The sequence below is a fragment of the Schistocerca gregaria genome, chromosome 2, assembly GCF_023897955.1.
Source record: "Schistocerca gregaria isolate iqSchGreg1 chromosome 2, iqSchGreg1.2, whole genome shotgun sequence".
In the NCBI taxonomy this organism is placed as follows: domain Eukaryota; kingdom Metazoa; phylum Arthropoda; class Insecta; order Orthoptera; family Acrididae; genus Schistocerca; species Schistocerca gregaria.
This window is the reverse complement of record NC_064921.1, coordinates 359,254,324-359,534,273: the sequence shown is the minus strand read 5'-3', so window position 1 is coordinate 359,534,273 and position 279,950 is coordinate 359,254,324. Positions and strand designations below refer to the sequence as shown.

At 43.1% G+C, this 279,950-nt stretch overlaps 1 protein-coding gene across 1 annotated transcript; it reads right to left on the bottom strand.

The window, feature by feature from the left end:
- Positions 1–99,478: 99,478 nt before the first annotated feature.
- Positions 99,479–210,790, bottom strand: LOC126337067 (circadian clock-controlled protein daywake-like). The gene is made up of 6 exons (XM_050001397.1): positions 210,569–210,790; positions 138,174–138,266; positions 128,675–128,822; positions 118,098–118,231; positions 112,182–112,331; positions 99,479–100,553 (listed from the first exon to the last, which is right to left on the bottom strand). The coding sequence occupies exons 1-6, from the start codon at positions 210,735–210,737 to the stop codon at positions 100,399–100,401; spliced, it is 849 nt and encodes a 282-aa protein (XP_049857354.1). The 5' UTR covers positions 210,738–210,790; the 3' UTR covers positions 99,479–100,398.
- Between the last annotated feature and the right edge of the window lie 69,160 nt (positions 210,791–279,950).

The following is a 279,950-nucleotide window of genomic DNA, read 5'->3' as shown; positions in this document are numbered from 1 at the left end:
AACGATCTGGACAACTACGTGGACCACAACAAAACAAATCGCCATCTACTGGAACTTATGTACGTGAACACAGTTATTTTGCCTTCTATCTAAATAAATGCAGGCACTTTAACGTGTTTTTACGAACGAACAGCGTATAAAGTGGCACTAAATACTCAAATATTCTTGTGCAGTGTGGGAGCAGATGACATGCTGTTGATCAAAACATCTATGTAACTGAACATATTAGCCATTTGAAGATGAGCTTGTTAGCCCTAAACAGTTTATGGCACAAAACAAAACATTTAAAAAGTATTTATGGGTGGTTGCCTCATTCACCAACTACCATAAACGGCCATGGATTTAACAAGATGTAACATGGATAAAATAACATTAAATGGAATGGTTGTACGAAGTAATGTACAACTCCTTCTAGATATAAGTAAAATAGTAGGAAATTTATTAGGCGCCACCAATCAAGCTGTACCACAAAATAACTCAACTGCTGCTACTTAATTTTTAGTAAAGAACTATTACAGCACATTTTAAAGCACATATTGGACGTGGTAAAATTATAAACTTGCCTGTGTTCGTGATAAAATTAATAAACAATAACTGATGAAAATTAACAACCAATCGGTTTTAGTGGTGCTGGTGTACAGCTGTTTTACAAAGAAAGCGATTTTTTTTAAATTAAGTGGTTGAAAATGAGATGTGTAACTTACAATCTTTTGCTATGAGTGAAAAGATAAAAATATAATCTAAATATTCAAAACAAAGATAAAGACACTAAAACTGATTTTGGTGACTTATGGTTGTATACTAATCATAATCAATCGTATATGAGTTTTAGTTATTGTAAATTCTGGCAGGGCAAAACTATCCAATATATGACGTTAACCAGAGAAAAAAATTCATTTATAACTTTTTGAATTTATAATAATAATGAAAGGAAATAATAATTTCTAGAATTGCACATCCTTCTGCTGCTAAATCTACACTTAACTTCACTTTTCTCTGATAAAAGATGTTTGGAAAATCAGTTTTTTTTGTGACTCAAGTAAAATGTTCACAGGAGTAGTTCTTCAACGTCTCCTGATGGTCTGACTACGGAAAGAAAACCGAACGATATGGGTTGGTTTCAATAAATGCGATTTGTTTTACATTTCTGTCACACCAGCTTTGAGATCACTAGGCAATATGTGTGTAATTATTCAAGATATGATAAAAAACAGTTACTTTAAAACAGTGCTACAGAGGAGACGTAACTGAATGCTTATGTTCAGCGTTCAAATAAGAAAAGTAAAGAGCTTAAGGAATAATGAAAGTCATGTATAACATAATGGTAGATTGAAGATACATGTTCCAAATTGTTTAGTGTAAGATATGAATGAAAAATTTTCTTACAAGCGAAACCTTTTATCGATACCCTCTAGACAAGCTAAACAAGACTCTATAGCTGAAGTAGCTAATGCGCAGCAGTGTGATGGTGCTTCACCAGGAAGCAACCTTTCAATTTTGATCGTGGAAGAATTTTTCATTTCTTGTTTGACAGGTAAATATAGGAGAGATTTTACTGTACAACAAATGACTGATAGAATTTGTATCATTATACTGAACTAAATTCCAAATATCTCAGAGCGTGAGGGCATATGATGTGGTTCATAGAGAGCTGCCGTTTGGTGAGAACATTAAGACTGGTAACCATTTTGATACTATTCGAAAAGAGGAACTTATGTACTGACACCAAATTTCCTCCTTTCCCTTTGTCAAGAAAAACACAGACAAAGCAATATGGATGTGCATGAGTTCATTAAAGCCGTCCATATTAAACGGAGAACCTAAAGACAAAGTACTCGCTCATCTCGCAGGAAAGGCGGAATGGACATGAAGAAAGAAATCGTTTCCTTTAGGTGACTTAAGAACCACGTAGTGGCTGTTAGGTATAATAGCTTAGGACGGATGGTCAAATAGCAATTTGTTCTCGCTGGCGAGTAGAAATCTAATGAACTTATTCGGTCACATGGACAACTTTTACCTCCAGAGTACAAAATTTTTGTTTTGAATATTAGAGTAAGTACGAAACTACTTTCAGTGCTTGGAAGTCAATATCAAGGTAGCGTCTACAGGAAGCAACAGAAATCACACAATCCAGAAGCGTCGATGTTTATCTCGTTATGATCTACATCATTTTGGTAGTGGTGACCTTGCTCCATTCTATCTCTCCATGTCTTATTCCGTCTGGAGTGTGTAAGGAACATGAACAGGATCAGATGTTGAGTGGTGACTGTCAAGGACACCGATAAGATGTGTGCTCGTGTGAGACAGCTTTATCAGCATCTGACAGTGCTTGAAACGGACCTTGTTGTGTGTGTCCTAGGCCGAATCGTGCAATATGTAGACTTGTTGAGTTTTCCGATGCGCTAATGGCCCGATATTCGACTGCCTGGGAACTTAAAGGCAGTCATACTCTTAGTCAAGGTCCTGGCCGACCTCGTCTGACCAACACAAGGGCGATCGCCGTAATGTGCACCAGGCGAATTGTAACTCCTTCACATCTGCGCGTGCCATCCGAAAACAAGTAATGTACTCCTTGCAATATTCAGTCATTCTACACCACTGGTCTGAGTCTAACAGCAGCTGTACTAGGGAATTACCGTCCCAAGCGCATGACCATCGGCGGTGAGTATGGTGTCGATCTGGAGAGAGATCCCACTCGTCCATTGCTTTGTTGAGGCACAGCGGTGTTACCATTGGTGTCTCGATGTGGGGAGCCATCCAGTACTGAGGGAACTCAAACGGCACGAAGGTGTCATCGTATATAGTTGGTTGGTTTGTGGGGGTTAAAGGGACCAGACTGCTACGGTCATCGGTCCCTTTCTCCAAATACTAAAAACACCCACAGAGAATAAAAACGATCGACGGACGATAAGACAGACGACACAGAACAAGAGAAACGTAGACAAAGACCAGACAAGACGAACTAAAATCACACAGAGTGTGACGGTGGTTGGCCGACCATACAAACAAAAAGGGAAAAGCCAAGCACCGAGAAACACATGAGAAAAAAAAATCAGACAAATCGTAGGTCATACGCCAGAATCAACACAAAAACTCACACACTTACATTAAGCGATAAAATCCCCCTGCCCGAATAAAACGCAGAACTAAGTCCGCTATGGAAGAGTCGTCAGATAAAAGCGCAGAGAGCGTATCAGGCAGCGCAAAAGTCTGCCTAAGCACAGTTAAAAGGGCGCACTCCAACAGAATATGGACCACCGTCAAGGACGCCCCACAACGACAAAGAGGGGGATCCTCACGACACGGTAAATAATTGTGCGTGAGTCGGGTGTGGCCAATGCGGAGCCGACAAAGGACGACTGATTCCCTGCGGTTGGCACGCATGGATGACCGCCACACAGTAGTCGTCTCCTTGATACAGCGGAGTTTGTTTGGCACGGGGAGGTTGCGCCAATCAGTGTCCCATAAATCGAAAACTTTGCGGCGTAATAGTGCCCGCAAATCAGTCGCTGGGAGGCCAATCTCCAGAGATGGTGCACTAGTGGCCTCTTTCGCCAGGCGGTCAACAGTTTCATTTCCGGGTATCCCAACATGGCCCGGGGTCCAAACAAAGACGACGGATCTGCCGCAAGGGGCAAGAGTATGCAGGGACTCCTGGATATCCATCACCAGGCGAGAACGAGGGAAACACTGGTCGAGAGCTCGTAAAACGCTCAGGGAATCGTTACAGATAACGAAGGACTCACCTGAGCAGGAGCGGATATACTCTAGGGCGCGAAAGATGGCGACCAGCTCAGCAGTGTAGACAGTGCAGCCAGCCGGCAACGAACGTTGTTCAGAATGGTCCCCTAGAGTTAGTGCATAACCGACACGACCAGCAACCATCTAACCGTCGGTATAGACAACGCCAGAGCCCTGATACGTGGCCAGGATGGAATAAAAGCGGCGTCGGAAGGCCACCGGAGGGACTGAGTCCTTCGGGCTCTGTGCCAAGTCGAACCGAAGGCAAGGGCAAGGCACACACCATAGGGGTGTGCGCAGAGGGGCCCGGAAAGGAGGTGGTACAGGGAAACACCCAAGCCTGTAGAGAAGCTGTTTGACGCGTACGGCGATCGGACAACCCGACCTGGGCCGACGTTCTGGCAGATGGACGACGGACTGCGGGAACAGGACACGATAATTTGGATGCCCGGGCAAGCTAAAAACATGGGCAGCATAAGCAGCTAGTAATTGTTGGCGTCGTAACCGCTGTGGAGGGACACCTGCCTCCACAAGTATGCTGTCCACAGGGCTGGTCCGGAAGGCACCAGTGGCAAGGCGTATCCCGCTGTGGAGGATTGGGTCAGGCACCCGCAACGCAGATGGGGATGCTGAGCCATAAGCCACACTCCCATAGTCCAGACGGGACTGGATTAACGCCTGGTAAAGCCGTAGGAGATAGATCGGTCGGCGCCCCACCTGGTGTGGCTCAGGCATCGCAGAGCATTTAGATGGCGCCAATACGCCTGTTTAAGCTGCCGAGTATGAGGCAGCCAAGTCAACCGGGCATCAAAAACCACCCCCAAAAATCTATGTGACTCCACCACTGTAAGAATCTCGCCATCGAGATAAAGCCACGGCTCCAGATGAACAGTGCGTCGCCGGCAGAAATGCATAACGCAGGTCTTGGCTGCCGAAAACTGAAAACCGTGCGCTGCAGCCCAAAACTGCGCCTTGCGGATTGCGCCCTGTAGCTGACGTTCAGCAGCTGCAATGCCAATAGAGCTGTAGTAAAGGCAGAAGTATTCAGCACACAGGGAAGCGGAGACAGAATTTCCCACGGCCGCAGCGAGCCAGTTAATGGCTATTAAAAACAGACAGACACTTAGAACAGGACCCTGTGGCACACCGTTCTCCCGGACTTGGGAGGAACTATATGAGGCCGCGACATGCACGCGGAAGGTACGATACGATAGAAAATTGCGGATATAGATCGGCAGAGGGCCCCGAAGGCCCCATCCATGAAGCGTAGAAAGGATGTGATGACGCCATGTCGTATCATACGCCTTCCGCATGTCGAAAAAGACAGCGACCAGATGCTGACGGCGGGCAAAGGCAGTATGGAAGGCCGACTCCAGGATCACCAGATTGTCGGCGGAGGAGCGGCCTTTATGGAACCCACCTCGAGACGGAGCCAAAGGCCCCGAGACTCCAGTACCCAATCCAAGCGCCGGCTCAAGCAACTTGCAAAGAACGTTGGTGAGGCTAATGGGACAGTAGCTGTCTACCTCCGAAGGGCTCTTCCCCAGTTTCAGAATGGGGACAACAAGACTTTCCCGCCATTGCGACGGTAACTCACCCCCGACCCAAATGCGGTTGTAAAGGTCGAGGAGGCGTCGCTGGCAGTCCACTGAAAGGTGTTTCAGGATCTGAGAGTGGATGGTATCTGGTCCAGGAGCGGTATCAGGACAAGCGGCGAGGGCACTGCGGAATTCCCACTCACTGAATGAAACATTGTACAATTCAGGATGGTGGGTGCGAAAAGAAAGACTCCGACGTTCTATCCGCTCTTTAATGGAGCGGAAGCCCAAGGGGCAGTTGGCAGAAGCGGAATTCAGAGCAAAGTGCTCTGCCAAGCGGTTTGCAATGACGTCGGTGTCAGTACAAACTGCTCCATTCAGTGAGAGTGCAGGGACGCTGACAGGGGTCCGATAGCCATAGAGGCGGCGAATCTTGGCCCAGACCTGCGATGGAGTGACATGGAGGCCAATGGTGGACACATACCTATCCCAGCACTCCTGCTTGTGTTGGCGGATAATGCGGCGGGCTCTGCATCAATTTCATCGTTAGAGAGAGGCTCAATAGCGGCAGTGGAGGAGAACAAGTCCCAGTCAGCTTTATTCAGAGCCCATCTGCTAGGGCGCCCAGAAGACTGACGCTGTGGTAGTAACAGAAAGATCGGAAAGTGGTCACTACCACAAAGGTCGTCATGCACTCTCCATTGGATAGACGGTAGGAGGCTAGGGCTACAGATGGAAATGTCAATGGCGGAGTATGTGCCATGCTCCACACTGAAGTGTGTGAAGGCACCATCATTTAATATCGAGAGATCGGGCTGCGCCAATAAATGCTCAACGATGGCGCCTCGACCAGTTGCCACCGATCCACTCCACAGATGGTTATGGGCGTTAAAGTCGCCCAGTAACAAGAAAGGTGGCGGCAATTGGGCTATCAGAGCAGCCAGGACATGCTGCGCGACATTACCATCTGGTGGAACGTAAATACTGCAGACGGTAACAGCCTGTGGCCTGTGGCGAACAGCGACAGCCTCTAAAGGTGTTTGGAGAGGTACCGACTCGCTGTGAAGAGAGTTAAGGACATATATGCAGACACCACCAGACACGCTTTCATAAGCTGCCCAGTTCTTATAATAACCCCGGTAGCCACGGAGGGCGGGGGTTCGCATTGCCGGAAACCAAGTTTCCTGCAGAGCAATGCAGAGGAAAGGGTGAAGGCTTATAAGTTGGTGAACCTCAGCTAGATGGTGGAAGAAACCGCTGCAGTTCCACTGGAGGATGGTGTTGTCCATGGCTGAGAAAGGTGTGACGGAACTGGGAAGGGAGATTACGCCGCTGGGTCACCTGCTGCCTCCGATTTAGCACCTGAGATGCTGCTTTCCATGGCGTCTGATGGACCGGCGAGATTGAGGTCCTCATCGGACGCCAGAATCTCCACCGCATTCTCTGACGCAGAGCTGGAAGGTTGCGGTGGGATGGCTGCCACCGCGAGTTCCTTGGGCTTAGAGCTCTTCTTGGGTTTCTCACACCCTTCCTTGGGTCGCACCGGCTGGGAGGGCTTCACCGATTCAGTCTCCTGGACGGAGGATGATCGTGAAGCCCTACGACCAGCCGATTATGGTCACTTACGCCACCGTCGGTCGTCAGCCTTCTCGCTGGCGGAAACCTGGGAAGGGAGGGACCCAAGGGACCCGTTGCGAGCGTGAGAAGCCGCGGAAGTTGGGCACTTCTCCGGCTTAGAAGTGGGTCTGACGTCCCCGATGGGTGGGATGGTGTTGCTCCTGAGGTAGGTGGCGCAGGAGCAACCAGGTGGGTAGAGGCCCCCACTGGCGAGGGGGCAGGAGGAGTTGTACTACTCGTCGATCCGGCCACAATTGGAGAAACAGATGGGGCTAGCACAGGTGTTCTAGCAGCAGTGTAGGAAGATGTCATTCTCACAGGATGGAGCCAGTCGTATTTCCTTTTGGCCTCAGTATAGGTTAGAAAGATGGAAGGAGTATATAGAAGGCTTATACAAGGGCGATGTACTTGAGGACAATATTATGGAAATAGAAGAGGATGTAGATGAAGACGAAATGGGAGATACGATACTGCGTGAAGAGTTTGACAGAGCACTGAAAGACCTGGGTCGAAACAAGGCCCCCGGAGTAGACCACATTCCATTAGAACTACTGACGGCCTTGGGAGAGCCAGTCATGACAAAACTCTACCAGCTGGTGAGCAAGATGTATGAGACAGGCGAAATACCCTCAGACTTCAAGAAGAATATAATAATTCCAATCCCAAAGAAAGCAGGTGCTGACAGATGTGAAAATTACCGAACTATCAGTTTAATAAGCCACGGCTGCAAAATACTAACGCGAATTCTTTACAGACGAATGGAAAAACTGGTAGATGCAGACCTCGGGGAGGATCAGTTTGGATTCCGTCGAAATGTTGGAACACGTGAGGCAATACTGACCTTACGACTTATCTTAGAAGAAAGATTAAGAAAAGGCAAACCTACGTTTCTAGCATTTGTAGACTTAGAGAAAGCTTTTGACAATGTTGACTGGAATACTCTTTTTCAAATTCTAAAGGTGGCAGGGGTAAAATACAGGGAGCGAAAGGCTATTTATAATTTGTACAGAAACCAGATGGCAGTAATAAGAGTCGAGGGGCATGAAAGGGAAGCAGTGGTTGGGAAAGGAGTGAGACAGGGTTGTAGCCTCTCCCCGATGTTATTCAATCTGTATATTGAGCAAGCAGTAAAGGAAACAAAAGAAAAATTTGGAGTAGGTATTAAAATTCATGGAGACGAAGTAAAAACTTTGAGGTTCGCCGATGACATTGTAATTCTGTCAGAGACGGCAAAGGACTTGGAAGAGCAGTTGAACGGAATGGACAGTGTCTTGAAAGGAGGATATAAGATGAACATTAACAAAAGCAAAACGAGGATAATGGAATGTAGTCAAATTAAATCGGGTGATGCTGAGGGAATTAGATTAGGAAATGAGACACTTAAAGTAGTAAAGGAGTTTTGCTATTTAGGAAGTAAAATAACTGATGATGGTCGAAGTAGAGAGGATATAAAATGTAGACTGGCAATGGCAAGGAAAGCGTTTCTGAAGAAGAGAAATTTGTTAACATCGAATATAGATTTATGTATCAGGAAGTCGTTTCTGAAAGTATTTGTTTGGAGTGTAGCCATGTATGGAAGTGAAACATGGACGATAACTAGTTTGGACAAGAAGAGAATAGAAGCTTTCGAAATGTGGTGCTACAGAAGAATACTGAAGATAAGGTGGATAGATCACGTAACTAATGAAGAGGTATTGAATAGGATTGGGGAGAAGAGAAGTTTGTGGCACAACTTGACTAGAAGAAGGGATCGGTTGGTAGGACATGTTTTGAGGCATCAAGGGATCACAAATTTAGCATTGGAGGGCAGCGTGGAGGGTAAAAATCGTAGAGGGAGACCGAGAGATGAGTACACTAAGCAGATTCAGAAGGATGTAGGTTGCAGTATGTACTGGGAGATGAAGCAGCTTGCACAGGATAGAGTAGCATGGAGAGCTGCATCAAACCAGTCTCAGGACTGAAGACAACAACAACAACATAGGTTAGTCGGTCCAGGGTCTTGTATTCCATGATTTTACGCTCTTTCTGGAAAATTCGGCAGTCTGGTGAGCAAGGTGAATGGTGCTCCCCGCAATTGACACAGATGGGAGGCGGGTCACATGGAGTATTGGGATGTGATGGGCGTCCGCAATCTCGACATGTGAGGCTGGAAGTGCAGCGAGAAGACATATGGTCGAACTTCCAGCACATAAAGCACCGCATCGGGGGAGGGATATAGGGCTTAACATCATGTCGGTAGACCATCACCTTGACCTTTTCCGGTAATGTATCCCCTTCGAAGGCCAAGATGAAGGCACCAGTAGCAATCTAATTTTCCTTCGGACCCCGATGAACGCGCCGGACGAAATGTACACCTCGGCGCTCTAAATTTGTGCCCAGCTCTTCATCAGACTGCAAAAGAAGATCTCTATGGTAAATAACTCCCTGGACCATATTTAAACTCTTATGGGGTGTGATCGTAAGGGCAACATCCCCCACCTTGTCATAAGCGAGTAACCGCCGTGACTGGGCAGAGGATGCCGTTTGTATCAGGACTGACCCAGAGCGCAGTTTTGACAAGCCCTCCACCTCCCCAAACGTGTCCTCTAAATGCTCGACGAGGAACTGAGGCTTTGTGGAGAAAAAAGACTCCCCATCAGCCCTCGTACAAACTAAGAAGCGGGGCGAATAACTGCTACTGCCATCCTGAGACTTACGTTCCTCCCACGGTGTGGCCAGGGAGGGGAACGTTTTCGGATCGTACTTCTGAGCGTTAAACTGAGCCCGAGAACGCTTAGAGACTGCTGGCGGCTGGCCACCAGCGAGAGACGATGTACCACGCTTCATGGCGGGTCATCCGCCCTGATGCCACCTACTCCGACCAAGGGCCCTCCCCACGGGCGCCACCCAGCCACGGCAAGAGCCACCTGGCAGGCTGCCGGGAGTCCCGATACCCCAGGAGGTTAGGCATCTACTCCTTGGCATACGTGGGGAGTTTACGGCGCAGGCATCAGTAGAGCGATCCCTGTGTTGTCAGGGGGCTACAACCAGGGTACATGGCGGCCCCACCACAACGGACTGGCTACCGTGCTGGATGTTAGGTAACATGTGGTCCATGGTCGCCGTCGGTGCAGAAAGAGGCGCTGCACAGTGCAAGGTGTAATCTGCACGCAGAAACAGAGTCATGCCCAAGAGATGGAGAGCGGACAGGACTGTAATTCGAAGGTGTATAAGCTGGCGAAAGGTCTGATCGCAAGATGGACACAATGCACCAAGTAAAGCGCCCTTCCCCAATCGGCTCGCTCTTCGGAAAATTTTGAGAGTTGGAGGTCAAACCCAACAGGGGACCATCATATAAGGCCGAAAAATTTGAGACTCCTTTTAGTCGCCTCTTACGACAGGCAGGAATACCGCGGGCCTATTCTAACCCCCGAACCCGCAGGGGGGTTCAACGCTTATACGACAGTATCGTGGTGCCAGTTTTCAACAGGACTGCGTATCTACTCACGGCACGTGTCTCTATGAACTGTGTGTGTGATGTTGAGATATTCCTTTGAACAGCAAGACCCCACATCTGTCAGCGAATAGATCTTGTGTGGAACTTTCTCGGACGTCAACTCCGTCTCAGTGCCAGTACGCAGGATATCAAAGATCAGTTACAGCAGTTGTTAACAAACAAGCCTCGGGAGAGGACACAACGGCTTTATGACACCCTTCCCATACGAAACAGTGCACGCATCCGCGCCAGAGGTGCTGCAACGTCACACTGATAAATGGCCTCGTACTGCCAAGTTCTTTGTAAATTTGACTCTATATCGTAATCACTGAAGCAACACCATATGCACTCTCAACCCATGAAGTTTAATTCCGTTTCTCCTCTTCTGGGTGCATCACTTTTTTTTTGTCGCATAATATATAACAGCCATTTGTTGGAGATTCACCGCGAAGATATAAACCTAATAACTATAATACATTTGTTTTGGAGCACCTCAAATTCACAGATTCCTGTGAATAATGTCTTCGCATGCCCCGAATTCCGTCTTACAGCTTCTGTTGTCGAAAACAAAAGAGGGCGTTGTTTACAGAAATGTCTTCTGTTGTCGCAAACAGATAAGAACATCATTATTGGGCGTATGATGTGTGAGGTACTGATTACGGAGGCGACCTGAACCTCCTGTGCAACTGCATGTACCCATGCGGAACATATTCGGTACATGTTCATAGTCCTTTGGTACATTAATAACGTTTCATTTGGAGAACCACAGAACTGCCTAGACAAGTCTGTTGTAAATGTGTAGTTACTTTTATAGACGAAGGGAAAGGAGTTTCGTAATTATGTCAAATTTAACGCCGCATTTCACATACAGACAAACACACATACACACACACACACACACACACACACACACACACACACACACACACACACACACACACACACGCACATACAAACACAAGTGCGTGCGCGTGCTCGGACGCCCGCACGTGGGTGGGCGCACACAGTATTTCTTCTTTACTTCATAACGCATGCAGACTGAACTGGGAATGCAGAAGCAAGAAGATTAGATAAGTAAGTCGTGAACTGCGATGTTATTCATTCATTCCGTTCGATGGACGTCGCTGAGGGGGAATCCAGCGTTCCAAAGAGAAGGTCACCGACGCGGTCACAGTCCATGCCAGGCCGTGATGGCTTCGCATGCTCCGGATTCCAAGTTACAGTTTCTGTTCTCGAAAACAAAAGAGGGCGTTGTTTACAGAAACGCCTTCTGTTGTCGCAACAGATAAGACCATCGTTATTGGGTGTGTGACGAACACCTTGACATGGTTCTGGGGACACGAAGATCAAGTAACAGGCGATGCAAGATGAACGTCAGAACATATTAGACGTTATTAATTTTTTAAACAACGATAGTTTCATTGTAACTGTGTGCTCTCATTCGGAGGAATACTCCGCTCTAGACTCAAAGATTTAAAAAAATAATTTTTATGGTAGTCTGTCTGTGTGAGTAGCCACCAGAGCACAGTACAAGATGTTTCAGAAACATACAGTTTTTTTAAATTTTTTTAACGAAACATGCAGTTTTACAAGGGTATATATTTTATCACCGCGTACTTGCGACATTCGGGTACTCTTTACAATTACGTTTAGGGTCAAAGTTTACCTTTCTTATCACAAATGTTCAATGTGCCCTCCACCAGACGCACGAAGTGGAGAACACAAAGTCGTCTTCAAGCACGTTTCGTAATGAATAAACGACCGAACAAGGTAGTTAGCTGCACCAGACAGACTCTTACCGGTAACCACACGAATCGGAAACTAATACTGGCGCAAAGGTGAACCTATTTCTTTAGTTTCCACGCATTAGTTTCATATAAAAGATTAGCCTTGTGAAAGCGGATGAACACCTCGTACTATCGAATCCCGCTAGTCAATAGATAACATGTTAGACTCAAAAAATCAGCGTAGATAATTACACTGCTTGACAATCTCTAAGGAACAACTTACTTTCTAAGGAACAACTGCGAATTGCTATGGAACAGCCAACTATTCTTACGGAACGGACTACCAATGTAGAGGGCAGGATGTGTTAACCGCAGCGAATCCCGAGCACTAATCGCTCTGGATGCATTCAATACGTTGTTTGACGAAGACCGTTGTGGAACCGATTAGTACGACATTCCGTCTGGTACGGCAACATGTCTGCAAGACATCGTTTGAGTTCTTACAGCCGTGGACAAGCAGATGGACGGCTCGAAGTGTGACCACTATGATCACAGAAATGAGTGTGTCCAAAAGCATCATCTCTCGATCAAAGAAAGGAGCTGAAAGTGGAAATGCTATGCGGAAGAATGTTGGTGGTCGTAGACGAACCACCACTCCTCAAGAAGATTGATTCACAGCCCTAACGTTGTTCGGAAGCCTGTTAAGTACATCCCACTTCAACAACGTTGTTGTGGACAAGGAGTTCGTTGGTGTAGGTAGCATGTTGGTTGGGGTCAGGAACAGTGGTACAGAGTAATGTCCTCCGATGAATCCCACTTCACTGTGGCAAATGATTCTGGCCAGAATTAGTGTTGAGAGAGAAAGGAATATATTACACACTACAGAATGTTCATGAACGTCATCGATATGGCCTGCGCTTCATGGTGAAGGCAGTCTTATGCACAATGGCCGAACACCGCTGTATATCTTAGCGCGAGGGACCATTACCGCTAGCGGTATTGCAGGGATATCGTTCTGGGTCACCCCCGTCTGTTTAGGGGTGCAGTAGGTCCCGACTTCTTTTTTGTGAAAGACAGGGCCCTCCCACACAGGGCTACTGAAGAGTCAGACACATTGGAAAGTGAAAATATTGAACGTATGGAATGGCCTACGTACTCCGCAGACGTCACGTTGGAGCAAATCGACGACCTCCATGAAGACGACTCCAGACAATGTGTGCTGATGGTATGCAATGAGTCTGTCTAGTTTTAGTTTGTCATCTGTTCTGACGGGCTGCAAACGAGAAGTAACAACAATCTCTGGATGAAGTCATTCTTGGATGACCTATTCCCCTTCTTCGTTGGTAGAGCGAGAAGGTAGGTGAAGGTTAGTGTTGACGACGAGATCTTTTGAGGCAGAATTCAAGCTCCTTTCCATATCGATCCAGTTGTGCGTGCTCTGTTGTACTGTGATCTCACCCTACCGATACTGCAAGGACTTGCCAGAGTAAATGTCTACATGTGAGACATATCAGCAGAGCAGTCACCACAGTGTGAGGTGTGTCAGTGCAGGCACGTTCAGCCGTAGACCGAGCAAAGGTATTTGTATTCGATGACGACAGCCTCCAAGTTACTCCTCATGTTAGGATCTGGGTAAGGCTAACTGATACTTGAGCAGATTTAAAAATAGCACTTTATTGTAGCAGGGTAGCCACTCGAACTTTCCAGTGAGTGATGAATGTAGCAATGAAAGTAACACTTCAAACCAGCCTGAAGTTTGATTATGTGTCAGCTCGTGACTGCTGGAAATTTGTGCAATACAACTAGCAGCCCAAGCGTTCACGTTGTAATCAGTCGTGCAACATCCATCAGCATGGTCTAGGTGGCGAATCTCACTCATTTTATCAACAATAGATTTTCAATAAGTTTAATGGCACCATGTAACCAGTCATTTAATAATGGTCATAATGGCAGGTGGGTCTCAGAGGGAAATGGTTCAACTAGGGCTTCTACTAGCAACAAAAAAAATCTGTGTATCATCTGAAGCAGCAGATTACCTATGAGGTTCCTACACACCTGGTTTGCTGAACCTGATCGCTGTGAGCTGCCAACCTCTCATCCGTTCATGTGAATTCTAGGGAATTTCAGTCTCCGGTTTGCTGAGAGCCGAACTGATGGTGTTTGGCACACCTTCAACCAGCCACTGTATCCAGGAGGTGTGCAAAAGGCTGCTGCTCCCAACCTGCATCTGTGAGCAGGCAGCGGTGTCCATGGCCTACCTCTGGTGCATGCCGCCATGCTGTAAGTCTACACCACCATCTACATCCTGTGCAGAGCCACTGGAGGTTACTCAGGCACGTTATCCTTCGATGTCCACAAGAGAGAATGCAATCCATGTGTGGTGGTTCCAGCAGTATTCAGTTACAAAGTTTTTAAACAAGTGCGTGACTATATATTAGAATGTCATGATAGTCACAGAACTATGGAGAGAACAGTCACTGTAAAATACTGGCGGAAACTTTGGTGATATGACGTGGAACAGTATGTCAAAATGCTGACCTTTGTCTTTGGTAAGTCCCATTGCAAAGATTGCCAAAAGTGAAAAAACCATTTGAAATGATTAGACTGGATATTTTAGGGCTGTTTCATAAAATCCCTACAGGAAATAAATAATATTAACAATAACAGGTAATTTTACTCGATACATTGACGCAGCAATTCCAGAGCAAGCGAACATAATGAAAGGATTCAATGATAGTTTTCCTTTTTTCTTAGCCTGGATAACTTAATTTGAAAAGACGGTGATATTTCATTGAATGGGAAATAATGATGCTATTATGGGGAAAGGACCCACACACTACTTGGACTCATAATAATGCTAATTTAATTCTTATGTGCAAGAGCAGGGAAGGAGTATCTTTGTCATTTTTGTATCACTTGTTTTTACTCTTTTCTCTTGTTATCTGTTCTTATGCTTTCCTTCTGGTTGTGTCTGTGTGGACATATAGTCTGTGTAAGTCTACTTACTGAGTAATAAGTTAAGATAAAAAAGGATTCGATCGCATGGTGGTCTTTTATTCTAATCACAACATTACACTTTAACACGTCAAGCAGCCACTGGTAAGCTTTTGTAATCAGAATTAGCCGGCTCGGCCGCGATCTGTTCAGCTGCCGTTGAGGCCATTATTATGACTTCATTATGAGGAATTGAGAGAGCAGTTGAATCAGTAAACGGATATAAGTGCCACAGACATTAACATCAAGAAAAAGAGGATGGCTGGATGCAGTAGAGAAGTTACTGAACAAATTCAGCGCTGAGATATACAAAATGTAAATAATAGAGTAAAGCAAATTCGAGTAACAGCTGGCGCCACCAAATCCAGATACTACAAAGGTATCAAACATGGAACAAAATGTGTTAAATACTAAGAGAATGGTAAGACAATGGACTATGGAATTGGCACAGTGTGCTAAGCAGACAATAAATAGCAACGTACAAAGAATTCAGATTCGGTTAAGCGCATTAGACGGGAGAATGACCTTAGCCACGCTGTTATGAACACTGGAAGATAGCTTGAATGATACAAGATTAGAAGTAGGAACAATTCAAGAAGCGGTTTATCACGCAATACAAGGGCGACTGAGTTTTGCACTGTTACCTAAAAGAACAGTTCCTAGCGGCATTACGCCCGACGAAAAGAATTTCCTGCAGAACTGCAACATGTAATTAAATGAGGAGAGCATAGCACTGTAATATCACTTAGCAGCCGCTGAAGTCATTTCAAATACAATAAAACTGCATGTATCCATTCAAATCCCGATAGTGGACATGAATGCAAGATACCAGTGTTTTACCGTTCACCCATGTCCGATAAAGTGGATAAATGGGAAACTATAGGCAAATGAATACAAGTACAAATGTAGGAGGTACTATTAATTTCAGAGGAAGGCATACGTCGTTATGTCATTATCAGAGTTACAAGAATGTCTAAGAGAAAGCATCACTATTTTTGAAGTAAGAGTGATACTGTTGCAGACTAATGTGCGGGAATGTGAGGTTCAGTTGTTCTTACGGAAAACAGAAGAAGCAGACTGCTGAAGGCCACATTTCCAATGATTGGATTTATTCAGTTCTCTCACTGGTAGTTGTCATCGTAAACTCTTACAAAAATTGTAAACCCACAGGCATGAGGCATGACCAAAGTAGAATTACAAAATCCTGATATGCTGATAACTGGTGCAATCTGTCACATAGCAGGAGCACAATTTTGCTTTCCAGCTACCACCACTGGTACGGCCACCATTAACTTACTACAAGGTATTGGTTAGAAAAACGACTCTCAACTACGCCTTAAACCCCGATCTATTACACTGATTCGGCGAACTGATAGCGTCACAAAAAGGACGGCGTATCACAAATGAAATGTTCCAGCGTATTCAGCACCAAAGAGATAGACAATGTTATAATATCACGACTATAAGATTTACCACTACCAGTGCCACCATTTTTCTACTAACGGTTTGTGTACTCTACTTTTGCTTGATTTGTAAAACCACTTATCACCCTGAATCAAAAATACATCAAATAGCTGTTCAGTGGCTAAACAGTATTGATAAGGAACAAAAAACTAAGGCAAAATAAGACTACAAACTTATTTTAGAGCATAAATATTCAACAGACAATATGGAATTAAGAAACAAAACAGGGACTTTATGAATAAGCTTCCACAACCATTTAAATAAGAAGAAAATTGTGTAGTGTGTAATTATTCTTGTAACATATAGGTCATGAGGTTGTTTCAGAGGCAAAGTAAAAAGAAATTAGGGACGATTTTTTTTAAAGCAGTGGTGTATATAGTTTTACAGAAAGATATCCCGGGCAAATGCAAAGTTTTCTTTAAGTTTTCTCCAACCAGCGCAAATCCAAATAAAATTAGGTCAGTGCGCCATGAGGCAATCAGAATGAAGAACACACAGACCGCCGATACCGGGAGTTATATGATACATCGCGGAATTCAGACACATTTCTCTCTGAACAGAGATCATAACATCATTCAGACAGCACAGCTCGATGCTGCAACAACTTGTAAATGTTCCTCAAGAACACTTGTGAGCCCACTGACATGGCAGAAAAGCACCAAGCTGAAGCACTGAAAGCCACTGTTATGATACCAACGTGCGGCGAAAAATGCTGATGAGCACGGAAAACGAGGACACATGTTGCGATCCTTGCCAAGACATAATATTCTTGGCTTTAATGGACAGCAATAAATACTCATCCTTCCAAGCTGATATGTTATTCAGTTACAGTTAGCCAACAGTGATATAGAACCTGTGATGTGCTGCCTACCATTCATCAGGTGACTTCTACCTTTGAGACAGCTGTCTGCCTAGTCTGGCAAATCCAGCTGCTTTGAGCTGCCAACCTTTCATCCGCTTATGTGAAGTCTTGGGGACTTCTACCTCCTGTTTGTTGAGAGGAACGGATCGGTTTCGGCTCAACATCAACCTGCTGTTGTATCCATGCTAAAGGCTGCTGCTCCTCACTTGCATCTGTGACCAGACATCGGCGTCCATTGCCCACTTCTGGTGGAGAGGCTGTGTTTTAGCTCTGTGCTACCATCTATGTCCACTGCAGAGCTACTGGGTTTACTTGGCCACACCCCTCTGATTTCAGCGATAGAGCCCTGGTAGAAACCAGTCGATGATCTACTGGTCGAAGCCAGTGTATGAGCTACGCCTGCCACCTGCTGCCCTGCAAGGCATTGTGGTGTTATGTGAGCAGCTGCAGTAGAGACAGTAGCCTAGAGAATCTGCTGAGGTGGACAAGTCAGTGTGTTCCAAGTATGCACACAATGTCCATTGCCCTTTCCATGGCTGCAGAGAAGAAGATTCTCTGATGAGTGTACCAGCAGAGTGGATGTGTCAGCAGCGGTAGCAGCAGCATTTGCCTGATACACAGTAATTTGGTTTAGTTTTCTTTTTTTCTCAAATGCTTCTGCAAATACGTGAACTGCCCTTGCGTATTTTACTGTGTAGACTAGTGGTTAGCAAATTAGTGTAAGTTTTTGTTTTTGCGTGCATGTCCTTGTGTAAGGCGGCTTCCTAGTGTAATTTTCCAGCCGTCTGACTACCATGTTATGCCACTAAGTTTAAATCTAGTGCTGGTACATATAGTTTAGACCATTGCATTCTAGTTTGCATACTTAGCTCGTGCGGTAGCTTTCGAGTAAGCAGGTTCCTAGTAATAGGTAACCGTAGATGCAGCCACTGGAGTAGAGAAATGTATTTCTGTTAAGAGTTTGCAGTGTCAGGGCACAGTGAGAAAACTGCAGAGGAGTTTTTAGTGTTACTTTATTCTGATCGTTATATTTTGCGTACATTCCAAACTCAGTAGCGCCATTTGAGATCTTTTACACTACTGGTCATTAAAACTGCTACGCCACGAAGATGACGTGCCACAGACGCGAAATTTAACCGACAGGAAGAAGATGCTGTGATATGCAGATGAGCAGCTTTTTGGAGCATTCACACAACGTGCCGATATGAGGAAAGTTTCCAACCGATTTTTCATACACACACAGCAGTTGACCGGCGTTGCCTGGTGAAACGTTGTTGTGATGCCTCTTGTAAGGAGGAGAAATGCGTACCATCACGTTTCTGACTTTGATAAAGGTCGGACTGTAGCCTATCGCGATTGCGGTTTATCGTATCGCGACATTGTTGCTCGCATTGGCCGAGATCCAATCACTGTTAGCAGAATATGGAATCGGTGGGTTCAGGAGGGCAATACGAAATGCCGTGCTGGATCCCAACGGCCTCGTATCACTAGCAGTCGAGATGAAAGACATCTTATCCGCATGGCTGTAACGGATCATGCACCCACATCTCGATCCCTGGGTCAACAGGATGGGGACGTTTGCAAGACAACAACCATGTGCATGAACAGTTCGACAATGTTTGCAGCAGCATGGACTATCAGTTCGGAGACCATGGCTGCGGTTACCCTTGACGCTGCATCACAGACAGGAGCGCCTGCGATGCTGAACTCAACGACGAACCTGGGTGCACGAATGGCAAAACGTCATTTTTTCGGATGAATCCAGGTTTTGTTTACAGCATCATGATGGTCGCATCCGCGTTTGGCGACATCGCGGTGAACGCACGTTGGAAGCGTGTATTCGTCATCGCCATATTCGGCGTGATGGTATGGGGTGCATTGGTTACACGTCTCGGTCACCTCCTATTAGCATTGACGGCACTTTGAACAGTAGACGATACATTTCAGATGTTTTACGACCCATGGCTCTACACTTCATTCGATCCCTGCGAAGCCCTACATTTCAGTAGGATAATGCACGACCGCACGTTGCAGGTCCTGTGCGGGCCTTTCTGCATAGAGAAAACGTTCAACTGCTGCCCTGGCCAGCACATTCTCCAGATGTCTCACCAAATTAAAACGTCTGGTCAATGGTGGCCGAGTAACTGGCTCGTCACAATACGCCAGTCACTACTCTTGATGAACTGTGGTATCGTTTTGAAGCTGCATGGGCAGCTGTACGTGTACACGCCATCCAAGCTCTGTTTGACTCAATGCCCAGGCGTATCAAGGCCATTATTACGGTCAGAGGTGGTTGTTCTGGGTACTGATTTCTCAGGATCTATGCAACCAAATTGCGTGAAAATGTAATGACATGTCAGTTCTAGTATAATATATTCGTCCAATGAATACCCGTTTATCATCTTCATTTCTTCTTGGTGTAGCAATTTTATGGCCAGTAGAGTATCAATTTTTACACAGTAGGAACAGTGCTTGTTGTAACTGCGCACAAGGAGAGTTGTCTGCTGTTCATAAACAGCTGAAAGCAGCGTTGACTACCATCGACACGCTTCTGGCTAATGTTCAAATTTGCGTCAGCATCGGGGCGCTGCGGACGAGACCTTTGGCACCTTTGGTGCCTTTGGAATCTCCTACTGCCCCGGATGTCGCTGCATCTTCTGATTCGCAACATCTGACCGATCTGTTCTCACTCGAGCGTGGGTGGCAGACAGTGGTGGGTTCGCGTGTCATTGTACGGAAGGCGAAAGAGGGAACAGGTCGCGTGGCTGGCTCCCTGCGCCTTAGCAACAGGTATGAGGAGCTACCCAGTGTTAGCTCTGAACCAGCACAAGATGCCTCTCCTGTTGAGCCAGCGGCCAATTTTCCTGCCCAGTCCGGATAAGTGCAAAAGGTGGGTATGCTTGTCATTGGCAACTGCAACGTTAGGCGGGTTATGAAGCCCTTCACGGAAACAGCAGACAAGATGGGAAAGAATACCAGCGTGCACTCGGTATGTTTGCCGGGGAGTCTCGCCCGTGATGTGGAAGAGGCTGTCTATTTGTTGCGTCGTTCCGAGAGTTGATAGCGTTCCTCTGGATGGAGCTGAATGAAAGGTATAAACCAGAGACTCAGACGACTCTCCAACGGTATCTGATGCGAATTTCTCGACCTCCTCTATTGGGTATAGAAATACAGGTTTCTCCTTAATAGTTCAGGCGTATACTAGACGCAGGAAGCAGCTATTAAGGTATCAGAGTACGTGTGGCCTACACATGGGACTTTTTAGGTTAGAGGAACCTTTCCTTGGTTGGTTGGTTTGTGGGGGTTAAAGGGACCAGACTGCTACGGTCATCGGTCCCTTTTTCCAAATACTAAAAACACCCACAGAGAATAAAAACGATCAACAGACGACACAAACAAGAGAAACGTAGACAAAGACCAGACAAGACGAACTAAAATCACACAGAGTGTGACGGTGGTTGGCCGACCATACAAACAAAAAGGGAAAAGCCAACCACCGAGAAACACATGAGAAAAAAAATCAGACAAATCGTAGGTCATACGCCAGAATCAACACAAAAACTCACACACTTACATTAAGCGATAAAATCCCCCTGCCCGAATAAAACGCAGAACTATGTCCGCTATGGAAGAGTCGTCAGATAAAAGCGCAGAGAGCGTATCAGGCAGCGCAAAAGTCTGCCTAAGCACAGTTAAAAGGGCGCACTCCAACAGAATATGGACCACCGTCAAGGACGCCCCACAACGACAAAGAGGGGGATCCTCACGACACGGTAAATAATTGTGCGTGAGTCGGGTGTGGCCAATGCGGAGCCGACAAAGGACGACTGATTCCCTGCGGTTGGCACGCATGGATGACCGCCACACAGTAGTCGTCTCCTTGATACAGCGGAGTTTGTTTGGCACGGAGAGGTTGCGCCAATCAGTGTCCCATAAATCGAAAACTTTGCGGCGTAATAGTGCCCGCAAATCAGTCGCCGGGAGGCCAATCTCCAGAGATGGTGCACTAGTGGCCTCTTTCGCCAGGCGGTCAACAGTTTCATTTCCGGGTATCTCAACATGCCCCGGGGTCCAAACAAAGACGACGGATCTGCCGCAAGGGGCAAGAGTATGCAGGGACTCCTGGATATCCATCACCAGACGAGAACGAGGGAAACACTGGTCGAGAGCTCGTAAACCGCTCAGGGAATCACTACAGATAACGAAGGACTCACCTGAGCAGGAGCGGATATACTCTAGGGCGCGAAAGATGGCGACCAGCTCAGCAGTGTAGACAGTGCAGCCAGCCGGCAACGAACGTTGTTCAGAATGGTCCCCTATAGTTAGTGCATAACCGACACGACCAGCAACCATCTAACCGTCGGTATAGACAACGCCAGAGCCCTGATACGTGGCCAGGATGGAATAAAAGCGGCGCCGGAAGGCCACCGGAGGGACTGAGTCCTTCGGGCTCTGTGCCAAGTCGAGCCGAAGGCAAGGGCGAGGCACACACCACGGGGGTGTACGCAGAGGGGCCCGGAAAGGAGGTGGTACAGGGAAACACCCAAGCCTGTAGAGAAGCTGTTTGACGCGTACGGCGATCGGACAACCCGACCGGGGCCGACGTTCTGGCAGACGGACGACTGACTGCGGGAACAGGACACGATAATTTGGATGCCCGGGCAAGCTAAAAACATGAGCAGCATAAGCAGCCAGTAATTGTTGGCGTCGTAACCGCAGTGGTGGGACACCTGCCTCCACAAGTATGCTGTCCACAGGACTGGTCCGAAAGGCACCAGTGGCAAGGCGTATCTAGCTGTGGAGGATTGGGTCCAGCACCCACAACGCAGATGGGGATGCTGAGCCATAAGCCAGACTCCCATAGTCCAGACGGGACTGGATTAACGCCTGGTAAAGCCGTAGGAGAGTAGATCGGTCGGCGCCCCACCTGGTGTGGCTCAGGCATCGCAGAGCATTTAGATGGCGCCAGCACGCCTGTTTAAGCTGCCGAATCTGAGGCAGCCAAGTCAACCGGGCATCAAAAACCACCCCCAAAAACCTATGTGACTCCACCACTGTAAGAATCTCGAAGTCAAGATAAAGCCACTGCTCCAGGTGAACAGGGCGTCGCCGGCAGAAATGCATAACGCAGGTCTTGGCTGCCGAAAACTGGAAACCATGCGCTACAGCCCAAGACTGCGCCTTGCGGATTGCGCCCTGTAGCTGACGTTCAGGAGCTGCAATGCCAATAGAGCTGTAGTAAAGGCAGAAGTATTCAGCACACAGGGAAGCGGAGACAGAATTTCCCACGGCCGCAGCGAGCCCGTTAATGGCTATTAAAAACAGACAGACACTTAGAACAGAACCCTGTGGCACACCGTTCTCCTGGACTTGGGAGGAAATATATGAGGCCGCGACGTGCACGCGGAAGGTACGATACGACAGAAAATTGCGGATATAGAGCGGCAGAGGGCCCCGAAGGCCCCATCCATGAAGCGTAGAAAGGATGTGATGACGCCATGTCGTATCATACGCCTTCCGCATGTCGAAAAAGAGAGCGACCAGATGCTGACGGCGGGCAAAGGCAGTATGGATGGCCGACTCCAGGATCACCAGATTGTCGGCGGAGGAGCGGCCTTTATGGAACCCACCTCGAGACGGAACCAGAAGGCCCCGAGACTCCAGTACCCAATCCAAGCGCCGGCTCAAGCAACTTGCAAAGAACGTTGGTGAGGCTAATGGGACGGTAGCTGTCCACCTCCAAAGGGCTCTTCCCCGGTTTCAGAATGGGGACAAAAAGACTTTCCCGCCATTGCGACAGAAACTCACCCTCGAACCAAATGCGGTTGTAAAGGTCGAGGAGGCGTCGCTGGCAGTCCACTGAAAGGTGTTTCAGCATCTGAGAGTGGATGTTATCTGGGCCAGGAGCGGTATCAGGACAAGCGGCGAGGGCACTGCGGAATTCCCACTCACTGAATGGAACATTGTACAATTCAGGATGGTGGGTGCGAAAAGAAAGACTCCGACGTTCTATCCGCTCTTTAATGGAGCGGAAGCCCAAGGGGTAGTTGGAAGAAGCGGAATTCAGAGCAAAGTGCTCTGCCAAGCGGTTTGCAATGACGTCGGAGTCAGTACAAACTGCTCCATTCAGTGAGAGTGCAGGGACGCTGACAGGGGTCCGATAGCCATAGAGGCGGCGAATCTTGGCCCAGACCTGTGATGGAGTGACATGGAGGCCAATGGTGGACACATACCGCTCCCAGCACTCCTGCTTGCGTTGGCGGATAATGTGGCGGGCTCGCGCTCGCAGCCGTTTGAAGGCGATAAGGTGTTCGATTGAGGGATGTCGGTTGTAACGCTGGAGCGCCCGCCGGCGAGCTTTAATCGCTTCAGCGATCTCAGGCGACCACCAAGGCACAGTTCGCCGCCGAGGGGACCCAGAAGAACGGGGAATGGCAGATTCGGCGACAGTAACGATGCCGGTGGTGACCGATTGAACCACTGCATCAATGTCATCGTTAGAGAGAGGCTCAATAGTGGCAGTGGTGGAGAACAAGTCCCAGTCAGCCTGATTCAGAGCCCATCTGCTAGGGCGCCCAGAAGACTGACGCTGTGGTAGTGACAGAAAGATCGGAAAGTGGTCACTACCACAAAGGTCGTCATGCACTCTCCATTGGACAGACGGGAGGAGGCTAGGGCTACAGATGGAAAGGTCAATGGCGGAGTATGTGCCATGCTCCACACTGAAGTGTGTGAGGGCACCATCATTTAATATCGAGAGATCGAGCTGCGCCAATAAATGCTCAACGATGGCACCTCGACCTGTTGCCACCGACCCACCCCACAGATGGTTATGGGCGTTAAAGTCGCCCAGTAACAAGAAAGGTGGCGGCAATTGGGCTATCAGAGCAGCCAGGACATGCTGCGCGACATCACCATCCGGTGGAACGTAAATACTGCAGACGGTAACAGCCTGTGGCGTCCACACCTGAACAGCGACAGCCTCTAAAGGTGTTTGGAGAGGTACAGACTCGCTGTGAAGAGAGTTAAGGACATATATGCAGACGCCACCAGACACACTTTCATAAGCTGCCCGGTTCTTATAATAACCCCGGTAGCCACGGAGGGCGGGCGTTCGCATCGCTGGAAACCAAGTTTCCTGCAGAGCAATGCAGAGGAAAGGGTGAAGGCTGATAAGTTGGCGGAGCTCAGCTAGATGGTGGAAGAAACCGCTGCAGTTCCACTGGAGCATGGTGTTGTCCATGGCTGAGAAAGGTGTGACGGGACTGGGAAGGGAGATTACGCCGCTGGGTCACCTGCTGCCTCCGATTTAGCACCTGTGATAGTGCTTTCCATGGCGTCTGACGGACCGGCGAGATTGAGGTCCTCAGCAGACGCCAGAATCTCCACCGCAGAGCTGGAAGGTTGCGGTGGGATGGCTGCCACCGCGAGTTCCTTGGGCTGAGAGCTCTTCTTGGGTTTCTCACACCGTTCCTTGGGTCGCACCGGCTGGGAGGGCTTCACCGATTCAGTCTCCAGGATGGAGGAGGATCGTGAAGCCCTACAACCAGCGATTGCGGGCACTTACGCCACTGTCGGGCATCAGCCTTCTCGCTGGCGGAAACCTGGGAAGGGAGGGATCCAAGGGACCCGTTGCGAGCGTGAGAAGCCGCAGAAGTTGGGCACTTCTCCGGCTTAGAAGTGGGGACGGACGTCCCCGATGGGTGGGATGGTGTTGATCCTGAGGTAGGTGGCGCAGGAGCAACCCGGTGGGTAGAGCCCCCCACTGGCGAGGGGCAGGAGGAGTTGTACTACTCGTCGATCCGGCCACAATTGGAGAAACAGATGGGGCTAGCACAGGTGTTGTAGCAGCAGTGTAGGAAGATTTCGTTCTTACAGGATGGAGTAGGTCGTATTTCCTTCTGGCCTCAGTATAGTTTAGTCGGTCCAGGGTCTTGTATTCCATGATTTTACGCTCTATCTGGAAAATTCGGCAGTCTGGCGAGCAAGGTGAATGGTGCTCCCCGCAGTTGACACAGATGGGAGGCACGTCACATGGAGTGTTGGGATGTGATGGGCGTCCGCAAACTCGATATGTGAGGCTGGAAGTGCAGCGAGAAGACGTATGACCGAACTTCCTGCACTTAAAGCACCGCATCGGGGGAGGCTTAACGTCACATCGGTAGATCATCACCTTGACCTTTTCCGGTAATGTATCCCCTTCGAAGGCCAAGATGAAGGCACCGGTTGCAATCTGATTTTCCTTCGGACCCCGATGAACGCGCCGGACGAAATGTACACCTCGGCGCTCTAAATTGGCGCGCAGCTCTTCATCAGACTGCAAAAGAAGATCCCTATGGTAAATAACTCCCTGAACCATATTTAAACTCTTATGGGGTGTGATCGTAAGGGCAACATCCCCCAACTTGTCACAAGCGAGTAACCGCCGTGACTGGGCAGAGGATGCCGTTTGTATCAGGACTGACCCAGAGCGCATTTTTGACAAGCCCTCCACCTCCCCAAACGTGTCCTCTAAATGCTCGACGAAGAACTGAGGCTTTGTGGAGAGAAAAGACTCCCCATCAGCCCTCGTACAAACTAAGAAGCGGGGCGAATGACTGCTACTGCCATCCTGAGACTTACGTTCCTCCCACGGTGTGGCCAGGGAGGGGAACGTTTTCGGATCGTACTTCTGAGCGTTAAACTGAGCCCGAGAACGCTTAGAGACTTCTGGCGGCTGGCCACCAGCGAGAGACGATGTACCACGCTTCATGTCGCGTCATCCGCCCTGATGGCACCTACTCCGTATAAACGGCCCTCCCCACGGGCGCCACCCAGCCACGGCAAGAGCCACCTAGCAGGATGGCCGTTGCCGGGGGTCCCGATACCCCAGGAGGATAGGCATCTACTCCTTGGCATACGTGGGGAGTTTACGGCGTAGGCATCAGTAGAGCGATCCCTGTGTAGTAAGGGGGCTACAACCAACAGGGTACATGGCGGCCCCACCACAACGCACTGGCTACCGTGCTGGATGTTAGGTAACATGTGGTCCATGGTCGCCGTCGGTGCAGAAAGAGGCACTGCACAGTGCAAGGTGCAATCTGCACGCAGAAACAGAGTCATGCCCAAGAGATGGAGAGCGGACAGGACTGCAATTCAACGGTGTATAAGCTGGTGAAAGGTCTGATCGCAAGATGGACACAATGCACCAAGTAAGGCGCCCTTCCCCAATCGGCTCGCTCTTCGGAAAATTTTGAGAGATGGAGGTCAAACCCAACAGGGGACCATCATATAAGGCCGAAAAGTTTGAGACTCCTTTTAGTCGCCTCTTACGACAGGCAGGAATACCGTGGGCCTATTCTAACCCCCGAACCCGCAGGGGGTAACCTTTCCTTGGGATCAAAGACTATTTGCCTGATACATTATCCACAATGTCGTCAAAGAACGTTGGTCGTCGAAGATCAGAGATAGAAAAGATTAATATGTAGGATGTAAGGTCTGCCAGTTACGCAAAACACCGTTTTTTCTAAGTTCCCAAACATGTTTCAGCACCTCTGTGCCATCATCGGTGCGTTTCCGTTTTATTTAATCTGTAATGTGAACGTTTTTACTAAATGATTACAAAATAATGTGGATTTAGTTCGAACAATAATTCGTTTCTTTTTGTTAATATCTTTACACGTGGTGAGCATGATTTTCCAGGACCATTTGTGTATTATTTATTACTAGCAGTTGGAAAATTGTGTGACATTGTCTTGTCCAAAAATTATTTTGAGCAGATAGAGAAAAAACCTCGTGAGAGTTACATCTTAGACCTCTTGGCAATGAAGACCTGAACTTATCGACCACAGGTATGGCAAAGAATCTTAATAAAGGTAGGAAGATAGTTTTGCTTAGCAAGAGTAACAGGATACAAATTTCAGAGTATCTAAGCAGTCAGCATCAAATATTCGGTGATGAAGAAGATGTGGAAAACAAATAGAAAAAATTCAAAGTAATATGGTAATTTTCCCTAGACAGACATGTTCCAAGCGAGGTCTTAATGGATGAGAAAGACCTACCATAGTATAATGGCCGTGTTGGAACGTAAACAATGACAACTTCACCTCAGATTCAAGAGAAGTAAAACCCTAGCTGACAAACAAAAGCTGGACGAAGTGAAAATAAGCATAAGAAGAGCAATAAGAGTGGCGTTCAATGACTTTGAAAGCAGACCATTGTCAACCGATCTGAGTGAAAACCCTAAGAGGTTTTGATCATACTGTAGTGGGCAGCTTCTGCCACTGAATGTATCATGATGACCAAATATGGCTGGAAGAGGTAGAAGGCCCAATATTAAGACTCGTCTGAGCTTTCCAAGTGATTTATTGTTTCCAACTACAGTGCCGTGCTCCCCTCGGTCTGCGTCGCCAGATACCACAATGCTGAGGACACCACTTCGCTGTCTGCAAAACGGCTTGGAGCAGAATTGCTGCCTCAGCTACCAGTGCACACACTGTGTGTCGGTCTTATATGCCAGCAGAGTTGTAGCGTCGTCAGGATGCCCGCAGTTGACTCAATGGTCTGCATCCCTGGCGTGTCAGTGCCACTTAGCGAGAGCCGCAGATGGCCAGCTGCGTGCTTCTCGCTGGCGTGGCTGAGATCGCAGTGACAACAGGCGCCCGCGATCCGGCGTCCGAATCTGTGGTCCTCGCTTCGGGATGCTTCCAGAGTGTGTTGGAAGCCAGGACTCCTGCCCGCGGTAGCGAGCCAAGGAGACGCACAGCCGCATATAAAGAAGTGCGGTTTTCTAACGCGATTCATTCAAATGTGGGAGCTCTCCTGGATGGCAGAGCGTGTCACACCACCAGCTACATGCAGCAGCAAATGGGGCACCAGCTTTCAGTCCACAGCAGGTCGCTGGTTCGACCCTTTAAAGCTGACGTGGAGTCCGTACTCATAACATGATAGGTTGGCTCAAAAAATGGTTCAAATGGCTCTGAACAGTATGGGACTTAACATCTGAGGTCATCAGTCCCTTAGAACGTAGAACTACTTAAGCCTAACTAACCTAAGGATATGACACACATCCATGCCTGAGGCAGGATTCGAACTTGCGACTGTAGCGGTCGCGCGGTTCCAGAATGAAGCGCCTGGAACCACTCGGCCACATCGGCTGGCGCTAGGTTGGCTAGTGGGCCCCTTGTGCCTGTGATTTGAGACATGCAAAATCGCTACGTATACTCTTTCAGCAATTTGATGGCCCTGTGGGCTCTATTCTACTTCGCAACTGTTGGTGTGCGTAACTCACTGCAATCCAGCCTGAACCTGGCTGTAACTTATGCTCAGAGTATTGCACAAAACTAACTTTCCCTATCCTAAACGCTACAGTGTGGAAAATCAGTAAGAGGGTCAAAATCATCTATTCATTTACTCAGTGACCATACTGATACCGAAACAGAAGATGACAGAGAGAAGGGCGAAGTACTGAATTCGGTCTTCCAAACTTATTTCTCTGCGGAAGATCGTAACATGGTTTCCCCTTTCAATCGTCTTAAGAACGACAAAAAATATTTAGGTAATCGATTGCAGAATAGAAAAACAGCTACAATTGCTTAGTCGTCAGTGCGAGATAAGATACTTCTAAGATTCTACAAAGATTATACCAAAGAACTTGCTCCCCTTCAAGTAGTGATTTATCGTAGATCGCCTGAGCAACGAACGGTATCTAGCGACTGGAAGAAAGCGCAGGTCATTGCCGTTTCCAAGAAGGGCCGCAGGACAGATGTACACAATTACAGACCTATATCGTTGTGGTCAAAATTATAGAACATATTTTATGCTCAAGAATTATAACGTTCTTGGAGAAGGAAAATCTCCTCTATAAAAATCAACATGTTTCCGCAGACAGAGATCCTTGGAAACTGAACTTGTTTTGTTCCTCCTCGAGATCCACACTGATGTAGACAATGGCGTTCAGATTGATGCCATGTTCCTTCAGGAAAGCATTAGACACCGTCCTGCAATGCCTTTTAGTGAAAAGAAAACGAGCTTATCGAGTATCGGAGCAGATTTGCGACAAGATTCAAGACTTCCTTGCAGATAAAACTCAGCACGTCACGCTTAACGGAACAAAATCGACAGATGTGAAGATAATTTTCGGTGTACCCCAAGGAAGAGTGATAGGACCGCTGTTTAATATCTAAATGATCTAGTTACAAGCGTCGGATGTTCTCTAATACTATTCACATATGACGTGAATGTCTATAACAAAGTAGCAACGCCAGAAAATAGTAATGATTTGCATTTGACTTCTAGGCTCTGTACTTGACCCTGACCATAAATTTACGTAACATATCGCGCATACATGAGAAAGGAAATCCACTACTATATACCTACTACACCAATGATAATAAACCACTGGAAACAGTATATAGCGTAAAATATCTAGAAGCTACTATCTGGAGCGACCTTAAGAGGAGACTATATGAAAAAAAATGGGAAAAGGAGATGCCAGACTCAGATTCATAGGAAGAATCTTAAGGAAATGAAACTCATCCATGAAGGAAGTAGTAAGGCGCTTGTTCGACCCATTCTTGAGTACTGTTCATCTATCTGGGATCCCTACCAGATATAGAGGAGATAGAAAAGATCCAATGAAGAGCGGAACCTTCTGTCATCGGGATCGTTTAGTCGGCATGAGAGCATTACGGAGATGCTAAACAAACTCCAGTGGCAGACGTTACAAGAGAGGCGTTGTTCATCGTGGAGGGATATACTATTGAAATTTCGAGAGAGCACTTTCCAGGAAGAGTCGAACAACATATTACTTCCCTCTACATATTTCTCGCATAATGACCATGAGGAGATAATTGGTGAAATTAGAGCCAATACAGAGGCTCACCGGCAACCATTCTTCCCACGCGTGAATAGCATGTAGAGCAGGGTTGGAGGGCTCAGTTAGTAGCACAAAAAGTATCCTCCACCACACACTATTAGATGGCTTGCGGAGTATTCAGCTGTAACTTTTAAATCGAATAACTGTATGTCTTGCTAGTGCTGTTTTGTTAGTGCACGTAAAGCCACCTGGCCTTCATCGCCATATAATGCAGTCATAATGGTCTCATCCTAGGCCCTTACAAGGCATGTGGTAGCGCTTGTGTGCGTAAGAAATTACCTTGTCAGAATAGCTCTGCTTTTATAGTGAAATATGCAGAGCTATAAAAAAAAAATGTGTGAAATCTTATGGAACTTAACGACTAAGGTCATCAGTCCCTAAGCTTACACACTACTTAACCTAATTTATCTTAAGGACAAACACACACACCCATGCCCGAGGGAGGACTCGAACCTCCGCCGGGACCATCCGTACAGTCCATGACTGCAGCGCCACAGACCGCTCGGCTAATCCCGCACGGCGCAGAGCTATAGTTAGTGCTATTAGAAAGTGAACCGATGCATATGAATACCAGTTGATCTAAAACACTGGACAAGAGGAAAGTTTTTTCTCTTTTTAAGTATGTTCACATATTCCTCCAATAAATGACTATGAAACATAACACAGAAACATTTAAAACAGAAAGAACAGAATTTACATAGCTCACAGACAAGTGGTATGCCGATTTGATGACATAGATAAAAAAGTTATAAATCCATGTTAATTGAGAGCCCATCAGTGGTGTATTGGCCCCAGGAAAGAATAAACAATAAGAGAATAGAGACAAATGAAGTTAATGGTAATGGTACTATTAATTGCTTTGAAATCCTAAATTGTAAACCATTGAAGAAACTATCAGGCCAATACGATGTTTAAAGATTCACTATGTTGCTCCCTTCATATTGTCAAAACAATACCGAACAGCATTTGACAATGTAAAAGGAAGAGTTTCGAAGAAAAACAGGCAAAACACTTTTCTCATGAAGCACAAGAAAAGAATGTTGATTTTGAAATGCAGTACATGCTTCTCAGACAGAGTAATTCTTTCAGTCATAGTGGAATTTTGAGCCCTTACACTATATGTAATGAACCAAATGGAATGGTGTCTAATGTGTCTATGGAACAAAACCAAAAATGTCACTCAAACAGCACTTTCTTCTGAAAAAACCAGAAAAACAGATAACATTCCTGAAACAGAAAGGGAACTGAGCCGTGATGACACTGGCGTATGCGTTGCTTTAAAATTGGGTTGTTACTCTACGTTTGGTTTCTCATGGATATTGTGGTGATGCCATGCTTCCTCCTCTTTCTATGTGCGGCAGCAGCGGTGTATATCGATATTTGCAGCGTATATAATATTTGGTCTGGTGCTTATAGTTTCGGCTTGGCCGTGTGCACCCAGTCGGTCGTTTGTAGTGGATCGGCAAGAAAGGCCCGCGCGGCGCAGTTGGCCGGGCCCGCTGACGGTTTCTTCGCAGTGTCGGAGCATGTGGGGACTGTTCCCAGTGCTGCAAGGTTTGTGGCTCACCGACCCAGGGCATGAAAGTTGAGTGGTGACTGTATTACCGAAGCCACGTCTGTTCATGTTTTCCCATTGGTTGGTGGTTCGCCGTTGGTAGTATTCCTGGGAGCAACAGCGAGTGTTAAAAGTTGGTGAAGATTTAGCCACTATGTGGTGGAATCAACTACATTTGTCGATTTGAAATTCAAGAGCAGCAGCGGAATTTTCTGCCTTGTTACCATTAGTGTTCCGGTTACCTGCCCTGGTCGCTGATGTAAATTCAGGCAGTGTCCTTTCCTCACCTGTTGTCGCTGTCTAATATGGTGTGTAGCTTTCGACATCTTAACGTGTTTTTGGTTGTGGGCGGCTATGTTTGTAACATTTTGGCTTTGGAATTCTCGTATACTGGTAGGTGGTTAGCAAGTCGTCTTGTCGGTGGGTCCCTGACTGTCCCTTGGTTGTGTTGCCGGCGGATCGAGTATAGTTGGGCTGACTTCTTGTCTCACCTAAGCGAACGTTAAGATTTCAAGGGCGGACCGAGCCCCTGGAAACTACAGAGCGCCGTTGCCTATACTGCCTTTCTTGTTGGCGCTTAATTGTGTATTTTCAATGGCACACAGCAGATGTTTGGAATTTGTGTTCTAGTAACTGTTTCTAAAATCAAAGGCCTTGAACCGTTTTAAAAGTAAGTTTTTCTAAATCGGGCAAGTCTTATATTGTCTGAAGATAAAGCTTGGGCCTTCTGTCTGCTGAAAATGTATTGTATTGTTTTAAAGTATCGGCCTTCAGCCACTTCAAGGATCCTACTTATCAAGCGTTACCTTTTGGAAAATAAAGCTGTGGACGTTCTGCCTGTTGAAAATTTATTGTAGTTGTATTATTTTTTTAAAGCATGTGCCCTCAGCCACTTTAAGTTTTAAGGTTCTTACATATCAAGTATTACATTCTTTCAAAATAAAACTGTGGTCCTTCTGCGTGTTGAAAACTTATCGTAGTTGTATTGTTCTTAAAATGATTGGCCTTTAGCCTTCTTAAAAGTTTGGATTCTTACTTATCAAGCCTTACATCACTTTGGCTTAAATATTATTCAAGGTTAAAGGCTTTAGGCCTTCTGCCCTGGGAAAGAGGTTTCAGTTTTTTTTAAACAAAGGCCTTCAGCCATTTTGGAGTAAGGTTTCTTTTTGGTCATAAAGCTTGGGCCTTCTGCCTACTGAAGGTTTGTTGTAGTTATGTTGTTTTAAATTTATCGGCCTTCAGCCGCTTTAAAAAAAAAAAAAAAAAAAAAAAAAAAAAAAAAAAAAAAAAAAAAAAAAAACTTAATCTATCTGACTAGTGAAGTCTTAGGTCGCTTGGCCTTAGATACTTTGAAGTTAAAGCCTAGAGCCTTCGGTCTCACAAAAATAAATAAATAAATAAATGGTAGCAGTTGTATTTAATTCATAGCCCTTCAGCCATTTTAGAATTAAAGACGTTTTTTATCGATAGCGAAGCTTAGAATTTGCGCTGTAATGTTTGGACAACTAAATAAAGTGTTATGTTTGGAGAGTAACAGATAGCCCCTCATTATGCCCCCTCCCCCTCCCTTCCCAATTCCTACTACTTGTCCTGTCCGGCGGGCTTAGCAGGGCGTCTCGGGAACCAGGCACGTAAGTTACGCTTGAGATTTTTGGAGTGATTATAAGGTTCTATTATTATCGTTCTTGAATATTACTCATTAAAAATTACAACCGTGAAAGCACGCAGTTATCTCACAGGATATCCGTGGAATAACTTTCCTGCTGACTGACCACATAACCTTTGCACGAGTTAGTTTATCATCACCCTTGTGGTCAGGGAAAAGGAAGGTTCAAGAGCGGTGTAAAAATTCATGGTGAAAGGATGCCAATGATAAAATCTGCAGATGACATTGCTATCATCAGCGAAATTAAAGAAAAATTACCGGATGTGTTGAATGGAATGAACAGTGTAATGGGTGCGGAATATTGGTTGAGAGTTTTATCGAAGAAAGATGAAAGTAATGAAAAGGAGCAGAAATAAGAACAGCGAGAAACTTAACATCAGACTTGATGGTAACGAAGTAAATGAAGTTAAGGAAGCAAAATAACCCATTATGGACAGAGTAAGGAAACCACAAAAAGTAGGCTAGCACTGACGAAGAGAGAATTTCTGGCCGACAGAAGTCTACTAGTGTTAAACGTAGGCCATAATTTGAGGAATAAATTTCTGAGAATTTACAGTTGGAGCACAGCATTGTATAATAGTGGAAATGGACTGTGGGCAAAGCGGAACAGAAAGATCTGAGGCGTGGTGCTACAGAAGAATGTTGAAAATTAGGTGGACTGACAAGATAAGAAATGAGGAGGTCCTGCGCAGAATAGAAGAGGAAAGGAATGTGTGGAAAACACTGATAAGGAGAAGGGACAGGATGGTAGGACACTTGTTAAGACATCAGGGAATAACTTCCGTGGTACTAGAGGGAGCTGTAGAGAGCAAAAACTGTAGAGGAAGACAGAGATTCTAGTACACGCAGCAGATAATTGAGGGTGTAGGTTGCAAGTGATATTCTGAGATGAAAAGGTTGCCACAGTTAAGGAATTCGTGGCGAGCCACATCAAACCAATCAGAAGACTAAAAAGAAAGCCAGATCCAACAGGAATTCTGACCTCATACGCAAATATAGTACCTCCTAATTTAAGACTGTTTCTATTTTATGTGTCCTCTTTCTATTAATACGTGGCATTATTGCTACATACCATCTCCTTCATTCTGCAAGGAAAACACCTCAACAGCACTGCATGGCTTATTACGCAGTACTGAAATATAAATTTACACAAAGACATCCAATGTAAAAACTCAGAATGTGAAAGGTATAATGGCGTAATACTTCGAAGATTGCACTGCCATCTGTTGTAATGCAGACGACGTACCAGGTTTTTTTCTTTGGAACATTTGACTTCAGTTCTTCTTTTTATGTGTGCCAAAACTTTAATGGCAAAAATCGATGAGTAACTCTCTTTTATTCCGTTTCGTACCTCCAAAAGATATTCCTCTGCACGGAGGATCTAATGACACTTCAAACTCGTTTTGAAAAGGTACGCGATTTATTTCATTTTTCCCTGTACCTTTCAAATGATGTAAGATGTTTGAAATCCTCAGAAAAATTGGCCTACACTATAGGAAAAGACAGGTATCGTACGATAAGTACAAGAAACGAGAGGGAACATTGAGGTTGGAAGACTGAGGGGAAAGGTGCTTGCATTAAAAAGACCACAAGGCAGGGATGTGAGTTTGTCTCCTACTGCTCAACCCGTATGTCGAAGGTATAATGAGTTACTCCACTGACTCGGCAGAGAAAATGAATATGTGGAAAATAAAAACTAAAGGAAAGGATAGGATGTTAGGGCAATGTTTAAGACGTTAGGGAATAGCTTCCATGGTAATAGAAGAAGCCTAAGAGGACAAACACTGTAAGAGAAGACACGTGTTGGGACACAGACATCAAATAACTGATGAATATGTTGGAACAGGAGAATAAATTGCTGCGGAGCGCGCAAAACCAGTCGGAACACTGATACAAAATAGTTCTCTTCGGATTTCTTAGGTTCTCATTATTTTGTCAATTTTGGGCTTGTCTGCATTTCCGTAGACAAACACTAATACAGACGTGAACACTTGCACACTCTTGGAGGAGGTGCCACTTACCTATTACTGTCTCGCCAGTTTTGATGCATCCGTACAATCAGCTTCCTATAGCTACCTTATGTAAAATTACCTGTTTTATATTTCATATGGCTGAACGGCCTCGCAGAAGCTTAGAATAAATGTTGGGTATTGATAAGTCAAAAAGAGATGTGGTATACTTGCGTTACATCTTTATTCTTAATTCGAAACTTTTTCTCATTGCTTTCCGCGTTTACTACCGGACAGTTTTTGTTGTATCTGAGGGATAGAAGAAACGTGCTCGAGATAAATCTAAATAAAGGATTGGATACAGTAGGAACTACTGCTGTGCGTCTCCGTTTATGAGTTCAGTGCCATTTATCAGGAGGCAACAAGAAGACACCGAGTTATGGGGAGAAAAAGAAGACGTTAATAAGAAACACGTTCCGGTTCGGGTCACACAAATTGATAAACACTGACAAATTCGTTTGGGCAGCGCTGACAAGAAGGTGAAGTGACGCAACTTCGCTGCTGTATTAGCTTTCGTATATCACAAGTAAGTGGTAAAGGGACAGACCAAGTTGCTGGTTTGTTGAAAAGAGCTAATTCCTTATTAAAAGGCATCCTCCTATCAGAAGAGACTATCCATGTATACATTTATCTACAAGAAAGGAAATGAAACGTTGTACGACGATTGTGTAACTGCTGGCATGCAGAACACTGATTGCGAAAGACCCATTTGCCGATGGCATTATCACTTTTATTTTCAAGAGAAAACATATTTTTTTGCAACCGTGTTCTGTAAAGCAAATGTTCAACTGGGAAACTGTTGATTAAATACTTTATAGGTATAGGTTATGATTGAGTCCCAGATTCTTAACATGTAAACATTAGCCGGGAGAGATGTGTAGCATATCAAGGGATGACATGATTAATAGAATCACAAAGGCCCTGCCTTAAAGTACTGGGTCACATGTGGCACTCAACACTACCTTTTCTCCTCCTCGGTCGCCATTTCTTCGACTGCTGTCGTAATGGACTTCATCCCTTTTTGCTACTTTGTATCAAAATCTAAGGCTATGGGTAATTGCAGAATCTTTCATCTTCGGTGATTTGATTACATATTATAATCGCTGCGCCCCGTCCCCATCCTCCCAGTCTGTCTACCCTACTGTTCTCTGTCTGATTAACTGTTATTTGCTTTAGCAGACGTTATATTAATCTGTCCCTTCCATCAATACGCGTTTTACATAAAGCTTTGCCATCTGTACATTTTAGTACCTATTCATTCATTACTCAATACTGCAAATTTTTAACGACCTTCTAGCACACCGTACGTTGCGTTCATAGGGACCTTATTCGATTACATAGTTTTCCCTTCCATTCAGGCCTTGAAAGAGAGACCTAACTGATTTGTGTATAGCTTTCTTTGACCAGTATCTTTAGTACAAACGTTGCACAAGTTCAAAACAAAATATTTGATTAACAATATTCGTATGCTCAAAATAATTAAATAATAAGAAGTAGATGGAAATATGTAAACAATTTAATCTCAGCATCAACAACGGCTACCATAATACTATGTGCATTTAATATTGTAGCGTATTCTTCTTGTTGTATCTCCGTTTTTTTCGTCTCCAACGTAACCATAAAACAAATCCACATCTAAATCTAAAATATATTTTACCACCTGCGATAAAGTAGAGCAAACGTTCACATTATTCTCTGTGCTATCTCTCTTTTCGAAAAGAGAGAGAAGTTAGTTCTAGTTCTAGTTCGTCTCTGTAAACAATAAAACGCATGTTCTTAAGTGATCCACGATTTCCATCACTGCAAGAATACATAGGAAAACAGTGGTGTCTGTAATATTGCTGTGAGAGAAGAAATAGATTTAAATGCAAGTGCATATTCAGGATAATTCTATTAACCAACAATAATAAACACACTAATTTAATTTGAGAAGTTATTCTGTGTCTTCTGTACGTTATTGTTACAAAAGAATTTTATGTTCCCAGAAACATATTTACAGAGGACTATCGAAGTATTTTATTGTTATGGTGTTCCAAGTCTCAAGTCACAGGCAGTATACTAGATGACTGTATAACATGAGTGGGCCGAATAAAATAATACGAAACACTTAAGGTACCAAAAGAAAAAAAGAGAGAAAGGAAGGAGTATCATATTTCCGCTTTTCGGACCATTGTAGTTACAGTAATTTGCTGGATAGCGTTCCTCTAGTCATTTTCGTCTCATTGTTTGGATACTTCACTCCAACTGTTGTATCCTACTAAACATCTCCAAGGCTAACATCTTTTTCTCGGGAAGCTCTGAAACCCATCTTGAGATGCATTTTTAGAGGATTACCACTTATCTGACAGAAATTACGAGAATGAACATGGACAGAAAAGTTTACCAGAGAAGACCCACAAAGTATTTGGAAGCGATATGAACAGAGACTCGTTAAACAGCACTGTAAAGGAAATTGGTCGATAACAAAATTGGAAAGATGGAGATAATTCGCAAAGAGTAACCTTTTCGTCTCAACAGACACAATGACACTGTGATTATCCTTGGGTAGTATGTTTGTCCATAGCCAGATCTCCTTCTGTACGAATTATGAGCAATCAGTCCTGCGCCCGTTTTCTAAAGTCCAAAGTCGACAAGCGAATACAAAAGCGTTCATGAAGCATGTCTATCATTAATCGAGACCACAGCCAGCGTAATACTGATGTAATAGAGTATAGACGATACCGCAGGCGGAACCCTGAACACATCACTGGAGCCGCAAGATATTGCTGTGGGCGTCGATGGTGCAACTTTGCCTTTGGCGTAGTGGGCTCATTCCAGATGGTATTGCCAGCCATCCTCGTCTGTGTTCTCCTCGATATCTCGCGAAGATACACTCTAATTAACGAGGAGTAGTTACGCAGCTTTAATTATCACCATGAAAAAACAAGGGTACTTCTTTTTTATATCCAAGTACATGTCTACAGTCGTGATACGCATGGAAACCCCCACTTGTGACTTAACGAGCATTTCGCTCTCATTTAAGTATATGGCCTGAAAGCTTTCAGGAATTGTGAAACGAACCCTGTCATCCAGAACAGGATGCGACAAAGGGGACAGATTCATCACGAGATGGGGAACTCACAGGCGTCTATTGTGTATTGAGGCCTAAGCGCTGTAGTGTGCAAGTGAGACAGACGAGAACCTACGTCATAGGGAAACCCAATAGAAGGCTTTTGTGGCCAAGGAGGCGTAGCAGTGTTAAATATGGCGGACCTAAGGTCGGCCATAAAGGGAAAAGTTTATGAAAACTATTTAATTCTGTAGTGGTGCAGAGCATCAAGCCACAGTAATTTTAATCTGCCATCCTCCATAAATTTTGGTGGTGATCCGAATAAAACTTGAATATTGATCATATCTAAGATAGTTTACGATTTACTGTTAAAGTGAAATTCACACTTTAATTGATCTTAACGATCGACATTTCATATATAATTAATATGCCAAACGTTGTAAATATCAACTCTGTGACTTTATTTGTTTAAAAGATATAGCAAATTTAAATTAGCATTTAAATTAAGCATCAGATCATCATTTCCTCTACACAAAACACATTGAACAATGAGAGCATGACACCTTATTGAATCATTAGGTAATAGAATATTTGTTGTAAAGTTTAGTGCATAATACTTACTTTTATTCTTTATGTATTTATCAGAAAGCAAGACTACTGGCCTTGGTATTCAAGAAGGAAATTGTATTGGTTTTATGTAAAAGAATTAAACGTTTATTATGTAATAGATATTATGGTTACTTTATTTAGAACGTGAAAGTGGTCAAGCTTTGATTACTTGAATATGTTAAAATGTAAAACAATGTAGAATAAGCTGTAGCCTATCAGGTGGAGGCCTTCAGGAAAGGGAACTGCCCTAGTCAGTTGAGCGAGGATATTCGACGTGCGGGAAACGCGGCCGGAAACGGGCAGGGGGAGTTCTGGTCTAGACGTCAAAGAGTACATTTCGGTTGAAGACACCAAAGGGTACAGTTCGGATTGAGACGCGAAAGCGGAAAGTCGGTCTTTAGGCGGCTAGGAAGTGAAACGAGTTAGAAAATTTCGCGTTGTGTGGTATCGCGGAAATTAGCATTATTCTTATTATATGTTATGTTAACTTTGTATTTCGCAAACTTGCCATCAGCCAGACAATTTAACCAAAGGGTCACAAGTGTCTAATTTAGGACGTTTAATGCGACACATGCTGTTCAACTCCTAGATGAGTTCGAGCCAAGACATTTCGACGAAGAGGAACAGCATGTGAGCCCGAACATCTCAGGGATGTTAGCTCGCACACCTCACAGTAATGTAGCACACTGCTAGTGGAGACAAAACAAAATGACGGAGCACAGTGACAATGTGAAACATCTTGAGGTGATATGTTTCCAGCAATAGCGGAAATGTTGCAGCTGCGTCAGGCCAGTACAAATGACCTTCAGCCGTCTGTATTATTGTTTAACACGCTCTCTAGTAAAACATTGTTGCATCGCAGAATGGGCTCTCAGCAGTACTGATTTAGGAGAGACATGTCAACAGAAGTCGCTGTACATACGGCGATTTCACATGCTAAAGAAAGCTAAAGTACCCACGTTCCAGAGATGATGATTGATTTCATGCGTGCTTCTCAAGGTCTCTAATAATCATATAGTTTTGGGCTTTAGAGGCTTTAGGACTGTACACATGTGCTGCGCCACTGCTTGAGATACTGCTGAAGTTGACAAGCCTCGTTAAAGTGCCTAGGAAAAGAAATTTAAAAAAATTCAAGAGCTGTTTCCAGCGATCGGAGTGTGTTCCAGAGTATTGCTACGGCACTTTCGTCTCAACAGCCATTATCTTTATTCCGCTAAACAAACGACACTCGCTACACGTGATTACACAGTGACACTGCTATAATCTTTGAGTAGGATGTTTGTCCAGATCACAGGACAGTCGGTCGTCCGTCTGTTCGCAAAATCCAGCGACAAGCAAATACAGAACCATACAGCGGTAACCTAAATTGGCTGGTGCCATTTGGAAATGAAATACTGGTTATTACAAGCGATGACTGCATAAGATAAGTACTGTTCTTCACTCCATAGACGACAGATATGTTGTTGAAGTGTCAAATTATCACTACACAAAATTAAGTACATGCTGCTCAAAAGCAACCTTTCAAGAAAATCCAAAATTAAATTGAAATATTTAGATGCATTCCTAGATGAACATACTAACTTCACATGTCTTGTAGACAGACACAGACGGACAGTAGGTGATGCATAAAATTTTCAAAATCGCAAGTGAATAACTTCGATTTCTAATGTTGAAGGTGAGGCCGGCCGTAGTGGCCGAGCGGTTCTAGGCGCTACAGTCTGGAACCGCGCGACTGCTACGGTCGCAGGTTCGAATCCTGCCTTGGGCATGGATGTGTGTGATGTCCTTAAGTTAGATAGGTTTACGTAGTTCTAAGTTCTAGGGGACTGATAACCTCAGCAGTTAAGTCCCATAGTGCTCAGAGCCATTTGAACCTTTTAATGGTGGAAGTGACACTGGATGTATCGATTGCAACGCTGTTAGATGGTGCATAAGTTCACACTTCCCGATCGAGAGAGAAAATTTTTGTATTAGCAACTTTGACTTCCGCTGAAAACGCGTGTGGTACACAACCCTAGCCAAGCTCGCCATGTGTGTTCGTGCGAGGTCTCTATCAAAGAACGAGAGCCCGATTAATTAATAATCCATACTTACTGCAATTTCAAAACCAATTCTTAATGTATAAAACGCTGGTGAACCTGTAATTTTATGTTAGCGATTCTATTTCAAGGATTCCTAAACTTTAAATGAGAATTAACCGCTTGGGTATTGAACATTCAGAGACAAAGGAGGCATTAATAGATTAATGATATTTTGAGGAATAGTATTCTGCAATTTGTCTTTGCATGCACTAATTTTGAGAGGATTTAATTGTTTGCTCAAGTTGACAGCAACTGTTAAATTCGGATAAAAATTCGAAGAACTCCTTCATCTTCCTCGAGGAGATATAATGACGCAAAGATGACCGCGTTTAGACAGATGGAGCTAACGCATGAGGTGAAACCTTCGTTGTCAGAAGCCATTGTCTGTTCTCGAGGTGTCGGCCGCTGTGGTCTCGCGGTTCTAGGCGCGCAGTCCGGAACCGTGCGACTGCTACGGTCGCAGGTTCGAATCCTGCCTCGGGCATGGATGTGTGTGATGTCCTTAGGTTAGTTAGGTTTAAGTAGTTCTAAGTTCTAGGGGACTAATGACCACAGCAGTTGAGTCCCATAGTGCTCAGAGCCATTTGAACCATTTGTTCTCCAGGTTCCAGTAGGTGGTCCTTGACCACTGCTACTCGTAGGTGATACTAGACCTGTTTTCTGAGGTCGGAAGCTGACTGCAGCCAGACGACGGAGAGGTCCTAAGACTTTGGAGCACACCCATCCCAGCCCCATTTCACCGACTTTGCTTCAATCCAACGGCTGCACCCAAACGACATGCGAACGCGGTCTGCTTTTGGTATTTACCGCGCCGAGTCAGCTTCATTGCCTTAGCCGAAGATAGTGATGTCGCTCGTATATAGCTGTCACCGTCACATTGTTGACATGAGACGACGACTTCTTCCGCTATGGGATAACGAGCCACTGTAACTCTCCCCATTTGTCACAATCGTTGTCCTGTGAGTAAAGCTCTCTCTCTGGCATATTAGGATTCCGACACACGTTCAGTTCTCTCCTGAACGTTAGTACTGCAGGTGTACTTAGATTCATTTGGTAACCTTTTAAGTAGGCTGTTTAGGTTTTTATGTTGGTAACTCCACGTAGCGCTCTGTTTGAAAATCACTGACTGTGCTGTGTGCAGTCTGTGGATGGTTGGCATTGTTGGTATATTCGCTTTTGTAGTGTTGGGCAGTTGGATGTGAACAGCGCGTAGCTTTGTGCAGTTGGAGGTGAGCCGCCAGCAGTGGTGGATGTGTGGATGTGGAGAGAGAGATGCCAGAGTTTTGAGCGGACGATCTGGACGTGTGTCCGCCAGAAAAAGGAAATTTTTTTAATTGAATGTCACAAAAAATATATATAGCTCGAGTAACGAAGATTTTTGTGAGGTAAGTGATTCATGAAAGGTATTGGCTATTGTTAGCCAGGGCCATTCTTTTGTAGAGATTATTGAAATACAGATTGCGTTGCGCTAAAAACATTGTGTGTCAGTTTAGTGATGATCAGAATAAGTAAAGAGATAACTGTCTGAGTACGTTCAGTTTTACTCAGCTGTCTTTGTATCAAATAATGTAGTTTACCAGCACAGTAATCCATAATTTTCCAAAGGTGACGTTTCAACTTTTATGTCGCTTCCGTATTCAGTGGTTGATGTATTTCTCAGTGCCTCCCTTGTATGCAAGTGGTATTGAAATATCAGCGTAGGCTGCTCTTAGTTCTATGTTCGCGAACTCTGATAAAATACATCTCATTGTTAAACTTGATTTTACTAGTCTTCAATTCCCTATCCTCTTTCCTCCGTCGCCTGATTAATCGCGATCCTTTGTAAGCATGGACGAAGTCAATTGCCGTCCATGGGCGAGACTGACTGAAATATCAGTACAATTTCTTGCAGTTTCTAAATTTCTTTTGCAAAAAGCAGAGCCAATTAGTGTGGTCTGGCTATTCTGGGGCGAGCTATTTACAATATGTCGTTGACGTTTGGGCACATCAGTTGTCGCACATTCAGAGGATACCACCATTCTATTATAGCCTCTGTTTTGGGGTACACAGCAACCGTATGGGCAGATGTAATATAGTCTGTAATCTCAGCTTCATACTCACAAGACTGCAACGAGGTGAGATAATTAGATGAACAGGATTCTTCTCTACTAACTCACTCTAATCCTCTGGAAACCCTTATTGGATCTGAAAATCAGAAAAACAGGAACCCAGCACTGACTGAAGAATGGCGAACAAACGCATATAAACAGGATACTCTGAACTGACGTCAATGTGAAAACAAATATACTGCTTTTTATTTTACAGCCATGGGGCATTATGATTTACACAATGTACCATATGAATTTCTCCCTTACATCTCCCTTACATCAGGCAGAGATTAACTATGAGATTCCTTAACATGTTCGGTGGTCTGATTCACTGCCTGAATTGTCATGCACCGTATGTAACGTAACAAATGTGACGGATAAGTGATACTTCCGCTTTTGGCAGTATGGGTACTACCGAGCATGCTGATTGCTTTATGAATATGTAGCTCATCGCGAAGGTCAGGTGGACTTTGGATACGAGTGTAATATTGAGGGACGAGTTGACATGACACATCCTCGAGAATACAGTAGCCGCAGTATTCAGGAAAGGGTATAGATGACTTCACAAGAGATCCTATCGACGATATTTTACTTTCCCGCCAGTAAAGGTTCTGTGCAGCTGATGAGAAGGCAATTAAAGTCGATGCCTACAGACCGAAATGATACAGAACCGGGCCAACCGCGGCAGGCCAAATAGTATGTGAGCTGCATGTTTGGGCCACGAGTAAACTGACGCTCGTCCTTTCTAGGCTTTGCTCGGTCCTTTCCAGAAGTATGCGGTCGACACAGTTCGGGAGAATCGTTGTATCAGGGTTGTTTACCCTTCGCTATGTGTTCGTACTAAGAAGGACGTTCACAGGTCCAGTGGCTGACTGAAACAGAATGGAGGTACTGTAGCGATCAATCGTGACAAGCCTTTAAAAGTGAATTGAATGACAGTAGAGAGAGATGAGCTTGTCAATGTGTGTCATGCAGTGACATAATTGACGGGTACTGCAAATTTGCAATGAAACAACGTAACAAGAATTTAAAGATTTAGTTGACAGTAAAGAGAAAAAAATGCAACGATCGACAGTCAGGATTCATTCTTCTGTACATCAAGAAGTACTTTGTGTTAAATTAACGGGCATGAAGCACGTGAAGAAATTGGTTGTGCGGATAGTACAATTTGCGAAGTCGCACGCATTATTCCACTGGCAGTTGTAGCAGTTTTAGGTGGAATTTGACGAGCCTTTCGCCTGCCGAGCTATGGACTGCACTCTCTCGCCCGCATCTCCACGCATCGCAGTCCGCTGTATTTATGGCACTTTTGATGGACTGTGACCCTCGATCTGACGGTCAGCCGGCTACATTCGGCCTACTGTCGTCCTTTCCGGATTCATGGCACGCCTGAGGCACCGTGGGCCCAAGCTTCTGCTTACCTGACGAATCGCTAATTGCGTCATTTACTCATAGGCAAAGAATGTTCGGTCCCGTCCATGTAGCAAGATTTATGTCATGGTATAAAATATCTAATCCGTGAAGCCGACCGTCAAATAAATTATTTACAACAACAACCAAGCGATTATTATTCGAGATGTCTTCTTAACGACTGCGGTTGTCTCTAATTCAAAATAATTTGTAACTTGCATATTAGACATGGATAATATCACTTTTGCTGCAGTTTGTCAAAAATTCGTCCCCATATATATCTTTGCTCTCACTCTGACAAACGACATAAATGGGGCGTTCGGAACACAAAGAGGTTCAAGTCCATTTTTGGCCATTTGGGACTTATTCCACTTTTAAGTATTATTTATGAAGCTGCTTTCAGCGCGTAAGAGATTCATGTCCAGATATTGTAAATAACATTCTTGAACATGGAGGAAAGCAGTATTTTGTTAGAGCGCAGTGCGAACATGTCCATTGTCGCAGTTTGTATGGTTCGTATCGTCGGCGTGTGAGCTCTAATTAAAGCAGACTGATGATTATGAGTGATTCGTTTGAAGTTATGGAAGACAACCCATCGAAATATCAGTGTTATAACTCGGGTAAGCTGACAGTTTCTTTGTGATTTTGATAAGTCAGAATGAACTATGTGTTAATAATCACACTGGTCTGCTGAGCCTAAGTGTGTGATAACAATATTGTGTGATACTTTCACAGTTATTGTATATTAGCTCATTTTTCTTTTAATGCAGGACAGGCCACAGCTGCTGAGGAACATGGTACTTTTGCTGCAGCTGATAATGATGTGTGCAATCGAGCAGAGGAAGAAGACGCTGTCGACATCCTGAGAAGTGGAAGATGAGTGATAGCAACGGCATCGGAAATGTGGAGAGGAGTGTACTACAAGGAAGGGAGTAAGCGTTCTAGCAAAAAGCTAACTTCAAAATATATACGTTGTGGGACTTCAGTTAGGTCCAATTTGAAGTCTCGGGAAAGAGTTGGTTCTGGAAATCCTAAAGGGTTAGCGCCAAATGTTTCTTAAGGACAGGAGTAAGATCAGTGTAATCTTTGCACATAATAAAATGATCTTACGTTCAGACTCTTGTACCATCAAGAGCCGGAACATCAAAATGTCATTGTCTCACATGCATTTATGTCAAAATCCGAGCGTGAAGCTTCAACCATTGTGATCACACATTGTTGGTATCAGGACATACTTACTTACCTAATGATAATGATTTTGGTTTTGCGGAGAAATCCAGTAGGAATATTTCGCACATTTACACACCAAATGATTGGATAGATATCATTAGACAAGCAAAGAAAATGTCTCCCAGATTTCAGGTCACTGAAATGAATTTCTCAGACTTCTTGTCCTCCAGTAACTTGGAGAAGTCAATAGTGAGCAGAAAAAAGGTTAATGGTTAAGGGATCAACTGGTTTTATGAGATGGGTATATTATGAAACAGAATCTCCTTTTATCCTAATGTTTAAGCAGACTGTGAATCCTGATGTGGAGTTTGACAAAGTTGACTTGCGAAAGAAGCCCGTCCATCCTACGGCGTTCTCTTGTAACGTCAACCAGAGCCCCACGTCGACCAGTAACAGAAGCGCAGAGAAAGGACGTGGAGGACTTACTGTTGTGCATAGCACCAGCGCATCAACATTTTTTCAAGAACCTATCGTGTGATACTGCCACAAGAGCTTCCTCAGCTTTGCAAGTGACAGCACACGAAAGTGAATACACTTTTCTTTGAATCTGAATCGTGTAGTTTCCTGTTTGGAAGTATTTAACACAGACAAAAGTAATAAATTTATAATTATGCATTGAAGAAATATATTGATTTACTGTTTCCTTCAGCAAACCAGGAGTAGAACAATACGTTCAGTGAACAGAAGAGTCAGGTCCAAATTTTTTCTTTTCTGTTTAACGTAGCATGTAATAACAAATTTATCCTCCTTCGCTATGAAAGTATATTACACAAAATACCGTCTACCATACAAACATTTTTAAATGGTGTAAACTTTTTCCTGTAATTAATTATTCAGCAAAAACATTGTCTGTTCTTCTCAAAGCTTTATTGTTGCGACATGATTCTCTTGAGCACTGAACGTTCCTTCCGTTCCAATATCATATTTGTATGTGCGCAATCACCATAATAAAAATGATGCTTATCAATTATGTAAAAAAACTGTTATCTCCTTTCCAGTATTTACTTGCCTAACTTGACAGATACATTTCTCATTGAATACAGGGTCACCCAGCATCTCTTTTCCAATAGAAACCTTGAACGAATCCAGAGCTTCAACCCACATGCCCTCAGATACCAGCCGGTGCCGATTTCATTTCTCGTTCAAGAGACCTGCTCTGAGAATTGTCATTTACATGAACTTAAAAGAAACTGGGAAAGCAATGCACATATACTTCACTCAACCTGCAAAACAACCTCCAATAAGAATAAGCGTTGGCGTCATTTGAACAGAGCTCTTCTTGCTATAGCTCTGGAAAATATACTAATGCTTATGGGTGGTTACAATCGTGCAACTGCGTTCAGTATTGTATTTCATACGGCAAATGAACTGGAAAGCTTTAATTGAATTTCTTTATAATTAAATTTTTGTATATGGCTTCTGGAATGAAGCTATCTGAAAAAACGACTGAAATTAGAATTACAGTTTCTTGAACAAAGAAGACGGTATGAAACTAAATAGATCTTAGGACAGAGGCTTCACAAATTTAAAAAGAGTTTGGAGGCCGCTAAGCGAAAGCGTGCGACAACTAGACACCAGTGACGCCACCATAACCCGATGCTCGGATGTGTAATAGCGTTAACAATAACCCCATGACAGTGAAAAAAGTCAGTAGAGAAATGGTAGATACTTAATCACCGTTCGCGATCAGAACTCGTCTACACCATATGCCTGTGTCAAAGAACACCTATAACATCAGGAATTGTATTTTACTTTCACGTGTTCCTGTTTCCAGAGAAATTTATCGTCCGCTCCTTGGAACATAAAAACTCGGGACGGCATTGACGCACTTCTTCCTATCTGGATCGTACGGTACGGGTCACAGTCTCCCATTTCGAGAGGAGACCCCGTGAGTGACAAGAGAGGCTGTTAATACGTGTCAGGGCTATCTGCTCGCCCCAGAGACAGTACCCAGAGACCTCGGACAGATCCAGAGTGCGACTGTCCAATGGGCAGTGTTTCAGGCACTCAGCTGGCTGGCATGTCCTTCTTGCGTAATTTTCTTTATGGCTCTATTGAGAAAGCATCTCTCCAGATTCGAAGACACGATTAAAATATAACATACGCTGAAAGTTTTCCTTTATTACCTGTGAAAGTACATCTCATCTCCATTCATACTTTGTAAACCACTGTGAAGTACACGGCAGAGAATATTTTCCCTTGTACCAGTTATTCGGGCTTCTTCTCACTCAATTCACTTACGGAGCACGGAAAGAATAACTATTTTAACGCCTCTGTGCGCTGAAACTAATCTGATCTTGATCTCACGATCCCTACGTGAGAGATAAGTAGGAGATGATATATATTCCTAGATTCATTGCTGTAAGTATGTTTTTTCGGTGTAGTTGCTTCTATCTTCAAGCGTCTGCCACTTCAGGTACTTCAGCTTCTCTGTAACACTCCTCCAGCGGTCAAAAAAATCCTGTGCCGATTCGTGCAGACCTTTCCTGAATTTGTTCAATACCCCGTGTTAGTTCTACTTGGTGCGGGTCCCACACACTTCAGCAACATTCTAGGGTGAGTCGTAGGAATGATTAATAAGCAAATTGCCTTTGTAGAATTATTACACTTCCCCAGTATGACAGCAATGAACCGAAATTTGGCACATCTACATCTAAGTGATTACTCTGCTATTCACAATAAAGTGCCTGGCAGAGGATCCAATGAACCACCTACAAGTTGTCTCTCTACCGTTCCACTTCCGAAAGGCGCGCAGGAAAAACGAGCACTTACATTTTTCTGTGCTAGCCCTAATTTCTCTTATTTTATCGTTATGATCATTTCTCCCTATGTAGGTGGGTGCCAACAGAATGTTTTCGCAATCAGAGGAGAAAAATGGTGGTTGAAATTTTATGAGAAGATCCCGTTGCAACGAAAAATGTTTTTTTTTTTTTAACGATTGCCACTCTAATTTACATATCATGTCTGTGGCTCTATCTCCCCTATTTCTCAATAATACAAAACGAGCTTTTTTTAAACGACTACCACTCTAATTCACATATTATGTCTGTGGCCCTATCTCCCCCAATTTCGCAATAATACAAAACGAACTGCCCTCCTTTGTACTTTTTCGATGTCATCCTTCAGTCTTACCTGATGCGGATCTCACACCGCACAGCAATACTCCAGAACAGGGCGGACAAGCGTGGTGTAAGCAGCCTCTTTAGTAGACCTGATGCACCTTCAAAGTGTTCTGCAGTCGCTCCTGTTTTGCAGATAGTAAAAATATGTAACAAACGTTCGGTGTACTCGCATTATTAGCAGCAGGAACACGAAGTGCTCTGTCTCTGACGGTCTATCCGACGCTGCCTTCTACAGAGTCCATGTGTCAGTTCCATTTCATATCGCTACATATTCTTACACCCATGTATATTGACTGAAAAAAATCCCAACACCAACAAGGAGCTGTGCGAGATAAACGAAAGACGGTGGTTGTGTTTCTACATCTGAAAGATGAAGTTGTTCAGATTTCTCACCAATTGCACGAGAATGTTGTTAATACCGCCACTGTGAGGATGCTGATCAGGTTAGCTTTAAACACGTGCTGTAACGGTCGTGAGCGTTAGTTACCTTTGAGGCTGGACGTTATGAGTCGCTGTTAGTCAAGAATGCCTTTAAGTCGACGAAGAAGCTATTATAAACAGCTCGCTGAGTTGAAGTTCTGTAGTAGCGCAGCCAGAAGCTGCATATTTGCAGTATTGCAGAAAGACGTGGCAGGAATGTAGCCACTGTACATGATTGCTGGCAGCAGTGGTCACGAGAATGTACGGTCGCAAGAAGAGCGGACTCCGGACGGCCACGTAGCGCCATCGAGAGGGAAGACCGTCGTCGTGTTCGGTGTATGACTGTGGCACGTCGTACTGCGCTTGCAGCATCAATTTGAGCAGCAGTTGGCACCAAGTGACACAACGAACTGTTACAAATCCGTTACTTCAAGGACAGTTCCGAGCCAGACACCCTGTAGCGTGCATGCCACTGACCCCAGACCACCGCCGTTGCAACTTCGGTGATGGCAAGGGAGAGGTCATTAGAGGGCGGAGGTCCGTCGCGTTTTCTGATGAAACCTGGTTCTCCATCGGTGCCAGTGATGGCCCAGTGTTGGTTAGACGGAGGTTAGTTGAGGGCCTGCACCAACCTTTCTGCGTGCTTGACACACTGGACTTGTGCCTGGATTTACGGTCTGGGGATACAATAATCGCAGGAGCGCTCTCGTGGTTATATCACGCATCTTGCCTGCAAATTTGTACTCCGTCTAGAAATTCAGTCTGTTGTGCTGCCACTCATGAACAGCATTCAGGGGATGTTTTACAACAGCAAAACGCACACCTACATACCGCTGCAGTAACCCGACATACTCTACAGAGTGTTGAGATGTGGCCTTGGTTTGTTCCGTCACCTCATTTGTTCTCAATCGAGCACGTATGGAACATCATCGGATGATAAATCTTTTCATCATCCACAATCAGCATTAACCGTCCTGTATTGACCGACCAAGTGCAACAGGCATGGAACTCTATCCCACAAACTGACATCCGGCGCCTGTACAACACAATGCATACACGTCTGCATACATGCGTTCAGTTTTCTAGCGGTCACACTGGTTATTAATGTACCAACATTTCACATTTGCAATTGCTTTTCTTGCTCTTACATTAACCTGTGATCTTGCAATGTTAACCACTTAGAAATGTTACGTAGACAGATGAATTTCCGAAATTGCATTACTCTAATTACTTCTTGATGTTGGGATTTTGTTCTATCAGCCTATTTGTATGAGTTGACCTATTACAACTGCAAGTCGTTGACACTTTAGTCACAGGAGATTACACTTTTCCGTCTTGTGAAGTGCACAATTTTATTTTTCTGAACATTTAAAGCAAACCATCAATCTTTGATTGTCAAAATCCAACTGAATATTTGTGGAGGTTTTTTCAGACAGTACTTCGTTGTAGATGACATCATCTACGAAAAGTCTGAGGCTGCTATTAATATTATCGGATATGTCATAAGTATGCAACATGAACAGCAACGGTACTAGCATGCTTTCCTGAGGCACGCGTGAGTTTATTTCTACATCTACCGTTAACTCTTTACTTCTGCAAAATATTACATTAATATAGAGACGTATCCAAAATTGAAGCAACAAATCCTAATTTTGCGAAGTTGTGTCTATTTTGCAACAAAACAGTATAATCAGGTGATACTAAAACAGAAACACTTTGAAGAACACAGAACGTAAACAACTGCAACTTGCGTAACGGCAAACAAAAATGTTCTTCCTTTTTTCCAACTTAACAAATTTACACACACACACTCCGACAACTGGTTAATGCTCTCAGTATGACCACCTCTGGCAGCAACACAGGCCTGAAAAACGACGTAACTTGCTGTAAATGATGCCATCAATCTCATGTTGAGGCATTAACTCCAATTCTTCCTGCAGCGCTGCTCACAGGTCTTGGAGAGTGGTTGGTGGATACTGATGTGATGCAACCCCTGTCCCTAGTGCACCCCAGACGTGCTCTGTGGGATTTAAATGGGGAGAGCGAGCAGGCCACGCCATGTGTGCAGCATCTTCCGTTTCTCACAAAACGTAAATCCAATCGTGCTCTATGAGGTCGTGCATTATTGTCTAACAATACGAAGTCTGGGCCCACAGCACATCGCAACAGCCGCACGAGGTCCAAAGATCACGTCGCGATACCTTACAGCAGATCAAGGTTGTCCATTTAACCGTACAATTTCATGAAGAGATGTTCGAATGCTAAACACAATCCCTGCTCACGCCATTAAGAATCATCTTCGATACCAGTCTCTTTCCACAATGGTTGGGTCCCAGATCGTGTTCCACGATCCCTCCATATGAGAATCTGTCGAGAATCGTTGTCCAGACCAAATCGGGACTCAGCTGTGGAAAGAACATTGGCCCATTGTTCTATCGTCCAGATGGCATGTTGACGGCTCTACTCTAGACGTTCCCTTCTGTAAAGACGCGTAAGAGGTACACATACAGCAGGTTTCTGACAATAAAGGCCGCTCTGCCGAAGTCTTATGTAAGCAGCTTGCCTTGATACAACACGTTCAGTGGATGCTGTGAGGTCAGATTCCATCTGCCGTGCAGTACTAAGGCGGTACCGTCGCGTCCCTTACAGCGAAATAACGGCTCTCTCTTTCTGATGTTACGCGTGGTTGGCACCGCCCTGGTCTTCGGAATACAGTCTAGTTCTCTATAAACTGTCGCTACATCCGATAAATAACAGAACGATTCACATTAAACCATCGGGCCATATCAGTTTGCGCTAGACCTGCTTCCATTCTTCCTGTGGCCCTCCACCGCAGAGAGCGTGGTAGGACTATTCTCTGTGCCATACTGCACCGTCTGTGACTGTATACACAGCGATTGTGGATGTGGTATTACCAGGCAAATACGAGTACTATACCGTTTGATAGGCGCTCTAATGTCATTGTTGATGCGGTTGTCCGTTGACCAGAATGCCATCTTCCGTCCAAGACACGATCATACATACATACGTTAACGGTTTATATAATTATATCGTGAACAGGACGGGAAAATAATGGTTTGTTTGCTTTAATTTTGGACACCAATGTATTAATCTGCTATTTTGATCGACATAGTACATTTTCATAAATTAGTGTTACACATTTGAGCACAACAGCTGAAAATAGAAGTGCTAAAATATGTATCGAAGTGACTGACTTCTGTATGAACGTGTTTAATATTAAGTATGTGATCAACGGCATCTTATCACTACCCACTTCTACAATTATTTAAAAGAGTCATCGGCTGTTAAGTAGAGACTTTATAGTCCAGCCTTCGACTACAGGAACAGAGAAACGCTCTGTCCAAATAAGTCCGATGCTTGTTGGTTATTCTCTAATTTTTAGGACGCAGAACGGTTTCAGAATTTTTTTACTTCTATGTTGAGTGATATTTCTTTATCAGCTGAGGCTACCACATGTCAGCACAATATGTACTGTGTGGATTACTCAGCGTTCATAACGAGTATTGCAAAGACTATAAAGGTAATTCAGATTTCACTAGCAGATACAAATTAAGAAAATACTTTGATGGAGGCTCTTGGGAACTTAGTTTATCATCTCAAACATCGCCATCGCTGTGCTGCGACTGTATGGTTAAATCAGTACTCGCTGGCTATACTACAGCTACGTCTATGGATTTTCTACTTCTTGGTGCTTTGTTCGTCAGAGCTGCCATTCACTTTGGCAACGACCTCCATCTGTGGACACAGGATAACTTAATTATCTTTCGGACAGATCAGCGGCGCACTGGTGTACGACATACTAACAAGTGATTTTCCAGTGGTTGTCATTTTGTAGATACTCAAGGATTATCCTTGTAAAATTATGCGATTAAGTGCTTGTCGCCACAGACACAAAGCTCAACATATGAACTCAATATCTTTCATTACTGGATAAGTGAATTTAAACGCGATCGTAAGATGACAGAAACTTAGAGACGTTTCGGACCTCACATTGACTTCTGAAGAAATGCACGATACTATTCGAGTTAGCGTAGAAAAAACTGTCACATTAAGAATGTAGAAATTGAATCGATAGGATGATCTATGAATAGCTACTAATATCCTGCTTATGAATAAGGAGAGTGCGCTGTGAGTGCGGTGCTTTTTGTCACCAAGCAAAAACACTTGAGGGAAGAGATTTCATAATCTTTGTTGGAAAAGTTTGAGCGTAATCTAAAGCACTGCTAAAGTTGTTTAGTTGCTCTTGAAGTAATGGAACATATTACCTCAGGAGCGAAACAATAGTCAAAATATTGGACGAGAATGTAAGTGAATCACGAAAATGAGAATCGCTTAGTGGGCGCTAAAAGTGGTAGTGATTGGATTTTTTCGGTTGTTTGTTCGTAAAAGTGTAAGACACTGGTAGTTATTATCCAACTTTATTGGACGTTTTATGTAGAGAGCTGAGAAATAAGCGACAGAGACTGGCGCGCAGAATAGTGGTTTTGCACGTAGGCAATGCTTCTGCTCACATATCGGCAATTGCGACTGGAAAAATGCACGACGTGAGTTTCGGTATGGTTCTTCACCCACATTATCTCCCAGATTCGGCACCATTGCCCTTATTCTCTCCATAATCTCGAAGCAAATCTAGAGGCAAAAAAAAAAAAAAAAATCGAATGAAGATATGGTCAATGTTGTAAACGAATATTATGTGGAGGTGGATAGCAATTTTATTTTGTTTTGGAATTAAGAATTTGGAATGCCACTGAATTAATTGCATTTCTCTATGTCTGGATTATTTGAATGAATAAACGATTTCAAAAAATAGTTAAAATGGCTGTAAGCACTATGGGACTTAACATCTGAGGTCATCAGTCCTCTAAACTTAGAACTACTTAAACTTAACTAACCTAAGGACAACACACACATCCATACCCGAGGCAGGATTGAAACCTGCGACCGTAGCAGCTGCGCAGTTCTGGACTGAAGCGTCTAGAGCCGCACGTCCACAGCGGTTGTCGAATAAACGATTGTTTTTACAAAACAAGCACTTACTACGTTAAAACTGCGTGCTGACCGAGGACTCGACCCTAAAACTTTTACTCTTCCTCGCAATGTTTTTAATCTTCGAGGAGGTTTCAGAACAGTGCTCACTCTGCTGCTGAGAGAAATACTGTATTCAGTCCACTTGTTTGTTATGTCTTTCATCAAACAGTTCAACTCATTTTCATATATTCTGCTTAAAACGTACACAAAGAGCATCTAAGACGACATTGAAATTTCCCGGAATCTGCTGCGAGAATACGACCAGCCTTTAAACAACTGGCAGCGAACTGAGTTCTGTAAATAAGTCAGTCGAGCTAAGAAGTGACTTGGAAAAACTTTGAAGAAAAATCGATTAGGTGTCTGGAACGAGATGAACACCAGCCCATGAAGAAATGACATATAGTATCTCTTGAAACTGCTGTATAATTTATTCCAGGAACAGTAATTTCTTTTGTTACAATAAATAAACAAACAGCATTTGGACCTCTTCTTTTATTACCGACTACCGGCTTCAATCTGTGTCGAAGATCATTTTCGGGTCTAGTTGGAACAGGAAAAAGAGGCAAGAACAATAAAATTCCAAAAGAGTTATATTAAAAACACTATCAACACAGAATGCACAATTAACAATAAAATTTATGAGAACGCATACATTTCTGAAGCTGCAAGTGCAGTTTGTCAGCTAACGTAAAATACAAAGAAGAATAAAAATTTTTGTTTACTCATGTACAGCATTATTATGTCATAGGTTAATAATACATTAAAGAGCATCAACGAGATTCCACTATTGTAAACTATATCTTTATTTGTAAAAATTCAGGCAAATTCTTAAAGTTGTATTTTAATAGATGGAAAACTACGCTCATCAGATATGTTTGTTAAATTTGACGTCTTTTAAAATATACAAACAAGAACGAAAAGGTACGATGCACATTGCACTGTGAGGTTGTTTTTTACAGGTATTTTATCTTTTCTTCTATAACGTATCATACATACTGAGTATCATGCTTTTTAATACTCGATTTCATTATTTATTTCATTTTATTTATTTATTTTGTCTAGCCATGACACGTGGGTATATAAAAAGTTTTACTGCACTTTTGTATTTTACGGAGATGACAAACTGTATTTTGCTCTGCGGGGAATTGGGGGTTGGGTTGTTTTTGGGGGAGGAGACCAGACAGCGAGGTCATCGGTCTCATTGGACCAGGGAAGGACGGCGAAGGAAGTCGGCCGTGCCCTTTCAAAGGAACCACCCCGGAATTTGCCTGGGGCGATTTATGGAAATCACGGAAAACCTAAATCAGGATGGCCGGACCCGGGCTTGAACCGTCGTCCTCCCGAGTGCGAGTCCAGTGTTCTAGCCACTGCGAAACCTCGCTCGCTCTGCGGGTATGTGTGGATTCTCATAATATTTTGTTGTTAATTCTGCAACCTCTGATGGCAGTCTTTGAAATATTATAAGGTTTCCTACCCCGCATTACGTATCCCCAGCTCACAAAAATTTATTATAATTCAAATAGGCAGGATGAATGGAATACTGAAATGGGATATATTGCTCCTTTCAGACTTAGTTTATTACGTAGCCAAATCTCTTCTCTTTGCCCTCCTCAATACCAAATCCACGTGGAATCACCAAAAATTGTCCCTTCCAATGTCCAAGCTGCTCGTACAAATTGCACCAATGGCGTACTGATAACACCGCACCAGAATTCCCTCTTAGACACGGCAGAGCGGCATTACTCCAATGAGAAAGTTTTGCGCCAAAATCTACGTTCTTCTCCGCAAACTTGGCGCCAGAGAAAGGTGCCTGCATCCCAATCCTGCGGCTCCTTCCCAGAGCAATCACAAAGCTCGGCGCCCGTCTGACGATCGGACACCCAAAGTGGACAATACGCCTCTGGAATGCAGGCAGCTGGCCATTATCCTGCTGAAGACTGGGCCGCTCTCGTGGGCCGAATTTACTGCGAGGGGCCACTGCATGCGCTCACAAGCAGAGATCACGCTTTTGTAGGCGCCTGGATGCTTTCCCGGAAGAGCCTACGGCTGTTTCTTTGACTTCTGCAGCCCTAGTCACCTCTTCCTGTTATCCTCGTCGACATAGGAAAAAATCTAGTGCTACAACTATTACTGCTAGCGGCAAACAAACTCTGTCGTTCCCTGTCATACCTACAATTACTCGTCCTGACGGCTCGCTATATAGTTGAAATGGCTGCAATGCCTCTGCAGGACTAAGTAATTAACAAGGGCTGATAGATAGCGTGCCCAAAGAGTCGCCACCTTTCAATACCATACTTTTGTGGTTTTTATTGTTGTTGCTTCTTTTTCCAGTTCCAAATAGCTCTGAGAACTATGGGACTTAGCACCTGAGGTCATTAGTCCTCTAGAACTTAGAACTACTTAAACCTAACTAATCTAAGGACATCACATACATCCATCCCCCAGGCAGGATTCGTACCTGCGACTGTAGCGGTCGCTCGTTTCGAGACTGAAGCGCCTAGAACCGCTCGGCCACAATGGCCGGCTTTCCAGTTCCACCTGGATCTGAAGATGACCTTCAATGGTGGTTGAAACTGGTAGTCGGTAATAAAAGAAGTGACCAATTTGTGTTTTTTAATTTAGTATACAGAGGGATTAAAAAAGAAAGAGCAGATTTCAATTGTTTATTGCAGAGAATTTATAAATGATAGAAGCACAACGTGCATGTCACTGGATAGACGATTCTCAGTTCTACGTTCACATAGACACTATACTATACACTCACCATTGGCACCATTCATAGCGCAAGAAACATCGAAGAGGTAGTCCATTTCATTCTACACATGAATCAACAGGTTCCTGTTTATTGAACTGACAGATTCAACAATTCGATTTCTCAGCTCTTGAAGAGTAGTTGCCTTAGGTAGAACTTTGTGTTATTTGTTCCTCAACAGAAAAAAATTAAGGGTATGAGGTCTGGTGACTATGAAGACCAAAAGTAATAAACAAGATCTTGCTGTCCACCTCTTTCAATCCAACGTTGTGGGATGATTATGTCAAGATAACGCAGCACCTCAAGGTGAAAGTCATTCATAAAATGAAATCACTGGAAACTTAGTGAAGTTGAGGAAGTAACCAATTATGCAGCGTGACCAGGTATGACATTCGCGTCAAGTTGCTCTGCAAAAAAGAAAAGTCTATGAACTATTGAACAGAAACTGCACAAAACACAATCAGTTTCTGTATGTCCATCTTTTTAATGATGGTTCTGAGACTCGGCTGTTTGATGAGAATGTCAAATTATACGCCTTTCAGCCCTCAATTTTCAATCTTTTTTATTGGTAATCAGTCTACTGACTGGTTTGATGCGGCCCGCCACGAATTCCTTTCCTGTGCTAACCTCTTCATCTCAGAGTAGCACTTGCAACCTACGTCCTCAATTATTTGCTTGACGTATTCCAGTCTCTGTCTTCCTCTACAGTTTTTGCCCTCTACAGCTCCCTCTAGTACCATGGAAGTCATTCCCTCATGTCTTAGCAGATGCCCTATCATCCTGTCCCTTCTCCTTATCAGTGTTTTCCATACATTCCTTTCCTCTCCGATTCTGCGTAGAGCCTCCTCATTCCTTACCTTATCATTCCACCTAATTTTCAACATTCGTCTATAGCACCACATCTTAAATGCTTCGATTCTCTTCTGTTCCGGTTTTCCCACAGTCCATGTTTCAGTGCCATACAATGCTGTACTTCAGACGTACATCCTCAGACATTTCTTCCTCAAATTAAGGCCGGTATTTGATACTAGTAGACTTCTCTTGGCCAAAAATGCCTTTTTTGCCATAGCGAGTCTGCTTTTGATGTCCTCCTTGCTCCGTCCGTCATTGGTTATTTTACTGCCTAGGTAGCAGTATTCCTTAACTTCATTGACTTCGTGACCATCAATCCTGATGTTAAGTTTCTCGCTGTTCTCATTTCTACTACTTCTCATTACCTTCGTCTTTCTCCGATTTACTCTCAAACCATACTGTGTACTCATTAGACTGTTCATTCCGTTCAGCAGATCATTTAATTCTTCTTCATTTTCACTCAGGATAGCAATGTCATCAGCGAATCGTATCATTGATATCCTTTCACTTTGTATTTTAATTCCACTCCTGAACCTTTCTTTTATTTCTATCATTGCTTCCTCGATGTACAGATTGAAGAGTAGGGGCGAAAGGCTACAGCCTTGTCTTACTCCCTTCTTAATACGAGCACTTCGTTCTTGATCGTCCACTCTTATTATTCCCTCTTGGTTGTTGTACATATTGTATATGACCTGTCTCTCCCTATAGCTTACCCCTAATTTTTTCAGAATCTTGAACAGCTTGCACCATTTTATATTGTCGAACGCTTTTTCCAGGTCGACAAATCCTATGAACGTGTCTTGATTTTTCTTTAGCCTTGCTTCCATTATTAGCCGTAACGTCAGAATTGCCTCTCTCGTGCCTTTACTTTTCCTAAAGCTAAACTGATCGTCACCTAACGCATTCTAAATTTTCTTTTCCATTCTTCTGTATATTATTCTTGTAAGCAGCTTCGATGCATGAGCTGTTAAGCTGATTGTGCGATAATTCTCGCACTTGTCCGGTCTTGCCGTCTTCGGAATTGTGTGGATGATGCTTTTCCGAAAGTCAGATGGTATGTCGCCAGACTCATATATTCTACACACCAACGTGAATAGTCGTTTTGTTGCCACTTCCCCTAATGATTTTAGAAATTCTGATGGAATGTTATCTGTCCCTTCTGCCTTATTTGACCGTAAGTCCTCCAAAGCTCTTTTAAATTCCGATTCTAATACTGGCTCCCCTCTCTCTTCTAAATCGACTCCTGTTTCTTTTTTTATCATGTCAGACAAATCTTCACCCTCATAGAGGCTTTCAATGTATTCCTTCCACCTATCTGCTCTCTCCTCTGCATTTAACAGTGGAATTCCCGTTGCACTGTTAATGTTACCACCGTTGCTTTTAATGTCACCAAAGGTTGTTTTGACTTTCCTGTATGCTGAGTCTGTCCTTCCGAGAATCATATCTTTTTCGATGTCTTCACATTTTTCCTGCAGCCATTTCGTCTTAGCTTCCCTGCACTTCCTATTTATTTCATTCCTCAGCGACTTGTATTTCTGTATTCCTGATTTTCCCGGAACATGTTTGTACTTCCTCCTTTCATCAATCAACTGAAGTATTTCGTCTGTTACCCATGGTTTCTTCGCAGCTACCTTCTTTGTACCTATGTTTTCCTTCCCAACTTCTGTGATGGCCCTTTTAAGAGACATCCATTCCTCTTCAACTGTGTTGTCTACTGCGCTATTCCTTATTGCTGTATCTATAGCGTTAGAGAACTTCAAACGTATCTCGTCATTCCTTAGAACTTCCGTATCCCACTTCTTAGCATATTGATTCTTCCTGACTAATGTTTTGAACTTCAGCCTACTCTTCATCACTACTATATTGTGATCTGAGTCTATAGCTGCTCCTGGGTACGCCTTACAATCCAGTATCTGATTTCGGAATCTCTGTCTGACCACGATGTAATCTAACTGAAATCTTCCCGTATCTCCCGGCCTTTTCCAAGTATACCTCCTCCTCTTGTGATTCTTGAACAGGGTATTCGCTATTACTAGCTGAAACTTGTTACAGAACTCAATTAGTCTTTCTCCTCTTTCATTCCTTGTCCCAAGCCCATATTCTCCTGTAACTTTTTCTTCTACTCCTTCCCCTACAACTGCATTCCAGTCCCCCATGACTATTAGATTTTCGTCTCCCTTTACATAAAGAGTTTTACTGCGCCATATTAAGGACCCTGACCGACGTGTAGGAATACTCTAGCAGGCTTGTGATCAAAACAGGGACCAGCAATACTGGTATTAGTAGATATTTGTTGCAATGACCACAAAGAAATATCTACTACTCGTAATACCAGAATTTCTGGACACTTCTTTGATCACAAGCGTGGTAGTACTATTCAAACCTTGAGATAATAATAATTAGGAACCGTAACATGGTATACACGTGTTTCTTGCTAACATTAATTTTAGTTAATTATTTTTAACAATAAAATTGAGACATTTCAGAAAGTGGGGTATGTTACAAGCTGGATACAGCATATCTTAAGAATCTTGCGGACGCTTTATTTTAGAATCGGAGGTGTTTACAAGAGTAACGGCGGTGTTAGGCGATATTAGGCCGATGTCTCTCGAAGGTGACTAATGTTTGTTCCAGCGTCCTTATCTCCGTTAGTCGCACGTGGCGTTTTTCTTTCCACTTCTGGATGGCGGTGCAGTGTGTCTGTCCACCAACGAACAGAGGGTTTCTGTATACTGCACTAAGTTGCCTCTGGACTTCGCCGTTTCGGTTCACAAACATTCTCTGATCTTGCGCGTTAAGTAACCACATAACGGTGCCAGAGATACAGTATCAGCGAAGAAAATACAACTAGCTCCAGAATGGGCGCCATTGATACGGTATCGTTGCCTCAGACACAACTACGTTTATTTTCGTATCTTGATAGTTCCTGCTCCTGTAACTCAAATTGCTTCAAAAGCAACTCCAGCAAATTCTAGAAAACCGACGAGTTATTCAAAAATATTTTGTGGAATTGTTTTCTTAAATCGGTCTAGAGCATTCTATAACGCAGTGCATTCAGTGTCATTTCGGAAAGATATAGAGTAAACTGTTTTCCTGTGCAGGCTGCGCCCTTGTATTCCAGATCAATTCTATCTCGGGGAGACCGAAAGGTCTTGCCACTCGAACTCTGACCACGAGGCGCCCTATCTGGTTGAACTTTACGTAGCGAGCAAGTGGATGTCTAGTGTGTGCAGCACCTGACGAAGATTAGGACAGTTGTCTAAGTACTGAGCAAAAAACAAAAACCATCGATATGGCGACACTTCTGAAACCATAGCTTCACTAATGGGACCGATAAAACTTTCGGAAACCTCCTCACTGAGCGCGGTAAACCAGACACACACACACACACACACACAGTCATACACATATCGATATCACAAAGATGATCAAATTAAATAGAGTTAAGTGTAAGCAGTTGTGGACGTGGACGGAGAAGAAGGAGGAACCTATTGCCAAACGTCCATGCCCATAGAACAGCAGGCGGTTTATCGTGTGTAGGCAAATGCGTAAGGGAGTAACAGAGAGGAACCAATGTAACAGAAATTGAGGATAATCTAGTAGGAACTTCAGTATGGATGTTCCGATTGGCATGGTAACATACCACAGTTTTGACAGCACTTGTACGAATTCCGATGATCAGTTCATTCTTTAATAGTGTTGTGCTCAGACAAGTGCAGAAGTTCTAGTGGTCTAATATGTAAGACTGCAAGGGCTTCTACATTCACATAACCAAATAAAAGTAAAAAACAGTTTTGGATTTTTTCTTCAGTTACTTTATGCCGCCGTCAAATGACTTTCAGTAGATGTCAATGTGCTTGATGTAAAACATTGTCTCAGTTGGAGTAGAAAAACCTCTGTGTTCTAAGTGAAGCCAACATCCGATCATACATATCACATAATGCAGAGAAACAATGTCTACCTTTAGCTGAACACATAGAATCATGGTTGACGACATGTGAAAATCTGAGTGTGACCGTAAGTCGTGCTGTTTTATAGTACTGTTTTATAGACATGAGTCTTTCTTGTGTTTTGATGTTGTCCTTCAGTTTTCCAGTCATGATCTAGTTTCTACATGTCTGCATACCTGCTATAGCCAATATGCCCAGTTATCTACGCTGCATATCCAGTTATTCGTATTCTCTTTCAATTTTTCTCTATGATGCTACCTACACATCTACGTCTACATCTACATCTACGTGATTACTCTGCTATTCACAATGAAGTGCCTGGCAGAGGGTTCAGTGTACCATCTTCAAGTTGTCTCTCTACCGTTCCATTCTCGAACGCCGCGCGGGAAAAACGAGCACTTAAATTTTTCAGTGCAAGCCCTGACTTCTCTTATTTTATCGTGATGATCGTTTCTCCCTATGTAGATGGGTGCCAACAGAATGTTTTCGCAATCTTAGGAGAAAATTGGTGATTGAAATTTCATGAGAATATCCCATGTTGTTTTAATGATAGACACTCCAATTCACGTATCATGTCTGTGGCACTATCCCACCTACTTCGCGATAATACAGAACGAGCCGCCCTACTTTGTACTTTTTAGATATCATTCGTCAGTGCCATCTGATGTGGATCCTACACCGCACAGCAATAGCCCAGAACAGGGTGGACAAGCGTGGTGTAAGCAGTCTCTTTAGTAGACCTGTTGCACCTTTTAATTGTTCTGCCAATGAATCGCAATTATTTATCTGTTCGTTCCAATTTAGGGCATTAGTAATTGTAATCCGTAAGTATTTAGTTGAATTTGCAGCCTTCAAATTTGTCTGACTTATCACGTAATCGAAATTTAGGGGATTTTTTTTTAGTACTCATGTGAATAACTTCACACTTTTCTTTATTCAGGGCCAATTTCTACCTTCCGCACCATACAGATATCTTATCTAAATCATTTCGCAATTTGTTTTGGTCATCTGTTGACTTTTCAAGAAGGTAAATGACGGCATCATCTGCAAACAATCTAAGAAGGCTACTGAGATTGTCTTCTATGTCGTCAATATAGATAATGAACAATGGAGGGCCTATAACACTTCCTTAGGGCACGCCGGATATTATTTCTGTTTTTCTCGATGACTTTCCGTCTATCACTACGAACTGCGACCTTTCTGACAGGAAAAGACGAATCCAGTCGCACAACTGAGGCGATATTCCAAAAGCACGCAGTTTGGTTAGAAGACGCTTGTGAGGAACGGTGTCGAAAGCCTTCTGGAAATCTAAAAATATGGAATGAATTTGACATCCCCTGTTGATAGCACTCATAACTTCATGAGTATAAAAAGCTAGATGTGTTTCGCAAGAACGATATTTTCTGAATCCGTGCTGACTATGTGTCAATAAATCGTTTTCTTCGGGGTACTTCATAATATTCGAATATCGTATATGTTCCAAAACCCTACTGTAAATCGATGTTAGTGATATGGGGGCTGTAGTTCAACGGAATACTCCTACTTCCATTTTTGGGTATTGGTGTATCAAAAGCAATTTTCCAGTCTTTAGGTACGAATCTTTTTGTGAGCGAGCGGTTGTATGTAATTACTAAATATGGAGCTATTGTGTCAGCATACTCTGAGAGGAACCTGACTGATATAAATCTGGACCGGAAACCTTCATTTATTAAGTGATTTAAGGTGCTTTGCGACACCGAGGATATCTGTTTCTATGTTTCTGATCTTGGCAGTTGTTCTTGATTGGAATTCAGAAATATTTGCTTCGTCTTCTTTGGTGAAGCAGTTTCGGAAAATGGTGTTTAATAACTCTGCTTTAGTGGCACTTCACCGTCGTTATCGTGCAGTGAAGATATTGATTGCGTCTTTGCCCCTGGTGTGTTTTATGTATGACCAGAATCACTTTGGGTTTTCTGCCAGATTTCGAGACAGAGTTTCGTTGTGGAAATTATTGAAAGGATCTCGCATTGAAGTACGCGGTATATTTTTAACTACGCTTACATGATCAAATCGGAAGGAGTGAAGGCTGCCTCTTAAAACGGCGTTAAGAGCATTTTTATCGGCTTTTTTTTAAATAGATATACTTTGCGTTTCTTTTCGATGGTTGTAGGTGTTACGGCTTTCAGCCTAATAGCAACTGCCTTGTGGTCGCTAATCCCTGTATTCGTCACGATACTCACTATTTGTCCAGGATTAGTTGTTTCTAAGAGGTAAAGTATGCTTTCGCAACCATTTACGCTTCGACTGGGCTCATGAACAAATTGATCAAAATAATTTTTGGAGAAAGCATTCAGTACAATACCCTGTCAAATTAGCTTGTTCTATACGCCGTCGCCCTTGAATCTTCCCATTATTTAGCTTATTCATTTCATAGATTTTTAATTACTGCTTTATTTGTTCACTGAGTTGTTAAGACGCTCACTGAACTGCATATTTCAGTTTCTACAGTTTCCGGTGGTTTTTCATCTGTCTGCTCTTCCACTTCCTTGAAGTTCTATATTCCGATCGCGAACTTCAAAAACGTTTTCCGCAACTCTAGCCCAATGCATCAAATCAGTAGGTATGTCCGCCTATATTAGATTCGTTTCTGTTTCCTACAACGGTATCCTTATGTAACGTTATACTACAAAGAGCTTATTTAATTATGTTTCAGCACCGAGCTGAAATCTGATGATCAGTAGAACTTTATTCTCGTAGTTGATGTCCTTCCTGCTTTTGGTACCGTTTGTTTTAAATAGCTCGTTCTTTCAATTGAAAAGGTACAAGTTTTGGTTTCTTTCAGACGGTACAGCAATTCTAGATACGAACAACAACAAACGTATTTGTTTCCATGAAAGCTTTGTCTGTGCCATGAAGTGTCTTCTTTCATGCAGTTCTTTTTTATCTAAGCCCATCTTTCTCGAATCTTACAGGTTTATTATTCGCAATTTGTTTGTGTGGATATTGTAAACAATTTACTAATGTAAGTTCATTATTCTTATTACCAACATAACTGCATTTTGCGTTATCTTAGGTGTACTGTGGGGTTATAAAGAGTGAAGGTGTTCCTATTGTCTTTAATTTTGTTTTCCATTTCCAAACTTAAATTTAGAATTGATTCACCGTGTTGCACAGTAATCGCATGCATTCAGATGGTATACAATGCTTTTTGTCACTGCCGGGTCTCCGTCGACATTCTGCAGACGTCTATGAATATCTGTGGTGCTCTGGTTTCCCAACAGCATAAACTCAATGACAGCTCTCTGCATGGAACGAATCTCCGTTACAGACGCAATTTGAACGTTACGTATAGAGTCGCCACCTATCGGAACTTCATGAAATTATAATGGATGAAGCAGGAATATTCTACGACGTCCCTCAACAAATTCCACATTTTTTGAAACGAAATTGATCGTAAAAAAATTGTGTTACATTAATTACTGAAAGCCGCTTATATGACAACAGTCATGGAAGCTTAGTGAACAAGTAAAATCGAGAAAGATGTAATTAGTCTTTTGATTATGTGTGGTTCGCCGGAGATCATCGGCATCAGTTTCTCGTGTGTGTGTCATCATGTGTCACGCTCCTTCGTTCACGTGTACCGTCTACGTCGTCAGTGTTTGCGCGCAGTGCCGACAGTGTTTTTTCGTCGAGTGTGAACAGCTCCGTGTTATTTGTTTCTGTGTCTGCTGTTTTTTGCCCCCCACTTTGTTCTGTATCTTCTGTGCCTCCTTTGCATTTTCTTTGCACAGCTTGTGGCTGAAGAGCAGCGTAGTATGCTCCTGCCAGGCCACCTTACGTAAGGTGTTTAATTACAATAAAGAAAAAAATGGGATACACCGGAGCCTAATACGTCCAACATACACACTCGGCTCCTAGACGTCAATACAGATCACAGACTCTTTAAGATATCTACATCTGTTTGGAAAATGACTAGCGCGCCACGTGTCAATAAAGCTATTATCATGTACTGTAGGCGTCTGTGTTTTGTTAGATAGGGTGGTTATTACAGAGATTCTGATAATGAAATTACTTGGCCCCTGACTCTCATATGAAGTGTATAAAAGTCAAAAGGACAAACCAGGCAGCATGGACTACGAACCGTGACAGCGATCACGTCCGCCGTTAAGTGTCATTCGACTTATGCCATGCAACACAAAAAGAACGGCTGCGTTCTTCAAGACCTCACCACTCTCAACAAAGGAGCTCTAATTCAGAGATGGCTTCATGAGAACATCTGCAGGGGCTCTCTGGTAAAATATTGCTCTTCACTTATCCAAATAGAGGTCGAGTCTGGCGTTTACTTTCACAATTCCACAAAAGGACCTAAACAAGAAACAGCAAGTCCATTTTATTACCTAAGATAAGCATTGCCTATACTGAACGATTCATACGGGCCCTTGAACAATCTTGTTACAAGAAGTTGTTCTCGACGGGAAAAACAATGATCGGTGTTTGGACAGTTGATATTCCACATTTGGGCCAGAAGTTGGTTGATAAGAGCTTAATGATATTTTGTTTACATTAACATTCTCCACAGACGAATTCAGTCTCATACCTCACATTCAGTAGAAAGTAAATATTGCATACTGACTAATGTACTTTGGCTTCTCTGATCTGCGTATGGTGCACTATGTAGTGTGGTTATACAGGTGACGAGATGCAAGTGGAAGCCGGTATTCTAACGCGGAAGAGTCTAGTGCGTGAAGTATCGATATACCTTCATGGAGGTCGATTTTGTAAAGTGTCTACTTGATGCCGCCCTCTACTAAATATAAACAAACCGGCTAATGAAATGACAGAGCGACCGTCCTGTTCTTCTCCCGTGTGAGTGAATCTACGCTGGTGCCCTTCGAAATTGTGTGGGTACTGACGTGGCTATCGGTTTTGTAAACAACTGAAAGATTTGAAGTTACAGGTTTCATTAGCATGGGAGTCGTATTCCGCATCCGAGCATCCTACCAATTCAGGGGACTTACTTCTATGATTTACATTAATCTACACATACTATAAATCAAAGTCCCCCGCAGCGTGTTTCTCTCTGCATGTGAAGGGTAGTCTCAGGATACCTTTATGGATTTTGCTACTGTTTCCACCAACGAGCAGAATGATTCACGAGGAAGGTTTGTGTATATAATTTATAGGTAATGACGACTGTATAATATATGGTTACTGTCCCTCATTGAACAGCCGTCTAGAATGACATCTCGTGGCAGTTATGGGAGCTACGTGCTGGTAAGCTATAGAGAAAGCACTGTTCGGCGGGTGAAGCAGTAAAGTAAACAGAGGCTGCAACTCCAGAGAGCGGCAAAGCTTGGCTAGGTTCCATTTGTCTGCCTTCTTCTTTTTGTTATGCCTTTGTCCACGTTAGTACAGGCTTGGTATAATTATTAACGGATATGGTATGGTTAAATTGTGGGAGGGGGCGGCCCTTTCTGTCGCCACCCCAACAGTCAGACTGGTAACGTACCGCTGTCCGGGGCGCTTCCAGACACATCTTCGCTGGTTATCAGGCCCCATTTCAAAACGAAACTTATCACTGAAGACAATTCTGCTCCAGTTCTAAGACCACAGGCCGACGGCGTCTCTGGAGAGGCCCCGGACAGCGTTGGGAATCAATCTTATTGTCTGCCGCAATACTATTCGACAAATAGGAGTGATGCTCTGGGATGCCATTTCTTTTCGTAGCAGGAATCGTTTGGTTGTCATCCACGGCACGCTTACAGCACAGTGAAATGTCAACCATATTTTACGTCCCGTTTTGTTGCCACTCATGGCAAGCCATCCTGGGCTTACATTTCAGCTAAATAATGCCCGCCCGCACATGGAGAGAGTTTCTACGGTTTGTCTTCGTGCTCGCCAAACACTACCTGGTTCAGCACGGTCCTTCAGGAGGACATCCAACAACTCTGTCAACCAGTGTTAAGCCGAATTACTGCTTGCACAAAAAACCGGAGGTGGACCAAGGGGTTATTGACTTACTCAGTTTGCGAAGATCTTTCTCTTGAATAAATCATCAAATTTTTCTGAAATTGTAATCATTTGTTTGTCTCTACAAGTACAGCACATCTATTGCTTTTCGTCTTTTTCGGATAACTCAGCGGTGCGTCGTCTTTCCTTTTTCTTAGAGTGTATTTTCATACACCGTGGCACGTGCTTTTGCACTGTCCTGCATGAAACAGACATGGTTAGTTCACAATCCTACCAAAGTTAATATTTGTTGGAAAACGGTCGCTAAAATTATTTGTGTTGCACTAACTCCACGCCATGTAAGAGGATAGTGATGTGCCTGATAAGGTCCATGCGAATTCCAACATCGATCGTTCTGCAATTTTCCGTGCTTCAGTAGAAAGAAAAGAGCATTTCAGGATCAAGTTTAGTATCATGCACAGAATTCAAGAGCTGGATGCGGTGCCGATGTCGAACAGAAGTATGTGAATTTCTGAGTTGATACACTTCCGTTGTTTTGCGGGGTTTCAACTTCAGTTTGTGCAGAGCCCCGTGAGCAGATGCTACTGACACATCAATCCGAAACGCTAAACTGCTCAGCGGTGTTCTCTGGCTGCCTATGAAGACCCCTCCTACGTTGTCCCTTTTTACGCTGTTAAACACTTCCTTTTCTAAATCTTTTTATGTGTAACACGAATCCTTGAAAGTTCTTTACTAACCTATTTATCGTCAAATCAGTGGGAACACTGTATACCGGGAAATAATCGAATGAAAAAAATGGTTCAAATGGCTCTGAGCACTATGGGACTTAACATCTGAGGTCATCGGTCCCCTAGAACGTACAACTACTTAAACCTAACAAACCTAAGGACATCACACACAGCCATGCCCGAGGCAGAATTCGAACCTGCGACCGTAGCGGACGCGCGGTTCCAGACTGAAGCGCCTGGAACCGCTTGGCCACACCGGACGGCAGCTGTCGAATGAAAGCAAGACTATATTCCACATCGTCTCTATTTTTCCTTAATTCAGCAAAAGAACCACTTGTTTCCCTTCACGTACACACAAATTAGACAGTAACGAATAAAAAACATATACTCGACAGCAAATCAAACGAGACACATCACACACACACACACACACACACACACACACACAAACCCCCACCCCTTCCCCCGAACTGTTAACCGATACGTCACCTACCAGGCTGACCGAGCAACTGACCGCAGTGTCATGCATTGATCACAGGTGTCCATCCCAAATCATGTATCACGTCAGTGACATTCTCTACTCTATTTCACTATAATACAAAACGTTGTGCTCTTATTTGAACTTTCTCGGTGTACTCCGTTAACAGTATCTGGCAAGGATCCCAGACCGCCCTGCAGTACCCCAAAAGAGGATGGACAAGCGACGTGTATACAGTCTCTTTAGTAGATCTGTTACATTTTCTAAGTGTTCTGCTAATAAAACGCAGTCTTCGGTTTGCCTTCTCCACAACATTTTCTGTGTGTGCTTTCCAATTTAAATTGTTCTTAATTGTAATTCCTCAGTATTTAGTTGAATTTACAGCTTTTAGATCAGACTTATTTATCGTGTAGTCGAAGTTTAATGGATTTCTTTTAGCACTCATGTGGATGACGTCACATTTTTCATTATTTAGGTTCAATTGCAATTTTTTTCACCTTTCCGATATCTTTTGTAAATCGTTTCTCAGTTGCTTTTGATCTTCTGGTGAGTTTACTCGACGATAAACCGACAGCATCATCTGCAAACAAACCATGGCGGTTGCTCATGTTGTCTCCTAGGTCGTTTATATAGATAAGGAACAGCAGAGGGCCTGTAACACTACCATGGGGAACGCCAGAAATCACTTTTGTTTTACTCGATGACTTTACGTCAGTTACTACTAACTGTGACCTCTCTAACAGAAAATCACGAATCCAGTCACATAACTGAGACGATATTCCACAAGCACCAATTTCACTACTATCCTCTTGTGTGGTGGAGTGTGAAAGGCCTTTTTGAAATCTAGAAATACGGAATCAATTTGAAATCCCTTGTCAATAGAAATCAACACTTAATGTGAGTAAGTAGCTAGTTGTGTTTCACAAGAACGATGTTTTATAAATCCGTGTTGACTGTGAGACAATAGATTGTTTTCTTCGACCTCATTCATAATGTTCGGACACAATATACACTCCTGGAAATTGAAATAAGAACACCGTGAATTCATTGTCCCAGGAAGGGGAAACTTTATTGACACATTCCTGGGGTCAGATACATCACATGATCACACTGACACAACCACAGGCACATAGACACAGGCAACAGAGCATGCACAATGTCGGCACTAGTACAGTGTATATCCACCTTTCGCAGCAATGCAGGCTGCTATTCTCCCATGGAGACGATCGTAGAGATGCTGGATGTAGTCCTGTGGAACGGCTTGCCATGCCATTTCCACCTGGCGCCTCAGTTGGACCAGCGTTCGTGCTAGACGTGCAGACCGCGTGAGACGACGCTTCATCCAGTCCCAAACATGCTCAATGGGGGACAGATCCGGAGATCTTGCTGGCCAGGGTAGTTGACTTACACCTTCTAGAGCACGTTGGGTGGCACGGGATACATGCGGACGTGCACTGTCCTGTTGGAACAGCAAGTTCCCTTGCCGGTCTAGGAATGGTAGAACGATGGGTTCGATGACGGTTTGGATGTACCGTGCACTATTCAGTGTCCCCTCGACGATCACCAGAGGTGTACGGCCAGTGTAGGAGATCGCTCCCCACACCATGATGCCGGGTGTTGGCCCTGTGTGCCTCGGTCGTATGCAGTCCTGATTGTGGCGCTCACCTGCACGGCGCCAAACACGCATACGACCATCATTGGCACCAAGGCAGAAGCGACTCTCATCGCTGAAGACGACACGTCTCCATTCGTCTCTCCATTCACGCCTATCGCGACACCACTGGGGGCGGGCTGCACGATGTTGGGGCGTGAGCGGAAGACGGCCTAACGGTGTGCGGGACCGCAGCCCAGCTTCATGGAGACGGTTGCGAATGGTCCTCGCCGATTCCCCAGGAGCAACAGTGTCCCTAATTTGCTGGGAAGTGGCGGTGCGGTCCCCTACGGCACTGCGTAGGATCCTACGGTCTTGGCGTGCATCCGTGCGTCGCTGCGGTCCGGTCCCAGGTCGACGGGCACGTGCACCTTCCGCCGACCACTGGCGACAACATCGATGTACTGTGGAGACCTCACGCCCCACGTGTTGAGCAATTCGGCGGTACGTCCACCCGGCCTCCCGCATGCCCACTATACGCCCTCGCTCAAAGTCCGTCAACTGCACATACGGTTCACGTCCACGCTGTCGCGGCATGCTACCAGTGTTAAAGACTGCGATGGAGCTCCGTATGCCACGGCAAACTGGCTGACACTGACGGCGGCGGTGCACAAATACTGCGCACCTAGCGCCATTCGACGGCCAACACCGCGGTTCCTGGTGTGTCCGCTGTGCCGTGCGTTTGATCATTGCTTGTACAGCCCTCTCGCAGTGTCCGGAGCAAGTATGGTGGGTCTGACACACCGGTGTCAATGTGTTCTTTTTTCCATTACCAGGAGTGTATGTTCCAAAATCCTGTTGAATATCGACGTTAATGATATGGGCCTGTAATTTAGTGGATTATTCCTACTACTTTTCTTGAATATTGGTGTGACTTTTGCATCTTTCCAGTCTCAGGGCACGTATCTTTCGTCTAGCGAGCAGTTGTATATGATTTTTAAGTATGGAGCTATTGCATCAGTATACTCTGAAAGAAATCTAATTGGTTTAGGTTCTGGACCAGAAGATTTGCTTTTATTATTTAAGGTACTTCACTACTCCAGGGATAGCTACTTCTAAGGTACTCTGCTGGAAGCTGTTCTTGATTCAAATTTTGGAATATTTATCTCGTCTACTTTAGTAAAGGAATTTCAAAAGGCTGCGTTTAGTAACTCTGCTTTCGCAGCACTGTCGTCGATAGTATTTCCATTGCTATTGCGGACAGAAGGCACTGACTGTGTCTTGCGGTGAGCATACTTTACCTACGACCAGAATCTGTTAGGTTACTAGATAAAGTTTCGTTGTGGGAACTATTATAAGCATCTCGCATTGAAGTCCGCGCTAAATTTCGAGCTTCTATAAAGGATCGCCAGTCTTGGAGATTTTGCGTCTCTTTAAATTCGGCATGCTTTTCCCGTTGCTTCTTCAACAGTGCTGTGACCCGTTTTTTGTACCAAGAGGAATCAGCTTCGTCGATTGTTATTTTATTTGGTATAAATCTCTCAATTGCTGCCATTATTATTTCTTCGAATTCAGGCCACATCTGGTCTACACTTACGTTTGGAAGGAGAGGCGATTATCTTTCAGGAAGGTGTCAAGTAAATTTTCATCTGATTTTTTGAGTAGGTTTATTTTTCGTATATTTTTGGGGGATTTAGAGGTTACAATATTCAGTCTAGCTACGACAACCCTGTGTTCACTAACCCCTGTGTCCGTTTTGATGCTTGTTGTTAGCTCAGGATTATTTGTTGCTAAGAGGTCAAGTGTGTTTTCATGGCCTTTTACTATTTGCGTGGGCCCATGAACTAACTGCTCGAAAGATTTTTCAGAGGGTAAATTAAAGTCACCACCAACTATAGTTGTATGAGTCAAGTACTTGTTTGAAATTAAACTCAAGTTTTCTTTGAACCTTTCAGCATTTGTATCATCTGAGTTGAGAGGCCGGTAAAAGGATTAGAGCAATTCTGGAATCGAGTCCCGACCTGCCTTAATGGAACACCCTGGGTTGAATCAGAACTTAGACTTCGCTCTAGATTCCTGCATGCAACATAACTACCTCCTCTGGTTTCGGCTCTTGAGGAAGAATGGGCTGCCATTCTTGCACAGACATTCAGATAACTCACTGAAAGTGTCCACAGTTGTGTACTGAGTTGCACTGTTGGTTCGAATTAGAAGTACTTACCTCGTTTATGAACGCAGATTTCTCCCAGTCTCGTCTCCCTCCACCCTATCTCATCAGTATTCGCATTTACTATGAACTCTGCTTTGTGGTCTGTACAGTCACTTAACTATAAACCGTACAGAGTGTCCGGGACATAATTAGAAGACAGAATCAGGAAAAATTTTGGTTTAGCGCTCTATTGCCACCAAGGCCATTAGAGACGGAAGATTAAGGTTTAATGCCCCGCCAATGACGAGATCGTTAGCGTAGGATCACAAGCTCGGGTTGGGGAGGGATGGGAAAGGAAATCGGCCTTGCCCTCTCGAAAGAACTATTCGTTTTAATCGATTTAGGGAAATTACGGAAAAATTAAATCTGGATCGCCGTCCCCGCGAAAATCATCCCAGCATCTTACCAACTGCGCCACTTCGCTCGGTACGATATGTACTAGTACGGCGAAGGAAATCTTCCGCTACCTTCTTCGAGGATTCTTTCGCTGTTTCCCCATTTTAGGAAACCTCGATAGTTACTCACGAATTGGAATACCACGTCTCCCAAATTCGAGTCCAGTGTCTTACTCACAGCGCCGCTTCACTCATTCATAATATGTGTGGAATAAAGGCGAAGCTGTCACGTGGTTTTAAATGCGACGCACGCCGGCAGAAAGGACGCCATTCTGTAGTCCGGCTGTCAGGACTGTTAACCGTGTATACGAGCGTGTCTGGCAGCCTTTCTGATAAGGGTCCGGGCCGCTACATTGGGGAGGTCAGTGTCAGAGGTCAGAGATACGCCGGCGGCCGACTCGCTGCCGCCAACCGCCAGTGGCAGGAGGCGGTGGCGCCGGCTGCGGCGGCGGAGGCGCCGATATGCGAAAACCGAGGAAAACCCTCAGGACCCGCAGAATCCTCTTCAGACTGCTGTTCTACTGTTAACATTATTGCGGATCACGCACTACATTACAGCTCAGATAACGTCTGGTGTCATTCAAGGGTACCTACGAGGGCGGTTTAGTAAGTCTGGTAGAAAAGGAAGAAAAATATTTTTTTTGTAAACCACTTACCTTTTTTCTCGATATAGTTTTTTGAGTGACATAAATGTATTCCAGCGATCCTCTGGCTTTTTCACCTCATTGGAAAAATAGGTTCTTCAAACTCTGCAAAATACTCTATGAGTGCAACTGCCTCTTCCTCATTTGACGAAAATTTCATTGCCATCAAGTCAAAGCTACAAGTTACTGAACAGAGCGAAGTCACATGGGGCTAATTGTGGTGAATAGGGTGAATGAGGAACCAATTCAAAGCCCATTTTGTGCACTTTCGTCATTGTAATGGCTGATGTGTGGGATGGTGCGTTATCCTGATGAGAGAGCACCTTTGGTCTTTTTTTTCAACCACTGCAAGTTTCAAACGATCCAACAATGAAACATAATGGGGTCCAGTCATCCCTCTGCCTTTTTCCAAATGGTCTATGAGGATTACTTCTTGGCAGTCCTCACCTGTCCCCCCCCCCCCCCCCCCCAAAAAAAACACAGTGGTCATCATCTTATCAGTTGACAAGTATTTGATTTCTTCGGTGCACTTTCAGGAGCCTTTGTCCATTGTTTTTACTGCCGTTTTGACTCTGATGCGTATTGATGGATCTAGATTCAGCAACAGTCACACATCGGTGCAAGAAGTCTTGGAGATTGTGAATAGCCAGAAATTGTGTTTAATTGTCTGCCAGATGCGCTTTTGGTCGGCTATGAGCAATAGCAGTACCCACCTGGCACACAGCTTCTTTATAGCCAATCTCCGTGCAGGATATTATGCACTCGCTTAGTTGAGATGCCTATAGCAGCAATCTCACGCATGATGTTCGGACAAGATGCTTGTGGAGTAACAGCGATTGATATAAAATTAACTTTGTATTAGGAAAACAGTCTTAGTCGCGTTTGTTTACTTATTTAGTGCCGACCGGTTTCAGACCATCGTAGAGGCCATCTTCAGAGCGAACATAACGCTGGTCGACTGCTGGTTGCGTCACGTCTACCAAGGTGTGGCAGGAAACACTCCTTGGTAGACGTGACACCACCAGCAGTCGACCAGCGGTATGTTCGCCCTGATGATGGCCTCTGCGATGGTCTGAAACCGGTCGGCACGAAATAAGTAAACAAACGCGATTAAGACTGTTCTCCTAATACAAAGTTAATCTCAAGCATCTTTATTTGTCGGCCCTGCATTGCCATATCTTCAATGTTGGTGCAGAATCCTCGTGAACTTAATCCAGTTCTGTTTTGATCTGTGTAGCAGTCCAACCCTTCAGATGAAAATATTTAATAACAGTACGAAGCTCCGTTCCTCCATTTTCAGTCGCCGCTCACAGACTGAGCAATTCAGACGGCTGTCAGTAATGAACTGTGCATTTTACAGTACTGAAAGTCTTTATACACTCATTGAAATAATCAAGATTACCAACCATGAAGGCGCTGCAAAAATATTCCATTGTTTCACGGACATTTACCAGACTTACGGATCCGCCCTGGAATTAGGGATGCTATTAGAACTTCCATAAGAGACCGCATTAGGACCTTTTCTAAATACAGTCCATCATCACGGATTCTCACTGCAACTGGAAGTATTTTTATTTACTACGCTGCCTTTTAAAGGAAACGTTTCTACTGAGAGGTACTAGGAGGCAAATCGTGACTTTTATCCGTATCCGAGTACTGCACTGACTTTACAGGATGCTTCTTCCATTCTTAAGGCAGCTTTCATCGTGGTGACAACTACTGAGCCGCACTAGTAGTCATGTCATAATCACTCCTCCAGTAGACACCGGAACGCACGTTGCTTTACAATATCAGGAAGCTGTCACACATCCAGGAGAATTTTAATGAATTAGACAGTAGTTGTACCACGAAAATTTGTTACGCATCACAATGAAAATAAAGAGCAAAGGTAATTGCAGTCAGATGCAAAATAGCACCAAAGGAGCTGCCAGTTTCGACGTCGCTATCTGACGGAAGACTCATCAGCACCCGCCCGGGCTACTCTACGAGCATTTTTGGTATTTATCCAAATAAACTGACGTACTGTCTGATCAGGGCCTGACCCTCAACGCTCCTACTCGTTCCTTCCTTTTTTCTGGTGCCCTCTATCCAGCCAATGCTGAATCGGGACTTGTATTTACCACCCCTTTAAGCGGGCTATTATTACGATCGGTCGCCAGTCCCAAAGGTGTTTTACAGCCGCTGCCAGTTCCCTCCTGCAGGGGTGAGTCAATGTACTCCTTCCATCCACGTCTCGGTTCATCGCATGATCGATCAAGTGTGATAGTTTTCAACTGTTTGCACATCATACAAATGTGGGAACCAGCCCGATATTTACGTCTGTGTATTTCGAAAACCGCATAAAAACTACAGCCATACTGATCGGTACATCGGCCCCGTCGTTAAGTCGCGCAGCTCCCTGTGTCCCGATATCGACCACTTTAACGCGTTGGGCCAACGGAAGAGATACTAATATTCAAAGTTACTTCTATCTAATGGACTATAACCGACTACCGCCAAATCATCGAATGATTTTCGATAAGGTTCGTTCACGATTTCGGCTGCGGAGGCATTCCTGACTATATGTTTAGGTAAATGAAGACAAAGCACATGAATCAAAAGCCGGTAGATTTCGATCATAGCATCATCGATAAGCAACCACGTGCTGTAATGCCTGTGAAAGACGTAAAGTGACGTTAAAATAAATGAATACATGAAAGCGTTGATAAAACATACTAGTTACATGGTTCGTTTAATAGAAATAATTCTGAGAATGTGCAATTACCCTAGGGTGCAAACCGACTGCAAAACTCTTGTGCGACCCATCCCTGAACTTTACTCAAGTCATAGGGTTTCTTCCAAGGGCGATGTGAAGAAAGAAGCTGGGTAAATTCGTGGATGCAGTGCTGATTCGCGACTAATAATGGTTTTTTTCGCAATTGATTCGAGAACATACTCAGTATCATTAAGTGAAAAATGATGCAGTTAAGACGGCCTTCTGTAAGTGCAAAGTTTGTGGTACAATTTTGAGATTAATTTTTCGAGACAAACTCTAAACTAGTTCTGTTGTCTGCGGAGCATGTTTCGCCTAAGGAGCATAAGAGCCAGCTAGAAGGGCTAAGATAAGCAGGCATTCAGTCGGTTTTTTCTAGCCCTATTCAGGAATTTAAGGTGAAGAAGAAGCAAAGAAGAGTAAGCTTCTGGAGAAGGAATGTTAATGTAAGTCAAGACGTAGAATGTGGAGCAGCAAGGTCAAAGACGGAGCAGAAGCCCGGATTGGTGAGGGGCGGACAACGAAATTGATCGTGCGCTTTCAATGTGCCTTAAGCGATATAGCGAAAAACATAAAGGTGAATTGCCGAACGCGCGGGTTTGAATCGTAATCCTCTCGAATGCGAGTCCAGTGTGCTAATCACTGCGATACCTCGGTCGGTTAGAATGTGGATATAGCTGTGAGGTAGCAATATTCTTCGCATGTCACACACACACACACACACACACACACACACACACACACACACACACACACACACACATATATATATATATATATATATATATATATATATATATATATATATATATATAAACAGTATGTGGTATTGAAATTGTTGCTGATGGAATCAATCATTCAATAATAAGCGATATCATAAACTTTAGTCCAATTCAGCACGACAGGCTGGAAAAAGTAATGAACTAGTCATAAGAGGAGCGACTGTGATTACGTCAGCCACTCGTGTACCGCATGTGAATTTTAATAAAGCAACATTGCAGGGTGATATGTGCAGCGGCTGACAAATTACGCTGTTGATACAAACTTGACTTGAAGACCGACTCTAGAGCTGATAGCTGTAACTGCTTCACGTCATCCGTAGTATCAGTACTCCCTCATGGACGTGTCACTGCAAAATTGATAGAGCACTACCAGGCGCATGTAGTAGTACCACGGAATTCTGTTTTGTCTGCAGAAGTAAGATAAGTGATAATTAGAAAACATTTCTCTAATTTGACTTCAGTAGTTGCATGCATAGAAAATGAACATTTCTGCGTTACAATTCTCGTCGGTTTCAAGGTCATAAGAAGCGGAGCTTCAGCTCAGATAAGACAGGGATGGAGGCAGGAATCATTAACATTCTAAAACTCGTCTGAAGAACTTAGGGGAAATCACAGGAAAAATGTCCCAGGGATTTATTTGTGCCCGCCTCGCTTAATCAACAACCCTTGTCTTGTATTTTCATCATCTGTTTTAGAGAGGAAGAAACGTGATTGTCGGTTTGTTTAAGAGCACATCCTTAAAGCATTAATATCTAAATGCACTTTTCAAACGTGTAAATTAAATTTTTGATTTCATACACAGGAAAATGTATAGCTGTATTAAAAAAAGAATTATTAGGTGCTTGCATTTTACTCGAAAATATAACACATGCCTAAAGGATTAACATCCAACTTTTTTTTCACTCTTTTATTACATTACCGTTTTGACGCTTTACACAGTAAAAATTAAATGTGTCCCAGGAACTTAAATCCCTTTCAAGAATGTAATGACTGGGCGGGAGACTTTATCGATAGATCACGTACGTAAATATGGCTGTTGTTGAAGAATAACTTTCCATGTCACTCATTGCTTGATATAAGCCTTTCAATTGTACATTAGCTTTCCAGTTTGGTTCTCGAAGTGGTAGATGCGTAACTGTGCAGTGTCGATGACTGTGAAAAGTACATTCAGAGAGATAGGATGCATATTGTTTTTAGTGAGCTTGGTGTACAACACTAAAGGGTATGTTCGAGACTGAAGACCCATTGAGAAGGACGTAACAACAATGTAACCTATGCTCACTAAATAAGATACTGCAGGCAAGTACGGCGAAGCCATTTTTTTTGTTACACGGTTAGAACTGAGAGCCGTCACACAAGTAGACCCTAGTGGTCTCGGTGACGGCGGCGTATTACAGAATAATCGCAGACCTAGAAAACTGGAGATTTAAGTCTCCGAATCCATTGTTTCTGTATCATAATCCACAGTCTTCTGACATACAGAAACACTTGGGACTACAGCTCAATCCCGAAGAAACTTATACACCTCACTTGCGAACCGTCACTGAAAAAACACATAAGAATGACCAAACCTAGTGAATATTTATTTCTTCTGACCTACAAGTATACGAAGCCTTTATCTAGTCGATTCTCACCATTACCACATACGCAGTATGTCCGTCGCTTCGATTCTTCTTTCCTCCCCAAGTTCCTGAACGCCACAAGTTCCTCTTGATTTACTGCAACCGCTTCCTCTTGTCATTAATCAAAACCATTTTATTGACGACTTATATCTTTCGTATACGTTTCCCTCTATAGGCTTAACATCAATTATCTTTTCCTCTCATTCATCAATCATGGTAACACCCGGCCTGTATCCAGTTTCCGATTCCCTCCTATTTCGCTCTCTTCACATCTGTCTCCAAAGTATTTTAAACAGGTTCGCTCTTTCATACTTCTTTTAATTGGCCGTAAACCTCGTCCTCATCCACATATGTGCATCAGCAGCTCACCAACCCAGTACTTGCTTTTTAGGCACCGACACCAGACTCCTATCTACGTTGCACAACCGTCATCACCCCAAGACAAAGTGTTGTATCTTTGCCACCATTTTTCCTTCCAGCGCTGCTTTGAGAAACATTTGCGTAACCTCTGCATCCCATTGTCACACACATTGATCAGTAGCAGCATACTACCACAGTTACGTCGTCCGCCAACATTTTCACATCATCACAGCCGTAAAGAAGATATTTAACCTATTCTTTCACTTCCATAAATGTAATGAACGTCCCCTCGATTTAAATCTTTTCTTAACTACACTAAGGATCCAGGGTAAAGTGAAGAAAGACGGAAGTAATTACGAGTAGCGGAAATAAGATTAGCAATAAACTTAACATCAAAACTGGGGACAACGGAGTAAACGAAGGAAGATTGCTAACTTGGAATAAAAATAACACCTTAATGACGAGGCGACGAGGCCATAAAATGCTGACTAGCGCAGCCAAAGAGGGCGCTATTCACCAAAAGAAGCCTAATATTATTAATCATAAGCCTTAATGTGAAGAAGAAATTTCTGGGAATGTAAATTCGGAGCACAGCGTTATCTGGAAGTGCATTATGGACTGTGGGAAACCCAGAAAAGAAGAGAATCGAAGCGTTTTAAATGTAGTGATAAATAAGGACGTTGAAAATTAGGTGAACTGAAAAGATGATAAATGAAGAGGTTGTCTGCAGGATCGGAGAGGAAGGTAACGTATGGGGAACGCTGATTAGGAGAAGGGACAGGATGATTGGATATATGTTAAGACAACAAGGAACAATCTCGGAGCTACTAGAAGAAGCTGCAGAGGTCAAAAACTGTAGGGGTGAACGGGAATTAGAAAATATCCTACAAATAATTGAGAAGGATGCGGGTGTTATTCTAAGATGAAGAGTTTGACTGTGCTGTTTTGTCCAGGCATTTGCGTAGCCTCACTACGCTACTCCTTTCCATCATATTGACAGCGACAAAAAAGCTTCTCCGTAATCGTCACCTTCACTGTCTTCACCAAGGGCTTCGTAGCCGCCAGCAGCACCATTTCCGTCATCGGAGTTGCAACATCAACATACAAAATGATCAGTCGCATCAACATACTATAGTTCCATCACCATCAACATTTTCACTGAACTCCATAGTAAAAAATCTATAACTCCTCGCTTCACATCCATCTATATAATGAATGTTCCCTCAATTTAAATTCTTACTGAGTTAAGGTGACTAGCAGAACACTGATTTAAGCTAGCTCACACCGAGATACAGAATATGAACAACGGAATATGAATAACAGAAAGTTGAATCATAGTGCAGGAAGTTGACGTGAGGTGCAGCTACGAAGGGCGTTTGAAAAGTCCGTGCAATTTCCGAGAGATGGCACCACCGGCGCGTACCGAGGCCTTGTTTAGTTAGTAGCATCTTTGGAAAGAAAGCACACCAAGTTTCAGCCATATTGGTCTATTTCTTTATGATCGGCATTCGTGTGAATCAAGGAAGTCAAGTGATTGTTAAAAAGTGGACGAAAAAGAATTTCGTGGGGTATTAAACATTACTTTATGAGAGGAAAAACGCCTCAGGAGACTAAAGAGAAGCTTGATAAACATTACAGTGACTCTGCAACTCCGATTAGAACAGTTTATAAGTGGTTTCAAAATTTTCGGAGTGGCCATATGGGCACAAGTAATGCTGAACGTTCTGGACGCCCTGTGGAGGTTGCGACCCCAGAAATCATTGATAAAATCCATGATATGGTGATGGATGAAGAGTTAAGGTGCGTGGCATTGCCAGTGCTGTGGGCATCTCGAATGAATGGGTACATAATTTTTTGCATAAACATTTGGACATGAGAAAGCTATCCGCAAGATGGGTTCCGCGATTTCTCACGCTTGACCAAAAACGGAATCGTGTGAAGTGTTGCAAGGATAGTTGCAGCTGTTCAGGAAGAATCTGCAGGACTTTAAGTGTCACTTAGTCACTGTGGATGGAACATGGATACATTACTATACTCCTGAGACCAAACAACAATCTAAACAATGGATTACCAAAGGAGAATCTCCACCAAAAAAGGCGAAGACCGTTCCTTCGGCCCGGAAGGTTATGGCGACTGTCTTCTGGGATTCGTAAGGGATAATCTCCATCGACTATCTGGCAAAGGGTAAAACTATTATAGGTGCATATTATTCATCGTTACTGGACCCTCTGAAAACCGAGCTGCAAGAAAAACGCCGGCAATTGGACCGCAAATAGTCCTTTTCCATAATGACAATCCACCAGTACAAACCTCAGCAGTTGTGGTCTCAAAACTATAGGAAATAGGATTCCAGCTCGTTTCACATACCCCCTTTTTTCCAGACTTGGCTCCCTCGGACTACTATTTGTTCCCCAATTTAAAGAAATGGGTGACAGGACAAAGATTTTATTCAAACAATGAGGTGACTGCAGCAACTAATAGCTATTTTGCAGACTTGGACAATTCTTGTTATTCGGAAGGGATCAACATATTAGAACAGCGTTGGACGAAGTGTATAAGTCTAAAAGGAGACTATGTCGAAAAATAAATAAAAGGTTTACTCCAAAGACGTAAGTAGTTTTTATTTTTGCATGGTCTTTTTAAACTCCCCTCGTACTGGTGGCGCCTGTAAACAGCAAAGGGCCTACGTATTGCGGAGAAGAACTTCGGGGATGAAAGTTGGCTGAAATGGTTACATAAGACGCGAGCCTACGGAGTGACACATTGGGGCCAATGCGCCCATTACTGCGGTGCGGATGTGGCAGCTTCTCGCTGGCCTCTGGCCTCAGAGTACTGGCTGGCTATCACTCATGGGCAGCCGACAAGTGCGCAGTTCCCGTCCGTCACACGCGCGTCTACTACACCAGGAGACGCGATTGATAGTCTCCTGTCGACTGATTACTCCCACTAGCGTTCAGTCATCCAAATGGTCGTAGCCCCGCTGTGCTTCCCGGGCAGTGTACGTGTCAAGTGCAACTTCGTCAGCGACTTGCTGAAACTCTGACGCTCTTGTAACTGACCACGCTCACGTCTGGACATGTTGTACAACGCTGCGGAACTTTGCTCCGTTGCAGAGATTCCCATCTTGTACCGAATGGCTCCACTACTGTAGACGCAATTAGGAATTTTTTGGATCTCTAAAATCACATTTTTGCTGAGAAATGGAGCGCTCGTCTTGAAGAATGTTTGTTATCTACTCATAACCGTTTTATGGAGGTTAAATAGTGCAACTCTTTATGGCAGTGCCGTAGAGGCACTCTACGTATATATCTCAATGAGATCACTACTTAGTAGAAAATTTTCTATTGTGTTGAGCGCAGTAGTGCAATACTTTTTAAAAGAGTTTTACAACTTTCACCAAATCCTTGAGCGTCATGCACTCCATCTCGCTTTCGGTATTCGGTTACCTTCTCTCAACTGGTATCCTGTGCCAACTCATAAGGTTATCAGACTTCCTCAGACACTCGGAAAAACCTTCGCCACACTTCTATCATCCCGTACCACCATACTTACACCTCATTTTCCGCTCCTTCGAGCGGTTCTAGGCCCTACAGTCTGGAACCGCGCAACCGCTACGGTCGCAGTTTCCAATACTGCCTCGGGCATGGGTGTGTGTGATGTCCTTAGGTTAGTTATGTTTAAGTAGTTCTAAGTTATAGGGGACTGATGATCTAAGAAGTTAAGTCTCATAGTGCTCAGAGCCATTTGAACCAGAATAATTTCAACGCCTTCTTCTACAAAATCATGAAATCATTCCTGAGATATACCCCCTGGAACAACCAAATTTTGCGCTACCTCATTCATTCATAAAGAAGGCTCCGACGCACCCTATCCTTGCATTTCTGCATTCCTACTCGCCTCCTACAGCCTACAGGCCTTCTCTTTGCCCACTTCATCTCATATGTTTTCTGCTATGACTTCCTCTTCAAATCCACGAGCATCCAACATTCTCATCTAAAAATGTTACAGGTGTCCGTAGCACTGCTATCCATACAGAATTTCAAGAGCGCAAACATCACCTGAAGAAGCCAAAATCATTTTTATTCCTAGCAATGTGAATTTTTCTGAGAGACTGATACACGTGCCTAATGTCGTGTGAAGCCTCTGCGAGCTCGCAGAAATGCCACAACACGAAGTGGGATGGACTTGACTAATGTCTGAAGGAGTGCTGGAGGGAACTGACACCATGAATCCTGCAGGGCTGTCCATAAATCCGAAAGAGTACGGGGGGCGGGGGGCGGGGGGCGGAGGGGGTCGTAGATCTCTTCTGAACAGCACGTTGCAAGGCATCCCAGATGTGCTCAATAACATTCATGTCTGGGGAGTATGGTGGCCAGCGGAAGTGTTTAAACTCAGAAGAGTGTTCCTGGAGCCACTGAGTAGCAATTCTGGACGTGTGGGGTGTCGCAGTGTCCTGCTGGAATTGCCCAAGACCGTCGGAATGCACAATGAACATGAACGGATGCATACTCATATGGGTATGGTGTCTGTACTTTCGGACATGTCCGATGCACACATATTACCCGAACTCTTACGGGCCTTGGGAAGAATGTCTTCCACGAGTAATGAGTGTGTTGGGTAGGGACACTACGAATGTAGTGTGTGGACATATAAGGTGAGAATGTGGGTCTCGCTGGAGGCGTGCACGAGATAGTCCCTGCAGTCGCAATATCGTCTGAGCCGTCGGTGGCTCATATGGACAGAGCGTCTGCCATGTAAGCAGGAGATCCCGGGCTCGAGTCCCGGTCGGGGCACACATTTTCACCTGACCCCGTTGATGTATATCAACGCCCTTCAGCAGCTGGTGATCAGATAGGATGCTTATGTACGTGCCACCTGTCAGAATTGTATCTAGTATCAGGGGTACCATGCGACTCTAACTGCACACGCCCCACACCATTACAGAGCCTCCACCAACTTGAACAGTTCCTTGCTGACATGCGGGGTCCACCGATTCATGAGGTTGTCTCCATACCTGTACACGTCCAACCGCTCGATACAATCTGAAACGAGACTCATCCTACCAGGCAACATGTTTGCAGTCATCAACTTTTCAATGTCGTTGTTGACGGGCCCAGGAGAGGCGTAAAGATTTGTGTTGTGCAGTCATCAAAGGTACACGAGTAGACCTTCGGCTCCGGTAGCCCATATCGATGATGTTTCGTTGAACGGTTCACACGCTGGCACCTGTTGATGGTCCAGCACTGAAATCTGCAACAGCTTGCGGAAGGGTTGCGCTCCTGTCACGTTGAACGATTCTCCCCAGTCCTCGTCGGTCGCGTTGTTACAGGGTCTTTTTCCGGCCGCAGCGATGTCGGAGATTTGATGTTTTACCGCGTTCTTGATATTCACAGCTCGTGAAATGGTCGTACGTGAAAATCTCCACTTCATCGCTGCCTCGGAGATGCTGTGTCTCTTCGCTCGTGCGCCGACTATAACACCCCGTTCAAATTTACTTAAATTTTGGTAACCTGCCATTGTAGCTGTCGTAACCAATCTACTAACTGCGCCAGACTCTGGTCGTCTTATATAGGCGTTTCCAACCGCACCGCCGTATTCTGCCTTTATACATATCTCTGTATTTGAATACCCATGTCGATACCAGTTTCTTTGGCGCTTCAGCGTAAGTGTTGCCCCACACATTCTCAGTATTTGCGAAAGGAAAACATGGTTGCCTGAAGGCTAAAATACTATATTACTCAATACTACATCTGGTTTCGATAGATTTAACAGCATCTGCTCGAAGATAATGAATAATAGTAGTGGATAACTATGAGGAGTCTTGATTCACGGCACATGATGACAGAGGTTCGCGTTAATTTGCCAGTATGAATCGATTACATTCAACTAAATGACAATAATGCTGTAGAAACTGATCGTCGAATGAAGTCCTATTGTAGCTTTCCCGTTGTCACATCTTGGTTTTCAGATTCTTTCACTTATTAATACTAACTTGTTGCAACATATAGTGAATATCAGAAAGTAACTAGTTTCGACAGCAATTACCATTACAGAAGTCTATTTTCGATGGCGACACACTCAATTTTTTGCGTAAACTGCAGCATCCAGCTGGAAATGTCTGAAAGAACACAAACTCGGAGGATGTATAGAACAGTGTAATAACAGTTCAAAAATGGTTCAAATGGCTCTAAGCACTATCGGACTTAACTTCTGAGGTCATCAGTCCTCTAGAACGTAGAACTACTTAAACCTAACTAACCTAAGGACGTCACACACATCCATGTCCGAGGCAGGATTCGAACCTGCGCCCGTAGCGGTAGCGCGGTTTCAGACTGTAGCGCCTAGAACCGCTCGGCCACCCCGGCCGGCGTAATAACAGTAAGAGATTGCGTCAGAATGGAGATGGTATGCAGATAGGCCTGGCAGCGGGCCCAGAAGGTTCAGTTCTACGAGTAGCTCAGTCAATAAAGAGCTGTCAGGCGAAGTGGAAACGTAAAAGCAAGAGCTAGTAGGCCTCATTGACTTCAAAACAGAAAAGCACGTGTGTGAGTTCTAACGGAGCAGAATACTAGGTCTCCAGATGGTGTACTTGTCATACCGTGACTTTTAGGTTCGTGCAGGGCACGTTGATGGCACAGTGTCGTACTACAGAACAGCAGAAAGTTGTACAGAGCGATCAGCTGGCACTGTCCTAAACAATGTGACAACATCATGGTACAGTAACCAATTCGACTGCATGGTCCTAGTTGGTAATACATTATTATCCACAAAGTCGACTCGATTCTAAAAATTGCAGAAATTGTAGATCTGCCTGCGTCGACGATTCTACACCGTCTACTGCGGGCTGAACTGAGACTGCGTGGCATTGCGTCTGCTTCCATTGTCCAGAAACAACAAACACTTCATGCTGCGGTGGTCAGTTTAACACCGTCAGTGGGTAGGTGAGTAGCTAAGTGTCGTGTTTTTTGACGAGTTTTACCTCCACCTAACCTCCTGCGATGTCCACATGCGAGTTAACTCGCTGCCAGGCCCCAATCTGGCAGTTTGCATTGATGAACTACGTAGCGGTCAAACGCAAATCGCAGTGGATTGGAGCGCCATTGGATACATGTGACCTTGACAACAACGTATTGAGTGTAATATGTACAGTGATCGTGACATCGTCTCGCATGCATATCACACTGAGGGAGATTCCGCTGGAACATAGCCAAGTTGTTTTTGAGTCCATGTTAAGACGTGCCTATCACATCACTAAAACACGTGAGGGCTTCACACTATATTGAATTCTTAAAATCAGAGAACATGTACTCTTCCATACTCCGAATCATTTGCATATTGGGATGTACCGAACCTGCTATGAAATATTTTTCAGTCATGTATATTCTTCTTGGTTTCAAAATTTTGAAAACAAAGTCAATGTAGATATTAGTACGTGTACATGTTTTGATCCATAATACTTTACTGTTTTTCATTTGATGTATTTCCTCACCTAGAGATAAAGTATTCATACTATAAAAGAAACGAGTTAGATACACGTTACTTCGTTCTTTTTTAAAAAAGTATAACTAATGGTTTAGTCTTTCGTAATTTATACATATGTCCTTAGGCACAATTTTAACATCGGTTCCTCCTTTTCTCCTTCTCCTTGTATATATTTTTCGTTTTTGATTATCATATTAGTTCTGCGTTACAAACTGTACAATATATTCCGATAATACAAGCATTACTATTACTTATTGTGAGCATAGTGTATATCCCTGACTATCTCAACACTGATAAATAACGTGGTGGAAGATATTACATCATGGAGGGCCAGATGCTTGTGAAGATAAATATAATTAAAAAAAGGCGTTGCTATGCTAGACCGGACTACCAAATAAGATTCGAATGTGGTCCCTTACACACATACTGACTAGATATTGGATTGTGTCCCTGTATTAAAGGGAATCATTCTTTGTCGATGTTTCCATGTAACTAAAAAGTGACAATGTATTCAGTTGGAGCTATATGGCAACACTCTTTGGAGGACATCTAGCAACGTTCTAGTGTGATTACAGCAGCACATCGGAAATAAGAAATAAAGTATGTAAAATCTATAAATCGCGTACGTACCAGTTTCTAAATACACCACTAGAGTAAGTGCGGAATCTGGAAAAGCATAGGCACCGAAAAATGCATAAAAGTTGTGTATATCATTGGGGAAATGTAATAAATGTTAATAAGACGAGAATTCAACGGTATTGCCCATTACTATAACGGTATCAATTACAGCTTCGCAACCTAATTACGACTCTTTATTTACTGCGATATGGCAGCTAAAGGGATCTTTCTCATATAGTGTACTGACTTTTCCATAATATGACTTCCAATAGTTACACACAGCTGTTAGCACCGCTCATGGAACTTAACAGCGTACAAATCGGAGATTCAGCGTGAGTTCTAAACTTTCCGCTATGCGCTATAAACAGCAACGTCAAACGTTTACATCACTTTTATGAAACGTTTGTATCTTCCGTCGTTACTCTGCTAAGAAAGAATATTCACTTGTATCTCGAATGGCGCTTTCGATTCCAACTTGTCTTAAACTTGCGTCGGTTTACAAAGAACGCAGGGAAGGAATGCTCCCAGTCATTGAACTCAAATATATTCCGTTTCATTTTTCCGTTTCCCAATCGCACAATCTTTGACAGTTTCAAATGACGCTCCATAACTTACTGGCAAAACCGCAGGAGAACCAGATATTGTGTCACGATTGGCTAATAAATTGTTACGCGCTAATAACCGCTAGTAAACGAGATTTATACAGTAAACATTGATAGCGTGCGTTTTTCTTTTGTACATACTCGCGGTCACTCATTAAGACATGTTTATTGCGAAGAGTTCACGGCTTTCCCTGAACTGGAGTTCATTGACTGCAGATTGTACAGTACGCTGATCGCTTTACAACGATCGACAGCCATTGATACTGGTAAACATAACTCTGTGGTCTACTCTCTGAGTATAAAACTGATACAGCGTGCATTAGCTATTCATAGACCATTTCATCAAATGAGAGGAATTCCAGTGATGTCAAGCTTAATTCAGTGCAAATTACAGTGAAGAGACCAATACATATCTCGTTGCGCTTCAAAGATTGGGATATAGGAGAAGTAGTTCTTTTGTTGTTGGAGACGTGATCAAGGGTTCAACAAATTGCAGCTGGTTCTTTAAGACTGTACATGTAAGCTGGTCCGTTGGTTTGGGGAGGGGAGCAAACAGCGAGGTCATCGGTCCCATGGGATTGGGTAAGAATGGGGAAGGAAGTCGGCCGTCCCCTTTCAATGGAACCATTCCGGGATTTGTCGGAAGCGATTTAGGGAAATCACCGAAAACCTAAATCAGGTTGGCCGGACAGAGGTTTAGAATCGTCATTACTCCCGAAAGCGAGCCCAGTTTGCTAACCAATGTGCCACCTCTCTCGGTACATGTAAGTAGAGCGTGGCCAGAACAATACTGGCCTAAAAATATATCACAGTTTTTAAATACTTCAAGAAGTCATTTAGTTTGAAAATAATTTTGGTTCTATGCGTTGAACGCGTAGAGTGGAACAATAGTTTATTTTCTAAATTTGTCTCAGTATCACAAAAAGAACCAATGACCAGTTAAGAATAATTATTTCAAGACAACAGTTTTACTGGCGAGCCCTCGGGTGTTTCTATTGATAAAGGAGTTCTAGCTATAATAAACGTAATGTAAATGAGAAGGAACTTAATTTTGCACTATTTGTTGTCATAATCGGTAATCCCGCATTACAAGTGCCAATTTTCACAAACGAAATCTATATACTTCCAAACAGAATGTAAATACAGTAAACAGAAAAAAATCATGTTATATAACATCACAAAAAGACCGACAAAAAATCTGTGATAGGTACGCTCAATGAGTTTTAATGAGTTAAAAAACGTACTTTTTGTTTTACATTTATCTTCGAGTGTTCATATTTCTGTGCACTATATTTCCTAAGATAAATAATTTCAAATACAAATTAAAGAGTGAAATTATTACTGAAAACTCAGAATTGTGGTTTAAATTAAAAACGACAGGCTATTAACATGCCTTTCAGAAACCCTTAGAGAATAAGCATTCCCTGCTCAAACTGAATAAAATCAATAACAATATTTTTTGCGATATTTGCAATAAGTAATACGTCATGTTTTAGAACTGTAAGCAGTATTCCCTTTTTAGTGGAGTTTGCACTATAATGGAATTTTCTGTCTGACTGTAAATCGAAGGTGGTTATTTAGATTGACCTGATACGTGGCTTTAATCTGTGAAAATCCTAGACCCTAACATGTTTTGAGGGACAGGACTGATTCAACTGCCTATAAAGTACACCAGGCCATCATCTAGCCTATCATTATTGTGGATAATTTCTCTCAAAATACAGTTTCTACAGAAATGATACATCGTTACGTGCTAGAAAATGATGGTAATCTACCCATTCTTTAGCGCTTTACGGTTTGCTAAGCAAATACATAAAATACTGAAAACAGCTTACGAGCTCGGATTCTCGAAAGAAATACTAGTGCTCTCTCGTTCTCTGTTAATTGCTAACCTTATTCTCCTACATCAAGCTTCCTGTAAGTTAACTAGTTTTATTGTTACATTAACTTACAGACATAGCGCTACTATCTATAAAACTCTGAAATCGTATCTTTTCTGCACACGTAAGTTTTGATCTGAGAGATGGGAAATGAGTAACATTTTGTAGAAACTATAGCTGAATATCTGTTGATCAGGTTCCGAGGCGCACTACCGAATCTTCCACTACGGGAAGTTTTGGAGGAAAAGATGTAATAAATGGCACGCTCACCTGATGAAACCTTAAATTTTCTCATTGATATCTAAGCTCTTACGACAGTCAAATATGAGATTGCTTCCTTGTGCCACGGAAACTTTTGTTTTTGCCAACTGGTAAAAGCGAAACTAGTTCAAACGAAGAAAGAATGGGCTTGAATGTCCAACCGACGACAAGGTAGTTAGGGACGAGGCATTGGCTGTTGTTATGGCAGGATGGGGAAGGAAAGTGGGCATGAAGTTTAAAGGAAGCCATTTCAGATTTTGCCTTTACTGATTTAGGGAAACCACGGGATCCAAACTTTGAGGGGCAACTGGGGAACTGGATCCCGATCGTACCAGATATGAAACCAGAGTCTTCAGCACTGCGCCGTCTATCTTGACCACAGTTTGATTACTCCTCCTGACTTCTGTACGTGATTTTGGATCGGAGAATTACAAACAATTTCGCTTATTACTAGACAGCATCACTCGCTAAATGTGTATGATGACGGAGGCGGGAGGAATATATACAAACCTATTTGTACTTACCTGAGGGGCATTCTAATAGACAGACAAAAGACCAATCACATATCTGCAGCCGAATGCACGTTATCTAGCCCTCTACTAACATTTTCCATCCGAAAACCGTCTCCTATTTAGTACGCTTCGATGCATACACCACATATTCCGTAAACATTTTTTATTTCAACCTAGTGTTAAGTCTACAATGTTTTACTGCATTTGATAATGGAAATTGTTATATTCGTACATTTAGAAATAAGAGGCTCCTGGAAGCGCAAGAAAAGGTATATGAACGTAGCAAAGTTTCTTAGTAATCCAGTTAGCACTCAGTTTTATAATGATTTATTTTAAGGCAATGACAATGGTAATTATTTGTGTTGTCAAGTGTGTTACAAAACTCTATTTGAGGACTTCTTTATCTCGAAGCTTCTGATTACTGCAATCAGAAGAGGGAATAGCCAAGTGTGTGCTTTCAGGAGGTTAGAAACTAGCGTGTGTAATTTACCAGTTTTTTTACGGATGCAGTCAACAAGTATTACACACTGCATCCAAAACGCATCGTTTTCGCTATATGATAAAAAATACAAGATTCCTGGAGAAAAGTCATAGAAATAAAGCACGTGCTCTATAAAGCACATAATTAAAACTGTCGACATTCAAGACGTGTTTTATTATCTTCGTTACTTGAGAAATTTTAGAAAAAATGGTGTAGTTAACTCCCACCGGCTTTTATTTATAAATTTAAAGTTATTTCTGTGGAAATACCGATGAATTATTAATTCTCCATAAAAATTCCTTTTTCTTCCTTTTAATATTTTGTTCAGTGTTTTAAGTTTTGTCTTTTATTCTACTGAAATTACGTACTGTTTCCTGTGCTTGACTTACAACAGATGAATGCTCATTGCTATCACAGGATTTTTTTGTAATCGTCATATACTTACGAGAGTTTCTTTTTAGTTTTATATATGTAATGCATATAACAATGCGAACGTATGATGTGGTACATTACAGATTGTGTTAAGTATCCTGTGTCCTCATGTGTACTATGCTTCACTTTCTGTGACACGTCGAGATTTATATTTTAGCATTATATTATGTGAAAACGTTTACGACTTTTACAGAACTTTCGTTACATTTGGCGTGGCAGTTACTGGTAAAAAGGCTTTCGGTTGGTTGTTTACTGTTTGTGTCATAGTATTGGTTTTATTGTATTATGTGTTTTGTCTAAGTTTGATCTTTCATGTATTTATATGTCGTATATTTTTAATAAAATGATTTCTACCGTCTCGTTCTGTTGATTATATTTTGTGGTTTTTGAGTAACACAGTGGTTTCCTTGTGGATGTTGCTTCAAGTTTTTCACGATGTCTTGAGTTTATAAATTTTTCTACGTGTAAACCGTCTGGTCTAAGAACATTGTACCTATATTTTCTTCACGTTAGTCAGGGAATCTGACTACGTGATCTCTTCAACATAGGATACTAGTACATTACTTACAGCTTATCTCGTGGCTATTACTATGAGTAGCAAACCTGCTATACGGAGGAGAAGTTACTGTTTCAGATTACTATTGTTGTCTTGTATTTATTGTTACGAACCAGAATAATTTATTTAACATGCTGAAATTTTTTGAAGGTTCTACCAGGTGAGCTCAGAACAGAGTAGGTTAGCGCAGGACTAATGTGCCAGTCAGCATGTCAACAAGGCGTACCACTAATGCAACAGACCTCAGAGCGTGGTAGGCAGAAACGCAATATACTACTACTGTGCTACTTAACAAGGCACTGTGAGGAAACGCTACGCAACTCCACTGCCCAAGCACCACCACAAAATCAAATGTAGACAGAAAGAAACGAGCTGAACGACCCAGAATAATTGCTAAATTACCACAGAGAGGCAAGGAGCACTGATGGGGTCCAAATGAACAGAGTACCTTGTCATAGATGCGGACTCGACCTTTTAAACAGCGAGGGTTTCTTGGGTCAAGAACATCTTCTGTCGTGCTGCTATCCTGTCTGTGTCGCTAGAACCAGAGAGAATAACAGTTTATTGAGTTGCAGTGAAACCACGAGAAGCTGATCAATGATGGCCAGCCTACTGCTTGCATGTTGACTCCAACAGCAAGATGCAACCAACCTGATGCATACGTTAGATATGGTCTGCCATTGCTGTCTACTATGTCATCGTGGATTAGTGTGCGGCCTGTCCTCCTACACTACGGGTCATTGCCGATGATCTGCAAGCTGTTACCTTCAGGCTAACAGGGCATGGCGCATCTGCATAGCATCCTGACCTACTCTTGAGCTTCTGCTGCAATCTTGGTCGATCCACGGTGGATGGCTAGGGCCTAGTGTTCTCGAAAACTGAGTTTCTGGACCACAGTCGATGGCCTCCAATTAAGGGTGTGGTGGATTGTCTTCCAGAGCGCCTAGGTGGTAGCGACACTGTGCCATTGCATAGTGTCTGGCGGGCAGCACATTCCTCACCTCGCCATCACCTGCACAGCCCGCGGCCATGACTCTGACAGGAGGTAGCGACGTCATGACTCGCTGACAACGCGTCAGCCCTTCTTCGTGACGCATGCGCTTTCTCCCGGCCGCCGAGTGCAACTCTGAAGACATAACTATAGCACTGCGTAATAAATAGATGTTGTTACAGATACTGCTGCGTCACTGAGCCCTCCGGGCGTTAAGTGAACCGCTCATCCACACTTCACACTCGACTTCTTGTTCACTCCGCGACCTCAGCACAAGGGTCGCAACACTGACGCCAGGAAGTGGTTTTGACGCCGCAACACTGTATCAGAATTGCCTATTACCTCAAGACATATGTGGCATTGAAGCTAAGTCTACATGTTGCTCATCGTCTAGCAGTATCAGCAAAATGTGGTGTGATGAACGAAATTTTTATTTGTTGATGGCCTTTTAAGAGTATATGTGTGTCTGTTTTTGGCCATATCAAATTGCAGAGACGTCATTAGCACCCTTACCATGTTATTTGTTAAATCAAAAGAGCCTGTGGATTTGTCACAGTTTAGCTCGAGTGCTAGAGATACTTGTTTGACAGCAGTCACCTTGTACCAAGACTTGTTAAACATCTTGTTTATGCGCCAGTCAACAGCATGTGCGAATATTACAAAATGCATTACAGTGCGATGTCTGTGATAATGATATTTATTTTACTACTCATCCCATGTAGGCTTTCACGGCCGGCGTCTTCATCAGTAAACACTTCCGGGCTAAATTGCCGTGGTCGATCTGTAGAACTTCTTTTCCCTGACGTTTCGTTCTCAACTACGGAGAACATCTTCCGAGGTGAATCGACGACTGGCTGCTGGGAGCTGGGGTCGCCGCTTATATGGAGATCGTAGAGGGCGCCACCCCACGTCACGTGGCGTCCATGTGTAGTTATCTCTGGCTATCGTCTGTTCTCTCGATTGCAGGCAATAGATTGTCACGTGATTGATGCAACGTTGACCGCCATATTTTGCCCAATTTTAATCCTTCTTCTTTGCCTCTCTATACATACGTGTATAATATTTTGCTACTGGTTTCGGTCTAAAACCATCTTCAGCGGCAGCCGTACAACATACAAAGTGGACAATGGGACAAACGCCTTTTCAGTTTTTATCTTATTTCGTTTTTCTCTGTCACGTTGTCCACTTTCTATGTTGTACGGCTGCCGTCGAAGATGGTTTAAGATCGAAACCGGTAACAGAATAAATATCATTATCACAGACAGTACAGTGTTATGCATTTTGTATAATACTTGTTGGCGATTTGGGAATGTGGCATAGTATCGTTATGAGTTTCGTTGGTAGATGATACGCCGGAATGATTAGTGTATAACTGATGTGTACGTATTGGAAGTACAGTATTTCCGTTTTTATTTCTTGTTTTTGAAAACGGAAATAGTAAATTACGCAAAATGCCAGATACCGTTTCTGATATTACAAGTGAGACTGTTGTTGCCTTGATGCAGCAGGTACGAGTAGCGTCATATTTGAATTCCCAGACACAGCGGGAAAAGGAGGAGCTACATATGAAGGTAGAAGTTTTACAAGATGTGGTTAAGTAATTACAATCAGGGCTTGTACAAACCAAGACAGTTGTATCTGTACCTTCCCCTTCTTCTTTCGATCTTACAGCGGTCACGTTAACAAAACCTTTTTTCTGACAAGGCAACGGAGGACGTAACAGCGTTCATTGACAATGTTAAGGCTACCGCCGCAGTGAGTGGTCCGACAGACGAGATTTGTCTCTGTGTGGCTAATTTACGACTGGTCGGGGAAGAAAAGACGTATGTGTTGTACCGAGAAGTTCCCAGTAAAGCGGAAACATTCCAGCAACATGAGTTATGGCGACGATATCAGAAGCAAGCAGCACAAGGCTTTTCCGGGGAAGATTAAGTACCTTGACATAGAAACGTAAGAAATCGGTAGAAACCTTTTTGGATAGAATTCGGAGGGTCAATGCACAGACATACCACATGATGCAAAATGCGATCTTGCTTGGGAAGGCGAGAATAGGGCTTTGGACATTTTTCTACGAGGTATCTCACTTATCGTATATATGAAAAATCCTGAGGATTTAGTGGTGGCTCTCAGGGTCGCAACACAATTAGGAGAGATCGGTACTGATACTAGAACACGTACGGATCATTGCGATTTTTCTGCGGAAGTAAAGTGTTACAGATGCAGATGTAAAAGTCTCGTATGAAAGCAGTGTCAGCAACCTGAGTTCTATAAGTGTAGACAAGCACAGGGCTGTGGGAATCATACGAAGGGAAAGCAACGTCAGCAGAAGTAGCCGTTGAACGCAAAGGGGAGTGCTTCAACTGTTGTAAGACATTCCCAATAGGACGTAACATTGCACAAGTAGATGCACAGACTGAATGATGCTTGGCACGCTGTGTAAAAGGCAAGGAACATAAATGTTTGGTGGGCATAGATGTGCACGTGTCAGTCGTCATTCTGGAATAGAATAGGCCCTTTAAATAGTGAGGCTTCCGTAGCTCAAGAACATATTCTGTCGTGCTGCCATTCTGCCAGTGTCGCTAGAACCAGACAAAATGACAGTCTATTGATTTTCAGTGAAAACATGAGAAGTTGATCGATAATGGCCAGCCTGATGCTTGCTTGCTGACTTCAGTACCAGGATGTGGCCAACCTGATACACGCCATAGTTGCTGTATACTGGATCATCGCGGATGAGATGACTCGTGTGCTGCCAGCCCTCCTACAATATGAGTGATTGCGGATGTTCCGCAGGCTCGTGTCTTCACACCAACAAGGCATGACATCTCCACAGCCTTCTGGTAGATGGTTGGACATCTTCTGCCGTCCTGGTCGACCAACCGTGGCTGGCCAGGACCTAGTCTTCACAACAAATGAGTTCCTGGACCGCAGGCCGCAGTCTCCACCTGAGTGCATGATGGGCTACCTTCTAGAGCGCTTCTGTTGTAGCCGCACTGTGTCATTGTAGAGTGTCTGGGTGGGCAGCACCTTCCTCGCTTCGCCGACGTCACCAGCATTGCGCGCGGTCATGGCTCTGATCAGAGGTAGTGGTGATTAGTGTTTAACGTCCCGTCGACAACGAGGTCATTAGAGACGGAGCGCAAGCTTGGGTGAGGGAAGGATTGTGAAAGAAATCGGCCGTGCCCTTTCAAAGGAACCATCCCGGCATTTGCCTGAAACGATTTAGGGAAATCACGGAAAACCTAAATCAGAATGGCTGGAGACGGGATTGAACCGTCGTCCTCCCGAATGCGAGTCCAGTGTGCTAACCACTGCGCCACAGAGGTAGTGACGTCATGACCAGCTGACGAGGAGTGAGGACTTCATCGTAACACGTGCTCTTAACGCCCGGACTCAAACTGCAGCTCTGAAGAGACTTATTACTCTGAACACTTTGCAAATGTTATTACAGATACCGCTTTGTCACTGACGCCTCCAGGGGTGGACTGGACCACTCACTCTCACTTTACACTCAACCTCCTACTCACAACATGACCCAAGCGTACGATTCGCGTAAGTGTGTAAGGTACTGCAGCTAATGTACTTGACCACTGGATTGTATCTGTACGAAAACAAATTGTGGCTTAATACCGGATCTAACAGATCCATGAATTCGATAGTTTCGGGCCGATAATTTTTATGACTTATTATGTTGTGTTTGATGACCACTGCTACTACTTCCAGGGACTTAGATGGATATAACTTGGGTGAAAGACTATTCCCGAGATGTTTACCTCCTCGATATGATCTATATTATAATCTTAGTTTCAAGGTGCCTTTAAAAAAAAGGGCAGATTTTCTGCAATAATATTTCACAAGTAAAATATGTTACAGTATCTGAATAAAGGCTTTGTCTGATCGGATTATATGGCCCATGGGCACTATATTTTTCGCATGTATGTTCGAGGTTATATGAATAGTGTAGCGCGATGAGCACTGACGATATTTGTAGACAGATGTACCATGCTTATTTGGTTATTCAGATCGAGTCAAACTCACAGGTACAAATAACTTTCAAACACAGTGTGGGGAGGAACCTTCTACACAGCCGTCTACACTGTGCAGCAATATAGTGCAGAAATTCAGTGTGGGTAGGAAGCATCATTTTGACCAACCAAAGGAAAGCGAACCTGGTGTGGTTTCTCTCTTCTACGCCATGTCGCGTTCCTAAAAATAGGCTAATCAGAGTGCTTCTAAGACAACACATGCAAATTTTGCTCTCCCATTCGCATACCAGTATTTAACTGGTCCTTAAAATGAAACAGCCAATCAATATGAGCCCTATAATCGGCTATCTTGTTCTGTGTCCCACATTTGGCTGCAAAACACGACCATAGTTCGATCATTGTATCCCACTTGGTGCACAATCTATCGAAAAAAAAAAATGGTTCAAATGGCTCTGAGCACTATGGGACTTAACATCGGAGGTCATCAGTCCCCTAGAACTTAGAACTACTTAAACCTAACTAACGTAAGGACATCACACACATCCATGCCCGAGGTAGGATTCGAAACTGCGACCATAGCGGTCACGAGGTTCCAGACTGAAGCGCAGAGAACCGTTCGGCCACTCCGACCGGCCACAATGAATCCTTAAATTAAATATCACAGTGTTATTTGTCAATATTACGATAAAGGTACAAGATACATGTGGCTCACTTATTAGAACTATTGGTTTAGCTTACAGGTTAAGGTACGAAATTAAAAATTGCATTTCAAAGAAACCAAAAATAATCTGCATTATTTACCAAAATACATAAATATTAGTTATATAAAAGTACAAAACACTTGTGGCTCATTTTATTGACACTTCTGTAATATGTATCAAAGTATGTAAATATATTCGTCTTTCGATCTTAGGCCAACTTGATTTTATGTTATTGGCGACACAATGGTTGAAGTTTCATGTCTGGAGTTTTTAGAAGTACTAATGCTTCACCTCACTTAACCACATTTTAGACAACACATCATGCTGTACGCTAGAAAAAACGTATCTAAGTTTGTTAACTGCCTAATATAGCTTTTCACTTCTTTCGACCTTAGGCTTACTGGACCTAATGCTCAACTGGTAGCACAAAAACCTAAGGTTTTACAGAAGTTTTTCAGTAATACTTTTCCTCACAAGCACCATTCTAGTGGTGACAAGTCTAATGCATCACGTTCTGCACTTGAAAAGTATAACTGGCGTTAATGAGTGGCTAACATAGGTTTTTATTATTTTTACTCTTAGGCCTACTTGAGGTTATGTTTTATTGGTTTGCATAGAACCGAAGTTTCAACATGTGAAGTTTTTATAAGATTTTGACTAATACTTCACCTTAACAAAAATCATTTTATGAGTGAAAGAAGATAATGCATCATGGTATACACAAGAAAAATATATTTGCCGTTACTGATTGGCGCTATTTTCTGTATTTAGTGATAATTCCGACACCACATTATACAGGCCTGAGTCATAGTTGCCATTCTGCGGCTGCGACATTTACTGGACGGAGCTATGGCGCCAAGACTCCCTAAAAAGTTTAATGTCAATTTGTATAGTATTAAAAAAGCAATCAGTAGGTGGTTTGTGGTGTAATAGTACCTAACCTGTCTACATCCTTGGATTCATTAACCTCTTATTTAGAAGTGTATTATAATGCAAATAATAATACTCATGACTGTTTCTTAGGTAAACTTAACTGTTGATATATGACTATATGAATGCTGGGGAACAACAAAGTATACAAGAATTTTAATGGTGTGAAAGTAAACGTCTTAGGATTATTTTTATGCATTTGCCTTCGTAGCACTTAGATTACAGTCGTGTGAAAACATGCTTATATAACCTGGACATTTGGATTAAATGAAGACATACAAATTATTTTCTTTCAGTCATATTCAATTTTCTTTTTGAGTGAGGTTGTGATTGTCACTAACTGCTCATCTTATTGTTGGGTTAAAACATTAAATTAAGGAACTATTTGTAGCAGAAGTCCTTCAGTTAATAACACACACAATGAAGAAAGAATATACGATAATATCTTTATTATACTTTGTACGTATTTCATTAACAAAATTTGTTTCACTACAGGCAACAATCCTGGCAGCTAAAACGAGCTTTCTCAAACAATTACAAAAATAAATTGTATTTAAAGTTAGACATTACGAGGTGGTCTGGAAGTGAAATAAGAGTCAAGTAACAGATCGCTTGGAACTAATGGATCTAACTTGATTTCTCCTAGTGTTGAGTCGTAAGGCACTTACAATGAGAAATCCTGAATATACACATATGAATGCGAACTCGAACGGCTTTCTTGACATTAAAATAATTACACAAATAGCATTTACTTACAAATTCTGTATATTTCTATCCAAAAGTCGATCTAGCAGCTTTTTTCATTACTTCATTTTTGGTTGAAAGCAAATATTTTATCAATTATTACAAACAGAAAATAAGGCTTAATCTGATATGTACTTCCAAGATTGACTAATCATTAACTTTGTAAGGTGGTACTACTAGATAAAAACTCTTTCCTTGAAACTATAATTACGAGCTGACTACCATGTTCTTAGCGTCTACAGAATGTATGAGATAGACAATGTTGACACATTTTACTAGGAGATATAGTGGAATATTCTTGTAATTTGGATTTTTCCAAACAGGATGTTGCAGTAGTGAACGAAGTTGAACTGTCCAACTTTTGATCGAGATCACATAAGTACTCCACCAGCAACGTCCGACAGCTTTGAGGGCCTTCCCTGGAGCCCACGACGCTGTATAGGAAGTCACAGCCTGGCAGCACTTGAGTTTCGCACTCGGCAACAGTCTCTGACACACAGTTCGTGCAGGGAAGCACTTTGGACACTTGTTCCTCGCGGAGCACCGCAACTGCTAATGACGTCATCGAGCGGAGGGCTGCTGCACTGCACTGGTTGGCTACTGGTCGCGCAGCCATATCCTGATAGGCACGCGGAGCAGCGCCACATTGAGGTACTCCTTGAAGTGCCTGCTAATGCTCTGCGCCGCCGCCGGCTTCATTTCCTTGATGATCTCATTGGCATTCTGGTTCAGGAACTGGTTCATCGCCTCCCCTGAGTGTAAAAAAGCCGAAAGTTTACCACCAACAACATACTGAGACAAACTAGGATGTTTACTAGGGAAAGAAACGAAGAGTCATATAGAATTGTTGTTTGGGAGATCCCAAGGCGCTGTTCGGCTACCTATCTCGAAAGGGTTTTCTTCCTGAGTATTATGAAAGGATAGTTGCTACGCACCATACATCAGAGGTGTTGAGTCACAGACAGGCACAACAAAAAGACTAACAAAAATAAGCTTTTTGCAAACAAGGCCTTTGTCAAAAATAGATGACAGACAGAGATGCACACAACAAACACACACACACACACACACACACACACACACACACACACACACACACACACACAAAACAGCAACTCACACACAAATGACCACAGCCTCTAGCAACTGAAGCCACACGATGAGCAGCAGCAGCAGCAGCAGCAGTGCATGATGGGAGAGGTAACTGAGTGTGGGTAAGGAGGAGGCTGGGGCGGGGAGGAGGCAGAGAGCAGGGTAGGTGTGGGGGACAGTGATGTGCTGCTCGGATCGTGCAAGGACAAGGTGGAGAGTAGGTAGGGCAGATAGGCTGTAAGGTGTCAGGCAAATCCAACACCTTCCATGAAAACCCTGACATGATAAGAAAATCCGGTTGTAAGTCACATAGCTCCGAATATATCGTGACATTAAATTAACCAAAGTAGCACGAGTAACGAGTAAGCAAATGGAATACCATAGACTAACACAAGAATGCCTAAATGCAAGTCATACCTTCCCACCGTGAGACAGACGCATTTCCGAGGGGAGAAACGAGAACAGAAGCCGAGAGCAGAACCGTGTTAAGCTAGAAGGCCCTACGATAAGGGACGGACTGGACACCCACGTTGCCAGCTAACCACTAGGACAACGCCTGTAAGTTTCAGCGTGAGACATTTTCTCGTCTCTGTTACGTCAAGGACCACCCCCCAGCCCATGTTAAAAGCTAGAGCCCTCCAGGAAAACAGTACAGATCTTACGATAACACAAAAAGGGCCACACCACCCGCAAGTTTTAGCATGAGACTTTTTCGCGTCTCTGTTACGTTAGGACCAGCCCCCAGCCCATGTTAAAAGATAGAGCGCTCCAGAAGAACAGTATAGATCTTAGGATAACGCTAAAAGGACCACACCAGCTGCAAGTTTTGTCGTGAGACTTTTTCGCGTCTCTGTTACGTTACAAACTTTAAAAACATTGCCCCACCACGAAAAGTATAACGTTTCTCATTGGATAGACAGAATTTTTGTAGGTGTAGCTTAAGGTTAACATTGAGACCCTGATTGATCAGATGAAAACACAGCCAGATAGCTTTTTTTAACCAACTTCGGTAAATGGTAGTAAGGAGAAGTTAGGAGAGGTTAGTTAGTTCCGAGACGGCGAGCTGGATGGCTGCTGCGCCGGCCGCCGCCCCCTGACCAACACCGACAAGGTAATGAACGCACGCGATGCCGCATAGCGGCGCATAAAGCTTCACTCAGAACTGCAGAAGTCTCATCTGTTACACCTCCTTTTTGCGTAATACTAGTGTCGATCGTCAATTAAAGCTCATGGTGTTCACATTTGCCACTTGAAGTAAAAATCTGAAACGCGACGATGTTTCTGATATATAGTTATTGAGAAGCCACATCAGCCACTGTAATTTACGACATGTTAGATAAGTAATTAAATATAATTGAGGGTCACTGTAGACCATTTTGATACTTTTCTCTTTTGTGAAACTTAATTTAAACCTAGATTATAGATGTGATATGGCATAGGTCATCCTTCGATCCATTGTAGAACTTGGAAACCCATTCAGGGAATATCCGTTCACATTTTTGTTGAACGCAGTTGGTTTTTACCATCCTGTATTAAAACACTTCTTTTATCAATAGTGCAATTGATAAACAATATTTTATAAATAGAATAAAATTTCCAATGGTAAACTCAACTGCTTTCTCGACGTTATTTTACCAGGTAACTAAAAATAGGAAAGCCTTGAACCCCTTCCACTAAATTTAGTTAGTATTAAGATTCTTTTACAGGGAGTGCAGTGGAGCTGACGCTGAAATCATTAAGTATTTAGTTATATCTTCGCTAGTCTCACTGAACTCTTCTGAATTCTACATGTCATGTGTGGTCTGGCGTCTCCTTACCAGCAACAGGTCCCAGGTTCAAAATAGTCAATTCCCTAAAAAACATGCTCAGAGCGTCGTTGCGCGAAAGTGGTAGGGAGACACGATATAGAACAAACAGACACCATCCAGAATGTTAGAAGGCACAGTCGAGTGGATAGACGGAGAGCGGAGGAGTGGTGGTGGGGGGGGGGGGGGGGGGGGGAGGGAGGGGGGAGGTGAGCGGGGGGTAGTGGAAAATGCGAATTAAACAAACTGAGTGCGTTGGTGGAACAGGGGACTGTGTAGTGCTGGAATGTTAACAGGGAAGGGGCTAGATGGGTGACTAATAAAGGTTGAGGCCAGGAGGATTACAGGAACGTAGGATATATTGCAGGGAGGTTTCCCACCTGCACAATTCAGAGAAGCTGGTGTAGGTGGGAAGTATCCATATGGCACATGCTGTGAAGCATTAATTGAATTGAAGTATGTCGTGTTTGGCGGTGTGTTCAGCAACAGTGTGGTCGAGTTGTTCCTTGTTCACAGTTTGTCAGTGGCCATTCATGTGAAAAGACAGTTTGGTTGTGACACCCACACAGAATGCAGCACAGTGGTTGCCACTTAGCTTGTAGATCACATAGCTGGTTTCACAGGTTGCCCTGCCTTTGATTGGGTAGGTGATGTTTGTGATCGGATTGGAGTAGGTGGTGATAGGAGGATGAATGGGACAGGTCTTGCCTCTATCTCTATTACAGGGATATGAACTACGAGGAAGAGGCTGGGAGCAGTGGTTGTGTAGGGGTGGACGAGTATGTTGTGTAGCTCTGGTGGAAGGCGGAATATCAGTGTAAGAAGAGTAGGAAGTATAGTGGGCAGGACATTTCCCATCTCAGGGTAAGACGAGTGGTAGTCGAAACCCTGGCAGAGAATTTCTCCATTCAGGATTTTCCATTGTTTTGTGTTTTGGCTTTCTTCCTCTGCCGATAATGGTCCCTTTCTATGCGACATATAGGAGCTGTACCTGATGTTTATCTTATGAGTGCAAGTGTCTGTCAGGGGTATCTACGTAGCACTGTGTCATGTTCAAAGAGTACGATGACAAAAAAAGGGGGGGGACAGGGTGAAACACAGCATCGGCACATAGCCTACTCCTCTCGTCTAGTGCCAAGGGGACCACCGGTCTTGTGCTCCCCGTCCAATGGGCAGATCATCAACACTGTCACAAGCCCTCACCTCATCAGACGTTGCTGAGAGTTTTGGATGTTGATTCACGACGTTTTCCAAATTTGACGATTAGGAGCTTCTCACCCACCGTACTGTTATTGAATTTTTTTTCACCACGCTTCCAACTGGCTGTCTGCAACACGAGTACCTCTTCAGAGGTATGCGTAAGCGACCGCTACGGAGGCGGGTTGCTGGAGGAAAAAAAAAAGGATATTTATGTGACGGTGCTTTGCACCACAATTGTGGACTCAGGCTGTAAGAGAAGTTGAAGCACATCGCAAAGAGTAACAAAAACTTCGAAGGTAGCTTCCCACGAGCACGTGCTGAAAAATAATACCTCCGAATTTTTTATGTGAAAATTCAAAAACCATATTGAATAAACAAAAATCTGTTAACATTCTACGTCTTTATTCTTCATGTCTACACAATCATTCCTCAGCATAGTCACCTTGACGACCAACACATTTTCCCAACTAGAGACCAGTTTCTTATTATTAGAAATAAAAATACAAGAGAAGCAATGATTAATGGAACCAGATACTATGTTAAATGTTTGTATAATAACGCCATTGATTGCCACGTTTTAGCTGGAAAAAATTGAATTTTGATTCCGTGTGTAAATGTGATTAATTCTGGTACTATTTTACCTTTTGAATTTCAAAGAGGACAATTCCCAATCATTTCTGCATTTGAACAGAGATAATCATTCAAAAAAGGTGGTAGGTACTTTACTAAGGCAACCAGTTTTTATGCGTGGTCAGTTATATGTTACAGCAAGTAGAGTTCGAGCCTTCATGGATTAAAATTATATATTAAGATGCTTTAAGAGTTTTCACATAAAAAATTAGAAGGCACTACTTTTCAGCATAATTTCGTGGAATGGTACGTTCGAAATTTTTGTTACTCTTTGTGATATGATTCAACTTCCCCTACAGCATCAATCCACAATTATGACGTAAAGTACCGATACATAAATGACCTATTTTTCCCCAGCAACCCGTCTCCGTAGAAGTCGCTTACGCACGCCTTTGAGGTGGCACTCGACTTGCAAGTCGGCTCTAGTTCTTGGTGGTAAAGTGGAGACTGTATCAGGGTTGGAGACATTTAACAGCCATGAAGTTATTGGTTATAGTACATTTCAGATATGTGAAGTGTATAACAGAGATCGCGGTTCATATTACTATATGTCTACAATGCCGTAGGTTCTTCGGACAAGGAATCGTCGTAAAGTAAATGAATCAGAGTCTGTGTCCGTATGGGTTAGAGGTGGAAAAAATTTTCACCACCAATAAACTGTAGGAAAGGGGGGTGAAAAGTTCATGGTCATCACACTTTGCTCCAACGTCATGGATCAACATCCAAAGCACCCGCCGTGTCTCACGAAGTGAGGGCTTGTGATAGTGTTGCTGGTGATCCGTTCAGGGGATGGGAACGTTGAGCCTGGTGGTTTCCTTCGTGCTGTTCTCCGTTTTCTTTCTTCGTACTGTACGATCATGACATAGCGAACAGGATTATTTAGCGAATGTTGAAAGGATATTTACGAAAAATATAATTTGTACTGAAGCATTGTATCGTTAAATTGAAAAATAAAGTAATTATTTCCCTAATCTGTATCTTTAATTTTCTGGTTCTTCTTCTCCCTTTCTTAATCTTTTCCTCGTAGCGTTCACGTACGTACTAAAAATCTGTTTAGTGTTCAAGTAAGAACTAGGTATACAGTTGCGAATAAAATTCCAATTAGTTTTATAAAAATTTGAGTTTCGCTACTTTGTTGTTGTTGTTGTGGTGGTGGTGGTATTTAGTCCAGAGATTAGTTTGATGCAGCTTTCCATGCTACTATATACTGCGCAATCCTCTTAATCTCCGAGTAACTACTGCAACCCATATCCTTCTGAATCTGCTTAGTGTATTCATCTATTGGTCTCCTTCTACGATTTTTACCGTCCACGCTGCGCTCCAGTACTAAATTGATGATCCCTTGATGCTTCAGAACGTATCCGACCAATCTATCCCATCTTCCAGTCAAGTTGTGCCACAAACTTCTCTTCTCCCCATTTCTATTCAATACCTCCTCATTAGTTATGTGACCTACCCATCTAATCTTCAGCATTCTTCTGTAACACCACAGTTCGAAAGCTTCTATTCTCTTCTTGTCCACACTATCTATCGTCCATGTTTCACTTCCATACATCGCTACACTCCATACAAATACTTTCAGAAACGACTTCCTGACACTTAAATCTATATTCGATGTTAACAAATTTCTCTTCTTCAGAAACGCTTTCCTTTCAATTGCTGATCATCTGCTTGGACCTGAAGATGTTCCTGAGTATTCTAAATATGTAATACAATTAAAAGTGGGCAACTAAGACTGAACAGTAAAAGTAACATCGATTGAATACAGTCACCCACGTTTAGCAGTAACAAGTTTAATAATTAATATAAGGAAGTCTTTTCGTTATTTGGTTCTTTGGTTGATTTGTATTACGATAGGTGTCGACAATCTCTACTGTCCCACATTTTGTGCCTCTTCCTTAATATGCTGCTAAATTCTTCGGTCATGCAATACTACTATTTTCTACCTCTCCCTCTCTTCGTTGCGGGACAATGTCACAAGATAATTGACCCACCCAAAAATATTTCTTCTTTCAGACAACTTACGGAAATTCAGCTGGGTGACCGACAACCGCTGATATTTTGACAGGTACACACCCTGTCATTATCAGCGCACAAATACAATGAGACAGCGCGGTGCAAATAAATTTAACTCCTCGCTATGCAGGGCATATGCCGAAAGATAACACTCACAACACCGTAAACACTTGCGCTACGACACAACTAAAGATGACCAAATCATAAGTTACCGACAGTGAATATTAAACACCTCGTTTGCTGACCACGTAAACCTCACAGTTCCTTAAAATGCCGCCATTTTTATGGCTATTTAAAGTACGTGCCCAGTGCAATGCAACGAATGCTGGCAGACGCTTCAGTACACGCGATTTTATATTTAAAAGCGGGAGAAATCGTACGCTATCAAATAACGGAATCAGAAGTCGACCGAATTATTCGCGTTCCGTCAACGGACAGCACAGACAATCGAAGTGTTAATTACCAGTGAGGGTTGGTGTGTGTGTGGGGGGGGGGGGGGGGGGGAGGGGCGAGGGGATGAGAGGTAGCATTAACTCATTCCTTCTGTTATTTGATCAGGGATATAACAGGGCTCCAAAAATTATTAAACGAAACTTTGGTCTCTATTTTGATGGACATTTTGTTTAAATTCTGATTTCTCTATTTAGACGGAGGTTTTTGCCTAAGTTTTTGCTTTGAATCCTACTTTTTTCCCTGATCAAACAAAGGGACAGATTCGATGTTAACTCAACCATCGGAAATTAATATTCACTGTCAGATAAGTTCGGACTGTGGTCATCATAGAACAAATGTTTACGGCATTGTGTGTGGTGTCTTTTGGCATATGCCTTGTACACTGAGGAATTAAATTTATTTGCACAGGACTCTGTCAGTGTAGATGTGCGCTGAAAATGACACGGTGTGCACCTGTCGCAGATGTCACCCAGCCACACTCCTCTAAGCTGTTTGAACTTTTATACGTCGTGAGAAATCAAAGTTTCACATTATTTTCCTCATTAGAGTCATTTCCGCTACTCTCTTTTCTTTTATTTTTCCGCTAACATACTTTCTAAGTATCGGTACCTACAACGTTTTCTCTATTCCAAAGACTATCCTTTTAATAACACCTTTATTAAATGCTCATATTTGTCGTTTTATTACGGTACTTCGGTGATTTCTACATTCATCTTCAGTTTTTTTACAGTCCTCGCTTTCACAACATTCTCCAAAGTAAAAAAGTGTTTTTGGCCTGGTCCTGTGAACACTGCTGATCATCTCCATATTTGATCGTCTCAATCCATTCTTCTCCTAATGCAATGGCTTACTGTTTTTGCAAATGGTTCATCTGTTACTTTAACAGAAAAAAACAGAAACAAACGGTGAAAAATTGCAACCCTGTATAACATATCTCCCAATACCTGAAAAATGTGTGGCCTCCAAAGGCAAGTTCGAAGTGGTTCAGCCATGTTAATAAAAATGTAACTTGATTTGTTAATTACTACCATCAGAACATGCCAAGGAATTATTCATCCTTTGGTTTTGATGCTCTTGCAACAGACATATTTGGGTAAAACAAGGGCTCTAAAAAGCATACTTTAAGAGCTACGAACACTTGTTCAATACAGACGTGTGTTCCATTGTAGCGAAGATGAACGAGTGCTCATAGTTCCGCAGATATGCGTCCTAGAGCCCATGTTTACTAGAGTTTTGTCTTCTTTTGGTCCATGTTACCACATCTGAAAGGTCCCTATCCTATAGTATTAGCAAGAACAGTATCAGTACATATATTCCACTGTCAGAGATATCAGAACGGTTTTCGCTTATAACCATCGACTCGTTCGTTTCCGGTACAGCAACCCTTCCTCAAATTGATATATCTATCCTTCTCCATCGTCCCAGATAGTTTGTAACATCATCAGAGAATCACCCTGTATTAACACACACTAACAGGAGCGGGCGCCTATAACTTTGACAGTCTGTAGCGTTGTTGGATCACGTTTCCGGACAAGGCTTCCTATGTAAAACTTGATCTGATAAGTCCCCTCTACAACCTCTAGAAGTGTGTAACATGAATTGTGAGACACCCTGTATACATGGCTCTTGTCGACTGTCACTAGAATGCAATATACACTCCTGGAAATCGAAAAAAGAACACATTGACACCGGTGTGTCAGACCCACCATACTTGCTCCGGACACTCGAGAGGGCTGTACAGGCAATGATCACACGCACGGCACAGCGGACACACCAGGAACCGAGGTGTTGCCCGTCGAATGGCGCTAGCTGCGCAGCATTTGTGCACCGCCGCCGTCAGTGTCAGCCAGTTTGCAGTGGCATACGGAGCTCAATCGCAGTCTTTAACACTGGTAGCATGCCGCGACAGCGTGGACGTGAACCGTATGTGCAGTTGACGTACTTTGAGCGAGGGCGTATAGTGGGCATGCGGGAGGCCGGGTGGACGTACCGCCGAATTGCTCAACACGTGGGGCGTGAGGTCTCCACAGTACATCGATGTTGTCGCCAGTGGTCGGCGGAAGGTGCACGTGCCCGTCGACCTGGGACCGGACCGCAGCGACGCACGGATGCACGCCAAGACCGTAGGATCCTACGCAGTGCCATAGGGGACCGCACCGCCACTTCCCAGCAAATTAGAGACACTGTTGCTCTTCCGCTCACGCCCCAACATCGTGCAGCCCGCCTCCAGTGGTGTCGCGACAGGCGTGAATGGAGGGACGGATGGAGACGTGTCGTCTTCAGCGATGAGAGTCGCTTCTGCCTTGGTGCCAATGATGGTCGTATGCGTGTTTGGCACCGTGCAGGTGAGCGCCACAATTAGGACTGCATACGACCGAGGCACACAGGGCCAACACCCGGCATCATGGTGTGGGGAGCGATCTTCTACACTGGCCGTACAACTCTAGTGATCGTCGAGGGGACACTGAATAGTGCACGGTACATCCAAACCGTCATCGAACCCATCGTTCTACCATTCCTAGACCGGCAAGGGAACTTGCTGTTCCAACAGGACAATGCCCGTCCGCATGTATCCCGTGCCTCCCAACGTGCTCTAGAAGGTGTAAGTCAACTACCCTGGCCAGCAAGATCTCCGGATCTGTCCCCCATTGTGCATGTTTGGGACTGGATGAAGCGTCGTCTCACGCGGTCTGCACGTCCAGCACGAACGCTGTTCCAACTGAGGCGCCAGGTGGAAATGGCATGGCAAGCCGTTCCACAGGACTACATCCAGCATCTCTACGATCGTCTCCATGGGAGAATAGCAGCCTGCATTGCTGCGAAAGGTGGATATACACTGTACTAGTGCCGACATTGTGCATGCTCTGTTGCCTGTGTGTATGTGCCTGTGGTTCTGTCAGTGTGATCATGTGATGTATCTGACCCTAGGAATGTGTCAATAAAGTTTCCCCTTCCTGGGACAATGAATTCACTGTGTTCTTATTTCAATTTCCAGGAGTGTAGTAGATGTAGAGAAGCATACAAAAGCAATAATCAAAACAGTAACACTGTAAACGAACTTCCGCAGATTGTATATGGTGTTTGTGCGTGCACCTCAACGACAGATGAGTACGCAGCTGAGAAAGGATATTTCTCCACTAACTGTGTCGAGATACCAACATCCAGTAGTCCGAAGAGGGTCCTGCGCTATCCAATAACGTAGAAAAATTGAGAAGTGTGAGAACTCAATAAAGAATACTCAGTAACGATAGCACAAATGTGCCGAAACATTTTAACATTTATTTGGATAACAGGCGGAAATGATATCCCTTAAGAAGGCACATTATCTAGGTAAACACAATAACAATACCGAACGACAGAGACGGCTGTTACCTACAGCACTGCATTTAAAAAAATTGAATGGCAGTAAGAGCGGATTTTTCTGATTAAAAATTATTTATTTCCACAAAGAAAACAAGTTACTATATTATCGGAAGAACTATAATGTAATGCAGCAGGATAAATAAACCTGTAGCGCTAGTCAGCAGTAACCAAACGTAGCTGGGTCTTGAGAACAAAAAATGCAGTGTCTCACAAGGACTTCCCTTTATAATATATTTAGTGATCTGCCTGGATCTTAGCATGGCCTCGCGTCAACACTACGGGGACAAGTTGTTTTTGTCATTCGAAGCTTCTGACACCGCGGACACCACTTCTTCTTTATCAGAGTTTTTGATATCGGTAGAGCTATTTCTGAGAACACTGTTTCAGAGAAATCGGCTTTAGTGAGTGGGTTGTCTGTGTTGACAAACAATGGTTAGTATAATTATAGCGACGACCGTTACGTAACTGATAACGATGGTCACGTCGGATATGGCTACTTCGATGAGAACCTACGATGTTTCTGCTAACTACAGTTGCTACAAAACTCGCAGCACGACAGTGAACCACAGTATAGAACAGCGGAACTCCAAGTCAACTATGTTACCTGAAACAGGCAATATGTTTTCGTGACAAAGCTTTAACGACGTAGGCTACGGAAAGTGCAGTGTCGCCCAGGCTAAAAGTCTTTCCATGGACGCTGTATACTAATTTGTTAACCTGATTGGGCCTCGCCTACGCTTACGTAGAAGGAGGAAAGTATGTAAGACGTCAGCTCCAGGGCAGACATGTTACAAAAGCAATTCTCTCTCACAGTGACATAGGGATAACCTACCTCGAAATAAGGGAGCGAAACGGTGAAGTTGTAGCCCACGAGGCGAATATTTCCGTGCTGTTTTGTACACAGAATTACTAATTACACAGATCTAATTGGACGGGAAACAGGTAAACTAAAAGTTAAGGAATGATCCATGTCTTATTTTAAAAACAGAGTTCTCTCAAACAAACATTAAAGTAACTTTACATATGTGGCACATGTGAACCTTACTAATAAATGAAATGTTCATCGTTCTGGACTAGCTCATATCTCATCAGTGAATTGCTAAAGAATACAGTAACATTTCGTCCACTATACTGATTCATACGTTCATTCATCGTGTTGTATAGAACCCATCACGGAGGAGAAGCATCAAGGATGGGGGTGAGTGAAAATATATCTTAAAAACAGAAGACATCTGCCGAAAGCAACACCTGTAGGCTGATTCAAGAATGAAATGTTATTAATCCGCTATAAACTAATTGTGCTTAGAAAGGTAATAAATGAAAATAATGCAATTAATAAAAAAATGTTTCTCTTTAAAAGACGAGCTGCTTTCTCTTTGTTTGTCTCGGAAGTTTACAATAACTTATCTGAAAACTTTGTACATGATCATTAGTAACTAATTACAGAAAAATTAGGTTTTCGTGAACAACTTATATACTTTTCGCGTTACTTGATTTATAACATGCATATCTGCCCGCCACAGGGTGTTCTTTTCTGATGTTATTCAAATTGGAGTTTGCCAGGAATAAAACAATCGTAAGAAGAATATAGCGTTAAGACTTGTTTTACAATATAAGTTACCTGCTTTGTTCTTAGTTACACCGACTCTTAACTTTTAGGTTCATATCAACTTTTGTATGTGTTATTCTGTTGTTTTCCATCAAGCCCTCACCAAAAGTCAATAAGTTTCACAAGTTATATCGATATTGTAAGAAAGACAAACCTGACCCATGAAAAGAAAATCGTGTTAAAAATTTGGTTATTTTCTCCATAATGCTTACCGAGAACATTGCCAGTGTTGAGGAAATCCTTGATACGAAATCTGCTCTTTGACAAGTTGAAGTCAACGAGCAGCTTGTCTATGCGCATGAATTTCTCCCCGTCGGTTGCAACCTCTTTGCCAAACACCCTCACAACTGCTGCAATGTCATCTGAAAATAAAGTTTTTTTTCATTAGCTTCCTTTCCAACAGCATAACAATAAATGTCATAAAAATGGCTGAAACTACCTTAGGTTAATTTTTTAAGTGATTAATGCTCAGTGAAGCGGTTTACACAGATGTAATTGTCCGTTAACAAGAAGTCAGAGATTACATGACTTAATTTTTAGGAACGCCACTTTTTTTTTCAGATGAATATTGAGGACGTTTGGTAAGCAACCAAATGTTACCTGCGCCGTTAGCTATTGGAATGCTTCGATGCTGACCTCCATTTCTCCTACTCCGGGCTAATGTTTTTTTCTATACGGACCTATGAATACCAGCTTTCTCGATAAGGTGTGCTAAACAATCTAATCTTTGTCTGCTGTTCCTTTATGGTCAAGGCTCCATCCTTCATCTCTCATTCTGATACTGATATAAAGCCACTGTACCTCGATTTGCTAAATAGTAACTCACTGAAAACACTATTATTTATACTTGTTTATTCCTTCATTAATTACGTGTGGTATTTTTTATTTATTGTTGAGTCTGGAATTACTGATTTAAAATAAATTGTGTGTAACTGTAAAAGGCAACCAATACTAACTGATTACTGCCCCTTCCACAATCGTAACCGAATCCTGCCTTCCATTGACTATCAGGTCTCACTTCTATTATTTTCATTTAGAGATATTAATATTTCTCCTCTCTGTACCCGCTCTACTTGATCTATTTTTCCGTTTATTCTTTGAACTGGAAAACGATGCAATTAATCATCTCATTTGTATAGTCTCTAATTTATTGAAAGCATATTGTGTTATACTACATCGAGTGTTTTGATTCGGGGGATAAAAACGAAAAATTTTTGCTGTAATCCAATAAGCGCACACACTAGGTATAGCTGTCCGTGCGAGAAACACAATTCATTTAAATTCACTTCATTACACTGGTATGATTGTCTTTGTGCTTTACTGACTGCCACACGGTAATCTCAGAGGAAACTGGAGTCCTCTAAAGCAGAATCGTTAGCTGAAATGAGTGGAAACCATTGTAAGAATACTAACCTGCCATTTATGAGGGTTTTCCGATTAAAGTTTCCGCTTCTAAGATACTGTTTAGAGCAGTGAGCGAATTTACGAGTTCTATGTATTCTTCTTGGTTCAGCATTGCAACAATGAATTTAAACATTTTTTTCTTCCTCTGGTATCACATTCTGTATCCGGTGGTTTGTTTGTTGAACTACGTCATTTATTGATGGTAAAATTGTTCTTCATTTATATAGTTTTTCTTTACAAGTGCATATATTTTTTGATAAGCTGTTCCTGTGTTTACAACATTATAGAACTCATGGGTTGAGGATCGTTGCGATATTTACCTTTTCCAAGTTGTATTCTAAAATATTCGAAAATATTTTATGACATTTGACAATATTCGTTAACTTTAGAGAATATTCTTAAACGCTCGAGAACTTTGTAGAACAATCTCAATGTTTCCCTCGAAAAATACCTGATGCGAAATAGAAGATATCCTGGTGAGAAGCACTATATGATGACGACCACTCTAAAAGAGCGTATCTCCGAAACCACAACAGCTACAGCCGCAGAACCACTATTGCGCACAACGGGGAAACTAAGGATAGCACTAGAAACAAAAACCAGAGATTAACGCTGGGTGGTTTTGCAGGTATTGCCAACTTTACACTGTATACAGGGTGCCCCAGGAGGAATGGTCAGTATTCAGATATGTAATATTCAGGAACGGACAGGAGTGACCTTTCGAAGTAAAGAAGTCCAGTAGACACACGCTCTAAAATACATAATTTAAGAGCTATGAGCATTCCTTCATCTTCGCTACTGTGAAACACACTTTTAAGATGTGCTTCTTAGAGCCTATGTTAACTGGACAATTTTTTCTTGTTTGGATCCAAATTACCTCCTCCCAAAATATGGAAAGCAAGGACTGTACAGTACAAGAAGTGCTAATAACTCTTAAAGAATGCGGTTTAGAGCCCATGTTTACTAGACTTTTTTGCTTCGCATGATCGGTGTCATATCCCTGATTACTGACCTTCCTCCTGGGACACGGTGTATACTTATTTCGTTTTCGATATTGTTTTGTCTATTCTGCTACATGTCTTAGAAATCTCATTTCCATACTCTGTTATCGACTCCTTTTTTCTTGTTATTTCGGTTTCGACTTCATACAGTGAAACTGGGAGAAACGGTGTTTTGTAAAATTTCATAAGTTTCTCTTTTCTTACTTTCTCTCTTACTCCCTGTATCTATCTGACTTCAGTTTTAGTACCCCAGTCATTTACTCTTGATTTCAGTTTCATAGATACATTATCGATTGCCTATAATTTCATGCATAAAATTACTGCTGTTTCAAGCTCAACTCTGTCCCGTCTTTCGTCCATTTCGATCACTGTAGCTAGCAATCACATCTATGGGGCACAAGCAGACTAGTGACAAACCAGAACACTACCGGATGACTACAATTAAAGAATAACTACTCAGAGGGGTAAAGCGTGGGTTGTAATTATTGTATGGCAAAGAAACTTGATAGATATGCTAATGTGTCAATGCGAGACCGATTTAAGCTGAAAAAATACGTTAATGCCAATTGTGATCACTAGATGCCAGTCTGGCGTTGTACACTGTATGACATCCACCTGTCATCTGAGAAGCCGTAGTGTGAGGGACCAGTGTGGCTATCGAGAAGAGAGAGACCATGCGCTGTTAGTGAAACTGTTTTACATGAACGGCAGCGATAACAACCTTGCGCTAAGAGAATCTCACCCAGCGAAGGGTCTGAGGAGAAGCCCGAAGTCACTAAATGGTTTAAAGAAGATGATAATGAAATTGGAAAACAGGGGTGAGCTTGGTGTGACAGGAAGGCGTCATCTCCCGGTGGCAATTATTGACGAGATGGTTGTTGCTGTAACTGACCACGCAGCACGTGCCCCAGGTAATCCTAGTGCTCGTGCAGTGTCACGTGAATTGTCCACATTAAGGTCAACGGCGCAGAAAGTTTTATGGACTATTTTTCACAGGTACCCGCACAAGAGCCAGACGGAGCAGCAACTGGAACCTCGTGATCTGCAGTAACGTTCTGAATTTGCTCATCGGTTTCTGGCACGGATGGTAGTTGATGACATGTGGGAGGCAATATTCTATGGAGTGACGAGGCACATTTTACACCACAGGTTGTAGTGAATACACAGAACTACCAATTTTGAGATACTGTTAAAACGCACGCTGTGCACGAAGAACTATTGCACTCGCCATGTGTGATTGTGTGATGTGGATTCACAAGCACGTTATTTCTCGATCCATTCTTCTTTTAAGTGAATGTACCTAGAGAGCCTGTCTGGTATAATTCCTGCTTTCGAAGTGCGCAGCTGTGTGGAAACCACTCTTTTCATGCAAGATGTCGCTCGTCCAGTGAAATATCTGCTTAATGCAACCATCAACAAAGGTGTATCTCCAGAGGCTTTTCAGATGCATTGTCTGCAAGATCACCTCATCTGAATTCATGTAACTTTTAAGTCTGGGTATATGTTGAAACAAGCTCACTATGGACACGGTCGGTCTCTTTCTGATCTGGATGCCAGTATACAGGAATACGTTACTCAGATTTCACCGGAACTCCTGCGAGCAACTGTCGATCACGTCGTTTTACGGATGTAGCAGCACGTTGACGTCTCCAGTGTTCATAATGAACAAACTGTGTAAGCGTCGGTTAATAATAAAATCAACATTATGATTTTCTCACTTGTTTGACCGTTTCTGTGCAAGTCCCGTTTCTAATCCATTACATATGAAAACATTTGAATACGTCTTTTTTGCATTCACAGCGCCAGAGTTGCACCGAGTGGCCAAACCTGGAACTAATTTTTTTCAAACATAAATGGGTTCCTCATTAACGCATCAGAATATCTACCAACATTCAACTCCGTATGATAATTACATTACGATTACCTACTTAGTAGCTGCACTTTGATTATAATCATCCGTTGTAAATGATCAGTCTAGTTTCCTTCCAGACACGTACAGTGGTCATTAATTTTTTACGGTTTACATACATTGAAACCTCAGAAATGAGGAGATTTTTTTTGAACGAAGCTGTCTTGATCACTTAATACGAGGCGTGTTTTTTTAAGTAAGTACCGTTTTGAAATTTAAAAAAAAGTCGTGCTAAGGGATCTCAATAATTTTATTTTTACGTGAAAGCCTGTACCTTAATATACTTTTCTACATAATTTCCGTCAATATTGAGGCACTTTCCATAGCGTTGTACCATTTTTTGAATACACTCCTCACAGAAGTCTGTCGCCTTACTTGTTAACCACTGCATCACCACTGTTTTGACTTCGTCATCGTCTTGAAGACGCTGACCGCCCAGGTGCCTCCTAAAGTGCAGGAACAGATGGTAGTCACTGGGCGCAAGATCGGGGCTGTACGGAGGATGATCTAGAGTTTCCCATCGAAAAGATGTGATGAGATCTTTGGTCTGATTCGCCACATGCGGACGGGCATTGTCTTGCAGCAAAACGTGCGCACAATTTTCGGGAATTCAAGGGCTCGGTCACAATGCCATACAAAACACTACGAGAAACATTAGGAAAGTCATCCCACAAGGAGGAAATCGTAGAGCATCTGTTTTCCCTCACCTTATTGTCCACTTCCTGCACCAAACTTTAATTAACCACCGAAGGACGCCCACTCCGTTGTTCATCATGCACATTTGTGCGGCAATCTTTAAATGCTCTCACCCACTTTCTCACCGTTCCATCATTCATAATGTTTTCTCCGTAAACTGTACAGATCTTACGATGAATATCGATCGCTTTTAGGCCTTTAGCACTAAGAAATAGTATAACAGCCCGTACTTCAGTCGGCGGGACTCACGATTATCGAAGGCATCTTGTAAGTAGGCTCTTTAGGTTTTTTTATTGGTAACGCCACGTTGCGCTCTGTATGAAAGTCACTGGCTGTGCTGTGCGCGGTCTGTGGCTGGTTTGCATTGTTGTTTGCTATTCTAGTTTTGGGCTGTTGGCTGTTAACAGCGAGTAGCGTTGCGCAGTTGGAGGTGAGCCGCCAGCAGTGGTGGATGTGGGAGGAGAAATGACGGAGTTTTGAGAGGGGATGATCTGGACGTGTGTCCATCAGAGAGAGTAAATTCGTAAGACTGGATGTCATGAACTGATATATATAAGGGGACGTTTCAATCTTAAACACTCAGTAACGGAAACAAGGAAGAATCAGACTGTAATGGCGTCAGTGCGTAGATTAAGGAACACGCATTCATGTAGAAATAAAATTTGAATTTCAAAACGGTACTTACTTAAAATAACACGGCTCGTATATGTGCAGTTACTACGACGTTTGAGGAGTCGTTATCAGATCCAGTAGAAATTATCATTCATAAAACAGTACCAATTGTTAGAAAACCTATGTTTGACAAGCAACACTGCTGGACTTTGTTTTACGAGTTCTAACTTCTAAGGTAATATGATGATTGCAGTCGATATCAGTGTGTAAATATATAAAGCGGCGGAGACGACTTTGTATCCAAAAATCCATAATGTTCGCAGACTCACTTGGCGAAATCGTTTCCGTTATGAGTAAGAAGACAGGTGATGAGTACGGGATTTATGCTTACCTCGTGCGGCAGGCTAACAGAGAAGTGAGGAGGGCATGCGTTTAGTAGACAGCGGGTGCGCCCGCCACCGCCTGTGTTACCTGTGAGAGGGCTGGCGCGGCCGTGGTGTACTCACAGAAGCCGGCCCAGAACTCGCCGCGGCTGCGCACGGGGAACAGCAGGATGTTGCCCGACACGTCGTACCGGCCCGTCGTCTCTATGCTGGGCAGCCGCAGGCCCACGTCGATGCGGTAAGTCGTCATGTCGGCCCTGCTCCACACACACACACCACACATACAGTTAACAACCAACCTAGCGCTAGTGGCTCATAAAACAGTGCCGCCTGGACCCAAACTCCAACGAAAAGGGGTAGCAAGTGTTCAGGGATAGTTTGCTGTAACGAACCTGTGGACTCCGGTGGCTTGGGACGGAATAGCTTTTTGTAGCTGGGACATCACGGGCGTATGAATTACCTCGAAGAGAACGGTCTATTGACACAAAGTCAAAACGGTTTTAGAAAACATCATTCTTGTGAAACAGATCTTGGCTCTTTACACACGTGAAGTGTTGAGTACTATCAACAAGGCATTTCTAGATTTACAGAAGGCTTTCGACACTGTACCACGCAAGTGGCTTGTAGTGAAATTCCATTCTTACGGAATATCGTCTCAGTTAAGTGACTGGATTCCTGATTTTCTTTCAGTGAGGTCACAGTTAGAAATAACTGACGAAAAGCCATCGAGTAAAACAGAAGTGATTTCTGGCGTAGTGTTATAAACACTTATCTATATAAATGATTTAGGAGACAATCTCGACGTCCATCTTAAGTTGTATGCAGATGATGCTGTTGTTTTTCGTGTGTAAAGTCATCAGAAGATCACAAAAGAAATTGCAAAACGATTTAGAAAAAGATATCTGTATGGTGCGAAAATAGGCAGTTGATGCTAAATGGCGAAAAGTGTGAGGTCATCTACACGAGTGCTAAAAGGAATGCGTTAAACTTCTGTTACACGATAAAGCAGTCAAATCTAAAGGCCCTAGATTCAACTACATACCTACGAATTACAATTACGATACACTTAAACTGGAAAGGACAAATGTTGTGGGGAATGGAAACCAAATACTGCATTTTATTGGCAGTACACTTAGAAAATGTTAGATATCTGCTAAAGAGACTGCCTACACTACGCTTGTCCATCCTCTTTTGTAGTACTGCTGCGCGATCTGGGATCCTTACCAGATAGGATTAAGAGAGTACATCGAGAAAGTTCAAAGAAAAGCATCACGTTTTGTATCGTCGCAAAATAGAGGAGCGAGTGTCACTGAAACGATACAGGGTTTGGGGTAATCAACATTAAAACAAAGGCGCTTTTCGTTGTGGCGGAATCTTCTCACGAAATTTCAGTCACCAACTTTCTCTTCTCAATTTGAAAATATTTTTTTGACGCCGACCTACATAGGGAGAGACGATCATCATAACAAAATAAGGGAAATCAGAGCTCACACGTAAAGATGCAGGTGTTAGTTTTTAACACGCGCTGTCCGAGACTGGAATAACTGAGAATTATTGTGAAGGTGGTTCGATGAACCCTTTGTCACGTACTTAATTGTGATTTGCAAAGTACCCATGTAGATGTGGCGTAGATGACAGCTTTTGAGTATAAAAATCAGCTTCTTCATCAAGCCTATTGTTAGAATTTCGTCTCGTGGCCATCACCAAGTGCAGTAGTTCACTACACGTCAAAAGATTTTTTTAAAGTTTTGGCCTGTGCTGAACCACAATTACTCGGCTTGATAATGACATTGCAACACCGAATTTTATAAGCATACAATTGTTACAGTACGTGATGGCCATGCTGCCCTTTTAAAATCCGTTAACAGCAATAATGTAATCATGATTTATTCGAGTTTTTATTCCTATTACGTTTATGTCAAAATGCCTTCAGAGCAGTAGTAATGCCTGTAATACGCAACCACCAAAACGTATTGCAGAAAATACGCAGTAATACAACAACCATGAGACAAAAGAAGTACACTTTCATCACTGTGAATTCAATTTGTTCTGTCAGAGGCCAGTACAGTAAGTAACAAATGCTGAACTGTTCCCTTACACGTATTGTACAAAATTTTGACCCCCATGATCACGCCAGAGTGTACAGCGAATATTAACGTAGAACTAACGCAAGCGGAACAACAAATGAGAGAAAAAACTGATCACTACTGAACGTAAACTTGAGAATGAAAAGTAAAGTAGGCATTTCTCTTATCAACAGAAGATATATGAAATAGACGCGGCAGGTTCGTTTCCAAATAAGACACATAAAGCCCACCGTCGACGTTTACAGTGTGTGCACATAATTTCATTGCAATTTTTCGATGCAATATGGAAACAAAGGTAAATGGAGTTAAATGATATGCCATTACTCTGCAATGAACCACCGCATACCATAGGACTCTAATACCAAAAAACTCAGCCAGTATCCCGGAATAGCTCCGAAACTTTGTCAGCGGAGTTCCAGTTCATCCTTCATATAAAGGAAGGCGTGAGCGGCCAGAAATTCTTCTTAGTGTGTGACTCATTCACGACGTAAAAAGAAGAAGCAAGTCTCGTTTAATGTAGTTGTCAGCCTTTATAAAGATCACATTATGCTTGTGTGTTTTAAAAAAATGAAAAATCTGTCTTATGATGAAGATAAAAGTTTTCTGGCTGTATACCCAGACGAAGACCATTGCTTTTGTGGTCTAAACGTCATTGACTGTTATTTCTTACATGACGTGGCTTTATATTCAGAAAACGTTTGGTGTAACTACCTCCGAGGACGAAAATTATCCACTCACGATTTTAAGGCCACTGTCATTGCCAGCCGTTGTCGGCAAACTATTGATGTAGCTGCTTGCAGCAGTATCCAAGCACTCTGCCTTTACTTCATGACATGAATACATAATTAGAAGAATATTCTTGAATGGACAGGGGCTAGTTTCTCTCGGAAGTTGATATGACGATTACTGATGAACAATGCGTGCAGGAATTAAAGAGAAATTTAGAATCTATGCTTTAGACACTCGACGCTTCTTCACATCGATACACATTGTTTAGCAAGCCTTCTCATTCAGAGTCATTAACGAAGAAAAGAAAACTTTCAAATATTTTATGGAATGATTTGTCTAAAAGTAAGAAATAAAATAGATTACAGGAACATCTGACACGCTTTTGAATGTTGCTGGAAGTCATGTACAGCAATATTATCCCAACTGGTAAAAATTTTACCTCTTGACTTCACATAGCAACAGTATCTCAAAGCCACACAAGAGCAGACTTCACGGCTTACAGAATTCACTAGACATATATCCTCTAGCACTCATTAAAATTCTAAGATTCTAAGTTAAATTCTCAGTCAGCACTCCATTTACTCAACAAAATTTCGAGCATCCTTCTTTGGTGCGTCAAATGTTCCTGTAACCTCTTTTATTTTCTCACTTTTAGACAAATCTTTTTACGAAATATTGGGCCTTTCTTATAAAAAAATTCACCAATTTTTTGAAATCTAAGTATGACACTAATGTAAGTTTTTATGCGTAAAATAGCTAGGCCTTGAAGATATTAAATTTTTACACTTCATTTACATAGATAGTAGCTGTTCGTGAAATATTTCAGTTTTGTCTGTAATTACTAATTTCTTTTGCAAATCTAGACTTCACGCTGGTCAGTTTGATTACCCATTTGTTCCTTCGCACTGTTTGTTTGGCTATGAAAATTCAGACAAAGTCAATTGTGTAATTTTCCCTCAACCTACTAATTAATTTTTATAAAACACCTTGATTAAATGGCTCTGAGCACTATGGGACTCAACTGCTGTGGTCATCAGTCCCCTAGAACTTAGAACTACTTAAACCTAACTAACCTAAGTACATCACACACATCCATGCCCGAGGCAGGATTCGAACCTGCGACCGTAGCAGTCGCACGGTTCCGGACTGCGCGCCTAGAACCGCGAGACCACCGCGGTCGGCCACCTTGATTATTTTGTAGCAATAAATATTTGCTTTTAAAATAAATGTTGGTCAGTTTGATTCCTCATGTCTAGATTTCACACTCTACGTTTAGCTACGAAAATTTGGGGCACAAAATTTTTCCTACAATTCCTTATTAGGTTTTTCTTAATTACTCCGTCACCTTTCAACCAATTAAATCCTTCTTTGCAAAATCAGATCTCACGCTGGTCAATTTGATATCCCATTTGTCAGTTTTCCACTCTTTGTTTGACTGTGTAAAGTCGTACAAAAATTCATTATGTAGTTTCTGAGGAGTCTTGATTTCGCTTCGCTCAAACATTTGATAAAAAACTATTGGAGCAACTGTTGAATTGTCTAACCTGGTTTAGCTGAGAGCACACAGTCAATCTGTATAAAACACAGGAGCATAGAAAACACAGAGCCACACTCAGAGCCATCGCAATCTGTGTCTGTGTGGATTGTAGTCCTGACGAGCACGGTCCGAACTTTCAGCCGCTAGGAAAGCCAGATGGTGGCACCCGCTGCGCGACACGAGGCCGACGGCGGCTTCCACGTGCTTTTCGATATTCAAGTCACGTCAGTACGAAGGACACTCGATTCGCAAGGCGTTCTCTCTGTCACCAGTGTCGCGCTGGTATGGACTATAGCTTGAGTTAAAATCTGTCTATGAAACTGGATCCGTGGCCCAACGTTGAATATATGTTGTATCGATAAAATGCTGTTTTCCTGTGACCAACTGTGATGTGGAAAATCGGTTGAAAGAAGGAACTTAGAGGTTGCTAGGGACTGAACAAAATCTCGTTTTAGGTACAGACAGGGAGATAAATCACTTTTTTCGTCTTTTAAGGTACCAGCATTTGTTTTAAGCTAATTTGGGAAGGAAGAAAAAATCTAAATCTGGATTACAGGAAATACATTCGCAGTTGCGAATAGGAACGACATCACAAAAGTTGTTCCGAACCGGGAATCGAACCTCGGTCGACTTTGGTTATACGTGCACGGCCTACGGCGAGACCCAAACTCCCATAAGTCGTCGTTCCTGTGTCACAACCTGTACTCTTACACACACTATGTAGATCTCCTACAAGTGAGGGGAAGTCGCTGCCTAGTATCGGCTGATAAGTACGATATTACAGTGCCAGAGTTGTTAAGAGGAGCGATGTGATGTTCTTTCGCTGTCATGCATGTCCGAAGGAGCATTGCATCATTCCTTTTAACAACACAGGCACTGCAATATCGTGGATCTGGATTGCTGAATGGGAATTTTAAGCGTCGTCCTCCCAATTGCGAGGACAGTGTTTCGCCATGTGGACCTCACTCTAAGTGTCGACTGGAGGTCTCGCATTCATCGCTATATCTCCTGCGACGGAGTCAACATGTTCTGAGCAATTGTCAGCTTCCAGTATCTTCTGAGCATGCTGACATGATGACAGTTCTCACTACGTCATTCTGGGTCCACTCACTGCAGTGAAATGTAATTTGTCTACGGGAACTGTCCTGCCCCATTGTAATTGTTCCTAATCACAATGTCCAATATAGCCCTGTAATTTGGTAAAGTGGTGGGAGGGTATCGACGTAACCTGCAGCGCTTCAGATTATACTCCTCGAAACCGTGCACTCATTATGCGATGTTTCTGGAAGACACATGGATAGGGGATGGATTATCTACATTATAAACTATTTACGCAAGAATAGTGGACATTTTCCTCTTCTCCAGATAGGCTACGTACTAATTGTCTGAAAGCTGCCATTCCCATGTAGTCCTCTAATAAAAAGTATCTCCAATCGTGAGCACACCAGCTACTCTTCGATACTCATAATCATTTTGGTAACATCTGTAGCACTCTTCCACTGTCCGCAAAACAACTGATTACATTGGTCTTCGACAGTCTCCGGCGGAGTCGCAGACTACTAACTGCATCTGGCTGAATTTTCTCGATGCTATTTTTGCGTTTGCGCTCGTAGACATCGCCGTTGCTATTCACGCATGTGCTATATATTGATGAAATGCAATTATCAGTCTGTCATTGCGGTTATTCCATGGCAGCTATCAAACAGAGCAAGTCAAAATGCTATTTGTCAATGGCTTGATCATATGTGGGCTACAAAGCCTCCAGTGAGTGATGGTTAACTGATGTATTGCGAATGATGCTACAACTGACCCGCTGTGGACACTGCCCTAACATGCCTCCGTCTGTGCGGTTGCCCTAGACCTCGGTGTGCTCTGGAAAGAGCCGTTAGAATACAATAGCACCGCCACATCTATGACACAAAGGCGAGAACAAAATAAAGTTGCAAGACTGGCATTAAAATTGAGGGTAAAAGGTGACCTTGCTCTACTCAGTGAGAGGGAGAAGAATTAAACAACTTCTTGAATGGAACGAACAGTTAATTAAGCACACATTGCGGATTGATAGTAGACGGAAGAAACACGAAAAGTAACGAGGAGTAGAGGAAATTAACGATAAGCATAACAAAGCTGGTGACTACGGAGTAAACGGAGGCGAGGAGTTCCGTTATCTTGGAAGCAAAATAACACATGATGGACAAAGCAAGGAGAATGTAAGAAGCCCACTAGCACAGGCAGACAAGGCATTCCTCACCAATAGAAGTCTATTGGTCTCAAACGTAGATCTTAATTTGAAGAATCATTTCTGAAAATGTACATCAGCACAACATTGTATGGTAATGAATCATGGACTGTGGGAACACCGGGAAAGAAGAGAATCGAAGCGTTTGAAAATCCGATATATGGTGGGATGTTGAAAATTTGGTGGACTGAGAAGATAAGGTAGAAGGACGCTTCGCAGAATCGGTGAAGAAAGGATCATATGGAAAACACTAACGACAAGAAGCAACAGGATGGTTGGACATATTATTAGACATCAAGAAATCACTTCCATGGTACCACAGGGAGCTGTGGAGGGTAAAAATTGTGACGTAAGACAAGAGGCTGAAATACATCCAACAAGTAATTGAGGAAGTAGTATGCAGTAGCTATTCTGAAATGAACAGGTTGCTACAAGAGAAGAATTCGTGACGGTCCTCATCGAATCCGTCAGAAGATAGAGAGAAGAAAGCACTACCAGAGCAGAACCATCTTATGGCTGCCTGGAGGCACCGGTCTGTATTATTCAAGCAAGCAGGCTTCACCGTTACGAGATATGGCTAAACATTCAGTCCATTGAAGATGCTGAAATATTTGAGTATGGCTTCTCCTGAGCATGACCTTAGACAACTAACAACAACTGTCCAGATCAGTTGGAGAGGAAATCTAACATGAAATTATCGTTTAGCTGTCAGGGGAATCTGATATGCTTTGTAATTTAGTAGGATTGATAAAAAGGGGAGCAGTAACTCCTGTCTTGGGTTTCCGAAGTAGCTCATATTTTATAACATGGGAGATGGACACAGATGGATTATTGTAATACTCGCGGTTTTGGCTGTTTCAAGTTCACTGCCAGATATTGGTTCGGCGGAAACTACATGAGGTCATGCCTGTTGGATGTAGATAAACCTATCCTCCTCCTGCTTCTTTCAGGATGCACTGTTATGGCTTGAGACTATAGATTGAGCATAAATTTGATTCTGGCTGTGTGTAGATGAGTATTGTGATTAAGATAAAATACGAAGAGAAGAAGTACTAGAAAGAATACTTTAATAAAGAACTGTAGATAAAATCTCAATCAGTATGGGTGTGCTGCATTTTTTCGGTCTACAAATCGTTTATTACCACAAAAATTGTATTTAGATGAAGGGACGATTAATATGACGTGTTGAGGGATCCGGAAACAGTTAATTTCGCAGTAGAAAAAATAAAAGGCAGGACGATTAAGGTTTACACACCGTCGTTAGAAATGGAAGAGAAGTTCACAATTGGAAGGAGATCTATAGTGACTGTTTGGAAGGAAATATTCGGGGATTTGCCCTAATCAATTTATGAGAAACACGGAAAACATAAATCAGGGCGATCAAACGGTTTTCTGAATCCCTTTCCTTCTACGTGAGAGCTAACCACAGAATCTTATCGGTGGAAAATCTAGTAGCGGGTAGAATTACAAGGCTAAAAAATTGAATAATTAAAGCAGATTTCAGGAATCTGTAGGAGTATCAGATATACACAGGTAAAAAAGCTGATAAAAGGTAGAAATAGATGACAGGGTATATGGGAAGGTATCCTATGTGATCTAAAATTTCCTGGCGAATCACTGCAGACGCTTTGTATAGTCTCACTATGTGTGTCTTTGAGGACCACTCAACAAGGAGAATGGCGCGAGCTACAGCGCAGAATGAATGTAGGAGCCCATAAGTTAGACATTCAGTCAGACAGATGTCACTGTAGTTGCCTGTGCATACTCACGACGTTATTTTGAAATGTAAACGTCTGGAAAGCAGTTGCTCTGCTACATCTATTGAAATAACTGGGAGGAATTGCTGAATCTTAAATGCGCACTGCTAGAGCTAAATGTCAGATCTTATCATCTACTGCAAAGGAGTTCCGTTGTAGCTTAGTTAACCGTATGGAAGAGAACGAGCTGAAAGAGGTGACAGGAATTTTGACGGAATGGGGGATTAGAAGACGGTTTTACCAAGTACTGAGTCGCTGTAAATTATGCAAAACTCAAAATGGGGTACGTGTACCTGGCAGATTCCTAATGAATTGCATTTATGTAAGTATGCTGTGGTAATGGGGAAATGTTATGAACTTCGCCCTGACGTCTACTCCCTCCTAACTCCACCTTCCTCCTGCCTCCTTCCCCTTCCCCCTCCTACACCCCCTCCCCATCTCCCGAGCTCCCCTTCAGTGTCTCTGCACTCCCTCCTGCCCTGGGTTCCCTCTTCATCTCCCGCCCTGCCCGTTTCCTGCCCCTTGGTGCGCCTTCTGCCCCCATTTTTCCTCTCCCTCCCACCTCCCAGCCCCTCCACCGTACCTCCCTCCCCATCTCTTTCCCTCTTTTCCAGCCTCCAGTCTCTCGGCAGGTTCCTGGCAGTGGTTTTTTCATTCTTCATGAGTGCTCTGTCGTTTCCAGGTTTTTTTTTTTTTAAGTGTCATGCTCTGTGTCATTTTTATCCTGTAGGAGACTTTTCTGTTTTCCTCCAGCTTTTGTTAAGTGCACTTTGATTTGCCAGCTGCGTTTTTCTACCTTTATGTTGACTTTTTAACTGTCCCTCAGTGCTTGTCATCATCTTAGTGTATATTTTAACTCCTATCATCTCCATTGACTTTTTTATGTAATCACCCTTCTGTATTTTTGTAAAGCTAATTGACTGAACAGCGGTGGACTGTGCCACTGTCAGCCACAATAAAGGGAAAAAAATGGGGACTGTGATGTACAGTCGTGGACAAAAAAAGCGTCTTTCCGTTATGCTGATCCACACAGCTTTAAAGTCTGCTAGAGAGCATAACAGGCAAGGAGACGAAGTGTTACCAACATACTATGCTCAGGCGTGAAATTGAAAAAGCATCCGAACTATGTCAGACTGTTTTCAATCTTCTGTCAGACTATATTAACACTGATTAGTGTGTTAAACACAACACGTATATATAAGATATAAATGAAAGAAGAAACGCTAATTAGTATGAACTATACTAATAAAAATGATTTTCAGCTCATCGATATAACATAATTGTTTTAGTAATACAAAGTATCCCAGATAGTTACGAATTAGCAAAATAATATGCGCATTCGGCCTCGAAGCGGTCTGTGTCAACGTTCAGACCAGTCATACTGGATTACCATTGCTGGCCTACCATGAAAGTGTGCAAATTTAGCAATGCATGAAGCTTCATAACGAAATTCAGTTACAAATCGTTCAGTGCCACACTTAAGTCAATTCAGTTATTGACAGAAGAGGAGAAAGTAGGCGGTAACAAGTATCAAATTCTATGGGACTTTCATATTGACATCCACAGGGCGCCGGTACAGAAGAAAGGTAGCAATAAAACGTATTGGGGGCGCGAGAATTTCTTAAAATTGCTTTACTGATAGTCCAAGAGTGGGACAGTAGGGAAATAGTCCGAAGTTGGTTTGATGAACCCTCGGCCAGGCACATAAGTCTGGATTGCAGCAGGACAATGCGACAACGCGCTCGTTCAGAATTGCTACAGAGAGGCCCCAGTAACACTCTTCTGAGCTTAAACGCTTCCGCTTGCCCCCAAATTCCCCAGACATGAACATTATTGAGCTCAATTGTGATGCCTTGCAACGTGCTGCTCAGAAGAGATATGCAACCCCTCGTACTCTTACGGATTTATGGGCAGCCCTGCGGGACTCATGGTGTCAGTTCACTCCAGCATTACTTCAGACATTAGTTGAGTCCCTGCCACGTTGTGTCGCGGCACTTCTGCGTGCTCGCTGGGGCCCTACGCAATATTAGGCAGGTGTAATAGTTTCTTTGGCTCTTCAGTGTATAATAATGATGCTGCAAAAACAATAATGTGTATTCTGTGGTCTGCCCTGCTAAACTGTAGCGATGAAATAGGGCGTCGGTTGCGTGCTATGTCAATACAGGAGACAAAGAGCTGGCAACGACTTTCACGAAAATTGCAATTATTTGTTTTTGATTTCAGTGACAAGAACGCGTTGTGCAGCATTCAACGAAATGTGAATATTGAGGTCGTGAGTGTCCGGGAAGTTTGGGCCACGGATGGCTGGCTGGTGAGTAGCGCTAGAAGCGCCGGTGTGGAGAGAGACGTACTTGACGGTGGAGACGGTGTAGTTGCTGGCGCCGACGATGGTGACGTTGTGGAAGGCGGCGCGCACCCTGACCGCGCCGTTGCCGTTCTCCATGGAGAGCCGCGGGATCACCAGCGGCTCGATCGTGGGCACCGCCAGCTCCGGGATACCTGCGGGCAGCGAGACACGCGCTGCACAGCTGGGCGCTTAGCCAGTGACTGACCGCAGCCAGCCGCCCACACATCTCACACAACACGCCCACAGGCGCCGCCTGCTTCTATTGAAGTAAAATATAATTATTTAAATAAAAAGCTTTTCCATATAACACGTTTTTAAGAAGGTCTGAAAGGTATAAAATAATTTCCCCTAGCTCCACACAGATCCCTAACCCCACAGAGATGATCCTGAAAATTTGTGCTTGTGAGTTTTTAATAGCTATAAAACTATTTGTAGAATTAAAACCCAAAACATGGGGAACAAGCAACAGATAATGGCAAGGAGGTGAACTATCCGAGGGCCCCAAGTATTTCGTTTTAAATTCTACAAGTATTTGCTCAGCTATTAAAAATTCACAAGGGTAAATTTTCACGACTATCTGTTTGTGATTATGAATGTGTATGGGGCTAGGAGAAATTATTTTGTACCATTTAGTCCGTTTGAAAAATATTCTGTATTAAAAGCCTAACTTCAATAAAAATAGAAGATATTTTGTTGCTTTCTGTTCACGAATTACAGAATTTGAATAATTTTAAGGGCCCGTGTGTTACCTTTCTGTCAGCGAAGATGTCGTTGTCCACCTGGTCTGTCATATGTCTATGGAAGAAAAAAATCCCTGACAGTGAGATCAAACGAAACCTAGTCCGTAAAGGTCAGCTTCGGCTACGCAGACAACAGAGAATTATTATGCATGACTCCCTCTCGGTCGTAATTACCCCCCACTTCCCGCTTTTCATGGCCACACTGAAGATACATACGTTTTCACTATAATAATTTGGTACGAAGAAACGAATACGGTAAGTATCATAGTGCGGTGTATGATGTTGGACATAGATTGTTAAGCTGAATTTTGTCCTCAGAGGCCGGCCGGTGTCGCCGTGCTGTTCTAGGCGCTTCAGTCTGGAACCGCGTGATCGCTACGGTCGCAGGTTCGAATCCTGACTCGGGCATGGATGTGTGTGATGTCCTTAGGTTAGTAAGGTTTAAGTAGTTCTAAGTTCTAGGGGACTGATGACCACAGATGTTAATTCCCATAGTGCTCATAGCCATTTGTTCTCAGGGTGAGTCACAACCCGTCCTTATTCTATGTTATTAGCATGTCATATTTGCGCAACTTATTGTTTCATTGTACATCCCGTCATTGGCCTTTTTGATAGCAGTGCATTTTAAACGAAGTGCTACGTTACCAGCTTTTATTCTCTACTTGCGAGTCCGTATGTGTGCGTTTGCGTGCCTCTCGGAGAGTACGTGTCGTTTTGATTAAAAGACTGATGTGACTCTAATTTTTAAAGATGTGTATAACATAAAACCAGGTTCCACAAAGATAGCGTGTACGTTGGTTTAGCATCCCTATCCTTCCTGTTGCTACAGTAGCCGTATACGAACTCTACTCATTGAAAAATCCTCAAGGAGGAGGGATCTTGTCCTATAAAGGTTGCGATTTTCTTCCCCATTCTACCTGGACATCGTTCCGTCGTACCTGATCCAACTTCCATTTTTTTTTTACCGTTAGAGGCGTGTAAGTCAAATATGAGTATTCCTCATCGAGGTCAAAACACGCGAGATGAACATGCGCATTTATTAGACTGGATTGGTGTGATCGATGCTCGGAAAAATGAAGCCTCATTGCGAGGCTTTCGCCACGTACAAGGCACGTCTGTACTCCAGTCATTCGTGTATGGAGCTGCCGCTTAGAAGACAGTAGGACGCAGCTGCGAAAGGGTACTTGACCACATCTTACCACTCCATGGAGTTACAGCCATCATGTCTACACCTTTATTTCCTTAACATGAGGTTCATATTTGTTTCAGATGTGTGGCTTTCCACTCAGTTGTACAGAAAGTCAAGAAAAGTCGCATAAAGGTGGGTGTCAATAGAGTAGCTAACTTAACTGAGGACACTGTGTATGGGGCAGAAAGAAATCATGATCTATTGAGTCCAGTGTCCCGCAACCAACGTGAGCACTCTAAGGTGCTGAAAAACGTCTCTCCGGTACAGTTCATCACTTCAGACTGCTTTAATCTACATTTACATTTACATCTAGTTTTATTCTCTGCAAACCACTGTAGAGTACATGGTAACAATATTGTCGATTTTCTGTTCCATTCCACTCGCGTACTGAGCGAGGATAAAAATGACAATGTTTTTCTGTACCGGCACCAGTCTCTCCTATTTTCAACACCCCAAAACAAAAAATTCGGTATCTGCAGCTTCTTCGAATACAGTTTCTCTGAATTTACCCGACGCGTTTTCGCGAGAGGTGCGTCGTCTTTCTTCCAAGGGTTATCAGTTTAGGCTCCCTCAGTATATCTGTTACACTTTCATAATGGTTCTGTCTGCCTGTTGCAATTCTAGCAGCGTGGGTCGGAATTCTTTCGATGTCTTGCGACGACACCTAACGTTTTCTGCCGGTTCAGTGGTCTTCAAAACAGCGCCCCATACGAGCAGACCAGTTGTGTCTTTATCTGTCGTTACTGATGCTTAAGGTACTGAGGCTATGCAAGGCACTGTTTAAAAATAGTAGCCTGATGTAGTCATAAGCTAATTCGCTGCAAATAAAAACCTATAGCTGTGATCCTACTGTCAAATAGTCTATGCACTGGCTAGAATTGCGAGTTAATAAAGTACACAGAAATACAAAATAAAAATTAAATGAGTAATTTATTAACAAGTGTTCTGTTCTAATGTCTGTAATTTATGTAGATGATAGATCTCAAATAAACGATATTCAGTTAAAACACAAACAGAAAATACCCTTACCGAATGCAATAGTTATGTTGAGAGCATTATGAGAATGACAGCAAAAGCCCCAAAGTAAATAGCCATCAAAGATATGCAAAAACTAAGTTCATATTGTAATCACAAAACACAAAATATTCACCATCTCCAAAAAGCTCATAGCTGAACATAATGATTTACAAATTAACACGCAATACAAGGAAGAGTAACTCATGCTCTGTTTATCCACAGAGCGGAAATACAAGCGGAAAAATTTAGTCATACTCTGGAGCGCGATCAGACCTCTCGAAATACAGAGCCTCTTCAGAAGTTAAAGTGTCATAGTGACCTAGAACTAAACCTCTCAATGATCGAATACCACAAGTTATGACAGACAAATCTGCCTTGTTTTAGAAGTGCCACAGTCGTTCCCTTGAGCTATTCCCTCGAACAAGTCCCTATCTCCACTTCACGCCCGTAGTGTTCCCCTGTTGTCTGCTGTTCCATTGGTTGAAGGCTGTCCCTACCAAGAATATATCGCTCTTACTTTCTATAGACATCATTTGATTAAACTCGACCAGTTCCCTCACTAAACTACCGTCTTACAATAATATTTAAATAACGAAATATTATAATTATTCGATCACATTAAGACCATTCACAATAAATGTAAATAAAGCTTTGTTCATAAATAAATAATCCAGTATTCCTGTGCGAGTTCAATAATGATAAATGACAACACATTGTTGTTAAATATTGTTTAAACAATTGTTTAAGCCTGCTTGTCAGAAGCACCTGGCATTATTTTAGAAAGGTGATGTCAGGTAACGCATGTGACTAACCAATTCTTAAATTACCATGATTTTGTACTATCACTTGCAATTAACATTGAAATAAAGTTACCAGCAAAATGCTAAACTGTTCATTCAATAAACACACAAGTATGGCAAAATGTGAGATGTTCATGCTGTATTCGTTTGCTGTGTAATTGTGGGGGATACTAAGTTCTGGCAAACATCGGCGTAATGAGAAGATATAGGAAACGTAATAAATCAAGAAACAGAATTGATACAGGTACGTAGCTTCCAGAGATGAAAGCTATAGTGCAATTCTGTCATCTGAGATACTGTTTGTTGAAATCGCATGAAGCGTTTGAAAGTTGTTAATTCAGAGGTCCATTGTGACATTGTTTATTGGGTGTGAAATATTAACTTCTGTAGTTTTAAACATTTGAAAATAATACTGTGTCATTGGATGTACTTAATTTTTCTGAGATCGCAGATGTATTTAGATCTGCCTTAATATTTGACAGTGAATTATTTGGATTCTCAGAGAGCTGCTAGAAGCCAGCTTTCAGTTTTTTGGAACGTAGCCGGCCCTCTTAAGCGATCGAAGCGTCGTCCAAATACCGGGATTTTCCCCACATCTGATCCTTTGCCGATGTCATTGCGCCTGGCTCCTCTGTCCTGTCTGCTTCGGCTTGCCCAGCTGCGGCACTTTGGCTGGTGCGACCACGCTGCGTTGTGAGCCCCAGGCCCCCACAAGCAAATTCACGTTACTTCCATCCAACACAAAGTGGCCGAATAGCTCGCCTACAGACGCGTATCGTTAAAGTCCCCTTGATCAGCGCTCCAAATCTTGCAACAATATTCTCAAATTCGTCACACTTAAACGATTTGACGTGCTGAGTATGTTCAGCACTACTATTCTTTCTCTATGTCGTAGATATTACCTCATGTTTATCCACATTTATTAGACGAAGAGAAAAATTTTTGAAGTCTTTTTACATTCTTTCTTACAAGCGTCCAATGACGACACTTTCCTGTGGACAATAGAGTCGACAGTGATCAATCTTGTAGTACTGCTGATAACGTCCGATAAATCGTTTATATATACTGAAGAAATCAGACTTCCTGTTACGCATACCTGGGACTCATATGATGTTTCCTTCGTTTCTGTAAAATATTTGATGACAATTATAAAGCTTTGTGTTTTTTTTAGTGGAATATTCCTGGACTGGAACGGGTTGCACTCAGCATCGTGATACCAATTGAGGAGCTACTTGATCAAGTAGGCCACGAAAACTAACAACAGGGAGAGTGGTGTGATGACCTCACGTCCCTTCAGACCGCATTCAGCGACGCCATTGGTGGAGGATGGCACGGCGGTCGGTCCGTACCGATGTGACCTCTAGGCCTGTGGACCGAGTTTACGTTTGCAGTCTTATATTTGCGAAATCGACTACATGGCACAGTGTCGAACTCCTAGATAGACTGCGTGTAATTGGCTCGGTATAGTGAACCAGAAAGTCGCCCGCGTCAGCTCCCACATAGGAAACGAGTGCAGTTGTCTGCTGCTGGGACGGGACCTACTTACCTGTGGTTGGTGTCGTGTGTTGTGCCGGGATCAGGATACGCTTGCTACTGATAGCTGAGCAATATCGCAATCGCCTTGGCTGTATTTTCTTATTCGATGGATTGCATTGCCTTTCAGAACCACTACTTGTGAGCGCTGTTACTCGTGCTAGTCTTATAATCGCGGGGCTGATATTAATTACAATGTAACAAGGCAACTGCAAGATTTTTCTTATTCTCGCAGGGACTTTTAATGATCATCTTCTCCGCATGTTAATGTAAGGTTTTGTTGTATTACCCGAGGTTGACATAACCTAAGGCAGCATGACGTAATGCTGACGTACGCTGACCAATCAGAAGCGTGTTGTGACCTGTAAAACTGCATTGCAATATCATACACGACAGCCAATTGGTTCTGGTGAATACGACACTAGTGGTCAGCGAAAGGTTAATGTTTTACCTTGGTCTGATGCCTCAAGAAAACCGAGAATGTTTTATTCACTTTTAAAACATCATTCCTGCGTCCTACATTGCCAGTCACTCGTCACTTATAGACGATATTGACTTGTAACAGTGGAGAAATGTGCAAGAGGATAGCTTTCGGAGGGTGTACAATGCAAATCATCGTTGCAGCACTACCTTCGTTGAAGTGGAGAGGAGCCTCTGAACTAGGACCTACTACTCAGTTTCACTCAAGTGTAGTGATTTCTCTACAGTCACGTGTCTTCGTTGCTCTGCTGTCTTATCGTAATCTTATTAAGAGTGATACAACGTCTTCTTGTCAGTTAAAAAAATGGTTCAAATGGCTCTGAGCACTATGGGACTTAAAATCTGAGGTCATCATCCCCTAGAACTTAGAACTACTTAACCTAACTAACCTAAGGACATCACACACATCCATGCCCGAGGCAGGATTCGAACCTGCGACCGTAGCGGCGGCGCGGTTCTAGACTGAAGTGCCTGGATGTGTGTGATGTCCTTAGGTTAGTTAGGTTTAACTAGTTCTAAGTTCTAGGGGACTAATAACCTCAGAAGTTGAGTCCCGTAGTGCTCAGAGCCATTTCAGCCTGGAACCGCTCGGTCACAACGGCCGGCCTTGTCGATTAGGGATTGCCACATTCTCTATGTATTGTATCAAACGGAACTGTATCCTATTAGCAGTGCTCATACTGAGACGGAAATTTTATTAAAGCGTAATTATCTGTTCTGAGTAGGCGATGTACTATGATTATCTAAGTGTCCGTTGTTTTGAAGATAAATTCCTTTTCGTATTTATTGACCTTTCTCTGTTCATAGAGTCGTGACTAGTATGTGAGTGTACTTTGTTATGTTATGAAAATGTTCCCTCTATGGAAATTTGTATAAGTGTTGAAATATGTCGTGGTATCGGTGCGTGGTGGTGGTGCTGTATACACCAACTGTTTGATGATTGCTATTTATTGTACACAAGGACAGTGTATGTATTAAAGGCTGGTAAAGTAGAGGAACGAGAACTGAAGAGTGGATAGAGGGGTTTCCTTGGCGATGATTCGCAAGTGGGAAAGAGCAGAAGATATTCAGAAAAACTTTAATGGCTGCTAGCATATAATGAAATTCGAGAAGTTTCATAGCTGAATGACATTGTAGCAAGGCGTAAAATAGGAATAGGTATAGAGGAAATACTGACTTTAAGATTCAATAATATTGTCAGGAAAAGGTGTATTTCATGGACTGTGAATGGGCTGTGCTGATAAAAGGAAAAACATTCTGCTCACGTTCGACTTTCGGGACAAAAGAAAAGCTGTTATTAACTGTTATTAATTGTAAGAGCACAGCACGAACTTGCATTGAAGGGAATCTGTCAATAAATGTGCACGCTTCCAACAAATATATTCGAGGAGGAGTGCATCCTCTAACACGATAATGTTATATTTCCGTGGATCATCAGTTCACATCCTATCCAGTGGCATAGTTTGCGTCATTTAAAACTTTTATTCTTAATCTAGCGCTATTTAGAAGCAAGAATTTTGGATGTAATGATTTTCAACGAAAGTTTAGCTTAAGTGCTGTCGAGAGTTGTGATTTGTAGCAGACTACGACATGAGAGAAGCAGAGATCACGCATCATCCCGCCGCAGCCATTGGCAAGGTAAGGAGATATATAGCTGGTCATTGATGAGAAGCAAACTGTCGCAGTAAGGACAAAAAGTCAGGTTTCCTAATAAGAATTACTGTAAATCTATTAGAAATTTCTGATTGGCCGAATGTTTTTTAATGTAGTCAATAATTATTTAAAAAGAGGCTTAGGTCTAATAGTAGAATTGATTGGAAATCTAACCAGCCTAGCTGTTTGGTCTGTACAGCAAGCGCAGGGAGCATCTCACAGGCGAAGCCTTTTTAAATCAATATATAATATATAGTTAAATTCCCGATTACTGTGAAGATCCTCGTATATCGTAATCAAGTCAATTTTATATTCCAATGTTGGCTTAGGGGTTATTGCCTTCTTTTGCCTACTCAGAGTAATGAACGATAAATTTCAACAGTTAACAGATTCCTTCACGTAACATGAACTCCAAACATAGTAATTTTGATTCTTCGTTCCTGCATGATTTTGCTACCGAAATTTCCATATGATTAATGTCTACTGTACTTGTAGCGTGTTTGAATGAGTGATTAAACGTATGAGTTGTATAGTCTACGCAGTTTAAAGAGCAGCTTATTTCAGTATAACAATTTACTAAAGAGAATCTAGCAGTGGTCTTAGAAAAAACGTAGAGATTCTGCAGTACAGATAGTAGAAATTACTTAACAGAGATAGCAGGAAGGACAGATGAAATAAGTTAGCTATGTTTTAATATGAGTTATATTACAAACTTTAACAAATTTAAGCCTTGTCCAGTGCTCCTAATTTCGTTCGTAATATTATACGAGGCGCGTTCAATAGGTAATGCAACAATTGTTTTTCTCAGGCAATCTCTGTTGAAAAAATATGGAAGTTGTTGTGCGACATCGTGGAATATTCCCGCTTCGGCACCCATTGATTCATAAGTTCCGATAAGTGGCGGCAGTATACGTACTCTTCAAACGGAGGTCTGTTCCAAATAAAGAGCTGTCATTGAGTTTCTGTTGGCGGAAAATCAGAGCATCGCAGATATTCATAGGCACTTGCTGAATGTCTACAAAAAGCACAGCGACTCGTTGGGCGAGGCGTCTGCTGTGGCTGCATCAAGGTCGCGTAAACCTGTGCGATCTCCCGCGTGCCAGCCGGCTGCACACAGTTATGACTTCTGCAATGTTGGAACGTGCGGACACTCTCATTCGAGGTGATCGACGGATCACAATCAAACGCCTCGCATCACAGCTGGTCGCCTCTGATGGTAGTGATGACACTCGTCCGAAAGTTGGTGTACTGAAAGATGCGTGACCATTGTGTTCCTCGCCGCCCAACAGAAGACCATAAAGAGCAACGAAGATCCAGCTGTGCAGAATTACTTGCGTGTTTCGAGCCTGATCGTGACAATTTTTTGTCGAACGCCGTCATAGCCGATGAAACATCGGTTGATCTGTTCGAACCGAAAACAAAATAGCAGTCCTTGGAGTGGCGCCACAACATCTCTCCTCCGAAGAAAATGCCGCACCCTCAGCTGGTAAAGTCATAGCGACGGTCTCCTGGGATTCTGAAGGGGTTATTCTGTTTGATGTCCTCCCTCATGGTCAAGCGATAATCTCTGTAGTGTACTGTGCTACCTTCGGGAAACAGAGGAAACGACATCACCGTGTTTGTCACCAAACAAATGCAAACGGGCTTCACCTTCTTCATGACAGCGCAACGTCTCATACAAACGTGCGCACCCAATAGAAACTCACAAAACTACAGTGCAAATTTTCTTCTTCATCCAGCCTACAGATTGGACCTCGCTCGTTCCGATTTCCACCTGTCTGGTCCAATGACGGATGCACTTCGCGAGAAGCAGTACCTGGATCATGGTGAGGTTATTGATGCAGCAAGACGTTGTCGCCTACGTCGACCAGTAGAGCGGTACCATGAGGGCATACATGCCCTCTCAGTACGGGGGCTTAAGGCCGTCGAATTTAAATGTGGTGTATTGGAATCCTGAATACAGAAAAAAAGTGTTGCATCACTTACTGATCGCCCCTCGTATTCTAACTGTGCAATAGACCTCCGAAAGGAAATGGCTCGGGTTCAGAGTCCTTCTCTGGAATGTGGTATTCTGGCACCTGTGCGACTTACCCTTGACGATGAAGGGTCGCAGGTGGTCGATGGCGCGCCCGATGCACGCGCTCAGCTCAGGGTCAGACCGCGCGCAAGGCCGCACGTACTCCGCTGCAACAAAGACACCGCATAAGAGATCACACACCAGCGCAACTCCAGACACGAATATTTCAACGATAAGCGATACACACTACCTTTCTGAGAAATTTACTACGAAGAATTGTTGGTCCAACTTATGAAAGAGGAAGATGGGTGTGAGATGTACACTGTCTGTTATGATCCACATATGGGAAGAATAGTAAACTCAGCCAGATCAGAATTTGTGCGTTATGTGGCACGGATAAGTGGCAAATAGTTAAATGAGTATTAGATAAAACATAAGATGACGGAGTCAAAATTTTCAAATGTGTGTGAATTCCTAAGGGACCAAACTGCTGAGGTCATCGGTCCCTAGACTTACACACTACTTAAACTAACTTATGCTAAGAAAAACACACACACACACACACACCCATGCCCGAGGGAGGACTCGAACCTCCGGTGGGAGGGCCGCGCGATCCGGACAAGGCGCCTCTAACCGCGCGACCACTCCACCAGTCATGACGGAGTCGACTGAGAACCGAATGGATAGTTGGAGTCATTGAGGATGTGGCAGGACAGCATTAAGTTTCTTTGCGATCGAGCGTTGGAGTCCAAGAAAGACATGAAACATACACTGGAAGGTATGAAGTAGTCTTTGTCAATAAAGACAATAATTTGTCCATTTTTTACAAGTTTCTCTTTATTGTGTTCATAGAGTCACGACGTACACAGTCTGTTCAGTAACCTCCAAGATTGATTTAATTCATGGCGACTAAGCTACCTAAGTGCAATAACTACGTTAGTAGCTTCCACTAACAAATGTTAACAACAAAAGCGCGTTCAACCAGGCAGTTTTGAGCAGACAGCGTAAAGTAGTGGACGTTCTACAGTAATACGTCATAGTTGAAAATGTGTGCCTCCACCGGGATTCGAACCCGGGATCTTCTGCATACATGTCAGACATACTACCCAGCTGAGCCACCGAGGACACATGCGATAGTTCGAGAAGCTGAAATGTAATTGAGTGCTGTGGAAAAGTAGTTCTCGAGGCGTTTGTTTGATTTCTGATTTCGAAATTCCAGGCATACCTTAGGCGGTGGGCATATATAGGATCGATCAGAAATGAACAGTAAAACAACTTGGCTTGCATGATATTCGTTGACATAAATACAGATAAATCTCAAGTTGCCTTCAAAAGTAAGAACTGTGTCTTTCTTACTGAAAGAGTTACTTTTAATTTACTTCTGCTAAAGGCATTGTTAGCTGAAGTTCACACCAAAAGGTACTGGCTAAGAGATTCAAAAAATAAAAATAGTTCACCACATCACAAGAACCTGCAGAAAATGGGCAGTAGGATATGGAAAGTTCGAGCGTTGGATCGTGGTAACTTGGTGGAGCTTCTCAATGAGCTGTAGAACCACAGAAGAAAAACAAGAAGGATAAGGAGAAGAAGAGCACACATTCAGTTATCCCGAAATAGTTCAGCACTGTACATCCTGGCAGAGGACATTACAGCGTAAACATTTTAAAAAAACTGCGTCTTATGTGAGTATGCAATTTATTTGTTCAACTTTTAGTAAATACTGTAGACTACTCGTTTGTCGCTGTACTTGAACCATGTCTCCTTACATACTATTGAGCAATTTTCATATTAAAGCGACAAAGTTTTTCTCTAATTCAAGAAGTGCTATGGAAGCACCTTGAATTTAAGTAACTCTTTCTATCATTACCACTGCATAGTGTCAATGAAACTGCAGTATACATGTACAGTGAATGAGCTCTCTAGATCACACTTTATTTAACCGTATCATCCGTAGAGCGTTTGGGCAAACTGCCAAAATCAAGTTCGAGATGTAAGAAATAACCAACACACAATAATCGACAAAATTTTAATTGAATCATACGATGTAGTACAGTGTATTTGGACATAATATGAATCACTGCAAAATTATCTTCTTGAACTTGTTCATGGAATTCTGCCACATAAGAAAACTAACTAGCCACTACGACATGTGGGGTACCGGTTTATTTCAGTGCAACCGTTTACAGAAAGAGTTATGGAATATCCGATACTTGGTAGTTAGCGCTTGTCGCACGTCCGTTAGCGATACATAATAAAACGCAAGTCAATACCGCACAATAAAATTTAGGCAAGATACGTGGAAAGATCAAATGGTATTCTAACTGTATTAGATAGCTAAATAAAGAGCTTTCGGTCAGGTCACTACGATTTTTCGGCGACTACGTTTCGTGGTGGTCATGTAACTTTTTCTCTTTTAAATCATCTACTCATCTCTTATTTACTTGTAGAGAGTTACGTATATAAGAAATTTTTTTCTACTCCAGCTGAAAAGCTGACAAAAAATTTCATTTCTTCCTACGTTTAATTTGTGAATGAGCGACTTCCTAGTAGGACACTATTATTTCAGCATTATCTAGAATTCGACTGTTATATGACGTTACTCATTCACGTCTTCACCGAGATATGCTTTTCATCCCAGTTTCTGGTTCCTCACTCAATGTCTGTGTATTGTTGAAGGAATAATGTTTGTGTTATTACAGTTCTAACTATATCTTTCTGTACCAGCTAGTGTTTCCTCTGTTGGATATTTAAAGTGAATGAGTTTACTAAAGACAGTTAAATAGAATACAAACTCCAGCGACTCATTGCCTTCGTATTCCTTTCCAATAGCCCATTTGTAAGACAATCCACATTACTGCTTCTGCCAAAGAATTCTAACCTTCAACGGGACAAAGTGGCGGAGCACGAGACGCATATTGTGGAAGAACAGTAATCGAAATCCCCCCCCGCCGTCCATCTATATACAGGTTTTCCGCTGTTTTCTTAAATAATTTATGACGAAACATGAGGCGGTCGCTTGATTAAGGGCACAATGAATACTTCCCCCATTCTTCTCTAACACAGTCAGTTCTGCAGCTTTCCGCTGTCGACTAGACAAAATTAATAGTTCCTTTCTTCCTTTGATTATAGTGTTTTGGTCCCTAATTATATATCCTCTGTCTTGTTCACAGTAACTAACAGTTAATCTCACTACACTGGACGTAAGTTATGTGAAGAATTAGTATATTTCTTTTATGTAACCGAGCACATGTGTCACCTATAATCTCCATATTCGTGATTGTGCCTCTTTAAACTTTTCATTTTCTTCGTAAATCCATACTCCTTCTCATATGAGCCAATTCATCAGCATGTTGAGACTGTAGAGTTTTCCAGTACATTCTCAGTGGGAACACTGTACACTGCGCTTCCTGTATTAGCTCTCCCCATAAACAACTGCCACCCAAGAAATCCAAGGAATTCGTTTGGGGAACAGAGTTTTCTAAAAGAAAAAGTCCTATTTCCCTATTTAGTCTACTAGATTCTATCATTCTCTGTACCTTTATAATTTAATGCTTAATTATTCTTAATAGCTACTTCCGGAGTCTAGAACACTCTCTACCAACTCTTCTGCCCCATCTGTACTGTTGTAAAAGTGTGGAAATTTCTTTTTGCATTACTGGTGTTATCAAGACAGTTGACTAGGCTAAGTCACTACAGTACTGCATTAACCAATAAGCATATGTTATACCGTAACTGGACATTCTTGTGATAAATTTCTGAATTTTCTCCTCTTATTCAGAATACGTTGAGTTGCGTTTCAAATATTAACGTTATAGCACGCAAATGGATTCGTGTTAACTTGTTAACTGCAAATGAAAATAGAGCTTTTATATCAACAATTTTGTGGTTATGTGTGCGTGCAACTGAGTAAATGCATTTCATGTTTTGCCATAAGCTTTTCGTTATATTGAATTTATTCAGTCACAAGCAGGAATAATTTTAATTCTTTAATAGTTTTATTGGTAACTTTGAGATCTGTGTAGCTTTTTCAGCTGAAACCACTTCCACCAAAGCAACTGCGCAACCGCGAACGATAGGGCAACATTTTAGATGTTGGGTGAATAATTCTGCACGGATGCGGAAATACGGCGGTAAGTTGCTGAGTGGATTCCCTCTGGGAAATGGTCAGCCACTTTCTCCCAGTTAACAGTGACAGGAGTGATGTTGCTTCCTTCACCAGGACGTATGGTAAAAGTCAACTTCTCCTTTACCTCCAGAGGTGCCCAAGAGGTTTTCCGGAGTGTTTTTCCATCGTCTCGCATCAGAGAACTGGACGGGAATCTGATGTATGATTATGTGCACCCGTTTGTTCACGTCAGCTTCGCGCAGGCAGTACCAACGGAGCACATCTGCACAACTTAGTCAAAATAGTGTGTGTTTCAAATATTTAGGCGATATCACAAACTATCGATATCTTCCATACGAATCAAGATAGGAGCATGTTGGTGAATTTCAAGTTGCGTTTCTAAAGTAAAACATTACCTTCGCGCCGTTTGTAAGTAGTCGGTTCATGTGGGTGCCGTGAAGTCTGCCAAGTGCAGGGGTTGGACATAATTATGGTAACACGGAGAGCAATGAATGCTTGTCCGCCCGGTTAGCCGAACGATCTAACACAAGGCTTTCCGGAGTGGGAAGGAGCGCCTGGTCCCTGGTACGAATCCGCCCGGCGGACTTGTTTCGAGGTCCGGTGAGCCAGCCAGTCTGTGGATTGTTTTAGGCGGTTTTCCACCTGCTTCGGCGAATGCCGGCTGACTCCCCTTATTCCGCCTCAGTTACACTATATCGGCGATTGCTGCGCAGACAAGTTCTCCACGTACGCGTACACCATCATTACTCTACCACACAAACTTATGTGTTACACTCGACTGGTGTGAGACGCTCCCTAGGGGGGGGGGGGGGCGGGGGGGGGGGGGGGGGGGAGTGTCCACCGGGGGCTGAACTGCACAATAACTATGGGTTCGGTGTGGGGTGAAGTGGACTTCGGTAGTCGTCGTGGGGTTGTGGACCACTGCGGCTGCGGCAGGGACGGTGCCTCTCCGTCGTTTCTAGGTCCCCGATTACATACAACATACAATGAATGCTTGAACATAAATGCAGGTGTTAGACAAGACTGAAGGTAGCGCTGTTGTATCTTACCACTAACGGCACCTGTGCATGTCCTCAACACGTTGTAAGTGTCAGTCGTGATCGAACAGTATAGTTGTGAGTGTATTATGTCGGAGCTAAGTGAATTCGAACGCGGACAAATTTTTTATACTCGTATGGTGAGTGCTTGCGTAACCAAGGTTACCGAAGTGTTTGGCGTTTCAAGAGGCTCCATGTCGAGGGTTTATACTGCATACAGGGAAAGCTGAAAACATCATCCGCTTAGTCACAACGCGGACGAACGTGTGTGTTGATTGACCGTGTCAGACGGCCATTGAAGAGGATTGGACGAAAAATAAGAAGACAACAGCTGCAAAAGTCACTGCAGAATTGAATGTCGCACTCGCGAATCCTGTCAGGACCAAAAGAACACGAAAGGAGCTCCAGACTCAGAGAACTGCAAGGCGAGATGGAATTCCAACACCACTCATCAGTGATGCAGAGTCCTGCAGCAGGAAAACGCGGTGCCGAGGACGAATGAGTCTTGGTCCACACTGTTTTCAACTTCTGGCCGAGTTTTCGTCCCAAATGTGAAACAAGACGAGGGTTCGGTGATGATTTGGACAACCGTATCGTCGTATTCCACGAGCCACATGGTTGCTCTGAAAGGCCATATTAATGCCAAAGATAATGTGATCATTTTGGCCTATCAGGTCAAACCAATGAAACAATATTTGTTCCCCTATGATGGCAGGCTTTCTGCTCAAAAAGCTCGCATTGTTCAGGACTGGTTTTGTGAGCAGAAGGGTGAATTGTCTCATCTCCCCTGACCACCAGATTCATCAGATGTCAATATTATTGAGCTTGTTTGGTCTACATTGAAGAGGAAGGTGCGTTTCATTATCCACTTCCGTCATTGTTCCCTGAAGTTACCACTGCTTTGCAGGAAGAATGCTATAAGATTCCTTCAAAAATCCCAGAAGATTTGAATGGGTATTAATCCATTCAGAGACAACTGGAAGCTCTTTAGAACACTAACGGTTTCCCTACACTGTCTTAAGGGTGCTAATGTGTTGTGTTTTTGGTGTTTCGATATTTTTGTCCATTCCCTGTAGCTCTCTAGGCCGCACCCTCGCTCGTGCATTATCCAACTTGCCTCGAGTTGAGACTGTGATAACACAGCAGCAAAAGGCGTTCTGCGTTCTTCGTACCTCAGGCGCAGTTACAGCTGTGCACCGTAGGTTTTGTCGAGAGTACGGCGCTGCATCTCCTACATTTCAAACCATTCGACGGTGGCACTAGCAGTTGCAAGTCACAGGTTGTTTATATAAATGGATGTGGTCTTCCAACGGCATAATCGTGGTACAAAAACCAGAAACTTGTTTCAGGAACAGGAAAGGGCTGGCGTTGAAGTGGTGCAGGTAGGCAGCGATAATGTTCACACATCACATAGCTTTCACAACAAAATTTTGTCCTTCAACGTAGGTAGAAAAGGCGCCGTAATTACACAGGAGCCAGAGAACGATTTTTTTTTCACACTACTGCCTTATTATAACAGTTTCCAAGTTCAGAGAAGTTTATACCTTAGATTTCTCGCACTGTGAATTCGTATGAGTAGAGCCACTGATGTACTCTATGCTAAACGAATGAAAGAAGGTTATGGTTTGGTATCTGCGACGAAGTTATTGGAAACACAAATTCGGGAGGGAGAGTACGGGGAAGGAGATCGGCCGTGTCATTTCAAAGGAACTGTTCCTTCATTCACCCTAAGAGATATACACTCCTGGAAATGGAAAAAAGAACACATTGACACCGGTGTGTCAGACCCACCATACTTGCTCCGGACACTGCGAGAGGGCTCTACAAGCAATGATCACACGCACGGCACAGCGGACACACCAGGAACCGCGGTGTTCGCCGTCGAATGGCGCTAGCTGCGCAGCATTTGTGCACCGCCGCCGTCAGTGTCAGCCAGTTTGCCGTGGCATACGGAGCTCCATCGCAGTCTTTAACACTGGTAGCATGCCGCGACAGCGTGGACGTGAACCGTATGTGCAGTTGACGGACTTTGAGCGAGGGCGTATAGTGGGCATGCGGGACGCCGGGTGGACGTACCGCCGAATTGCTCAACACGTGGGGCGTGAGGTCTCCACAGTACATCGATGTTGTCGCCAGTGGTCGGCGGAAGGTGCACGTGCCCGTCGACCTGGGACCGGACGGCAGCGACGCACGGATGCACGCCAAGACCGTAGGATCCTACGCAGTGCCGTAGGGGACCGCACCGCCACTTCCCAGCAAATTAGGGACACTGTTGCTCCTGGGGTATCGGCGAGGACCATTCGCAACCGTCTCCATGAAGCTGGGCTACGGTCCCGCACAAGGTTACGCCGTCTTCCACTCACGCCCCAACATCGTGCAGCCCGCCTCCAGTGGTGTCACGACAGGCGTGAATAGAGGGACGAATGGAGACGTGTCGTCTTCAGCGATGGGAGTCGCTTCTGCCTTGGTGCCAATGATGGTCGTATGCGTGTTTGGCGCCGTGCAGGTGAGCGCCACAATCAGGACTGCATACGACCGAGGCACACAGGGCCAACACCCGGCATCATGGTGTGGGGAGCGATCTCCTACACTGGCCGTACACCTCTGGTGATCGTCGAGGGGACACTGAATAGTGCACGGTACAACCAAACCGTCATCGAACCCATCGTTCTACCATTCCTAGACCGGCAAGGGAACTTGCTGTTCCAACAGGACAATGCACGTCCGCATGTATCCCGTGCTACCCAACGTGCTCTAGAAGGTGTAAGTCAACTACCCTGGCCAGCAAGCTCTCCGGATCTGTCCCCCATTGAGCATGTTTGGGACTGGATGAAGCGTCGTCTCACGCGGTCTGCACGTCCAGCACGAACGCTGGTCCAACTGAGGCGCCAGGTGGAAATAGCATGGCAAGCCGTTCCACAGGACTACATCCAGCATCTCTACGATCGTCTCCATGGGAGAATAACAGCCTGCAGTGCTGCGAAAGGTGGATATACACTGTACTAGTGCCGACATAGTGCGTGCTCTGCTGCCTGTGTCTATGTGCCTGTGGTTCTGTTAGTGTGATCATGTGATGTATCTGACCCCAGGAATGTGTCAATAAAGTATCCCCTTCCTGGGACAATGAATTCACGGTGTTCTTATTTCAATTTCCAGGAGTGTAGATAAATCACGAGAAACCTAAATCTGGATGGTCTGATGAGGGTTTAAACGGCGTAACGCGGAATATGAGTCCAATGTATTACCGCTGCGGCACCTCGCTCTGCGGGACACTAAAATTTGTAAATTTCGTGCTATGGTTAAGACACTGGAGAGGTATTTGGAAAGTTTCGTAGAAAGTTAAACGGTAGCACTACTGGAGGTGAAGGCCTTAGAACTTTGTGAATCTGCTTTTACCCATTGTTCCACGAGTCTCCCCTGACAAAAAGACCGCCTGTGTGGCCCAGCGTTAGAGCTCGGTAGCAATTGACGCAAATCTAGGATTCCGTTCCCGACGGCCACCCTTCATTTTACTGTAACGGACGTTTCTTGTAGCGTGGCGCTACTCTTTCTATCTAGGCAAAATGAGAAAGTGCCTGAGATAAAGAACCAGCGAAACTGAGACTCAATTTGAGACAGTCGCTCCACGTTGCAAGCTACACATTGATATTTCTGACAAGCTGACCGAATGATACCTCCAATACCATGATCGATTTTCTACTTCATCGTTGTACAACTCAGCTTGTGCGTAGTGCTAACACTCTCACTATGCAGGAGACATTTATGGCTATCTATTGTTACTTCCTGGATGACGGAGCAGTCTGTCTGTCCTGAAGATGTCGATTTGGGATCGTATGTTCCGCTTGCGTTCGGCCATTATGAAACGAAATTGCGCCCCACATCGAAGGCCCACTCGCCGCACTGACCTTTGACGCGAGAAAGTAGAGTGGGTGTCACATTTGGCGCGGCGCGGCGCGGCGCGGCGTGTTCCGCTGTTACACAAGGCGGCCGCGGAAGGCCGGCTGACCGCCTGACGGGCAGCACCTCACTTTCTCCGCGGCACACTTCGCCTTCCGCGCTCCGCACATCGCCCCAGCTGCCCCTGCGGTCGAGTCGAGCACCTCGAATTAACTCTGCTGGCGCGTCGGCGTCCGATCGCGCTAAGGGAAGTCTGACTCTACGATAACCTTCGAGAGAACTGCAAAAGATGTCTGGTCGTGTATAAAATCCATACAATTCATAAAAATGGATCTTCATAAATGAATGTACATATGTATGCATGTCCTCATCTCTTCCTAAACCACTGGAACAATTTCAACTATACTTGGTACACATATCTTTTGCTGTCTGGAAAGAACCGCTATGGGGGTAAAAGCCAGCCACCTATAAAAGGGATAGGGATGCGGGTGGGGCAACTGGAACACGCAACGACATAGGAGGTGCAGCAGCAGCTACGCTCACCCTCTCCACAGGACTTATCATTCTATGACAATCTGGCATTGCTCTATGGTACTGACGCATGATAACAAACCACTAACATAACCTTACCTTGCACGATCTGTCGCAGATAGCAAGAAACCGCTACTGCCCTTACTACCCAACATGACACTGTCGCAGAGGTTTTTTTCCCTAGGCACTTGCCTTGGAACTTTTTTCCCTCTGCCCTTAAAACCGCTCTTCTTTTAAACTTGATTCTGTCAAGTTTTTTCGACCACTTCTATCACTCAGATGCGCCTGTATTAATGGGTAATCTTACCCAGATGTACGGATATCATCGCAGTTCCTCGCTCCTGCGATCTCCTCGATTCTAATTACTAACAATGCAGAGGTGACAGTAGACCTTTTGAGTTGGTCACCATGCTTGGGCGAGCGTGGTCGGGCTCCCACAAAAAAAAAAAAAAAAAGAATGTAATCCATGACGCGAGAATACACACACTTTAATCATCCAGTATTTGAGAATCAGAGTACTTAGAGACTTGCAACAAACTTTTCACGTGATTTCAGACAATTATGAAATTTTTTCTCGCTGACGAACTCCATAAAATCGTGAAATGAAAAAGTTTATCGCTTACTTCATTTTCGCTATTCATGCAGCAGAATGTCGCATGAGTATCACACTTTAATTTTATCTCAAGTACTAACTGTATTCACAAAATACTTGGCAGAAAACAGCCATATGTAACACTGAACGTACCTGAAAAATTATATCATTGTGCAGCTCAATGTCCAGGAGGTGTGACGTTATAAACGTTGAGCTGCGTGAAAATGAAACTGCGGGACAAAATTGGAGAGACATACCGGTGAAATATGTGTAGAAATGCGTGTGAAATATGTTACGTATGTGTGAAATATATTTGACATGTGTGCAAGCGAGCAAAGCAGCGGGTAATATGATCAATCTGAACCCCTTGAATGGTTTCAATCATATTTGCTACACATATTAGTTATAATCTGAAAATAAATATTGTAGGGGTAAAAACCACGAGCCTCCTATTGTGGTGTGCATAATGATGTGGAGAGAAAAGAGGGGAGGAGGAGACAGACAGACAACGAGGTGGAAGGAGGAGATAGTCACAGACAGAGGGAGGAGCAGATAAACAGAGAGGGAGAGGTCGGGTTGGACATAGAAAGGAAAGGGGAGGAGGAGACAGACGGAGAAAGGAAGAGAAGGACAGAAAGAAGGGGAAGGAGGAGACTGACAAAGTAAGGGGGAGGAGGAGATGGAACTTCAGGGGGAGAGAGAAGACTGTAGAGGGTGAAGGAGCAGATGTACAGAGGTCAGAGGAGAAGATTGACAGAGAGAAACGGGGGAGGAGACAATGGACAAAAAGTGTGGGGTGGAGGAGGTAGAAAGAGATAGGTGATGGAGGAGATGGATAGAGAGGAGGTGAAAGCAGAGATGGACAGAGAGGAAGGAGGTAAAGGAGGAGATCAACTGACACAGGGGCAGGAGGAGATAGACTAGTATAGGATTGGAATAAATATATACCCGGGCAACACCGAGTACTCAACTAATCACTTACAAAGTTGTGCCATACTCCATTCACGTTCTTAGAAAGTTAAACGTAACCACCACTCGTGAATTAAGGTTTACACATGTTCCATGTGGCCGTCTGCTGCCTGCGACGAGTACGAGGACGGTAAATGATCGTGGGACATGTGATTATCACATCGCCAATCACTACAGCCGTTACTGCCGTTGGATGATTCATGATGGCGCCGCTGCTTCTTTATTCAAGCAGATCGTCGTTTAGCAGGTTGCGTCGACCCCTTTTCACACCTCCCTATCTTATAAAAAATCTTAGGAGGAACCGATAATTGAACGCAGTTCTTCTGCACCGAAGACAGCGACGCTAACCGCCTTAATTTTTTAGTTTTCTTCTCTCCAGATTTTGCCTTCACCGGCTAGGTACTTTGAGTTGTATTGGTGTATTACTCAATTAACTATATTTTTCTTGTTAAAAATTAACTAAAATCTCCTATGCCTTCTTAAAAACAAAACTTTTTTCTTCTTTAATATAATTTATTATTCGATTTGCAGCATCTTAAAAGATCTTAATATACGATCTTTCTTTATTAGAAATTATGCGGGTAAACTATGGTATTCATTAACTGTGCTATTACATTAATTCAAAAATTGCTTCTTCTTAAATGTATATTTTCGGTCTTTTCGGTTTTAGTTGTTCTTGGTTTTCTGTCATTCGGCTACGGAAACGGTCATTCTTAGAAGGCCTTATGTTTTTTTTCCATTTGCCACTTCCTTCAGTGTCATGATTTAAAAAAGTGAAATCAAAGCAATCAGTGGATAGTAGAGTGGAGTGCCTACTGGACCGAGATATTCTACATAGAACAGCACTGTAAGGACGAGAACTCCATCATCTTGGGCCGGCCGCTGTGGCCGAGCGGCTCTAGGCGCTTCAGTGCGGAACCGCGCTGCTGCAACGGTCGCAGGTTCGAATCCTGCCTCGGGCATGGAAGTGTGTGATGTCCTTAGGTTAGTTAGGTTTAAGTAGTTCTAAGTCTAGGGGACTGATGACCTCAGATGTTAAGTCCCATAGTGCTCAGAGCCATTTGAACCATTTTCCATCATCTCGATGCTCAAATGCTAGTATCTGTTTCTCAGAGTGAGACGACAAGTTAGCGGCCTGAGTACTGTTCGACAGAGAAATCCACTTCCGTAGCTGAAGTTGATAACTGACGCTTGCGTGGCAACTGTCAACCCAAAGACAGCCTGAGAAAGTGTGACGATAGCACCCAGAGTACTGATGTGTATGTTTGAATATTGTGAGGATTCTGTGCCGTGCTTGTGCGATATCGTAGGCGTTCAGTAGTCGATTTACCTAATCTGTGTATGTCTCTGCCCATTGTTAGAATACCACAAAGAAGCCAGATCGCAAGGGGGTACATAAGCCGAAAGCAGCACCAGACAGCGATATAGGGGATCACCGCGCGATCGTGGGGGAGGGGAAGGGGGAGGGGGAGAAGGGAGGGAGGGGGGACCCAGTAGTTGCTGGCAGTGGCATGGACAGTTGGAGGTCTAGGTTTCCCGTTTACCTAAGAACGCTCTATTGGGCCGACACAGCTGGAAGGCGGCGTCCTGGCCTGTGGAAGGCTACTGACGACACCACACCAGTTCGAATTAAATTGTCAACTACTCTACCTCGCGGGGAACTGTTGCGCGCCCATATTGTGTGAGACTTTTGTAATGGTAGTAATTTTGTGCTTTGATAATATTTTTTGCTTTGACGATGTGTGACCACAGTATTCTGGTTCCTTTCACACATATAGCTTGTATTTGTGGTCGTTCATCCGCTTTCCTATTTTGAGCTTTTCTTCGTATTTTTCCTGCAGGTTGTGGTTAACTGATTTTTCGAGACACATACTCGCAATTTGCGGACTGTAATTTGATCTTTGTTCTAGGCTTGCCACGTTACCGGGTGGCTTGGATGCATTGTTTGTGTACGCAAGATGGCGCTTTCTAATTGCGAGGTATCTGTCTGGCTTATGATTTGTTCAATTATCACTAACCTTCAATAATTTTATTTTTTGCATTTTATTAGAATATAGTTTGACGCATTTACTGTTAAGATTAACTGTAACCTACCAGTCTTAGTCTGTTCACTGATATTTATATTTTATAAGAAAAGTAAGCACTGAAAGACCTGAGTCGAAACAAGGCCCCCGGAGTAGACAACATTCCATTAGAACTGCTGACGGCCTTGGGAGAGCCAGTCATGACAAAACTCTACCAGCTGGTGAGCAAGATGTATGAGACAGGCGAAATACCCTCAGACTTCAAGAAGAATATAATAATTCCAATCCCAAAGAAAGCAGGTGCTGACAGATGTGAAAATTACCGAACTATCAGTTTAATAAGTCACAGCTGCAAAATACTAACGCGAATTCTTTACAGACAAATGGAAAAACTGGTAGATGCGGACCTCGGGGAGGATCAGTTTGGATTCCGTCGAAATGTTGGAACACGTGAGGCAATACTGACCTTACGACTTATCTTAGAAGAAAGATTAAGAAAAGGCAAATCTACATTTCTAGCATTTGTAGACTTAGAGAAAGCTTTTGACAATCTTGACTGGAATACTCTTTTTCAAATTCTAAAGGTGGCAGGGGTAAAATACAGGGAGCGAAAGGCTATTTACAATTTGTACAGAAACCAGATGGCAGTCATAAAAGTCGAGGGGCATGAAAGGGAAGCAGTGGTTGGGAAAGGAGTGAGACAGGGTTGTAGTCTCTCCCCGATGTTATTCAATCTGTATATTGAGAGAGCAGTAAAGGAAACAAAAGAAAAATTTGGAGTAGGTATTAAAATTCATGGAGACGAAGTAAAAACTTTGAGGTTCGCCGATGACATTGTAATTCTGTCAGAGACGGCAAAGGACTTGGCCAGCATATTCTAGTAAGTTCACATTACTTGTCATTATCTGTTTCTGAAAGGAGGATATAAGATGAACATCAACAAAAGCAAAACGAGGATAATGGAATGTAGTCAAATTAAATCGGGTGATGCTGAGGGAATTAGATTAGGAAATGAGACACTTAAAGTAGTAAAGGAGTTTTGCTATTTAGGAAGTAAAATAACTGATGATGGTCGAAGTAGAGAGGATATAAAATGTAGACTGGCAATGACGAGGAAAGCGTTTCTGAAGAAGAGAAATTTGTTAACATCGAATATAGATTTATGTATCAGGAAGTCGTTTCTGAAAGTATTTGTTTGGAGTGTAGCCATGTATGGAAGTGAAACATGGACGATAACTAGTTTGGACAAGAAGAGAATAGAAGCTTTCGAAATGTGGTGCTACAGAAGAATACTGAAGATAAGGTGGATAGATCACGTAACTAATGAGGAGGTATTGAATAAGATTGGGGAGAAGAGAAGTTTGTGGCACAACTTGAGTAGAAGAAGGGATCGGTTGGTAGGACCTGTTTTGAGGCATCAAGGGATCACAAATTTAGCATTGGAGGTCAGCGTGGAGGGTAAAAATCGTAGAGGGAGACCGAGAGATGAGTACACTAAGCAGATTCAGAAGGATGTAGGTTGCAGTAGGTACTGGGAGATGAAGCAGCTTGCACAGGATAGAGTAGCATGGAGAGCTGCATCAAACCAGTCTCAGGACTGAAGACAACAACAACAACAAGAAAAGTAACACTCTAAGTTTATTTTATTCCATGGAATATGTATATTATTAGAATAATATTTAATTCTGATTATATACACTCCTGGAAATGGAAAAAAGAACACATTGTCACCGGTGTGTCAGACCCACCATACTTGCTCCGGACACTGCGAGAGGGCTGTACAAGCAATGATCACACGCACGGCACAGCGGACACACCAGGAACCGCGGTGTTCGCCGTCGAATGGCGCTAGCTGCGCAGCATTTGTGCACCGCCGCCGTCAGTGTCAGCCAGTTTGCCGTGGCATACGGAGCTCCATCGCTGTCTTTAACACTGGTAGCATGCCGCGACAGCGTGGACGTGAACCGTATGTGCAGTTGACGGACTTTGAGCGAGGGCGTATAGTGGGCATGCAGGAGGCCGGGTGGACGTACCGCCGAATTGCTCAACACGTGGGGCGTGAGGTCTCCACAGTACATCGATGTTGTCGCCAGTGGTCGGCGGAAGGTGCACGTGCCCGTCGACCTGGGACCGGACGGCAGCGACGCACGGATGCACGCCAAGACCGTAGGATCCTACGCAGTGCCGTAGGGGACCGCACCGCCACTTCCCAGCAAATTAGGGACACTGTTGCTCCTGGGGTATCGGCGAGGACCATTTGCAACCGTCTCCATGAAGCTGGGCTACGGTCCCGCACACCGTTAGGCCGTCTTCCGCTCACGCCCCAACATCGTGCAGCCCGCCTCCAGTGGCGTCGCGACAGGCGTGAATGGAGGGACGAATGGAGACGTGTCGTCTTCAGCGATGAGAGTCGCTTCTGCCTTGGTGCCAATGATGGTCGTATGCGTGTTTGGCGCCGTGCAGGTGAGCGCCACAATCAGGACTGCATACGACCGAGGCACACAGGGCCAACACCCGGCATCATGGTGTGGGGAGCGATCTCCTACACTGGCCATACACCTCTGGTGATCGTCGAGGGGACACTGAATAGTGCACGGTACATCCAAACCGTCATCGAACCCATCGTTCTACCATTCGTAGACCGGCAAGGGAACTTGCTGTTCCAACAGGACAATGCACGTCCGCATGTATCCCGTGCCACCCAACGTGCTCTAGAAGGTGTAAGTCAACTACCCTGGCCAGCAAGATCTCCGGATCTGTCCCCCATTGAGCATGTTTGGGACTGGATGAAGCGTCGTCTCACGCGGTGTGCACGTCCAGCACGAACGCTGGTCCAACTGAGGCGCCAGGTGGAAATGGCATGGCAAACCGTTCCACAGGACTACACCCAGCATCTCTACGATCGTCTCCGTGGGAGAATAGCAGCCTGCATTGCTGAGAAAGGTGGATATACACTGTACTAGTGCCGACATTGTGCATGCTCTGTTGCCTGTGTCTATGTGCCTGTGGTTCTGTCAGTGTGATCATGTGATGTATATGACCCCAGGAATGTGTAAATAAAGTTTCCCCTTCCTGGGACAATGAATCCACGGTGTTCTTATTTCAATTTCCAGGAGTGTATTAATAAACCGTCAGTCAGGTAATCCAGAAACATTCATTTTCCTAACTGCATTGATAAACAACGAATACTCAATACCACAAGAATTTACCGCTTATTCAAAATTGTTTAGACTGAGTTTCAGCTGACTTTGCAGACGTTGCAAGAGCTACAATGTTAGTTATTTCATATCACGCTCTATCATTATCTTTAGAATCCGACAACGATTTGGGCTCCACATCCAACCTAAGTTTCGATACGGAGGGAAGGTCAGAGAGACTTGAACTTCATATTACCACTACAGCTAGCGCCCACGGAGGGCACTGCCATGGCACTTGGCCCGTCCACTGAAGTGACAGAGTTCATAAACGCGATGGAAATTGTACTTGTCTCGCAGTTCTCGCTATTTTCTGAAACCTCCGATCCGCGTCGTGGACTGTAGAATGATTGTTATTCCCTTTTTTTTACGTTTCTAGATTCGGATTGCTGTCTGGACTGTTTGGGCATACTTATGAGGAGTTTCGCTATGCCTTGGACTTTGCCTCTGGCTATACATTCACTCTGTAGATTCCGCCGTCTTCGACCACAGCAACTGCCTGTGTGTTCCACCTGGTTCGGCATCACTGACAGTGCGAGCGATAACAAACTGTGTTCAAGTATTATACAAAATTAACGGTCCACCGTGCTAGCTGCGCAAAAAGATACACACACAGAAGTAAAACACTGGTCATGTATTCAGAGTAAGTATGGTTCATATCCCACTTCTCCGCTTCCCCCTCTATACTGTACCCAACCTGTAATAAATATATTATAAATCAAATGCAAATGTCGGTAATCTTTCGGCAATGTAGTCATCGTTTCTCCTGTATTAGTATAGCGAAGAATAGACAGAGCGATTTTGCTGGATGAGGAGAAACTGAAGTAAACGATCCGTGAGGGGATAAGGAGCACAACAGCTCGTACGGCCATACGACTGAAAATGCTTTCTGAGTGGGGTAGCCCAATTGAAGATGAAAATATAGGATCTTTGACAGTGACCCTAGTATTAACACCAGGGAAGTGGTCCACTAGCATGGGGTGAGCCAGACAACTGAGTAGAACATCCTCCATCACAACTTCCATCATTTACAATACATGCAGGCATTATTATCTATGGAACTGCTTCCATGGGGACGGTTTTGTCGCTGGTTCGTCGCATATTCCACCACTATGCTGGGTATTCTGTCATCCATCCTATTCACAGATGAGGCCATCTTTACGAGATGTGGGCGCAATACAGCCTCAGTGTGTGGACTGGGACTGAGAGCGCCTCGTGGGACAAGTCATTCTTTTGAGGTGCGAAGACTAATGTACCCACACGATGGTGCTCCAGCTCACAATGCTACGCAGGAGAGGCATATCTGCACTTTCTGCGATTAGCTCGGTCACCCCTATTGGAACATGTACCTTTGATGGTACGAAGGCTAATGTAGCCATACGATTGTCCCGCAGCTCACTACACTCTTGAGTGTGGAACCAAAAAAGACTAATATAGGTAGGACATTCCCCTTTACTGGTACGTTCTCATGTGTGGTTTCAATCATTGCAGTCTACATGCAGTTTGACCCCATTTAACAAAATCACCCTGTACATGCCAGTGCTACAGCTCCCGCTAGACTTCTCGAGGATATCGGGAAATGGAGAAGTGAAGCAAGCATCCGACAAGGGGTTATTCATCGAGAGCTTAAACTGGGAAGTGAAGAATGAATGCTTCTTACTGGAGCGGTCCCAAATCACCTTACTTTAGAGATAACACTTTACTGTCTGTCTTTAGTGCAGACAGACCTCAACAACGAATGGAAGACATTAATGGAGCAAATCTGATAACACGGTTAAATTATTTATAATAATCACATGAGACTCACACATCAATATGTCAATAAGGGGGTAATACAAACTGAAAATGAGGACGTAGAACTAGATAACGAGCTCGTGTACGTAGGGCAATTGAAGACACCGCCTGATGGAGAGTGGTTTTGGGACACTGTCAGCAACTCGTGGTCAGCGTTGCTGACACTCAATCACGGGCTCCCGGGTTCGATTGCTGGGCGGCTTGATGATTTTCTCGGCTCGGCACTATGTCTGTGTGTGTTGATGTCACCATAATCGACGCGCAAGTCGACGGCAATCTGGAGATGCTTCTCCATGACGCTGCTCCTGTCTCTATGGTAGTCTCTCCATGACTCAGCTGCTGGCAGTCTGCAGGTGCTGCCCCATAACACCCCCGCTCACTTCAACAATTATTGACGTGCAAGTCGCCGAAGTGACGACACGTAAAAAGACTGGCACCAGACGACTGAACTTCCCGAAAGGCGATCTTGGTCAAAAAGACCATAAGCACATTTCATTTTTTTGGTAAACTAAAGAGAAGTATCACGAGTCCGATGTGTCTCGAACTGAGGGATCACTATGAGTGTTTGTCGCCCGTTTTACTTGTAGTAATGAAATATGAGCATTCAGTGAAGAGCCAAAAAGAAATTAGGGGTTACACTTCAAGCAAAGAAGGGTACTCATTGAAAATTGGCAGCAGAGATAGGAAAGTAGACAAATGCATTAAGGTGTAAAATCGCATTTCAATATTTGTTCGATGTGTAGGGTGCGGCACTGGAGTTAACATGACATCTCAATGTGTCTTCCATCTGAGGGACGCGAGTGTTTGCATTATGCCGACTGCCCATCTGTAGGGTGTGTGTGTTTACTGATACGCTTACTGAAGTTACTGAGACACCGTTGAAGGGTTTTAGTCACTGTAGCTGATGCGATGAGACGCCAGTCACCCGAGTTTTAAACAAAATATGTTACACAACAAACAACCTCTGATTTGTGACTCCGAAAGACTGCTGTGGCGCGGAGAGCTTCTCTCTGGACCACGAGATACTCGTAAACTGTGAAGGAACTCTCTCTGGTGTTAGTCATGCGACTATATGGATGTCTACTGAATTCTGTCTGACGCTAATGGAATCTATTGTTAGAAGTCTGCCATTTGTGAATTTTTTAAATTCTAAAAGTTCATGAGTGGAGAAATTCGAAATGAGTTAAATACAAACGCTAATTATCGCTCTATAAGAATACAGAATACATCATTGTTTAGTTCGAAGAGGTAATTACCATTTTTTCAGGTGATACTGTGTATATGAATCACAACCCTTTGCACATCGGAACTGACGTTCGGACAAATGGACTTTGGTAGAAAATTTGCGAGGCTGCGGTCAGAACTTTGTTGGGAGAAACTTTGTTAACCGAAAAAGCGGTTTCCTCCCGTTTGAGGTTTCCCTTGGAATGATCTTACTGCCAGATTCCTATCTCAGACGGTTACATAGACAACTACTGAATATTCTGCTGCGGGGATTCTAATTTATTTCCGATTTCTAGCCTACGAAAAACCTAGCAGCGGGACGTCGGGCAGCAGAAGACAAATTTCGCCGAGTTTCAGAGAGCAATTTCCAGACGGAAGCGCTACTTAATAAGCGCGATAATAATTACACGAACGTTCAAATGGTTCAAATTGCACTGAGCACTATGGGACTTAACTTCTGAGGTCATCAGTCCCCTAGAACTTAGAAATACTTAAACCTAACTAACATAAGGACATCACACACATCCATGCCCGAGGCAGGATTCGAGCCTGCGACCGTAGCAGTCGCGCGGTTCCAGACTGGAGCGCCTAGAACCGCTCGGCCACTCCGGCCGGCCACGCGAACGTTATCTGAATACTTAGGACGTTATCTCCGATATCGCCATTAAATTCGAGATAACATCAATTAAATTCCAAGGAACAAATTAATTACACTGATTAACACTAACATTTTTGATATAATGAAGACACCAAAAGAATTGCATCATTAAATAAAATTAGATACAATTGAGCAAAATATTTAGGAAGGTAAATAGACCAAGGTGTATGGCTCGATTCCAACACACAAGAAAAGACGAAGACGACAATCTAATGCTAAGGTAAGTAGATATAATAAAACTCGATGGGCGGGGGGGAGTCAACAGACAGATTCCTAACTGCGGAAGACTGTATTGATTTGTAGAGTGCAGAAGAATACTTTAATCGGAAGATGCATGATGATGATGATCTTCATCATGGTATGGAAAGAAACATGTTACTATTTGTTACTACAACAAAGACCCATAAATGAAATTCACCGAATGTTCAATGGACGTTGAACAAACGAATATTGCTCGACATCAAAACAATATAAGTAGTTCGTATACTGTAGTATGCCAAAATAGTTGTATATTCATGTATCCAGTCCTGGTAGGTGACATCCAAATTATCCAGTTCCCATCGTCCATTCCTTTCCGCAGCTGCTTATGTCAGCGTATCTAACGGGATCTTGTGGGCTGCGGGCCAAACACAGAAGGCCCTGAGGCAGTGGCCGGCTGGGCACTCCTTTTCTGTCAGAGCGTAGCGCGCAGTCCGGGCGTCGCAAAAAGGAAGCGGGAGAAAGTGGAAGCGGGGGGCCCGGCTGGAAGTGGCCGCCGCCGCCGCCGCCGCCGCCGCCGCCTTATGTAAGGCTCCGTCACACGGCAGCGCTCCTGCTTTCCTCCGCCTTGCGTCACTGGACGTAACTGCTTGCACAACGCGCGCAACCCACCCGGGGATCACCGCCCGCGACCAGGGTCCGCCGAGACCCGCGTCGTCCGTTGGATACGTCCTCCCTGGGAAGGCCACAGCCACTAGTGTTCCATCGACTGCCTCAGTTTTTCTGTAGGAGCCCACAGAAAATCATACGGAGAGCAAGGTGACGTACAGTATGGTGATCGGGTCAGCCCATTCGCGATTACATGATTGATAATGCTTTAGAGTAAGCGGGGCGTCTGAGAACTCAGGGAAATCAACAGAGATAAATCTTTTAACTTTCTATCTATCCAGTGGGGGCGTGGGTGGGCTAGCAGCAATACATTATCTCTCCTTAGCAGAGAGCAGTAATAAAACAGATAAGCGTATTTTATGTTTTTAAATTTGTTGTAAATTATGAAGGTGTTTTTAAAATCATTATACGAGGTGCATTCAAGTTCTAAGGCCTCCGATTTTTTTATCTAATTAACAACTCACCCGAAATCGATGAAACTGGCGTTACTTCTCGACGTAATCGCCCTGCAGACGTACACATTTTTCACAAGGCTGACGCCATGATTCCATGGCAGCGGCGAAGGCTTCTTTAGGAGTCTGTTTTGACCACTGGAAAATCGCTGAGGCAATAGCAGCACGGCTTGTTAATGTGCGGCCACGGAGAGTGTCTTTCATTGTTGGAAAAAGCCAAAAGTCACTAGGAGCCAGGTCAGGTGAGTAGGGAGCATGAGGAATCACTTCAAAGTTGTTATCACGAAGAAACTGTTGCGTAACGTTAGCTCGATGTGCGGGTGCGTTGTCTTGGTGAAACAGCACACGCGAAGCCCTTCCTGGACGTTTTTGTTGCAGTGCAGGAAGGAATTTGTTCTTCAAAACATTTTCGTAGGATGCACCTGTTACCGTAGTGCCCTTTGGAACGCAATGGGTAAGGATTACGCCCTCGCTGTCCCAGAACATGGACACCATCATTTTTTCAGCACTGGCGGTTACCGGAAATTTTTTTGGTGGCGGTGAATCTGTCTGCTCCCATTGAGCTGACTGGCGCTTTGTTTCTGGATTGAAAAATGGCATCCACGTGTCATACATTGTCACAACCGACGAAAAGAAAGTCCCATTCATGCTGTCGTTGAGCGTCAACATTGCTTGGCAACATGCCACACGGGCAGCCATGTGGTCGTCCGTCAGCACTCGTGGCACCCACCTGGATGACGCTTTTCGCATTTTCAGGTCGTCATGCAGGATTGTGAGCACAGAACCCACAGAAATGCCAACTCTGGAGGCGATCTGTTCAACAGTCATTCGGCGATCCCCCAAAACAATTCTCTCCACTTTCTCTATCATGTCGTCAGACCGGCTTGTGCTAGCCCGAGGTTGCTTCGGTTTGTTGTCACACGATGTTCTGCCTTCATTAGACTGTCGCACCCATGAACGCACTTCCGACACATCCATAACTCCATCGCCACATGTCTCCTTCAACTGTCGATCAATTTCAATTGGTTTCACACCACGCAAATTAAGAAAACGAAGTATTTAAAACAGTTCTCATTCTCTCCGCTGGCGGTAAAATTTCATCTGCCGTACGGTGCTGCCATCACTGGGACGTATTGACAATGAACGCGGCCTCATTTTAAAGCAATATATATATATATATATATATATATATATATATATATATATATATATATATATATATATATATATATAAAACACTGATTATTGGTAATTTATAGGATGTATATGGACATGAAGACAACGGCCTTGCCGGAGTGGTAACACCGGTTCCCGTCAGATCAAGGAAGTTAAGCGCTGTCGGGTTGGGCTAGCACTTGGATGGGTGACCATCCGGTATTCCGAGCGCTGTTAGCAAGCGGGGTGAACTCAGCCTTTGTGAGGCAAACTGAGGTGCTACTTGATTCAGAAGTAGCGGCTCCGGTCTCGGAAACTGACATACGGCCGGGAGAGCTGTGTGCTGACCAAATGGCCCTCCATTTCCGCATCCAGTGACGCATATGGGCTGAGGATGACACGGCGGCCGGTCGGTACCGTTGGGCTTTCATGGCCTGCTCTGGAGGATTTATTTTTATACGGACATGACGGAACTGGCATTCAATTGAAAAGGGTGGAGAGTAAAGCGTGAAAATTAGGGGAGAAGAAGGTGGGTGCTGAAGAAGAATTGCTCTGTATTCCATTTTTTCCCGGCAAGCAAACATGACGCGGAGTTACATGAGGAGCTAGTCATAAAATATGGTACAATAGATTCACTTGTCTTACAAGACTAGATCATATTTATCCAAAAGATTCCCCGATTGAAATTTTTACCAAAGTAGGTAGGGTCTGTACAGATGAAGGGGTCAAAGAATCCATTCGAATTTCATGCCGAAAGTATTTTTAAACTCACAAGACAATATCTATGTGTCGAATGTCCTTGTGTTGCAGTCACAGTACTTTTTAGTCCTTGCTAAGCACTGTCAATGTTGCGGATGACGTTAATAACCGGAGAAGGTCTCCACAATGTTATTGCCTGAGAGCGTAACGACTAAATTTCCGAGGACGCGTGACGCTGGCTGGCACCTGCGAAGCTCAAGGACGAGCCAAGCCACGCATGGCGCACGCCGTTGTGGGTAGGCTGGAAGGCTCCCCGCCAAGGATCCTGCTAACAGTTCGCGTTTCTCCAAGTTTTTATGACCAAAAATTATTTTAAAGGCGGGCACACCCGTAAAACTAATATTGGCTCTAGGTCCTCTCTAGGACACAGCTCTACTGTATAAGGGCAAATAATGTCTCAGCCACCAAATTTCTTGTGTGGTTGAGTGATGATAAGTCTTATGGACTGTCAAATCACTTCAACTTTCAGTGCGAGCTGTGTGCGCTTGTCATAAAGGTTAATGCCGCTTCTTAAATATAAATCTGATCACTTCCTCTATTATGCCGCTTCTTAAATATAGATCTGATCACTACCACTATTATCAGTCTCTGCCGTCATATAATATAATAATTGGGTTGCGATAATCCTGTACAAAAGTCCGTTGAGTACGCAAAGGAAAATTGTAACGGTGCATGGTAACATATCGCCAATCTTTTTCGAAGCCTGTAAAGAAAATGCTGCTAATCCACCAGTTTTTATTTATTCATTTACTTAAGGAGCAGTGGCACAGTTGGTTTCCAGTACGAAATGTGCTTTACAGATATGCTGGCAATACTAAGACCAAATTCAGTCGAGAGTTTCTTGATATATATCGCAACGTATTGTAAAGATGGTATTTTGCTGAACAGATTGTGATCATTGATCCGAGTAGGCTTGCTGACATACGAGAAAATGCGTTTTCTTACATTCATGCACAGCAGGTAGAGGTTGTAATTATGTTTAAAGCTGCTATTTATTTCCATTATAATGTAACCAATCATTAAAATAAGACCATGATCGCGATATATATATCCAGCAAGAGAGGTTATCTGTCTTTCGCGATAGCTGTTACACTGAAGGTCATTTTCCTTAGTTAATTCATTGTATACCTCTCGTCGAGCGTCACCCTGCCACAACGCTTATTCCTCATTACTTTACAACTGATAAATTTCAGTCGTAAGTCGCAGCATAGTCTTTCTACTATGATATCCAAAGAACGTGCTGATTTACAGTTTAGATCAGCACGCCGAAAAACACCTTTCAGTGAGTGCCGGGGGTTACATGGTGTTCCAGAATAATTATCCCCTTCGTATTCCAGTCTCGGATAGCACTCGGCAAGAACAATACTTGTCTGTACTCCTTCACCTCGACCGACCTTTACTGAATTTATCGTCGTGGTTATTACAAGGGCTCTTAGTTAAAGGATTGTGTTGATGGATTAGTATTTAAAAATGGACTCTCACAACTTTCAGAGTTTTAAATCTCTCCGCAACCCCATAGAAGGTTGCAGTATACCATAGGCACCTCTCATTACGAACCGACCAGGAGGATAAAGCATTGAACGTACTCGGAGCAGTGTTTGGCTTTACCCCACACTTACGAACCGACCAGGAGGATAAAGCATTGAACGTACTCGGAGCAGTGTTTGGCTTTACCCCACACTTGACAACAAAGCAGTCAGAGTGATAAACATAAAGAAAAATTGGTGGAATGTGGTCATCCCTTTTCCGATACTATACCGTATCGTTCTTTTATTGGCCACGATGCCAGCCCAGATACCGAGCAAAGTGGCGTAGTGTTAGCACACTGGACTCGTATTCTGAAGGACGGCGGTTCAAATCCGCATCCGGCCATCCAGATTTCGATTTTCCTGCATTTCCCTAAATCGCTACCGGCAAATACATAGATAATTGCTCTGAAACAGCACAGACGATTTTCTTCCCCATACTTGAAACATACAGGGCTTGCGGCCGTCTCTAATGACCCTGACGTTGACGGTACGTTAAACTCTACCTTCCTTCGTCCTTGTTCATTCCTATTAGCACCAGCAAAAGCAAACAATCACTACGTTTGTTGGTAGTAAGTGGGTAGTATATCTACCAAAGATACGGTTCAGCATGAGAATTAGTCCCAAAGGAATTCTGGCAGAAACGTATGCTCTTGAATATGGAATTCTAAGGCATCTGGTGCTATGATAGAGAATATGAACAATTCCACCTTTTGTACAACTTCCAATATGATCACAGGCACAGGGTTTTCTGGGATAAAAGTTGCTTTCTCCAGCCAGGAGGTCACACTTAATGCCCAGTCCTATTTTCCACTGACATCGAATTACAGAACGATGAAAATATTACGATCAGTAGCGACCATTAAAATGGCATCCCATGATCACAAACACTGGTACGACGTCTTGTACCCCTCCTCTAACAGAATTATTCACTGCATGCAAAAATATAGCAACAACAATTAATGATTACATTTTACTTGGCATATACATTGAAAGAAAGTGCATTACGTAAAGAGTTATAAGTAAGTGATTACGTAGTCATTTTAATTTCTGCAAAAAGCATGTGGTTCTGTTCAAGAAACGTAATTCCATGCGACACGTTTGAAATCGAAAGCAGAACAATAGCCCTCAGTATGATGAAATTGAGTTTCTATTAAAGACGATCAGTTTGGATTTCAGAAATGTAAGAGCCCCAGACAGGCGCTTCTGACGTTACGGTTGGTAATCGAAGCAACACTTAAGAAATCTCGAGACACGTTCCAAAGCACCTGGGAAAAGCGTTCGACAATGTAAAATGGTGCAAGATGTTCGAAATTCTGAGGAAATTAGGAATAAGCTATAGAGAATCACGGAAAAGTCACAAAATGTACAAGAATCAAGAGGGAACATCAGGAATGGAATACTAAAAGTGCTCGGATTAAAAAGGGTGTCAGACAGGGATGCAGTCTTTCGCTTCCTCTGTTCAATCAGTACATCGAAGAAACAATGACGATAATAAGGTTCAAAAGTGGGATTAAATTTCAGTGCGAAAGGGTACCAATGAGTAGATTCTATGATGACGATGCTATCCTCAGTGAAAGTCAAGAAGAATTACTGGATTGTTGGATGTAATGAACAGTAACAAGAACAAAATATGGATTTAGAGGAGACCGAAGGAAGAGGAGAGTACTGAGCTAGTTTTCTAGTATTTCTCTCTCCTTTCCGATACTGTTCCATGGCTAGCAATCGTGTAATGTCTAACAGTTTCTTAATTAGCTTCTATCATAACGTTCACGAAGTATGATACACACAATAAGAGATCGTTACAATTTAGTAGCAAATGCTAATTACCGGAAAGATCCATGATTTCATCCTCTTCTTCCAACACATATGAACAAATAATGGCTGTATTTTTAAAAGCGAAAGCTCTTGGTACCAGTGTCATCCGGTTTTGAGTTCATTGGTGTGAGACTGCGAAAAAGCGCTCTATCTATATAGGAGACTACTTACAAAACACTCGTGAGTCCTACTTTAAAATTTTTTCAGTTGCATAGGGGTTATTGAACCTACAGAAAGAGACCACAAATGGCCACAGGTTTTTCTGACTCACGGGAGGTCGTCACGGAAATGATAAACAAGCGAATCAGCAATTTTTGAAGACAGACGCCCATCATCCCACGAAGGCGTACATAAAAATGTTCGTGAAACAGAATTAATAGATCCCTATGCATAGCTCAGGGCCGTAAAAAGAACATTAAAATATTCGCACACAGGGGCATTTATGCAGTGTCTTATTCCAGCTCTCCATATAAACTCCTGGAAATGGAAAAAAAGAACACATTGACACCGGTGTATCAGACCCACCATACTTGCTCCGGACACTGCGAGAGGGCTGTACAAGCAATGATCACACGCACGGCACAGCGGACACACCAGGAACCGCGGTGTTGGCCGTCGAATGGCGCTAGCTGCGCAGCATTTGTGCACCGCCGCCGTCAGTGTCAGCCAGTTTGCCGTGGCATACGGAGCTCCATCGCTGTCTTTAACACTGGTAGCATGCCGCGACAGCGTGGACGTGAACCGTATGTGCAGTTGACGGACTTTGAGCGAGGGCGTATAGTGGGCATGCAGGAGGCCGGGTGGACGTACCGCCGAATTGCTCAACACGTGGGGCGTGAGGTCTCCACAGTACATCGATATTGTCGCCAGTGGTCGGCGGAAGGTGCACGTGCCCGTCGACCTGGGACCGGACGGCAGCGACGCACGGATGCACGCCAAGACCGTAGGATCCTACGCAGTGCCGTAGGGGACCGCACCGCCACTTCCTAGCAAATTAGGGACACTGTTGCTCCTGGGGTATCGGCGAGGACCATTCGCAACCGTCTCCATGAAGCTGGGCTACGGTCCCGCACACCGTTAGGCCGTCTTCCGCTCACGCCCCAACATCGTGCAGCCCGCCTCCAGTGGCGTCGCGACAGGCGTGAATGGAGGGACGAATGGAGACGTGTCGTCTTCAGCGATGAGAGTCGCTTCTGCCTTGGTGCCAATGATTGTCGTATGCGTGTTTGGCGCCGTGCAGGTGAGCGCCACAATCAGGACTGCATACGACCGAGGCACACAGGACCAACACCCGGCATCATGGTGTGGGGAGCGATCTCCTACACTGGCCGTACACCTCTGGTGATCGCCGAGGGGACACTGAATAGTGCACGGTACATCCAAACCGTCATCGAACCCATCGTTCTACCATTCGTAGACCGGCAAGGGAACTTGCTGTTCCAACAGGACAATGCACGTCCGCATGTATCCCGTGCCACCCAACGTGCTCTAGAAGGTGTAAGTCAACTACCCTGGCCAGCAAGATCTCCGGATCTGTCCCCCATTGAGCATGTTTGGGACTGGATGAAGCGTCGTCTCACGCGGTCTGCACGTCCAGCAAGAATGCTGGTCCAACTGAGGCGCCAGGTGGAAATGGCATGGCAAGCCGTTCCACAGGACTACATCCAGCATCTCTACGATCGTCTCCATGGGAGAATAGCAGCCTGCATTGCTGCGAAAGGTGGATATACACTATACTAGTGCCGACATTGTGCATGCTCTGTTGCCTGTGTCTATGTGCCTGTGCTTCTGTCAGTGTGATCATGTGATGTATCTGACCCCAGGAATGTGTCAATAAAGTTTCACTTTTTTTTTTTTTTTTTTTTTTTTTTTTTTTTTTTTTTAACGAATTGCGAGTGTGTGGACACACCGCGCAGGGAACGGCGCCTGTCTCCCTGGAAGTTACATATCTGCTTTCTCAAGGTGTGTTGTGTGTGTGTACTCTACTTATTCAAATAAGTTTAATCTTCAAAATTTATTGAGTAGAATCTGTGATATTTCGACATACAACTGAAGGTGAACTGAAATTTCAGTTGGGCATCCCGTTAACTGGAATGAGGCATACTTTTCTGATATCATTCCGAAACTACGAATACATTACACTGATCTTAGGAATTGGCTTATGTTTCGTGTCTTTGGTTTTCAGTTTACTGTTTCCACAATTAATTTGATGTAATTTTTCATGGTTAATATCCGGGTTGTTTCTGTCACATCCTTTACAGCTTAGCAGAAGCTTCACGGTTTGTAGCAGACAGTCGAACGTGAAACCTTCTCCTTTTTGTTTTTCACATTGCCTGGTTTCCTTTTCAACAGAGGAAATAATTTATTTCTGCTGCTTACACGATAGTAGACAAAGATTCTGCGAATTATTTCGCAGTATTGTCAAATAAAGCCCAAAAATGTTGATATTGTATGTGAACCAAACTGAGTAACAGTTTTGATTAATAAAATATTTAACAACTAAAGTACTGCGAAAGGTATTATATTCACTATGTATGAAGTTATTAAACCTCACGCTACACAGAATCGCCTGGAAGCCGTGAATATTATAGGCCTAATCTTAATTTTCTTGGTTGGTCTTCTCATTGCAAGAAACTTTTACGCAGCACTTTTCAAACAGGTATCAGCGATATTTTAGCACCCTCGCTGTGGTGTTATGTTCCTGTTATAAGTAGCTATTTTGAGTCTTACAGTTTTCCTATAGGCTGTGAATTTTGGCCTCGTATGTTTCCTACCACATATGAAAATTCTTCTTCTTCTTCAATATTTTCATAGGCTTTTCAATTACAAAAAATATGAAAATTGTTTATTGAGTATAATGTTAACGAAATTGACGTTCTGATATCCCCTAGTAATGAAGAGCCTGATGTTGGCTGGAAGTCGGAAACGGTATATGGATTATGACGTCGTCTGTAGTTAAGCACCGACTCCGCAATTCCTGCCTGTATACAAAATTGTAACTGGCGCCACCTATCAGAAATTTTGCAGCATCTAAACGCACACCAAGCAGAACACAACACAGCAGTTCTGTGCTGTCAGTTAATCACTCGATATTAATTCAATTATGTTATTAGAACACCATAGTCTACTCAGGACAAAAAGAAAATAGCTGAAATATTTCAAAGCATCTCTCTGTCTGTTATGTGGATCATAATTAGTGAATAAGTTGATGTAGAAAACAAAGAAAGTTAATGAAAATAAACAACTCACAATACACACAACGTAGATTATATCAGGTCACCGGCATTCATTCGTCTTAATTAACGCGTTTTACATTCTTGGAAGTAAATGAACTACTGTATGATCATGCACACGAAGTTCTATCAGTCGAGTAAGAATATATTCAGCAATGTTTAATATTGTTCCATTGAAACTGAACTTAAATCTAACGGGCTAGCCCAGGTTTCCGCAGACGTAATGAATCAGTTTCAATAAAAATCCTTCAGCGTATGTGAGCCGTGTTGAGCTCCTTCGAGTGCTGCTAGATGAGCCCTCCATCATGTACAGTGTGGTCAGAAACAGTCTGAACAGCTTGTGAGGGTGTTGTAGGGTAGGTTGTGCTGGAAAGTAATTGTTACGAAAAAATCGATACGTTGCGTCGTTTCCGAGTTAAGTAACGTTGAAGTTCTTTAGTCAGACCTTTGCTCGCGCAAATTCAACCGTCCCGCCAGATACCATGTCGCAAAACGTGTTTGCGTTTGGTGTCCTAAAACCGAACAAGAGAGCGATATAAAATTGGACATGAGACGGAAGTAAGGATCGAGCCCGAGCCAAAGGCTGAGCAGTCTCGTGCGCTGTCATCTACGCTGTGAGAACAACTGACAGTAATTGTATCTGGCGGGCATCTTGAGTTTGCGTGCGCAACGCTCTGATTGGCCAACTTCAAAGCGAATTAAACCGAAAATGGCGCTACTTATCGATTTTTCTACTTAACAATTATTTCTCAGTACAAACTATATTAAAACTCTGTTACAAGCTTCTCAGACTGTTTCTGACCACGCAGTATATACGTACATATGTGTTATTCGAGCAGCCCTAGTATACTAATAAATATGACTCATACAACACAGCAAGGCAGCGGCAGAACCTCAGACTGAGTACTGCATCTGCGTAAAATTTGAGGAAGCTACTATGCTGTCACTCACTTGAAGGGGGAAAGTAAAAGAGGTGGTTGAAACAGCTGATTTGCCAGCCAGCACGGAACGCGAATCTGCTAATGACTTCTGGCATGCAGCAGTAGGTTGACTACAATGCGAAAGCGCAAGCGAGATTGTCCCGACATGTGCGCCTCCAAAGAAAGGTAATACGGTGATCCTCCTTACCGAGAAGACGCAGTACATTTGAAAGTGTCACAGCGGAGCTCTTGAATAGTACATGGAGAGAAGTGTAATTCCGATGGGCATATTTATGAGCATATGTATGTGTATGAATGAGGAAACGAAACTCTGAGTTATCTTATCATATATTGCCATGAGCACTGTAAGCATCACTCCAGAGACATTCACTGGAGTGACGTTTACAGTGCTAATAGCATGAATGAAAAATATATCACTTTTGCTTGTAAAATGCTTACCTTATCTGAACTGTTTTCCCCCAAAACTAACCAAGGTTAGGGCAAAGTCTACAAAGACACCATGGATTACTCAAGGAATAGAGGTATCTTGTAAAATAAAAATAAAACTATCTGTCAATCCGAAACAGTTCTGATGTTGACGCTATAGCACATTACAAGAAATACTGCAAAATATTAAAGTCTGTAATACGGCCATCAAAGCAAATATATTACAAGGAAAAGATAGTCATATCAGATAACAAAGACACTATGGGATATAGTGAAGGAGGAGAGCGGTTGGACCAGACATGAAGAGGGGCAAATAGTATCAAGAGTAAATGACACATTGGTGACATATGTCTATAGTGTTGCAGAGCTTTGAACAAACTTTTTATAACTATTACTGAAAAGATGGGGTTATTAGGTTCTGTAGATGCTGCCATGGGGTACCACAGACTAGACATTTCAAGTAACTTCCATAATGTGAATTTTACCCTCTGTTCCCCAGCAGAGGTAATGTCCATCATAAAATAAGATCAAAAACTTGTAGTGGGTATGATGAAATATCAACGAATTAAATTAGATAATGTGATTCTGAGTTAAGTAACATATTGAGCTACCTATGTAACCAGTCGTTTGTCATTGGAACATTTCCTGAATGGTTGAAATATGCTCAAGTTAAGTCACTGTTTAAGAAGGGAGATAAAGAAATAGGGTCAAATTTCCGTCCAGTTTCACTTTTGCAGGAATTTTAAAAGTTTTTAGAAACGGTAATATACAATCGGCTTTATAACCATCTTATCACAAATAACATACTCTCAAAGTCGCAGTTGGGATTTCTAAAGTGTTCTGATATTGAGAAGGCTATCTACACTTACAGTGAAAATGTACTTAATTCATTTTGTGATCTGTCAAAGGCATTTGAATGTGTAAATCACAATATTCTTTTAAGTAAATTTGAATATTATGCTGTAACAGGGAATGCTGCAAAATGGCTCGAATCTTATATCTTTGGCAGGAAACAAAGGGTGTTATTAGGAAAGAGACATGTATTAAGCTATCCGGCATCATCCAACTGCGAACTAATTACATGTGGGGTCCCACAACGGTTCCATCTTAGGGCCCTTACTTTTCCTTGAGTATATCAATGACTTTTCGTTAGTAACATTACCAGATGGCTCAAATGGTGGCTCTGAGCACTATGGGACTTAACCTCTTAGGTCATCAGTCCCCTAGAAATTAGAACTACTTAAACCTAACTAACCTAAGGACATCACACACATCCATGTCCGAGGCAGGATTCGAACCTGCGACCGTAGCAGTCCCGCGGTTCGGGACTGCAGCGCTTAGAACCGCACGGCCACCGCGGCCGGCTATCATTACCAGATGCTAAGTTTGTTTGCCGATGATACAAACATTGCAATAAATAGCAAATCAGGTGTAGTCTTAGAAGGTCTTAGAAAGATCCTAGCCAATGCTTTGTCACTAAACTTTGAAAAACACGCTACATGCAATTTAGAACTTGTAAGGGGTGTCCCACGAGTATATGCCTTATATATGATGACAAGCAGATAGAAGAAGTGGACAGTGTTAAATTCTTGGGATTACAGCTTGATAATAAATTCAGCTGGGAGGAACACACCACAGAACTGCTGAAGCGTCTAAACAAATCTCTATTTGCAATGCGAATTCTGTCAGACAATAGGGGATATAAAAATGAAAAAGCTGGCGTACTATGCTTACTTCCATTCGATAATGTCACACGGGAACATTTTTTGGCGTAATTCATCAATCCAAGCTAAAGTTTTCTGGGCACAAGAACGTGTGGTAAGATGGTGTGGACTCAAGAACATCCTGCAGAGGCGTGTTTAGGGAACAAGGGATACTAACTACTGCTTCCCAATATATTTATTACTTTATGAAATTTGTCATTAAAATATATCACTTTTTCAAACCGACAGCTCAGTTCATGGACAGTACTAGAAATAAGAATAATGTTCACAAGGATTTTAAGTCAGTTACTCTTGTACAAAAAGGTGTGCATTATTCAGAAACACATGTTTTCAATAAGTTGCCAGCAGCCAAAAAAATCTTAACAACCAATGAAATTCAGTTTAAGAGAAGCCTGAAGGCTGTATTGGTGGCCAACTCCTTCTACTCCATTGATGAATTTCTTAGTAGAACTAACTGATTATATATATATTCTAACTTCTGCACCATTTCAGTTCAGTAATGTGTTCATTGTGAATAAGTATTGCAGTATGTTTATTACCTTACAATTTTTTTTAATTTTAAATTCAGTGCATTCATGCGATCTTAGTAAAATAATCGTTTCATACAGTGTCTACTTAAAATAAAAAGAAAAAGAAAAAGAGACGGCGATCATTCCACTTGGGACCTGTGGAAGGTACGTTAGCTTATTTGGTTTAGTTGCTAATATTTGTCACGTATTATTGTTTTTCAGAATGTCCTACATCCTGTAAACAAACGTCAATGGAATTCCTCTCAAGGGAAAGTACGCAAGGACGACAACATATCAGCAAGCGTGATAAATCCTCAGTTCCTGTTCGTATTCCCTTAACACCACCTAACACCAAGAGAAAAACATATCACCACTGAACTTGTCAACATCGACGGCCTGCAGTTAATCGAGGTAATCAACCATCTCTAACTACACAGCTTTTCAAAGGAGAGCGGCCAAAAGAACATCAAAAAAGAAAACCACTCGCAGCCACTCTCAGAGACAACAACATGTCGACGGCCCATCGCACAACACGGCGGAGGCTCCGTCAGAATCCCCGCCGGGCCGCCGCGCCGCCGGCGCTCCCCTGGCTGACGCTAGGGGGCTCCGCCCGCTTACTCAAGACCACAACAGCGGGTCTTTCACATCAACGCCGTAGCCCACCATGTCCGAAAGCGAAAGAAAAACTGTCGGGAAGTAGCATACGGCACAGCGCCATGTCGTTGCAAATACTGATGTAGTGGTCCTCACTTTGAAGTTGCTTTACACTTAAGCTGTTGCTATAACGTGAAAGTTGTTTGCTCATTATACCAGTGCTCTATGTTTAGGAAACCTCTGCCATCTGTATAATTTTTATCCTTTGCAGGCTGATAAAATTCAAGTAAAAGGCGGCAGCGTCCTTACTCACTATTTCCGTACCCAGTTGACGAACTTCATAACGCTCTTGTGAAGTAGTAATAGTTACAGAAAAAAAGTATTATTATAGAAGAGACAGTCAAATGAAAGCGAGTCAGGTGGAAAAAAGTAAATAAATTGTATATTATTTTAAAAATAATCGCCGTAACTGTTAATACACCCCACTATGAAACAAAACGGCCAATGTCTCCCTGAAAAATTATTTACGGTTGAATACGGAACCATGATTCTACCCAGATGTGTACTTCCTTGACCGAAAGTAAATCGGCGGCCACGATCTGTTTTCTTCAGGCCTCCAAAAATATGGAAATCGCGTTGGTAGATATCGAGGCCGCCTCCCAGCGAAACTTGTGTAGCGTAGTCGAAACAACCTCGGAGACAACCCGTCCAGGGATGTTGACGGACTGCTTCACTCTGTTGCAGCATAATGCCCACCCACAGGTCGTCAAGGTTGTTTCGACTACGCCACCGATGGACCAGTGGGAAGCACCTACACACCCTGTACACATTTCGGATCTCTCCTCAATGGATTTCCACAGTTTTGGAGTCCTAAGGATAGAAAATTGTGGCCATCGATATGCTCCGGACTAAGAAGCGCACACGTGGATACAAACATAATTCCGTAGACAACACCAAACAGTTTTCCATGAAAGAAATTGCCTATCTTGTCTCACATTCAGATAAATGAATTGACATTTATGGCGATTACTTTTGAAATGATAAATGGTTTGTATCTTTTTTCCATGTGTCTTCTGTTTATTTGCTCCTTATAATGGAGCAAAACTGGGAATGAACTGTAATAGATAACATATTAGTTTGGTGCATAAGTTCGTAGCGTTAGCATGTTAGTGTTCTTGTAGCTATGAGTTTATTTATCGACTGCAATTTTTTATTTGTGGCTCACTGTTGCTATTTGAATTTACATTTTGTCATTTTAAAACAGTGAATGGGGCTGTGGATGCTATAAAATGGGGTCAAGTGGAGAAATTGGAACATTTCCGATATATACTTCTGTTTGAGTGCAGTAGAGGGATGAAAGCAGCGGAGACAGTCAGTAACATTTGTGTCGTGTGTGGGGTTAATGCCATTGAACAGAGTACGCAAGAAAATGGTTTTCTCGTTTTTAGGAGGATAGCTTTGACATTAGTGACTTTCCACGTTCAGGAAGACCTTTTGAGTTTGATGAAGATCCTTTAAAAGCAGTAATCCACAAAGCTTGACGACAGTGTATAGGAGAGTGGCAGATATGATGAACTGTGATCATTCCACCATCGTGCGACATTGGTATGCAATGGGGAAGGTTCAAAAATCGGATATTTGTGTACCGCAAGATCTAAACCACAATCACTAACATCAGCGTGTGACCTTACGTGCAGCTCTCTTTGCTCGTCATCAATTGGCTCGTGAGCAACATCGACCATTCCCATCCCGAATTGTTGTTGGTGACCAGAATGGCGTCTCTATGCTAACATAAGTAAAAGAAAGGAATGGTTGAGCCCAAGCAAAGCAGCAAATCCTCGTACAAAGACCAGCTCGCAGCCACGAACGAAAATGTTTTGCATCTGATGGAAGAGCAACGGTGTGGTGTACTACGAATTGCTTTCCTGAGGTGGAGCTATCACTGCTGACTTTTACTGTCAACAAATGAGATGTCTTGGAGAGACTATCCAAGAACAACGACCAGGAAGACTGCGTGAAGTGGCGCTACTCCGCGATAACGCCTGGCCGCATTGCGCTAGACTGACAAAACGCACTATACAGAGGCTGGGTTGAAAAGTCATTTTGCATCCACCTTATTGACCTGATCTTGCTGCCACAGATATTCCGCTCTCTGTCGAACATCTTTCAAGGAACTTCCTTTCCTGGTGAAAATGCGCTCCGAACATGGCTCGACGAGTTCTTTGCCTCAAAACCACGTGATTTCTATAGTCACGGAATAGAAAAATACGTCAGCTTTGATGGATTGTTTAAAATAATGTAGTGGAATATATTACTGATGTAAGAACCTTCAACATCGCAGCGCGTCAGAAATCGTTGATTAATACATTGAAAAACTAAAACCCCGCCTCGATAGCGAAAAAAGCACCTAGTGCTAAGTATTAACCCAGGTTTCGGCGTAGGTAACTACACCTCCTTCAGACCAACAGTAAAACCCACAAGTGCCTAAGAAGACCTCTTTCAACGATTAAAAGAACACTATAGCTATCTATTTATAAACGAAAAAGAAAAGGAAAACACAAACAGTACATATGTACAAAGTCAAAACCACTACTTAACTAAATGGTGTACGCTCCACCTCACACCGGCCTATGTTCGATGGGCCATGAGTTTATGGCGAGTCATGGCTCATGAGGGTTGAGCGTACACCATTAAGTAGTGGTTTTGACTTTGTACATATGTAATGTTTCTGTTTTCCTTTTCTTTTTCGTTTATAAATATGTAGCTATGGTGTTCTTTTAATCATTGAAAGAGGTCTTCTTAGGCACTTGTGGGTTTTATTGTTGTTCTGAAGGAGGTGTAGTCATCTACGCCGAGACCTAGGTTAACACTTAACACTAGGTGCTTTTTTCGCAATCGGGGCGGGTTTTTAGTTTTTCAATATATTACTGATGACCGGACGTTGTGGCCGAGCGGTTCTAGGCGCTTCAGTCCGGAACCACACAGCTGCTACGGTCGCAGGCTCGAATCATGCCTCGGTCATGGATGTGTGTGATGTTCTTAGGTTAGTTAGGATTACGTATAGGCGACTGATGACCTCAGATGGTTAGTTAGGATTACGTATAGGCGACTGATGACCTCAGATGGTAAGTCCCATAGTGCTTAGAGCCATTTGAACCATTTTATTACTGATGACACAAAGTCTTTGTTATATGTGTCTGTTGTCTTTATAAAAATTACGGTAAAATGCTACGTACTTATGCACCAACCCGGTATAATAATGGACGCCACTTGGCATACTGAACTTAAAGTCTTGTTATATTGCGCCATAATAGATCAAGAAGAAGTTAAAGGAAAATTACTTTGAATATTCGGCCACGCGTATTTCGTATACTAGTTGCGACCGGAGGAGCAAGAAAGTGAACAGTTTGTTGGATTAAGAAACAGACTCAATCGTTGTGTAATCGGCTCACGAAAAGCCCATTGCAAATTATTATGGAATGAAAACGTATCGGGAATACCCGTTATATGATTTTTTCTCTCTGACTAGTGAAGGCTTTGCTGGGAATGGCTCATTGTCCATGCTTCTACATTGTGGCACTTTCCTTGCTAGGAGATGACAGTCACGTTTCAGCCAATGTACGACGCAGTATTCTGCAGGGCGTCGCTTGCTCGCTGGCTTACATAAACACTTCCTCGCCGCTGGCGGCCGCCGGCGCGTCTCTATGTCTGCGGCGTTCCCCTGCAGAACGCTTCCGCGTAGTGTCGGCCGCACCTGCCACGGCCGGCCGCCATTGTCATGCCTACCTATAAGGCGCTGCCCGCTTTGATACGCCCGCCGTGTCGCCCGGCGTCCGTGGCGCCGCGAGACCACCGCCTGCCGCTTCCCGCCCCGCTCCTATTGTCACGGTATTGGCTTACGCCTGATCTTACGGCTACGTCAGCTCCGGCATCTTCGACTTTCTACATCTCTTCAGATGGAGGTTTTTCCGTCGAGAAACTGATTGCATCAGCCACAGTTTGAACTCTTGCGTGGAAAGTGTGGTGCTCACTTTCATTATGGCGAAATAATGCTGTGTTACTTCACGTAACCATCCGAAGCCACACGTGGCCGGAAGCCCTACAAGGGGAGTAGCGAGCATTATTCACGACAGCATTTTCGAGAGTGTAAAAAGTATACTGGAAGAAAGGATGCAAACTTGTTGTGGCAATAGCACATGAAACACACAAAAATTGATCAATACTGCCTTCTGTTCCGTTGAATATCATTACGTTCTAGCGCTTGAACCCACAGTCCTTACGTCTAGGCTAGTGTTCCCTCGGACCAATTGGGCTTAAGGGCTGGCAGGAGATAGTGTTCAAGTTTTGGGGTTTAGAACGTTACAGCGAGGAGTGATGCCAGAACAGGATAAAAATTGGTGTAGTAGTTACTGACCTCATGTTACCTTCTGATATAGTATGGATTGAATTCTGCCTAACAGACTGAGGCCGCCATTTACTCTGCTCATAAAGACGGTAAACAGAACAAAAGCCCGAGTAATACCATATGGCAAGGCCAATAGGAGCACAGCAGTGGACAATCGCTTACTACAGCAGTCAACGATATTCCGTCTCTCTTTTGTCTTATGCCTGGTGAGCTTGGTGAAAGTGTCATATTGTGAAATTCAAGCCAAACTGAAGAAAGCCCTATCGATGCTACAAAAATTTTACACTAAGAAGCACGTACAGCCACACCCAGATAAGACGAATGCCCAGATAAGACGAATGCTGCGATGACGCGCCTCGGCAACATGGAGACAAGAAGCAAGTTTCAGCTGTCAATAGATAGTCAGTGGACAAATCGTGAGGAGACACCCAAATCGTAGATAGCAAAGGTGGACCTAAGGCTATCATATTCATACTCCCCTAGAAGGGCTCAAGCAGAACTGAGGAACCATAATTTTGCTGTAGCTAAATTTCCAGGTACATGACGCGGCTGTGATGCAGACATCTGAAGCACGTCGGCTCTAGCATTGGCGTGTAGTGTGGCAGAACATTGTACACCTGGTCGGTATAACAGTGCCCACGTACCTAAAGTTGAGGCCCATCAAAGAAAGTACTCACATGGAACCCCTTGAGTGTGAGGTCGCAAATTCAATTCTTAGTAAGCCTTATTTTAAAGTGTAGTGTTAACAATTACGACAGTAGAAATAGTAGTTGCTAATAACTCACCATGAGCATCAAGAGGGCGATAGAAAATGAGTCCGGGAGGTGCAGAGATCAACATTCTGTGGCATGTATGTATTAAATTTCACAAAATGAACGTCGTCGACATTCAAGAGATGTCCAAATCAAACAATTAAGTTGCACCCTGAACACCGAATGACAAACGGCGCGCCGCAGTGATCACAAAGGTTCGCTCCATCAAGATCCAAGGCGAACTCACTGGGATTTACAAATCGTGCAGGACGTTTAGCTAGATATCCACTTTTAAAGAATGTATATAGAATTTTATTGGTGTAACTGAATGATGAGAACTGATTGAATGTGATGGCGTACAACCGAATGCGAAGCAGTTTGTCGTGGGGCTTATTGTGAAATGGCTATTCTTTAAGGTGTAGCTGCAGATAGTCCGATAATGTATTTTATAGGCACGGAAAAAACAAACATCCAGAGGCTGAATTTGCCCACACTTTTCAGGAGGGATAGTTTGCTCTAAAGGAGTGTGACGTTTATACGCAGACCAATAATCAAGCAAAAACAAGATATTTTAACCTACTATCGGCCAAAAGCAGTGTTCATACCACAGTTGTATTTCTCTTACACCTATTTTCCCACTCTTGCTTGTTCTGACGTAATATTCACGTACATGAGAAAGAATCGTAGAGAGTGCAACACCTCCAAACTTCTCGCAGCACAATAAACAACTTTTCAGCCAATTTACCATCCAGTTTAATAGTCATCATAATTATTTACGAATGTGTTAGCTGATCTTGATACAACTCTCTTGCTACTTCTGATTTCCACTGCGCTTTTCATATGAATTTCCTCTTCAAATCACGGCTGGTCAGAGTTGAAAGCAAATTCCTTACGGAACGATGGGATAAGTTTGTTTATCTTCTCTACAAACTTTCGGACAGATTCCGCAGTTTGCTGTGCATGGTCAAGTTGACACTTTGTATTAAATTTCGTTACTTTACGACTTCCAATTCTATAGCATTGTTTGGAGTTATGCAACCACCCACTGCTTCCCTAGAAATCACCGTAATCTACGTCACGCGCAGTTTGATGTGCATAAAGTTGATCAGTATCATGCACATCCTGTAAATTGCGTCGCTCATCTTTGAGACACGCAAACACCAGTTTTTGTAAAAAGTGCGCCTTGTCCTCCATTGAAAATCCGTAGTTTTTCTTACGCTCTACACGGTCATACTGCTGCGGAATTATTCGAAATCAGTTTATACTTTTTTTTTCTATACTGTGAATGATCTGCCAGGTGTGTAATTATGTTTAGTACCCGCTTCTTGGAAAACAGTTTCCTTTACTGCGTTTCACTGGAGACGGGATTTGTGGCTCCCTGTCCGACAAGGATGATGAACTACATGGCTCGACATCTGTTTCATCATCACTTCCACTTGTTAAGCACAAGTCGTCATCATTGAACTCTTCGCGTACATTGTCTTCTCAGTCGCGTGTATACGACACCACACATTCCACTGACTCATCTTGCAGAAACGCTAATATTTAATCTGCACTTCTTTCCCACTCTGCGAAATTCCTTGGGTTCCTTTGCGTTGAAAAGTCAACTTCGGCAACTGTTGTTGTAGATGTAATACAATGTTGGCTTTATTTATCATTGTCATCCCTCTGCTTTGCACCAACACGATTAACACTCTAGCACTGTTGTGAGTTACTCGTCAATTAATCAGTTAACTACGGTTCGTAGCCTCAAGCTATGTACCCCATTGGATACTTCCAGTTCCGGCCCCTGTTGCCATTAGCAGCTACTATTGTGGTTGCCTGATAAGCAATATATGGGATGTCGAATGCCATAAGCATCATTGGCGTGTTGTGACCTCGCGTTCAAGGGGTTCTTTCTTAGGCGCACACAATACCCATAGTTTACATCCTTGGTTTCCAGCGAACATCTTGATGTTCAAGGAGAAGAAATAAAAACTTTGAGGTTTGCCAATGATAATGTAATTCTGTCAGAGACAGCAAAGGACTTGTAAGAGCAGTTGAATGGAATGGACAGTGTCTTGAAAGGAGGATATAAGACGAACATCAATAAAATCAAAACGATGATAATGAAATGTAGTCGAATTAAATCAGGGAATCAGATTAGGAAATGAGACACTTAAAGTAGTAGATGAGTTTTGCTATCTGGGGAACAAAATAACTGATGATGGTCGAAGTAGAAAGGATATAAAATGTAGACTGGCAACGATAAGAAAAAGAGAAGAGAAATTTTTTAACATCGAGTGTAGATTTAATTGTCAGGAAGACATTCCTGAAAGTATTTGTAAGAGCGTAGCCATGTATGGAAGTGAAACATGGACGATAAATAGTTTACACCTCAAAATAATAAATGGTTCAAATGGCTCTGAGCACTATGGGACTTAACATCTATGGTCATCAGTCCCCTAGAACTTAGAATTACTTAAACCTAACTAACCTAAGGGCATCACACACATCCATGCCCGAGGCAGGATTCGAACCTGCGACCGTAGCAGTCGCGCGGCTCCGGACTGAACGCCTAGAACCGCTAGACGACCGCGGCCGGCTCAAAATAATAGAAGCTTCCGAAATGTGGTGCTACAGAAGAATGCTGAAGATTAGATGGGCAGATCACGTAACTAATGAGGAGGTACTGAGTGGAATTGGGGAGAAGAGAAATTTGTGGTACAACCTGACTAGAAGAAGGCATCTTTGGGTCGGACACATTCTGAGTCATCAAGGGACTACAAATTTAATTTTAATACTGAAGGGAAGCGTGGAGGAGGGGGTTAAAATTGTAGAGGGTGATCAAGTTGTGAAAAGAGTAACCACCCTCAGAAGGATGTAGGTAGCAGTAGTTATTCGGAGATGAAGAGACTTGCACTGGATAGAGTAGCATGGGGAGCAGCTTGAAACCAGTCTCTGGACTGAAGACCACAACAACAACTGCCCCACAGCTAGTTTTGTAACTACGTATCCGTTTGACCTACGGCAGCGCCATCCAGGGGCCAACCATAGCGCCATCTGGTTTCCCCCTTCAAGCCAGACATGTTTCGTTCCTTGCAGTTTTTCGTTTGACGCTTATTTCGTGAGATATTTTGCCCGCTCACGATCAATGGACCACCCTGTATAAACACTCGGAACACGGAAATTATCTCATTGTATGTTGTAGTATTGATTTATTGTAATGAATAATAATGATACGGCAGTTAGAATGAGCATCGGAATACTTTTAAAAGACTTATAAGGAACTAAATGCAAAGCATTGAAATTATGCTACGGAAACTGCAACTAAATATATTACATTCAGTGACAGTAATTAAAGCGGTTATCCCAGAGGAAGAAGAAACAAGGACGAGCGACTGACCGCCAAATCGACGGACGCCCGCTGAGCTAACACCGTCGCTAGAAAAACAAAATTTACGTGCAATAATATCGTTGAACAAAACAATCTAATGCACAATTATGTTTAACGACACTAAAGGAATCGACACTAAAGGCGAAGTATACAAAAGCGAATTTATCGTTATATTATGCTTGAGAGCCGCTGTGGCATAAATTGCCCATTGGGCGGCCTGGAGTGGTAGGATAACTGACATTAGTATATAATTAGAGTATCTTCATTTTCTTTTTTAGTTGTTGTTGTTGTTGTTGTCTTCAGTCCTGAGACTGGTTTGATGCAACTCTCCATGCTACTCTATCCTCTGCAAGCTTCTTCATCTCCCAGTACCTACTGCAACCTACATCCTTCTGAATCTGCTTAGTGTACTCATCTCTCGGTCTCCCTCTACGATTTTTACCCTCCACGCTGCCCTCCAATGCTAAATTTGTGATCCCTTGATGCCTCAAAACATGTCCTACCAACCGATCCCTTCTTCTAGTCAAGTTGTGCCACAAACTTCTCTTCTCCCCAATCCTATTCAATACCTCCTCATTAGTTACGTGATCTATCCACCTTATCTTCAGTATTCTTCTGTAGCACCACATTTTGAAAGCTTCTATTCTCTTCTTGTCCAAACTAGTTATCGTCCATGTTTCACTTCCATACATGGCTACACTCCAAACAAATACTTTCAGAAACGACTTCCTGATACATAAATCTATATTCGATGTTAACAAATTTCTCTTCTTCAGAAACGCTTTCCTTGCCATTGCCAGTCTACATTTTATATCCTCTCTACTTCGACCATCATCAGTTATTTTGCTTCCTAAATAGCACAACTCCTTTACTACTTTAAGTGTCTCATTTCCTAATCTAATTCCCTCAGCATCACCCGATTTAATTTGACTACATTCCATTATCGTCGTTTTGCTTTCGTTGATGTTCATCTTATATCCTCCTTTCAAGACACTGTCCATTCCGTTCAACTGCTCTTCCAAGTCCTTTGCCGTCTCTGACAGAATTACAATGTCATCGGCGAACCTCAAAGTTTTTACTTCTTCTCCATGAATTTTAATACCTACTCCGAATTTTTCTTTTGTTTCCTTTACTGCTTGCTCAATATACAGATTGAATAACATCGGGGAGAGGCTACAACCCTGTCTCACTCCTTTCCCAACCACTGCTTCCCTTTCATGTCCCTCGACTCTAATAACTGCCATCTGGTTTCTGTACAAATTGTAAATAGCCTTTCGCTCCCTGTATTTTACCCCTGCCACCTTCAGAATTTGAAAGAGAGTATTCCAGTCAACATTGTCAAAAGCTTTCTCTAGGTCTACAAATGCTAGAAACGTATGTTTGCCTTTTCTTAATCTTTCTTCTAAGATAAGTCGTAAGGTCAGTATTGCCTCACGTGTTCCAACATTTCGACGGAATCCAAACTGATCCTCCCCCAGGTCCGCATCTAACAGTTTTTCCATTCGTCTGTAAAGAATTCGCTTTAGTATTTTGCAGCTGTGACTTATTAATCTGATAGTTCGGTAATTTTCACATCTGTCAGCACCTGATTTCTTTGGGATTGGAATTATTATATTCTTCTTGAACTCTGAGGGTATTTCGCCTGTCTCATACATCTTGCTCACCAGCTGGTAGAGTTTTGTCATGACTTTTTTAGTTATGTATATTATTATTAGTGAATTACTAGTATGTTTTTGTGATATCGACCCATAAAGTAAACTATCTTCGAACACTGGAGTAATTTCTGTTTTGCGTCTGAAGGCATCTGCTAAGTCGCAGGCGACGTAGATGTCCTGTAATGTTTGGTCTTTTTCATTTCAGAAAAAGATCGGTCAGTATTTGTTGGATGGGTGATGAGTAATGACAAACGAGGAAGTTACTATGCACAAGATCGATGAAACCTTGTGGATGATTTCTCTGGTCTCGTTACTGTCGTGCGGGTGTGGCTCATCATTTAGCGGGAGCGCTCCTAGCAACCCTTGCAGTTGCCTTCTCCACAAATGCGGTCGCAGGATGTCTTCATTCCTTGCAACCCATACCGTATTTCGAGGTACACTGTTTATCACAGAGCTATGTAACATGAACCTCTGAACGTCCCAAGAAACTTATATACGCAATGTTGGTTTTTGGGCTGGCTTCCACCATTCCACAGTTTACCTCATATTTGCACAAACTCACCACTTTGATTTCCTAGAAACAATCTTGGACGAGACATAGCTGATGTTACAGCCCACAGCTAAGCGATAAGTAGGACGTAATCTCTGCACAAATGGTATCTGCTTGTTACTGTGGCGTTTTTACCTAAAGCTTGCGGGATCCACACAAAAGATATCTTATTTTAACCTTCCCTATGTATATAAATGTCACTGAATCGAAGAATGGTCACAGTTCCGAATACCTTGGTTGATTGATGAATATCATCACGGAAAGAAATGTTCAAAACTTTTGATAGCAGGCTACTATGGAGCGCATTGCCGTTCTTAATGTCTCTCCTTTGAAATGAAAGAATCGTTTCCCTGTTGTTTTAAAATCAACACTGTTATTTCTTTAATTTCCTATTATGATCACAAAATCGTTTGGTCCTTAGACTGCCGATTTAGGTCAGCGATGACCATCTTCAGACCTGTGCTTATATAATGGAGCCATAGTGGCATAGTCAAAAAATACACAGAAAATCGACTTAGCATCGTCGCACATACTTAAATACGGTCTAATCTTGGCCACAGTGGCGGCGGAGTCGTACTATTAAAAAAAAATGGTTCAAATGGCTCTGAGCACTATGGGGCTTAACATCTATGGTCATCAGTCCCCTAGAACTTAGAACTACTTAAACCCAACTAACCTAAGTACAGCACACAACACCCAGTCATCACGAGGCAGAGAAAATCCCTGACACGGCCGTGACTCGAACCCGGGAACCCGGGCGCCGGAAGCGAGAACGCTACCGCACGAGCACGAGCTGCGCACAGTCATACTATTAACAGCGCTTCTGCTCCTAACAACCTCCTTGTGTTTTCCCTGTGAATCGTGAAAATGTATCAGGTCTGCGTTACACTAAAATATCCCGAAACGTTCATTTTTCTTTTTACTTGATACCTGCGCTTCTTTACTTAACGAATAGCACAAAATAACTTACATGGCACCTCTGAAACAAAGACCTAACAATGAATAAATACGCTACCAACTTAATGATAAACGCAGGCTAATTTGTGGGACCGGGAAACTGATGCCTGTTTTCAGTATGCGTGTTACATCACTCCTGTGGCGGTAGTTTTCCTTTCCTTACTCAGTAGACCTTTGTTCTTTGTCCGAAATGCCTAAAAACGATGAGAAACATGAAAGTATCAATATAGCCGCAAAAGCACTTACATACCATAGAAAGAAATTAAAGATTCGTCACCAGTGAGCGCTATCGTGAAAAAAATAAAAGAAAAAAAGAAGTAGGAAACACTAAAAAAATATCTCCGTTGTCTGTGGTACACTTTGAAAACTTTTGTAAAGATACTGGGAGCAATCAGGTAGGACAAGATCGAAGCTGACGTCATGCATCTCTGGTCGTACGTGGGAATGTTATGCACTTGGTGAGCAATACTATCGTAGAGATCCAGCCCAAGGGATGAGAGATGGTGCGCGGTGGAGAAGCCGAAGACGCGTGCAGTGCCTGGCGTCGTTGACGGGGCCCTCCTGTGCGGCCCTCTTGCCCGCGGCGATGGACATCAGACGACTGAGCGGACCGCGGCACAACACCGAAATGGCGGGAACTACGGAAGCAGACCGTAGAGGAAAACAAGTTCACACCATCACCATAGATATATAAATCGCCCTATATTTTTTTAGATCGTATAAAAATGATAATTTTACTGTTTTTTATTAATGCTGACAAGTACAGATTTTGACCTTGACATCTACATATTTTAATTAAGTATTTTAATTAATAAAAAAAGATCTACTGAATATAATATGTGCAAATGGAATGTAACAAATGTACCAGACGCCACCTGTCGGTAATAGTGTTATAATTAATATAAATGACGTGCACTCTGCCAACCAATTTTATGTGACGTAGCATGTGAAAACTGCTGGATTTGGACGGGTTCCTCCTGTAACTGAAATATCAGGTACGCTCTGGTACATTTGATGTTGATTAGATAGGATGAAAAAGATTTGCTTCCGTGAAATAGTAAATTAGTATCATTATTTTTACAGATCTGAAGATGGTTCTGAATGAACCGAAACCGGTCATATGAATAAAAATATTTGCAATCAAGACGGTTTTTAAGTAACATTATAATTTCACTGATTGCTGTTGTCCCAAAAGACATTATGTCTGTTTTTGTAAACTATCGTAAATCTTGCCTCCTGTTTGCTGGATCGAACTGGTTGCGATGATGGAACAGGAGAATCTCGATTCAAAAATTACTATTCGTCGCACCTTCTGCCAGTCACTCAATTTTGGTGGCACAAATCGAAACACATCTTCCACTTCCGTTTATCTTTGTGATAACGTAATTATTAGCATTCGCCTGGTGCTATTTGTAAACGGTCCGTGCCGAACACTGCACAGTCCCAATATGTTCCACAAAGCCGCACACGAAAATGCGATTTTGCAGCGGGTCATATCTCCGGTTCTATTGATCACAGAGATAAGGGCGCTGGTGTTTTAGATAGAACGATTCCCAAGAAAACCCAGAAAAAACATGATGTTTGAGCACTAAAAGTACCAATTGTGAGGATGGTCCCTTCTATAACTTCCGTTCACCGCAAATGGTAGAAGTTTTCAGCATATGCTCTTAGGATGGTACCTTGAAACCTTGCTTCCTTGGAACCTTGAAACGATGTCGACATCATTTTCAGTTACCAAGATCCAGAGGTTCAATTTTATAGTGCACGTAAAATATTCATGTAATATCCGGTCTGATGCTCATATATAGTTAACTGACGCAGTGAACGCATGACAAGGGTTCTTTGGTCATCGCGAGGTTTCTGAGGTCTCTTGTTCGTCATCGAAGTGCAGTGCGGAGTTTCAGTGAAGTGATTAAAACGGAATAGAACACCTCGTGGCATACATCCAATCAATGTTATCATTTAGACTTTTGAAGCTGGACTGCTGTTGTACTCATATAACCGAAAATGATGTGGGATGTATTTATGTTACTTTAGTGAAAAGTTCGTACTTCTCCATTCCGCTGTGTTTTATTCACTTCATTGATACTCCAGGTTAGAACTTCGACGAAGTGTAAGGGGAGAACATACAACACATCAACACGTGTTTTGTGAACTATGAACGTGTGAGTGCTACATGTGTTACAAAATATTGTTTCAACAAAATGTTGAGGTTTTTGCTAAATAATAACCCATCTTCAGTATGTAGCTCGCGAAATTCTGGCCAGAATTGTCTGTTATATGGTACTGTGTCCTCGGAGACCTGTGCTTCTGTAGACTCTGGTAGAGTCGTTAACCTTTCAACATCTATTATACACATGTGCTGAGATGTAGAGATAAAACACCTTGATGAGTGACAGAATAGATGGATCCCCATTTTTTACAATGTTTTGTATTGTGTTTCAGCCGCTCGAGTAGGGAAGTTCGCTTGCTAGCTTGTTTCTTCACATCCAGATACATTCATACATTTTTAACATATGTTAACATTCTTATATTAGCCCATAAAGGAACATATGAAATGCACCGTGTGTTTGGAAATTGTGTGATACTGCGATTTTAGAGCAACACGATTCCGGGAACCATGAACAGCGCCGTATTTACAGACTGCTGCGTGTGAGTTGACAGAGAGGGTGTAGCAGCAGTTGGGAGCGTGTGCGCTGTCAACACTGCGGCTACGCGAGGAGAGGTTTGCTTTCCGGGGCAGCAGGTAGGGGGCGTGCCCGGGCCAGCGCGAGGCCAGAGAGAGGACGCCGTACTTGTGGGACTGGTCTCTGCAGTACTATATGTGTCACTGCTCACACCAGTGCCTGCACGGCCTCCGCAAGGAGGACTCCCCACGGTTGTAATGTAACACCTTTAGGGAGGCTCTTACTGACAAACATAGCGCAAATCCTGAGTAATTTTAATTTGACAAATACACTCCTGGAAATTGAAATAAGAACACCGTGAATTCATTGTCCCAGGAAGGGGAAACTTTATTGACACATTCCTGGGGTCAGATACATCACATGATCACACTGACAGAACCACAGGCACATAGACACAGGCAACAGAGCATGCACAATGTCGGGACTAGTACAGTGTATATCCACCTTCGCAGCAATGCAGGCTGCTATTCTCCCATGCAGACGATCGTAGAGACGCTGGATGTAGTCCTGTGGAACGGCTTGCCATGCCATTTCCACCTGGCGCCTCAGTTGGACCAGCGTTCGTGCTGGACGTGCAGACCGCGTGAGACGACGCTTCATCCAGTCCCAAACATGCTCAATGGGGGACAAATCCGGAGATCTTGCTGGCCAGGGTAGGTGACTTACACCTTCTAGAGCACGTTGGGTGGCACGGGATTCATGCGGACGTGCATTGTCCTGTTGGAACAGCAAGTTCCCTTGCTGGTCTAGGAATGGTAGAACGATGGGTTCCATGACGGTTTGGTTGTACCGTGCAGTATTCAGTGTCCCCTCGACGATCACCAGAGGTGTATGGCCAGTGTATGAGATCGCTCCCCACACCACGATGCCGGGTGTTGGCCCTGTGTGCCTCGGTCGGATGCACTCCTGATTGTGGCGCTCACCTGCACGGCGCCAAACACGCATACGACCATCATTGGCACCAAGGCAGAAGCGACTGTCATCGCTGAAGACGACACGTCTCCATTCGTCCCTCCATTCACGCCTGTCGCGACACAACTGGAGGCGGGCTGCACGATGTTGGGGCGTGAGCGGAAGACGGACTAACGGTGTGCGGGACCGTAGCCCAGCTTCATGGAGACGGTTGCGAATGGTCCTCGCCGATACCCCAGGAGCAACAGTGTCCCTAATTTGCTGGGAAGTGGCGGTGCGGTCCCCTACGGCACTGTGTAGGATCCTACGGTCTTGGCGTGCATCCGTGCGTCGCTGCGGTCCGGTCCCAGGTCGACGGGCACGTGCACCTTCCACCAACCACTGGCTACAACATCGATGTACTGTGGAGACCTCACGCCCCACGTGTTGAGCAATTCGGCGGTACGTCCACCCGGCCTCCCGCATGTCCATTATACACCCTCGCTCAAAGTCCGTCAGCTGCACATACGGTTCACGTCCACGCTGTCGCGGCATGCTACCAGTGTTAAAGACTGCGATGGAGCTCCGTATGCCACGGCAAACTGGCTGACACTGACGGCGGCGGTGCACAAATGCTGCGCAGCTAGCGCCATTCGACGGCCAACACCGCGGTTCCTGGTGTGTCCGCTGTGCCGTGCGTGTGATCATTGCTTGTATAGCCCTCTCGCAGTGTCCGGAGCAAGTATGGTGGGTCTGACACACCGGTGTCAATGTGTTCTTTTTTCCATTTCCAGGAGTGCATTACGAAGTACTGTACTTAATTTTTGATTGTGTGCGCTTTTCAAGAGGTGTCTGTTCACCGGGTCGACCTATTCGAATTGGTAGTACCATAGCAAGTTGTATTCTTTGGGCTTCCTCTCCCAGCCATCAAAACGGTGTTTTTGCGGAAAAATTGGCTCCTGTTGCTATTTTCCTCAAAGAGATGTTAAAATGGCTGCTCCGGACCATGTAATGGTTCCAATAAAGGTATCCATCCGAAAGCTCTTAATTTTGTGTTAGCAGCACATCTGTCTACTACTTCCATGTCGTAAATCTAGTCATCTGACGAAAGCATAGAGGCCGAACGGTTCTAGGCACTACAGTCTTTAACCGCGCGACCGATACGGTCGCAGATTCGAATCCTGCCTCGGGCATGGATGTGTGTGATGTGCTTAGGTTAGTTAGGTTTAAGTAGTTCTAAGTTCTAGGGGACTGATGACCTCAGAAGTTAAGTCCCATAGTGCTCGGAGCCATTTGAACTATTTTTTGTCGAAAGCATACTGTGTTTTTGATCACTCTGATACGCTTGTAAAATATCTGTAGTATATGTATAGTCATGTTACCTTACTTTTAAACACGTTGAGTATGGCTATGCTTCCAAGTTCTTTGTATCTGACTTTCTGTTAATGCGGTTCATTTTGGTGCTCAGTTTTTCTACATGGGAGAGCAGCTCAAAAAAAAGTTCAAATGTGTGTTAAATCTTATGGGACTTAATTGCTAAGGTCATCACCACCCAAAGGACAAACACATACACACATGCCCGAGGGAGGACTCGAACCTCCGCTGGAACCAGCCGCACAGGGAGAGGAGCTCAAATTGTATCTGTTGTACAGCGGAACATTCAGTGAACTTGCAGCATCCGTATAATCTATATGACATAGTTTGAGTCTGCGTGCTTTTGCTACTATGTAATATTTTTGCATCGGCAGTACATTAGCTGCAAATATCATTTTAACTAGTAATGCGAAATAAGGATTAAACCATCTGTGTATATATGTCAACATTTTGTATCTGCTGTACTGCAGTATATTCAGGCAGCTCATTTAGGCATACGTTGAATGTATCTGTTGTTTTAATCAGTAAGTTTGTCTCTGTGCAATTTCAAACATTGTGTAAACTCTATTTAGTCACACACTACATGCAGCTGTTGTTATAATCAGCGGCTGTGTAATGTGCTTGAGCCATCACATAGTATATAGTACGGGCGAAACATACAACTACTACCACTGTCATACCTTAACAAAAGATCTAGCAGAGAACCCGAGAAAGTTCTGGTATTATGTAAAATCGCTAAGACTTCAATCCAGTCACTTGTTGACCAGTCTGGTATGGTTATTGAAGATAGCAAACCGAAAGCCGATTCAACTTCGAGAAATCGTTCACGCAAGAGGATCGTACAAACATACCGTCGTTTGGCCATCGAACAGACTCACGCATGAACGAATAAGCATCCCTGTTGTAGAGAGACAACTGAAGGAGTTGAAAACAAATAAGTCACCATGTCCGGACGGAGTCCCATTTCGGTGTTACAGAGAGTATTCTTCGGCGTTGGCTCCTTACTTGACTCGCATTTAAGTGAATCTCTCACCCAGCGCTAAGTTCCAAGCGACAGCGAAAAAGAGCAGGTGACACCTCTGTACAAGACGGGCAAAGAACGGACTAGCAGAATTACAGACCAATATCCCTAACTTCGATTTCGTGCAGAGTTCTTGAACAGTTCGAATATAATAAAACTTCTTTGAGATCGAGAAGCTTATGTTCACGAATCAGCATGGTTTTAGAAAGCATAGCTTGTGCGAAACTCAGCTTGTCCATTCTTCACACGGTACACTGCGAACTATAGATGAAGAACAACAGGCAGATTCCATATTTCTAGATTTCTGGAAAGCATTTAACACAATGCCCCATTGTAGGCTCTTAACGAAGGTACGAGCCTGTGGAATAGGTTCACAGATATGTGAGTGGCCTGAACACATCTTAAGTTATAGAACTCATTACGTTGTCTTCGACGCGTGCGTTCTTCAGAGACAAAGGTATCGTCGGGAATGGCCCGGGGAAGGGTGATAGAACCGCTGTTGTTCTTTATATACATAAATGATTTGGCGGACGGGGTGGGCAGCAATCTGTTGTTGTAGTCTGGTGACGCTGTGGTGTACCGTAAGGTTGAGTGACTTCAGGAGAATACAAGATAAACAAAACTTGTAGTTGGTGTGATGAATGACAGATAGCTCTAAATGTAGAAAAATGTAAGTCAATGAGGATGAGCAGGAAGAGCAAACCCGTAAAGTTCGGATGCAGTATTAGTAGTGTCTGCTTGACACAGTTACGTCATTTAAATATCTGAGCGTAACGTGCAAGGCGATGGAACGAGCACGTGAGCTTGTGATAGGAAAGGCGAATGGTCGACTTCGGTTTACTGGGAGAACTGTAGGAAAGTGTGGTTCGTCTGTAAAGGAGACCACATATAGAACGCTAGTGCGACCTGTTCTTGAGTACTTCTCTAGTGTTTGGGATCCGTACCAGGTCGGATTGAAGGAAGGCATCGAAGCAATTCAGAGGCGGGCTGCTAGATTTGTTACAGGTAGGTTCGAACAACACCAAAGTGTTACAGAGATGCTTCGGAAACAAACGGGAATCCCTGGAAGGAAGACGATTTTATTTTTCTAGCAACACTATTGAGAAAATTTAGAGAACCGGCATTTGAAGGTGGCTGCAGAACGATTCTCTTGCCTCCAACGTACACTGTGCGCAAGGACCACACAGATACGAGAAATTAGGACTTATACGGAGGCACGTAGAAAGTCGTTTTTCCCTCGTTCTATTTGCGAGAGGCACAGGAAAGGAAATGACTAGTAGTTGTACAAGGTACTCCTCGCCACGCGTCTTACAGTGGCTTGCGGAGTATTGCTGTAGATGTAAATGTATAATAATTTCCACTGGGTGTGGCTTGGACCATCGACAACATACTTGTAACTAAATCCCTAATTAATGTCGTCCTATTTTGTATAGGGTCACTGTATTACTGTACATTATAGGGATTGTCAAATTTACTCATTTTAACATATGAGACATATAGATACGTTATCGTAGATCAACTTTGATTCAAGACGTAAACAGTGATCAGCCGTGCTGTCGGCAGTATGTGGAATGCCTCCGCTCGTAGCATTAACGCTGACTGTTGGTATAGCATTAATGCACTGTTTGCTTAGGTTGCCAAGCTGAGAGGGACGCCAAAGGCAACACAAGTGTTAGTTTACAGGGCGTATCACAGTTAGTCGCGGCCGCTTGTTCCGCCAAGCTGGGAGGGGCTCCCAAGTGCAAGATTTGTGTACATTAGGCATCATAAAGCAGCGAAAACTAACACGGGCGACAGTATACGAGGGAAAAGGGAAAAGGGAGGGAGGCATCAAATTAAAAGTCGTTTGTGTGGAAAAAATATTCTCAGACCGCTATGTATGCTATGCCATGCCGTAGTCGGTTACACTATACAGTGTGTTGTACTTTTATTTCTAGCGGCAATTCATGGGCAGAACCTTTGCTCAATGGAAGCTCGCGCCACGTTTGCTGGAACATGATCTTTGGCGTGAAGGTGGCGTGGCACTTTTGCTGCGAGTGCTGCTGAGGCGATTTTCCGGGGAGAGGCACTGTGTGAAGCAGCACGGACAGCGCAGGTCAGCGGGGCAAAGGGCAGGCTGTGTGCTCTACCGCCTGTGTGACTTGCAAGTTTGCCTGGCTGAGAATCTCCCAGATGGCTCTCTGAGCACTATGGGGGCAGGATTCGAACCTGCGACCGTAGCAGCGGCGCGGTTCCGCACTCAAGCGCCTAGAACCGCTCGGCCACAACGGCGGGCAATCTCCCAAACACAAGGGTTCTGCTGGGGGGGGGGGGGGGGGGGGGGGGGACCGGTGGGTCGCCGTCATCCACGCATCTCCTGGCGGCTTCAAGTTTTTCCACCGTTTGTCATCCCACAGCATCCTTGTATCCTTGGTGAGCTACTTTTAGTTCATTGTTTCGGTGCCGAGACCAGGCAGCATTCGTACAGACCGACTTTGCTCTCCGCTGTTAACGCGATAATTGTCACTGGTTCGCATCCTGTGCGTGTTTGCGCCTTGCTCCTTTCACGCAGAAGAGCCAAAGAGACTGGTATAGGCATGCGTATTCAAATAGAGAGATTCGCAGACAGGCAGGCGGCGGTCGGCAACGCCTATACAAGACAAAAAATGTCTGGCGCAATTGTTAGATCGGTTACTAGTGACACAATGCGGGTTATCAAGATTTAAGTGAGACGGCGCGCGAGCGATGGGACACAGCATCTCCGGGGTACCGATGAAGTGGGGATTTCCCGTAATATCATTTCACGTATGTGACGTATCAGGAATCCAGTAAAAATCAAATTTACGATATCACTGCGGTGGGAAAAAGATCCTGAGAGAACAATACCAACGACGACTGAAGAGAATCGTTCAACGTGTCGGAAGTGTAAGCCATCCTCAAATTTCTGCAGATTTTAATGCTTGGCCATCAGCAAGTGTCAGCGTACGAACCATTCAAAGAAACATCATCGATATGGGCTTTCTGAGCCGAAGGCCCACTCGTGTACCCTTGGTGACTGCACGAGTCAAAGTTTTACTTCTCGCCTGGGCCTGTCAACATCTACATTGGACTTTGTGAATCCATGGACCCTGAGTGTCAGCAGGGGACTGTTCAAACTGGTGAAAGCTCTGTGGGGCGTGTGCATTTCGAGTGATATGGGGCCTCTGATATTTCTAGATACGACTTTGACAGATGACATCCTGCGTGATCACCTGCATCTGTTCATGTCCATTGCGCATTCCGACGTACTTGAGCCATTCCAACATGACAATGCGACATCGCACAAGTCTGGAATTGCTACAGACTGTCTCCACTCTTCTGAATTTAAACACTTCCGCTGGCCACCAAGCTCCCCAGACGTTAACGTTATTGACCATATCTGGGATGCCTTACAACGTGCTGTTCAGAAGAGATCTCCAGCCCTTCATGACCTTACGGATCTGAAATATTCATGGCGTCCATTCCCTCTAGCACTATTTTTCATTCGTCGAGTCCATGCTATTTCATGTTGTGGCACTTATGCATGCTCGCGGGGGTCCCTCCAGGATATTAGAGAGGAGTACCAGTTTCTTCGGCTCTTCAGTGTATATCGGAGTCGGTTCAGCCTCCTGTTGTTTCAATGTCCGGCCAGGGGATTTGAGGAGCGTGTCGCTCGTATCATGATGTAATAGCTTCTAGTTGATAAATGTTATGGAGTCGTGATCTGAAAGTGCGTTTTAAATTATTGGGGTTTTGTAAGTTGCTTTAATTTTTATTGTATTATTGTTTGGGACTTCGAAAGCTTTTTTCCCTGGTATATTGTGCACTAAATCGCCAAGTCACTTTCTTTAGTTACTTGAAGCCCTCAAGCTTATGCGCCTTACCGCGGCAAATCTTGTTGCATGTATTTTGGTGGGTTACTTTTCCAAGCCAAGGTTACGTTTATGTAGACGAGGTTGATCAGCCAGCCGTTAGCGATTTCCTTCGACCTACGTTGCCATCCCTTGCGACGTACAGGTACGAGTATTTACCGTTTCCATCTCGTGGCGTGATCTGAAGCTGTGTTTCGGTTGGCCACTGAAATTCTTTATCATCGGGTGTAAGTGAATGTGGATGCCTTTGGCAGTTAGCTTAACTTTTAGCAATTTTTATCAAAAATTTTTTGTCTGCGCTGTCTAACAACCCTACCACAACAAAGGTCAAAAATTAATTATGATTGTAGTGTTTCCCACGCTGCTAAATATTGCATTTTCGGTCAAAAACAAAGTTATATTATGTGGCAGGTGTCATTAGAGCACAGTTAATAAAGTCATTTCTTGAAATAATAGATAAACTAGGCACTCATCTTTTCGTGTTTCCCACGCTGGTCTCGTTGTGAACTAATGGCTCAATCGACGAAAATCTAAGTAGTGATGGTTTCAAGCTCAGATGCAAAGAGGCCTAGGTGTTATTCTGCGATATTCAAAAGATTTATAGATGTGTTTCATAAAACATTCTTGAAGTCTAAACTTTTGCAATTTAGGACAATGGTGACGTAAAAAAGTAATCAGCACTCCGAATTTAAGTTACACTTCTTTTTTATTACTTTTGTTGCAATATCACGTAACTAGTTCCAAAACATCACTTCACAATATAAAACATACTTGAAAATATCTTCCTCACTGTTAAAGTTCACATTTCATAAAATGACTACAATTAGCGTCTTTTAAGCATGACGAACAAAGCCTGACTCTCTAATAACCGCTTACGTGCCCAAAAATCAGAGTTACAAGTACGTCAAAGATCATAGTGACAAAAGAAAGGATACACATAAGATTAATATCATTGCAATATGTACATATCGGTGTATCGAGGTACCTCTACGTTGATGAAATCAAATCTGAATGTTGTCACAGAAGTTAACTATTTTACAGAAACACAGTAGAATATTGCTTGTATCGAGAGTTTGAGGTGAGGTGCCGTAATGGCTACGTAATTCAAGTACCATTACAGCTGCCAGCGTGTAATCTAATGAGTTGAGTATTTACTCGTTTTACTTACAAATTACTTCTCTGTTCATCAGGGCATCATTGTATGTTTGTGCCCTGGGGGTTGCTGCCACTGGCTGCATAGGAAAGGAGGGGCGTGGTGAGCAGGGTATCAGATCAGCCCTCAGTAATTTCGGGTCCGTTCGTCCGGACCACATTGATCGATGTGTGGTGATTTCATACCGAGCAACATTAATTGTTTTCTGTTTCCTTTTAATGAACTTCTTTCTCGGTATACCTGAATCGTTTGTTGCATTTTAGTCAAGCACATTCTATAGATGTTGTGGCCTACCTGCTTTTAACCTGTTTTCCTAGAATCTTTGAAGAGATTGTTATGTAACGTCAGTTGGTGAAATATTATCTTGCTTCTCTTATTCAAACTGTCTGTAAATATTTCAGCAGTGGTAATCAATGGCACACAAAAACTGTATATTTTAAAAAAAGAATAACATTTGTTGCAAATTTCAATTATCATACTTCACGTAACCATGAATGACCTTTCGGAGAGTTGAGATCAAGTATTTGAACTAACATTATGACCTTTTGTCATTGGTCTCACTGAACTATTTGACAACATTGTTGACCGATTATCAGGAATTGTTCTTAAATGGTTTTTTTTCAGTTACATAGTTTTGTCTTTATGTGTCAAGATCCTGTTGAACTAATTTGTAAAGTTATTTTGGATTCCATCCTTAGTCTGCCGCAGGCCGCTGTAGCCAAGCGGTTCTAGGCGCTACAGTCTGGATCCGCGCGACCGCTACGGACGCAGGTTCGAATCCTGCCTCGGGCTTGGATGTATGTGATATCCTGAGTTAGGTTTAATTAGTTCTAAGTTGTAGGGGACTGATGACCTCAGAAGTTAAGTCCCATAGTGCTCAGAGCCATTTGAACCATTTTTGAACCTTCGTCCCACTCCCAGGCAACCTTACGCCGGTAGCGCGTACCATGAATTTTATGACGCCACTGATATTATGTCGCCTAGTATGTTTTTATGTGAGTAAAAAAAAATGGTTCAAATGGCTCTGAGCACTATGGGACTTAACATCTATGGTCATCAGTCCCCTAGAACTACTTAAACCTAACTAAACTAAGGACATCACACAACACCCAGCCATCACGAGGCAGAGAAAATCCCTGACCCCGCCGGGAATCGAACCCGGGCGTGGGAAGCGAGAACGCTACCGCACGACCACTGTGTGAGTATGTGACATTTTTATTACGTGAGTTCTTTCGTTAACATGTACGCCAATTAGCAGAATAGTGGTAGCCTAATCTTGTAACGATCTGCATATGTTCTTTTAGTTGGTATATAGGGAACATATGAGATGACGTGTACCGAAAGGGGTTATTCAGTAAGGAACTATTATCAGCAGCTCTTGGCAGTAAATCATGACGCTATTCAAATGTTTACGAGCTGTGGATCACCACGGGCTTAACCTACAGTCACGTTTCGCAACTACGCAAGGTTTGGCAAGGCATCGTTCTCCGAAGGTGCGGTTTGGCGCTGGTGTCAGTTTTGAGCTGTGGGTTTTCTGCCGTGAAATTTGAAAAGGACACAGTCAGCGTGTTCGTATGTATGCAACGCCACCGAACGTGGCGAGGCCGGCCAGTCGTGACCATCCTGCAAAACGCAGCGACGCCCAAGCGGAATGCGATTTTCTGCTCTGTGCCTCAACGTGGCGCATTCAGGCTGTAGCTGCTTGCTCGTTCACAAGCGTCTAATAGCCCCCGATCAACGCTTGCAGCATGGGGCCAGTGTCTCCACTGCTCTTGTTTCTTAAACGCCGCAGAAGGTCTGCTAGTTCTGTTATATACTGCTACAGGTTAAGAAATTGGTAATACAGATAAAACAGTTTTCACCGAAGAGTTCTCTTCTTCTTTTAGTCCCTAGCGTTAATCCCGTCCACCATGGCGTCCACGTTTTCAGGATTATTACCTAAATTCGTCTCCGGACGTCATTCTGACACCACAGTTGTAACATGAAGGAGGCAAGTCGTGTGCGCTCACTGTCTGCGAAACGTGTAAACTTTGCTGTGTGTGGTATTTCAACTGTTTGTGTTTCATATTTTCTAAAGTAGGATTTGAGGACCAGCCCGAAATGCACCTAAACGAGCGTGGGAAAGCGTCTAAAAACCATACGCAATCAGAGTCGCCGGTGTACCAGCCCATTTCATTACTCCGCCGTGCGGACTCGATCCGTGTCTTTCGCCTCCCTGTCTGGAAAGCTATGTGACGTACCTTATGCTGTACGAGAAGGTCTTCATAAACAAGGACTGCGTAGTCATATTACACGTTACACTTCCGGCCTGACATCATAGTGACTGTTTAGGTACTTGTGTTCAGCTTAGTTTCCAAGTTCATCAGCCAAGATGGAAAATGCGGTAAGACACTAAGGACGCATTTGGTATAAGTTTTATGGCGCATAGCAAGCCTGGATGACAATTCTGTTTTTCATCTCTGAAAGAGATCGAACAGATTCTACTCCGTATAGTGGACATAGATCAGTTTCATTGAAAAGCTTTACCGGCCACTGTGGCCGAGCGGTTCTAGGCACTTCAGACCGGAACTACGTGGCTGCTACGGTTGCAGGTTCGAATCCTGTCTCGGGCATGGATGTGTTTGATGTCCTTAGGTTAGTTAGGTTTACGTTGTTCTAAGTCTAGGGGACTGATGACAGATGTTAAGTCCCATGGTGCTTAGAGCCATTTGACCCATTAAAATACTTTAATACTGGAAGTTTTAAAGACATCCATGTCCAAATGAGGGGCAATATACATTTTATACGGTTGTGTAACACATTGATAAGATATATGCAGACTAAAGCCACCAATGAAAATTTATACTAAGGCCAAGATTCAAACCCAGGTCTGCTCACTATGCAGATGCGCTAACCAGTATGCCGCCTTGGCACGGTGGCTTTGCGCAACTGCACGGACTACTCTAGCACGCCTGCATCCTCAATCTACATTCTGATTCACACATCAGCCCACACTGTATTCCCCCAACTCGAACAACATTGCAGAGATCTCCAACTGTAATGGAATAGCACTAGCATCCAACGAAATGGGGCATCCTGCCTGAAACCTAGGCATAGGAACTTAATGAAATGGAACTATATGGTCCCAGAGACCTTTTCAACTCTCAGACATGTATGATGTTTGAGACTGGAACAGGTCTCTGGTACCCTACAGTTTCATTTGGCAATAACATCAGTTTAATTCTTCCACTGAATGACAGTCAAATATTACTTTACATTTAATTATGAAGTTCAGCACACTGTTCTAATGACGCCGGATCGCCCCTGCTGGATCTGAACTATGATGATGCTGCTATCAGAGTGACTGCCCAAAGAGTGGGCTATTAAACAGGGGGCGAACAGCCCTGCACTCTAAATAGACTACCAGAAGTGGCCGCGTACGGAACCTCTTGAAGGCGTGTCTTCGTAGACGTCCTCATTCATGGCTGTGTTTGGCAGCGCTGTGTTTAGGTTGTGGTTTCATCATCAGGTACCAACTTGAACACAAGACATCACTATTTGGACAACACCACAAGAAGCAGCGTTAAACCTCGAGCTGAATATTTTCGTTGGGAATTTGCAGAGGTTGCATAATTTACTTCAAGCAGATATCGTAAAGGTTCAATTAACAAGGCCACGGTCGATTGTTTCCCCATTCTCGTCAAATCCCAGCAATCACTCCGTTCCTAATGATTTCGAAGGCTATGGAACTTTAATATTATGTACTTCCTGTATTTTCACTCTTTTCCGACCCGATAGAGGAAGAAAAGTGCCAATAAAAACTGAAGATTGAGAAATGTGCATGTAGAACGTGTGGGGAGCTACGAAATTATTTGTGGTAGTCAGAGAATGTACTTCGTTTAATAGAAGCTGAAACTAACAGAAAACAACGAAAATATAAAAGTATACGCGGCATTCTTTTACTTCTGGAGATCGCCTTCTGCTGTCGTTGAGTCAATTAAGTTGGTATACGTTGCGTGAAGAAAGCTTTTTCTTTGTTTGTTGATCAGGAACACATACGATTTTAGAGCTTTTTACTTCCGCACCACCTTCCTTTCCGAAATTTTGTATCGCTGACGTTAACACCAGAGGGAATATGTGTGCCCAACATGATTAAGACCATTGAAGGATGTGAGTGGAAGTTTTTTCCTTTTCGTACTATGTTGACTGCATTACCTAGGTGTTTTATCCTTGGACACACAGAAAAAGCGTTAAATTTCGTAGTCGCAGTGATGTTGGTTACTTCCAAGTATATGATCCCAGGTGCTAAACAGTTCCAGTGTCTACAATATACTTGTGAAATAACTGTCTCTGAAGTTAGTAGTAGTCGGTATCAGTATCCAAAAATATATCCATTAGAGACCCATATGTCACGTGGATGAGTCAATAAATAAGCCTCAAACTGGGACATAAACATCAGAGCGGCGTGTCTCAACCTGAAATTTATTTTCCTTTTCCACATAATCCCCTTTTTAAACGTAAACATTTATCCCATCCCTCGACAAAGCGGTAAAACCTGCAGCGTGGAATTTCTGTGGCAGCGTTCGCATATGAGAAGTGACAGCTCAGGATATAACAAGTTATTTGGTTCTTTAAGTTGCTGCAACCCACAAGAGCGATGTGTCCTGTGAGTAGCGAAATACCCCTAGACAGGAAACAATATGCCATCACAAGATAACTAGAACGCTCCCTTTTTATGAATTTCTTTTTTATTTTGTCCTTTGATGAATTCCTAAATCTAATCGAACAAAAATATCCAACAAATGCATTTGCAACCATATACGGGACGAATTTCGTTATATGCTTGCTCCACGGACAGTCCCTCGACTCATGAAAATCGCGTTGGTCTGGGCGCTTACACACTCATAGCACACCTGCCACCATAGTCTGACTGCAGATCCTTAACCATGGGCCGCCGAATACTGTGTATCGGCCACTGCCAACGCGAACTGTGTTGCTACCTTCTAGAGAGGTACAGGCGTGAAATTTGAAACGTTATGACATATTCTGGCGTCGACGATTTGAATCAGAAACTGCTTCCATTAACTCTCGATAGGTTGCCCGATGAATGCTAATTCAACATATAAGGATCATGAATGTACTGCAACAGTCGTTACTAGATAAATGTGAACGTGGGTCGAAACAGCATGATGATACTTAAGAAACACATGTGAAACTTCTTTGATGTTATGTAACGGTATATAGGAGCTGCTATGGTCGTTTCACAAGATAATAATTTCATTCCTGTAATTGACTAGAACAAGTAGTTGAGGACGAGGAGTGTAAGTGCTACTCTAAGATAAAACGACGGACACAGGACGGTAAATCATGGAGGACCGCATCAAAACAATCGTAGCACCATGACATAAAAAATATTATTTGACCTCTTTCCTTACTGGTCGGTCTAGGTGACTGGCGTACAGAGAACCTCCGTTCGAACCAGTGCGAGTATGCCGGCATGGCCTTAAGAGGACTACCGCAGCCGAAGAGCCACCTCAGGTTTTCAAATCCGACAACTCGGGAAATCTATGCGCTAATTATTTGTCCTTCAGCTGTGCCATCAATTGGTAACAAGACTGTTTTGAATAATCCGCCCGAACCCGTCCAAAGAGCAGCGGTCGCTGAAGAAGCCACTACGGGGGTGCCGGTCCGAATGTAGGCGGTTCCGAACCCCTTCGGTGGAAGAAATTTTCGTCCCATGTTATTGACGGCACAACAGTACTCTGGGGTTTAGCCCACACCTTTCGGTAGAGTGAGTAAGGGCGCTGATTCGCACCTTACATTTTCATGCAATCTTCCTGAAAAAGGGGAAGACTCGAATGATTTTATCTATTAAGTAATCTATTTTTCTCTCGCAACAGACCTATTCGTAGTGTTCTTCTGCCTCTGACATTTAATTTATCATTATACTTTAAAAACGCATAATCAGCTATCAAACTGGGGAGCCAGGAACTCATGATCGAGCGAATAGAAAAATTGTGTAGTTCATTCGTCCGCGGCACTGCTGGACACAGGTTTACCGGTTGTTTTATAGATGTCCTCTACTATAACTTTCGGTCTTAAATCCTAGTTATTTCCATTGCTGCATAGGGACTGAATGCCATTATTTATTTACATGTAGATTGAAAAATAGAACGCAGACATGCGAAAGTACAATAAATCATATATATTTCTAGCGATACTTTAGAGGACGAGTTCTGAACTTGTCTAGATATCTTTGGAAACGTATTTAATGAATCATAGTAACTTATTATTTCCCGACATGCAGGGCAAATAGATTTTCTTCTTCTGCTGCTTCTCTTACGCGGTAGGTATTGTGACATATGCTTATGGAACTCCTTCCTTGTTTGGCATGTCTGTTATTGCATTAATCGAAAGTAAATGTGAAAGTAACCAATTTAAAACCGTTTAACCGGCCAGTACACGACGGGAGTAGGCAGTAATAGTCACTTTCAATTCCTTTGCGAGAAGGGGAAACGTACAATGTCAACATCACACTCCGTACGTAAAAATTAATAAAACATGAAAAAGGTTAAACCAGCTCTTCAAGGAGGATCCATAGTTGTAGGTGGACTCAAAACGTAGGCGCAACATGAAATTTTTTGCTTGCCATAAATACTATTTCCGATGAAAGTAATATTTTGTGCCAGTTATAGTACTGTGCTGCATTGGAGATCAGATCCCGGACCTTAGGACTGAGACACAAAATACAAAATCGTCTTAAAAAATTTGTAAACGAATAAATAATTAAATAATCACTAAATGCACAATATATAAAACAACTGATCAGGAATTTAACAGTAAAATGGCAAAAACAGTATGTATACTGAAAATAACATCGAAAACCTTATTTGTATGAAAGGTAGTACCTACTACACCCAGTCTGTTTATATTCCTTTTACAGTCACATTACTTGCAGAGTTTTCTGTCCATTAATGTTATATTGTGTGCCACTATGTACTTTGAACAGTTGCTACAACACTTGTGACTAATCAAGATTTCAGCAGTTATGCGAACTGTATTGATGGAGATAGGTCGGTGATTAAAAACCTATTATGAGAAACAGACCGGTTTGAATCTGATATCCCCTTCCTAATTATGCTTTGTTTGGAATTTCGTCAATAATTTTAGTCGACCGTGGCTGTACTACCAAGCTCAGTGTCGATATTTTTGTTTTTACATCGTGTGTTATGTTCGCATGTGCTTCGGTTTTACGTCTGCCATACCATCATAATCTTCGTGGAGGTAATTTTTGACACTGACCTGATATAAATTCTACTAACAGCCTCTTCGTTTAGCGCAGAACGAAGTAAGCTTTGCTGAAAAGTGACCGACGCTTTGTCCTTTGTGTTCAGAGTGTTGAGAGATCAGGTAATCGCTTCTGTTGCTTTCTCCCGATGAGGTTACGTTCGGGTTAGCTGCATTCCACTAGGCGGAGGGAAAGTGCATCCGTTAGGCACTAATGCGACTTGCACTTTTCCCGTTATCATCTACTGCTGTCAACGCTTCCTGGAACAATGTTCGTCGAAGACAAATAGGAACTTCTCAGAGTCGACGTCTGCGCATACCCCTTCATTTTAATACTTAATAAATTTCTACATAGATTGACAGCGATTATCTATTGTACGATGATTTTGAATTTCCAGTGTGTGAGAAATACCCATCGCAGGAACAATCTCACAAAAGCAAACTTAAAGAACTCTTAGAGGATGCAACCCATTTTTCATCAGAATATTGCATGCTTTACTAAGCATACAAATTTGCGGGTGACATTTTCTTGAATCCTTACGATCTGGGAGCCACCTTAACAGTCTGTTACAGGGGGACCAGAAATAAAAGCATTAAATACAGCCTACCTTCAAAGATAAACATGACATAGTCCTCATACGGGACAGTTTTCGAAACCCAATCCCTTCGATTCCAAATCGTAAATATGAAAATTGGCGGTGCCGATCCTCTCAAGTGTAGTTTAACGTATGATTATTTTACATTACACGCACCCTTCTTCACAGTAAAATGGAAATGAGCTTCTGGCATCGTTGGCTCTGAAGCCCCTATTTGGGGAAGTTCGGCCACCAACTGCAAGTCTTATTTCACTTGACGCCACACTGGGCGATTTGCGCGCCGGTGATGAGGATGAAATGATGAAGAGGGCAACACACACAACACCCAGTCTCCGAGCGGGGAAAATCTCCAACCTGGCCGGGAATAGAACCCAGGCTCTCTTGCATGGGAGGTGAGCACGTTACCACCCAGTTAAGCAGGCGGACATTCTTCACAGTTTTCTATTAGGAATGTGGATCTGCGAACAATGAGCTCAAAACATACAGACAAACGTCACTTACGGCTTTGATGGACTTCACTTTACAAACCAAACGTTTAAACACGATGTTTGTGGTTAATTACACATGCTGTTGGGTTTCCAGAGACGAAAGGGAGCTTTGTTTTAACAGCAGCATGGAGTGAGTAACCGTCCCAGTCTTAATACAGAATACACAGGAAAACCGCAATCCGCACAGACAAGACAAAAGAACGTTACCGTCAGATACTATGGGATAGAGTAAGAGTAGATCACATGTCGTGATAGGAAGCAACGTAAACAAGCTGTTGAGGGCTTTATGGAGGGCTTTCACCAATACATACGTCTGTCCTGTCGCTTCTCAGGTTCAAATTGTTCATATGGCTCTGAGCACTATGGGACTTAACATCTGAGGTCATCAGTCCCCTAGACTTCAAACTACTTAAACCTAACTAACGTAAGAACATCACACACTTCCATGCCCGAGGCAGGATTCGAACCTGCGACCGTAGCAGCAGTGCGGTTCCGGACTGAAGTGCCTAGAACCTCCCGGTCACAGAGGCCGGTCGGTGTTAAGGAATGTACTCTTACAGCCGGGACTGTGGGTTAGTTCATGTTGATACTAGCAGCAGCATTGTAGCAGATGTGTTTTCTATTGGATTGGCAGTGCAGTTAAACTAACTACTTGATGCAGTCCAGAGACTTGCTACAGTAATTTGAGAATCATGGCTATGAATTCCGGTTGATGCCGTAGCCGTGAACATCACAGAAAGTATCTAGAATGTCTTCAGATTCCAACTACAGCTAGCAAATAGGAACTTGCATGCGAGAAGTAGTAACTGTGATCCATAATACCAATAGAAATAAGGACGTCGAAATAAAGACTTACACATAAATCCCTCTCCCCCCCCCCCCCCCCCCACCCCCAAGAGTCCATTATTTTAACGACTATTCCATTTCATTACCCCAGTGTCGCAACGTGTCTTGAAATTTGTGTTATAAAATTTTCTTCGTAAGGGCAGTCATTATAATGTGAAACATTCTGAGTTTTTAATAGATTTTTTCTCTTTAGCTGAGGCCAAGTATACTACCAACGCTTGTGCTGAATTCGTCTACCGCGAAGGGTAGCTGCTATAGCTACTCACTGCCTTCGTTGTAATGCCTCTTAATTAAACATTGGTGGGTTCTCTAAGATTTCTATTAATCTTGTAACAGGATACTCTCATGTACTCTCTAGTTGTCACTTGCAATTTACCTACATTTAAGAGGGATGTCGTTTAGTGAACCAACTTGAGATACATTCAAGTCGTTATGCATCTCCTTACAATTATACAGCGACGGGATTCTCATGTAGACAACAAGACAGCGAACAATCAGAACGTGCTGCTGGCACCATGTGATAAATCGTTTACTCGAATTGTCGAGCATATTGTTCAGTGCCGTACGTTCGATAAGTGGGCTACCACTGGAATCTGCATTCTGTTCTTTCTCTTTTCTTTTTTCATCTATCGATTGACATAGCATTTCGGTAAAGACAAAAAAGCGACATTCGAAAGGCGATGGGTTCAAATAACTGATGGTTTATAATCTTTCAGGCTCTAAGCGATTCCCTTAAATGGCTACGGACTAGTGCCGGAGTGACTCTTATGGAGCGAGGTGGCGCTGTGGTTAACACCCTGGACTCGCATTCGGAAGGGCGGCAGTTCAATCCCCGTTCGGCGATGCAGGTTTAGCTTTTCTGTTGTTTCCGTAAACTACTTCAAGTAAATTCTGGACTGGTTCCCTTGAAAAGCCCAGAGCGTATTTCCTTCCAGATTCTTTCCCAATCTGAATTTGCGCTGCGTCTCTGATGACTTTATCATCGGCGGGAGATTATCCCCTAACCTTCCTTTTTTCAGAATATTTCACCTTGACAGTGTTGACCAGTTTCCTTTCACATCCTTGTCCAACTGCACAAGTGCACCGCCTATAGTGACGATGCCGACGGTGTGCTAGAGTCTAAACTTTTTCTCTTTTTCCGTTCATTACTAAGAACTGCCGAGCACAGTATCCAGCGTAGGGATCTTGAAATTCCAAGTTATAAAATGCTGCACTCATCCATAGTGTATTGAACAGGTGCAGCCCTCCTAACAGTTTAAACAAAATTTCAGCCAACATCTACATTTATGTGTACTTTTTTAAAGCCACCATATATCGTTTGGTGAATGGTACACAATGTACTAGAATTATTTTCTGGGCTTCGTTTTTCATACATGGATGTTTAGGATGCAGGAAAATTGTTTATGTCGTTGTCCAGTCCAAAATTTCTTGACTTTATCATCGTGGACATGAATCGAAATGTATGCTAGCGGGTAATATATTTATTGACTCATATGGAAAAGGGGAGTATCGAATTTTCAGAATAGGTTATCCAAAGATTTTCGTACAGCTCGTCGTAGCGCAACCTTAAACATTTCTTTGGTTGTCACTCGCTGACTAAGACACTTGTAATGAATCTCATTGTTCCCTTCAATTAATTGAATATCCCACTCTCTCAAGTTTTGATCAAACGAGAGTTTCACAAGCAACCTTTCTGAGAAAATTACACTTCCTCAGGATTCTTGTAACGTAGCTCAGACTGGAAAACATTTTACTCAAGTCTGTATTTATTTGGTCGTTCCAGGTTACTTATTATGAGTGATTCCAACGATTCCAATGATTATGTTTTTAAACGGATTACGATACATTTCTCTTACAATGGTGTGAGCTGCCAGTCCTTGCACCAAAATATGATAAATAGCTCATCTCTCCACATCTCGTAACGATTTTATAACCACGACAGCCCCGTGTGTAGTCGTTCAACAGCTTCGGTTGGCTATAGACGTTGTTCGCAAGTTCATTTATGTACCGTTTATATAAATAGTGTACAATTACAGTCCTACCACTGTTCTTGAAGTACACCACGTATCGCTTTATTCCCGACGGTGTTTCCCTTTTAAGAAAGTATTACTGATTTTCGTTTAGCAGGAACTCTTTAATCCTATCGCATATTTATTCCTACCATGTGTTTTATTTACTAGAAGAATTGCCGAGTTTTACCTAAATCATTTTCGAGAGTCATGTGCTCTCAACAGCTTTTTGGATATCGAGAACAACGTCAAAAGTTGGAGTTTATAATTTTGTTGGAAGAGGTCCCCTGTCTGCACTTTTATTCAAATCTGTTGTTCACTTACAGCTCGAGCTTTAATATGGTTGAGAATTAGAATTCAAGAGTAGTGGGATTCAAATTTCTGTACGGCCATCTAGATTTAGCTTTCCGTGGTTTCCACAAATCACTTCAGATGAATATCGGAATGATTGCTTTAAATAAGGAGTACCCAATTTTCTGCCACATCATTGTTCTTCTAAAGTGCTCCGAAGACATTGATATCGAAGTGCATTAATCCATAACATTCCTTTTTTCAGCTTAGTACTGGATACTGACTCGCTTGACAGATAAATTAAATCCCAGTTCTCTGACATGTTAAGATGGTGAGATGAACCAGACCTAGATCGACTTCACTCATCTGATTCACGATCGTTTGCCTAATACACCGGTAAGCCGGAGAGTAGATTTTAAGCTTTTTCCCCAGACTCGTCCAGGCCAAATCTAGACTTGTTCACCGCCTCCGCGTTAGAAAGAAACCACAGATCGTTAAAATACAAACACACGATCGAAAGACAGAAGGCACACACGACTTTCCTCCATTAGTGTATTGGCGATTGAGACGACAAGAAGGAGATCGGTCAGCGTAATTAAGACAAAATAATTTTCATATGGATACTGAGACCTCGGTTCAGAAGTTTGTTGTTTACTGTACAGAGTGCTTGTTAAGTAGCTACTTTCAACTTTCAAATACGTTATTACTTTATTTCGTGAACTAGTTACTGGAGAATGCATGCAAAGATGACCTCGTAACAAAGTCGACTACAGACAGTCGAGATCTTTGATGTCTCCTTGCTGTGAGGTTTGGTCTCGTGTTTCCGGTCGCTTAGGCCTGTTAGCGTTGCAGCCAGTTCGCGAACACGCAGTATCGAAGCATTTTCAAAATGGCTCTGACCACTATGGGACTAAACTTCTGAGGTCATCAGTCCCCTAGAACTTAGAACTACTTAAACCTAACTAACCTAAGGACATCAGACACATCCATGTCCGAGGCAGGATTCTAACCTGCGACTGTAGCGGTCGCGCGGTTCCAGACTGTAGCGCCTAGAACCTCTCGGCCACTCCGGCCGGCGAAGCATTATCAAACAACATACTTTTGTTCATAGGTGTGCACGGCGTGAACGTGTTACTTGTTCTCGGCACCGTCGCAGGCTGGAGGTTTTGATGAAACGGTTTAGATTATTGCGCTTATCTGTAGTCAGCGCCTATTAGCAAAGTGATTCCATTATGTATGCGGGGTATTTATATTAGATGGTCAGATTTTCACGGATTTAAGCGTCGATGCTATATTTGCTACGACGGAAAGCATGTCTGGCATTCCGTTACTATTTTATTGTCTTACGGGGTCTGTAGTTACGAACTTGGTGCAGAATCCGAATCCAGTCATTCATTTCCAAAAGTAAAGCATCCAGCTTAATCATTCTCCCATTCTGTTTCATTTGTTAAATGTGTGGCATTGCCTGGAGACTTAGTGCATTTTCTGTGTGCATCTCTAGTTTACGGATCACGTGTCTCCGTGCTGTCAGATAGCTGTGTATTATCCTCTCTATTTGCTTTTGATTTAATAACACGTCGGGGAAATTACGTTCATTCATTCATTCATTTGAACTTCCTTGGCCATTAATATTTACTACATGAGCATAGCTTTTACTCTGTCACGATTTCATGGTCATGTCTTGCAAAGTGCAACCAGACCTCCGTTAATGCCTCTCCCAATTTTCGTTTTAAACTGGGCGTCGTACGTGCAAACCCTTATTTTAGGTACAGTATTACATATTCTTGTTGTTTGCGAGTGTGTAACAACCAGAGAGGTACGTTTCGACGCAGTTGCTGCTCCGAGAGACGCAGTTCGTGTATCTACAGAAGTATATCTATCTGGTGTTTCACAAACCACCATGCAAAAAGTGATTCTCAGCACTGTTTTCTAGAACATCCTTATGGACTATGGATATTCCATCTTGCAAGTATTTTATATAAAGGACAGACAAATCAAAACAAGGAAATGGAAGAAAGTAAGTAAACTGTTTATTGTTTCAGTAACCACAGCTATTAATACCTTTATCCCATTGTGAGACAAGTCAATCAGTGCCTTCATGGGAAATCAATGTTTGCGCTTGCCTACGGAATCATAATTATATTCAGGAGTGTACCTCTTGGTTCGAAGCAAATCGACACCTATGAATGTCTTTCTTCAGGGCTCGAAAAATATGGAAATGGCATGAGGAGAGGTCGGGACCGAACGGAGGATGTGGGCCCGCCCACAAGTCGCCAAGGTGGTTTCGAGTAAGCTGTAGAAAGTTCTCTGGGAAGCTCCTACATATACTCCATACAGTACCACTCTCTCACCACGCGATTTCAACATTTCTAGAGCCATGAAGGAAAACATTTATGGACGTCGATTTTCTTCCGACGAAGGGGTACAATAATGGTTCCGTGGGCAACTGCCAACATATTTTCATGAAGGCATTGACCGTCTTGTCTCACAGTAGAATAAATGGTATTAACAGTTATGCCGATTAATTTTGAAATAATAAACAGTTTAGTTACTTTTTTCCCATCTGTGTTGTTTTCATTTAACAGCTCCTTATAAACAATTTCTCGGGTTCAGTCAGGTTTCGTCGATGCAGTAAGCCTATTTTTCTGTGTTGGGCGATTATTTATAATCATGTCCTGCTCAGTTACCTTTCAGTTAGTTCGTTGCAGTCAAATTATGTTTGTTGATGTCTTTTGTGGGTCATTACTGGGACAGTTATAAGGCATGGTTTATCCATCAGTAAACCCAGATTCCTTAAAGATTCGAACTCCCATGTATAAAAGAGCTTCAAACGTCATATTACTTTACAGATGTGTTAAATATTTGACGTTAAGCATCTAGGGGAGGGAAAGGTAAGAAAAGTGCTCTCATTATGAAATACTGGGTGAATTTGAACCTCTCAATTTGCTCACCGCTTTAAGCAAAATTTATTTGTTGATGCATGTCAAAGTTTATGATGTCATATCTCACGGACTAAAAGTCGTAAAATGATATACTTTTGCAGATACGTTCAGTGGTATATGTGGCTACAGCCACAGGGAGTGGCAGCGCGGTCAGAGGCGACATGTCACTGATTGCGCGGCCAATCCCGCCGGAGTTTCGAGTCCTCCTTCGGGCAAAGGTGAGTGTGTTGTCTTAGCATAAGTTAGTTTAAGTAGTGTGTAAGTCTAGGGACCGATAACCTCAGGAGTTTGGTCCGTTAGGAATTCACACACATTTTTTATGTGGATACAGTCTGCAAAATGTGTTGGAAATAGCCGGTAGTAAATTAAAACATCATACCTGATAGGGTAGTTTTGCTGCATGAACAGCGAAAATGTAGTAAACGTTAACATTTTTTCCTTTCACTACTTTGCGGGTTGGGTTGTTTGGAGGAAGAGACCAAACATCGAGGTCATAGGTCTCATCGGACTAGGGAAGGACGGGGAAGGAAGTCGGCCGTGCCCTTTCAGAGGAACCATCCCGTCATTTGCCTGGAGCGATTTAGGGAAATCACCGAAAACCTAAATCAGGATGGCTGGACGCGGGATTGAACCGTCGTCCTCCCGAATGCGATTCCAGTGTGCTAACCACTGCGCCACCTCGCTCGGTCACCACTTTGTGGATCGTGTCAGCGAGGGAATTTTCATGAAAGTTTGAAAGTATGTGTCAAGTTTCTTCCAAATCACTAGATCCTATCTTTCTCGATACTTGGATCAATATAGTGTGTTGAGTCGTGCTGTATCAAAAAATTTGCACAGTTCGTGATATTAACACTTGTCTTACTGCGTTAAACTCGATTATACCTGTTAATGAGTAGATTAATAAATTCGGTGAATAAATATGCACTGTGCGTCGTTAGATGGGCAACACCGAGACAGAGTACCATGACACTACCTATCCTTTTAGTAATACAGATTTCAGGGCAAGTGAGGTTTACTTTGCATACACCTTACACAATCTAGGAGTCTCTAAAAAGACAGGTCATGAAACGGTGACCTTATCTACTACATTTGTTTACAACTGTGGCGAATACGCTTGCCACGAATACGTTGGAGAACTGTTGTGGATGTCCCCCTGATAAAAATTTATGCTAATCTACTCCGTCTCGGATGGCTTTAATATTAGAAATAACGAAGGATTTAGTCAGCTTTTTTTGCTGTACACATTGCTAGTGCCCAGTACAGTAGGAGAAGAGCAGATGTGGGCGCTCACGTGTCTCTTTGATGACGGCGGCGGAGGTACACGCCGTCGGCAGGGTGAGAGCGAGCAGCAGCGCGAGCAGCCGGAGCAGAGGCGGCGGCTGCTGCTGGGGGCGCGGGGGCGGCGGCCGCGCCGGCTGCGCCACCCTCTGCTGCTGCGACGTCTGTGCTGGCTGCGGCATGTCTGCGGGCGACGCACTGGAGTCTGACTCTGCGGCTGACCGGCACCTGGCGCGCCACTGGGAGAAAGCGCCCGCCGCGCCCGTCTTATTGGGCGTCGCTGCGGCGGGGAGGGGGTGGGGGAGGAGGCGCCGCCAGCACGTCCAGCCGCGGCCGCCGACGCCCCTTCTTGGGACCGCGCTGTCAACATTGGTCAAGGTGGCGTCTGCAGAGGTCAGCTCACACCTTCTCTCAAAAGGGTGGCCAAGGTGTTCCTGAGGATATTCTGAACAGGCACACCATATGGTACAGTCTTGACAGGAAGGGCCTAACTTATCTCATGATAGTTTGGTAGAACCATCATTATCCACGGTCTTTATAAATGACTTAGAAAAAGTCTGTGACTCCCTCAGGCTGATCTCAGGTGACATGTAATATACATGGAGCCTGCGTCCTTAAAACTTCTGTCGTTGTCTTGAAATTAGGTATAACTGCATAAAACCTCTAATTCAACATTTGGCTTGATAATGTATAAACGACACACTGCAAGGAAAGATGTATTGTGGTCTTCAGCCCAAAGACAGGTTTGATGTGGCTGTCCACGCCATGGGAAACATGGACTGCCGTCGACTACTACTGCATTGTGTTCAGTAGTGAATCGCAGTTCTGCAGTACCACAGTTCACCATCGTCAGCAAATATGTTAGTGACTTGAGGAGAAGTCCCATTCATGCAACGTTTTTGAGAGGTACAATGGCGTTTCTCCTGGTGTGGGGAACCTTTGGGTATGGCGTCAGGTCATGGGTGGAAGTGATTGAGGGATTTCTGATTAGATTAGATTAGAGATTAGATTAATAATAGTTCCAGGGATCAAGAATACGATATTTTGTAATGACGTGGAACGAGTCAAATTTTCCAATACATGACATAATTAAGTTAATTTAACAACATAATTAAGTTAATAAAACAACTTTTTTTGTTAATTTATATCTAAAAATTCCTCTGTGGAGTAGAAGGAGTTGTGATTCAGAAATTCTTTTAACTTCTTCTGAAATACTTGTTGGTTATCTGTCAGACCTTTGATACTATTTGGTAAGTGACCAAAGACTGTAGTGGCAGTATAATTCACCCCTTTCTGTGCCAAAGTTAGATTTAATCTTGAATAGTGAAGATCATCCTTTCTCCTAGTATTGTAGCTATGCACACTGCTATTACATTTGAATTGGGTTTGGTTGTTAATAACAAATTTCATAAGAGAGTATATATACTGAGAAGCTACTGTGAATATCCCTAGATCCTTAAATAAATGTCTGCAGGATGATCTTGGGTGGACTCCAACTATTATTCTGATTACACTCTTTTGTGCAATAAATACTTTATTCCTCAGTGATGAATTACCCCAAAATATTATGCCATATGCAAGCAATGAGTGAAAATAGGCGTAGTAAGCTAATTTACTAAGATGTTTATCACCAAAATTTGCAATGACCCTTATTGCATAGTAGCTGAACTCAAACGTTTCAGCAGATCATCAATGTGTTTCTTCCAATTTAATCTCTCATCAATGGACACACCTAAAAATTTTGAATATTCTACCTTAGCTATATGCTTCTTATTAAGGTCTATATTTATTAATGGCACCACACCATTTACTGTACAGAACTGTATGAACTGTGTCTTATCAAAATTCAGTGAGAGTCCGTTTACAAGGGACTGAAAAAAATGAAATGTCGTGTGACGAGGGCCTCCCGTCGGGTAGGCCGTTCGCCTGGTGCAAGTCTTTCGATTTGACGCCACTTCGGCGACTTGCGCGGCGATGGGGTTGAAATGATGATGATTAGGACAACACAACACCCAGTCCCTGAGCGGAGAAAATCTCCGACCCAGCCGGAAATCGAACCTGGGCCCTTTGGATTGACAGTCTGTCGCACCGACCATTCAGCTACTGGGGGCGGACACAAGGAACTACCTTTCCGAAAGACATTATTGACAATTTCATACGTTAATTCTTGTTTGTCAGATGTGAATACTAACTTGTATCATCAGCAAAGAGAACTAACTTTGCCTTCATGAATATACAATGACAAGTCATTAATATATATATTAAGAACAACAAAGGACCCAAGACTGACCCATGTGGAACCCCATTCTTGATAGTTCCCCAGTTTGAGGAATGTGCTGATCTTTGCATATTATGAGAACTGTTTATGTCAACTTTCTGCGCTCTTCTAGTTAGGTACGAATTAAACCATTTGTGCACTGTCCCACTCATGCCACAATACTTGAGCTTGTCTAGCAGAATTCATGATTTACACAATCAAAAGCCTTTGAGAGATCACAAAAAATTCCAGTTGGTGGTGTTTGGTTATTCAGATTATTCAAAATTTGATTGGTGAAAGCATATATGGCATTTTCTGTTGAAAAACCTTTCTGGAAACCAAACTGACATTTTGTTAGAACTTCATTTTTACAGATATGTGAAGCTACTCTTGAAGACATTACTTTCTCAAAAATTTTGGATATAGCTGTTAGAAGGGAGATTGGACGGTAATTGTTGACATCAGATCTATCCCCTTTTTTATGCAAAGGTATAACAATAGCATATTTCAGTCTATGAGGGAAAATGCCCTGTTCCAGAGAGCTATTACACATGTGGCTGAGAATCTTACTTATCAAGTAAGCTTTTAGTATTTTGCTGGAAATGCCATCAATTCCATGTGAGTTTTTGGTTTTAAGCAAGTTTATTATTTTCCTAATTTCAGAGGGAGAAGAGGGTGAGATTTCAATTGCATCAAATTGCATAGGTATGGCCTCTTCCATTAATTGCGTAGCTTCTTCTAATAAACACCTGGATCCTACTATATCCACAACATTTAGAAAATGATTATTAAAAAACTTTTTGTTCATAAAGTTTTCATTCAATTTGATGGTAATACTGTTTTCCTGTGCTCTTGGTTGACCTGTTTCTCTTTTAATAATATTCCAAATTGTTTTAATTTTATTATCAGAGTTGCTGATTTCAGACATGATACACATACTTCTGGATTTTTAATAACTTTTCTTAATATAGCACAGTAGTTTTTATAATGTTTGATAGTTTCTGGGTCACTACTCTTTCTTGCTGTGAGATACATTTCCCTTTTCTGGTTACAATATATTTTTATACCCTTAGTAAGTCATGGTTTGTTACATGGTTTCTTATGAGTATATTTAACTATTTTCTTGGGAAATCAGTTTTCAAATGCATTTACAAAAGTGTCATGAAATAAATTATATCTTAAATTGGCATCAGGTTCACAGTACCCCTCATCCCAGTCTAACTGCTATAGGCTTTCCCTGAAATTTGCAATTGTTAAATCTTTGAATGAACATACTTCTTTGGAGGACTGTTTAGTACTGCTGAATGGAGCTATGTCATATATTGTAACTAGCTGTGCGCCATGATCAGAAAGACCATTCTCAACGGGCTGAGTATTTATTCGGTTAAACTTATCTTGGTCTATAAAGAAGTTATCTATCAGTGAGCTGTTACCCTTTACCACCCGAGTAGCAAAATCAATAACGGGTGTCAAATTGAAAGAACTGAGTAATACTTCAAGGTCATTTTTCCTATTACGCTCTTTCAGAGAATCTACATTGAAGTCCCCACAAATAATAATTTGCTTCCCCCCTGTCTGACAGATAGCACAACAAGGAGTCCAAATTTTTCAGAAATAGATGAAAATTTCCCAATGGGGACCTATATACAGTTACAATTATAAATGTGCCTTTAATTAATTTAAGCTCACAGCACATGCTTCTATAAGTTTCTCTACACAAAACTTTTTTAGCACATGCTTCTATAAGTTTCTCTACACAAAACTTTTTTGTTTCTATACTTTTTGCACAATGATAACTTTTGACATATGTGGCAACTCCTCCTTTCTCCATATTTTCTCTAATTACATGTGCAGAGAGCTGATATCCACTTACATTTACCTTATCCATATCTGTAACAATGTGATGCTCAGACAGGCATAGTACATCTATTTCATCCTTAGCTTCTAAATCTTCTAAACAAACCAGAAGCTCATCTATTTTATTATTTAAACTCCCAATATTTTGATGAAATATACTTACATTATTTTTAATTACACTTTTATGAGAACCTTTCCTTATTCTAACATTTGCAGTACTCTCCTGTTTGATTTTCTCATTGTGCTTAGTTCCTATACCAGTGGTCACATGGTGTTCAGGAAGGCAGATTATGTCAACTGGGTTGGGTGACTTTAATTCATCAATGCAATTACCTAGGACTGAGATACAACTTGATGGAGATAAAATTTCTGGTGATTGGTGATTGGTGAAAATTTATAATTGACAGCTGTGATTGGTGATCCAATGTGCTAGAATTGTGCTGTTTAATTTCTTTACTAAACTGAAGATTTGTTTCAATCCTGACCTCTCGTAGAACTTGACATCTTTCTGGCTTACCTATCCTAAAAAAGGTGCTGCTCCAACACCTGTAACCACTAGTATATTACGATTCATGGCAGTGCCTCCCCCCCTTAAATTTCCTGCTATTACCCCGCCATTTTACCCTTCCCTTTCCTGTTGAGATGTAGGCTGTGCCTGGTATAGTCCCATCTACTGAGAGAATCAACAGGAACCACACCAATATGAGTCCCCGCACCCAATCCAAGCAGCCGTTCCAACCCCAAATTAACTCTCCCAACAGAAGAGTTCAAATGAGGCCAGTCATGGCGTCTCAGGACAGATACAAATTCAACATTGGTGTGTCTCGATGATGGAACGTTGGTACATCATGAACATACTACACACTCATATGTTATCTCCCATGTGTCAATATGATGGTGCCATTTTCAATTGAACAATACTTGCCCACTCATAGCATGTGTCTGTATGAACTCTCTGCCGCGCGGGGTTAGCCAAGCGGTCTCAGGCGCTGCAGTCATGGACTGTGCGGCTGGTCCCGGTGGAGGTTCGAGTCCTCAGATATGTGTGTGTGTGTGTGTGTTTGTCCTTATGATAATTTAGGTTAAGTAGTGTGTAAGCTTAGGGACTGATGACCTTAGCAGTTAAGTCCCATAAGATTTCACACACAATTTAACATTTTTATGAGCTTTCTGATGTTGAGGTGCTCCCATGGCCAGCAAGATCTTCAGATCTGTTCATGATACAACACGGGTGGGACCAGTTCGGCTGTCAACTCTCCGTGTGTACTAAGCGAAGAAGACACTTTGTACAACATACTGCATCAAGAGCCATGATACCACTTTATGGCTATGTTTTTTTGCCACAGAAGATTGCTACTGCATCCACCATCACGAAACGTTATGGTAATTTTTTAAATACGTCTGTTTGCTGAAGTTTTCAAATATTCAAGTATTTAAGACTAACTATGTATCACAAATCGTGTCTGATACTAAGTCATTAACCTTCATAGGATCCTAGACCTATTACAAGAATATGAGTTTTCTCTTATGACAAAGTGAAATTGTTTTAATGATTAATTATGGTAGTTAAAAGGACTGTTAATTTCGCGGAGCAATAGTACTTGGTTTTGAAAAGAGCCTTTTGAGTATATGAAGTTCTTAAATTCAATTCACAGTAAAAGCATATTCAGTTACAATTTAATTTTGAACTAAAATTTTAAAGATACTTGAAAGATCATTTCTCTGAACAGAAATTTTACTAGAAAACAGTGATTACAGAAATAAAGTGAAGGCCTACAACATTCATACTGTTGCAACAGGTTTGTAAACAGCGATTTTGTCTGTATGTTTCCTCGTGTGTTTCTTATGATTTTTTGTTATTAAAAGGTTAATCAGGAATTTTATTATGAGAAAGAACATTTCAGGGTCCCGCCCTGCATTATAGTAAGTCAATCAGCAAGTCACAGTGAAGGTTCATGAAGACACTTAATTAATTACTTTTGAACTATTTGTGCTATTACGAGTAAAATCATGAGTTGCATTATCTTACCTAAACTATAACAGAGTCAGGGTTCCCACATACAATCCATGCTGTGCAACAGTGTACATAAAGTATACTGTATGAAAGCTATTAGTGCGCTTGTTAGTTTAAATAGCAACTGATTAACCATTTCAAAATTGCTGCCATTCAACAGTGAAAACTTTCAGAGCCTCTGTATGTTCAGATAACCAGTACTTTTCCTCTGATGAGTGATACAATGTAATTAGGATTAGCTTTCAAATTCTAAAGCCGACAGTGTACATTAATGTGAAGTAGTTCATTGCGCCTGTGCTTAATCAGATAGCAGATTCACTTATGAATAGTAATTTTGCTACTGAATGCTAGTGTGTGCTGTTGTTTTTCATATCCAGTTTCCAAACAACTTTCCCAGTGAAGTTAAGTTTAATATTGTAGGTAGTATAACTTTTTCACTGTACCTTTACTTTTGGTTAATTAAGCTGGGGACTATATTGATTTTAATGACCACAGATTTCACGTTTCAAAACACAAACCATAGGTTCGATTACTCCTCGAATAAAATAGGATGTTTCCAACACATAATTCTTAAGGTGATGAATTACACTTTGATTTATTTCAATTGGCATACAAAATCATCATCAAACTTAATTTCTGTCAAAGGGGTAGGATTTTAAGATGGAACTGTGTGTGTGTGTGTGTGTGTGTGTGCGTGTGTGTGTGTGTGTGTGTGTGTGTGTGTGTGTGTGTGTGTGTGTGTGTGCATGTGTGTGTGTGTGTGCGTGCGTGCGTGCATCTGTTAGTGAGAGAGAGAGAGAGGTAGATAGTTAGATAAAGAGAGAGTACATTTATTTCTTGTGTTTTTTGTTGCTCTGTTGATATCTTTTAGCTATCTGTTCGGCTTTGTCTATCAAATGCCATAGGACTGTAGTAGGATTGTTCAGGTATTTGCTATCTGCAGGTGAAAATTGTATAGCTTTTTGTATAGTTCAGGTTTTTTAATATATTTTTATCTAACTGCATTACTTAACCAAGATAACTTAGCTTTGTTTGCTACTTGAGAACAAATATATAACTTTACATAAACCTAATTTGGAGTCAGTTTGTTAAATATCTAATTGTTTCTTGTGCTGTGGAATTGGATGAGAGTATGTGCCTTACGTGTACCTTGGATAAGCTTGAGAGAATTGAGAGGCAGTAATAATCCATGTAAGTAATATACACTCCTGGAAATGGAAAAAAGAACACATTGACACCGGTGTGTCAGACCCACCATACTTGCTCCTGACACTGCGAGACAGCAGTACAAGCAATGATCACACGCACGGCACAGCGGACACACCAGAAACCGCGGTGTTGGCCGTCGAATGGCGCTAGCTGCGCAGGATTTGTGCACCTCCGCCGTGTGTCAGCCAGTTTGCCGTGGCATACGGAGCTCCATCGCAGTCTTTAACACTGGTAGCATGCCGCGACAGCGTGGACGTGAACCGTATGTGCAGCTGACGGACTTTGAGCGAGGGCGTATAATGGGCATGCGGGAGGCCGGGTGGACGTACCGCCGAATTGCTCAACACGTGGGGCGTGAGGTCTCCACAGTACATCGATGTTGTCGCCAGTGGTCGATGGAAGGTGCACGTGCCCGTCGACCTGGGACCGGACCGCAGCGACGCACGGATGCACGTCAAGACCGTAGGATCCTACGCAGTGCCATAGGGGACCGCACCGCCACTTCCCAGCAAATTAGGGACACTGTTGTTCCTGGGGTATCGGCGAGGACCATTCGCAACCGTCTCCATGAAGCTGGGCTACGGTCCCGCACACCGTTAGGCCGTCTTCCACTCACGCCCCAACATCGTGCAGCCCGCCTCCAGTTGTGTCGCGACAGGCGTGAATGGAGGGACGAATGGAGACGTGTCGTCTTCAGCGATGAGAGTCGCTTCTGCCTTGGTGCCAATGATGGACGTATGCGTGTTTGGCGCCGTGCAGGTGAGCGCCACAATCAGGACTGCATACGACCGAGGCACACAGGGCCAACACCCGGCATCATGGTGTGGGGAGCCATCTCCTACACTGGCCGTACACCTCTGGTGATCGTCGAGGGGACACTGAATAGTGCACGGTACATCCAAACCGTCATCGAACCCATCGTTCTACCATTCCTAGACCGGCAAGGGAACTTGCTGTTCCAAAGGGACAATGCACATCCGCATGTATCCCGTGTCACCCAACGTGCTCTAGAAGGTGTAAGTCAAGTACCCTGGCCAGCAAGATCTCCGGATCTGTCCCCCATTGAGCATGTTTGGGACTGGATGAAGCGTCACGCGGTGTGCACGTCCAGCACGAACGCTGGTCCAACTGAGGCGCCAGGTGGAAATGCCATGGCAAGCCGTTCCATAGGACTACATCGAGCATCTCTACGATCGTCTCCATGGGAGAATAGCAGCCTGTATTGCTGCGAAAGGTGGATATACACTGTACTAGTGCCGACATTATGCATGCTCTGTTGCCTGTGTCTATGTGCCTGTGGTTCTGTCAGTGTGATCATGTGATGTATCTGACCCCAGGAATGTGTCAATAAAGTTTCCCCTTCCTGGGACAATGAATTCACGGTGTTCTTATTTCAATTTCCAGGAGTGTATACTGTGGGATATGTACCACCTAGCTCCCATAGAGGAAGTGTTGGCGATACTGGACATCTAGGCCTCCCTGCATGACAAGTGTGTTGTGCAGGTAGTATCAGAATGCATTCGAAGGATATGTATATTGCTGAGTAGAAAAGGGGGAAGAGGATATGGATTGTGAGAGGAGGAGGCTGAGGTGGATGGAGGGAGGGTAGGACTGACAGAGTGGGAAGTAGGAGAGGGGTTAGGAGGAGATGGACAGAGAGAGGTGGAGAAGGAGGAGGGTCAGAGGGTGGAGGAAGAGATGGGGAAAAGAAGACCGACAGAGAAAGGGGAAGGAGGAGGTGGAAAGGGAGGGGAGGAGCAGATGGATAGGGAGATGGGGGAGGAAGAGATGAAGAAAGATATTGGGTAAGTGCATAGAGAGGAGGCAATTGAAGGGGAGTTGTGATGGACAGGGGTAGATGGGCAGGGATAGCTGGCAGGCGAAAAACGATGAGTGTATGAGAAGGTAGTGAAATATGGAGACAGCGTGTCTAGGTGGAAGACGGAGGGTGTATGTGGAGGCAAATGGAAGATGGACGGGTTGGAAGGAGGTATGTGCAAGATGAAATAAAGAAAAGACTGGCCAAAGCCAGGTATTCAGGTAGTATTGCTAACGTTTGTGGCCATTCGTCCTCAATTGCACTTCAATTATATTTATCACTTACACGAGAACAACTCTTATCAGCCCCATTGGAACTTAGAACATCCCTATTTGTTGAGTCAATAGTCTTCTGAGTGGTTTGATGTATTCTGCATCGAATTTCTCTCCTGTGCCAACCACTTCGTCTCGGAGTAGCACTTGCAACCTATGTCCTCAATTATTTTCTGGATGTATTCCAATCTCTGTCTTCCTCAACAGTTTCTACCCTCTACAGCTCCCCCTAGCACCGAGGAATTATTACCTGGTGCCCAACAGATGCCCTATCATCCTGTCCATTCTTGTCAACATTTTATGTACATTCCTTTCCTCGGCGATTCTGCGGAGAATCTACGCGTTTCTTACCTCATCAGTCCACCTAATTTTTAACATTCTTCTTTAGCACCGTTTCAAATGCTTCGATGTCCTTCTGTTGCGATTTTCCTATGGTCGACGTTTCACTACCATAAAAACGTACATTCTCAGAAATTTCTTCCTCAAATTAAGCCTATGCTTGGTGCTAGCAGACTTCTCTTGCCCAGTAAAGTAATTTGTACCAGTGCTAGTTTGCTTTTAATGGCCTTACTACGTCCATCATGGGTTATTTTGCTCCTTCAATTGGACATTAGTCATCTGGCTGGTTTGATGTTATGAGTCATCTGATTGATTCAGTGCGGCCCGCCATGAACTCGAATTCTTCTCTTGCGCCAAACTTATCATCTCGGAATAGCTGTTGCGACTCATGTCCTCAGTTATTTGATGAATGTATCCCAATCTCTGTCTTACTCTACAGTTTTACCCTCTACCTCTGGTACCTTGGAAGCCATTCCCTGATGCCTTAACAGATGTTCCATCACTTTGTCCCTTTTCTCATTGCTGCTCCTTCTCATTACTTTTGTCATTCTTCGATTTATCTCAATCTATATTCTGTACTCATTAGATTGTTCATTCCATCCAACAGAACCATTAAATCTTCTTGACTTTCATTGAGGATAGTAATGTCATCATCGACTCTTAGTACTGATATCCATTCATCATGAGTTTTAGTCCCAACCTTTATTTCCGTCGTTGATTCTTCGATGAATAGACTGAACACTATGGGTGAAGTAGGCCTAAAATAGAAACTGATAAAATCTCTATTAGCCATTCGATAACTTCAGTTACATTTTTGCGATGCAGAACATTATGCATTATCGTCTTCTCCCCAAAATGGTGTTAGGTGAAGCGAACTATTACTAAGAAGCTCCTAAAAACGTCAGGCGACAATGTTACGTTTATTGAGCCTACTGTTCCTTAAACGTGATACGCAGCAACAGATACAGCCCCGAATCACAGATAACACTATCATCAAAATTCAGCACGTTTTGTTTAGAATTAATAGTGCAAAAGTCCGCTCGTGGTCCTGCGGTAGCGTTCTCGCTTCCCGCGCCCGGGTTCCCGGGTTCGATTCCCGGCGGGGTCAGGGAGTTTCTCTGGCTCGTGATGACTGGGTGTTGTGTGATGTCCTAAGATTAGTAAGGTTAAGTATTTCTAAGTTCTAGGGGACTGATGACCATAGATGTTAAGTCCCATAGTGCTCAGAGCTATAATAGTGCAAAGCTATAGTATACAGTAATTAAACAAATACTTTCAAACAGAGCGAAACAAAGAAAGTTTTTGATTTAGCTTTGAAAATAGTTTTGATTTTTTTCTCGAAAAACGTTAAATACAAAATAAAGCCAACAAGAGCATTATGCTAGTATCAGTCGCATCAGACAGTCCACGAGGTCAACATCCATATGTTTGGGCACTGTAGCTATACTGAAAGCAGAAATTCCAGCAAAATAAGCCAACAATATCCTCTGGAATTGCTAACAGTATAATACTTCACCATTCAGGTGCCAGGGACGCAGGAAACGAACTAATTTTAGTAATGGCGTGAACATGCCCGATGCCATGCAGAAATTATACAATTGCCAACGCCTCTGGACGAGAATGAAATGCCCCAACTGCTGTGGGAAGCTATGTGACTTGCCTATTTATAAAACGTGTTAAATCTTGGGAAGGGAGGTGATGGCTTGCGGCATAGGGAGAAGGAATGGGTAAGGGATCGTGAGAGGAGAGGGGGGATGAGAGGGGAAGGATGTGGCTGAAAAAGGGGGCATTGCTTAGGAGATGGATTGCGGAATGGCGACGTCATGCAATTGCTCCAACCACTGCATGTATTGAACCTTGCGGTCAAAGGTCATATATGATCTAAAATACCCGTTGCCTTCCTCTGATGCTCCGAAGAATAGCTTGCTCGCCTATTGATGACTTAAGATTTCTGCCCATTAAGAATGGCTCTGAGCACTATGCGACTTAACTTCTGAGGTCATTAGTCGCCTAGAACTTAGAACTAATTAAACATAACTAACCTAAGAACATCACACACATCCATGCCCGAGGCAGGATTCGAACCTGCGACCGAAGCGGTCGCTCGGCTCCAGACTGTAGCGCCTCGAACCGCGCGGTCACTCCGGCCGGCCGCCCATTAAGAATGACATGCTGTGTTCTGATGTATTTCCACGACATACTGATTTAACACATTGGTTATTTGAGTAGTTTTCTCTGTTTTGACCAGAAGTATGTGGTTATGCAGCCTCTTGATGGATTCAAATATCCCTTCTAGTCCTTCGAACACTTTATTCATATGTATGTAGGAAGGTGATAGTTTCTTGGATGTAGCTTCTAAACACTGAAGTACATGAAATACATTTACCATAGAATGTGATTCTTTTGCTGGAAGTAGTTTCTTTACTACTCACAGACTTCTAGGGTGCCACGAGGTATCTTTTTGTTTCGATTTGATTACTGCCCAACGTATCGCTCAAAGTGCTGGAAATGTTTGAAACTGATGCAGAATCAATCAATTTGTTCCACAAGCAGATAGGGAACTAAGGGTCTTTCAGGGAGTCGGTTTCCTAGGTAAGCCTTGTATTACTGAAGTGTAGTAGATGTCTCCAGAGGTTGCCAACTAATGACTGCTTTTCCTCAAATGCCTTCTACTCCATCGGCATGCAGCACACCTCCTGGTTGAGTTTTCTAAATAGAACTTCATATACCATGCTAGCAATGTAGATTTACATTATGTTTTTTTTCGTTATATAATGATCTTTCCATATGAAACTTCCTGGCAGACTAAAACTGTGTGCCCGACCGAGACTCGAACTCGAGACCTTTGCCTTTCGCGGGCAAGTGCTCTACCAACTGAGCTACCGAAGCACGACTCACGCCTTCTCATCACAGCTTTACTTCTGCCAGTATCTCGTCTCCTACCATCCAAACTTTACAGGAGCTATCCTACGAACCTTGCAGGACTAACACTCCTGAAAGAAAGGATACTGCGGAGACATGGCTTAGCCACAACCTGGGGGATGTTTCGAGAATGAGATTTTCACTCTGCAGCGGAGTGTGCGCTGATATGAAACTTCCTGGCCGAATCTCATTCTGGAAACATCCCCCAAGCTGTGGCTAAGCCATATCTCCACAGTATCCTTTCTTTCAGGAGTCCTAGTTCTGCAAGGTTCGCAGGAGAGCTGCTGTAAAGTTTGGAAAGTAGGAGACGAGATACTGGCAGAAGTAAAACTGTGAGGACCGGGAGTGAGTCGTGCTTCGGTAGCTCAGATGGTAGAGCTCTTGCCCGCGAAAGGCAAAGGTCCTGAGTTCGAGTCTCGGTCGGGCACACAGTTTTAATCTGCCAGGATGTTTCATATCAGCGTACACTCCGCTACAGAGTAAAAATCTCATTATGCATCTTTCCATATGTCTCTTCACTGTCTGAGGACATGTGTAGCAGCAGGCGTCTAATTTCCTGAACACGTAGATTTCAGAGTTAGATGATTTTACGTGAGTGATTCAAAATATTTAAGACATTCGAAGCACGGCATTAAATAATAATGGAAGAGGATCTTCAAATGTTCTTTATGGGCCGATATGTTAACGAACACGAAGTTCACTGTTAAGCTGTAGATATTTGCAACAGCAAATTCTCTTTATGTTGCAATAACTTTATACATAAGAATATATAAGAAACTTTCAGCCTAAATTGCGGTAATGATACCAACCTTTATCTAGGTTTCAGCTCAAGTAATTGAGCCTTCTTCAGAAGTAAACCTCATTCTATAATATGTCTACGAGGGCGTGGTCTAGAAATAAAACTAAAACAGCCTGAATAGGCGTAGTCACATTTAAAAAATGCGGTACGTGGGGACTGAGTCACCACCAAGACTTAACTCTAGCTCCGGCGAGCGCCTCGTCTCCATGGACGCCGTGCGGTGGGGCTCGGGAACTCACGTGAAACTAAGTAGGACTAGATGACGCGCTGTATTTCAATATGGCGGGCAAAACTGCGCATGTCTAACTGAGACCATGACTGTCGAAGATAAAAGACCAACGCAGTTATATCTTAAAATAAATAACTTAAAGAATGGTTGAAACTCTGAAACATAAAGCCTCTGCACCAGGTTTTGGCTAAAATGTAAAACTATGCATGGATGCATAGTGCGAACGCACTACCCCGATGTACACTATTTGACTATATCGGCCCTTTCACAACGAATGCTGCATAACGTAACCATCGTTATTACTAAAATATGACATAAAACAGCGAAACTGTAGTACGTCAACGCCAAAATGCAATAATTTTGGATAACCTGTACACAGATGGTGGAGTAGTTTTTATCAGTTGATGTAGATATATTTGTTATTGCTGGCACGCACTGAATGAAGAATATCATCAAGATTAATTTTTAATTTATTACTAATAATTTTATGTTTAAGAGTTTGAATCGCTGTTATGTTACTATTAATAGTCCTAATTTTATAAGGCTAGAGAGAATGGAGTCGTGATCGTCGACTGAACCATGAATTTAGTTTGAAAACCTTTTCTTATAAAATGGTTCAAATGGCTCTGAGCACTATGGGACTTAACTTCTCAGGTCATCAGTATCTCAGACCTTAGAACTAACCTTAGAACTACTTAAACCTAACTAACCTAAGGACATCACACACATCCATGCCCGAGGCAGGATTCGAACCTGCGACCGTAGCGGTCGCGCGGTTCCAGACTGTACCGCCTAGAACGGCTTGGCCACTCCGGTCGGCACCTTTTCTTAAGAATTTAATTTATTTACTAGCGATTCATCAAGAACATTAACACATTTAATCACACTATGTAAGCGTGGAAGTAGGTGCCAGTGGGTAACTGATGAAAACAAATTAAATTTCTTTCAACAAATGGAAATTTTATTCCTAAAAGCCCTTTTTTTAAACAGATTTAAAATTATAACCAGAAAGCACCCTCAAAATATCAAGTTACAGTTTTATTCAGAGGCAGACAGAACAAATATTGACAGTATGAGCTTTCTGGCTGAGAACCTTGCCGCTGCCTTTTAACACGGCCATAGTCACGACCTTTCACGACAACCTCTGAAAGACTACACTGGTGCAAATCTGCCACACATCAGATTACTTTAAACTAAAAATTTTAACAACTCACACAAGCACATAACCTATGCACCCCATAGGAGGGATGGAAAGAAAACACTAACATTAAAAAAAAATTACCTTGTCACCGAAGGTGCAACTTGATTTTTAAAAAAAACTCTTACGGTGGAAGGGTGGCAACTTTATATACTAAAATGACCATTTAAATAAAACCCCATGAAATGCAGTCTTACATGAAATATACAAACATGCTCTACATTACACATATACCGCCTCTCAAGATGATAGGCAAGATAAAAACATATCTCAGGAATTCGGCCGTTACACTTCAAGCAATAAATTCGTTAACACAGAATCCGACAAACATGACAGAGGCAGCTGTTAACGTACGGCAGACCGACAGATACACAGACAGACACTAACGGCCTAACAAAAGCGGACGAGAGACAGACGAGCAAGCTGGGGGGGACGAGAGACTAACCAAGAAAACAAGTAGAATTTAAGAAGTAAATGAAATAACATATCACGAATCACTTAACTTCTAATAACTGCGGTGTCTGGCGAAGACATGTTTTTTTTTTTTTTTTTTTTTTTTTGTCATCAGTCTACTGACTGGTTTGATGCGGCCCGCCACGAATTCCTTTCCTGTGCTAACCTCTTCATCTCAGAGTAGCACTTGCAACCTACGTCCCCAATTATTTGCTTGACGTATTCAAATCTCTGTCTTCCTCTACAGTTTTTGCCCTCTACAGCTCCCTCTAGTACCATGGAAGTCATTCCCTCATGTCTTAGCAGATGTCCTATCATTCTGTCCCTTCTCCTTATCAGTGTTTCCAACATATTCCTTTCCTCTCCGATTCTGCGTAGAACCTCCTCATTCCTTACCTTATCAGTCCACCTAATTTTTGACCTTCGTCTCTAGCACCACATCTCAAATGCTTCGATTCTCTTCTGTTCCGGTTTTCCCACAGTCCATGTTTCAGTGCCATACAATGCTGTACTTCAGACGTACATCCTCAGACATTTCTTCCTCAAATTAAGGCCGGTATTTGATACTAGTAGACTTCTCTTGGCCAAAAATGCCTTTTTTGCCATAGCGAGTCTGCTTTTGATGTCCTCCTTGCTCCGTCCGTCATTGGTTATTTTACTGCCTAGGTAGCAGTATTCCTTAACTTCATTGACTTCGTGACCATCAATCCTGATGTTAAGTTTCTCGCTGTTCTCATTTCTACTACTTCTCATTACCTTCGTCTTTCTCCGATTTACTCTCAAACCATACTGTGTACTCATTATACTGTTCATTCCGTTTCGTATGGGTCTTATTGAAATAAAGCGTGAAAATTAAAGGGTGAAAGGGGGTTCCCTGAATCCTGCCTAACCGTTCCTCCTTCCCATGACCTTGTTTCTAAAACTGTTACTAAGTCTTCATTGGCCATGTCAGACACAGTGGTAATACTGGAAATAGCTGTGTAATGAGTAACAGGATTATAGTAGCAATGGTAAAAGAAGTGCTGAAGTAAATCTGTATCGGGCACAAACAACATTCAGTTGCAGCTGGAGTTCTTCTTGTAATTCCCTTCATGCATTTAGCGAATCAACATACTTTAGGAGACTATGCGCATCAACGTACTTTAGGAGACTATATGTTGTATTTTATTTAACTGTGGGTAATTCTACTTACGTATGATTCTAGTTATAATTCTAAATAACTGACACCCATGAAGAAATCTTCCTTCTCAAAAGACATATACTGGTGACATATATTGACGTATAATATAGCAAAAAATTTCAGAAAGGATACTTCTGAAGCAGTGCCTTACATAGAAGTGATAGTTTCACCACAGGTATTCCAGAGGAAAAAATACAGGAAGCATATTAATTGTATTGAAAGAAATTAAGCGCGCAGATAAAATGCGAAATTAAAATATGCCAGAAGGAATGCTTGAGGATAGAGTTAACTAGATGGAGGAACTGATTAATGGTGGATGCACTACAGGACAGGAATGCTTAACTTGACGCAAAAAGTTTAGTCAGTCTGGAACAAAGCCTGGTAAATCAACCACTATGCCCTAATCTCGTCATTCTTAAATGTTCGCTTTCTGAAACGGATACCGCTTGATGTCCTTCAACTGACACCTCATTTGCCCACAAAATGCGTCGTCTGCCTCGTTATTGTAACTCATCCAGAAAATCTTTGGCAATGTCATGAATCGAACCCTAATTGTCTGTAAGCAGCCATATTGATTGCTCTTAACTTCCGTAGGACTGGGAGGTGTAATGGTGAAAACAGGAGCAGACAAAGATACAACAGATTATGGAGAATGTTGGCTGTAGTAGGTATGTAGAGGTGCACATATTCGCACTAGATACAAAGAGATGGGGACAGTCAAGAGACAGAGAAAGAGAGAGGGAGAGGGAAAAAAAGAATGCTGATCATTACTTCGCTGGCGTTATGTGATGAGTTTAGGAAATAGTTCACAGAGAAATTCCATTGTGTTACTTCGCTTCCTAATGATATTACCGTTCGTTACTTTATTGGTCGCCAGTGTACTGACATTAAAGATAAAGGGGTGTTTGAGAAACAGATATTTTTGACATTTCATTCCAGCTCTGGTGCTTGGAACGTCCAGATAACTCTATTTCCCAGGTATCAACAACTTCTCATTATTGATTACTTCTGTAGCTTTGATGTTGACTCTCAGCTGTGACCTCCATGGACTTCCATTTAGTCTACAAACTACACAGTAGACCGCTGGTACGTTTTCTAAACATCTTTATTTTATCCATGATCTGATTATCTTAGTATAATTACTCCTAAATAAATTTCAAACTTACTTTTGTGAGGAAGTATATGTCGATTGGCTTGAATCCATATTGATTTAGATTTTTGTAAGCTACCTAAAACACAGGATCCGAATACCACAGACGTTTTCGTATCCACATCCACAGACATTTGAAAATTGAGCTACTACTCTGACCTCAGTGACTCCGCTGCCAAAGAGATGCGAAACGACACGAACATTCGCCTCGGGCTATCGGACGAATGTAATTTTCCCACTCATCAAGACTGAATCGCTTGGACGTTCTTTATTTGTTTATTTTAGAGTCATCAGTTTTCTGACTGCCTAGATGCGGCCCGCAACGAATTCCTCTCCTGAACCAACATTTTCATCTCAGAGTAGCAATTACAGGTATTTGCCGGATGTATTCCAATCTCTGTCTTCCTCTACAGCTTTTAGCCTCTACAGCTCCGTCTGGTACCATGGAAGTTATTCCTTGACGTCATAACATATGTCCTGTCATCCTGTCCCTTCTTCTTATGTCTTTTCCATATGTTATTTTCCTCCCTGATTCTTCGGAGGCCCTCCTCATTCCTTACTTTATTAGTCCAGAATTTTTTTTCTGTAACAGTACATATAAAAGACTTCGATTATTTTCTGTTCCGGTTTTCCCACGGTTCATGTCTCACTATAACACTATACTGCGCTCCAAACGTACATTATCAGAAATTTCTTCCTCAAATTAAGACATATGTTTGATACTAGCAGACTTCTATTGGCCAGAAATGCCCCTTCTTGGCAGTGGTAGTCTACTGTTTATGCCCTCCTTGCTCCAACAGTCATGGGCTATTTCGCTGCCTAGGAGACAAAATTCCTTAAATTCGTGTACATCGTGCACCCCAATTTCGATGTTAAGTTTCTCGCTGTTGTAATTTCCGCTACTTCTCAATGCTTTCGTCTTTTTTGGATTTACTCTCAATCCATATTCTGTACCCATTAGACCGTTCATTCCATTCAACGTATCCTGTAATTCTTCTTCACTTGCAGTCAGGATGTAATGTCATAGCGAATCTTTCATTGATATCCTTTGACCCCGATTTTTAATCCAACTCCTAAACCTTTCTTTTATTTCCATCATTACTTCTTCGATTTATTGATTAAATAGTAGGGACGAAAGTCTACATCCCTGTCTTACATCCTTTTTAGTCTGAACACTTAGTTCTTGATTTCACAGTATAATTGTTCGCGCTTGCCTCTTGTAGATATTGTATATTACCCGTCTTTCCCTGTAGATTATCTCTATTTTTATGGAATTTCGAACATCTTGCACCACTTTAAATTGTCGAACGCTTTTTCCCAGTCAGCAGATCCTATGAACTTGTCTTGATTTCTCTTTAATCTTTCTTCCATTATCAGCCGTAACAGTGCCTTCACATTTGCTAAAGGCAAACTATCCTCAACTATCTTGTCCATTCTTCTGTGTATTATCCTTGTCAGCAACTTGGATCCTTGAGCTGTGAAGCTGACTGTGCGATAAATATCACATTCTTCGGCTCATGCTGTTTTCGAAATAAATTAGTTATTATAAATTTTGTATCTTCTTAACAGAGTACACTTTTTTACAATCGCTTGTATAAGATATCTATTAATTGGTGTAGAAGTTTCGAAGTAGGCAATGGTAGGTGCCAGGGGAGCTGGGATAAATAATAGTTCGTTAGACTGTCGTTAGAAACATATCTGGTGAAGCAGTGAAAATAAGATTCTGGATGATTAGGTTTCATCATGTTCCTCTTGAGACTACTTTTTTTAGTATCCGACGTCGCAATTATTCTTAGATTTTCTTCAGGAGTATTCTCGTGTCGTTGCTTTGCTCGGTATTTCTTACTAAGCGGTTGGACAGAGCACGTGAGTAAGTTCTTTATGCCCCATTGTTTCTGGTGTTTAATTTATGGAAGTAAAGAAACTGTTTACTTTTCTTGCGCAGCGGTGAGGGTTTCATTTGTGTGTACTAGCGAGCGAGCTAAAAAATAAAACTTGAGTTTAGTGTCAGAAAATGGCTCTAACTTAAGAAGTGACGTCAAAAGTAGTTTATCTTTTATATTAGCGCTGGCACGGGAGTACAAACGAGGATAACATCATTATACGACTTTCCAGCTCCGCAGTTCAGGTTTACTGGTTACCTATGACTTCTTATTTGACGGACAGGAAAAATTTTCACACGAACTTTTTGATAATCTTGTGAATATGATCTCAACGTTGATTTACGTGTCTTTCACTTTGTGGATAGCCTGCGAAATAATCATGCAACCTATTGATAAACTGCTGTGTTATAACTGATAAAAAAAGGTTTAGATTTTACTTAGTACTACTGAACCACACACTGACAATGGAATAAAACTCAACCTGTACAAACTGTACTTGACTTTTTGCTTGAGTTATCAGTTTTTAAATCTGTACAGGCTTACTAAATGTTGTACACCGTCGACAAGCACAGTTCGTACAGTCAACTGGATTCTAGGGATGCCGCATTTTACTCCTGTAAATGCCTGGCCAGGCCTTCTGGGTTATACATTGGCGCACTGGGGGTATGAAAACACCTTTCCGTCACTGCTGGTGCCTCTGGACCAAGAAAAGTGTATAAAATCGCCCTCTTGGGTCAAGAAGGCAGCAACATATAGTACCAGTTCTGGGCCGCGACATCGGACAAGCAACAACTGGTTGACCGGCGACTGCAAGGCACATAACGGCAGCGAAGACCACCACGAATCGTGGGCTTTAATCTGACCTACGAAGAAGGGTGTGCTCGTCAGAGTGCCTCCAAACTCACAGACCCTCTCCACTCCACAGTGCTTCCGCACACGATAAATTCGCAAAAGCAGCTGCAAAGACGACTAGCACACCGTCGCAACCGTGACGAGAACACATACTGCCTTTGGTTTCAGTGAAGGTCGTATGAAAATTCGAAGTCGACAGATGAGCTACAGTGCAAGCAAGTAGGTTACTAATTCAATACTGGACAACGAAAACCGTTAAGCAGCCATGTTATCCATAACCAGAGCATCAACTTTGGGTACCGCAGCAGCGGCCCCACTCGTGTACCTCTGCTCATCACACGTGACATTGCACCGAGATAACATGACCGTCACAACACTGTATACACTGTATTTGGACACTCGAACGATGAAGAAAAGTTTTGAAATGATGAATCGTAGTACGCGCCAGTATTCAACGATGGCAGGGTGCAAGTTGTCGAAAACTAAATATAGCATTTCATTCCACAGCTTTATGAAGGAAAATGCTTATTTAATACTGTAATCGTATTATACCATTAAGTACTGAGATTAAAATGGCGTGCAGCACATGGTCATTATAATATGTTTTGTATCTAGTTAGTGCTGTGTAAATGACTAAGTCCATGAAAACGATTTCAGCATACACTAAGCCATGGTACTACAGGTCACTGACTGCTACTTTTCACATTAAGTCACAAATTACCTGGAACGCCTAGCTTCCGTAATAAGTGAACTGGGGTTCCTTACTGTGTATAGTTTTACGCCAGACAGGGTATAGCGAACTACAAATTTGTGACAAATAGCACTGAAGTCTAAAAGCTCATCAGTTACCTATTTCGTTCTATAAATTTCGATGAGCAATGTATTATAATACATCATATACCTGCTAAATGAAACGTGTAAAGGATCATTTAAAAAGGATATTGTGATAAAATCTAAAAGCTTTTTCCCTCTGGCCGTCTGTCAACCTATACAGAAAGCAACTGCGCAACAACTGTAGTCTGGAGACGGGAAATGCTGAAAGTGCGAAGCATCAAAATATAAGGAAAGAAGAAAAAATCATGGCATATTCTCATTATAAATTGTTTTATTCGAAGTAATCCAAATCGTAACAGTCTGACATCAGTTGCAACGTCTGATAGAAAACTATAGCAAAAGTATAACAGGTTTAGTTTTAAAAAAGTATAAAAATGAAAATTTAGGTAATCCTGTAAGTGGCATGATTCACTTCCAAGGAATTACTTACTGTATGTGCACATCACCACCTCACTTATTTCTGAGCTGTAACAAAGAATACAGTATTGACATGATTTACATAACTACAATTAAACCTTCACTTCATGAAAATTTTTCAACACTTGATGTGCTGGTCAATTGAGCGCAAGGGATGTTTCCTAGGATGGGAAGGTCACGTCGTTTGAACCCAAAAATTGCAAGATACTTTGTTTTCTTTCACTATTTTGCGCAAAACGCAGTTAAATTCTAATGATTTCAACGTGAGGTGGTTGCTACTGAGGACAGCTGTTCTTTTGTCTGCAAAATACGGCTTTCCTTTAATTATTTGTTTGAATTTTGCCTTTCGTTTACATCAAAAAGCACTAGGCACAAAAGATTCACTTCGCAAATACCTGGAATGAAGTAAAATGCACTATTACTTGTTGCTTGTAGGAAAAAAGTGAGAAACAGATTATAAAATAATTACCACCACGGTTAAAGGCGTTCGGCACGTTCGGTGTTCAACGTGTAACGAAAAATGGAACATACACTGTGCTGAATGTAATGCAAATACGGAGGGTGGACAAAAATATGGAAACTTCAGAATCACAACACATTAACATGCCTAATACGGTGTACGATAACCGTTGGCACTCCCAATAGGTTTCAGCCGTCTCGAATAGATAAAACAGGTCCTTTATGGTCTGCAAGGGTGGTTACAATTGAAGTGCAGCTGGTCACAGAGGTCCATTGTGGGTTGTAACTATCGTATGGCAACGAAACTTGGTAGGCAAGCCAGTGCGTTAATGTGGAGCCCGTTTTCCGCTAGAAGAAAATTATTTCCACTTTTAGCCCTCAGGTACAAACTTGGCGCCGTGAATGCATCAAAGATGTATAGAAATGTTTCCGTATCTAATGGATAGAAACAGGACGTGGGCAGAAAAGCTCAAATAAGTGAGAAAGCCAGAACATTGATTTTGTTACTAACCAAAATGGTTCAAATGGCTCTAAGTACTATGGGACTTAACATCTGAGGTCATCAGTCCCCTGGAACTACTTAAACCTAACTAAGGACATAACACACATCCATATCCGAGGCAGGATTCGAACTTCCAACCGTAGCAGCAGCGTGGTCCTGGACTGAAGCGCCTAGAACAGCTCGGTCACAGCGGCCGGCTGTTATTAACCGCAGCTTATACAATTTATTCAGTATGAGCACTGGAGACGCCGACGAGTGCTGAAACCGTAAATTGACGTAAACAATTAGATATACAGAAGTCGCATGGTTTCAGATCACGTGATCTTGTAGACCACGCATCTGGAAAACTCTGGACATAGCACGCTGCTAAAAGTTTGCATTAAACATCTTTCACTAGACGAGCGATAGGGGATGTTGCCCCATCTTGCATGAAAACAAGTGTCCACACAGTTGCGCTCCCCAAGGCAGGAACCACATGCTGTACGAGTAGGTCCCGATAACCTGCAGACCTCATGATGCATCTGACAGTCCCTTTGCTTGGATTTTCTTCAAAGAAGGACGGACCGAGAATAAAGGTGCTTGTGAATCCACATCACACAGTCACATACATCGAGTGCTCTAGTCCTTCGTGCAGAACATATGGTTTAGGAGTACACCAAATTCGGTCGTTCTGTGTATTCATGGCACTTTGTAGTGCAAAATGCGCCTCGTCATTCCACAGAATATTGCCTGGCCACATATCGTCAACTTCAATCTGTGCCGGAAACGGAACAGCACATCCAGAACATTGCTGCCTATCAAGAAGTTTCATTTGCTGCACCGTCTGAATATTGTACTGTTATTAGTATAATAGAGGCCGCAAAACTTCCCGTACTGTTTTCTACAAGTCTCGTGACAGTGCACGGGCACTACCAGCAGCCGGGACGAGTGCGGCATGGTCAGTTACAGGAACCTCCTCAGTAACTTTCACCGGGACAGGACGTCTTCCTCTTCCAGGTGCCACACCAAGTTCACCCGTTTTTCTCCTTTATGGCGTTTAATGACATCGGGCTTTTCCTCAGACCTTTCAGTCGATGCAGCACCGTAATTGCTCCCGTTCACGTAAAACAGTTTCTCTAACAGAACAGGGTCTCTTTTCTCGATAGCCATACTGTTCAATTACATTATGGATTCTCAAAAGTTAGCATGGTAGTCACACAATCATCTACATCTGCGTTATTTTTCTGCTATTCACAATAAAGTGCCTGGCAGAGAATTCAATGAACCACCTTCGAGTTGTCTTTCTAGCGTTCCACTCTCGAATGGGGAGCAGGAAAAACGAGCACTTAACTTTTTTCTGTGTGAGCTCTAATTTCTCTTATTTTATTGTGATGATCATTTCTCCCTATGTCGGTGAGTGTCAACAGAATGTTCTCGCAATCGGAGGAGAAAACTGGTGATTGATATTTTATGAGAAGTTCCCATCACCACAAAAACCGTCTTTGTTTTAATGATTGCCATTCCAATTGACGTATCATTTCTGTGGCACTAACTCCCCTATTTCTCGATAATAGGAAACGAGCTGCCCTTCTTTCAACTTTTTCGATGTCATCCTTCAGTCCCACCTGATGCGGATCCCACACCGCAGAGCAGTACTCCAGAATAGCGCGGACAAGCGTGGTGTAAGCAGTCTGTTTAGTAGATCTGTTGCACCTTCTAAGTGTTTTGCCAGTGAGTCGTAGTCTTTGGTTTCCTCTACCTACAACATTATCTATGTAATCGTTCCAATTTAGGTTATTTGTAATAGTAAACCCTAAGTATTTAGTTGAATTTACAGCCTTCAGAATTATGTGACATATTGCATAATCGAAATTTAGTGGATTCTTTTAGTACTCACATGAATAACTTCACACTTTTCTTTAATTAGGGTCAATTGCCACTTTTCACAACCATACAGATATCTCATCTAAATCATTTTACAATTCGTTTTGGTCATCTGGTGACTTTATAAGACGGTAAATGACAGCATAATGTGCCAACAATGTAACAGTGTACAGTGCCAGTTTTGGTCCTGGTGGTCAAAACTGGAACTAATTCCTTTCATCGTAAATTCATCACGAAAACGCGTTAGCATGTCTCATATTGTTTATAGCTGTGTTAGATACATTGCCATGATACTGGTTCGCTTTTGCATGATCTTTTGTTGCTAATACAAGCTCAGCCACTATGTTAACGCAGACGGTCTGTCGATGGCGTAATGGAATGCCGAAACCGGTTGCCTTTGGAATAATTCAAACGAAAGTACCGCTGTTGGTTTATTTATTGTTTATTATATCATATATTATTCACATGTTACCAAAAGATGTCATACTTTGCCACATAATAAAGATTTTAGTAGCTTTTTGAAGTACACATAAAAATGTTTATGTCGTATTCAGAATCATTATCCACTTAGGTGTTTCTACTCATAATGTTTTCTGTGCGTATTTCCAAGTTCTATACTTTTTGTGATGTTCCATGTCACTCCTGCTTCTCTTCCCCCTCTAACTCCTCCTACGTTTTCCTAATCATACCACTACTACTGTTACTGTTGTGGTTTTCAGTCCGAAAACTGGTTTGTTACAGTTCTCCGTGCTTCTCTATTCTTGTGCAAGCCCCATTATCTCCGAATAGCTATTGCAACATAAATCCTTCTGAATAACTAACAGACATACCACACTGAAACTTCCGGCAGTTCACATTAAACACAGGCGTGTGCAGGGATGCCAACTGCATTTTGCTCCAATACAACATTGCCATGAAATTACGAATGTTCCGAATTTTCCCAACAGATCTCATATGTCACCATTTGATAGACAACCTGTAATTGGGCTCAAAGAAGCCGATTGGATTAATCGGAGAATCGGTCGAGATTTCGTAGGAGCAATGCCACTGTTTGAGGAAATTGGTAGGAATGGGTGGACCGTGGGCGAAGACAGCGTCAAGGAGATAGAGAGTCGACCTGGAGAGACGGCAAAGAGAGAGAACCGTGCAATCGTAAGAGAGGCACTCAGACCCGTGATTCACCATTATCATCGATCCTACATGGAACTGGTGCGTCAGTGATCACAAATATCATTAAAAGGCGTCTCACACAAAGGAGGCTAATCTCATGGCAGCCCTTGCGCCGATTACCGTTGAACTCTGTAAACCAACAAGCCCGTCTGCGGTGGTGTCGAGCATATTCGGCCTGAAATCTCCTTGACTGGAGTAGAACTGTCTTCAGCGATGAGTCCCGCTTGGAAATGATCCCTGATGATCAGCGAAGGCGTCTGGAGACGCCCGGGATAGCGAAATGATATGAACCTGAATGACGCCCAGCATACGGCCCGACAACCAGGAGTGATAGTCAGGGGTGCCATCTCATTTCACAGCAGTATCTCTTTGAAACTTCCTGTCAGATTAAACCGGTGTGCCGGACCGAGACTCGAACTCGGGACCTTTGCCTTTCGCGGGCAAGTGCTCTATCAACTGAGCTACCCAAGCACGACTCACGCCCCGTCCTCACAGCTTTAATTCCGCCCGTACCTCGTCTCCTACCTTGCAAACTTCACAGAAGCTCTCCTGCGAACCTTGCAGAAATAGCACTCCTGGAAGAAAGGATATTGCGGAGACATGGCTTAGACACAGCCTGGGGGATGTTTCTAGAATGAAATTTTCACTCTACAGCGGAGTGTGCGCTGATATGGAACACGGCGGGAGTTTCTACTGTTATCTTCCTACTTGATAAATCCGACCTTTGTCAACAAGGTCACTGAATCTTTCATCAATTGAGAACCCTTTGAGCATTATGGGCAGGGCCCTCCATCTCCTCTAACCAGCTCGGAACTTTGACGATCTAATGCGCCAACTGCACAGAATTTGGCACGATATCCCTTAGGAGAACATCCAACAACTCTGTCCATCAGTGAAATGCCGAATAATTGTTTGCGAAAGGACCAGAGGGGGACCGATGATTCACTGACTTGCTCAATTTTGTGAGGCTCTTTCTCTTGGATAAATCATTCAATTTTTCTGAAACTGTAATCACTTGTTTGTTTGCACTTGTACATCACATTTCGCATTACCACCGATTTCCGTCTCATTCGGATGACTCCTTCATGGTGTGTCTTTTTCAATTCTTTTTTTTAGAGATTTTATGCAGAGATGATGATGCTTTCACAGCACAGACAGCACATCCTGGCACCTGGCTTGGGCCGCTACATCAAACCAGATTTCCGACAAGAAGACCATTTCAAATTAGATCAAAAGGTCCTTGCCGCATCTATTCCCAAATATGACGTTTGCAAAATGCTTGTGACGAAAGAATCATCTCAGTCTGTGGTTTTGTGGGGAGAAGACTCCACTGTAACCTGAAGCAATATCCACGATCTGTTTCTGCAACCAGTGTATCTATTAGTCAACAGATCTTTCTGGGTAGGCTGGTCAACTACAGCTCAATGAGCTAGATGGCCTGTCAGCCAAGACATCAGGTTCCTATTCCGGGAAAACTGGTACAAACTGCGATCCATTCTGTAACTAGCTTTTCAAAAACGATTCGAGATGAATGGAACTTAATTCATTCGAGAAAGTGTTCGTCAGAGGCTTTCAATCATACTTACCCTACTGCAGGATTTAATGCCTATTCATAATCAGTTAATACCTGCGGCCCGACTGCCCAGATTTATATTTTCCGTAGTTCCCCCAAACTATAAATGCGAATTCCGTTATGAAAGAGACTCTGGTGATTTCCTCCTGGCATCTGAGTTTGTACTATGTCTGTAATATCCTCGTGTGCGGCCTGACGTTGAGGAATAATCTTCATTCTGACCAGAATTCTTCCAACAAATTTAACCCTCGGCATGTACACTGAAGAGGCAAAGAGATAGGTGCATCTGCCTTATATCGAATAGAGTCCCCGCTAGGACGCTGAAATGCCACAGCTAGACTTGGCATGAACTCGACGTCTCAAGTAGTACTAGAGGGAACTCACACCATGAATCCTACTGGGCTGTCCACAAACCCGTGAGAGTACGAGGGGGTGGAGGTCTCTTCTGAACAGCACGTTGCAAGGCATCCCAGAAATGCTCAATAATGTTAATGCCTGTTGAGTTTAGTGACCAGAGACAGTGTTTAAACTCAGCAGGTTGTGGCTGGAGCTACTCTGTAGCAATTTGGGGTGTCGAATTGTCCTACTATAATTTCTCATGTCCGTCGGAGTGCACAATGGACATCAACAGATGCAGGTGACCAAACATAATGCTTACGTACGTGTCACATGTCAGAGTCGTATCTGGACGTATCAGGGGACGCATATCACTCCAGCTGCTCACGCCACACACGATTACAGAGCCTCCACCAGCTTGAACTGTCCCCTGCCGACATGCAGGCTCCATGGATTCGTGAGGTTGTCTCCATACCTGTACATGTCCATCCGATGGATACAATTTGAGACAGGACTCGTCTGACCACGTAGCATGTTCCCAGTCATCAACAGTCCAAAGTCGACGTTGAGGACCCAAGCGAGGCATAAAGCTTTGTGTCGTGCAGTCTTCAAGGGTGCACGAGTGGGCCTAGGGGCTCCGAAAGCCCATATCGATGATGTATCGTTGAATGGTTCGCACACTAACACTTGTTAACGGCCCAGCACTGAAATCTGCGGCAATTTGCGGAAGGGTTGCACTTCTGTCACGTTGAACGATTCTCTTCGGTCGTCGTTGGTCCCGTGCTTGCATGATATTTTTCCGGCCGCAGCGATATCGAAGATCTGATATTTTAGCGTATTCCTGATATTCACGGTACACTCGTGAGATGGTCGTACGGCAAAATCCCCACTGCATCGCTACCTCGGGGATGCTGTGTCCCATCTATCACGGCGCCGACTATAACATAACGTTCAAACTCACTTAAATCTTGATAACCTGCCATTGTCTTAGCAGTAACCTACCTAACAACTGTTCTAGACAATTTTTGCCTTAAGTAGAAGTTGCCGACCGCAGCGCAGTATTCTGCGTGTTTCCATACTTCGGTATAGGAATACGCATGTCCATACCAGTTTCTTTGGCGCTTCAGTGTAAGTACCTTACTGTCAACGATTCTTTAAATCCTAAGATACGCATCTGTATCTCCTGAACGATCATGAAGTCTCTCATGCAGCTTTGCGTCTTCTTACACATAAATCATAATATTGTGAAATGCAAATTTAGAATATTACCTCTATTTTCACGTTCTTCGGTTGGATAAAAGACAGATATTGCTGATGTATTGGTAGTCTGAGTACATAGCTCTTCAAGTGAAAGTACGGAAATCTCAGTCAAACCATCGTCACTAAAGTACAGGATGACTATTTCTAAGTTAATCAGACACGCAATGAACATGAAGAGACTCTGTTTTCTTCTCGGCGTTGTTTCTCAATGCGCGGGTAGCAAATGAAGGACGGAATTTTTTAAAATTTTGTTTGTTTATTTGGTTTTCTGGAATAAAGATAAGTACACGTACACCTAAACGGTAATATATGCCGATAAAATATAGAACTTCAGTGCTCACACAAGTTTATATTTTGTATAAAATATTCTTTTTAATCATTTGCGGCATTAATTTCATCCCCGTAATTGTGCGTCCGAAATAGACCGAATTTGCTACTCAGTTATAAAAAATGTTTTCTTTATGAATTTTCTGATTTCAATGAAACACTGTGCAATCTGACGTCTCTTATCGAAATCACATGATCACACAAAGAATTTTGCTGCATAATTTATCCTTGTAAACCTGTTGAAACCGTAAGTATTAATCCTTCTGTCAGTGAGTATATGCCTGTATCTAAATACACTAAGGGATAATTTAGGATCGTGCATCTGTCGCTGTTGTGGTCTTCAGTCCGAATACTGGTTTCATCTAACTCTCCAGGCTGTTCTATCCTGTGCGACCTCTTCATCACCGAATAACTATGGCAGTCTACCAAATTTATCTTCTTCAGATATGGTTTTCTTACAATTACCGGTCAACATTTTTATCTTCTCTACATCGACTATCATCTGTTATTTTTCTGCCCGAATAGCAAAACACATCTACTGCTTTAAGAGCGTCCTTTCCCTAGCATCACCTTTCAAGAGAATGTCCATTTCGTGCAACTGCTGTTCCATGTCCTTTGCTGTGTCAGTCAGAATTACAATGTCATCGGTAAACCTGAAAGTTTATGTTTCTTTTTTCTAAACTTTAATTGCTACTCCAAATTTTTCTTTGGTTTTCTTTATTGTTGTTCAATCTACAGATTGAATAACATCTGTCATGGACCAAAACCACGTCTAACTCCGTCCTCAATCACTGCTTCACTTTCATTGTCCTCCTCTCTTATAACTGTACAAGTTGTAAATAGCCTTTCGTTCCTTGTATTTTACCCCTGCTAACTTCACAGTTTCAAAGAGAGGACTTCAGTCAACATTGTCAAAAGCTTTGTCTGCGCGTACAACTTTTATAATCGTAGTTCTGCCTTTGCTTAACCTATCTTCTGAGAGAAGTCGTAGGGTGAGTATTGCCTCGTGTGTTTCTAAATTTCTCCAGAATCAAAACTGATCTTCCCCGAAGTCGGTTTCTACCAGTTTTTCCATTCTTCTGTAAGGAATTCGTGTTAGTATTTTGCAATCATGACTTATTAAACTGATGGTTCGATAATTTTCACACCTGTCAGCAGCTGCATTCTTTGGAATTGGAATTATTACATTCTTCTTGAAGTCTGAGCGTCTTCCGCTTGTCTCATACATTTTGCCTACCAGATGAAACATTTTTTCATGGCTGGCTCTCCCAAGGCTATCAGCAGTTCTGACGGAATGTGGTCAACTCCCGAAGCCTTGTTTCGATTTAGATCTTTCGCTGCTATGTCAAATTCTTGTCACAGTATCATATGTCCAAACTCATCTTCATCTATGTCCACTTCCCTTTCCGTAATACTACCTTCAATTTTATCTCCTTTGTATAGACTGTCAATGTACTCATTCCATCTTTCGGCTTTCCCTTCTTTGATAGGACTGGTTTTCCATCTGAGCTCTTGCTTAGTACTGCTACTAGCACTACTAATACTACTTCTAATGATAATAAAAGCAATGGTATTGACGCAGTGAGAAAGCCTTTCGAGCGTTATTCAGATTGAGCAGGAATTAAACCCAAACCTGCCCTTTTAACTTTTACTTGGGTTAGTGAAGTTATTGTAGGAGAATGTAGAGATAGTTTAGAACAACAGCATTCTTTCTGTCTGCTAGCGTTTTCCAACTGACTGGTGCCCGCGTCTTTAATAATCTTAATATTAATCCTAATCTAGAGTCTTTTTCGTAAAGTTGATGCTGTGGAAGAAATGAAATGGCTCTGAGCACTATGGGACTTTACGTCTGAGGTATCAGTTCCCTAGAACGTAGAACTACTTAAACCTAACTAACCTAAAGGCATCACACACATCCATGCCCGAGTTAGGATTCGAACCTGCGACCGTAGCGATCGCGCGGGTCCAGACTGACGCGCCTACAACCGCTCAGCCGCTGTGGAAGACTGTACAATATTAAGCGATGGTATCTGTTATTAAAGTGTAAGTAGGAATTCTACAAGTCTTGTTGAAGAAACAAGAATGTAAATGAAGATTCATTGGAGGAGCTTTTCAAGCGTTTGACAGAGTACTGGGTAAAACAGAAGCAAGTTAGAGCGCAGCAAGTGCGTTGTTTCCCTTTCCATCAGGTAATCTTTCGTAACGTATTGTGCCTGAAGCACTGTAACACACCTGTCGAAACTTGTAAGATCGTACTTCCTTAAAAACTCTTTTGTGCGCAAAACAAGACCCCGAACATGTCCGTAGGCTACCTCGTGATTGTGAAGGAAGTTCCCCGGACGTGCTGGATGACGCTGAGCCCACGGTCTTTGCCCTCGACGGTGCGGTGTGTCCTCACGTAATAATATATAGCACCGGCGGAAGCAAGGTCTAATGACAGGGCAGGGGGCGGCGCTGCACGGATACGCCGTCCCCCGCAGCTCGCGTGTGTTGTCGGTAGACGTATGCACTTCCGTGACAGTTGGCGGACGCTCGGAACTGCTACATTGTCTGCTACCTAATGACGCGTCTGCAACGGCGTCATTATGTGTCTAATAAGGAACCCCTTGAGTGCGAAGTCTCAAGATCAATCTTTAGTAAGGCTCATTTGAAAGTGTTGTGTTAACAATTACGACGGGAAAGCTATTAGCTGCTAATGATTCACCATATGCATCAGGAGGGCGACAGAAAATGAGTCTGGGAGGTGCTGAAATCAACCTTCTATGGGATGTATGTATTACTCTGCACAAAATGGACATCGCTTACATTCAAGAAATGTTCAGAACAAACTATTAACTTGCACCATGAACACAGAATAAAAAATGGCAGACGGCCGCTGTGGCCGAGTGGTTCTAGGTGCTTCACTCCGGAACCGCGCGACTGCTACGGTCGCAGGTTCGAATCCTATCTCTGGGATGGACGTGTGTGATGTCCTTAGGTTAGTTAGGTTTAAGTAGTTCGAAGTTCTAGGGGATTGATGACCTCAGATGTTAAGTCCCATAGTGCTCAGAGCCATTTGAACCATTTTGAAAAATGTCTCGCCACATTGATCACAAAGATTCACAACATCAAGACCGAAGGCGAACTCTTCTGAGATTGGCAAACTGTGCACGACGTTCTACTCAGGTATCCCCTCTTTAAAAATGCGTATATCATCACATAGGCGTTACGGGGTGATGTTAACTGATGGAATGTGATGGCGTGCAACAGAATAGCAGAAACAATCTGTCGTGGAGCTTATCGTGAAGCTGTCTACCCTTTAAGGCGTAGTTGCAGACATTGCGATGATGTCTGTTATAGGCACGCAAAAAACAAGTATCCAGAGGCTGAACTTGTCCTTGAATGACTGCATATGGTTTCCAGGTAGCGCAAAATAACCATTTTTGGTCAGTGATCGGTTCAATTGGACAAGAGAATCCAGTCCACTCCATGTAAACCCAGCCCACACTATTAATGAGCCACCACTTGCTTGCACGTTATCTTCTTGAAACCTCCTCATTAGTTATGTGATCTACCCATCTGATCTTCAGCATTCTTCTGTAGCACCACATTTCGAAAGCTTCTATTCTCTTCTTATCCAAACTATTTATCGTCCACGTTTCACTTCCATACATGGCTACACTCCATACAAATACTTTCAGAAACGACTTCCTGACACTTAAATCTATGATTGATGTTAACAAATTTCTCTTCTTCAGAAACGCTTTCCTTGCCATTGCCAGTCTACATTTTATACCCTCTCTACTTCGACCATCATAAGTTACTTTGCTCCCCAAATAGCAAAACATGTTTACTACTTTGTCTCATTTCCTAATCAAATTCCCTCAGCATCACCCGACTTAATTCGACTACATTCCATTATCCTCGTTTTGCTTTTGTTGATGTTCAACTTATACCCTCCTTTCAAGACACTGTCCATTCCGTTCAACTGCTCTTCCAAGTCCTTTGCTGTCTCTGAGAGAATTACAATGTTATCGGCGAACCCCAAAGTTTTTATTTCATCTCCGTGGATTTTAATTCCTACTCCGAATTTTTCTTTTGTTTCCTTTACTGCTTGCTCAATATACAGATTGGATAACATCGCACTACAACCCTGTCTCGCTCCCTTTCCAACCACTGCTTCCCTTTCATGCCCCTCGACTCTTATAACTGCCATCTGGTTTCTGTACAAACTGTAAATAGCCTTTCACTCCCTGTATTTTACCCCTGCCACCTTTAGAATTTGAAAGAGAGTATTCCAGTCAACATTGTCAAAAGCTTTCTCTAAGTCTACAAATGCTAGAAATGTAGGTTTACCTTTCCTTAATCTTTCTTCTAAGATAAGTCGTAAGGTCAGTATTGCCTCACGTGTTCCAATATTTCTACGGAATCCAAACTGATCTTCCCCGAGGTCGGCTTCTTCCAGTTTTTCCATTCGTCTGTAAAGAATTCGCGTTAGTATTTTGCAGCTGTGACTTATTAAACTGATTGTTCGGTAATTTTCACATCTGTCAACACCTACTTTCATTGGGATTGGAATTATTATATTCTTCTTGAAGTCTGAGGGTATTTCGCCTGTCTCATACATCTTGCTCACCAGATGGTAGAGTTTTGTCAGGACTGGCTCTCCTAAGTCCGTCAGTAATTCTAATGGAATGTTGTCTACTCCTGAGGCCTTGTTTCGACTCAGGTTTTTCAGTGCTCTGTCAAACTCTTCACGGAGTATCGTGTCTCCAATTTCATCTACATCCTCTTCCATTTCCATAATATTGTCCTCAAGTACACCGCCCTTGTATAGACCCTCTCTATACTCCTTCCACCTTTCTGCTTTCCTTTCTTTACTTAGAACTGGGTTTCCATCTGAGCTCTTGATATTCATACAAGTGGTTCTCTTTTCTCCAAAGGTCTCTTTAATTTTCCTGTCGGCAGTATCTATCTTACCCCTAGTGAGATAAACCTCTACAACTATACATTTGTCCTCTAGGCACCCCTGCTTAGCCATGCTGCACTTCCTGTCGATCTCATTTTTGAGACGTTTGCATTTCTTTTTGCCTGCTTCATTTACTGCGTTTTTATATTTTCTCCTTTCATCAATTAAATTCAATATTTCTACCAGCCCTCGTCTTTTTATCTACTTGATCGTCTGCTGCCTTCACTACTTCATCCCTCAGAGCTATCCATTCTTCTTCTACTGTATTTCTTTCCCCCATTTGTGACAGTAGTTTACTTATGCTCTCCCTGAAACTCTGCACAACCTCTGGTTTAGTCAGTTTATCCAGATCCCATCTCCTTAAATTCCCATCTTTTTGCAGTTTCTTCAGTTTTAATCTACAGTTCATAACCAATAGATTGTGGTGAGAGTCCACATCTGCCCCTGGAAATGTCTTACAATTTAATACCTGGTTCCTAAATGTCTTACCATTATACACTCCTGGAAATGGAAAAAAGAACACATTGACACCGGTGTGTCAGACCCACCATACTTGCTCCGGACACTACGAGAGGGCTGTAAAAGCAATGATCACACGCACGGCACAGCGGACACACCAGGAACCGCGGTGTTGGCCGTCGAATGGCGCTAGCTGCGCAGCATTTGTGCACCGCCGCCGTCAGTGTCAGCCAGTTTGCCGTGGCATACGGAGCTCCATCGCAGTCTTTAACACTGGTAGCATGCCGCGACAGCGTGGACGTGAACCGTATGTGCAGTTGACGGACTTTGAGCGAGGGCGTATAGTGGGCATGCGGGAGGCCGGGTGGACGTACCGCCGAATTGCTCAACACGTGGGGCGTGAGGTCTCCATAGTACATCGATGTTGTCGCCAGTGGTCGGCGGAAGGTGCACGTGCCCGTCGACCTGGGACCGGACCGCAGCGACGCACGGATGCACGCCAAGACCGTAGGATCCTACGCAGTGCCGTAGGGGACCGCACCGCCACTTCCCAGCAAATTAGGGACACTGTTGCTCCTGGTGTATCGGCGAGGACCATTCGCAACCGTCTCCATGAAGCTGGGCTACGGTCCCGCACACCGTTAGGCCGTCTTCCGCTCACGCCCCAACATCGTGCAGCCCGCCTCCAGTGGTGTCGCGACAGGCGTGAATGGAGGGACGAGTAGAGACGTGTCGTCTTCAGCGATGATAGTCTCTTCTGCCTTGGTGCCAATGATGGTCGTATGCGTGTTTGGCGCCGTGCAGGTGAGCGCCACAATCAGGACTGCATACGACCGAGGCACACAGGGCCAACACCCGGCATCATGGTGTGGGGAGCCATCTCCTACACTGGCCGTACACCTCTGGTGATCGCCGAGGGGACACTGAATAGTGCACGGTACATCCAAACCGTCATCGAACCCATCGTTCTACCATTCCTAGACCGGCAAGGGAACTTGCTGTTCCAACAGGACAATGCACGTCCGCATGTATCCCGTGCCACCCAACGTGCTCTAGAAGGTGTAAGTCAAGTACCCTGGCCAGCAAGATCTCCGGATCTGTCCCCCATTGAGCATGTTTGGGACTGGATGAAGCGTCACGCGGTCTGCACGTCCAGCACGAACGCTGGTCCAACTGAGGCGCCAGGTGGAAATGCCATGGCAAGCCGTTCCACAGGACTACATCCAGCATCTCTACGATCGTCTCCATGGGAGACGAAAGGTGGATATACACTGTACTAGTGCCGACATTGTGCATGCTCTGTTGCCTGTGTCTATGTGCCTGTGGTTCTGTCAGTGTGATCATGTGATGTATCTGACCCCAGGAATGTGTCAATAAAGTTTCCCCTTCCTGGGACAATGAATTCACGGTGTTCTTATTTCAATTTCCAGGAGTGTATAATATATCCGATACCTTCTAGTATCTCCAGGATGCTTCCATGTGTACAAACTTCTTTTATGATTCTTGAACCATGTGTTAGCTATGATTAACTTATGCTCTGTGCAGAATTCTACCAGACGGCTTCCTCTTTCATTTCTTTCCCCCAATCCATATTCACCTTCTATCTTTCCTTCTCTCCCTTTTCCTACTATCGAGTTCCAGTCACTCTAGACTACTAAATTTTCGTCTCCCTTCACTACCTGAATAATTTATTTTATTTCATCATTCATTTCATCAATTTCTTCATCATCTGTAGAGCTAGTTGCCATATAAACTTGTACTACTGTAGTAGGCATGGGCTTCCTGTCTATCTTGGCCGCAATAATGCGTTCACTATGCTGTTTGTAGTAGCTTACCCGCACTCCTACTTTTTTACTCATTATTAAACCTACTCCTGCATTACCCGTATATGATTTTGTATTTATAACCCTGTATTCACCTGACCATAAGTCTTGTTCCTCCTGCCACCGAACTTCACTAATTCCCACTAACTTTAACCTGTCCGTTTCCCTTTTTAAATTTTCTAACCTACCTGCCCGATTAAGGGATCTGACATTCCACGCTCCGATTCGTAGAACGCCAGTTTTCTTTCTCCTGATAACGACTTCCTGTTGAGTAGTCCCCACCCGGAGATCCGAATGGGGGACTATTTTACCTCCGGAACATTTTACCCAAGAGGATGCCATCACCATTTAACCATACAGTAAAGCTGCATGCCCTCGGGAGGACAGATTATTTTCGCTAATTCTCGTGTGTTCTACATTCACATCTACATCCATACTCCGCAAGCCACCTGACGATGTGTGACAGACGGTACCCTGAGTACCTCTATCTTTTCTCCCTTCTATTTCAGTCTCGTATTGTACGTGGAAAGAAGGATTGTCGGTATGCTTCTGTGTGGGCTCTAATGTTTCTGATTTTATCCTCATGGTCCCTTCGCGAGATATACGTAGGAGGGAGCAATATACTATTCTAGCCATCTTATGCTGACGTTTTGTGCCATCTATCCAATGTAAAGTTTATATCAATCATGACATTCGATTTTACATGTACCTGGGTTTGTGTATATTGTTAATTTTGTTTTTCCTCAGTGAAGTCTATGCTGCATATTGTTATTGGTTCTGTATGTGAACTGTATACTTGTGTTCTTCACTATTGCGTTTAATTTGTTTGATATTGTACCCGAATGTGTTTTAAGTATGTATGTTGGTTTAGTCGTTTATATTTTTCTACGCAATTTTATATCACTGTGAAGTTTTGGTTGCGTAGGTATAATTTGTGTTTTGTATATATGCAGTACTGAGTCTGGATTGAATCCAGTTTTTTCTGCTATATATCGCAATGTATCGATTACTTTTTGTATGGCGACTTGGTTTAGTGGTAGATTTTGTATTCTGTTGGTCATGGCTTGGACATATGCATGTTTGTGTGTCTCGGTGACATGAATTAGAACGTTTGACGCTCTCAGTGGTTGTGTACTTTCTACAAGTTTCGTAAATGTATGATTTAGTGTTTGCGACACGCAGGAAATTAATTTACTTGTTCGTTTCTGGTTCCAAGTGCATTTTAGTATGTAGTTTGTTTATCGAATTCTTCTCCTGTGCCAACATCTTCATCTCAGAGTAGCACTTGCAACCTAGGTACTCAATTTTTAGCTGTATGCATTCCAGTCTGTTTTTCTCAACAGCTTTTACCCTCTAAAGCTACCTCTGATACCTTGGAAGTTATTCCCCGGTGGTTTAAACTATGTACTACCATCCTGTCCTTTCTTCATGTCAGTGTTTACCCTATATTCCTTTCCACACCGATCCTCCGGATGATCTTCTCTTTCCATACCTTATCAATCCACTTAATTTTCAACATTCTTCTCTAGCACCACGTCTCAAATGTTTCGATTGTTTTCTTTTCCCATTTTCCTACAGTGAATGTTTCACAACCGCTCAATACCCTGCTTCAAAGTTACATTCTCAGAAATGTATTCCCCAAATTAAAGTCTGGGCCTGATGGCAGTACACTTCTTTTAGCTAGGAATGGCTATTTTGCCAGTGACAGTCTGCTTTTATTTCCTTCTTGCTCCGTCGATCATGGGTTACTTTACTGCCGAGGCAGGAAAATTTCTTAACTTTATCTGACTCGTGAACACCAATCCTGACGTTAATGTTCACGCTGTTCTCATTTCTCTTGCTGCTCATTACTTTCATCTTTCTTCGATTAACTCTCAATCCATATTTTTGTACTCATTATACCGTTTATTCCATCCAGGTAATTCTGTAATTCTTCCTCAAAAAATGGTTCAAATGGCTCTGAGAACTGTGGGACTTAACATCTGAGGTCACCAGTCCCCTAGAACTTAGAACAACTTAAACCTTACTAACCTAAGGACATCACACATATCTATGCACGAGGCAGGATTCGCACCTGCGACCGCAGCAGTCGCGCGTTCCAGACTGAAGCACCTAGAACCGTTCGGCCACCGCAGCCGGCAATTCTCCTTCACCTTCACTGAGGGTAGTAATGTCATCAGCGAATCTTTTCTTTGCTATCCTTCACTATGAATTTTTAAACCTTTTTGTTATTTAGTTCTTGGTCTTTCACTCTTCTTTTTTCTTCTTGACTCTTGTACATATTCTACATTACCTGTCTTTCCCTACAGCTTACCCGTATTTTTCTCACAATTTTGAACGTTTTGCACTATTCGACATTGTCTTACACGTTTTCTGGGTCGACAGATCATAAAATGTCTCTTGATTTTTCTTAAGTCTCTCTTTCATTGTCAAGCACAACGTCATAATTGCCTCTCTGGTGCCTTTACCTTTGCGGATCGTTGTCTGACATATCCTCAATTTTATTTTCCATTCTTCTGTGCATTATTCTTGTCAGTAACTTAGATGCATGAGCAGTTAAGCTGATTGTAGATAACTCTCGCATCGCCAGCTCATACATTCTGTATACCAACATGAATAGTCGTTTTGTCGCCACTTCCCAAAGTGATTTTAGAACTTCTGATGAAATGTTATTGATCCCTTCTGCCTTATTCGAGCTTAAGTCTTCCAAAGCTCTTTTAATATCTTATTCTAATACTGGATCCCCTATCTCTTCTCTATTGACTCCAGTTCCTTGTTATGTCACGTCATCAGACAAGTCTTCCTCCTCCTAGAGGCCTTCAGTGTACTGTTTACACTTATCCGCTCTTCCCTCTGCATTTGATAGTGAAATTCCCACTGCACTCTGAATGTTACCAACCTTACTTTTAATTTCCTCGAAGGCTGTGTTGATTTATCTATGTGCTGAATCAGTCCTTCGGATAATCATGTCTTTTTCAGTTTCCTCATATTTTTCATGTAGTCGTTTCGTCTTAGCTTCCCTACACTTCCCATTTATTTCATTCCTAAGTGACTTGCATTTATATTACCAAATTCTCCTGAACATTTTTGTACTTCCTTCTTTCATTTATCAACAGAAGTATTTGTTTCGCTACCCACGGTTGGTTCGCAATTACCTTCTTTGTAACTGTGTGTTTCTTTCCTAATTCTGTGATTGCTCTTCTCAGAGATATCAATTCCTTTTCAAATGAACTACCTACTAAGCTGCTTTTAACGCATATCTATAGTATCAGAGAACTTCAAGCGTATCTCAGCATTCCTTAGTATATCGATAGCCCACTTCTTTGCTGATTGATTCTTCCTGCTGGTCCTTTAAGCTTCAGTCTGCTCTTCATCACTTCTATATCCGCTCCTGGATACGCGTTGCAGTCCAGTATCTAATTTCGGATTTTCTTCCTGACGGTGATGTAATCTAACTGAAATCTTCCCGTATCACCCTTCCTTTCCCAAGAATATCTCCTCCTCTTGTGATTCTTGAACAAATTATTCGCTACTACTAGCTGACATTTATTGCAGAACTCAGTCTTTCTCCTCTCTCATTCATAGTACTATATTCTCCCGTAAACTTTTCTTCTACCCCTTCCCCCATAACCGCATTCCTATTCTCCATGACTATTAGATTTTCATCTCCTTTCATGGACTGAGCTACCCGTTATATATCCTTATATACTCTCTCTACCTCTTCATCTGCGGCTTGCAGCATCTACTTGTACACCTGAACAATGTTGTCGGTTTTGGTTTGCTGTCTCGATTCTAATGAGAACAGTACTATCACCGAACTGTTCACAGTAACTCATTCTATGTCCTGCCTTCCTGTTTACATAATATTTCTGCTACTGCTGATATTGTCCTGTACTCATCTGACCAGATATCCTGGTTTTCTTTCGATTTCACGACATTTACCCTCACTGTATCTAGATTGGGCCCTAGCGTTTCCCTACCCAGATGTTGCTGCTTCCCTAAAACGTTCAAACTTGTGACATTCCACGCCCCGATTCGTAGAGCGTTATCTTTTCGTTGGTTATTGAATCTTTTTCTCATGGACTCCTTCCACTTGACGATCTCCTCCCGGAGATGCGAATGGAAGACTATTTTTGAATTTTTTTGCCAATGGAGAGATCATAACTCTTTTTCAATTACAGGCTACATGTCCTTTGGACACACATTATGTTTCTTTAATGCAGTGATTTTCACAGCCTTCTGAATCTTCATGCACTTGATCATTGCTGATTCTTCCGGCTTAAGGGGCAGTTTCCCACCCCAAGCACAAGAGTGTGACCCGAACGTCTGTGCGCTCCTCCGCCCTCTTTGACAAGGGCGTTGGGTGAATGGTGGTGACTTCTTATGCCGGAAAACCAGCCGCCATTGCTGATAATTTTTATTCAGAATTTAACGGTGGCAGGTTTCGAACCTGAGACCGAGGAAGTTTTGATTGTGAATCAACGACACTACCCTTAGTCCATGAGTGGTAGTCATAAATCTACACACCCTTGCAATAGAATATGTAAGGACAGCGACCACAGATGATATTTAGATGTAAGTACTAAATCTACATAACCTAAAATACATTTTACCAACATTATAATAAAATTAAAAAATATTATCTAAATTACGCAGAGGGTCTGGAGATGGAAACCTAGCCGAAATGAATCTGTCACAATAAATACACCATTAAACTTCTATAGCAGCAAATCTGGATTTTATCGCATAAGTTTTCTGAGTTTTCAACGCTGTGGGTCCATTGAATCGTAAATTTAACGAATAGTTCATGTCCTTTAGAGAACCAGCTATGACTAGGATATTATTAGAAAATCGAACACAGAGTATCTTCTCATTAACTTTGATCCATTTGATTCTGGTTTTCATTATTTGTATTTCGCTTTCTATCAATAAATTAAATAAACAAGGAGAGGGAGGATACCCTTTACGGATATCGTAGACTCTTCTTAGTGCCATTGATAGCTATTTCTGTACTCTATTTTTTGCGTAGGCTAAGAATAAATTTTTTTGTTTTTCCGGTCTATTTCAGTTTTATTCAGTTTTTCCAAACTATAGTTTATCAAAAACCTTCACGAGCTCAATGAATGCGATAGATGTTTTCCTGTTGATTTCAATTCTTCTTTCTAAGATCATGATACATGTTTTCCTGTTGATCTCAATTCTTCTAAGATCATTCGTAGTGCCATTATATATTCTCCGGTTCCTTTTCTTTTCCTCAACCCAAACTGGACTTCTCCTAAGGTTTATACTGTAGTCTTCCATTAAAAATATTGAGTAGTATTTTTGAAGCACGGATTAGTAGCACCAAGGTTCAATAATCAGAACAATCATTGGCTTTTATTTTTTTATTTTATTATTGTTTTATTTTGTATGAAATCAGTTAGTAAAGTTTCGTCCTCACAGTAGACACGAGTAAATCTGTACATAGTTCTTTCGCTTTTTCCCCAGCATTCCGTGATAAGCAGGGTTGTTATCTGTTGCAGTCAATTTGTTGTTGCCAAGTTGTTTAAAACGTTGTTGAGTTCAGACTTGGTAATTGGTAGTCCTGTTTATTCATTTTCCTCATAGTCCATTCTTTTCATGTAATCTGAGCAATCACTGATGTTTTCTCCATCATATAGTTTTTTTGTGTATTCTTTCCACCTATCTGCTATTTCTTTCCTGTTCAGATATAATGTTACCTTTTTCAACTTTAACTATGTAACTACACACATCAAAAAAGTTTTGCATCACCTCTGCTCTGAGAGTTTTCGAACCTGTGCAGAAAACTGGAATAGCCACAATCATAAACATCATTTCCGCCCTTTTTATTGCTCATAAAAACCACACATTGCCTGTTGTACCACCATACAGCGAGACCTTCAGAGGTGGTGGTCCAGATTGCTGAACACACCAGTACCTCTAATACCAAGAAGCACGTCCTCTTGCATTGATGCCTGTATTCGTGGTGGCATACTATCCAGAAGTTCATGAAGGCACTGTTGGTCCAGATTGTCCCCTCCTCAACGGCGGTTCGGCGTAGATTCCTCAGAGTGATTTGTGTGTCGCGTCTTCCATAAACAGCACTTTTCAGTCTATCCCAGGCATGTGCGGTAGGGTTCATGTCTGAAGAACATGCTGGCCACACCACTCGAACGATGTCGATATTCTGAAGGGAGTAATTCACAAGATGTGCACGATGGGGCGCGAGTTTTCGCCAAAGAAGACGAATGCCTGGCCAAAATGCTGCCGATGTGGTTGCACTACGGTTCGGAGGATGGCATTCACGTGTCGAACAACCGTTACGGCGCCTCCCATGACCACCAGCGGAGTACGTCGGCCCCACATAATGACACCCCAAAACCTCCTTGCTGCATTCGCTGGACAGTGTGTCTAAGGCTTTTTCAGCCTGACCGGGTTGCCTCCAAACACGTCTCCGACGATTGTCTGGTTGAAGACATATGCGACACTCATCGGTTAAGAGAACATGGTGCCAATCCTGAGCGATCAATTCGGCATGTTGTTGGGTCCATCTGTACCGTACTGCATGGTGTTGTGGTTGCAAAGATGGACCTTGACATTGACTTCCGGGAGTGAAGTTAAGCATCATGCAGCCTATTGTGCGCAGTTCGAGTCGTAACACGACGTCCTACGGCTGCACGAAAAGCATTATTCAACATGGTGGCGTTGCTGTCAGGGTTCCTCCGAGCCATTATCAGTAGGTAGCGGACATCCACTGCAGTAGCAGCCCTTGGGCGGCCTCAGCGAGGCATGTCATAGACAGTTCCTGTCTCTTTGTATCTCCTCCATGTCTGAACAGCACCGCTTTGGTTCACTCCGAGACGCCTGGACACTTCCCTTGTTGAGAGCCCTTCCTGATACAAAGTAACAATGCGGACAATGCTGACGCGATCGAACCGCGGTACTGACCGTCTAGGCATTGTTGAACTACAGTAAACACTAGCCATGTACCTCCCTCCTTGTGGAATGCTTGGAACTAATCGGCTGTCGGACGCCCTTCGTCTAATAGGCACTACTCATACATGGTTGTTTACATCTTTGGGCGGATTTAGTGACATCTCTGAACAGTCAAAGGGACTGTGTCTGTAAAACAATATCCACAGTCAACGTCTGTCTCCAGGAGTTCTAGGAACCGGGGTGATGCAAAACGTTTTTTGATGTGTGTAACATTTAAACTGCAGTAGTCTAATTTTTTAGTACATCATATCTGTGTTTCCTTCTTCTGTGTGTTCTATTTTCCATCTTATTTTTCTCATCGGTTTATATTTTTCTGTGTAGCACTTAGTTGTTATTTCATTTTTTGCAATTGATTAAAACCTGTTTTATTTCCTTTTCTTATGAGATCCAGAGTTCCTGGCTTCACCTGTTGTTTCCTTCATTCTTCCCTAGTACATTCTGTGTGCTTTCAGTGACATATTTTCTTATTTACTCCCAGCTTACAGGTTCCTATTATATCTTGTGCATCTCCACTCTAGTTCCTCTGCTTTGTCTTCATTATTTAGTCTTATTCCCAGTTGTACTGTGTTACTTTCTAAATGTAATATCAGTGTCAAACGCAGGATGTGAATGGCTAGATTTTATGTATCTTTGACTAACTGGAACATAATCTGTGTATTTCCAATATGAAGTCAAGACAGGACGATCAACTTGGGTAACATAAGATCTTTATTGTAATTCCGTCACAGTTGATTTTTATTATGCTGGCCACTAGTGTCGAACTACCAAGTTCAATGGCATATTAGTTTCGGTTGCCTTCTGCACTATAGTGTACTGGTTCTTTGTACGTATGATCCAAATTTGATCTAGCAGTATTAGCCGGCAGTGACACATGGTGCGGAAATTTCGTTCAACCGTTAATTTTGCACACCAGTGAAATAGGTTTCGTCGTGTAACCTAGTCAACCATCCTCAGTTTCTAGGGTTTTGCTGGTGGAGTATTTGACTACAACAAAGTATTGAGTTATGCTCTCAGAATGTTCTACTGAGCTTATAACTGTTCATCTAAATGGGGCCATATGTAACTGTAGTTAAGGATGATCAATTGTGTAGTGTCTTGTCATTATAATAACTACCATCGCGGTTACAGAACATCAGGTCCACTTCAGAGTAACCTGGCAACTAACTACAGAGATTTCCGCCAATAATTACTCCACACCATACCTGAATCTTCCTTTCGATTCCTACCATTTCACATCACAATTGATCAGACTGAGCTAAGTTTTTCCTGTCATTCAGAGAGCAACGTACCGAAGACAGATGTTGATACTGATGATGGTTTGTAAATATGCCACCGATTTTCCCATATCCTATCGAATTCAAGTGTCCTGACACCATTATCATCTGCATGTCTCTAGAACGTTCTTCATTCGACGTGGATGTTATTTAACATAGCATGACTTTTCAATCTGCACGGAATATTCCTAGCAAAATTTTGTGTGCACAGTTGTTAAGCAAACGCAGGCAGCTGCTCTGATTCTTGTAGGTGTTGTTCTCGGAATGCTTTTGAGCCTGTAGACACCAAAAAGTTGAAAACCAGGACTCTTAGTTCAGACTCCGAAAACTTGCCGCATGCAGCTGCAATTATGATAGAAGACGCTTGCAAATGCGTACAAGACCTTGAGCAAACGATGAGTTCCGTAGTATTCACTTTGTAAGTACTGTTCAATTTTGGCAGAAGTTTAGACTTTTCAGACAATGGAAGTTTAATAATCAGTTACGGTGAATCAAGAACCGAACTATGTGCATGTTGCATCTCAGTAACCAAGATGTGCAGCTCAGTGGTTAGCACACTGGACTCGCAATTGGGAGGGTGATGGTTCAAATCCGCTTCCTACTATCCTGATTTTCCTAATGCGTTTGAGGCAAATTCCGAGATGGCTCCTTTGAAATGACATGGGCGATTTCCTTCACAATAGTTCCCTGATCCGAACTTGTGCTTCGTCTCTGATGAAATCGTTGCCGATAGGACGTTAGACTTTATTCTTCCTTCTTTCCTTTTACAGATCAGCATAATTCTCCAAGAATACAGCCTTGTCTTTATTTACTGAGAAGTATTCTCAGTCGCATAAATATGAAGGTTTTGGGTATTTGCACTTGAGGGTTCACTCCTTTACAGTATATGTGGACTGTGTCTTTAGTGCACCTCTTGGACATAGAAGAATGTGATGTGCAGAGATGTGTGAAAAGTGATGCACACGGACAAGAACACCGAGTGCCCACTGACCTCAGCTCCTCACAATACTGAAGCGCTGTTTTCGAATATTTACCACCCACTTGGCCCTGACATTGTTAGAAGTGCTCGTATAACAAGAGAACACAGAGTGAATTAAAACCCGAACCGCTGTGAGTTCCTGCCTGTTTTTACGAAACGCGAACAGAACATTGCAGTGTTACACAAAAAGGAAGAATCATAATGCTTTTGCCTCCTTTTACGCAAATTTACTCTACAGTTACATTAATGTGACCACCTGTCAAAAGCCGAAGTAACCACCTTTTGCAGCAAGAACCGCTGCGAGGGGTGCAGGAAGAGAGTCAGCGAGGTTCTGGAAGATACCGACAGGGATGTGGAGTCGTGCAGACCCTAGTGCCGTGGCCAGCTGCGGTAGGTTTCTCGGTTGAGGATCCGTGGCGCGAACAACCCAATCGAGTTGGTCCCACAAATTCTCGACTGGTTTTTTTCTAGGGAGTTTCGTGGGCAGGGGAGTATTGTTGAGTCATCGAGGTGCTTTCTTTAACAACGCACGTATACTGCGAGCTGTGTGGCACGTTGCATTGTCCTGCTGGTAGATGCCATTTTGCCGAAGAAATAGAAGCTGAATGTAGAAGTGGACACTATAACCAATGATAGAGGCATACTTACGACGATCCGTTGTGGCTTTCAGAATGATTATATCACCCAGAGAGTGCCACGAAAACATTCCGTATGCCATACTTGTGGCGAACCGTTGTGGCTTCCAGCAGAATGACTATATTACCAACGGAATGTCACGAAAACATTCCGTAGGCCATAACGCCTGCAGGATGATTGTTTTCAGACGCTTAAAGCCGTACACACCTTCTGTCCAATGGAGTGCAAAACGTGATGCATCTAAAAAAGCCACCAGTCACGATTCAGAGGTGGTGCAGTTGTGGTAGTTCTGGTACTGGCGAGTAAATTCCAGCCCTCATCACTGATGAACAGCAGTCAGCATGGGAGCATGAACCAGGCTCCTACCACGGAGGTCTATACGTAACAACTTCCGATGAACGGTCAATGACAAGTCACTGTTCGAAGCTCCTTTGTTCATCTGGGCGATCAGTTGCTTAACAGTTGCCACGTCCGTTCGCCTGAACACATATCCGCAGCCGTTGTTTACCGCTGCCATCTATGGCCCGTGGCGCTCTACAGTTGCCTCGGCGCTTGCTTTGGATGCTGTCCTTTTGCCGTGCATGATATACTTTAACCATGTCGGCACACACTTAGCATATTTAGCACCAAAAACTTAGCCATTTCAAAAATGCTTCCACCCTTGGCCCGAAAGCTAATGACCATACCCTTCTTCACGTCAGGAATCTCTCCGTTTCCGCATTGCGGGAGCAACTGCATTGTTCTCCACGTCCCCCCACCCCCTCAACTGCTAGTGCTATCATCAGCCGCCTGTCAGTGGTTATCGCTACGTCATATTATGTGACAAGACCGTGCAACTGATTACCGTTCTAGACTGACAAATGGTTCAAATGGCTCTGAGCACTATGAGACATAATATCTGTGGTCATCAGTTCCCTAGAACTTAGAACTACTTAAACATAACTAACCTAAGGACATCACACACACCAATGCCCGAGGCAGGATTCGAACCTGCGACCGTAGCGGTCACGCGGTTCCAGACTGAAGCGCTTAGAACCTCACGGCCACACCGGTCGGCTCAGACTGACAAACTGACTCCATAGCCAAGACATTTATAATATGTGACGTTGCTAGTAGTGGCATTGAAATATATTAAAACGTGCTACCTTCCTTATTTTTAAGTGTCCTTTCATACGCGCAGATTTTTACAGAAAATTAACTTGGTTTTCAGTTGTTGCTTGGCAAAACATCATAACATTATTAATTAGGAAACATTTTGTAGAACATTAGGAAGCGTTTCCTAACGAATATCTTTCTAAAAACATTTCTGGTCGATTTTCAAATGAACACCTCTCATACACTTGTACTTGACTGCTTGACTTCATGGTAGACCGATAAATATGATACGGGAGTATGACGAAGAAATAATGTGAGCCGCGCGGAATTAGCCGACCGGTCTGAAGGCGCTGCAGTCATGGACTGTGCGGCTGATCCCGGCGGAGGTTCGAGTCCTCCCTCGGGCATGGGTGTGTGTGTTTGTCCTTAGGATAATTTAGGTTAAGTAGTATGTAAGCTTAGGGACTGATGACCTTAGCAGTTAAGTCCCATAAGATTTCACAAACATTTTTGAAGTAATGTGACGTTGAAAGAAAGATTCGGAAGTAGTATTAGGTCTTTTTCTGTAAGGTTACCACTTACTGTCTATAGTTGCTGTAAGCTGTTCATTGGACTTAGTCCAGAAGACCTGCAAAGTATTTGCCATTAATAGTTTTATCGTTTGCACATTATTCTATAAGAAGTTTACATTTTCCATCTTACAAAACGTTGATTATGGTCTTTTGCAGACGAACTCTCAACTTCTGATGCTACAAATCGAAACACAATAAGCAAGAAATTTTTAAAATGATAATCGAAAATGACCTATTTTTTCTTTTTTTGCCATTTTGTCTTGCTTCAAGCGTCTTTTGGGAAATGTGCTTCAGCACATAGTCCACCTGCGCAGATAAGTTGTTAGCGTGTGTAGATGCTGTGTGGTTCGATTCCAGGTACTGAAAGAGATTTTTGTTTGGTAGGACTGGAATGTGGTGGGCTCTGTCTCGTGATGCCAAATGACGCACACTGAGCTATTCGAGTGAGAGAAGTCGTGGCTCCAAGGTCTAGCAAGCCGACTACTGCCCGGAGAGCCGAGTGCTTTGCCCACGCTCCTCTATACCTCACCCGAATGACGTCATCCGTTCCGAAGCCAACGTACAACTGTCCCATGAATCTGTACTGAGAATATTATACACCAGTTGTCAAACGTGTGATATTTTCACCACGAGATATTTCGGTACTACGTTATCCCATCTTCAATATATACATCACAATACTACACGTACTGTTGACCATTTAAAAATGCTTATATCGACCAGTAGTATGTCATACCTTACAGCTTATATGCCATTAAGCAAAGTCAAAAGTAAAAACCCAGCAGCAAACATGCATTGTCAAACAAAGAACTCTCTCCTAGAATATCTCATGTTGGCGTGCAATTCACTCAAGGCATAGTTGTAAACTAAAGGCAACCTCTTACATCTACCAAAGACAGAACATTCCTACAACAGTTACTTCAGAGTCCTAATGAAGCTTATTTCTATCATTAACTCTACTATGATTATTTGTCAAGTCCTAGTAGACTCTTAACACCAATACTACACCTATGTTCCATCGCGCGCATCAGTGTACAATGGCCAACAGGAAACAATCCTAGCCGGCCGCGGTGGTCTCGCGGTTCTAGGCGCGCAGTCCGGAACCGTGCGACTGCTACGGTCGCAGGTTCGAATCCTGCCTCGGGCATGGATGTGTGTGATGTCCTTAGGTTAGTTAGGTTTAAGTAGTTCTAAGTTCTAGGGGACTAATGACCACAGCAGTTGAGTCCCATATTGCTCAGAGCCATTTGAACCATTTTTGAAACAAACCTAAGCACGACATCGCTAACATGGGCCCATAAATTCCACTTGACCACTTCTGTCTTCTCATTTAACATGTTGACGTATTGATTTCTTATAGCGCAAAAGATTTTCACTTCCTTTAAACTTGACAACAGCCACCTTTTATCCTCGAAGTACAATGCTGCCTGTGATGTGTCTCTTCGTTTTATAGCACTTGATATGGGATAAAGTAGTCCCGGAACACATCGCGGTAAAAATATCACACGTTTGGCAACTAGTGGGTAACATTCGCAGCACTTAATGACGTCATTGGCAAAGGATGACACGGTGGTGGGTCGGTACTGAATGGTACATTTTTTTCCGCCACGACTTCGACGTCTGCGTCAGGTTGTAAACTGACATTAACACATATTTGTCCATTGGTTGGCCCAGAAAACTAGACATCGCACGGTGTAAATCATGGTGGTGTTGCGGATCCCACAACACACCCACACACTGGGTGATTGAAACGAAAGACAGTCATAACATAAGGAAACTGGAAGACTTTTGAGGGACCGTGGAGCGTTTCCAAACTGCTGTCCAAAGCTTATTGAAGACCTCTACGTTTAAACTCATCATTCACAACGACGGAATAGCTGATGGCGCCGTGTTCTGTTTGACTGATTCCTGATATTGCTACCATGCACGTGATCACTGTTTCGGTGTTAGCCATCGACCAGGACTCTTTCTCCATCCCCAACAAGGGTTGTCAGTTATTCATTATGTGGTAATTAACAGTGTACTAGTGGACGGTTGGGCTGGAAAAGACACCGTAAATAATAAACATCATAGTTGATAGTGGGATTAATTTTAGCAATTTTATCGTAATTTCAACACCAACCAATGACACGGCAGCATGGTTACCAGTTTCTGTATCATCACTAAACAGCTCCTCCACTTCTTTGTGAGTACCATAGCGAATGTAAATAGATGACTCTGCAGTATGTTCATTAATTGTTCATTCTCGAACATATACACAAAAATATGCCAGAGAGCGAGCTACATATCTCTAGCACTTCGACCATAGGACATAATTCGCGATCTTGTGATAGTGTTTTTGATAGTGCGGTGTTCACACGAAATGTATGGTGTGGTCTGTAGAATCCTTCTGCAGTCAGCTTCAGATGTCGTTGGGGCTGACGTACTATTAGAGTTGACGACTATCGTGTCTTCTGTGGTGGTCTGTGCGAATAGTAGGGCTTCCGGAATGGCAGTCAGTTCGGCTGGCATAATATTGGAATGAGGGTCCAACTTGTATAGACAGGACTTCTTGTTTGCTTCGGGGTATACAAGGAGCTCTACCAGCGCCTTGCCTAGACTTGGACCCATCTGTATACACCACACACGCATCAATTAGTGACACTGGAATTCCACTTCCGTTGCGATAGCTGGGCACTGCTTTTGTCACGTCAAATTGGTCCTGGCATCACTCTGCAGAGTCGACCTTTCCTATATCCTTCTGCATTGCGGTAGAAGAGGACTTTTCCACATCTTGTGCCTTAATGCGTGCATCTCCATAAATTCAATCGCAACGTGTGAAGTTGCTATCTATCCAGTGTCATCCCCATATACAGTGGAACGTTAATTCCAGAATCTTTTCGTCAAGGGGGGTTCATATCCGTCGAAATAGAGCCGAAAAAAAATTTCTTGCAGAGAAACATTCTTCGCAATTTTAATGGTGGTTCATTCGCTTCGACCAGGAGTGCATTGGTTGGGTTTGACATGAATACCCCAGTAACTATATGCAAGGTTTTGTACTGGAGCGTGCTGACTGATGCTGATCCGTAGCACAGGTGTCCTTAGTCAGGACCGGTGTGAAGACATGGCTGTCCGCCTATCAGAGCCTCACCGAAATCGAGCCGTGCCTCTTATAATGATAGGGCGGATACGAGGAGTCCATCTTAATTTTTCATCGATAATCATCCCAAGATACTGAGTTGTTTTCACAACTTGGAAGGTACAATGTCGCAGTCGCATTGTTTGCAGAAGTGGAATCCTATGTCAAGTAAAAATCAGAAGAGTGGACTTGAATGTCACGAGATTTCGAAGTTGCTTTCTGTACACCACTCAAGCATACGTATAAGAGCGGTATGCACTTTCAGATGACAGGAAGGGAGAGACTGTCTTCGGGATATATGTATAAGCCTGCATGTTGTAATATTTGGATGTCTGTGACAAAGAGGTCATGAAGGTCTGCAGAACAGAGACTAAATAATAAGGGATCAAAGATTTATTCCTGCAGCAGCCCTCTTCTAGAGTCTCCCGGTCCCACCGTAGTTCTGCATTGTAAAATGATTGTCTTTCTATTGCTCAGAAAGGTTACAACGCTACACACAAGTGGTTTTGGAATCTGAAGTTTATCCTTTTTTTCCCCCTAAGATTAAGAGGATGGAGTTATCGTATGCCGTAGTTAAATCTATGAACGCAGCTATCATATATTTCGATAGAAATTTCGTTGTATATCAGTAACTAACCGAAAAAGGACTTCATTCGTCCTTTTTTCCGAAAATGGCCCGCAAACAGTTTTGCTGGCTTGTCATTAACGGCATTTCTTTATTCAGTTGCAAAATGCAGTGACAGTACAGACGGAGAAGATGACTAAACGTGATGAAGGCCTATTACATTAAGGCCACATGATGTATCTTGCATAGAAATCGTACTGTGCTGAAATCTAAAACGGAACAGTATTATTTTCATTTACCCATGAGAAATACTTGCGTATAGTGATAAGTATTTGAATTAAACATAGATGCAATTTCAAAAAGGGTGCACCTGCCACCACCGCATACGGACTAATTCGGCGTGTCATCCGACTGGGATACCATCAAAACTTATACTGACTGTCAATAGAACAGTGTAGCACAGGATGTGGTTGGCGTGTGCAGTTGATAGCTGCCACGTAGCGGGTGCCCGACGTGTGGAACACTTAGACATCGTGCAGGTTCTGAATTTTTCACGTGGCACAATGTGGCGGATGTATCGCGAATACCTCGATTCAGGGGAAAACCATCACCTTCAAATTGCATGTTCATAGGTATCACATCTGACTGTTGTGGATGTGACACAGAGAAATACGCCACCTCAGTGCATGGCACAAACTGCTGAGCCGCCGTGCTATCCGGAACTAGCTAGCCAGTATTCGGCACAGAAGCCATTACCCTACACGTGCACTTCAGCTCACGGTTCGTCAAAGAGCACAGGAGTCTGAATGAGATCAAGAGCGCCGCCACTGGACGACCGGAACAAGTCAAAGTGTGCCTTGACTGATGAATTGTGGTAAGCTTTGGTAAATACTGATGACAAGGAAAGGGTACGTAGAAAGGGGCATGAGACTAAGCAATCCGCTTTCCGACAAAGCATCGTTCAGGTAAGTGATGGAAATAATCATGTGGAGAATGTATAAATCGGGGATCCCTGATACATCTGCCGTTGTCTCATACTGACGAAAAACACAGGAAGCGTGTTTCTGACCTTGAGCATCTGTTTGTTTGCCTACAGCATCTTATACATGACCGGCGACTTCACCAGCACTATGCACCACACTCTGCTCCCGAATTCTATTGACCCATATGGGACACCACCGACGGATTTACGGATCCCTATGTCATCGGCGTGACTAATCAACGTTAGTTGTGTATAGCTTTTGAGTATTCATAGCTCAGGATGGCTCCCCAACGTCATCTTTATCATGTAGCGTTCTGACAGGTAAAATTATTCAGCATAATTTACGTTACTGGTTGCGTAGCAACGCTTTGTTCGAGATGTGCCTCTGCTACTCCAAACATACCCCATTAGTCCAAAAAGTTTCGAGATTGGATTAACAAAAATAGACAGAAATTAGGATGCCGACTTTAATGCTCCAGGTGTTAACACATCCTCTCACCACTTGAGTACAACGAACGTAACATTCATACAAACAGGAGGAACGGTCAGAAAACTCCTCCTTTAAGACGTTCACCTTCGACGTAACACTGGTTTGAATACCGGTTATGTCCCCAAAACATTGACCTCCACGTAAATTTCTGCACTTTGTCGTTTTGTGGCAGGTTCATATTGACAGTACCAAGTCTCGTCACCCGTAACGACTTTTCCAGAAAAGAAACGCCCGCGTTTTGAATTTCAGTCAAGTCGCGGCAAGCGTCCACACGTCGTTCTTTTTGTTCGAGAATCAACGTGTGTGGGACAAATTTCTCCACACACTTTTTCCTTCTTCAAAACGCTCTGGACAATACCTCGTACATTCATTTTAAAGATGTAGAGATGTTGCTCTACTGCGATTTGTGACAACAGCGTTGAAAATTGCGGTCGCACGTCAACTACTTTACAATGCCCGCTCACACATCGATTATTAACAATTTACAACCGTAGTTGCAGCGCCGACGTCGCTTATACGCCACGAATGAAATCAGTCTCCGAATCTTATAGACAGTGTGTGTAGTTTTCACTCTGTTAAATATAACCTTCAGTAAGTCATTGGTGTACAACTTATGAGGAGACGGGCGTTACGCTGAGTGGAGTAGAACTCGTGAAGCAGCATTCCGCTAGTATATATCACACACTAGATTTCAAGGCTAACACAGAAACTTTCAGAAAAAAATATTTGTTTATGGAATTCAGTAACCAGTGTGCAACTTTTACTCAATATTTAGTTTCTGTCTGTCGGTCTCTCTGTCTCTGTCTGTTTGTCTCTCTGGCTTAAACTCGACGGTTCTCCTGCTCGTGCCAGGATCCCAGTCAACACCGTCAGATAAAACGAGATTCTGTCTGTCTGTGCAGGTGTGAGCCCATTGATAGCCTGCTGGTGCAAGATACCATTGACCATTGCCATAATTATGCTTAAAACGGTTCTTTTATTTTCACAAGTCTGTCTTGATCATAAAGATTTCTTTACACTTGATGACCAGTTTCGGCTTATCGCCATCTTCAGATCTATTGTAAATATAAATATTGTGTAAGCGAACAGGTTCAATTAATTAAGAATAAATCTGTACAAGTCTTAGTGAGGCATGAGATATAAAATATGAAATATTTATAGCCATGTAGGGCAGTCATACATACCGTTAAAATATTCTGATATAAATCATCGTCAAGTTAAACACGTGCGTGCTAACCAGATTGCGTCAGTATTTATACAATAAACTAAGGGCACTTTAGCCAGATTACATGGTAAACCAGTGTCCCCAATATAAAAATAATTTTTTTTTAACTAAAGACAATGCATACCGCATTTTAATCTTTAAAGTGCTAAAAATAAAATGATCGCTGACTCATATAAAGACTTTATGTGTTCAATTGATAAACTTAAAATAGTGTAAATGAGGGAATTTCCAACATCGCTTTTTGGCTGTGTCTCTTAAATTGTAATCGATAGTGGTTGGGAACCACTGGAATACACTGTCAGATAAGAGACCTCGTATTTTTATTTATTTGTTGCATTGTGCTCAATTCCCTGCATCATCAGATGTGCCAGCATGCAGCCGACATTGACCATAGATTTTGGCTCTTAAACTGCTTCAGCTGCAGCATATCTGATAGTGCCGCCCGTGGTCGCAATGTAGGCATGAGGTGGCCCTCCGCCTGTGGCGCGTTGTACAGAGTTCGTTGCTCAAGGTGAGCGCCCGACAGAGGTCAGTCGCGCGGGACAGCTCCTTGAGTGGACGACTTCCGCCACCATACCGCGGAGAGCGCCAGCCCTCGACTGCCAACTCCTTCATTAGCCGCCGTGCTCTTGACCCCGCCATAGCCTCACATAACACCTGTTTAGAGTGGTCTGAAGGTGCTCACAGTACCTTAGCAGTTCTATAGTCGTGTCCACATGAATCCAAAGCTGGCGCTCTGAAGCACTTTGTCGACATGTCAGTGCGGTTTTCTCTGGGTCTTCACGTGGCTTTCACCTTCAATAAACTTTTATGTAGGTAAAATACAGAAGTTACACAGTAGATTTGCTACAGATTCACTGCTACCAAAAAGGAAAGGCCAGTTCGTTCGTCCCAACATAGAGCAAAGCATATAAACTCCAATAGTAACACTGCTTGTAAAGCATCATTGTACTCGTCCCAATGTGTGGCTGCACAATAAAATAACCCATCACTTTCACCTTGAATTTGCTGAACATTTCCACATATATATTTGTTTCACAAAATTCATAACACAGAGCTGTATTTGGTTCTTTTATTGTACTAAAGGTTTCGGTTAAAAACCTTAATCTGGTACGAAACTAACAAAACCACTTTAAATAGTACGAAAATGGACATATACTAATACAGCTATTAGCACAGTCATTGATAAAAATTCTGTCGATCAGGTTCACGTTGAAAAATGACAATACAGTGTATTATAAACCTCAACTTGTACCTGATCGGCGTATTTTTGTCAATGGCTATGTGTTTCTCCGTCTTCCATTCGACACTCACTGGCGCGTTCTGCAAAAGATGTACACTTACGACACAAAACCAACGTTTCGTGTTCGAGACATACCTACGCCGCCGAGGAAAAAATCTCCTCCGATTAAGCCGCTGAAATGTGTTTAAACGTAGGATTTCGCCTAAGGTAACCGTGGTACCTGTACTTTCGGGTGGACTAGATACTTCTTCCCTTTGCAGCATGTGTCTTAGATGACGTGACCGTCAGAGAGGAACCCGTCCTCAACTGCAGTAGGATTAGGGTAGGAAATGATCTTGGCCAGTTTACACCTAAAGTGACGCAAGAGAATCTAACAGATCCCAAACATGGACCACGCCTCTGAAGAGATTAAGCTATCGACTTTTGACTATACCTAAGTAATAAACCCAGAACTGCAACGAGACGACAGTTACTCACTTCAGAGTTGGAAAAAATCCATGTTGATTCCAAAGTTACTGTTAAAGTGACGTTCGCAATTTTTAAACAAAATCGTCATAAAATATAAATTACAAAAATCCTCTGTCTATTTTTCGAAAAACTAACCAAAAATGTCTTAATACTGCCTAAAGATAATAACGAAACTAAGTAAACTCACCCCATTTTCGGGAATAGTGTAATATAACCAGCTGCAGAAGGTAAACATAGTTCCTGCTATCTGTCAGCTTTAAAATCTCTCAGATTTGAAATTCTCTCTGCATTTTGATCTACCACCAATGTGAAATAACGTACTTTTTCTGACAGACCGGATTGAGAATGCCACATCTTACACACATTTTACGAAACATAGTATTTAAACAGGTACAATTACCTACCAGTATCACATATGCCGGAACCAAAAGCTAGATCTCCGTCTGTTGGTCTTGTCGGACCATTCAGTACAAAACCTGTTACAGCCGAAAAAGGGGTGTATCAGACAATGCAACAGGGACCCTCTCTGGCGACTGATAATCTGTGGGAGCTGGTCCTTGTACAGTGTAGGTGATTAAACTCTAGACTGGTCTATGCAAGCGACGTCGATGACTGGCCGCCTGCTCCAATGGATCAATACCCGTATGTTTAGTAGGGTCGCCGCATATGCTCGATGCCAGCATGCAGTCAGTATTTGTTTTCGATATATCAGAAGAGAGAGACATAGCAAACATTTATCAGATGAAGTTAGTGGAGCCTTCATAGTTCGTAATTTTTCCCTGTTGGATGAGACAGAATAACGATGATAATATATTTGGGTGATAGACATGAATGGACCCTGAGGGATGCGGATCTGCTTTGGACTGCAATGTCTCTATGATGTTGAGTCTTTCTAATTTTCCCAGTAAGAAACACAACAACGCTACCGTAACTGTTCGTTCTGTCTTTTATACTACGTCGTGTTGCAGGAGCAAGCTTCGTTTGGCATTGTTCTTACGCATCATACATGGGCGGTGGAGCTACGATAACACGTTCCCATCTCCACCCAATGAAAAAATACACGGTCCTGTAGCATTAACTCAGATCAGTCTGTTTCTGCACAGGTTGCAGAACGTGGTAGATATAGCTCTCCCCGACTATTGGGTAAAATTGATCCTGCTGTCAATAGCGTTGTGTATTACAGTACATCACTCCATATCAACAGTGTCTTTCCCATCCCGACCGTCCAGTGGGTATGCTGATAACTACCACATACTGATTGACTCACACCACTTGGTTGAGATGGAGGGAACCTTGGCGGAACACTGGGTATCTGCTACTTGTCACTGTGGAGCATGGGATTAAATGTAGAGGTCATCACCACCATATGGTTGTTTGGTAGCGATCCTCAATGCCGCAGACTGGTTCTATTTCCATATGCTGCACTGTAATGTACATGGTTTTACTATTTTTTCACCAGTAAGGTGGCATACCTCCTTTTATTTGTACTACACCATGCGTGTTGTGAACAGCAGCTTCCGGCGATGGTCAACACCAGAACAGTAATCATGTACATGTTTGCAGAATGAAGGAAGAATGCTTTTCGAAATGTAACACCGAGATATCCGCTACCCTGTCGATGGGGAAGACGATATTAACTGTACAGGTCACCTTCGAATAGTTGTTGGAAGCGCTGTACAATACTGCAAACTCCTCCAGTTTCCTTATGTTGCGATGTCTTTCACATTTTTGTCAACGAGAAACACCACCTCTGTATTTTATCTGTACCAGGCTGTGTTGTGATAGCTGTACAGTTTATGTCATACGATGCTCAGCTTTCAGTGAGAGCCAGAGGTTTAAAATGTGTGACTCTCTTGACCAATTTAATTAATTAGCCTATCAGTATGGTAACAATGACTTGCCACCTGGCGGGTGGAAGTGATGGTTAGGGCGCCATGGAATGATTCTTGACAGAGGTTTCTTTTTTTTCGTTGTGGCGATATTTTTTTAACGAAATTTCGATGTCCCACCTACGCGTTGCGATATACGCTCTCACGATTTGTTTCGTAAACGGTAGTATGATATAGGATTACATTGGTAAAAGGGGACCTGTCTTAGAGTATAAAGCAGCTACGTTCTCTTCATTTATTATTGTTGTTGTCGAATGTAATATGATTTGTGTCTGCTCCGACATGTGAGCAAATGGCATGAAATATTGTTTTCTCTAATGTTATTTCACGTATCTCAAACGTTTGTAATACTCACGTACATGACAGTTTATTTACAGACACTGAACACGAAAGATGCTCTCGGGTCATGTAATTTGTTCATCAAGATAAAAGACATTGTTTCATATAGACAGTTTTTTCTACAGAGTTTCAAGTGTCGCTTTTTCTTTGCTCTGATGACAGTTTTGGTATAACGAGGACATTCTGCGGCGATCGTTAGTTTCCGCAACAAAATAGTCTAATCTATTTTTCCTGATTTTACGCAGGGTGGGTACGCCTCTGCTGATCACCTGTAACCGGCAGCGGTACACTTCGCTGGATGTTGCAAAATAATGAGATACGAATTGTATCCTGCTGTTGAATGAAAACGCTGTATCGATTTTGTTCATAAAACTAAAATTAAATGGACTGCTACAATTTTCGAGGAAAGAGGACATATTTTAATTGATGCTTGATTATACACTCCTGGAAATGGAAAAAAAGAACACATTGACACCGGTGTGTCAGACCCACCATACTTGCTCCGGACACTGCGAGCGGGCTGTACAAGCAATGATCACATGCACGGCACAGCGGACACACCAGGAACCGCGGTGTTGGCCGTCGAATAGCGCTAGCTGCGCAGCATTTGTGCACCGCCGCCGTCAGTGTCAGCCAGTTTGCCGTGGCATACGGAGCTCCATCGCAGTCTTTAACACTGGTAGCATGCCGCGACAGCGTGGACGTGAACCGTATGTGCAGTTGACGGACTTTGAGCGAGGGCGTATAGTGGGCATGCGGGAGGCCGGGTGGACGTACCGCCGAATTGCTCAACACGTGGGGCGTGAGGTCTCCACAGTACATCGATGTGGTCGCCAGTGGTCGGCGGAAGGTGCACGTGCCCGTCGACCTGGGACCGGACCGCAGCGACGCACGGATGCACGCCAAGACCGTAGGATCCTACGCAGTGCCGTAGGGGACCGCACCGCCACTTCCCAGCAAATTAGGGACACTGTTGCTCCTGGGGTATCGGCGAGGACCATTCGCAACCATCTCCCTGAAGCTGGGCTACGGCCCCGCACACCGTTAGGCCGTCTTCTGCTCACGCCGCAACATCGTGCAGCCCGCCTCCAGTGGTGTCGCGACAGGCGTGAATGGAGGGACGAATGGAGACGTGTCGTCTTCAGCGATGAGAGTCACTTCTGCCTTGGTGCCAATGATGGTCGTATGCGTGTTTGGCGCCGTGCAGGTGAGCGCCACAATCAGGACTGCATATGACCGAGGCACACAGGGCCAACACCCGGCATCATGGTGTGGGGAGCGATCTCCTACACTGGCCGTACACCTCTGGTGATCGTCGAGGGGACACTAAATAGTGCACGGTACATTCAAACCGTCATCGAACCCATCGTTCTACCATTCCTAGACCGGCAAGGGAACTTGCTGTTCCAACAGGACAATGCACGTCCGCATGTATCCCGTGCCACCCAACGTGCTCTAGAAGGTGTAAGTCAACTACCCTTGCCAGCAAGATCTCCGGATCTGTCCCCCATTGAGCATGTTTGGGACTGGATGAAGCGTCGTCTCACGCGGTCTGCACGTCCAGCACGAACGCTGGTCCAGCTGAGGCGCCAGGTGGAAATGGCATGGCAAGCCGTTCCACAGGACTACATCCAGCATCTCTACGATCGTCTCCATGGGAGAATAGCAGCCTGCATTGCTGCGAAAGGTGGATATACACTGTACTAGTGGCGACATTGTGCATGCTCTGTTGCCTGTGTCTATGTGCCTGTGGTTCTGTCAGTGTGATCATGTGATGTATCTGACCCCAGGATTGTGTCAATAAAGTTTCCCCTTCCTGGGACAATGAATTCACGGTGTTCTTATTTTAATTTCCAGGAGTATATATATATATATATATATATATATGTCAAGCCAGAACAGAATGTATCAACACCAATTGCACCATTTCATGCAGAAGATGAATACTGGGACTCATATTACAGATGTCTGACACGCCTCTTCCAGGCACATATCATAACTGACTTTGCTAAACAGCGTGGTTTTCCGCTATCTACTAACACCTAAGTAACGTTTTGTTTCTGCAAAAGCTACATTCCCTCACTAAACAAGAATATTTAGAATTGTCATTAATCTACAGCATACTTTCTAAGCATTACAACTAGTAAATGCGTGTTGTAACAAGTGGGCTCGTAATTTTTCGCTGTCACAAGAAGTTGAATCAGTCTTATGCTGCATGGACAGCTGACGTACAAATGATCACAAAGATTTGCAACGAAAATGCAGATTTTTGGTTGCAAAAAAGTTGCAAACAATCCTATGCCGAATTCTTAGTGCGTGATGTAATAATTACATATGCATCAGATACCTGCTACGGTCGCAGGTTCGAATCCTGCCTCGGGCATGGATGTGTGTGATGTCCTTAGGTTAGTTAGGTTTAAGTCGTTTCTAAGTATAGGGGACTGATAACCTCAGATGTTAAGACCTACAGTGCTTAGAGCTATTTGAAGAGATCTGGTATTTCTGAGAAATTCTTTTAACAGATTGCAAGAAAGAGTCGTTGACGTCAAATAAAAGTGTTTTCAATCACAGACGAGAGACCTATTGGAGGCGTTGGGGAACTGCCTAGTCAGTTTCAGGTCGCTGCCGCAAGTGCGCCCCCTAACCGTTAGGGGTGGCTGTGTCACTATGCTTTAAAGGAACAAGTCGCACTTGTGATAGCCGTCCTTTAATCTCCTATTGTTTAGTTAGCTATGTCTGCTTTTGTATCGGCGAAGGATCATCGCTTCAAGGCGGCCAGCGGCCAGCACACGCTTTGAGGTGGTTGGTGGGGTAGCTGGACATTTGAAAATGCTTGTGTCTTCCCCACTTGTGTCCAAAACCAGCATCTCGCCAGTTGAACATATTTCTCGCCAAAAAGAATAACCAGCTTGTATGTGCAGGGTAGAGTTTGACTGTGTCCGTCATTAGTTTCGAGTGGTCTTGCGAAATTTTTTCCCCGCAGGAACACCCCAGTGGTATGGCATCGTCAGTTTTTTAGATGTATTGCGATCATATGCCATCGTTGTGTAGTGCTATGCATTTGGTCGTGTAATCAGGCCCAATCTTTATAATAAATCACGTAATTATGATCGGTTTTTAGGTCAGTTTCCCGCCCAAAATAAATAATGTACGATAACCTTACTTCCTCCCCTGCATCTGGACAGTTTCCTTGTGTTAGGGAGGTGCACTTGGGCTTTCCGCCCAGGAATATTAGGATTCGAGTTCCTGAAAGGACACCGCCAGTTTGCCAGTTTTAATTTCTCACCAATTGCCAGGTGTGTGTGTGTGGGGGGGGGGGGGGGGGGGGGGGCTGGGGGTGGTATGCCAGGACAGCTCTGGGACAAAGAAATTCCCACAAAAATTCGTAATTCCCGCCAATAGGGTATGGGGTAAGTTGGGGAGGGGGAGGGGAAGTGTGTGGACAGGGGGGTGGGTCGTGGGGAACCCCTGTGCAAGCTGAGAAAAACATGCGTCGTCATCCAGGGCTGGAGGTGGGGTTTAATTGATAAATTTAATTAATGTGCATGTTAATTTGATATCAGAACTGTGCTTATCCCGCCATCTCCCAACTACTATTTTCTAATGAACGGAATGTTGGAGGTAAAAATTGTGAAGCGAGAAGTAAGCAGGTTCACATTGGTGTATGTTTCAACATCTGCGGAAGGATGAAGAGACTTGCACAGGGTAAACTAGAGCTGCATCAAATCAGTATTAAGACTGAATACCACAACAGCAACATCTTGTTTACCCACTGGCTAGTGCCCAAAAAAAATCCCTCAAATCGAGTTACATCCAGATGGACGTACAATAATTTCTGCAAACTTTTGGTATCTGATTTTTAATCGAGAAATAAGAAACAGTATCGTAGAAAGAGAATGGCACCGTTAATTCCCAGGGTAGAGATCACGTGACAGTTATACAACACTGTGGAAGGCTGCAAATAGTTGATGATGATGTGGCATGAAATGAGCAAGTGGGCAGAATGCGCCTCTGTGTGTATCATTTTCTTTAGGAGGGAGCAGAAGGAGATTAGTGTTAACGTCCTGTCGACAAAAAGGTTGTTAGAGACGAAGCACAGGCTCGGATTAGGGAAGTATGGGGAAGGAAATCGACCGTTCCCTTTCAAAGGAAGCATCCCAGCTTTTGCCTGAAGCGACTCTGGGAAATCGCGAAACGCCTAAATCAGGATTGCCGGAAACGGTTTTGAACCGTCTTCCTCCAGAATGCGAGTCCAGTGTGCTAACCACGGCGCTGCCTCCCTTGGTATCTTTTCCTTATTTCAAGTCTATGATCACAAATATTGTAGGTCGTCAGACTACCGGGTTCGGTCGGCTATGACCATCTTCAGATATGCAGCAAAACACAAATAAAACTAGTGAATGATGACAGCTTAAAACAATAAACAGCCCATGAAGAAAGGTATTATTTACATTCATGTGAAAATTATGGGCTTTAAGTACGAGGAGGCATACCTGTTTGACAAAAACATGTCCTAATATACCGGAGCTATAGTGGCGTCGTCAAATGCTAAACACAAAATCAGCGCCAGCATCGCCACACATATAAAAATTATGGTATGTACTGGAGTCGTCTTGTTAACAGTGCTACTTTTCAAAAGAAACTGCCGTACAGTGGGCACAAAATGTTTGTGTTACAAGTTCGCCAGACGTCGCTCCTGTAGGCGTATATATATTGTTCAATGTTATAACTATAGGACGTAAAATAAAAAGAAGAACACGGCCAGTAAAGTCTGTAGTAGGCTTACCAGATGTAAAAGTCATTACAGTAATAAAAAGCAATTAAGACACGCCAAAAGTTAGACTGTTAATAACAAAAAACTTAAGTGACAATAATTCTGATATGCTCTAGTGGTGAATTTTTGACGAAAATATAAAGGCATAAATAATAATAAGCCTAGGGAGCACACAGAATAATATAAAAATGACAAAAGCAAATAGCGAAAGATGCCCAATGAATGAAAACATACTGTAGCACATAATCAGCGCCCTCTGTTGGCGCTGCCGCCAGAATGGTGCATAGGCCAGATGTGGTTAGAGGAACGTAATGGTAAGAAGGCCCCACGCACCCTGGAACACGTCATTTCGAGAAAAGAATGATAAAACACTGTACCATTCCACTGACAAGATTATCTAGTTAGTGAAACATGTTATATAACGAGATAAGAGGCAAGAAGTAGTTGTGTTCTGTTGCAGATCTGAAGATGGACCGAAACCGACAGTGTGAGGAGGTACAATATTTGTGATCATAGACGTGAAATACGGAAATGTATTCGGATCACTGTTTCATTCACAACTGTATCGCAACTGTTGAAAATAGTTTCATTTGTCCGACATTACCACTGAGGACGATGCAGATAATCTGTTCTGCATTCCATTCATAAGACATAAAAATAAGCGCTTATACAACCTTATACACGACGAGAAAATCAGAGAAAGTCGACAATCGTTCTTTCTATGCAAGTGATAGTGCTACCAGAAGTACTGTCTACCACTCACGTGGGGTCGCTTGTAGAGGAACAGACTAGAGAGATTAGGAAACAGAGCTACTTACGTCAGCTTTTAGTTCTCCCACTCATTTATCAAGTTTCTGGCGATAATCACAGCCCTCGTAAAGCAACATCATTCTTCCTAGTGCTCTTGGAATTTCAAACGGAAAATTTCTCGAGTTTTTAAAAAGAAGGTATGTACAGTAAATGGGACGCCGCTCTTTGACTTACATTTATTTGTAAGAAACGTTAACTCAGTTTCGAATATGCTGTGACTGCAGCCTAGTATTCTTGCTTCAAATCTAAATTTTTCTATCTAAATGAGTGCTTTAATCTCATTTCTGGGTGGGTTAGCGTATTTATGTTTGTGGGAACTGGACATAAATGCGTTTTTGTCGTATCGAAAATACGTTTCCATGATTCGTTACAGAAAGTTACGTGATTGCCTTTCGTAACCCTCATTTAGTCCTAAATGAATAAAAATTCATAGTCGTGTATTTAAGATGAACAATAATCAAATTTCGACTACGACGAGATCATTAGAGTCGGAAACCTAGATAAGATTGCACCTATGGCTAAGAATAGCGACTGTGTACGTTCAAATGAGGCATCTCGTTCACAGGTTACGCTAACATAAGTTTCCTTGTGACATTATTGTCCGAATAATACCATTGAATTAGATCCTGATGTCCCAACTAGCAAAGTTTCATTCACGAGAAAGCTATTTCTGTAACTAGCGCTGCAATCCGACTCTTCACAGCTGAGGATTGAGAATTTCACACGCGTTCTCAACTTCTGACGAGACAGGTAACTTCAACAGTGAATTTAGTCGTGTACACTCGAGGGCGGAACACAATCTTTAGTAATGACTGTGATGTACTACCTTTCGGCAAACACATGAATTGTGAATGAAGAACTTGCTAATACCAATTGATAATGACATACATGTCCTAAGTACCACTGAAGGTAAGATGAGCTAACAGAAGTATCGAAGATTCGATACTATGCGCATGTTTTCGCCAATTTTTGCTTCGTTCGAAATTGGGCGGAAGGGGGGGTACTTGACCGAGAGTATTTTCTTGTTCCCTGAACTGTGTGATAGCTCGCTGTACTTACGACAGAAACGTAAACCCCCTGCTTCGTCAGCGCAAGATATCTTCCCACGATTGTGTCAGCACTATACGCCCACTGTTCTTTGTAGCTGTACTTGAGTTTCGCGGCGGACCTCCTGATGTAACATCCGGCGCTGTGACCAAAGCGCCGTTTCATGTATGGTGGGCCGAATGGGAAAGCGAGGCGTATCGCGTGTGTCTCTATCTGCAGCAGGTGCATCTTGCAACACGAGCGCAAAATGTTCAGAACACTGGCGGCCTACTTCCCAAAGTCCTTATCCAATCTGGCTGGCCAGCGACACAGCCACTGAATATGAAGAAGACAGCTGCAAAAAACTCCTGAACGAGTATTTTTCTGACTCTGAAATACGTACTATCATACAGAAGAATCTCTACGCTCTGCAAGTGGAAGCGAAATTAGATTTTTCTGAGGTACAGTTGAAACGTTTCCTCAATTATCTTCTGCAGATGTAATCAGAATGAACGTAAGGCCTAATGCTGCTGAGTCCCACGTAGCTAATATTCATCGTTCATAGGTACCTAGGGTTTTCAGAAGACGGCTGCATGAAAACTATGAAACATAAATAAAAATGTTAGTGGCCAGAATATCTCTCCAAGTTTTCATTATAACAAATCAAACATCCCATCATTTTTACTGCATTTCAAGCGAAATTCTTTCTATGGAATTAAGAGAGGAGAAAGAGGCGCTATGGAAATACTCATTCAATCTAACTGGTTCAACATCCATATGTTTCATGAGACAACGACAGCAATTCAGGGCTGAACAATGAAATTAGCTGTTTATATCAAGATAAGAAGTAAAAGACATCTGCAGCTTTTCAGAGACAACCGGAAACACAAGGAACATATACTGTATAACTGACCTGGGACCCGCGTGGTTCATCACAGAAAGGAAAAACCACAAAACTGAACAATTAAAGCAGCAGTCTACATCAGCAAGCAAAACACTTCCGTAGCTTTATTAAAGGGCTAGAGAAGACACTATAAGGACACCCACATCTAGCTGATCTCCGACTTACATGGTTCTTTACCCAAAAAAGTATCACCAAACTGAAGAATTAAACCCACATGGAAACCCCATTTAAGCATTTAAACAACACCCTGGCATATCCGTAGAAGACGCGCCAGCTTCTAATGGATTCTGAGGCACCGTATACCTATACGAGCAGTGGCCATGGGTGCGGAACCTTTGGGAACTGGCAAACCAATAGTCCTCCTTGACTGGTTGCAGCGCTACAGCCGCTACCTTCTTAGAAATGATCCCTGGTGTATCCAGGAGGCATTTACTGCTATACTCTATTGCTCTGAATTCTTCAGCCCTTCACGGACATTCTTGTGCCTGCTGGGATGCGATGTTATTTTTGACAAGGCGTGTTCTTCTGCTAGCTTTTCTATCTATATAGTAGAACTGAGGGCCTTTTATAACAGACTTGGACATCGTGAAGTGCCCCTGTGCTTCAAATGAGTGGGTTCTCTGACGTTGCAACCTTCTGATATAATATCTCAGGCATTTTCTTGAAGCGTTAGATGACTTATGTGTCTTCTACTGCTTCGTGTAAATATTTGGCCGTAAAGCACGACAGCACATTTGTAATGTAGAGATTGTAGTCTCTACATTTACGCCTACTTTGTAGTTCCACACAATGGACTTCCATAATACATAATTGGTGGGACGAGAGTCCAATTTATCACGGATCTATTTCGTATAGATAGGTTAAGAAATTCGTCTACGATAGGATACAAGACACGCAGTCGTTGATTTAGCCGCTGCGGACTCCAGCTGTTTGCCTCTGCCACGTTAATCTGCTGTCCATTATGAATATCATAAACTTGGCGGCTGTTGTCCAGGGAATAGGTAAACAAAGAGCTGGAATTGCGAAACCTGTGGTATCATTCGTTTGGTTAATAGAACAGCTTGATTCTTCGATCCGTTAAAAGCCTGTTTTCCATTTAGAATACCAAATTTCCAAGTCGTGGCAAGCATACTGGAGTGGTCTATGCACGGCCTGTGGCCATCTGCTTCGTGTAAATATGACCACATCGTCAGCATGGCGAGGGACGTGTTTTTTGCAGTCGCCCGCCAGGATAGCGGCATATCCGGACATGACGATAAACCTTGTGACAAGAAACGTGACTCTTCCGACTAGGCGACACCTTTCCATTGATCATGATCTAATCCGAATGAAACAGTGCCCACTGGAAAGGCAAAGGACGATGCTGTTGGATGAACGTAAGAACGTAAGAGTCGTCTGGCGCTGAGTCCCATGTTCAACAATCTACTTCTACATCGTTGCTCTGCAATTCACACTCAAGTGCCAAACAGGGGCTTCTTGGAACCACCTTCGGACTAATGCCCTACCGTTCCACTACCAGCACGTGGGAACAATTGACACCTGAAACTTTCTTAACGCTGTGCATTGAACAATGTGCGACGAACGGTGTTCCCTGAAACACTTTTTCCTACACCAGAATTACACTCAATAGTCAGATCTGACACAGATCGCCGACTTTCCTAGTCTAAAGAGCGATTAAGCCTCTGAAGAGCACGTTCAAAGATGAGCCATGGAAGTCCAACAGTTTCTCGCTCCTCGTGGTTTCACCGTTATTCAACCCCTCTCCATCGATGTTCACACGCGAACAGCTTCGTCGTTTCCGGGCCGATCGCTCCAAGGTGCTGCGCCGCAACAATGTGCCCTTTATCAAAGTCGCTTATATCAATGGTGAGCCGTGTTCGGCTCCCGTTCTTGCCATCATACCTTGGCGTCTCGTTATAGCGCTATTAGCGTCTCGTTTCCTTCTTGTGTTAATGGCGCCACTGTCCGTCATATTGGCGGAAGCTATTGGCCGCTTTCTACTGCTTGATATTCATTTGAATTTGGTGCAGTTATTGGTGAAGTGCAACCAGCGGTCTCTTACTGCCTAGTGGCCCCTAACGCCCCAGTTAAGTGTCCTGGAGGTTAGCGTAATTTGCGGGAGTGTACGTTTGCTCGTCTTCCCAATGCTGTCCGGCGTGACGTGTAATTTGACAGCTTCCTTGATTGGGGTAAGGATAATTGTTTTCCTTGTATACCTAGATTATAGTGGTTCCTTCTACATTTGGTGTTTTAAACACTGGGTTCTGGAGATGCAGTGCTATCTATCGCTTCGCTCTGGCCTGAATTATTTCATCGTCGAACTGGTCATCTGGCATTAGGTGGATCTGGTAAGAGGGTTGATCGGCGTTTAAACTGTTTCTAGTTTGAGTTGCCGTCCTTAGGTGAACATTACTCTTGGCTGCCAGTCTCTCTGCATGCACAGCTGTAGTGACCTTCCTCAGGTCGATCCGTGGAGCACTGTCTGTGGATCACTCCATCTTACTTGGTCAAGTTGTCATAATTGTTTAAAATTTACCTTAATGTTTGAACGTGTAATTTCCTTCCTCACTTGTAATTCAGGCATTAAGCCGCTAAATGTTTGTAACATTGCTTGTGGCCGTCAGACGACAAATAATTTTCAATTATGTCTTAATAAGGCCTTCAGCCATCACTACAGCCTGTTACAGTTTATTGAGATTGTTTAAAAGGTTTTAGTATTTTTAGCGTGCAGTTGTATACCTTATTTCTAATTCAGGCCTTTAGCCATTGAGTATTTGTGAAATTGCTTGTGGCCTTGAGCCCACAAATAATTTTGAATTCTTTCTTAATCAGGCCTTCAGCCATTAATTGTTTGTAACATTGTTTGTGTCTTTCAGCCGACAAATAATTTTCAATTCTAGCTTGATAAGGCCTTCAGCGGTCGCTATAGCTTGTTACAGTTTAAGATTGTTTAAAAAAGGTCATAGTATTTTTTAACGTGGAATGGCCGTCCTCACTTGTAATTCAGGCCTTCAGCCATTGAGTATTTTTGAAACTGCTTGTGGCCTTCAGCCGACGAATAACTTTTAATTTTTTTCTTAATCAGGACTTCAGCCATTGATTGTGCCTAACGTTACTAGTGGCCTTCAGCCGACAAATAATTTGCAATTCTTTCTTAATAAGGCCTTCAGCCGTTACTGTACTTTGTTACAGTTTTTGATTGTTTAAGAAGAAAATATCTCAGTATTTGCCAACGTGTAACTGTCTTCCTCATTGTAATTCAGGCCTACAGCTGTTCAATATTCTGAAGTTGCTTGTAGCCTTCAGCCGACAAATGATGTTGAATTCTAAGGCCTTCATCCGTCAGTGTAGTAAATTCCTTTAAAATGATTGTTGAAAATTATTTCCTCAAATAAAGTGTATGTGTTTACTGTAGCCAACGGCAGCTGATTACGGCCCCATCCACAATTGTTGCCTTATCCTGCCTCTCCCTGATTCTTCACAGGACGTCCGGACTAGAGGTTTGGATCGAAATCCAGCAGCGTCAGATTGGGAGACCGAGGGGATCAGGCAATGGGAGACCCCCTTCCAATCGAACGCTCATGAAACGTCCCATGGAGAAATGTG

Bases quoted from the DNA above. Each gene is read 5' to 3' on its own strand.
- LOC126337067 (XM_050001397.1), bottom strand. From the start codon at position 210,737: ATGCCGCAGCCAGCACAGACGTCGCAGCAGCAGAGGGTGGCGCAGCCG. The intron at 138,267-210,568 runs GTGAGCGCCCAC...TCTTTGTTGCAG, and splicing joins CGCCGTCATCAAAGAGACAC to CGGAGTACGTGCGGCCTTGC. The intron at 128,823-138,173 runs GTAAGTCGCACA...CGCTGCCCGCAG, and splicing joins GCGACCCTTCATCGTCAAGG to GTATCCCGGAGCTGGCGGTG.